The 239521-nt window shown below is 39.6% G+C and overlaps 8 protein-coding genes, 1 long non-coding RNA gene and 4 other non-coding genes across 31 annotated transcripts; 11 read left to right on the top strand and 2 right to left on the bottom strand.

The window, feature by feature from the left end:
• The first annotated feature begins 6377 nt into the window (after nucleotides 1–6377).
• Nucleotides 6378–21503, top strand: LOC134204717 (protein EFR3 homolog cmp44E-like). Of its 2 annotated transcripts, none has more exons than XM_062679492.1 (4): nucleotides 6378–7029; nucleotides 18779–20387; nucleotides 20456–20826; nucleotides 20890–21503. In XM_062679492.1, exons 1-4 carry the CDS (start codon nucleotides 6948–6950, stop codon nucleotides 21303–21305), a joined length of 2478 nt encoding a protein of 825 aa, XP_062535476.1. In that variant the 5' UTR covers nucleotides 6378–6947; the 3' UTR covers nucleotides 21306–21503. The 2 variants fall into 2 exon arrangements, with proteins under 2 accessions (XP_062535476.1, XP_062535477.1); XM_062679493.1 differs by lacking the exon at nucleotides 6378–7029 and adding an exon at nucleotides 18140–18340.
• A 6808-nt stretch (nucleotides 21504–28311) lies between these two features.
• Nucleotides 28312–30145, bottom strand: LOC134204718 (peptidyl-prolyl cis-trans isomerase Fkbp12-like). Its single transcript, XM_062679494.1, has 4 exons — nucleotides 30066–30145; nucleotides 29900–29968; nucleotides 29641–29801; nucleotides 28312–29393 (listed from the first exon to the last, which is right to left on the bottom strand). The coding sequence occupies exons 2-4, from the start codon at nucleotides 29934–29936 to the stop codon at nucleotides 29265–29267; spliced, it is 327 nt and encodes a 108-aa protein (XP_062535478.1). The 5' UTR covers nucleotides 29937–29968; nucleotides 30066–30145; the 3' UTR covers nucleotides 28312–29264.
• Nucleotides 30146–31037: 892 nt separating this feature from the next.
• LOC134204751 (uncharacterized) lies at nucleotides 31038–31754 on the top strand. Its single transcript, XR_009977956.1, has 3 exons — nucleotides 31038–31136; nucleotides 31293–31387; nucleotides 31461–31754. It is a non-coding gene; the product is annotated as an uncharacterized LOC134204751 (long non-coding RNA).
• An 11630-nt stretch (nucleotides 31755–43384) lies between these two features.
• Nucleotides 43385–44620, top strand: LOC134204723 (uncharacterized). Its single transcript, XM_062679498.1, has one exon. The coding sequence runs from the start codon at nucleotides 43385–43387 to the stop codon at nucleotides 44618–44620; it is 1236 nt and encodes a 411-aa protein (XP_062535482.1).
• A 996-nt stretch (nucleotides 44621–45616) lies between these two features.
• Nucleotides 45617–49686, top strand: LOC134204724 (uncharacterized). Its single transcript, XM_062679499.1, has 4 exons — nucleotides 45617–46678; nucleotides 46959–48839; nucleotides 48949–49135; nucleotides 49187–49686. Exons 1-4 carry the CDS (start codon nucleotides 45617–45619, stop codon nucleotides 49684–49686), a joined length of 3630 nt encoding a protein of 1209 aa, XP_062535483.1.
• A 3366-nt stretch (nucleotides 49687–53052) lies between these two features.
• On the top strand, nucleotides 53053–184178 carry LOC134204742 (protein 4.1 homolog). 18 transcript variants are annotated; one of them, XM_062679555.1, is made up of 17 exons: nucleotides 53060–53377; nucleotides 54465–54783; nucleotides 145170–145270; nucleotides 159951–160261; nucleotides 160325–160770; nucleotides 160843–160995; nucleotides 161179–161537; nucleotides 161601–161758; nucleotides 162281–162385; nucleotides 174333–174432; nucleotides 174492–174562; nucleotides 174961–177687; nucleotides 178452–178670; nucleotides 178885–178998; nucleotides 179179–179340; nucleotides 179401–179511; nucleotides 181545–184178. In XM_062679555.1, exons 4-17 carry the CDS (start codon nucleotides 160118–160120, stop codon nucleotides 181608–181610), a joined length of 4935 nt encoding a protein of 1644 aa, XP_062535539.1. In that variant the 5' UTR covers nucleotides 53060–53377; nucleotides 54465–54783; nucleotides 145170–145270; nucleotides 159951–160117; the 3' UTR covers nucleotides 181611–184178. The 18 variants fall into 18 exon arrangements, with proteins under 18 accessions (XP_062535535.1, XP_062535532.1, XP_062535537.1 ...); XM_062679557.1 differs by having other exon boundaries at nucleotides 145170–145235; XM_062679550.1 differs by having other exon boundaries at nucleotides 145170–145184.
• LOC134204753 (U6 spliceosomal RNA) lies at nucleotides 86689–86795 on the bottom strand. The gene has a single exon (XR_009977958.1). It is a non-coding gene; the product is annotated as a U6 spliceosomal RNA (small nuclear RNA).
• On the top strand, nucleotides 88011–88117 carry LOC134204754 (U6 spliceosomal RNA). The gene has a single exon (XR_009977959.1). It is a non-coding gene; the product is annotated as a U6 spliceosomal RNA (small nuclear RNA).
• On the top strand, nucleotides 89939–90045 carry LOC134204755 (U6 spliceosomal RNA). Its single transcript, XR_009977960.1, has one exon. It is a non-coding gene; the product is annotated as a U6 spliceosomal RNA (small nuclear RNA).
• On the top strand, nucleotides 107038–107144 carry LOC134204756 (U6 spliceosomal RNA). The gene has a single exon (XR_009977961.1). It is a non-coding gene; the product is annotated as a U6 spliceosomal RNA (small nuclear RNA).
• Nucleotides 184179–200480: 16302 nt separating the features above from the next.
• On the top strand, nucleotides 200481–201771 carry LOC134204740 (uncharacterized). The gene has a single exon (XM_062679541.1). The coding sequence runs from the start codon at nucleotides 201145–201147 to the stop codon at nucleotides 201313–201315; it is 171 nt and encodes a 56-aa protein (XP_062535525.1). The 5' UTR covers nucleotides 200481–201144; the 3' UTR covers nucleotides 201316–201771.
• Nucleotides 201758–231333, top strand: LOC134204739 (lipoyltransferase 1, mitochondrial). Its single transcript, XM_062679539.1, has 5 exons — nucleotides 201758–202358; nucleotides 214095–214202; nucleotides 229914–230017; nucleotides 230155–230419; nucleotides 230484–231333. The coding sequence occupies exons 1-5, from the start codon at nucleotides 201762–201764 to the stop codon at nucleotides 230643–230645; spliced, it is 1236 nt and encodes a 411-aa protein (XP_062535523.1). The 5' UTR covers nucleotides 201758–201761; the 3' UTR covers nucleotides 230646–231333.
• A 6833-nt stretch (nucleotides 231334–238166) lies between these two features.
• Nucleotides 238167–238985, top strand: LOC134204750 (cytochrome b-c1 complex subunit 7-like). The gene is made up of 3 exons (XM_062679568.1): nucleotides 238167–238322; nucleotides 238491–238538; nucleotides 238614–238985. Exons 1-3 carry the CDS (start codon nucleotides 238286–238288, stop codon nucleotides 238859–238861), a joined length of 333 nt encoding a protein of 110 aa, XP_062535552.1. The 5' UTR covers nucleotides 238167–238285; the 3' UTR covers nucleotides 238862–238985.
• The last annotated feature ends 536 nt before the right edge of the window (nucleotides 238986–239521 follow it).

Genomic DNA, 239521 nt, shown 5'->3' on the forward strand with positions numbered 1-239521 from the left:
ATATGAATCCTGCTATTTTCCATGCCATTATGATACGTTAAGGCCCCGGGCGGTGCGGCGGCGGAGATGGCGAGTTTGACAATATACTTTCTATCATGTTTTCTATTTCCGTCACCGTTCCGCTGAATTGCGTTTGGTGATTTATCCGTCCAAAAAATGTTTTGATTTTTAATTATTCCAGACATCAGAATAGGGATAGTTTATGTATGTTTCGGTTTATGTGCTCGATGGCCCCAGAGGGATCGTCTTAGTTCCTGAGCAGAAGGTTAAGCACAAGGTTCTAGAGTATACTTAACAACGATATAGACAACTCCACTATAGAAGCCCTCTCTATTTCTACTTCCCTCGGCTTCAAATGAACAATCGCCCACTTTGTAAGATTAATTGTTTATCATTACAATGGATAAACAATAGAATATGGTGTTTTTGTAGTTCGTTATAATCGAAATACTCTGTTCTGATTTTCGGTCAATAAGTCAGAATGCTAAAACACCCAGGTTTTTTGCGCGGTTAGCTCATTGTTCCTTTGCCGCTCTAAATCGGTCAAAATCGACTAAAAACAAACCTGGTGTAGGTTGTATTTTGAGATTTTTTTCTAAATAGTAGAGTAGAAGTCATAAGGGGCAGCAGGGACTATGTCCAAGGGCTTGATGACCCCTCTCCATGGCCGCTGCTAGTTAGGGGGCCTGCCCAGGATGTGGTGGGGTTTGACAGTGGGCTCTACAAAAAGCTGCATGTTTTTATAAGCAGGCCCTATCAAACCCAGTCAACACATGAACGTATATGGTGTCGTGCAGGATGCTGGAGTGCATGCGATAGAGCTTCTTCTCCATACAACATGTATGTATATCGTTTCCGATTTAGCAGCTTGTATTGCACCATGTGCGATTTGATGTTGACTGGGAAGCGACGGTGTGCCGCTCAAAGCGCACAAACCCAACACGAGTGCCAACCGGCACATCAGGATTAATGCCTGTAAGATCCTGATTACGGTATACTGGTCACGGTAAGCGATACACACACGCGCGCGCGAAAGTGATGCAAAACAAACGACATGTAAATTAAACGTAAATTTACATTCTCATTTAACCTCAAATACAGATAAAATAAGGGTTGCCGAATGTGTGACCAGTCGCTTTGCGATGTCCACTCTTCTATTAAGGAATCCCAACCCCAATTAATGTATATGATGAAAAGCCAATAAAATACCTTAGCTAGCTAGTAGGGACTGCTTATAAACTATGCATAAGTGTCTAAAATAATAAATAAATAAATAATAATTAAACTTAGCCATGCAATATAGCTAAAACATGCAATATACTCTTAAGCTAGATAGAAAGACGGTACAACGGTGACATTGAATTAAAGTACATAACACAAAACAGAATTTGTTAGCTCAGTGGTACAACACGACACATCCACAATACACCCCTCTACGCTGCCGAGATTGGTAACCGATGGATTTGAGCAACAGAACATTCCAGGAGCTCCGACGAAGAAAAGGGCTTTTCACCGGTTCCGACTTGGGTTGGAAAGCTCGACTCGGTCACTTGCTGATGATCCACGTTAGAGGCAAAAGCAAACTCCCGAAGAAAATCAAGTTTTGATAAGTGCTAGGAAGTGTCTAGATTCCTCAAAAGCTACAGTGGCAGCAATAGTCAACTAGATACTTTGAGTATCGTTAACCGAGTTGTTACGGTTATCTGGTTTGGAGCTGCTCAGCGCCACGGTGAATACAGTTCGACAGTATCAGTGCGGGCATCCTTATCGAAAAAACCACGGCGGTGATCACAGAAGTGAATTCCAGGCCAGGTGGCCGACTGTACGACGAAGTCCACCCATATCCAACAGAAAAGCTCTGAAAGTGATTTCCAGGCCAGGCGGCCGACTACGGTCCGACAAAGCCAATCCATACCCATGTGGCCGGAACGTCGGAACCAAGGTACCAGGCGACGTCATCAGGGCCCAACACTGACACCACACACAAACGTGAGTAATGTTAATGGTAGGACATAGATAGGGCGATAGGGACGTTAGGGAACATTCCGAATAAAAACCGTCGTTTAACAGTATTATTGGTTTTTCCTCTTTTGTTTTAACCTCGGTGGAAAGAGCCGACTCTGAGTTGGCTGGGAGTCCTTGTGACTGAGCGGGCGTAACAAACGTAAGTTACAAATGACATTAGCTTTCTAATTACTATCAATGTGGTTGAACATCCGCAGAGGCGCGGCCACGTTCTCAGACGTGGGTAGGACAAAAACTCGATTTTCAAATCTATAGAATAGAAGACTTTCTGGAGATCCTCTCGGATTTCAAGATTTTTTTTCGGACATACTCAAATAAGTTGTAAACTCCCTATGACTATTAAGTCAATCATTTCATTTCTAATTTTTATAGAACATTCAAACATTTTCACGAATTTCCAGAAGTGATTATAGATTCCTGTAAATTTTATAAAATATTGGATGGTTTCAAGCAATTTCACTAACTTCTAGGAATTGTAACCATTAGAAATCTTTAGAAACATCGCACGATCGACTAGTAAAGCTTATGATCGTCCAAGATTTTTTAAGGGAGTTTAGTACTGTATACGGGTTTCAGACACACTCAGATCCGCTCGGCATTTTTTGATTCTTTTGCCGAGATCCGCACAGCCGAGCGCTCGGTTCATGAATTTCTGCCGACATCTCAGCTGAAAAAGTAATTTGTTTACTGCGGTACTCAAAGGAGCCGCCGTAATTATATACCCATTCAGCCGATATATCAGCAAACGAACTTAAACCGAGATTTGCACAGCCGAGATCGGTAGAAAAATTTAAGTGTGGAAATCTCAAGAATTATGTTATGTGAATTTTAGATTTTTTTCTTTCTAACTGCTAAGATTCCATGCAAACGTAGGTATATTTGTGATTCCTACAGATTCCAACTCTTAAAAGCTTTCAGAATTCTTCTGCTCATATGCTTGCTACCAGACATCCGGATGTGCTACCATCATCATAAACTGCTTCATATTTCTGCGATTGTTCCTTGTTTAGTTTCTCAACTTTTGAATATGAAATCGGCAGTCTAGTGACTTATAAGCAGAAGCGGTGCCTTATAGACAGGAAGTCTGGCAAATACTACATTACATAATGTGACATCACTTTTCTAAGTGAATAATCGATCTATATTTCTATTCATCTACCTTACCGAGTTAACGAAATTTCCTTTCCGTGGTATTGTGGGGATGCAGAGGTTTTCTCGGTCTCTAGTGGCAACAATAACTACACACTAACATTCCTCTCCTTTCCCAACTGACTGGAGCTGTACTGCCGCTGACCGCAAGTCGAGCACATCTGTATATGGAGCCCCATATACAGATGCGCTCGACTTGCGGTTAGCGGCAGTGTAGGTAGTAAATAACAGCATTTATTCACTTGGATCGTAGGACTGTATCGAAAATAAGTAATCCACATTATTTTATTCCAATAAAATCGGATGAATTTTAAAAGTTTATTAAAATTTGTCTAGCAATATATGTTAATTCTGTTTGTTAAGTTTTATGAAAAAATATAATACTGAATAAATATTACACTCTTCCAACATTTTTTCAAGCATTTTTCGTCCTGGTCAAAAATCGGCATAAAATTGCCTCGTTTCTGGTCTTTCTGGCTTTCTGGTCTAAATTCCGGTAACATGAACTTGATTTTCTTCCTTTTCCGACAGGTTAGCGAACGTGTAGTATTCCCCAAGCTTGTTGACCATGAATGTTTACCTTTGAGGGTGGATAGCGAAATGGTTGGTCAAATTATCCATCTTGATGCCCTTCTTACGGAGCCATGTGTCCAAAACTCGAATTTCAATATCACTTTCAATTTGCGATACATCGGAAACAACAATTTTTCAACAAACAAACAAACTCTGATTTGAAACTTAATATATGAATACATTAAATGCAGGGTAAATCAAACCAATACCTTCATAAGCTTCTGAGTAGTAACACTTTGAAAGTGGATAACTTATTCTCGATACAGTCCTTAATTTACACCAGTTTTGACCAGAGAAGCAACCATTGACAAGTACAGTTAGTCTTAGCTTAGTTAAGCTAAGCTATATCCTTGTTTAGATATTCAACTTTTGATTAATTCACCTGCCAGTCTGTCGACTTTTATAAGATTTAAAAAATTCTCTGAGACTCCCTGAAGTAGCATAAAATTTATTATTTAATAATATATTTCCATAAAATTTTCAACAATTGCATGGAAGAGCCGAAACTATTAGAAATTTCAAGACTTCTTGGAAAATCTCAATACATCATTGAGCACTTCTTGGAATTGAAAGAATTCCGCATAGACTCTGAGAAGCTTTTCGGAATAGTTTTCTACTTTACAATCTCGGAACCTTCTACGATTGTCAGTTTAACCTCTGATAAGCTTTCAAACCTCTGATTCACTTTGAAACGTTGTAATGATATTTTTTTAGATCTAGAAATTGAAGCAGTATAGTATAGAAACAGTTATCCATATGGCATGTTCACACCATAATGATAGGTAGGACAATGCTTCGACTGTCCTACCCAGGTATTTTCATGCGTAGTACATGTCCTACTTGTCCCACCCACTCCCGGCGCCACTTACATCCGTGAATATTACTTTACTTTCAATTTTAATTCCGTTTCTTTTTTACTTTCCTTACGTTAAAGAAATGATGACGCGGGCGCCTAATCCGAAATTCAAATGCACAATCGCTCACTTTGAGCAATTGATTGTTTATTCTCGCGAAGAATGAACAATTGAACAAATTAAGGAAATGCTAAAACTGCTGTGTAGAAGTTTCATAGGTCACATCACTTTCCATGGTGAATCCCGATCTATGTTACTGATTACCCCACCCAACTAACACTACTTCCTTCCCGTGGTAATTGTGGAGATGCAGTGGTATTCTCGGTCTCTAGTAGCAACAGTTACCACACACTAACATTCCTTCCCTTTCCCAACTGACTGTAAGGACTTGGCCGGCGCCGTTATTGATCAACATTTGCGAGCTGTTGAAACGTGCACTTCGAGAATAGTTGGTAAATCCCAACCACTATTCACTTGGATCGTAGTGCAATTTACACCAGTTCTGATCAATCACGGAGTAGCAACCATTGATATGTACAGTCAGTCTAAGCTAAGCTAAGCTAAGCTACACTACAGCGCTTTTTTCAACATTTTTCAAGCGAGTTTGTACCTAGAAGGCAAATCTCGGCAAGTTCAACCAAACTACCAAACATTAGTAGGAATTGGTTCAAAAATGATGGAAATGGTAACACTTCCAAGTGCCCTGGGGTCATATTGACCCCAGAGCTCAGACAAAAGGTTAAACAACTTAACACATTGATAATCGATCGGTAGTTTCTTTGAAACGCTCAATGCTGCATGCTGGTCAATGCAATGGTACTGCATGAACTTAGTACCATATGCTATACAGTAACCAAGGAGCTTTCCTGCACGCGACTTACAAACCGACAGCCGATCAACCTTGAAGCGGTCTCAAAGACTCAATACGGACGCATATAACGCCATATGTGCGAAAAAAAACTGCAATTCGCCAACAGGACAAGTTGTTCTGTATGCAAAGGCAGCTAGTCATGGCAATTAAGTAGTGAGCTCGTTTATCACAAGAAAGCACTATCAATGATATTTATGAAGTGAATACCTACAATGGATCAGCAGCATAGATTGAAAATATTGAACTAATATTCACGTTGTACTTTAAAAATATAATTAGATGCCATTGCTCATTCACGTACAATATCTATAGATATACATATCTACTAACTCCAAGCTAAGACCAAATCCATTCCAAATTCACTTGTACCCACCACATGCTATATGTATGTAAGTAGCACGTAGTTGAGGGCAATCAAATCTAAAGACAGTATAACAGAAAACGAAAAACAAAAAATAGGAACCTTTGCCACCAAGGTAGATCAGCTGTAAGCAAAGGTTCCACGTACCAATCCAATCAGCGTGTATTCATTCATAAACTCAAACATCGAGAGCCTCTTCAAATCAAAAAGGAAGGCCATTCGCATTGTTTTGCAGCAGAGGATTCCTCTGGCGTTGCAGTTGGCTTACCGCTTTCAATGCCATGCTCCATTAGCGCCCGTTTCGGAGGTACTGTGCCGACCATCGTGTGTGGTGGTGTGGTGAATATGGTCTGCCGCTCACGATCTCTCGCGTATCAACGGGAGCGTATGTTTGTGGTGAATAAGCTGATAACACGCGACAAACAGCTCCACATTAATTTGGGGGTCGCTGTACGCACTCTTTACGCATTGTTTGTTTTGATTTTCTTCGCCATCATCAGTACGAAATCAAATTACTAGATGGTAAATCCCCAGAGATTGCAAGGTAGCACCTATCTATCTATACTTCTGTGATGTGAAATCGTGTCGTCTGTTGTGTTTGTTGTCTACGTTCAGTCAATGAATGATAACCGACCGGGCTGGAAACGAACCATGCCGAACTGCGCATGACGTGGAATCGGAAGTGGGTGGAAATTTGCCACTTCTAAGCAGAACTTTTCGGTGAAACAAGTGTGTCATGGAAGGAAAAGTTGAAATCTGAGTGTTTTCCCAAATAATGAAATTCAAGTTAAAATAGTGAAATATGTTCATAGTTTGTAAGATAATTTAATAGTGTTAGATGTGTTATTCTAAAATCGTTGGGCTTCTAACAAATTCAGAATCGAATTCTGTTTTCTAATATTGAAGTCTACCTAAAGTTTATAAATAGACCAATCCTAATTAAATTTGCATTCTTTTTTCCATCGATATGCTTAATACAAGTGATCTAATCAATAGTCTAAATATGTAAATTAAATAAATACAACGCTTTTAAAACAAAATTCATCCAGAATAAGTAATTCTCAATCAATCTAAAAGGCTCATAAAGTGCAACGATCTCAAAACAGAAATAAAAATGTCGATGATAAGATGCTGCTTCGAACCAGTGGAGATGCCAGAATTTCTGGATTCGTTTGTGAAAAAGTGCACCGAAGGATGTAAGTTAACTACTCTTTGCTTATCGTTGAACTTCTTTCCCATGAAGCTTATCGGTTCGTCCTTGAGCCCGAAATTACGTAACTTTCCAAAACAAATCAGTGCATACGCATAACAATCGAGAGTCATTGGAAGGAGAAGCGTACGAACGTTTGAGACGCTGTTATTCCACACAATTGTTGTGATCTTGTGGTAACCTTTTTATAATAGATTCGTTTTTACAGAAAAATAAATAAATGTAGGGTATATGGCTCCAGCATTAACGAATGGTTGACCAAATTCATGGATGTAAATCTTTATATACCGTCGTCGGGGGTGACAATGGGTCAAATGGGGGTGAGAATGGGTCACTGTTTCAACCACTCAAAATGCTTGTATGCATCTGAGGGCAAGAAGACTAAAATATAAGAGACCTTTCTGAACGAATTTGCTCTTACGACCTCCAGACTGCTGGTGGAAGCGATGACCCATTCTCACCCCCCAGACCCATTGTCACCCCGGATGGCGGTATTGAAACTCTTATCAAAATTGTACCACCAGACGGTTTGCTTGCTTTTGATTATTAAGCCAAGTAATCAAAAACAACAATAATTGTGCACAATCTTTTATTTAAGACCACTGGCGGTGTTAAGGTGGGGCACAATAAGGCACGAGACCCATTAAATCGATTATTTCTTTGGAAATTAATTATATACGCAATTTCATAGGACAATGAAAAACAACTGATTTTCTTAGAAGTTTGATTAATCCTGGAAAAATTTCCAAAGTATTTTTTAAGCTTTTTTTGAAAGAATTTTAGAAGAAATTCTAGGATTTTTTTTTTGCAATTTCCAATCGGGTTTTTCCGGAAATTCTATTGAAAATGCCATCGTTAATTCATGTTGGAATTTCTTCGCCAAATCTATCCGAAAATCTTTCAGGCTTTCCTTTGGAAATTTCTTCGAGGATTGGGTCCTAAAATGAAGAATTGATATTCGATTTTGTTTCTGGGAACGATGATGTTAATCATCCTGAACGCAAATCCTCAAAAATCGAAAGGAACATTATTTCAGAGTGTATCTAATTAAAAGTGGCGAGATGTGCCGCTATTGACAGGTCTCCTGCTCGATTGGAACACGATTTTGTATGGGAATGCCAGATGAATTTTGATCCAATTCTGACAGTGTCGCCGCTCTTAATTACACACACTCTACATTATTTATTATAAAATTAAAAAATGCTTCCTCGACATTTTTGATCTTGTTTGATGTACGGAATAATATGATTCAAACGCACTATAGCACCTTTGACATTTAATATATGCCCGGGCAGAAGCCATGAACAGAATAACAAAACATGATATGGACTTGATTGATATAAGAGATAAAAGAACAGGCAACAATATCAAACATTTGCTCCGAAATATCATTTAAATACCAAAATATGCTATGGATAAGAACAAACTAATGGCACTAGATATCGATCACTTATTACAAATAACATATCTTGATATCCTCATGATATTTTAGTGCAAAATATTGATATTGTCGTCTGATCTTTTATCTCTTATATCAATCATGTCCATATCTCATTTTGCTATTTTATCAACATTTGATATTATTGAGCTATTTTCGTCTACTCGGGTGGGCCTGACGTTTTGGGCTGATGGTGCATTCGTTCTGATATGATGCCTTTTCAAACGTTGCTTTGCTCAAAACATGTCTTAAACACTCAAACAATTAAAATTTATGGGTTCATGTATTCTTAACCGTTGCACTATCGTTTGCAACCATAAACGATGTAGGGCTTCAGAATCCAATTAATTCTGAATTTATTCCAGGAATTTGAAAATTTCTTCTAAATATCCTTCAGAATTGTTTTCTACTCCAGGAATATTGTTTCCATTGATTCCTTTTGAGTTTCCTCCAGGAAATCCTTCGGAAAATCCAATGGAAAGATCTTTGTTAATTTATCCAGAAATTTCTTCGGAACTTCCTTTTATTTTGTAAAAACATACAAAATTCATGCAGGGATTACTCCGGAAATTTTGTTGGTAGATTTTTTCCTGAAATTTATTAAAGAATGAAAACAATCCTGAAGGAATTTTCGGAAGGGTTTTTTCAGATGAATTTATCGAGGGACTTTTGAAGTAATTTCTAAATGGTTCGTAATAGATTTTATAAATGAATTTTTGAAGAGATTCCCGAGAGAATTTCTAAATAAATACGAAGGTGTTGAGGAGTTTCTAAATAAATTTTCGGAGGAATGTCCGAAGGTATTCCTAAAGAAAGTTGTGATGTTTATAATGGATCGATCGCCGCGAATTGGGTCCTAAAATGAATACATATTCGATTTTCTCTCAGGAAACTATAAAGCTAATCAAACTGAACGCGTCAGCTTTTCTTCCGACTCAAAGTTCGAAAGGAACATTATTTTATTTGAAAGTTCAAAATAGATGGAAAATGCTTCCCCGACATTTTCGGTCTTGTGTGACGTACGGAATAATATGATTCAAACGCACTAGCAAAACACCGCAGGGTACTTGACTCAACCTTCGACAGTTATAACAGTCGCACGTCGCGTACTCTGGTAGGCCGTTGCATTTACTCTGGTTTCACTCTAATGTACATATTTATTTTGCCAATATTGGTCAATAAAATGATTGCTTAAAAAACCATGCACATAACGTTTAATTAGAAATTAAATCCGTCCTCCTTTTTTATTGTAATGCATTTTAAATAAAAATTAACCGAATTTAATTTAAATAAATACACATGACAAAGCACATGACAGTCATTTATATCCAATTTGCATTCCATTACAATCACATACAATTATCAAGTCTGAAAACATTAGTTATATGACATGCCATCCACGTTACATTCTTTTACTAAACATCATCAAAGTGAAGAAAAGCTTGACCATGCATTAACGTGTAAAACTTGAGAATAATCAAGGAGTTACATATAGTGAAAAATCATGTGTGCAACATTTGAATTCATGGTTCAAAATTATTTCAGTGTAATATATGGGCCTGGCGTTTTGGGCTGATGGTTCATTCGTTCTGATATGTTGCCTTTTCAGCAGCAAACGTTGTCCCAAAACATGTCTTAAAATGTTTCAAACACAAAAATATCATTTTTACTGACTTAGAGCACCTCCACGGGAGTACTCATCGCTATTCTTATTATAGCGCTCCCTCACGAGCGCTATTTTAGGATAGCGCCCCATCTTCCCACCGGTGGTTTCTGTTTTAGGTATAGCGACTATTGAGTTCTCACCGCGCGTTGCTAAAAGTAGTCTTTTTTCTTCAATGGCTCTACATTCCAACTGGAACATGGCTAGCTGCTCAACTTAGTATTCTATTAGCATTTTCTCAGTTATTAATTGAAAACTTTTCTGTGCCCGCCATTTCATGAGTATGTATTTTGTGTCACAACTATGCCCAAGGAGCCAACTCGAAAACATCCTTGACCGAATCGGGAATAGAACTCGCCATCTCCGGAAGAAAATTCTAGATTTTTGCTCGCAGGGGTAGCTGGAGATCCGTCGTAGTAAATTTTTCCTTCCTCCTGGAAGTAAATTTTCCTTCCTCCTGGAAGTCGAAAAAAAAAACTCATGAAATTCCCACCAGTTTTCATACAGGAAACTCTTGACAAAATCTTGCAGGAATGCTTCCACAGTTTTTTTTTCTCCGAAGGATGTCGCAGAGAAAAAAAAATGTAACAACATCCGAAAGAATCTAAACAATTCTCTTGAAAAAGTTAGGTTTCCAATTGAAACCACCAAAGATATTATTGGGCAATTCCAATAAAAAAAATCTTGAAAAAATCTTGATTCTTGAATAAATCCTAAAACTATTCTGGGAGAACTGCTAAAGATTCTTAAAAGAACACAAAGATTTTTGTGAACTCCCGGAGAAATCTGCCAGAGATCCTACATGAATTTCTAAAACAAAAAATGTTTAAATAAACGACAGAAAAGAGAAACTTGTGGGAGATTTTCTGGAGGAACTAGTTGAAGAACATACTGAATAATTACTGAAGGAACATTCTGAGGGATTCCTGGATAACCTCCTTCTTGGAATAACCTGCAAAACAAAAACAGTATAGCTGATCAATTAGAACTACAATTACTGCTTCGCGAAGTTGAACTGGGACACTAGATAAAAACAAATTTTCCTTGCTATTTAATTTCATCGAAATTGTTCAGAAAAAGAAAAACAGATTTTCTGCAAAATCTTTTAGGAATCCTTCGAAAATTTCCCATCTGGGTCCCTATCGCTATTTCCGGGCCCTATATACACGGTGTGCCTGAGACGGTTATTAACGAAAAAAAAATGTCCATCCATTCTGAACTCGACTTTCGAAAGATATAATATCCAGGCGTCTGCTATGAAAATTTCAAAATATTTCATCTAGGGAATCGAAAGTTATAGCAGTTACAAATTTAATGATTTTTGCGTTCGATATTCACTAATATGCAACCATATATACCGTGAATTTCCTCCTGATTACATCCAAATAAATTATCATCAAATATGCAATTTGCAACCTCAACCAACTATAACCTAAAACCACAGACAAACAGACATAACACATTGAACATTCACTCATCAAATTCATCGTCGTTCAGGCACTAACGACATCTGTTGATTTCAGTTAGTTGGGCAAATCACAAACCAGATGGCGGTAGTGAGCAAACGTCAAACTCGAGCAAATCCGATGCGCGCGCCACGAGTGATCGGTTGGCCAACTAATGATTATTTGAATCGACCAGTAAATCAGTGAACGATGGAAATTTGATTAGTGTTATGTCTGTTTGTCTGTGCTAAAGCCTTCTTCTTCTTCTTCTTCTTATTGGCATTACATCCCCACACTGGGACAGAGCCGCCTCGCAGCTTAGTGTTCATTAAGCACTTCCACATTTCGGGACTGATTTGCGATTTGGGCGTAACTTATTTTGTAAACAAACATTGCTTCATGAATTCCGGAGAATGCAAGCGTTTTCATCCTGAACTAATTCCCTTATCTGGTAGAGGAAAGCTTAATCTATCGTATGCATACCGTGTTTTCCTCATGAAAAGCTTGTTTTAGCAGGAATTCGCCTTCCAATGTTTGTTTACAAAATAAGTTACGCCCAAATCGCAAAGTGGTCCCGAGTTATTAACTGCGAGGTTTCTAAGCCAAATTACCATTTTTGCATTCGTATATCATGAGGCTTTTATGCCCAGGGAAGTCGAAACAATTTCCAATCCGAAAATTGTCTAGACCGGCACCGGGAATCGAACCCAGCCACCCTCAGCATGGTCTTGCTTTGTAGCCGCGTGTCTTATCGGACGGCCAAGGAGGGCCCCAAACCTATTCTTCTCCGTTGGAGCAGTCACCCCCAACGTACCAGCAAATACTTGAGCCTCAGTCTGGGTAGACTTTGGTACCACCGTCTTCGCTGGCACGCCTTCGGTCGATTCGACCTTGCCCGAGTCCGCGAATCCTTGGGCCTCAGTCTGGGTAGACCTCGACTCCACGGATTTCACGGGTTTACACTTGGCCGTCCCGACTGCCCTCTCCAGATTGGCGTCCACCATCGACTTTCGAAGTTTCTGCAAGCTCCTCTTGAGGTCCTTACTGATATTATGCTGCGATGACGCAAAGTCGATGATGGCGTCCAGCTGTTCCGTCGCCACCTCGAAGGCCGAAAGCCCATCGCGTTTGCGGTTCATCGCCTCCACAAGCCATGGGCCGTCAATAACCCCTACCGGCGTTTTTTAGCCGAGATGAAGGTTAAGTGACCCACGCTGGCGCTGCGCACTGAGCTGCCGACTATTGCCTCTGGCCTCCTAGGCGGAAACCTGAACAACCCACCTCTTGCGAAGGGGTTGTCGGGGTACTACCACTAATTGAAGAATTGACTTGGTTTTCCATTTTGGTCCCACGAGTTGCTCGGGAAAAGAGGTCCACCACGCCAGAGCCCAGGATGACGCGGTAGGGACAATTACTGTGGAGGGTGCCCAGGTACAAGTAGGAGGTTCGCAAGTAGGAGGAGGAGGTCTTCCAGGAAGGACTCAGAAAGATCCTTTAACGATTTTCAGTATGTTCTCCCAAGAGTTCCTCTAGAAAATGTTCCGCAAGTTTATCTTTTCTTTCGTTTATTCATAAAGACTAGATTTTTTTGAAAATTCATCCATGAATCCCTAGAAAAGTTCCCCGGGAAATCCACCTGAAATTTTTGAGTTCTTTTAAAAACCTTTGCAGGGAGTTCTTCCAACAATTACCTCAGAATTGTTTAAAAATTTCTTCCAGAAAACATCCGGGAGATGTGGATGCGTTCCTGCAGGATTTTGTGAAGAGTAATTGCTGGTAGGTAAGGGGTCGTACACTAATTACGTAATGCTCTATTGGGGGAGGGGGTCTTCCATTTTCTTACGCTACATATAAATAAAAAAATATTTGTATGGAAAAAATCTTACATTAGAATCTTTGGGTTGAAAAACCCAAACAAAATGCTTACGAAATTAGTGAACGGCGCCCCTAAGCTGGTGGAAACTTCAGGAGAAATTTATTCGATAGTCGAGGGGAATACCTGGAAGGAAAAAAAATCCAGAAAGAATAACGGTTCAAAAAAGAGTTATGTTATATATTTAAGTACTACGTCGGGTCTCCTGTTAGCCTTGCGGGCAAAAGTGTAGATTGCCAATCCGTAGATGGCTAGTTCTTTTCTCGAACCAGTCAAGGATGCTTTTGTTTGGAAAACATTATTGACTTCCTGGGCATAGTATATCTATCGTGCTTGCCTAACACAATATATACTCATGCAATGGCTGGCATAGAAAAACTTGTAATCAATAACTGAGGAAATGTCTCAGTGATGAACTTAAATTTGATTTAAAAAATCACGTGGAAAAAGACATAAAAAATGCTAAAAGAATAGCAAGTCGAAAAGCAGGTCAAGTTCCAGTTAGAATGTAGCGTCATTGAAGGAAAAGAAGAATACTTTTAGCAACGCCCGGTAAGAACTCATTATGTTTTTGAGTCGCTATACTTTAAATAGAAACCACCGGTGGAAAGATGGGGCGCTATCCTATTATAGCACTCGACAGAGAGAGCTATAATAAGAATAGCAATGAGGACTCCCGTGGAGATGCTCTTAGAAAACCTTTTGAGAATTTCTTTGAAAAATCTTTAGAATTTTCTTACGAAATTCCTTCAGGAGATCGTTTTGAATTTCCTTCAAAAACTACGCCGGAAATTCCTTTAGGACTTCATATTTCAATCTTCAATAATGTTTCCGTTAGAATTCTTCCAACAAAATGTCCGGAATAATTCCTGCAGAAATTTTGAAAGGAATATTACATTGTTTTACTAAAGGAATCTCTTAAGAAATTTACAAAAGGGAGGAATACCTTGAGGAGCACCCAATTGAGCTCTTAGAGGAATTTTGTAAATTATTCCCGGAAGAGTTCTCGAAAGAATATCTGGACGGTTTTCTGGTAAAATTTTAGAATAAATTCTTGGAGGAATTTCAAAATGTATTTCATTACCCATACCTTTTGGAATTTTCATATAAATTCTTAAATCTCTACAGGAATTCATTCGGAAATTACTTCTGAAACTCCTGCATGAATTTCTTCAGGAATATCTGAAGGAATCCCTTCTGGAATTCTTCTTGGAATTTATTCGGGAATTCCTTTGAAAATCCAAACAGTAGTAAGATAAAACACTATTTTGAATCTGGAATTAAGACTTCATGCCGAAAAGAAAAACCCAAAAAAATATCGTAATTACAGTTGATCTATCATAATACTTTTCTGGTATACTCAAGAATTTAATTCAGGAGGTGCTTCGGAAATTTCATCTAGGAAAATATTTTTTTCGTAAGAAATACCTCCAGGATTAATTTCAGTTAGTCATCAAGTCATCTTTCAGGCATATTTTCAAAAGCTCCTCCAGGAATTCCATCGTTTTTCAGAAATTCAAAAAATCTTCCAGATGTTCCATTCCTTCGGCTCCCGTAATTCCACCGGAATTCCTTTATTTTTTTTCAAAACTCTTCGATTCAATCGCAATGTATGCCGCAAAACAGTTTATCAAATTATAAACCAACTTTTTGATATAAACAGAGCCGTGGCGTGGATTCCCAGCGCCCTTGGCGAAACCTTTATTGAGCGCTCCCTTTTCTAAGGGATTAAAATGCATAAATACATTTGGAGAACAATAAGACGAGCTCGGTGGTCTAGTGGCTACCGCTTCTGGCTTATAAGCAGGAGGTCGTGGGTTCAATTCCAGACTCGTCTCTTTCCTACTTTGTATTTCTATCTTAGTTCTTTCTGTGTTTCACGTTATACCAAAACGATTCCTGCTGTTATAACCTTCCACACAATCCCAAAACCTCCCGTGGCACCTATGAGAGGTCGTAGAGTTCTCTGCATCTTTCTTAAGTAGGTGTCCAACAAACCATCCTTCCCCTTCCTCAGCATTCGCAAGGACGTGGCCAGGACAGATCTCGACTATTGGAGAGTACATTGCTTCCATCTAAGAGTTAGTGATTAGTCCCCCAAATCAATATCTGTGGTAACGGATGAAAGTGATGCTACTCTCATACAATAGTCTTGGCTTGTACCACCTACGAATTTGTGCGAACTGCTAAATGCTAATGCTAATGCTAAATACATTTGGAGAACAATATGAATCTTTCCAAAAAGATGTAAATATGGGTTTGTTTAGTAATTTAAAGATGCTTCAAATATCATTCGAAGTCCATGTGGATTGCAGAAAAAATCTTTTTTTTTTGTCGATTTTTGATGCAATTATTGCAAGTAACCTTTTAGAGTCGCGTTGGAAGTTCAATACTTAAAGTTCTTTACAGCCATCTTATTATTTCAAAAAATCATTATTTTTTGCATGAAAAAGTCTGGATCCAAAATTTTTAGTGCAATACCCAAGTAACATTTTAAATTTTATAACGCTCTTGAAGACCATAATCTACTCTACAAGAGTGTTATAAAACCAATATAAAACAAAAATGTTACTAGGGTAAAGATACTCGTGCTAGAAAATTTAACAGAAGACATGAGTCAAAGAAACCGAATCTCCGAACCCATGCAGTGCGAGATCATCCAACTCTAAAATAAAATCTAAAATTCAACTCTAAAATTAATCGATCAATGCTCGGAACAACTATCGGACCTATTCAAATCAAGAGATATTTAACACTGAAGTGGGTCTGACGATGGTTTGGAGAAAAGATATTTTGGTTACTAGATAAAGACTGTCGCTGTCGTCGCTGTCCGGAACATCTTTTGCTGGCGATGATAGGGGAGCTAAATGTCAAAGAAGGAAAATCCATACGATTTGACAGGTATGTACCACACATGTTCCGGACAGCAGAACAAAGGGAACCGAAGCGACAATTTTTATCTAGTAACTAAAATATCTTTTGTTTGTAACTACTACTTGCTAAAATCGCTATCGGACCTCTTCGAATAATAAAAAAAAAACTATTTAAAATCCGGAATCGCCATCGGACCTATACGGATCAAGAAAATTCAACTCTGAAGTAAGTCTTTGAATGGGTTGAAGTTATCACTGAACCTAGCAAGGTGGATGAAATCGCCATCAGATCTATTCGGATCATGCTGGATTGAGCATGTTGGCGGTTTGGTACTTATGCATATACAAAGTTGAATCAATAAAAACAAACTCTGAAGTGGTTTGGTCGATGAACGGTAGTGCATATAATTTTGTAATATGTAGAACACTTCTAGATATTTAGAACATTCTTCTCCAATCAGTTATTGCCCTACTAATATTTTTTACAAAGCAATTTATGAGTTAACAAAATCCTTCAATGTAGAAGCCGATGTAACTGAATGTTATTCGAATTGGTTGAATTGAACGAGCAAATTTATCTCAATTCAATACAAATCCATACCAATACTTCCTGGTATCAATCACAAGCAAAAGGGCCCTTCGGAATTCGTTTAATCCTCGCAGAAAACCACGTAGAAAACCCAAGGGCGCAGTACGCCTGTCACTGGCGAACAAAGTTCGTGTACTCTGCGTCGGTATTAGAACCGGTATTAGGGTGCAATCGTTAATACGAACATATTTGTTTGTTTGTTTTTGCTGTATTGAAATCCAGTACTTGTAGTCGCTTCTTTTTTTGTTCTTTTCGCTTTCTCTTTCGATTTTTCGCTGTGCTGTATAGCACCTCTAGGTCCATCATGAAGCGTATCGGTTGCTGTTGCGACTTCTTTTGTTTCCTCCAGCACAACGCTACCGAGCTTCATCTCTGCCTTCTGTTCAATTATATTTTCATCCCGTCGCTTCTTTACCACCGGACACACTTTTTTCAAATGCGTAACCGATTTGCAGCTGAAACACTTTGTTTTCATACCGTCGTAACTGATTCTACCTTTTCGGTGTTGGAAGTAAACCACCTTAGGGATATCCTGCTCGACGTTAATGTACAGCTCACGCACACCAGTGAACATGTCCAGCTGGAACTCGGCTGGAAATCGCTCACGCACTATTCGTGTCACTTTCCCGAATTTCGACATAACTGAAGAAAGGTCGTGATCTGTTGCCTCCGGAGGCAAGTCGTACACCTGCATGTATCGAGTATTTCCTCCCGCCACGGACATGTGCACTAGAACCTTCCTCCCATTGGTGTAATGGAAAGGAAGCTGCTTGCAATTATTTTCCAAGGAAAACATCATTGCTTCTTCGGTTTTAAACCGGATAAATACGAATAAATGTCCAAAACAAAAGTGTGCATAAAAATTGCCTCGCCATAACAAAAAGGTGGTATGGCGATAGGCATCTAAGGCTCGATTTCTCAAAATTAAGCATCTTCATCGTAAAAATATTTGGTAAGCGTAGTAGCGGACACCGGTCCTTCATAACCGGTACCAAATACTTTCTCATGAAAAGTTTCAAATTTTGAGAAAACCAGAGGGTTGAAAACCAGCCGCTGCCAATAATTCATTTAAACCAACCTTCACCTTAAGCTTGACTTGAATCATCACCCACCCCTGCATTCGTCGCCTGTTTAGCTTTATTCCAGCCCTGCTGGTTCCAAACAGCTGATTTTATTATGTTCCACTTTCCTATTCGTTCCGTATACGAAGTCATTTTGGCATATTTTGTGACGGATAAAATGCAATATGAGTAATTTTTTGTAATTTTAAAGTTTGTCGTCAAAGTGCTGCAGGAAAAATGTTTTAAATTGTCCAAATCCCATCCAAATTATACGTTTAGTGTTTCTATTCCTGCATTTGTGATATTCTTCTTTTGAAAACAATCAAATTGTAGGATTGACACCGCAAAATGATGGGTTCGTATGAGATATGAAAAGTGTTGATTTTTTTTTCTTCAGACTGCCTCGGCCATGTTGGCATTAAGAACGATACGGAAATATTATTTTGAAAACAGTACTTATTCGATTGTGCATAATATTATGTTATTATATTACAATCGTTAAATTTAAAAAAATCCATGTAGGGTGGCAGATGGGTGTTGCAAGTTTAGTTTTTTTGACAAAGAACGGAAACCAAATTTTCATCCACTAGAAAATATATTGATCTTTGGTCTTAGACTTGAACTGCCGTGAATCGCATATCTGTCCCACCTTTGCTGGGTTTCCTATGCATATGGGACAAATATGCGATTCACGGCAGTGAAGGTCTATTTAACTTTCGAAAAATATACGCTGCTTAATCCGTCTTTTCCACTTCATTACTAATCTATTGTCCCTAATCTACTTTGCCTCCAGGTTGTTGCGGTTGCTGTTCGGCCTTGCGGCCTCGCTACAAACGACTGGTGGACAACATTTTTCCGGTCAACCCGGAGGACGGTCTGGTGAAGTCCAATATGGAAAAGTTGACGTTTTATTCGCTCCGATCGCCGGAGAAGCTGGACCGAATCGGGGAGTACCTGTATCAGCGGGCTTCGAAGGATATCAACCGAAAGCGGTACAAGTTTGTGGAGATCGCAATGGAAGCGATGGACCTACTGCTGATGGCTTGTCACGCACAGATTTTGAATCTTTTCGTGGAGAGTTTTCTCCGGATGGTGCAAAAGCTGATGGAGGACATGAACCCAACGTTGCAAATCATGGCGACGAATTCGTTTGTGCGGTTCGCAAATATCGAGGAGGATACGCCTTCCTACCATAGGCGGTACGATTTCTTTATTTCGAAGTTTAGTTCAATGTGCTACGGAAACAGCGATGACTTAGAGCTGAGGGACAGTATTCGGATGGCTGGAATTAAGGGGCTGCAGGGTGTGATCAGAAAAACGGTGTCGGACGATTTGGTTGAGAATATTTGGGAGAAGCAACATATGGAAAAAATCGTTCCGTCACTGCTGTTCAATATGCAATCAGTGAGTGGAAGTAAACTGGTGGATCAGGAGGCAACTCCTTCAACGCCTCCGGTTTTAGCAGAAGCAGTGCTAAGGGAGTTAGTTTCTAGGGCTTCTTTTGGACATATTAGAGCAGTACTGAAGCCGCTTTTGACGCATTTGGATAATCACAAGCTGTGGGTGCCGAATCGATTCGCGATCGATACCTTCCGGATTGTAATGATCTCGATTCAGCCACAGTATTCCTACACGGTCGTAGAGACTTTGATGTCCCATCTGGATCAGAATTTGGCATCATCTCCAAAGACACGAACATCATTGGCGGTTGTTCTCTCCAAGATCATCGCCATCGCGGCCGGTGAAAGTGTTGGACCATCCGCCTTGGATATCATCAACAATCTCTTGACGCATCTAAAAACATCGGTTAGCACACAACACGAATCTTCTCCCGAGGAGACCCAATACCAGGAAGCTCTCATCAATGCACTCGGAGAGTTTGCCAATCATCATCCCGATTATCAAAAGATCGAAATTATGCTCTTCATCATGAATACCGTTCCGGATCCGTCTAAGAAGAATAAAGGCGATCAACTCCTACAAAACATTCTCCTAAAATCTCTACTAAAAGTTGGAACTCAATACCGAACGGTATCGTTCGAAAAAGCTTTCCCCGTATCATTCCTTCAACCGCTACTCAAAATGGCTCGCGCTTCTTCCGTTGCTATTCGGGTTATTGTAATGCAAATATTTCAGCAGCTGCTTGATCGCCATCAGAATCAGCATCTGCTCAATGTGATCTCGGTCAACAATTATCCCACCTTGACTGTGGAACAAGCATCGCGCTCGGACATTCTCTTCACGCACAAATACGGATCGAACATACTGCAGGCAATTTTGGATGGAATGTCCCAGGAGAATAACGTGGAAGTGCTGAAGTCTTCGTATAACACAGCGGGCTTGATGGTAGTGGAGATGGCATGTAACGAAACGGTGCAGGAGTTCCTGCTGTTTGTACTGAGGTAAAATTGTTTTTATCTATGACCGACCACTGTCTGATTTATAAAAACCCTATCTTTATGTTTCCCAGTGTCCAGCAGGTGGCGCTTACTGAAGTAGAGCTTTCACCCAAACATCGCTGCAATCTGCACAGCATTGCCATTTCAGTACTGGCCCTGATTGGTCGTTGCACCGGTATCGGGCCACTCGTCGAGTATGCCGAGAAAGTTATCCAATCTCGAATGGAGGACGCCACCTATCTGTTGCCTCCCTTGATGGACAACGACAAACCGGCTCCGAGCACTCTCAACACGAACCAACCGCACTTGATGATAGATAAGCTCGCCGTGGCGGAATGCCTCCAGCAGGCTGGTTTAGAGCATAACCGTGTCCAGACGGGAACTCCCTATGCACTGAATCAAACCGATATGTCCGCGCATCGCCACTCGTGGGTCGACACCAGTAAGTACCTTGCGCTAACAGTGCCATTTTCCAACACTCTCAACAACTTCGTTCGCATTTCAGGTGCCGCGCGCAACAGCATCGTGGAAGCTAACTACAACGACGTGGAATCGGTTAGCAGCTCGCCCGGGGTGCAGAAGCGTAGCCTCCCGGTTGATTTCAATTTCGAATCTATGAAGCGGGTCCTAGCGGAACCGACAGAGGCCAACAAGAGGGAAGCCCGAGAAAAGCAGGCAGCCATCGTACGAACGTTCCGCGAAACGGCGTTCGAGGATTTGGTCCGCCGAACGGAACCACAGCACGACGTCCTACAGAACAAGCTAAACGAGATCTTCAACTCGTTGTCCGCCGAGCGGCAAATCAGCTGCAGCAGCCAGTTGATGGTGACTGGGTCGTCGGTGGTGGATGGTGCAAACAGCAAGATGAACCAGCAGCGACCGATCTACGAGAATAATTTCCCGGAATTGTTCTTCTATTAGAAGGTGGGAGTTGGTGGTTAGTTCTGTTGATCTTGTTTCGTGTATTTATTGATGTTAGCTAGTCGGGTAGGGCATAGGTTTGGAATCGACGGGAGGGTGAGATATTTTTGCAGATCAGTTTCATCTTTTGACGTTGGAAATGTCATTTAGGGAGTCCGGTTATATTTACTATAATAAAGTTTACTTATATCTAACTAACTATTTCTGTGCTAGATTTTATGGAAAGAACTGTTGAAACTTTACTTTAAGTCCCAAAATCGATCATTTTCGTTATACTCAACGCATCCCCGGGCCGAGGCGAATCTTCGTTGTATGACACTAGGCAATACGTTTACACTTCTGACTTAAATTTTCAACGTGACGATTACTATATCGGACTCATGAAATCAATGTAAACTAGACTCGTGGAAAACTTATCCCAGGTTATCCGAGGGTTGCAATAGACCCTTTATTACAACGGACCTTCCCATCCACTGACTGGTAGGCTCGAGCTTCAAACTCATAAGGGGTTGAAACAGTTCTGTTTCAGGGTGTAAAACTTGTGAAAGAATAGAAAACAGAGGGAGAGGGTGTGGAGCGGCTTGTTGTTCGTTTCCGGCTCTAGCGACTGCTTTGGAACCTATTCATTAGATGAGAGTTGTTTGTAGAGATAGAAACGGTTGTGTAACAACAAGTTGTTCGTAGAGATAGAAACGTTGTGTTTATATACATGATAGATGTTCAGACAGTTTGGGATCGCTACGATAGAATTCGTTATAGTTTAGAAACTTTTGATTATGTTTGAAGGGAAACGGTTGAAATCCGTTTTCTGGTGTTTCCCGAAGAAGCTATGTAGATTTATATGATAGAGGTACGTGCAGTTTGGGATTAGTATAATACTGTTTGTTTTAGTTTGAAAAAAAAAAATTGAAGGCAGGCTGGAGAGAAGGTAATGAGTCCGGATTGGGCTCCCATCCTCTTGTCTGTAGAGCCGATGTTGTTTCTATTCGATCGCCAAGCTCATTATTTCAGTAGTGCTGCATTCGCTTTTCTGATTGCGCCTCGATCGGTTGTCTGATGCTTGTCTTCGCGTCTCTTAACATTTTGTTGGATTTTTTCTCTAGTGCTCCTTCCTTTCAACCAGTTTCCGCATTCCATGAGTGTTTGAATGTGAAAATAGAAATATGTAATAAAGTTAAAGAAAAAGTAAATGACCCTAAGATGCTTGAAACAGTTCAGAGTATTAAATAGAATAGAAGATAGAGGAGGAGAGTGTGGGCGGCTTGTTGTTTGATTCCGGTTCCAGCGACTGTTATGGAACCTATTTATTAGATGATAGTTGTTTGTAGGGCTGCAAAACGGTGGGTTGACATCAAGGAAGGAGCGCCCAACATAGCTCTGGTCCCCACAAGTTCCTATCTTACGCTTCCACGGGTCGACCGATGACAAAAGACTGCCAGCTAAGGATTGTGTACTTAGGGGATAGTGCAGCCTGCGCACAGTTGTCTTTCAAGCATCATCTAGAGTTAGAAGGTACGCCTCGAGCGTCTGTTCACCAGGAGGTGTGGCTCAAAAAGCGTCTGTCTGATAACCAGCGGCTGATAAACGAAATGCTGTATCGCGTCAGCTATACCTAAGATGGCAGCCCCACCAGCCTTCACTCCGCTACCAATGATAACGGCCTACGGCTAGTAAATTTCGCTGCTGCCAGAGGGATGGCCATCAGAAGCACCTACTTTGCACGAAAGAATATCCGAAAGCACACCTGGATAGACCATGTTCTGGTGGATGGGCGTCATTTCTCGGATGTTACCGGTGTGCGGATATTCAGAGGTCCGAATATTGACTCTGATCATTACCTCAGAATGAATATTAGCGATGATGGACAAGCTGTGGAGTCGCCTACTTTGAATGAGTAGGCCAATGAATTTTTGGCAGTGGCTGATTTTCTACCCGCCGCTGTTACATCCAGGCGCTATTGTATATGCGCAAAATAGCCAGCATGAGTTAACCGCCAGAAATTTGTATAGCGAAAGGCATCTAACGGAGGTTTTCTCAACAGCAGGAACTTTTCACAAATATCTATTTGGTACCAGTTATGTAGGACAGTGTCCGCCACTACGCCTACCGAATATTTTTTTGATTAGGTTGCTTATTTTCGAGATACTAAACCTTAGATGCTTTTCGCAGGCGATTCATTACCGAGGAATAACCCTCCTTAATTCGGCGTACACAATTATGACCGCTTGAAGAGTCCTTCGTCGGCGAATACCAAGTAGGTTCTCGTGAGGGCCGATCAACGACGGATCAAATGTCAAATGAGACTGAGACTGAGACAAATCCTTGATCAATTCCGGGAGTACAACTTGCCGACACATCATTTGTTTATTGATTTCAAAGCGGCGTACGTTTCAGTGAAACGGAATGAATTATGGCAAATTATGCTAGAACATGGTTTTCCGGTAAAACTGATACGGCTGATTCGTATAACGTTGGACGGATTGAAATCAAGTGTAAGGATTGCGGATGAAATATCGACGTCATTTATTATCTTAGATCAACGGTTCTCAACATTTTTAATGAGAGGTACCCCTTCGATCTTTTGCATTAATTGAGATCAGTACTGGAATTTCTCATTTTCGTGTTTCGTGTGTCACGCAATGTTACATATCTGCCCCTTTCAATATCTATAGAAACGCGAAGGATGAATGGCATGCTGCAAAAATCTCAAAAAATATTTGTCCCGTGACAGGGCATGAAAGTGTGCAATATCTGTTTTATTTTTCTGTTTATTATCACTTTAAACTCGGTGAATTAAAGGAATATGATTAATTTATCGACTAGTCACTATTCTTTGCATATTTCTATTAAAATAACTTAGCAATTTAAATTTTAAAATAAGGCACAACATCCTTTCATGACTGCTTTTTATGCGAAAGTGATCAAAGAACACACGATTCTTTCATTTGGTCGCCTGAAATAGAAAAAGGCGCTTTGCTCTCTGTCTTATGACGATCACCACTTATTCCAGTACTGATTGAGATACCCTCTATGTTTTGCTGTAAATGAAAATAAGCGTAACTGAAAATGGACCTGAAAACTAACGGCATATACCATAGATAACTAACAGTGTATATCCCTAACGGCAATCCATAAAGTGGGCTGAAATGTTTATGATTCCGTGCAACTTTTCAATTCACATTAAGTTTAATCATCAAGCTTCCTACGGGATTATTGGAGGCTTCTGAGCCTCTTGAAAGCAGGCTTACGAGCTTTTTCAAATGAGCTTTCCGAGCCTCTTGGAAGAAGGCATTCGATCCCCTTGAAATGAGGCTTCCGATCCACTTGAAAGAAGGTTTCCGAGTTTCTGGAAAGGACACTTCCGAGCCTCTTGAAAGGCGGCTTCCGAGCCTTTTGAAAGGAGGCTTCCGAGCCTCTTGAAAGGAAGTTTGCGAGCCTCTTGAAAGGAGGCTTTCGAGCCTCTTGAAATTAGGCTTCCGAGCCTCTTGAAATGAGGCTTCCGAGCCACTTGAAAGGATGCTTCCGAGCCTCTTGAAAGGATGCTTCCGAGCCTCTTGAAAGGAGGCTCTGAGCCTCTTGAAAGGAGGCTTCTGAGCCTCTTGAAAGGAGGCTTCCAGGCCTCTTGAAAGGAGGCTGAGCCACTTGAAAGGAGGCTTCTGAGCCTCTTGAAAGGAGGCTTCTGAGCTCTTCTGAAAGGAGGCTTCCAGGCCTCTTGAAAGGAGGCTTCCAGGCCTCTTGAAGGAGGCTTGAGGCCTCTTGAAAGGAGGCTTCTGAGCCTCTTGAAGGAGGCTCTGAGCCTCTTGAAAGGAGGCTTCTGAGCCTCTTGAAAGGAGGCTTGAGGCCTCTTGAAAGGAGGCTTGAGCCTCTTGAAAGGAGGCTTCTGAGCCTCTTGAAAGGAGGCTTCTGAGCCTCTTGAAAGGAGGCTCTGAGCCTCTTGAAAGGAGGCTTCTGAGCCTCTTGACAGGAGGCTTCCAGGCCTCTTGACAGGAGGCTTCCTGAGCCTCTTGAAAGGAGGCTTCTGAGGCCTCTTGAAAGGGAGGCTTCTGAGCCTCTTGAAAGGAGGCTTCCGAGGCCTCTTGAAAGGAGGCTTCTGAGCCTCTTGAAAGGAGGCTTCTGAGCCTCTTGAAAGGAGGCTTCCAGGCCTCTTGAAAGGAGGCTTCTGAGCCTCTTGAAAGGAGGCTCTGAGCCTCTTGAAAGGAGGCTTCCAGGCCTCTTGAAAGGAGGCTTCTGAGCCTCTTGAAAGGAGGCCTGAGCCTCTTGAAAGGAGGCTTCTGAGCCTCTTGAAAGGAGGCTCTGAGCCTCTTGAAAGGAGGCTTCTGAGCCTCTTGAAAGGAGGCTCTGAGCCTTTGAAAGGAGGCTTCCTCTTGAAGGAGGCTTGGGCCTCTTGAAGGAGGCTTCCAGGCCTCTTGAAAGGAGGCTCCTGAGCCTCTTGAAAGAAGGCTTCTGAGCCTCTTGAAAGGAGGCTTCTGAGCCTCTTGACAGGAGGCTTCTGAGCCTCTTGACAGGAGGCTTCTGAGCCTCTTGACAGGAGGCTTCTGAGCCTCTTGAAAGGAGGCTTCTGAGCTTCTTGAAAGGAGGCTTCTGAGCCTCTTGAAAGGAGGCTTCTGAGCCATTTGAAAGGAGGCTTCTGAGCCTCTTGAAAGAAGGCTTTTGAGCCTCTTGCAAGGAGGCTGCTGAGCCTCTTGAAAGGAGGCTTCCGAGCCTCTTGAAAGGAGGCTTCCGAGCCTCTTGAAAGGAGGCTTCCGAGCCTCTTGAAAGGAGGCTTCCGAGCCTCTTGAAAGGAGGCTTCCGAGCCTCTTGAAAGGAGGCTTCCGAGCCTCTTGAAAGGAGGCTTCCGAGCCTCTTGAAAAGAGGTATCTAAGACTTTTGAAAGGAGGCTTCCGAGCCTCTTGAAAGGAGGCTTCCGAGTCTTTTAAATGGAACCTCCCGGGCCTCTTGTAAAGAGCCTTTTGAGCTTTTTGCAAGTAGGCTTTCGACCTGTTAAAAGGAGGCTCCCAAGCCTCTTGAAAGAAGGCGGCCAAGGCACTTAAAACGAGGCTACCGGACCATTTTAAGATCGTTTCCAAATCTTTTGAAAGGAGGGTCCCAAGTCTCTTGAAGGAAACCTTCCGAGCATCCTGAAAGGAGGCTTCTTCGGAGGCTCTTGAAAGGCGGCTTCCAAGCCTCTTGAAAGAAAGCTTCCATGCTTCTTGATAGGAGGCTTCCAAGCCTCTTGATAGGACTGCCATAATCTGGTACGGCGGCGAACTGTATTCGATCGAAGCGTTTTGCGGAGTCCAAAGTACGTACGATTTCCTGCCATGATGCGTCTCCGAATTTCTCTGCTGGTATCGTTATCGGCGGTCACCAGTGAGCCCAAGTACACGAATTCTTCAACCACCTCGATTTCGTCACCACCAATATAAACTCGTAGTGGGTGGCTTACATTGACCTTTCTTGAGCCTCTGCCTATCATGTACTTCGTCTTCGACGTGTTGATGACTAGTCTAATCCGTTTAGCTTCGCTTTTCAGTCTGATGTAGGCTTCCTCCATCCTCTCAAAGATACGTGCCATGATATCAATGTCGTCGGTGAAACCAAATAACTGGACGGACTTCGTGAAAATCGTACCACCAAATATGGGTAAAATCGGTTCATTTAGCGCTATTCTTTCACTCACCTCTACACACAATCGCAAATTAGGCAACTGTACACGAGCCCTTCCAATATTTTCAATTTCGATTGTCTGTCGTTTGGTTTCAGTTAGTAACGAATCATGCCAAAAACAAACAGACAACATTCATCACCGAATCTTCCCCACAGATAGCGAATGATGCATAGCCGAGTAGTTGTATACATTCGGTTCGCAAACGAATGAAATCGCAAATGGGTGGTGAATGAGGATTCGAATCTTGGAGTCTAAATTGAATCAATCTTCTGAGTCCAACTCAGTGTTTTCTGCTGCACTCACTACACATCGCTTCTTTCTCATTTCTCGATTTCTTTTCGCACTATCTATGGTTTCGCTTATTCTGCTGGGGGCACTCAGTAGGTATGAATAGTTTGTTAATTCGCTGTTGGGTTGAGTAACATTCATTTTGCAATCATGGGTTCGCTGATGGATTTGGATTTTTAATCGGTGTGGTTTGTGTGAGTGTGTGAGTTTTCCCATAGCTTCGTACCACTCGTGTCGATCCCTGCCCTTCGTATTACTCCCTCCAAAGGGATGTTGAAGAACCGACACGAAATACCATCACCTTGCCGTAACCCTCTGCACGTTTCGAAGGGTCTCGAGAACGCCCCTCGAACTACGCACATCACCCGATTCATCGTCGCCTTGATCAACCGTATCAGTTTATCCGGAAATCTGTTTTCGTGCATTAGCTGCCATAGCTGGTCCCGATCGATTGTATCATATGCGGCTTTGAAGTCGATAAATAGATTATGTGTGTGGGCACGTTGTATTCGTGGCATTTCTGCAATAACTGACGTACGGAGTTCCAGATTGCAGTTTCACATTCCGTGGCCGTACTGGTGGCAGCGTGAGCACTAGACAATGTAGGATTTCTTTTTCAAATAATACCTCCACCTGACAATGACGTTGAACTGGGCATTTATTTTTTGGTGATCCTGCAGTTTGGCTGCTCTAATTTGGTTTCCGTGAACCTGTGCATACTTTCGTACCATCAAATCAATTTATTGTTTATTTTAGGTTTCGGACACGAGAATGTCGATTTCGACAATTGTCGAATAGTTATAACGGAAAGTTTTTTTTCGCGACTGAGACAAATCCGTTGAAATTTATCTTTGCATCGACTTAGGCGAGGGCCAAAGGCACACAATAATCCCGATTGCCAACAACTCTTAAGTAATTTGCCAAATGCTAAACGCACGTGCAATATGCATTTCTTATAGGAGTTCAACATTAGACAAACATTTTAACCGATCAACATTTGACTTTATGTATACTCCTTTCAAAACCATCATCAAACTGACGTGATGTTTCGGATCATCTACAAGTGCAACATTTGTTCATCTCAATGTATTTATTTGTGGTATCAGATAGTATGAATGTTGACTCCATTATTTTTTGTTCAATCTGCTATCAATCATAAATGTCCTGAACCTTGGATTAGAATCCGGTGAGGAGAAACATGCCAAGGGATCACGTTTAAATGGCGTTGCTAAAATTTATTCGAATGCTATCGATATTTTTGGAATATATGTACTTTTTAGTGTTTTTAAATACGAGTTGATTAAATGCTGATGCATGATAGCACAGAGTTTAAATTTGTGATTCACCATTAAACTTTTAGATGTATAATATTTTAATAATTTTCCTTATGCGACATTATATCCGAATTGCTACCGGAGCAAAAACTGTATTTTATCATGTTCAATAACTACTAACTCCGTGAAGGTTTGTGTTGGTTTTAAAAGTGTTTTGGTTTTGCTAAAGTTAATATTTATCTCCCGAATCTATGTGATGAGCAAAAAAGATTATTCAGGACATCATCAATCCTGTTTTAGTGCAATGTTTAGCTACGATTGTAGATGGAATTTCCAGATAGGAATAACTGCTCCCAAGAGGCAGCCCGAATAAAATGGAAGTAGATCGCTACACATAAATGCATTGTTTGCTTATTTGTTTAGCTAGTTGAATGTCGTTTGAAAACCTGTTGTGAGAGAGCGTGTAACTCAATGAACGATTACCGCGTCAAAACGATTTGATTATCGATCGTTGAATACAGCGATTGTAGGTTGGTTGATGCTTGACGCATAAATAACATTTAAAGAACTGATGATTACCATGCTTCCTTATCAGACCTGGATTCTAGGATTGCTTCATTATTTCCTGTTTGTGTTGATGGTTTTTACTTTTCGCCTTTCGTGGTATGTTGGTTGCTGTTTCCTTCCGGTTTCTTGATTCATTGCTGTATTTGCTATTGTTTTAGATAAAATGATATCTCATCTGCACATTTACTCAACCCTCAACAGTTCAACGTCGAAGGTAAGGGTGGCATTTGGTGGAATGACTCCTGGATGGCCACGGCTGCCGTAGGCATAATCCGGAGAGCAAACCAATTTGGCACGTTGTCCAACGGACATCTGGAAAGAAATAATAAATTTAGTTATGGTGTTTGCATTTCTTACAAAAAAAAACTAGGCGGTAATATAAATTGTTAATCAAAATTGCAATTTGTTTTCCCATTCTACCCCACATTCTCCTATTCATTTATAATAACCCCTCGTTGAAAAAAAAATTGAAAGGTGAATGGACCGAAGAAGTCTCATTCAAGAACCATTCGAATTTAGATTCAATCGACATCACGACATCGACTAGGGGAACACTCACCTGGGCAACACCCTCATCCCATCCGCGGATGACCTCGCCGCGACCAACAGTAAACCGGAACGGTTTGCCGCGGGTACGGGAGGAATCAAACACTTTTCCATCGGCCAACGTTCCGGTGTAGTGTACTACGGCAACCTGTCCGGTCTTTGGGTACGTAGCCTCTGCGGGATAACACAAAAAAAACCACTATTGAATGAAATTTCTTACGGCAGGAACACGCCATTGAAGGTTTGCTAATGCTTGCGGAAAAAAAACTTACCATCTCCGGCAGCTAGCGTAACTACTTGCACACCCATTTCTGATTTTATTGCTTCGACTGTTGATGTAGCTGAAAAAATCACAGAATAAAGTACCGAAATAAGTCCTTTTTCTACGGAAAAACACAAAAAATTGTCACGCTTTAAAAGGCAAAACCGAATACTCACTTGCAGGAAGAAAAGTAAAATGCCGGATGATATCCCCTGCAAGAAGACAAGACACTCTTTTCACCAGAAGGAGCTGGAGATCAGGTCTGGCAATGGGGATTTTTTGTCTCTCTCGACCCTCTGTTGACCATACACAACAGTGCGATTGACGTCATATCAGAACCTCCCTTTGAAGCATCAGGAAGTAAAACAAGGCTAACAAGTTTTCGTCGTCAGACCTTCGCTCATGGTCATTGCATCTCACTCAGTTTCGATGAATGTTGAGAAAGTGCTGCCAGCAAAAGCTCTGAAAAGCCTTTTCGTCTATTCGAAGTTCTACACACTCAGTTGGAACTGCGCAATTCTAACCCGATTACACAAATGTTACACTGTTCGGAAAAAGAACCTAATTTCAGGTACAATTATTTCTTGCAAAATGGTGGGTTTCCCGGATAAAAATTTACAGTACCTCGTATGGCATAATCCATTGGAGTACAATAGATTGTATGGTAAACAAAATTATCTATTGTACGTTTATTGTAGTTTTTTCACCGTCATAGAAATCTTTTATTGTGCTTACTTTAAATGCACAATAAATTTAACTGTTACTAATACATTCTATCTTGTTTTTATTGTTCGCTTATGTTTTGTATTGCTCATCCCAAAACTAAATATATTATACAAGTATTCTAACTGGGCGATCAGAAAATTCGTCGTGAATAAAAAATTATATAATTTTTAAACATTTAATTTGTTTATTGTATTAATGAAATGACAATTGAATACAATATAGTAACAAAAGGTTTAATTATTAAATGAAAAAAAAAAGTTTTATCGATTTTTAAATAAATACTTTTTATTTCAGGTCTTTAAATATTCATATTTTGACCAGGTTGAATTAAAAATATAAAAAGGAACAAAAACTTTTGCATATTATTTTACTCGAAGATTGGCTGGATTTATTTGAGCGTGTACGTTTTGTTTATGATTAGTGGAATGAAAAAATGAAACTGATGTTGTGGTGCAGGAAGTGTCCCTTCATAACGGATTGTAGAAGTGGGCAAGCGGCGGATCATAGGCTGCTGTATCGTGGTGAGTATTTATAATGTTTACATCATAATACCGGATGATATTGATGCGAAAGAACTTTTTAAAGTATCTTTAGGAAGGGGTTCCAAGGGGTTCCAATTTCCACCGCTGAAGCAGTTCGGAACATATTTGTTAACATGTATCCTTGTTCCTTTTCAGGAGGAAGTTTATGGTAAGACTACGTAAGACAGACTATCGTTCGGCAGCTATTATTGGCCTATCTTACCAATTAGATACAATAATAGCTGATATAGGTAACTTTTCTTTTTTTCTCGAAGAACTTTTTGTAAGGAACTGACATGCTTTTATAATTTACATTTTTTACAGGTTCACACATAACCTGATGTGTTAGAGACAACGACTAACTTCGATTCACCCACTCAAGAAAAAACAAGTAGTATATAAGTCTTATAGGAGATATATCAAACTCCCTTTCCTATGGTGGCTGGTGCATCAGTGACTAAGCAACAGCAAAGCGCCAAACAGCAATACTAACATATTCAATTTTGGATTGAATGAAAACTAATTTGAAATCGATCAAAAACTGAATTAAAACAAAATTTAAATTGAATTCAAATGAAATTGAAATATAATTGAAATAAATTGGAATTAAATTCAAATTCAAATTATTGTTCAATCACATTGAATTGAAATTAAAGTAAAATTGAGATCAAACTGGTTGAACATTAAGCTTATATTAAAATAAAATTAAATTGAAATAATATCGATAAAATAAATTGTAGGACATAAAGTTGTATTGTATTTCTATTGTAATATTAGAGTAAAATGTATTCTAAATCCTATTATATTTATACTGTAAAACAATAAAAAGTAAGAGAAAACATTCAACATACATTATTTTCTATTGTTTTGTCCCTCTAAATCGTCCCATTGGAGAACCGTTGAATCAATTGTTTTGCTCTGAAAAATGTATGGAAAATTTTCGATTTTTTTATTGTAAAGATACATAACAACCCCCCTTTTTTATTGTAAAAGTCCCATTTACAATTCATTTTATCGTGGAAAACCATTATTTTCTATGTGATTTAATTGTTAAAATTCCATTATATTCAATGGTAAATCCTTTGTTTTAGATGGTGTTGTTACAGTACAATTTATGATATTTTAATTATATTTTTTATCCGGGTTGACATCGAGGAAGGAGCGCCCAATAGAGCTCTGGTCCCCACAAGTCCCTATCCCACGCTTCCACGGGTCGTCCGATGACAAAAGACCGCCAGCTAAGGGTTGTGTACTTAGCTGGTATAGAAGAGGTTAAAAAAGCTGTTAAAGAGCTGAAAAACAATGAGGCTGCGGGGAAGGACCAGCTCCCGGCTGAACTTCTCAAACATGGCAGTGAGCAGCTTTATGAAGTTCTGCACCATATTATGTCAAAAATATGGGAAGACGAGGAAATGCCTGCTGGCTGGTTGGACGGCCTCATTTGCCCTCTCTTTAAGAAAGGGCACAGACTGGAGTGTGCCAATTACCGAGGAATAACCCTCCTTAATTCGGCGTACAAAATTATGTCCCGTATTCTGTTCAACAGATTGAGACCGCTTGAAGAGTCCTTCGTCGGCGAATACCAAGCAGGTTTTCGTGAGGGCCGATCAACGACGGATCAAATGTTTACCCTGAGACAAATCCTTGATAAATTCTGGGTGTACAACTTGCAGACACATCATCTGCTTATTGATTTCAAGGCGGCGTACGATTCAGTGAAACGGAATGAATTATGGCAAATTATGCTTGAACATGGTTTTCCGGCGAAACTGATACGGCTGATTCATATAACGTTGGACGGATCGAAATCAAGTGTAAGGGTTGCGGATGAAATATCGACGTCATTTGCGACGTCATAGCGCTCGAGGGAGCGATTAGGAGAGCTGGTGTGCAAAGAAGCGGTACCATTATCACAAAATCGCATATGTTCATGGGATTTGCGGACGATATAGATATTATCGGAATTGATCGCCGTGCCGTGGAAGAGGCTTTTGTGCCTTTTAAGAGGGAGACAGCGAGGATTGGACTCGTCACGATCAATACCAGCAAAACGAAGTACATGGTCGCTGGCAATCGACGTGGGTTCATTAGTGGTGGTGGTAGCGAAATGGTACTGGATGGTGAAAAATTTGAAGTGGTAGAAGAATTTGTGTATCTTGGAACATTAGTGACGTGCGAAAATGATGTTACCCGCGAGGTTAAAAGGCGTATTTCAGCTGCAAATAGGGCTTATTACGGACTTCGTAACCAGCTTGAGTCCCGTAGGCTGCAAACGAAAACAAAACTCGCGCTGTATACTACTCTGATTCTTCCGGTGGCTTTATACGGCCATGAGACATGGACGTTAAAGGAGGCTGATCGGAGAGCTCTCGGAGTGTTTGAGCGTAAGGTGCTGCGGATAATACTCGGCGGTAAACAGGAGAACGGTATCTGGCGGCGTCGCATGAATCACGAATTGTACCAGGTGTATAAAGGGCTGGATATTATTAAGCTTATACAACACGGCAGACTACACTTAGAAAAAAGTGCATATTACAAATATGTGCAATGCACTTAAAATAGGACCAGTTGCTTTCACTTTTAAATAATATGTGCGGTGCTCATGAAATGGTGTTGATTCTATCATCATGAATTTTATGTGCGAATGTATTACGATTCACATAAGCGCTGCACATAAAACATATAATGATTCGATCGGCAAATATTTATTAGTATTGCACATACTTTTCAAAAGGTATAATAACTGGTATATAATCATGAACTACGCAAATGAAATTAGATGTTACTTTATTTGTTTTTAAATAATAAGTTTATATATAAATCATGCTTTTATTGAGCTTGTTGCGCTCCTGTAACTGTATCGCATCATTTCCATCCAGATCAAGTTCGACTGAAAGTTCATCATAATATGTACCGCCTTGTGTTTAGCCAGGGTTTGTTGTAATATTTCAACAGCATTTTTCAATAAATTATTGATTTTCTGGATGAACACTAGTCAAACCTCCGGCAAAGCATCGGAAATAGATAACCCATCGTGTGCTGCAGGTTGCAGTGTATCATTTTCGCCACCGATTAGCATTCTGAAAACATAATTGAAAATCATTCCTAATGCCACACAAAAAGTTTGAACACGCATATTTTCATAATGAATAATTTGGCTTTTTGCAGTTGAAGAGCCCCGCATAACTACGAACCATTAATGAACTGCATATCATAGTATTTTGAACCATCTTGTGTTGTGTCATAACCGTTTCACATAAGTTTCCATAACTGTAAGCCGACAGTATCATGAATAGTTTTGACCATGTGGAAAATGGTTATTGGTCATTTAACCTTATGGCGAAAGGGTTGTTAAGTTAGGTCACCATAAAAAAATGGCCGTTTTCTCGAACAAAATTTTCGGGGGATTCTACATCATATGGTCGATATACATTCGATATCTGCAATACAGAACATTATAATTTAAGGTTGAGTTGTAATTGGAAGGTACTAAATAAGTATGGAATCACTCCAATCTGTAATGTTGAGATATAATTGCATTTTACTGAATTCAAATACGATTTTTTTCGGAAGAAAACAACAAAAATTAAAATTGATTTTTTTTCAGGTTTATTCAAAAAAACATAAAACATGCATCCATAACCAGGAACTAAAAACCGGGACGTGAGTGTCCCGAAGAACCGATTAAAAATTCATGCAACCCAGAAGAGCTGACGAGACCAGCACCGCCAGAGGCGCTAGTGTATTTTACTCACATTTCGGTAATTTTATTTGAAAGTGTTTTGGTAAGTGTAGACTTATTTGCTGTGAGTTTTGACAGAACTCTAACCACAACCCGAAATGGGTTTTATTTACGTTTTCCTCTGTTTTCAGTCCATTAAAAATATTCCGATAAAGACTTCCATATTAATTTCTTTTGCCTTCAAATTGTGTGGCAGTTTGTTTAGTGGATTTTAAAAAGCAAAAATGTGCAGACGGTTGCTGCGTATTTCAGCACAAGAAAGCGTGTTGCGGCGGATGAGTTCAGTGCGATTACTCGGAACAAGAATGCCACCGTTGATGAATCGGGTTCCGCTGGAACTCCGGATAAGGAGATGACCTGAGTTTCGGTCTATCAAATGGATCGGCGTCGTCAAAGTTGATGTAAAGACCAACCAAAGTAAGTTTAATTTTTGAAGATGGGAAACAGCGAGCGAGGCGTGCGAAACCCGATCATGCAAGCCTACACACCAGCAAAGAAGCAAGGCAAGCATCGTCGTCAGCATTCAGCAAACTAATTTTAGACGAAACCGAAAGCAAGCTGAGCAGGAGCGCACTACTAGCCAAGTACAAGACGTCCTTAAGCTGCAGAATTGGTTCCACAAGTTGGACCACCTTGAGAAGGTTCGCTAAGAGGACAATTTTAGGCCACCGGTAACCCTGAGTCCGATCACCACTGGCCGTAATTTGAGAGTGTTGAAACGATTCAAAGTGGATGTTCCAGTGAGCCCTTGAAAGCTACTCGCCTCACCAACCAAAAACTTACATCGCACTCCGTTGCTGCCTACACTACCGTAATATGTAATAAATTACCGTAATAATTACAAATACATATTTTAAGATCACTTCAAAACGAACTTTTGTTGGGAGGCCCGAAGATCCATATTGTTACACATCAATCGACTCAGCTCGACAAATTAATCATTGGTTTATTGCCTAATTGGTTGCTAAGTTGCTTGATTGATTGATTGGTATGGTAGGTTGCTTGAATGGTTGAATGATTGGTTGACTGGTTGCTTGATTTGTTAGTTGGTTAGTTGGTTAGATTAGTTGCTTAATTGATTGATTGGTTATTTGATTAGTTGTTTTGTTGGTTGCTTGGTTGATTGGTTGTTTATTTGGTTGATTGGTTGTGGTTATTCAGTTGATTGGTTGGTCGGCTGGTTAATTGATAAGTTGTTTTGTTGATTGGTTAATTAGTTGGTTGGTTGCTAGATTGGTTGATTAGTTGCTTGATTGCTTGGTTGATTATTTGGTTGGTTGCTACTTGATTTGCTAGTTGGTAGTATGGTTGATTGGTTGGTTGCTTGACAGGTTGATTGATTGGTTAGTCGGCTGGTTAGTTGATTGGTTGTTTTGTTCGTTGCTTGGATAATAAATTGATTGATAGCTTGCTTGATTGATTAGTTGCTGGATTGGTTGGTTAGTTGATTGGTTGGTTATTTAGTTCATTGGTTGTTTGATTGGTTATTGGTTGGTTGCTTGATTGGTTGGTTACATTGGTTGATTAGTTGGTTGCTTGTTTGCTTGGTTGATTGGTAGCTTGCTTGAATGATTGGTTGCTTGATCGGTTGTTGATTATTTGGTTGATTGCTGATTTGTTAGTTGGTAGTATGGTTGATTGGTTGGTTGCTTGATTGTTGGTTAGTTACTTTTACTTCATTGTTGGTTGGTTGCTTGATTGGTTAGTCGGCTAGTTAGTTGATTAGTTCTTTTATTGGTTGCTTGGTTAATAAGTTTATTGGAAGCTTGCTTGAATGGTTGGTTGCTTTGATTGGTTAGTTGATTAATTGGTTGGTTGGTTGCTTGACTGGTTGAGTGATTGGTTGGTCGGCTGATTATTTGATAAACTGTTTTGTTGATTGCGTGATTAGTTGATTAGTTGAATAATTGCTTGGTTGATTGATAGATTGCTTAATTGGTTAGTTGATTGATTGGTTAATTATTTGGTTGACTGTTTGATTGGTTGCTACTTGATTTGTTAGTTGGTAGAATGGTTGATTGGTTGATTGCATCGCCAATCGAACCAACCATTCAGGTTGTTTGGCTAATTGTTTGCTTGACTGGTTGATTGATTGGTTGCTTGATTGGTTGGTCGGCTAGTTGGTTCATATGTTGTTTTGTTGGTTGCTTGATTGGTTGATTAGTTGGTTGCTTGATTATTTGTTGGCTGCTTGATTGGTTGGCCGCCTGGTTAGTTGATATTGTTTTGATTGGTTGCTTCAATGGTTGCTTGATTGCTTGGTTGATTGGTAACTTGCTTGAATGGCTGATTGCTGGATTAGTTGGTTGGTAGCTTAATTGGTTGATTATTGGTTGCCTTACTGGTTGATTGAATGGTTGGTCGGCTGATTAGTTGATTAGTTGTTTTGTTGGTTGCTTGAATGGTTGGTTGATTAGTTGATTGATTGGTTGGTTGCTGCTTGATTTGTTAGTTGGTAGAACTGTTGATTGATTGGTTGGTTGCTTGATTGGTTGATTAGTTGGTTGGTTGCTTAATTTTTAGTTGGTTGCTTGTTTGGTTGATTAGTTGGTTGGTCGATAGGTAGCTTGCTTGGTTTAGTTGATTGGTTGGTTGGTTGCTTGATTGGTTGGTCGACTGGTTAGTTGAGCAGTTGTTTTGTTGGTTGCTTTATTGGTTGATTAGTTTTTTGTTTGCATGATTATTGGTTGGTTGCTTGATTTGTTAGTTGATAGAATGGTTAGTTGGTTGGTTATTTGGTTGGTTGCTGCTTGATTTGTTAGTTGGCAGAACAGTTGATTGATTGGTTGATTAGTTGGTTGGTTGATAGGTAGCTTGCTTGATTGGTTGGTCAGTTGATTGGTTGGTTATTTAGTTGATTGGTTGGTTGGTTGCTTGATTGGTTGGTTAGTAGATTGGTTGGTTATTTAGTTGATTGGTTGGTTGGTTGCTTGATTGGTTAGTTATTTAGTTGATTGGTTGCTTGACTGGTTTATTTATGGGTTTCTTGATTGGTTGATTGGCTGGATAGTTGTTGTGTTGCTTTGTTGGTTGCTTGATTGACTGATTGGTAGCTTGGTTTGTTAGTTGGCAGAACTGTTGATTGATTGGTTGATTAGTTGGTTGGTTGATAGGTAGTTTGCTTGATTGGTTGGTTATTTAGTTGATTGGTTGGTTGGTTGCTTGATTGGTTGGTTATTTAGTTGATTGGTTGCTTGACTGGTTTATTGATGGGTTTCTTGATTGGTTGATCGGCTGGATAGTTGTTATGTTGCTTTGTTGGTTGCTTGATTGATTGGTAGCTTGCTTGATTAGTTACTTGGTTGCTTGATTATTGATTGGTAGGTTGCTTGACTGATTGATTAATTGGTTTGCTTGATTAGTTAGGTCGAATGGTTAGTTGAGCAGTTGTTTTGTTGGTTTCTTTATTGGTTGATTAGTTTTTTGTTTGCATGATTATTGGTTGGTTCCTCGATTTGTTAGTTGATAGAATGGTTAATTGGTTGGTTATTTGGTTGATTTGTTGGTTGGTTGCTGCTTGATTTGTTAGTTGGTAGAACTGTTGAAAACTGTTGCGTACCATCTATGGTGGAGTGCAGATGGCGGACCGTACGTGGAGGAGGCGAATGAACCACGAGTTGCATCAGCTGTTGGGAGAACCATCCATCGTTCACACAGCGAAAATCGGAAGACTGCGGTGGGCCGGGCACGTAGCCAGAATGTCGGACAGTAATCCATGTCGACGATTCGTATACACTCAGCCAAAAAAACTTAGGACCTTCATCAAAACCACTTATGATTTGGCACCACAATGAATATTTGTGAAAATCATAAGTTTAACTAATGACTCAGAAGGGGAAATATCATCTGTTTTGGCTACTTACTATTTTCATAATTCTACTTATGAAAATAATTAGGAAAAATTATTGATGTTATAAGGGATTATGAAAATTAATTATAAGTGAATTTTATGAGTTTCAAAATAAAAATAATATAAAGGTCGGAAGAATTTGTAATGAAAATAATAATATTAAAATATTAATAATAATAAAAATTGTAATTCAGAATGCATTCATATAGAGATAGTTTGGTTTGTACGGAAAAAAGATCATATGTTTTCAAATGATTTGAAATTAATTCTGAAATTCATATTTCCATGCCCAAACGAAATATCCAAACAAATGTAAATATGAATATTTTCAGAAAGGCATTTTTTGTTTGTAAAAATGTGCTTGTCATAAACTTTTGAACATTTTCAAGATCTCCAAGATACATTGGTGTTGAATTGATGTCCATTTCTTTCGATGAAACGCACAAGTCTGAAAAATAAATCAAAATAATCAAAATTATTAAATATGGAGATAAAAAGAATTTTGTAAAATGTTAGCATTCAAAAGGTCCGAGAAGAAATCAACCAATGCTCACTGCTCCATCATCTCCATCGTAAACTCAATATTTTTCCTCAATATCAAGTTTTATGTCAATCATAAGTTACGGTTATGTCTTTCACAAGCCATTTTAATAAACCGCATAAGTATCTAATGAAACCAAATAAATGCTTATTCATAAATTGTAACTTATGAGAATCCTAATTTATTTTTCCTACGTGTACTCTTCCTGTATATTACCCAGTGGAAAAAATAATGGAAATAATTAAATTCATTTTAGCTCAACCCTTATTGCAAGACACCTAAAAAAACGCACTCTTACCCCACCGGTGGGGTAAGAGTACGCACTTTTCAAGTCATATGTTTTATGTATATATTAACACAAATAAGATCTAATAAAAATGTGAAAAAACATAGAAATGTGAACTTTCATACGAAAAAACATTGTTTTTTAAATACCAAAAAAAACTAAGGAGGCAAAATATACCAGGTTTCGCGTATCGTAAACAAAGGAATTTTTCTTAAAGAAAGTCCACTAATTACGTAACGCAAAATTTAACCAGCTCATCTCCCTCCCCTTCCCTATCTTACAATTTTGGATCGTCATACATCTCGTGTATGTCTTCAAATGACGTGTGCACAATCAAATTACACCCAAATTTGTTAAAAATTTAGGAGGATTATTAAAATGGCAAATGCAATCGTTTAACCATCGGGGGGCAAAAAAGTCGAAATTTGAATCACTCTAGTCCAGCCATATAAAATGATTTGTTCAAGCAAAGGCGGGAACGACATCGCAATAAACGACACGGGATAACTATGCTCCATACGACAGTGCGCCGAGTCGGGGACCTCCTAATAAACTGTTCAATACAACGCAGAGTTTTTACCTTCTCTTGCATTATGCTATGCTGAAAATAAGCTCCTAATCATTTGATGGCAAAAAAATAAAAACAATCAAACAACATTAAAATATTCAAGCAAAATTTTACTATTTTGGTCGAGCATTGGTCAGCCGTCTGACACCCGCGTTGAAAAATGTGTTACATGCGTGCCCCCCACATAACGTGTGCTAATCACTAATGATGATAAATACTATATAAAGGATTTAAATGGAATTGGGTATTGTTCCCGCATATCATTTTAGCACCGCCATGGGAAACTTGGCCGGTACCCACTGCACTTTTCTTTCTCTTTCCACAAACAATTACCATCATTTGTGATATTTCAACGAAACCTTATTGGGATCTCTGAAACACAATCAGTATACATTTAGATTGCCAGAAAAATTAAAGAAGCATTCCCCCAATAATGAAATAAACACTTTCTAGTCTACACATACATAATGAAATAAACACTTTACTTAAATTCAATCAATAGAAAAAATTAAATTCATAATGGGTTAAAATAAATAATTACCATTTATTCTTAAGACAAAAGGTTTAACAGACAGCTTTAACTCCAGCCTAGGGCTAAAAGTCTCTCAAATGAAGACAAAAAAAAACTATGAACAAACTGTTCCTGCAGCCTTATCCTGGCTAATTCACCCTTCAGAACCGTTGCTACCACGGCACTAAATTCCACTTTTGACTTGGAAGCCGAGTCCATCGAAAGCGAACGCCCAGCTCGAGCAGTGGCCGCCGTCCTGGACTCTTATCGATCAGAACCCGTTCTAATCGGACGTTCATCAACCGGTTGAGCGTTTCTGCTGGCAGCATCATCCGCGGAAGTCCTAGTAACCGACTCGTGCATCCGCTGGTCCAATTTCTGATGGATGAAAAACGGTCGGCCGCAGCTTTCCACGTTGCAGACGTATTTCCGGACTCCTTCGTGACTTGATTTGACATGTGCCCAGGGCTCGATGGGGGCTGTAGTCGTAAAGTTTGGGACTCATACGGGCATTGGATCTGCTCTCTGTTGGCTTCGCCTTTTGTCACCTGGATGTGTGCTTTTAGGTTTCTTTTCGAGCAAAAGCGCACTGATACATGGTCATCTGCTGCAGCTTCCGGTGAGCGCCAAACCCGTCTAACGCGACGTACACGAAACACACTCGGCGGAACAGACGTTGCTTTAATTGGAGGCAAAATCGCTCGCCGCATTCGTTGCAAGTCCATCTCACTTTATAATTTTAACAGAACTTTTTATGATCAGAGACAGAAAAACAAAAACAAAACATCGATGCTGTCAGTTATGCGTGCACGGAAAAATAATCATGCGGAAAATGATGACTGACAGCATCTGGTTAGTGTCTTTTCAGTTGTATACCTACACTGAAAACCAAAAGTACCCAAAAGTGGGTTGTTTGCCCTCAAAACCGAGGTTTGGGCCAATAACCCAAATTTGAGTAAAATGACTTTTCTGGCACTAGGTAGTTTGCCTTTAATCCCATGTAAACAATTTACCCAAAGCTGAGTTTAATTTATCCAAAGCGGACCTTGATCAACCCAAAATAGAGAATATTGAATTTACTCAAATTTGGGTTATTGGGCTGAGCAACCTCGGTGAGGTGTTTGCATCTTGCTCTAGTTTTGATAGCAATCATGGGAAAGAAAGGGAAAACTACCCAATTTTGGGTAAATTTTTTCTGCGTTATTCTCAATAGTGCGTATATTGAACTCAAAGTTTGGGTTGATTTATCTGTCCGTGTAGGACTCCTACACACCGATTGAAACTTGAACGCAACACGGGAAAATCCCGAGTGTCTGGTCCCGGTTATTAGTTCCTGCCATAACTCCACTTATCCTGTCAATTAAGTTTTAACACGGAATACGAAACCAATGCTAATGCATGCCATTATGTAGCTTCTTCTACAATTCGTCTACTTGAGCCGTGTTGGAGCAAATAGCATTAGGTCAACATGCGCTAGGTCTATGCATAGAAGATTGGCGTCACTTGCATGCAATAATATAGAGAACGTACTCCATTAGAACAGTTCTACATACAGTAGAGATTTTCGCCCGTTTAAACTGGCAGTTTTGCTCGTGGCATAGCATCCAACTCAACCTATAACACTCGTCAACCAACAAAATCTAGTCAGTCGAAGTTCAACCTGCATGTGCAAAGCCCGTGGAAGTTTAAATAAAGATTTCATTGCATCCCAGTGTGTTAAGCTAAACTACATAGTTCTAGTTAATATTCTAAGAAGAAAAATAAACGTAGTGTAGTGCTGAACAATCATTTCTGTGCTTTGTTTGCCTAGTCCGTGCCTCGTTGCCGTCGTTGCCCCCGTTGTCGCTGTTGGTGTTGCTGCTGCTGGTGTAGTGAAGCTTACTATCCGTTGCTGGTACCTTTCACGGTGGAGCTGCGTGGGAGAAAACTTAAACATAATTAGAAAGAACGAAGACACAACGTAGGACGAATTATTGGTAAGCGCCAACATAAAATTGGTGCCGTGACCAGGATCATCGACGCCATTGAGGATTTTGAGCCACGTGAGACGATCTACTGGGCGCTGCCATCTTTCTTCCGCCATTCCTCCAGAGGTGCATTTAATACAAGGCTCAAACCAATTGGGCTTCAGGTAATTACCTGTCCAATTTACTTCCCGGGTATCGCAGGTGCCCTTAAGGTTCCATTTCATTTATTTTTGCATGTGTATAATACTTTGGACGGGATTCTCGAGTGCTGCCAAGCCTTTTGGAGCACATCTGCATGCTGACTCCCGCCATCGTGATTAGGCCCGCTTGGTTGGAGGGCTGAGCTGGACATCGCCATTGCATTTCGGCTGTTCAGCGCCATCTTCTAAAGGTCAGAAGCTACCTCACGTGCCAAACGTTCACTGCATCCGTACCCCGATCATCAACACCCAAAAGGCGGTGCCGCCTGGTGAATCACGAACATCCCTGAGACACTGCGGCAAGGCTTTCTACGGAGGTTTTTCTGCATTTTTGGCCATTCTCCAAGTGTGATCCATCCTGCCAATTTACTGGCCCTGTGCTACCGCCTACCGACTAGCACGGACGGTGCTTGGGTATTGTTCCTGTTGGCTGATTTATACAAATACAAGGCACATACTTGCCTTGGAATTGGTGAGTACCATTCCAAGTATTTTACTTGCTCGCTCCAGGCCTACCGTGGTCTTCTTGTCTCGACAGATTCGCCCTCTGTTCCTGAGTAGCCACCGTGTTCCGGCTTGCATGATGGAGCAGCAACAACTGCAAAAGGCGTATCTCACCTCCCGGAGGACCACGATGATTACTGCGCTGGGTCGGGCAGAGGCATTCGTGGCTAATTTCGACGAGCAACGCGACCAAGGGCAGGTCTCAATTCGGCTGGAGTACCTGAACAACATGTGGACAACGCTGGAGGAGGTGCAAGGGCAGTTGGAGGACATTGAGTGTGGTGAACAAGGTAGGCAAGTTAATGCTGACATTCGTGCAAATTTTGAACCTCGGCTGTTCCAAATAAAAGCCGCCTTACTTTCAAAACTACCTGTTCTTAATCAAGCTCGCATCCCTGAATCTTCGTCTTCGCCGTCTTCCGCTCTCGCTGGGTTGAAACTACCCACGATCTCGCTTCCTGAATTCAACGGAGATTACATGCAGTGGCTAGGGTTGCATGACACTTTTCTGGCGCTCATTCATTCAAATTCCGACGTTGCAGCCATCCAAAAGTTTCATTATTTGAGAGCAGCTCTGAAAGGTGAAGCGGCTCAGCTCATTGAGTCCATTGCGATTTGCTCAGCGAATTACAACCTGGCTTGGCAAACATTGGTGAACAGGTACGCCAATGAATACCTGTTGAAGAAACGGCATCTCCAAGCACTGTTCGAAATCAACTCGGCTAAAAGGGAAACTGCTGCATCTCTGCATGCACTGGTGGATGAATTCCAGCGTCACACCAAGATCCTGTGTCAACTAGGTGAACCAACGGAGTCCTGGAGCACCATCCTAGAACATCTATTGTGCACAAAACTCCCTGACGACACGCTGAAAGCCTGGGAAGAGTACGCATCAACCTCTAGCAACCCGAACTACGACTGCTTGATCGAGTTTCTTCAGCGTCGTATGCGCGTTTTGGAGTCCATTCTGGTGAACCATCATCAACCCGCATCCGTTCCAAACGTGTCATCTCATTCTTCCAAAAGGGCTCCCAATTTCCGTGTATCATGTGCTTCTACTTCCAATTCCGCCTGCAAATGTCCAGCTTGCAATCAAGATCATCCGCTTATGAAGTGTGCAAGGTTCAATCAGCAGTCTCATTCCGAACGGCTGCGTTTCGTATCGAGCAAGCACCTGTGTCACAATTGCCTTAAAAGTGATCACATTGCTCGTAATTGCTCATCAACTTACAGCTGCAAGCATTGCCGTAAACGCCATCATACGATGCTGCATTCCGGTGACGTCACTAGATCTGTAAACCCAAGTAACCATTAAGCAGTTAAAATTGACTTTATTTCGGTTCTATAGTCGTATTAAAAACCTGGTCAACAGTGCTAATAAGCCCTACATTATACTCAAGTGCTGCTCAAAAGCCGCTTTTGGCGAATTATTTGGCTGATATAATGCTTGCCCCTACCTATTTTTCCACGCCTATGCCAACAAAATGTCAAAATATTTAGACGAGTTGAACGAAACGAAAAAAATATGAAACGAAAAATGTTTATTTACATCTTGATGTGTTCTTTCTTTATCCTTCCCATTGAGGGACTCGATGATTTTTTTGCTATTTATTGTTATCTCCGGGCTTGAACGCTAGAACACTTGATGAAAGGATTTGGTTTGAGTACCGCTGAGTTTGCCATCTGATCCATCTTCAAATTGAGTGGATCTCTTGCTAGCAAGTGATAAAAACAGATGATTTCCACCTGCTTTCATTACAAGAGCGGGGAATGATAAAAAAGAAATGCAAAACCATACTGAATCCGTAATTATGAAACTTTTTGAGTTCATGGCATTCCTTTGGATTAATAAATAAAGCTACAGAATAAATCAACAGAAGTATGAAACATTTATCCGGTATTTTCCATGCAGTATGATTTAGTTTTCTATACAAATGTAAATCATTTACTGCAAAGCATACATGGTAGGCTTTGAAGGAATATCAGCTTCAAATGCGAGTAACAGAGACAGGTTGTAAAACTCTAGGCATTATTGTTATTGATTTCACCCAAACGTCATAAATGATAGCTCTAAATTGGTTTTGACAATTCCCTTATTCGGCTTGTATCCACAGGGCTGATCAGCTTTCCATCAAAGCGTTAAATACCGATATACGGCTTCTTTTACTGCCTGAAGTTTATACTGCCAACAAGCTTTTGAAAAACACATATACAGCTTATAAGCACTGAAAAGCTGCTTTACGGTTTAAATAAGGCTTATTACAGTGCTTAATGGTTAGCTGGGAACGATTCGCCTTCCACTCGCACGTCTATGTCGACGCAAGCTATCCAGTCTGCTGCTTCATCCGTTGCGGAATCAGTTCCCCGATCATCCGTCGTAGATGTTGAAGAGTGTCCCAGAGTCGTTGCCAGTGCCTCCGCTCCACAATCTCGAGAAGACGTTTTTCTGCTGACGGTATTGGTGAAGGTAGTCGATGCATACGGACAAGACCACATAGCACGTGTTCTGCTCGACAGTGCCTCTCAACCAAATCTCATCACGGATCGTCTGGCACGACGATTGCACTTGAAGCGGACTTCTGTGAACGTGACAATTCAGGGAGCTGGAAATACTTCAAAGAAAGTGAAGGAATCAATCTTTGCTCGAATCAAATCGCGGAACGACAGTTTTGAATGCGGTGTGGACCTACTATTAATGGATACCTTGACTGCAGATCTTCCAGCACAAGATATATGCATCGCAGACTGGCAGATTCCTCAAAATTTGTCATTGGCCGATCCCATGTTCAATAAGAGCCAACAGATTGACATGGTTCTGGGCGCAAAACACTACCACTCTTTCTTTCCAAGTACTGCTCGTCTTCAGTTGGCCGACAATCTTCCGACACTGGTAGACAGCGTTTTCGGTTGGGTAGTAACGGGATCAGCAAGCATTATTCACCCTATTCAACGGCAATCTATTACTCCCAGTGTCGTCGCTGTTTCTATGCCGACACTTGAGGAATGTATCGAACGTTTTTGGAAAACTGAAGAATTGACCGTTGACAACAATTATTCGGTAGAGGAGTGCCACTGTGAGGATTTCTTCCAATCCACAACGTCTCGTGACGAGACAGGCCGCTACATTGTCCGGCTACCACGGAAACCCGATTTCGACGCGATGCTAGGTGAATCCAAAATCGGTGCTCTTCGTCGCTTCGAGCAACTCGAGCGGCGACTAGAACGGGACCAAAAGCTGAAGGAAGAATATCACGATTTCATGAGGGAGTACCTCTTCCTCGGCCATATGCGATTGGTCGAGTTGGACGATGGAAACCGCACATACTATCTTCCTCACCACCCCGTAATTAAGGAGGCAAGCACGACCACCAAAGTAAGAGTCGTATTCCACGGCTCTGCTTGACGGCTTCTCCTTGAATGAAGCTCTCTGCGTGGAACCGGTGGTCTTAGATGATCTCTTGCCATTATTCTCCGGTTTGTGATTCATCCCGTAGCTCTAGTTGGTGACATAGCGAAGATGTACCGGCAGGTGTGCCTATACCCAGATGATTGTCCTTTGCACCGCATCTTCTTCCGGTTCACAAAAAAAATGTCCAGTTCAAACTTATGAAGTGCAAACCGTCACTACCGGTCCATCCCCTTCCTCTTTTCAGGTGACGCGAGCACTCCAGCATGTTGCATCGGATGAAGGTAATAACAAACCAGTAGCCGGCCAAGCACTTCGAAAAAACTTTAATGTAGACGATTTTATTGGAGGGGAAAAAATCACCGAGGAAGCTATCCAACTACGAGAAGAATTGGCGAACTTACTCTTGAAAGGTGGATTCATGCTGAGAAAGTGGACATCAAACCGCCTTGAAGTACTGCAGGGGCTCCAGGATGACCAAATCGGAACGCAATCAAGCCTACAGTTTACACCAAACGAATCGATAAAAGCGCTAGGAATTCGATGGGAACCAGAGTCCGATACACTTCGTTTCGATTCCCCAATACAGCAACGTAATGAGCCTCCAACAAAGCGATCAATCCTCTCCGACATCGCTAGGCTCTTCGATCCGCTCGGCTTAATTGCACCCATCGTAGTCAGAGCCAAAATCCTGATGCAGGAGCTATGGTCCCTCTCTTGCGACTGGGATGACCCAGTGCCTCACATCATTCGACTAAAATGGGAAAAATTTCGACTTGAGCTTCCAAGAATTGCAACCTATCGAATTGATCGCTACGCCTTTCTCCCAGATGCGCAAATCGAGCTGCATACATTTGCTGATGCGTCAACGTCTGCATACGGAGCATGCACATACGTCCGTTGCGAAAATGCTCTGGGTACCGTACGAATCAGGCTACTTGCCTCAAAAAGCAAGGTAGCTCCACTAAAGAGACTGACAATAGCTCGCTTGGAACTGTGTGCTTGTGTTCTGGCAGCTCATCTACATCATCGCATCAAACAAGCAATCCACATCAATGTATCTGCATCGTATTTCTGGTCCGACTCTGCCGTTTGTTTGTATTGGCTTCGAGCACCCCCTAGCGCATGGAAAACATTCGTTGCCAATAGGGTCTCCGAGGTGCAACACTTCACCCATGGAAGCAAATGGAACCATATATCCGGCTCCGAGAACCCCGCGGATCTAGTTTCACGCGGAATGTCAGTGGAAGATTTCCTGCAAAGTGAAGATTGGAAGCATGGCCCTTCATGGCTAGCACACCAACAGTCATCCTGGCCAATTTCAAACCTACCTGCCGTCTCGGAGGACATTCTGGAAACCAAAAGCGTTGTTGCATCCATTCAAACAATAACCAGCATCAACCCATGGTTTCTTCGGTGGTCGTCCTATACTCGACTACTCCACACTGTAGGATATTGCCTCCGTTTCGTAACAAGAACACGTTCAAAGGCTAGAACCCAGTCAATTGCATCCCTCACGGGAATCGAACTCGACGCGCAGTCACTCACCGTCCAGGAGCTTGTCAACGCTAATGCCCTTCTAATCAGGCTTGCCCAGCAAGATGTCTTCGGGGATGAGATCAAGGACCTGCAGCGAGGAAATACCGTAATGAAGAAATCGCCAATACGTCGAATGTGTCCATTCATCGATCCGGAAGGAATACTACGAGTAGGAGGCCGATTGAACCTGTCTCAGCTTCCATACCAGTCCAAACACCCTGCCCTCCTCCCAAAAGATCATCCATTCACCAGGCTAATCGGAGAACACTATCATCGAAAGCTGCTCCACGGCGGCGGGCGTCTTCTGTTGTCGTCGATTCGTGAGGAATACTGGCCACTGAACGGTCGTCGTTTAGTCCATAGCATCGTACGCAATTGTTTCCGGTGTATACGTCATCGTCCGCAGCCCGCTCACCAGCAGATAGGTCAGCTACCAGCAGCGAGGGTTATACCAAGTCGTCCCTTCTCCAACACAGGCGTGGATTATGCTGGTCCTCTATATATGAAACCCATCCATAAACGAGCAGCCCCCGGCAAAAGCTTACCTGTGCATATTTATATGCTTCGCAACAAAGGCTGTCCACCTAGAGTTAGTCGGGGACCTCTCTACCCAGGGGTTCATTGCAGCGTTACGCCGATTCATTGCAAGACGTGGAATCCCAGCCCATATTTATTCGGATAACGGAAAAAACTTTGAGGGAGCAAAACGAGAGCTAGGCGAGCTATTTGCCAGGTTTAGGAGCCAGAACGAGCAGAGCATTATTGCTTCTGCTTGCACAGATCAGGGAATTACTTGGCACTTGACTCCTCCCAAGGCCCCACATTTCGGTGGCCTATGGGAAGCGGCGGTCAAGACTGCCAAACGACATCTATTTCGACAATTGGGTAATACACGTCTGTCATTTGAAGCATGTTACACTATTCTGCACCAAATAGAATCTGCGATGAATTCCCGTCCTCTTTTGCCGATGTCCGATGATCCTAACGACCTCGCCGCCCTAACACCAGCACACTTCCTCATCGGTACCTCGATGTACGCCCTGCCCGACCCAGCCACTCAGCACACACCAGTGGGCGCCCTTGAACATCTTCAGAAGCTCCAGCATCACGTTCAAAAATTCTGGGTTCACTGGCGAACCGAGTATTTGCAGGAGATGATGAGAGATACGAAGCTTGCAGCACGAAACGACGAGATCCGGCCTGGAAGGATGGTCATCCTAGTTGACGAAATGGTGCCAACAACCCGTTGGCCACTTGCGCGTATCACTGAAGTACATCCTGGAAGAGATCGATTGAATCGAGTTGTTAGCCTTCGCACCGCCAAAGGAGTCATCATCCGACCAATTACCAGAATTTGCTTACTTCCGTGTTTCGAGCCAGTTCTAGATCAGGAGCAACGAGAAGAAGAAGTCGACGATCCAAATTCCCATTCATAAGAAATAGTTTTTGCCTGTAAATAGAAGAAAAATCGAATATTTGTTACACAAATTGTACTTACCTGGTAGAATTAGCTGAAAACTTTTGTTTTTGTTTACATTATTTATGTTGAACGTAACCATTCAAGGCGGCGGGTATGTTGGAGCAACTAGCATTAGGTCAACATGCGCTAGGTCTATGCATAGAAGATTGACGTCACTTGCATGCAATAATATAGAGAACGTACTCCATTAGAACCACCCTACTGTCATCGCCTATCTCTCCAATGGGAAAAAATGGTGGCTAACATCTCTGGGGTTAGCGCGCGGTGGGCCCCACTGACAATTCAAAATTAGTAAACAAAAACATCATTTCAGGACTAATTTTCTGTGATGGAGTAATTGTTGTTAAGTGATTTGAATGAATTTATTACTATTATCGTTATGTACCACGTATTCCGTGCCGTGAAAAATGTATTCGATTTTCAATTTAATTGTAATAAGACACTCGTTCAACACAACACGGTTAGTACGGTGCAAAACATATTTGAATATTTGGTAACAATATTGTATCAGAAAATAACGCCCACAGCAAAATAATAACGTGAATTTTATGCTGGAGCCAGAAGCATAGCTGTGTGTCATCCGGCTGATTAGAACAGCTCAACATACAGTAGAGATTTTCGCCCGTTTAAACTGGCAGTTTTGCTCGTAGCATAGAATCCAACTCAACCTATAACACTCGTCAACCAACAAAATCTAGTCAGTCGAAGTTGAACCTGCATGTGCTAAGCCCGTGGAAGTTTAAATAAAGATTTCATTGCATCCCAGTGTGTTAAGCTAAACTACATAGTTCTAGTTAATATTCTAAGAAGAAAAATAAACGTAGTGTAGTGCTGAACAATCATTTCTGTGCTTTGATTGCCTAGTCCGTGCCTCGTTGCCGTCGTTGCCCCCGTTGTCGCTGTTGGTGTTGCTGCTGCTGGTGTAGTGAAGCTTACTATCCGTTGCTGGTACCTTTCACGGTGGAGCTGCGTGGGAGAAAACTTAAACATAATTAGAAAGAACGAAGACACAACGTAGGACGAATTATTGGTAAGCGCCAACAAGCCGTTTATCGCCCCAAAAGTGCTGCTGCATCGTCTCCTTGTGAATGGCCTAAGAGAACGGGATGTTATATTTACAATTTTAATCACAATTATCAATAGCTTACCACTTTTTTTTTAACATTTTGCCCAATTAGTGAGCAGTTCAGTACACTCAGGAAAATCGACACATACTTTATGGCAAAAATCCATGTATTTTGAAATATGCATATCATGTGTCGGCACATACCAAATTGCATACAAATTCACACATGGATACGATGACCCACATAGATAGTATGTATGAACGCTCATGTAATTCATGCGGGCGCATGCAATATATGTGTCAAAAATATGGAATGCATATGGCAACCCCCATTGCAAAAATCCATGTGTAAACTCATGAATATAATGCGGAGTTTTTTGTGAGTGTAGAGTTCATTGGCCGGCCGGGAAACTCTCGAACCTAGAATGAACAGTTTTCATAATGCGCTAGAAAAAAATCATTCGGAACTTCAGGAAAAACACTCACCAGCTCACCACAGTATTCACCAAAAGCGCCCAAAGCTGAGGAGCACCATAAACTTTTTCGTACCACCGCAACTTGCGAAGCAGACAATTTTGTTATTACAATCTATATTAAGTTATAGCTGAAAGACCTTCCAGAAAAAACTCAACTAATGAAGTAAATAAACATGGCCTCTTCGAAATTAAATTAAATTGATCCGGAATAACATACACATATTCGGCATAACAATAACACTTAAAATCCATTTAGATTTAAAAAATAAGACTTATCAACGTGTTTGTGACATCTGCGGTTTATGTTGAACTTTGATTGAAACATATAATGTAATGTCACTACATGTGATTGAATCCATTTAAGTGTTTTTAAAGTCTGTACTCATTATGAAGGAAATGTGAAGTATAAGTCATTATTAAATGACATCATAACAAAGAGTCACATCAAGAGATGGTGTAGATTCACAATAACTTATAATTCGTTGATGGAAAATAATTAATGTGCAACTGTTCAATAACTTTATCACGAACGGTGAATATATTTCATAAATCATTTTTGAAGTTGTGACAATATTGTATGCTGTTATTGATTATGCGGGATGACCTGAGGGCGCTCAATGTTCAGGGCGACTGGAAGCGATTGGCCCAGGATCAAGTCCAGTGGAGAAGGATACTCCATTCGGCGTAGGTTCATCGAAGAGCTGTATCAAGTATCAAGTAAGTATTTCTTGCATTATTCATATACAAATTTTAAGAGACAATTTTTGCAATAACAATTTACAAAATATATTTTAGTTACAAGTTAATGATTGTCGCTTCGGTTCCCTTTGTTCTGCTGTCCGAAACATGTTGGGTACCGAACTGTCAAATCGTATGTATTTTTCCTTCATTGACATTTAGCATCCTCGCCAGCAAAATATGTTCTGGACAGCGACGACGGCGACAATCTTTATCTTATAACTAAAATATCTTTTCAATTTACGGTAATGTCGTTAATGAACTATGCAGTTTATAGATTCGATGGCAAGGGGTTAGAAACTCTGACACATCAAATTGAGTTTGACTGTGCTTTTGTGTGTTTCTGCACGTAAAGAAAAAACCTTGTAAGTTATGGCAAAAACCAAGGTACCATCTGACAAACACTAACTTCATCTTCAATAATTTCTGCACTTTATTGTTACCACGAACTTTCACCACATAACGGGCACCATATCCATCTCCGAACGCGAATCTTCATAATTCCCCACAGCATTTTTACCTCCTCCAACCAGAAATGGTGATCTCGCTGGACACAGGACAGGGAAACGAAAGTTCCAATCGGGGCATATTTTATGTTTACGTATGGATTTATTATCCATTGCTTAAGTAAAGAAAGCTATTCCGATGAATTTAACGTAGAAGAACACGCAGAAATCACGCAATGATGCAAATCACGAGTCGAATCATGGACGATTCTCTGGGCCATGAGTCGGGTGGGTTTTGTCTCGCGCTTGATTTGAATCGTGGATGAGATTTGAAAATTTGTATTTTCGCCAACACTGCTCATGCTCTTGCTCATGCTTATTTCTTTTAAGTACGTCTTGGTTATGTGCGCACATTAAAATCTTAAAACTAAATAAAATTATTTGTGGATTTCCGCCAATAATCGGCGGTTTAAAGTTAAATAAAATAAAATCAATATCTTGTACCACCCTGTATCAATGTCCGAAGCCGATCCGACTGCGCCATCAACGACCGGCACCGAACGCCAACGGAACAACGGTTTCCATTCTCAATCGCATCGCGAACGCTGAGCCGAGTGGACGTGTTTTCGTTGATTGAAAGCGAACGGTACCAATCGTGAGTGAAGTGCATTACCGCGCCCGCCTCCCCCACTGACCCGGGCCCGGTTTATTCGATTTTCGTTGCGTTTGTGTTCGTGCGTATTTTTGTATCCTTGTATCTATCTTGTTTCCCCGCTTGGGGTTTGGTCCGCGGTGAGCTCACCTGCCCTCTCGGTCGCACCGCTGTGTTGTCTTGTTTTGAGTTTTTGGGGTGTGGAGTCGACGGTGAAGAGAATCGCGTGAAAGTCGAACGGTTCAAAACAACGAGAGCCAAATTTTTCGGTGAATTTGATTCGGGAGAAAAAAAGTTCTGCGTGGAACGCACAAAGGAACATCGTTGCGTGAAAATTCATTCATTAGTGCACTGTTTTTATTGGGGCAAAAGGTAGACTGACGCCAATGTAGCACAGGCAACGAGTTCGAGCGTAGTGTTCCATCATCAATCGAGTTATTAATCATCGTCGCGAACTAAGAAAAAGAAGAACAGGAATTATTCGCGGTTCGCGACGCTCGGAACACAGTGGTGCAAAATGGGAAAAGTGTAGGAACTGGAATTGAATGAGTTTTCAATTAACTTTCTTCATTGTATTTGTTTTTATCAATGGAAATTCAACTTTTGAACAGAACAAGAAAGTTATGGCTACATAACTTTTTTCCGCAAAGGTCCCTCCTTAATTAAAAATATTTCAAAATTGTAATTGTAATTGTTTATTTCTTTTTAACGATAACCAGTTAGTATATACATACTTTTTATCGGGTCAAGGAACCAACTGTCTTAAAATATAATTACATTTAGATAGACTGATAGTTTAACAGTATTACAAAATCAAAAAAGTTACTGCAATCCATTTAAATGAATGCAAATAAATTGATAGTTATAATGGAATGTATCTGGAATGTGGATTATTAAGGGTTTTTCAACGTAATCCTGCTCGTTTGATATGAACAGTATTTTTTTTAAATCACATACATAAAGGCAACAAGTTTTGTTTAAAATTTTCATGTCCCTTTCCGTTGATACTCTTGTCCCATTGTGTGAAAACCTCAAAATTCGTTTCATACGTGGTGAAGACGCAGATCTGCCCACAAAAAAGAAACAAGTTAAACAGCCAAAAAAAGAAGATCGAAGCGTACGTTTTGGTTTCAATAATGCGGATGTCAAGGTGCTAAAACAAATGAAGAAAATGCAGTGATTACTTTTTGTTTGAATCAAGGTGCATTTATGTTCTAATGGAACGGAAAACAATTGAACAATGTAGCATTTTGTAATTGGCTTTCGCAATACAAGTGGAACAATCAACAATCAAAAGGTGTTGTTATTAAATTTTCTTCATTAGGCAATTTTTGTTTTTCCCTATAAACGTTCTAGATTCTAATAAGAAAACGACAAGTGAGGAGCAAATTTATTACAATTTAGTGCGGAAAAGTGCGCGTATGCTTTTCCTGAAACGTAGCAGCGCTCCATTCAAATAGTGAGTGTTGTTGGTGTTGGTGAGCGCTATAGTGCTGGAATAAAAGTGTGACACCGAAGAGAAAAAAAAGGGAAAAAAATAATCACCTTCGCCGTCGTCATTGAAGAAAAGGTGTGTGTGGCGCGAGTAGCAGCAGCAGATACCAATCGTGCTTTGTGGTTTGACGAAGAACGCAGCAGCAACCAGCAGTGGCTCCCCGCCGGAATAGCTAATAAGGTGCAGTAAACACAAACATTGGGATATGGATACGGGGATGGGTCCCTCCTGATACCACTACAACATAACCACTTTTGGGGAAACTTTTTTGAAATTTGTTGAGCTTATTGATATTAATTGATTCAAAGTAGTTTCATGGAGAACGTTATGCAAATTCTAAATGTTGATTGCTCGAATGGGTTGAGAATAATCAAAATCCTCTTAGTTACTCGTGAAATTCTTCTACGTTTGTTCTAATAATCATCATTGAGCTCGTAATTCAACCCTTTTCAACTGAAAATAGAAAAATAGTTTATTCCTTTAAATTTTATCAAAATAAATGCAAATTTAATCTGGAGCTGATTAAATTCGGTCAGAAATTTAGTAAAGCACTTAAAAGAAATATTTGAATTAAACCTAATTACGATTTATTTAAATGTCTATTTCATTTGTATTCTAATTGAATAATTCAAAAGGAATTTCTTGCACCTATGCCGCTCTCTAAAATTAATAAGCGCATTTCCTAAATAATTTTGAAAGGAATTTCCGAAGGCATCCTCGAAGAATTTGTCTGAAGAATTCCAGAAGAAATTTCTTGAAAAATAACCGGAAGAATTTCTAATGGAATTTATTTAGCAATTCTTGAAGGAACTTCCAAAGATTTCCTGAAAGATTTTCATTATTATTTTCAGATTATCATACGGGATCTTGCGAAATTTGAAAGTAATTCAGTCTTAATTTCTGGATATTTTTGGAAGTAATTTACGAAATGTTCTTGGGGGATTTTTTAAGGAATTATTGTTGGAATTTCCCCCAGTTAGCTCCAGTTAGCTAATATGGTCTTCAGTTAGTCTTGTTAGCAAAGGCATAGGATTGCCAATTCGGAGATGAGGAGCTCGATTGAAAGTTGAAAAACAGGCCAAGTTCCAGTTGGAATGTAGTGCTATCGAAGAAGAAGTGTTGGAATTTCCGAAAATCCGTTAAAACTTTTTCAGATGGGAATTTCTGGAAAAAGTCACGGAGAAATTTATTGAGAAACTCCATGGGAAATTTGTGGACTCCACAAAAAAACCCTGGAGGATCTTCCAAAGGAATCAACTTTCGAAAAAATTGCTGGAGAAACTTCCGGAGGAATTCCTGGAGCAGCTTCCTGGGAAATTCCTGAAGAAACTCCCGGATAAATTCATGGAGGAATTTTTGGAAGAACTTCCTGAGGAACTTCTGGAAGAAATCCTGGAGGAACTTCTTTAGAAGTTATTGGAGGAACTCCTGGAGGAATTCTTGGAAGAGCTTCTGGAGGAATTCCGGGAGTATCTTCCGGAGGAACTCCCGGTTAAATTTCTACAGGAATTCCTGGGGGAACTACTGGAAGAACTTCCTGAGGAATTCCTGGAGTAACTTCCTGAGGAAATTCTGGAGAAACTTCCGAAGGAATTCCTGGAGGAACTTCCAGAGGAATTCTTATAGAAACTTCCAGAGGAATTCCTGGAGGAGCTTCCGGAGGAATTCCTGAAGGAACTTCCAGAGGAACTTTCGGAAGAATTCCAGGAGGAACTTCCGGAGGAATTCCTGGACGAACTTCCGGATGAATTCCTGGACGAACTTCCGGAGGAATTCCTGGACGAACTTACGGAGGAATTCCTGGACGAACTTCCGAAGGAATTCCTGGAGGAGCTTCCGGAGGAATTCCTGGAGGAACTTCCGGAAGAGTTCCTGGAGGAACTTCCGGAAGAATTCCTGGAGGAACTTCCGGAGGAATTTCTGGAGGAACTTCCGGAGGAATTCCTGGAGGAACTTCCGGAAGAATTCCTGGAGGAACTTCTGGAGGAATTCCTGAAGGAACTTCCGGAGGAATTCCTGGAGGAACTTCCGGAGGAATTTCTGGAGGAACTTCCCGAGCAATTTCTGGAGGAACTTCAGGAGGAATTCCTAGAGGAACTTCTGGAGGAACTTCCGGAGGAATTCCTAGAGGAACTTCCAGAAGAATTTCGAGAGGAACTGGAGGAACTTCCGGAGGATTTCCTGGTGGATCTTTCGGAAGGATTCCTGGAGGATTTGTCGGAGGAATTCTTGGAGGAACTTCCGGAGGAATTCTTGGATGAACTTCCGGAGGAATTCCTGGAAGAACCTTTCGAAGGAATCCCTCGAGAAACTTCCGAATGAATTCCTGGAGGAAATTTCGAAAAAAATCCTGGAGGAACTTCCGAAGGAATTTCTGGATAAACTTCCGAAGGAATTGCTAGTGGAACTTCCGGAGGAATTCCTGGAGGAACTTCCGAAGGAATTCCTGTAGGAACTTCCGAAGGAATTCCTGTAGGAACTTCCGAAGGAATTCCTGTAGGAACTTCCGAAGGAATTCCTGTAGGAACTTCCGAAGGAATTCCTGGAGAAACTTCCGAAGAAATTTCTGGAGAAACTTCCGAAGGAATTCCTGGTGGAACTTCCGAGGGAATGCCTGGAGAAACGTGCTGCGGAATTTATGCAGGAACCTCCGAGGGAATTCCTGGAGAAACTTGCTGAGAAATTTATGCAGGAACTTCTGAAGAAATTCCTGGAAGTACTTCGGAAGGAATTCCCTGAGGTACTTCGAAAGGAATTCCTGGAGAAACTTACGAAGGAATTTCTGGAGAAAATTCCTAAGGATTTCCTGGAGGAACTTCCGAAGGAATTCCTGGAGAAACTTCCGAAGGAATTCCCTGAGGTATTTTGGAAGGAATTCCTGGAGAAACTTAAGAAGGAATTTCTGGAGGAACTTCCGAAGGAGTTCCTGAAGGAATTCCTGGAGGAACTTCCGGAGGAATTCCTGGAGGAACTTCCGGAGGAATTCCTGGAGGAACTTCCGGAGGAATTCCTGGAGGAACTTCCGGAGGAATTCCTGGAGGAACTTCCGGAGGAATTCCTGGAGGAACTTCCGGAGGAATTCCTGGAGGAACTTCCGGAGGAATTCCTGGAGGAACTTCCGTAGGAATTCCTGGAGGAACTTCCGTAGGAATTCCTGGAGGAACTTCCGGAGGAATTCCTGAAGGAACTTCCGGAGGAATTCCTAGAGGAACTTCCGGAGGAATTCCTGGAGGAACTTCCGGAGGAATTCCTGGAGGAACTTCCGGAGGAATTCCTGGAGGAACTTCCGGAGGAATTCCTGGAGGAACTTCCGAAGGAATTCCTGGAGGAACTTCCGAAGGAATTCCTGGAGGAACTTCCGGAGGAATTCCTGGAGGAACTTCCGGAGGAATTCCTGGAGGAACTTCCGGAGGAATTCCTGGAGGAACTTCCGGAGGAATTCCTGAAGGATCTTCCGGAGGAATTCCTGGAGGAACTTCCGGAGGAATTCCTGGAGGAACTTCCGGAGGAATTCCTGGAGGAACTTCCGGAGGAATTCCTGGAGGAACTTCCGGAGGAATTCCTGGAGGAACTTCCGGAGGAATATTCCTGAAGGAACTTCCGGAGGAATATTCCTGAAGGAACTTCCAAAGGAATTCCTGAAGGAACTTCCGGAGGAATTCCTGGAGGAACTTTCGGAGGAATTCCTGGAGGAGCTTCCGGAGGAATTCCTGGAGGAACTTCCGGAGGAATTCCTGGAGGAACTTCCGGAGGAATTCCTGGAGGAACTTCCGGAGGAATTCCTGGAGGAGCTGGGAGGAATTCCTGGAGGAACTTCCGGAGGAATTCCTGGAGGAGCTTCCGGAGGAATTCCTGGAGGAACTTCCGGAGGAATTCCTGGAGGAACTTCCGGAGGAATTCCTGGAGGAACTTCCGGAGGAATTCCTGGAGGAGCTTCCGGAGGAATTCCTGGAGGAACTTCCGGAGGAATTCCTGGAGGAACTTCCGGAGGAATTCCTGGAGGAACTTCCGGAGGAATTCCTGGAGGAACTTCCGGAGGAATTCCTGGAGGAACTTCCGGAGGAATTCCTGGAGGAACTTCCGGAGGAATTCCTGGAGGAACTTCCGGAGGAATTCCTGGAAGAACTTCGGATGAAATGCTGGAGGAATTTCGGAGGAATTCCTGGAGGAACTTCGGAGGAATTCCTGGAGGAACTTCCGGAGGAATTCCTGGAGGAACTTCGGAGGAATTCCTGGAGGAACTTCCGGAGGAATTCCTGGAGGAACTTCCGGAGGAATTCCTGGAGGAACTTCCGGAGGAATTCCTGGAGGAACTTCGGAGGAATTCCTGGAGGAACTTCCGGAGGAATTCCTGGAGGAACTTCGGAGGAATTCCTGGAGGAACTTCCGGAGGAATTCCTGGAGGAACTTCCGGAGGAATTCCTGGAGGAACTTCCGGAGGAATTCCTGGAGGAACTTCCGGAGGAATTCCTGGAGGAACTTCCGGAGGAATTCCTGGAGGAACTTCCGGAGGAATTCCTGGAGGAACTTCCGGAGGAATTCCTGGAGGAACTTCCGGGGGAATTCCTGGAGAAACTTCCGGAGGAATTCCCGGAGGAACTTCCGGAGGAATTCCCGGAGGAACTTCCGGAGGAATTCCTGGAGGAACTTCCGGAGGAATTCCTGGAGGAACTTCCGGAGGAACTTCCGGAGGAACTTCCGGAGGAACTTCCGGAGGAACTTCCGGAGGAATTCCTGGAGGAACTTCCGGAGGAACTTCCGGAGGAATTCCTGGAGGAACTTCCGGAGGAATTCCTGGAGGAACTTCCGGAGGAATTCCTGGAGGAACTTCCGGAGGAATTCCTGGAGGAACATCCGAAGGAATTCCTGGAGGAACTTCCGGAGGATTTCTTGGAGGAACTTCCGGAGGAATTCCTGGAGGAACTTCCGGAGGAATTCCTTGAGGAACTTGCGAAGGAATTCCTGGAGGAACTTCCGAAGGAATTTCTGAAGGAACTTCCAAAGGAATTTCTGAAGGAACTTCCGAAGGAATTCATGAAGGAACTTCCGAAGGAATTCATGAAGAAACTTGCGAAGGAATTCCTGGAGAATCTTCCGAAGGAATTCCTGGAGAAACTTCCAAAGGAATTCCTGGAGAAACTTCCGAAGGAATTCCTAGAGGAACTTTCGAGAGGATTCCTGAAGAAACTTCCAAAGGAATTCCTGAAGAAACTTCCGATGGAATTCCTGAAGAAACTTCCGAAGGAATTCCTGGAGAAACTTCCGGAGGAATTCCTGGAGGAACTTCCGGAGGAATTCCTGGAGGAACTTCCGGAGGAATCCCTGGAGGAACATCCGGAGGAATTCCTGGAGGAACTTCCGGAGGAATTCTTGGAGGAACTTCCGGAGGAATTCCTGGAGGAACTTCCGGAGGAATTCCTTGAGGAACTTGCGAAGGAATTCCTGGAGGAACCTCTGAAGGAATTTCTGGAGGAATTTCCAAAGGAATTTCTGAAGGAACTTCCGAAGGAATTCATGAAGAAACTTGCAAAGGAATTCCTGGAGAATCTTCCGAAGGAATTCCTGGAGAAACTTCCATAGGAATTCCTGGAGAAACTTCCGAAGGAATTCCTAGAGGAACTTCCGAAGGCATTCATGGAGGAACTTTCGAGAGAATTCCTGAAGAAACTTCCGAAGGAATTCCTGAAGAAACTTCCGATGGAACTCCTGGAGAAACTTCCGAAGGAATTCCTAGAGGAACTTCCGAAGGAATTCCTAGAGGAACTACCGAAGGAATTCCTGGAGAAACTTCCGAAGGTATTCCTGGAGAAACTTCCGAAGGAATTCCTGGAGAAAATTCCAAAGGAATTCCTGGAGAAACTTCCAAAAGAATTCCTGAAGAAAGTTCCAAAGGAATTCCTGGAGAAACTTTCCAACGAATTCTGGGAGGAACTTCCGGAGGAAATCCTGGAGGAACGTCCGGAAGAATATATGGAGGGACTTCCGAAGGAATATATGGAGGGACTTCCGAAGGAATATCTAGAGGAACTTTCGAAGGAATGTCTGGAGGAACTTCCGAAGGAATTGTGGCCAAAATACATTTTTTTACACGTAAAACCAGTGCAAAAAGCTCATTTTTCGGGCACTTACCTCTAACCGATTTGCTCGCGACACGTTTTATTCGACGGGGAAATCTGTCCCGTTGTTTCCTATTGAAAATCGGCCCGATCGCATAATTCACTTATTTTTTGGGCACTTAAGCTAACCGATTTGCTCGCGACAAATTGCATTCGACGGAGAATCCTGTCTTATTGTGTCCTATTGAAAATCGGCCCGATCGCACTATGGGCAGGATGAATTTAAAGGGAATTTAAAGGATTTCTAGAAGCTGTTTTAAAATAGTTCAAAAATCGTGTCAAATGATGCAACATTTTACACTAATTTCCTAAAGATCATCAAAACGTCAACGATTTGAAGAAGTCCGTAAGTAGTCTTGGAACTACTACTGCGACTCCAGGGAGTCCGTGAGAACTCTGGAAGGTGGAGGGGGACCTCAGCCAAATCTGAGCAGTTGTGAGTAATGCTGAGGTATGGTAACCTTTCAGGAGTTCTTCGTACATTCTTGAGTCTTTGTGAACGACTCCAATTACCTTCGATTCTCTACAAATCCTTAATGTACTGCTACTAAGAGTTATTAGGCTTTTTCAGTAGCTTAGGAACTCGTATGGACTTCAAGGATTCAAACTTGCAGGAATTTTCATATGCTTCTAGGAATTAAAAAAACATTTTTCATACCTGGTATTTTTTGAGAAATGGTCTGAAAAGTCAGGGAACGTCAGGGAATTTTATTCTCAAATTTGAGTCGACATTCTGTAATGGCCTAGTATCTTCGATTAAATTAGTTAGAAAGAAACTATTGGAAGGAATGTATCTAAGGCCAAGAAAACTAAAGAGACCATTTTGAACGATTATTTTATCCGACCCCTAAATTTCTTTTAGTATCTTTATTAAGGAGGCTTTCAGTCCTAGGCTAGCTCGTCTCCGGATCGACCTCTAAACTGTCGGCAAGAGCGATGATCTAATAGCACCCTTCAGAACGATTGTTACCCCAGTTACGGGAACCAATTTTAATGGATAATATCACAATAACGGGGCCTTCCTTAGCCGTGCGGTAAGACGCGCGGCTACAAAGCAAGGCCATGCTGAGGGTGGCTGGGTTCGATTCCCGGTGCAGGTCTAAGCAATTTTCGGATTGGAAATTGTCTCGACTTCCCTGGGCATAAAAGTATCATCGTGCTAGCCTCATGATATACGAATGCAAAAATGGTAACCTGGCTTAGAAACCTCGCAGTTAATAACTGCGGAAGTGCTCAATGAACACTAAGCTGCGAGGCGGCTCTGTCCCAGTGTGGGGATGTAATGCCAATAAGAAGAAGAAGAAGATCACAATAACATTTTAAATCCTTTCGATGAAAATATATCTTGGAATCAAATTCTTCAACACCGCTCAACTCTTAAGTGGTGCTTACCCATTTGTTTTCAAACCTGGTTCAATGTTTAATCGAAGATAAATAAATAGGTTCTTCGTTATCATCCTTTGAATAACAACAATAATTAAACAGAATCTGTCATAGCCATTATTACTGATACATCAGGATTAAAATAAAATCACAATGTTTTTCTCTAGACTAACAGTCTACATTAAACTTTTCTGTCCAAAAAATGTCGAAAAAAGAACGAAACACCCGTCCCAACCTTGAAAATTCTTCGTGAACCACAGTCGCACAGCTCGCAACACCGATCATCCCGATGTGACGATTCGCCGACAGCCAAGTCGATTTAAATAGCCATGACATAATCTTTATCACGACCGTCAACTCGTAAGGTCACAACGAAACACTTTATTTACAAATTTGCCACGAGAAAAATGCCGCAAATGAAACCAGTGGAAATCCAAGAATTTCTCACATCCATTTGTTGGTCCGCATTCGTAGAACGAGGGTGCTGTCATTGCGAGAGTGCACCACAACGAGACGGTCAACCCGCTCAGTCAGTCAGTCAGCGACGAGAAAACCTGTTAGCGAATGATCGAATCAACGCCGACCCTGCTGCTGCTGGCCCCTCGCGTTCGGTTTGGTTGGTATTTGTGAGCGCTAACGTGCTGCTGCTGCCCGGTTGATGGTGAGCCAGTCCGATAGTTTTTGAATACAAATGGAACCGAATGTGACTAGTATGGAAGGTAGCTGCTGTACCATCATCAAACCGCGAGTCTGAGAAAACTGGGCGTGTGGGGCTCTGTGTCACTCAAACCACGGACGATAATCGCGTTTCGCGAACACTCAAACAAGTGCCGCGACGAACGGGGACCGCGCTACGTATGAGGAGGAATGCGAGCAGCATGACACATTTGACGGGCGGTGGCCACCAACTTCATAGATGATGGGAAAGCCAACGGATGTCTGTTATCGGTAGTCCGAAGATTTATGCCTTCAAAACAAATTCGAGTCTTGATTCCTTCAAGTGGTACCTCTCAAAATAGAATTTCTTCTATTTCACACGTCATCCCCTGCCCAAACATGATTCATGGCTATTGGGAGGATTTCGATCTAACGGTTGCTGCGGCAGCACCGATACTGACACCATCGTATTATTCACGACATCGTCACACACTGCGCCGGGGAGACGTTTTCTCGAGAATTTGTTAGTCAGCGGCCTGAGTGGTCGCAGTGCGGAGCAAACGAAACGTCTTGGAACATTGTTTACGAAGTAAATTTGGTCTTGCAACATCCCCCATCCCATTCTCACGTCTCCAAAACTATCACAGAATTGAAGATGGTGGAAGTACGACGACAGCATGTTAGCAGCAGCACCCAAAGCATTCGTTTTTGAAACGTACAAGTTTTAGATTGAGTTCACACTGGATTGAGTTTAGCGCGTAGGACTTGGAATATTGTGTGTGTTTTTTGTCAGTCTCATCTTCCTTCATCAAGGACGTGCCAAAAACGGAATGGAAGCAATCTTTGTGTGAGCTTGATTGCGGTTAGATTGTGTCAGCCCAATCAAAATGTTAAAGTAAACTGGTCCTTCCGGCTGGGATCATTACCGTGCAATAAAATTAAAGAATCTGTAGCATATGTATATGTCCTCGAGGCAATATTGGTATTTGCTACTCCATATTTTTTTTATTTTATTGCATAAAATAGTACCTATGTAGATATTTTTCATTTGTCAAAGATATGAAATATTCTCATTAGGTTGAAACATTTAGTCAATAAGAAATGTAGACCGCACTAAATATTTAATTCGATTCTATTATTGAACAAACAACGAATGAAATAGTTTCGTAGGCTTGGTACCAAAAAATTCCTTCAATTCTACATTTTTTGCATTTACTTAGTTTGTGCAGTTCCATAATTTTTTAGAGCGATCCATTCAACCAGATCTTCCTATTTTTATTTTTAAATTGTTCATTTTTAAGAATAAAAAATTTAACCGGTTCAATATTCATCTAATTTGCCTAATTTGGTACGAAAATTATTTTAAGCTTTTTGTGGTAGTTGTCATAAGACGAGTTTGTACTATTCCATTTAAATACTCGACTCGAGTCAAGTACGAGCCACTGATGAAGGCCTTACTGTTTAGGTCGAAATACGTATCTGGTAAAGGTACAATAAAGTAGCCGAATTAAATGGAATAGTACAAACTCTCCTTATGACAAGTTGCCTAATTTGTTTGATCCAATTTATTATTTTCCGAATAAGCCAAATATTTCTTTATTTCGAGAAAGCGGTGTGCAGGATTAGAAGCCTTAGATTTGTACACCTTATATGTGTGCCTTAGACCTGTGGGCCGGCCTGACAGATCATTTTTAGACCAACATTTGAAAAGGACGTAACAGCCAAAATTTATTCCTTCTGATTCCTATATAGCTATATATGTAGACGAAGAATCAGAAGGAATAAATTTTGGCTGTTACGCCCTTTTTAAATGTTGGTCTAGATGTTTAGTCGTAGGTGGCGGCGTGACATCGTTTTATTATTGTATACATCAAACAATATTTTTGTCAATACCTATATGAACTACTGCTCCTCAAGAAAATTTCCATCAATAATTCTACGAAAAATGCGTTTGGGAATAACGACTACGATTCATCCAGAACATACAAGAAATACTTTAGGAATTCAAAATGATTTTTCAGCAATTTTAATGGATATCTTAAAAAAAAATCTTGCATATTTTTCCAGTGATTCTTCCGAAATTTGATAGGCATTTCAAGAATTCACCAGGATATTAGTCAGGTTTTCCAAATTATTTAAAGAAATTATTTCAAATTTGGAAATTCTTCTTACAAGAAGAATCGACTGAGTCGAGTTAAGTACGAGACACTGAAGATGGTCTTGATGTTGAGGTCGAAATACGTCAAAGTGTTAATCAAATAGTGATATAAAATAGTTGATATAAAAATCATCAAAATCGGTTGGCAGATAGCTGAGTTATTAGTTCATACTTCCTGACCACTTTTCGTGACGGTCTCAAATTTGATTCTGCTGAATGACCCCCTATATTTTCCCGTAAGACGTATTCTACGTAAAAAAAAAAACTTCAAAAATTTCTCCATTTACTACGGAGAGAGGGAGGTCCTTTAAGAATTCTTCCAGGACTTCCTCTTGGATTTCTTACGGAAGTTCATTTGGGAATTCATCCAGGAGTTCTTACAAAAATTCCTTCAGGAACTCCTCCAGGATTTCCTCCGGAAATTCTTCCTGTAGTCCTTCAAGAAATTCCTCCAGAAGTTCCACCGGCAGCTCCTCCGAGAATTCCTCTGATAATTCCTCCGGGAATTCTTTCAGATATTCCTCCAGAAATTACTCTGCTGTCGAAACTCCCGGAGGAATTTTCGTAGAAACTGCTGTTGGATCTCCCGGATGAATTCCCGAAGGAACTGCCGGAGGAGCTCCCATAAGAACTCCTGGGGGAATTTCAGGAGGAACTCCTAGAAGAATTCCTAGAGGACCTTCTGGAGGAACTCCCAGAGAAACTATCGGAAAAACTTCAAGAGAAATTTCCAGCTAAATTTCTAAAGAAAGCCCAAATGATTTCCTGGAAGAGTTACTGGTGGAACTCCCGAAGGAATTCCCGGAGAAACTGTCAGATGAATTGCCGGTGGAATTCCCGGAGGAACTCTAGGAGGAATTCTCGAAGAAGCTTCCGGAGAAATTTCTGAAGAAACTTCTGGGAGAATTTTCAAAGGAACCCTCGGAGGACCTGCCAGCGAAACTACCAGAAGAATTCTCGGAAAAAAATCTCGGAGAATTCATCTTATAGACAAAGCTCGTCTAGCAGAAACCTTTTTTTTATCATCATCAGAGGACCTCCCGGAGAATTCCCTGAGGAGCTTCCAGAGAAATTCTCGGATGAACGTCTGGTGGAATTTCTATATAAATTCCTGAAGAAGCCTACAACGGGCTTGGTAGTCATATGGCTACTGCTTCTGCCTCATACGCAAGAGGTCGTGGGTTCAATTCCAGGTCCGATCCATTCTACTACTTTGTTTCTTACTCTATATTTCTTATGTTCTAGCAATCGCTAGAACTGGAAATGGACTTACATACCGTTTCCATTTCTATCCCCTCTATACCTTCAGTTTGACTGTTCTAGCAGTAGCTGCTATAATTGGAGATTGACCTAAAAAGCTCGTTTCCTCCGGAATAATTCTCGGAGGAAATCCTGGAGGAATTCTTGGAGGAACTGCCGGTGGAACTCCTGAAAGAATTCCCGTAGGAACTCCCGGACGAAGTTTCGGAGAAGCTCCTGGAGGATCTCTCAGTGAAAATCTTGAAGTTCCACCGGAATTCTTTAAGGATTCCTTGGGAATTAATCTAGGAATTACTCCGAAAATTCCATTGTTTTTATTTTATTTTCGGTTTTATTTGTATAAATTTTCGGTGGAATTCCTGGAGAATTCTTTGAAATTTTCACAAGAGATTATTCGGAACTTTCACGGACATTTTATGGAATTTACACAAAAAATTCGAAGATTGTTCGCAAAATTCTTTGGAATGTTTACTGGCAATTCTACGGAATTTCCACGGAATATTCTTAGGAACTGCCTAAGTGCAATTTTTCAAAAATTTGTATGAGAAACAGAACGAAATTATTTTCCCGGCGAAATTAATGGTGGAATTCCTGAAGACATTGTCGAAATAGTTGCTGGAGACATTCCTAAAGAATCCCTGATAGAATTTCGAATAGAATGCCTGGAGCAATTGTTGAAGGAATTCCTGGAGAAAGCTTGCATATTGTTTTTTTTTGCCTATTTTATTATAAAGGCTCCCCCAGACATAAGCGATATCATCGCTGCGACGGCGACAATAGCTGCCACGATTCTATCGTTGGGTCGCTACAGGCATTGTTCTATTTACGCTTCCATACCAACGGCGACAGAACCGCTGTCGCCAAGTGATAGAATCGCGTCGCGACTGTCGCATCGCGTGTGTTTGGGGGAACCTTAAATATTATTTCAAAGAGGATTTGTTTAGAAATTCAGATGTATGGTTCTAGTTTTCTAAAACTCATGGAAGAATGTTATAATAATTGTTATAGCCGTTTTATATTCTTTTTGAATACTAATTTCTTTAATAATTTTCTCACTTTATTTAAAAATATCTGATGAGCAATAGACCATGCATTTTTAAATCCATTATTGTTTTAATCATTATTGTTGTTAAATAAACGCACAACGCAAACGTTATTGTGATCCAGTGTCTACTGTTGGTTGTGGGTTTGGTTTCAAAGTTTTTGGAACTTAGAAGGAAATAGTGCCAGGCATTAATATTCATGCACACTTAATTTTTTTACCGGGATCTCAGCAAAAAGTTGAACTTTTACCGAGATTCGCACAGCCGTGCCCCACCAAACATGTTTTTTGCCGAGATTTCTGAGCGATTCCAAGCAACAGCATCAAAATTTAAGAAAATTTTTAATTCATGATTTTCTATTGAGTTGAAACTTTGCACAGTTTTTCAATTTCATCTAAATCGTCATTTTTCGATATCAAATCTTCATATTGAGTCACGACTAACTTTTCAAAAGGGTGTATGTGAAAATGGTTCAAAAATATTTAAAAAGCTGCACAGCAAAAACGGAATGTTCGATTGTTATGATTTTTTCAGCAAAGTTAGACAACTAAATGGTGATTCTTAAGAAAATGTGCACAGTAAAAAAAAAATTTTTTTTGCCTTTAAAAATATCATTTGTCACAAAAACTCAAATATCTCAAAACCCTATCTTTTTCGAACGTAATTTTTTAGGAAAACGGTCCATTATATTAGCTATCTACCATAAAAATTTGGTGATGGTAAACTAATAAACAAAAAAGTTATGACATTTCAAACATTTCACAATTTTCACATATAGTAAACAAAAAAAAATTTCCGTGTATTTTTTTTTCAAGAATCGCAGTTTGATGCTGATTTTATTGTTAAAGGCCTTGCGTGAGTTAAACAAGTTGTTTGTATGATATTCCATATTTATGTATTCATCGATATTATGTATATTATATGTATAAATATTATATGTATAAATAAATAAAAATGAATTAATATTATCCTAAGTATTAAATTAAATGTGGCAGTTACACAATGTTGTTATAGAAACTCTAAGAGTTTTGGGTTTGAATTTTGGTATGGGTTATGATATCATGAAAACAGTTTATTAATACTTATTTTTATTTATTTTATTCAAATTTTTAAAATATCGAACACTTTTGAATTATTATCAGCACAGTTTGAGTATAGTTTTGCTTTAATTTTATTTTCCGACAATGGAATGAAACAGTGAAATTTTTGGGTTCCTTGGATCGTTTTCGCGTTATTAAATTGCTCGCTGAGCTCTGAAGCCTTTATTTCGTACTCTTCAGTAGTAGTAAAACAAAATGATAATTTGGTTAAATCTTTTCTTTTCTACGATTTGCCCAATCAAAAGTTCTTTCGCAGTTTTAATTGGATGCTCACGTTCTTTGGCTAAACTTGCTCTTGTGGCCATGCGCTTTATTGTTCCTCCAATAGCATCACAAGGACCTTTGCCATGTGATGTAGCAAAAAAATGCCATTCTGCATCAATTCCGTACATTGATTTAAATTGACATAGGCTCGAAAAATTCTTACGATTTTTGTACTGCGACGCTGCTCCATCAGACATGAAATATATCTTTTTGACTTCTTTATGCTTATCAACGCGTAAAAAGTTAATCATTTTTTCAATGAACAAGTTTACGGATACTGAATCGTGTCTTAAATCATCGGAAATTATAATAAAACTTAAGTGTTCAATTTGCGTACTTCCATTAAAATAAATAACGAATGGATGAATTGTAGCTTGTTGTACGTTGTACGTGATGGGACTGCACTTCATCTTGCAATACAAAGCTGTAATTTTCAGAAAAATCACAAATGACTAAAAATTCACCATTTTGTAATGTATTTTTCGTATTTTTTAAAAAGCTGGATTGTTCTGTTTTAATGAAATCGTGAGGGATTAAACTTTCAAATTTCAAGCAAAAATATGACACAAACTCATCTACAGGTTTTACAATAGTTTCTATGTCACACCTATCCGTGGTCACCCATTGCTCAAATGATAACTGATCAATATATTTTTCTTCAAACTCAGCGAATAAAGTATTTTCCAATGATGAAGAATCTGGACAATCCGAACAAGATCGTAGATAGCAATTTGATGTTGTATTTTCACACAAAAGACTACCAGTTAACATTTTAATATCCTTTGTTAAATTGATTCTTTTCAAACTATGTAAAATAAGATTAATATTCTCATGGGTTGTGCACACACACACATTATGTGTTCCTGAATTGGAAAGAAGCTTACATTGCCTTGGCGAAGCCTTGCAAATGAGGAAAACCTATTTTAATATTATCGTGAATTTCCTTGAAGCGTTGTACGCTTCTTTCAAAGTCGTCATCATTAATCGTTTTTGGATTGCTTGACGCTTTCCATCTTTTTTACTGATACATAATCTTTTGACCAGGCATAGCTCGACTTACTTCATCATCTTCAAAATATTGAACTACTATTTCTTTTGTCTCATCTGTTAATGCAGTACTAGACCTAGTATTTTGGTTGAAAGACAGTTATTCTTCAATTGTTTTGCCTCTTTTACTGTATTTCTATTGGTTTTGAACTCATCAATGGCATCCTGAATAGACCACGAACTTGGCAGCATCGACAAAATCAATAATTTTTCTTTCCTTGTCGTGGCTGCATTCGAGCACCTTTCCTTCATATTTATAATTACCTCATCGTGGTCTGTCTTTTCCACATCATCAGGACCTAATTTGAAGAGGTTTCTTCGTACAGCTTCTTTTATTTCCCGGTATTTTTTCTCCGGGTAATAAACGTAGTCCATCTTACTCCATTTAATCGGAGTCACTTTTATCCCAGCTATGCCCTCGTTAAAGCGTTCGATGTTGACCTTTTGGATACACTCATCTTCCGATTGATTTGTTGAAACAGGTTTCGCTGATGGTACGGTGGCAAGGCTCTCAGCACTTAATACTTCTGGTAATTCCTCAGTTGTTGTCGATACATCTGGCAATTCCTCAGTTGCTGTCGTTTTCGAACTTCCTGCGCTCTGCTCAACCGATGATATACAGATTGCTCTTTTGTCAACGTTTAGACGGCAGGACGTGCAAATGCGTAAATTTGTATTCAATGTGGACATTGGAGCATAACCAGTCGCTTTCAGTTTATCTATGGTGCTTTCGGTGAGATTTCGTAACTCTTTTGAACACTTTTTTCCATCAAACGGCCTACAACAGTTGAGAAAGCGGCTACTCATGTTGTTCGTAATATTTCAATAAACAAAATCACTTTTAAGTTTTTACTGACTAGTTTGGTGTCATTTGCTTGACTGAAGAAAAAAATTACTATAAGATCTTTAACAACCTTAGTAGTAGTAATTTTTTTGCTTTTTCGTGAGCATTGTCATGGTATGTACCTATCATGCATTTGTTGTTGTTGAAGGTAAACTGGTGTTGAAGGTAAACTGTTGAAGGTAAACTATAGACGTACACGTGTATATAAATCTTTGATTTTGCAGCTTTTGTCTTAAAAATAACATTTCTGATATGTTTCTATCAACGTTATTATCAACAGGTTTCAACACTATTAAAAGAATTTTTCGCCAGTCACGTGCAATGAAAATTATGACACTATCAATACTTTTGATCACAATACTGGATCGTGTCTAAGTTTCTTATAGATGCTATGAATAATTAAATCAAAATATCATGAAAACAACTTGTTTAAATCACGTCCCTTAACAATAAAATCTGCATCAAACTGCAATTCTCGAAATAACTTACACAGAAACAAATTTTTTTTACTAAATTTGAAAATTGTGAAATGTTTGAAATGTCATAACTTTTTTGTTTATTAGTTTACCATCACCAAATTTTTATGGTAGATAGCTAATATAATGGACCGTTTTCCCTAAAAAAATTACGTTCGAAAAAGATAGGGTTTTGAGATATTTGAGTTTTGTGACAAAAATGATATTTTTAAAGGCAAAAAAAATTTTTTTTTACTGTGCACATTTTCTTAAGAATCACCATTTAGTTGTCTAACTTTGCTAAAAAATCATAACAATCGAACATTCCGTTTTTGCTGTGCAGCTTTTTAAATATTTTTGAACCATTTTCACATACACCCTTTTGAAAAGTTAGTCGTGACTCAATATGAAGATTTGATATCGAAAAATGACGATTTAGATGAAATTGAAAAACTGTGCAGAGTTTCAAATATTTTCGAAATGGTCGCTCAGGATCGACTGACATGCCCCCGTGGAATGCCTCTTCTGTCAAAATAGCTGAAAATCAGCAAATATTTTGCCGAAAATCAGCTAACAAACGTCATTTTTGCTGAAATATTAGTTTTAATTTTTGCTGGCGCACAGCTGTGCGGATTTTTGCCGAGCTGCAGAAATAAAAACTGACGGTGTGTGTTTTTATAAAACTACGATTCAGAAGACCTAAAAAAGTTGTAAAAGAAATCCTCCGGAATTGTAAATTCTTCTGAAAGAGGAATTTTCCAGAGCAGTTCTTGAAAGAATTATAATATAGATAATACCTTGAGGAATTGCAGGTGCAACTTTCAAAGCAATTTCCCGAAGAAATTATGGAGAAATTTCTGGGTAAATTATATAATTGCTCGAGAGAAATTTTAGGTCTTGAAGAAGAAATCTGAAGAAATAACCAAATAAATTTTCAGAGAAATTACTTTAGGCATTTCCATGAGAATTTCTGTAGGAACTCCTAAGGAATTTATGATCGATATTCAGGGAGAGTTCTATGACGAAATATGGGAGAAACACCTGGAGGAATTAATGTATGGAAGAGGTTCTTGAGGAGTGCACGTGAGATTTCCTCGAGTTTATGTAACTTCGATTCTAGATGAATTGGTGAAATTTTAAGATGAATTCCTGGATGGACCTTTTAAGGAATCTCTAGAAGAACCTCTAGATAAATGTTTAATTTAACTTCTGGAAAAATACTGAGATGAACTTCTGGAGGAACTTCTTGAGGAGTTCTTGAAGACAATTCTAGAAGAATTCATGGAGGAACTTCCGGTTAAATTCTTGTACGAACTTTCGGATGAATTCCTGGAGGGACGTCGGGAGGAAATCCTGTAAAAACTTTCTAAGGAATTCGTGAAGAAACTTCCGAAGAATTCCTCGAGGATAAGGAGGAACTCTTGAAGGAACTTCCAGAGAAATTCCTGCAAGAACTTCCAGAAGAATGTATGACTAGTCGAAAAATTCCGGGGTGGAATTCCTGGAGGAAACTCCGGAGGAACTCCTGAAAGTACTTCCCGATGGAGGAACTTCCGGAAGAATCAATCTTACGCCTTTGCTCACAAGGAGACACATGGCAGTACTGTTCAGGAATTGAAATTAAATTCTTCTGAATATAGCAATAGTGAGACTAAAGTGCAAAAACAGTAAAAAATCTAAAGCAATTGACTGTGCAAGTTGGAGAAAATAGGGAAAAAATCAAAAAACTCCTCCTCGGATTCGTGAAAGCAAATCTTCAGATTTTTCCGTAAATTTTATTGTTGCTCCTTCAAATAATTTTTTTTTACAAATCTTCAGAATTTTCCGGAAATTTTATTGTTACTCCTTCAAATTTAAAAAAAAAAAAGAACCCCGTGGGAGGAGAGACATATATATTTTTTTAAATATTTGTATCGGCCTAAATAAATAAATGATTAGAAATGTTTGTCTAGCCAACGAACAGTTTAAATATCTTTATGGATAGTCCAATGCAAACCAAGTCGTTCTGTCATGTGACCTTCCAGCTACATTTTTACTACCAGATTTTTACATGTCTAATGGGTTGAAATAAGAAGCGTATTTCAACTAGAGTTTGAATTTGCAGCGAAAATAACTAGTAGGTTCCTCAAACTATGCAAACGGATCTGACGTTTCGTAAAGCAAACTGTTTCCAATTCATAATAAGAGCTAGAAGGTACTGTATTATGAACACTTCTCGAACCAGTACTCAGAACATTCCTACTACTGTTGACCAATCTCAATCCAAATTCATGTTATTAGACATTTCATTCGGAACACAAAGCATTTGTTGGACATCTTTTATATTGGGTAGGAACTCCCGAATCTCGAAACCACCATTCTGGTGGCTATCTCTCAAAAACTTCCACTTCCGTCATTACGAGTTCATTGAACAAACGCCTTTCACCTTTGCGGCTGCATCCCAAACAAGGCATATTTTAATTGATTTCTGGGGTTTTGCAACAACTGAAACAATGGACACGAATTGGAACATGGAATGTATTAACGTTAGCTCAGCAAGGTAAGCTGGCACAACTCGCCAGCGAGGCACGGCGCATGAAGCCTGGGACTGAGTGAAGTCCGTTGGCCAAACTTTGGGGAACACAAACTACCCTCGGGACAGGCATTGTTATATTCCGGTATTCGAGGGAACAAAGCTCCTTGGCATCGAGGAGTTAGTTTTCTGCTTTGCGCCCATACACAGGCGGCGCTTATCAAGTGGGAACTAAATAATAAGAGAATAATCATTGCCAGATTCAGCATACGGGTAAGGAACCTCACGATAATCCAATGTTATGCGCCGACCGATGGTACAGGACAAGAAGAATTCCTACAGTGAATTGAATGCCATCGTGGATAAAGCTTCTGAAGGTGACATCAAGATCTGCATGGGTGACTTCAATGCGAAGATCGGCTCCGACAACACGGACTATGAGCGTGTCATGGAACGCCATGATCTTGAAGAAATGAGTGAAAACGGTGAGCTGATGCCAGAATTCTGTGGTAATAACGACATGGTGATTGGAAGATCGCTCTTTCCACATCGACCAGTGTACAAAGTCACGTGGGTCTCTCGTGATGGACGAACTGAAAATCAAATCGACCAAATCTGCATCAGCCGGAAATGGAGACAGAGCCTTCTTGATGTCCGGAATGAACACCACGCTGACTCGCGTCTGACCGTCACCTTCTAATTGGCGAGATCCGATTACGCATCGCTCGGATTCAGCGGCGGGAGGAGAGACTCGGGCGGCGATTCAACACACGCCGGCTAGTAGCTCCAGCTGTGAAGAGATCGTTCATTGAAGAACTTGGAACTCGAGCAGCGGATGTTCCGGAAGCTGGTAGCGTTGAAGAGCAGTGGACGGCCATCAAGAATGCCTTTATCGAAACGAGCGATAACAGCCTGGATGAGCTGCGCACTCATCGGAAGGACCGGATTACGGATGCAACCTGGCGGAAAAACGAGGAGCGTGGGGAAGCAAAGACCGCTATAGAGCGGGCAAGAACCAGAGCAGCCAAGTACGAGTTCCGTCAACGGTATTCTGCTCTAGAGCAGGAAGTTAAACGCTGGTGTAGACGGGCCAAGCTAGCGTGGGTGCACTCCCTGGCTGACGTAGGGGAGAAAGCTGCAACAACTAGCGATATTCGCCACCTCTACGATATCTCACTACGCCTGAGTGGAGCAAGAATGAATTCGAGGATGCCGATGGAAGTCTTCCATGCGACAGGTCAGTTACTCACCGACCCATCTGATCCGACCCATCTGAAACGTTGGTTCGAGCACTTCGAACAACTTCTTCATATTTCGATGCCCGACAAACCATCAACATCTCGGCATGAGCCGCCAAGGGTGCGCCGCATTACCCGCGTCAACTCCGAAGCTCCATCATTGCAGAAGATTGAAGCACCCATCCAAAGCATTGTATAAAACAAATCGATCGCATTTGAGATGCTCAAAGCTGACCCCGTGCTTCCTACTCGGCAACCCTCGTTAGATAGACGAAAAAACATCGTTTTGAAACTAGTACCACAAATCACTGTTAACGTGCTCTCAGGATCATTCAAATAAACTATCACTTGTAACTTCAATTTGAAGTCAGTAATTGATACAGCCCATAAGCCGTTTATAAAATACATCGCTTCGATGCTGCACGGTAGTTTTAACCAGCCAGTTCATTCGAATAACTTGAAATCCAATTACCAGTGCGCTAAAACCTCAGTCGAGTGCTCTACATAAATCAAAAGTAGATTCAATAAAATCCAATCCTGGTGCGCTCTGTTGTCTGTTCGGCATTATAACAAAACCCTTTCACACGTGCCACTTCCCGCTCGAATGGGCTTCGATTGTTGTCCGCCAGCGCACAGAGGCACTTTGCGTTTGCAGTTGATTCACATTATTGCATTCATGTCATAGTCGTCGAGTCGCTTTTTTTTACCACGTCACTCTTGACTCTACTCTCCCCTTCCCCGCCAAGAGTGGTCAACATAATGGGTTTGCCTGATGGAGAGCATTTTGCAAATTTACCAAAAGAATGGAACCCGACCGGCACTCTATGTAGAATGGATTCGCAGTGGTTGCGATGGCTCACCGCATCGATACGCACCACCGGAGGTCGAACGTGGTGACATTCGATTTCATGCGAATAACCCACACTCGTTAACGGTTTAAGTGCAATGAGTGGGGAACCGAGGCTCAATTATGCTCTTGAACGTCATTTGATTGACTCGTAAAGTGCCCAATGAGCTTATCGTCACACACGTAGGTCACCTCTACGCTCCGCCCTCAATTCAAATCACGATAGCGATCGGTGAAATTCAATTAAACCTGACTCTCTACTGGAAATTGAAATTGATTGGTTTGATGTTGGACGAAAGAGGGAATGATGACACTTTGGCAGTGACACAATACGAGGTTTGCGATGGGCTTGCATATGGCGATGATCACATTTAATAGTCCTCCGTTCCGAAATGATACCTCCGGAGAATTCGGAACGACCGTCAGCAATTGAGCACCATAACGATCCAAGCAAGTGTAGTAGATGGCAGTAAAGCAGATAAACAGTAAAGTCAAAAAGGTCACAAATACGGCCGACGAATACGAAAATATCAACACATTCATAATTCTGGTCCAACCGATATTGGTCCCCGCAAGATGACGCCACCTTTCAGCTATTCAAAACACTAACAACTTTGACACAGTCTAACAGGGCGGTATTATTCATAAGAAAGTAGTGTGTCGGTTTCGGTGTGATTCGGGGCGCGGTAGTTCCATCTTTCAAATTGGAAGTCAAGGCGTTTTGAGAAGTAATTTAGGTAAATGGTCCGGCACCTACGCGCAAGCGGTTTGATTCAAAGCGAGTGCAAAGGGACTATTCATCGACCAATGGTGTCTTCGAAGTGTTATTATTGGGAAACGTTACACTCCGAAATGTGGTGTTTACGTTTCGCCCTGGATATAGTTTTGTTTATGTGAGATCATCACATTTGAGATTGAAAGGCGTAAACATTCGTCTGGTCCAATTGTGAGAATTAATAACAATGATCACACAGAGAAGTGCACAAATGAGTATTATGCTTACAATTAGTTCTCATTGCCTCATGCTCTGCCTTTCTATGCAACCATGCGCTTAGGTATTAAAAGTTCTAATCGTCAATAACTTTCCCGGTGATTGTTTCCGAAGTTTGGCTCCTACCAGCGAAAATATTCATTAGAACCAATTTTGTTATAACTGAATTTGTCATAAATATTTGGGGTGATGCTTTTCAAATTAGTCGAGTCATGTTGAAATGGTTGCAATACATATAATCAAAATTATCAATCTCTAGTTTGTAATTATTTTGACAATTGATCATTGAGTCGGATGCTATCTGGATTAAAGTGCTTTGGCAATAAAACTGGCGCTGTTGCGACAGTCATGAAAGATGACACACTGGCTTTGCAGTCAAAATCATATTTCCTACAAACTATAAGGAATTTTATATTCAGCTTAAGATGCTAATAGAGGGGTAAGAGTAATCAGATCTACATACAGCTCAGCAGTCTTTCCATGTATTCGCTTTCCAGTGTACTGTCAGTTTTTCTCAAGTTCTAATTAGATCATAAGTATGTTTTTCGTTCCCGTTTTCAAGGGCAAACCACTCAAAACGGAAGCAACGCACAACTATCTTTTTTATTATTTTATATTTAATTTTTTATTTTTTATATTTTATGGACCCATAGTATTATATACTGATCGACTCCGCTCGACGAACCGAGTGATGTCTGTATGTCTGAATTACAATTCCAATCAAAATTTATTGATATAGTTTTGATGATTGTGTTTTTTTTTAATTTCAAAATTTTGTTTTGTACATAATATGCATGGCGATTACTAAATCCAATAGAATCCTGCCCTCCACAACCAAGCAGCTCGAGGGTCTCCTTAGAAGAGGCTCGGAGGACTCCTTTCAAGTTATTCAGAAGCCTTTTTTTAAAAGGTTCATTTTCATTATGGATCCTGAACACCTCCGGTGGTGCAAAGGGCCGACTTGAAAGATCTCCATCCTGAGCGTTGCCCGGCTATCGCTTTAACCTGTTGCCAGGTTAGATTTCGGTCGACTTCTTTTATTTCTTTATTGAGGCTTCGCCGCCATGAGCCTCTGGGTCTGCCTCTGCTGCGTTGTCCCGCTGGGTTCCAGTCTAATGCTTGTTTACAGATTTCGTTTCCGTCCCTACGTAGAGTGTGGCCGACCCAGCCCCACTTCCGATCCCGAATTTCTGTTGCTATCGGCCTCTGATGACAACGACGATGGAGCTCGTTGAATGAGATCCAGTTGTGAAGCCACCAGGCCCGTATTATATACCGCAGGCATCTGTTCATGAACACCTGCAGCCGTTGAGTGTTCTCCACTGATACACACCATGTTTCGCTAGCGTATAACAGCACAGATTTCACGTTGGAGTTGAAAATTCGAATTTTGGTGCGTTCACTTATCTGCCTGTTTTTCCAGATATTTCTTAAAGGCAGCCCTTGCTTTCTTGATCCGTGCGCCTATGTCGATCTTGGTACCGCCGTCTGACGCCATTTGACTACCAAGATATTGGAAGCTTTCAACATTCTCCACTGGTTGCCCGGCTACTGTGAAACTGGAAGGAGTCACCGTGTTTACATCCAACGATTTGGTTTTGTTGACGTTGATGACTAAACCTGCCGAGGAAGAGCGCTCGGCAAGGTCGTTGAGCTTACTCTGCATATCAGAGAGCCGTGCAACATCATCATTAAAAGGAGGAGTGCAACGTCATTATTAAAAGGTTCGGAAGCTTGGAAACTTCTTTTCAAAAGGCCTGGAAGCCTCCTTTCAAGAGGCCTAGAAGCCTCCTTTCAAGAGGCCTGGAAGCCTCCTTTCAAGAGGCCTGGAAGCCTCCTTTCAAGAGGCCTGGAAGCCTCCTTTCAAGAGGCCTGGAAGCCTCCTTTCAAGAGGCCTGGAAGCCTCCTTTCAAGAGGCCTGGAAGCCTCCTTTCAAGAGGCCTGGAAGCCTCCTTTCAAGAGGCCTGGACGCCTCCTTTCAAGAGGCCCGGAAGCCTCCTTTCAAGAGGCCGTGAAGCCTCCTTTCAAGAGGCCCTGAAGCCTCCTTTCAAGAGGCCTGGAAGCCTCCTTTCAAGAGGCCTGGAAGCCTCCTTTCAAGAGGCCTGGAAGCCTCCTTTCAAGAGGCCTGGAAGCCTCCTTTCAAGAGGCCTGGAAGCCTCCTTTCAAGAGGCCTGGAAGCCTCCTTTCAAGAGGCCTGGAAGCCTCCTTTCAAGAGGCCTGGAAGCCTCCTTTCAAGAGGCCTGGAAGCCTCCTTTCAAGAGGCCTGGAAGCCTCCTTTCAAGAGGCCTGGAAGCCTCCTTTCAAGAGGCCTGGAAGCCTCCTTTCAAGAGGCCTGGAAGCCTCCTTTCAAGAGGCCTGGAAGCCTCCTTTCAAGAGGCCTAAAAGCCTCCTTTCAAGAGGCCTAAAAGCCTCCTTTCAAGAGGCCTGGAAGCCTCCTTTCAAGAGGCCTGGAAGCCTACTTTCAAGAGGCCTGGAAGCCTCCTTTCAAGAGGCCTGGAAGCCTCCTTTCAAGAGGCCTGGAAGCCTCCTTTCAAGAGGCCTGGAAGCCTCCTTTCAAGAGGCCTGGAAGCCTCCTTTCAAGAGGCCTGGAAGCCTCCTTTCAAGAGGCCTGGAAGCCTCCCTTTCAGGAGGCCTGGAAGCCTCCTTTCAAGAGGCCTGGAAGCCTCCTTTCAAGAGGCCTGGAAGCCTCCTTTCAAGAGGCCTGGAAGCCTCCTTTCAAGAGGCCTGGAAGCCTCCTTTCAAGAGGCCTGGAAGCCTCCTTTCAAGAGGCCTGGAAGCCTCCTTTCAAGAGGCCTGGAAGCCTCCTTTCAAGAGGCCTGGAAGCCTCCTTTCAAGAGGCCTGGAAGCCTCCTTTCAAGAGGCCTGGAAGCCTCCTTTCAAGAGGCCTGGAAGCCTCCTTTCAAGAGGCCTGGAAGCCTCCTTTCAAGAGGCCTGGAAGCCTCCTTTCAAGAGGCCTGGAAGCCTCCTTTCAAGAGGCCTGGAAGCCTCCTTTCAAGAGGCCTGGAAGCCTCCTTTCAAGAGGCCTGGAAGCCTCCTTTCAAGAGGCCTGGAAGCCTCCTTTCAAGAGCCCTGGAAGCCTCCTTTCAAGAGCCCTGGAAGCCTCCTTTCAAGAGCCCTGGAAGCCTCCTTTCAAGAGCCCTGGAAGCCTCCTTTCAAGAGCCCTGGAAGCCTCCTTTCAAGAGCCCTGGAAGCCTCCTTTCAAGAGGCCTGGAAGCCTCCTTTCAAGAGGCCTGGAAGCCTCCTTTCAAGAGGCCTGGAAGCCTCCTTTCAAGAGGCCTGGAAGCCTCCTTTCAAGAGGCCTGGAAGCCTCCTTTCAAGAGGCCTGGAAGCCTCCTTTCAAGAGGCCTGGAAGCCTCCTTTCAAGAGGCCTGGAAGCCTCCTTTCAAGAGGCCCTGGAAGCCTCCTTTCAAGAGGCCTGGAAGCCTCCTTTCAAGAGGCCTGGAAGCCTCCTTTCAAGAGGCCTGGAAGCCTCCTTTCAAGAGGCCTGGAAGCCTCCTTTCAAGAGGCCTGGAAGCCTCCTTTCAAGAGGCCTGGAAGCCTCCTTTCAAGAGGCCCTGGAAGCCTCCTTTCAAGAGGCCTGGAAGCCTCCTTTCAAGGGCCCGGGAACCCCCCTTTAAAGGGGCCGGGAACCCCCCTTCAAAGGGCCTGGAAGCCTCCTTTCAAGAGGCCCTGGAAGCCTCCTTTCAAGAGGCCTGGAAGCCTCCTTTCAAGAGGCCTGGAAGCCTCCTTTCAAGAGGCCTGGAAGCCTCCTTTCAAGAGGCCTGGAAGCCTCCTTTCAAGAGGCCTGGAAGCCTCCTTTCAAGAGGCCTGGAAGCCTCCTTTCAAGAGGCCTGGAAGCCTCCTTTCAAGAGGCCTGGAAGCCTCCTTTCAAGAGGCCTGGAAGCCTCCTTTCAAGAGGCCTGGAAGCCTCCTTTCAAGAGGCCTGGAAGCCTCCTTTCAAGAGGCCTGGAAGCCTCCTTTCAAGAGGCCTGGAAGCCTCCTTTCAAGAGGCCTGGAAGCCTCCTTTCAAGAGGCCTGGAAGCCTCCTTTCAAGAGGCCTGGAAGCCTCCTTTCAAGAGGCCTGGAAGCCTCCTTTCAAGAGGCCTGGAAGCCTCCTTTCAAGAGGCCTGGAAGCCTCCTTTCAAGAGGCCTGGAAGCCTCCTTTCAAGAGGCCTGGAAGCCTCCTTTCAAGAGGCCTGGAAGCCTCCTTTCAAGAGGCCTGGAAGCCTCCTTTCAAGAGGCCTGGAAGCCTCCTTTCAAGAGGCCTGGAAGCCTCCTTTCAAGAGGCCTGGAAGCCTCCTTTCAAGAGGCCTGGAAGCCTCCTTTCAAGAGGCCTGGAAGCCTCCTTTCAAGAGGCCTGGAAGCCTCCTTTCAAGAGGCCTGGAAGCCTCCTTCAAGAGGCCTGGAAGCCTCCTTTCAAGAGGCCTGGAAGCCTCCTTTCAAGAGGCCTGGAAGCCTCCTTTCAAGAGGCCTGGAAGCCTCCTTTCAAGAGGCCTGGAAGCCTCCTTTCAAGAGGCCTGGAAGCCTCCTTTCAAGAGGCCTGGAAGCCTCCTTTCAAGAGGCCTGGAAGCCTCCTTTCAAGAGGCCTGAAGCCTCCTTTCAAGAGGCCTGGAAGCCTCCTTTCAAGAGGGCTGGAAGCCTCCTTTCAAGAGGGCTGGAAGCCTCCTTTCAAGAGGGCCTGGAAGCCTCCTTCAAGAGGCCTGGAAGCCTCCTTTCAAGAGGCCTGGAAGCCTCCTTTCAAGAGGCCTGGAAGCCTCCTTTCAAGAGGCCCTGGAAGCCTCCTTTCAAGAGGCCTGGAAGCCTCCTTTCAAGAGGCCTGGAAGCCTCCTTTCAAGAGGCCTGGAAGCCTCCTTTCAAGAGGCCTGGAAGCCTCCTTTCAAGAGGCCTGGAAGCCTCCTTTCAAGAGGCCTGGAAGCCTCCTTTCAAGAGGCCTGGAAGCCTCCTTTCAAGAGGCCATGAAGCCTCCTTTCAAGAGGCCTGGAAGCCTCCTTTCAAGAGGCCTGGAAGCCTCCTTTCAAGAGGCCTGGAAGCCTCCTTTCAAGAGGCCTGGAAGCCTCCTTTCAAGAGGCCTGGAAGCCTTCTTTCAAGAGGCCTGGAAGCCTCCTTTCAAGAGGCCTGGAAGCCTCCTTTCAAGAGGCCTGGGAGCTTACTTTCAAGAGATTCAGAAGGTTCGTTCAAGCTCGGTAGTCTCCCTTCAAAGGGCTCGGAATTTATCTTTGCTTGGAAGCCTGCTTACAAGAGGGGGTACCTCAATCAATGCAAAAGTTCGAAAAGGTACCTCTCAAGAAATAGGTTGAGAACCGCTGCCCTAAAGTGCTTTTATGGCCTTTCTTATGTGATTTTTTCAAAACAATTTACGATGCATGAGAAACGTATCGTCGCTGTTAGGTGGATTCATCTGGGTTTTAAATTTATTTTTTATATTTTATATTTCATATTTTATATGTTTAGTCCCGAAAACCGCGGTTAAAAGCCTTAATGTCTAAATCTTGTGTAAACAGCGATCCCATTTCACTTTATTTTTAAGACAAAATATCGTGTACGTCGACTTTTTGTCACGCATTTATGTTTTGATAATGCATGCGTTTTACGACGTTCGGAAAAACTCAAAAACTCAAATATCATTCACGATTCAAAACCAAGCGCGAGTCAAATCTTACCAGACTCATGGTCGGAGATTCGTCCATGATTCAACTCATGGTTGGCATTTTTTTAATCTTTTATTTATTTGTTTTTAAATTCTAGATTAAGTTTAACACCGTCATGGTTGAATTACCTTTCTCTGCTTAAACCCATGCATATACATAAAATACGCTTTTTGGAGCTAAAATTATTTTTTGGCGAATAATCATTTAAATAAAACAAACCCTTTTTTCCGTCGAATGAGCAAAACGATGTGATTCTACGTAAAAAATTGAAGCGTTAAGAAAATTATTTTGAGCTTTTTAGTGGAATGTCTTCACTTGTTATAAGACGAGTTTGTACATTCCCATTTAATTCCACCACTTAATTGTATCTTGACAGATACGTATTTCGACCTCAACAATAAAATCGTCTTCAGTGTCTCGTAGTTGACTCGACGTCTTCTGAGCCCCTTGTAGAGAGGCTTCCGAGCCTCTTGAAGGCGGTTTTTGAGCCACTTAAAAGGAGGCATCCTATGCATCTTGAAAGGACGCTTCTGAGCCTCTTGAAAGTATGCATCCAAGCCTCTTGAGAGAAGAATTGAGTTTCTTGAAAGGAGGCTTCCGAGCCTCTTGAAAGGAGGCAACCTAACCACTTGAAAGGAGGCTTCCGAACCTCTAGAAAAGATAGCTTTAGAGCCTCTAGAAAAGAAGGCTTTTGAGCTTCTTGAAAGCAGGCTTCCGATCCTCTGGAAAGAAGGCTTCCGATCCTCTTGAAAGGAGGCTCCTGAGCCTCTTGAAAGGATGCTTTTAAGCCTCATGAATGGACTTTTGAGTCTCTTGAAAAGAGGCTTCCCAGCCTCTCGAAAGAAGGCTTCCGAGCCTCTTGAAAGGATTTTCAAAGGAGGCTTCCGAGCCTTGAAAGGAGGCTTTTGAGCCTCTAGAAAAGAAGACTTTTGATATACTTGAAAGCAAGCTTCCGAGCCTCTTGAAAGAAGGCTTCCAACCTTCTTGGAAAGAGGCTTCCGAGCCTCTTGGAAGGAGGCTTTTGATCCTCTTGAAAGGATGCTTTTAATCCTCTTGAATGGACTTTTGAGTCTCTTGAAGGAGGCTTACGAGCTTCCTGAAAGGAGGCAACCTAACCACTGGAAAGGAGGCATCCGAACCTCTAGAAAAGGAGGCTTTTGAGCCTCTAGAAAAGAAGACTTTTGAGATTCTTGAAAGCAAGCTTCCAAGCCTCTTGAAAGAAGGCTTCCAACCTTCTTGGAAGGAGGCTTCTGAGCCTCTTGAAAAGAGGCTTCCTAGCCTCTCGAAAGTAGGCTTCCGAGCCTCTTGAAAGGAGGCCTTTAAGCCTCTAGAAAAGGAGGCTTTTGAACCTCTAGAAAAGAAGGCTTTTGAGCTTCTTGAAATCAGGCTTCCGAGGCCTCTTGAAAAAAGGCTTACGAGCAGGGTTGTAAATATTCGGCAGCACTGGATGAAGGTGATGTTTTTTTATATCATTTTTTTATTTTCTTCCTGCTATGAAATCAACCTCACATTCCCGGAGAAGCAGAAAAGTAAACAACAGAACTCACATCACCCACTGCGTCGCGAAGATGAAATTTACCACAGCAAAATGTACACATTCACCCAGCAAATTGAAAAAAATCACCACGCGTTTAAATGGGCCACTCACAGTCATACGGTAAGGCGCGAACTGAGCAGCCGGTCAGAGCGACTTGTGAGTGGCTGAATGCGAAATTGGATAGTCGGTGTTGGAAATGATATTTCGGCTGCACCCAGTCGCACTCACCACGGCGGCGATGAAGGCGACTGCAGATTATACTGAGATCCATGTTTTTCACTGCATTGACTGTGAAATATTTCTACCCTGCTTACGAGCCTCTTGAAAGGAGGCAACTTAACCGCTGGAAAGGAGACTTCCGAGGATCTTGGAAGGAGGCTTTTGAGTTTCTTGAAAGGAGACTTTGAGCCTCTTGAAATGAGGCTTCCGAGGCTCTTGAAAGGATCTTCAAAAGAGGCTTCCAAGCCTCTTGAAAGGAGGCTACCAAGCCTTTTGAAAGGAGGATACCAAGTTTCTTGAAAAGAGGCTTCCGAGCCTCTTGAAAAGAGGCCTTTGAGCTGCTTGGAAGAAGGCTTCCGAGAAGCGTAGAAGGGTGCTTCTAATCCTCTTACAACGAAGCAACCTAGCTTTAGTGATAAAAAGACCTTTATGTCTCTCCAACGAAAGATTCCGAACCTTTAGATCTTAGATTGCATTAAAGATTTTTTAAATTTGTTCTTTCGACATTTTATTCGTTTGATCTTTTGTTTTCGCAGCCCTTCATACATTGTGCTGGTTGTGGAAGACATGATTCAATTGGGATTTAGGTATTGATCGCTTTATCTGTTATGTACAATATAAATTTTTGAAATAAAAAAATCACAAAAATCCCCGATATGTATCCGACAGAATGAGGTTTCCTCTATCAGGTAAGTAAATTAGTTTTGGAGAAATGGCAATGTTTGTTTCCAAAATAAGTTACGCCCAAATCACAAATTGGTCCCGAATCATCAAATCTTTATCAATGAGTTTTGATTGGAATCGTTATACGCCCGCCATTACGTATTTTTGTCCTGGTTACCCCCTAGGGCCAGCGAAAGTACCCACAGGGGTACATGTACCCCAAGTTGAGAACCGCTGATCTACACGATTGTTTGGCACTTTTTTGCGATACTTTTGAAATGCTTTATTCCAAATTAAGAAATTATTCTGACGCAAACTATTGGAAATATTATTTTTAATTCAACTGGACAAGAGACGGTAAGCAAAAATCGAATCCATTTATTTTGCCTGTTCAACAATTTGTGCCCAAAACTTTGTTACTGATGTAAACATTTCAAACATTTACTGCAGATGTGTGAGGAAGTTGTAACTTTCCCTTCCCGACGATACTGCAGTCACATTTTCCCAGCAGCACAAGTATCATGTACGAAGTACACAACATAAACTCGTACCATATACACAATCACCAATTCTGGTGTGTGTATTTATTTAACTAACAACAAATGGGCGTGCAGCTGGAAAGTGTCACGAGTTTAGTGTTTCCTTCTTTCGTGGCGTAGCAGCGCAACCGGCAGATCGTCTCCAGTGCTCTTCCGGAGGAGCTCTCCCACTTACTGACTGCAGCAATGTGCAATTCTGTTTTATGGCCAAGTTTCTCCTCTATCGTTCCGCACTCCCAAGTTCCTCACTGGCTGCGGAGCGGTTTGGGTCGCGACGACGATGACGCCATTGGGCTGTGAGTGACGACAGCGATATGTGTGGAAGGTATCGAGCCGAGCATATTAATACAATCGTTACTGATGATCGTCCCGGGCCGGGCTCCGGGTCGGAAGTAGGTCAACCAGTTCTCTTGCTCCCGTCCGGTTGTCCGCTACGGGCGCCTACAATGTAGGTCCTACATGCGATGCAAGAAAAATGCGGACTCAATATATGCGTCGTCGCCACGGTACGGGGTCGTTAATGTTGTTTACAGGTTGTAAGCACAGGAAAACTGCAAATGTGTAAATGCCTTATTTTTATGCGTTTAGTACCACCATTCAGATTCGAGCTATAAGTTGTTTAGGAATAGCCATCTTGACAAATGCAATTGTTAGTCTGTTTTTTAGTGTTTCAATCAAATATAAAACAATCTAAAAAAAACTATTCGCTACTCAGTATTTAAACCTGAACGGTACACCTGTCGGTACACAAACAAACTCCAGAGCGGAAAGATGAAGGTGTCATCCGACATGCACTGCACACACGCGTCAGTTGTTTACGCTCGGTCCCGACGACAAGCCAATGCCGCGCCGGTGCGATCCATACGTAGACGGTTCGGCCACCGCGCGGGAACTTTCTCTGCACTGCGATGGCGACGACGACAACGACGTTTGAATAAAATTGTGCAGCGGAAGTGTGCCCTTGATTGCGTTCGATGTTCTGCTCAGCGCGTATTAGTTGTAACGGCGAACCTAAATATTTACTATACATGAAACCGTTATCAGCGCGCGGCATGAGACCGTACGATGATGGAAAACGGAAGGTCTTTCGGATAAGAATGTGAGGGGTGATTTACCTTACGCTGTATTGTCCGAACCGGTTCGATGTGATCGATGCGATGAAGTGCGAATCTGAACACGGTATACGGTATCAAAGCTTGTTACACTTACATGTACATTATACATATGTATGTGATTTTGTTATGGAATTGTGTATTGTAGATTTTCATTGAAACTATTGAGTTTTTAAGAACAAAATCAAAATTAATTACAAACAAATAACCCAGATTAATCTCTCAGCGGCTATGATGTTTTTAAATGTAATCAAAAAAACAAATTCGAAATGTCGAAAGAGCACTTTGGGCAAATAGATCCCACTGCATATTTACTTTAATTTACATTTGTTTGCATCCATTTGTTTACATTTCGATACTCATAAAAAATCTGATATTTGTGGATTCATACATCCATCAATTTTTTTTATATTCATGAATTCTTTAAATTTAAGACTTAATGAATTTAAGACTAAATTTATAAGAACTTATAAAAAAATGTGGAACGCTTCACGATTTTGCGTGTCATCCTTGCGCAGGGGCCATGCTAATCTTCTCTGTATCGTTCCAATTTTAGTATATGTCTTGCCGAAGCAAAGACACTTCATTGCTGTCCTATTCACTCTTATATATCCCCCTGCAAGAAAAACAATTCTAGTGATGGACATAATGAAGGGTACAAATAGAATGTAGCTTACCTCAAGAAAATTACCTGCTTATTGATATGCTTAGCCATAACATACATCAGGTAACATCGAGTCATAAAATTTGTTCCTCAGAAGATTTGTTCACATCCTATAATGGCTACATAGTCCGTTGACTGGGGGCTAATGCCTTTTTGAGAAGTCAATTAGGATGATGTCAACGATTGCGCGACTACGCTGACAATAAAGAACAATCATTTCCCAATTTACTTCCATTAGCATTTGCGACGCGTTGAAGAACGATTATCGTTTTACATGTTGTGTGGGATTATGGTGATGTCAAAAAGAAAAAGTTAAAGGCTAGCTAAATCGAAAACAACGTTTATATGGTAATGACTCTAATTGAAACTTCCAGACAAATTTGATTTGTTCATAACCACAACGCATATTTAGTCGCGTCGTTTCTCTATTTTGGGGAAGATAGCTTCAAATGTAGCTTTTGAGCGTTTTGTCGTCTCAAAATAAAATCAAGTATGTAATGAACTATTTTGATTTTTATATACATTTTTTACTTTATTTGCTTTGGGTAGATACGAAAGGACACTTTTGAATAAGAAATAGATAGAGAATTTAACAAAATAGGGGAACGGTTCGCCACTTCATCTCATAGCTCCTATTTCCATCCCATCAAAAGCAAAGCAATGGTAAAGAATTTGGTTTGTTTATTATTTTTGTGATTTTTCAGCAGTGAGCACGCATGTTGAAGCGACGAATTTGGTGCCGTATTTCTTTGTTTAGCGATGAGATGGATATATGTACAGTGAGATGGAGATCGGAACATTTCCCCTACTAGTTGTTGAATGATTTTCCCGCACGGATGCATTTTAGACCATTCTTCTCTGCCGGCTCCGGTGCGGCGTACGTAAGTCGGAGGGATGTCTGGAAACATGAAAAACTTCAGTTGCAAACGAGAAACATCCAGCTTCCTGGCATAATTCCAATTTGAATATTTGCTAATTGGAAAACATGGAAATGTATCTAAATGGTTGATGGAATAATTGGCCGGCCGCTACCTGTTTGTAAAATTTGAGCAGTAAACTGAATTGATGTAAATCGCTTGAAACCAATCGACCGTACGTTGATATATAAATGATTTTGCTTCGCCAAAACTTGTCTTTGCTTCGGCAAGACATATACTAAAATTGGAACGATACAGAGAAGATTAGCATGGCCCCTGCGCAAGGATGACACGCAAAATCGTGAAGCGTTCCACATTTTTTTCTACAAAAAATACAACAGGATGGTGCAAATTATGCACAAAAACTATATTCTAATTAATAAATAAGCGAGTTATAGAAAAAATTGTTAAAAAATAATACATCTGAATATGTCTATTTTAATTAATGTTTTTTTTTCTCTTTATTTTCAGGTATTGCAAAGCATAATAAATCTTGAAGGAGTAAGGGTTTAAAAAATGATGCCAGAAAAAATTTTAATATTTTGGTAAGCATGGCAAAATCATTACAGATTTTTTTTAACCTTATTTAAATATTTCACAATACGTCGGATAAACTTACTGAACTTATCTTAAATTCAAATCAGAAGAAGATTACGTTGATTGTGACCTCTATCCTTTCATCTTTTTGCCTTTCTCGTATTTCTTTGTTTTTTTTTATTCCAATTAACATATGCAAAAAATGGTTATCATATTCACACGTGGAATGCTTCATAACATCATTTGTGCAATTTGATATGTTCAATTTATACTCAAGGATTTTGAAAAAAAAAAATTCGACGTATTTTGGATGTCTACCAAAAGGAAGTACGCGATAATACAGCACGATTGTCATTCTCCCAATAATCTATATGTACTGCATGTTCGCTCTACAAAATTATTAAAAATTTATTCTTCTCCATGCCCCGTCGGGTCATGCTTCCCTCATTTTCCCTTATTATTTTTACTTTGCTATTCCCCGACAATGTCATCATCATAGAGGTACTGCATTTCCTGTGCGGTAAAATCGCTGAAGCTGTCCATGACCACCACGAACGACACGACACGACCACAACGAACGAGGATAACAGGTGGGCTCGATTCAACCCCCCTTGATTGTGTACTAGGCGCTACGTTGTTTGGTGAAGGGCTCCAGACTGAATGTCTGGGTTCAAGTGTTCGTCGTACTTCAGGTGGTTGAAATTTAATCGGAAGTGATGAATTTTTAAACGGTTCAATTTGTATGGGCACCCTACGTCGGAAAATGTTTTATTAAGGAAAAGATGACTTCAAATGGGGGAAGGCATCATTAAGGGTTTTTAAATAACATCTAGCAGAGGAGCCGTTCACAAATCACGTAACGCAAAGTTTGCCACTTTTAGACTTCCTCTCTACCCATCGTATCATTTTTGTATGGAAGTTTAACCGTAAGTAACGCTTTGTCTGACCCCCTTCCTCTCCCTACAGCGTTACGTAACTTGCGAACGATCCCAGGAAGCCTTTCGTTCCATTCGTTTATTTAAATTATTGATAGATTTTATGTGTTATTGAACCTGGCCATTTTCGTAAAACATTTTTTTTTGACTTTCATAAATTTTGATTTGTTTTTCAGGGATTTGCTTGGAAATTTACAAAAAAATTGCTGATCGTAATTCGGCAAATTTCTGTAAAATTCCGCAGATTTCTCAACAGCAGGACTGTTCGATAAATTATTTTGAAGTTCACGGAAAATCTATGGAATAGTTACCCAAAAATTGTGCTGTTTAGAATTTAGTAAAATTCTCTAAAATCCGTTTTATGAGTTTAGTGTGAATGGACTCTATGCTTCGAAAATTGATCAGCTCGTAAATAGAAGGAATACACAAATCAAAAAATTGAAAGACAAATTAAATAAATCTATTTTTATTTCCTTCCTGTTTGTGTTACCCCGATCAGCTGAAACGTGCCGCTTCCCTGTAGGTAGGAAATAAACACCCTTTTTTCTAACCTTCTTTATTATTTCGTTCCAAGCAAATAAAGTCCTTCTTCCAGTATTCCCGTCGTCCATCACTAGAATTATTTCTTTTGCAGGAGGGTATATAACAGTGAGTACGGACCCAATATATTGTCTTTGCTTCGGCAAGACATATACTAAAATTGGAACGATACAGAGAAGATTAGCATGGCCCCTGCGCAAGGATGACACGCAAAATCGTGAAGCGTTCCACATTTTTTTGTGATTGTCCATATATAAAAGTTATTAAACATTATGTCCACATTCTTCATGAGAAAATAGGATATTTGTTCCTTTATTAATAACATACATACTTTCGCAAAGCGGACAATTTTGGTTTAATTTGTGTCGTTTTTGTTTTTTGGAGTTTTCTTATTTTGCACATTAGAATAACGGATAACAATCACACTATTTTAGCTTTCATATTAAATTCACAATTTTTATTATTATGACACGATTAACCAACACTTTTTTGGAAAATATTTGAACCACTCGTTGCCAAAATACAGTACCTATACGATTTTAAGATTTTAATTTCAAACAGCACATAAGCTTGATTGTGACTGAATCTGGTCACATATAAGTTGCAGTAGCCTATGTAGAATATGTGTGCTGCAAAGGGTTACTTCTGCGTGTAGTTAAAAAAAAAACTTTTTTTTTCGAAAATCTAATTAGGAATACTTTTATAAGTTACACAATCTATCGTTGTCAAATCAATTCTATCTAAGACTCCCTTTCGGGGTATGTTTTTCTATCCGATCAGGGAATCTCCTTGAAAAATTATTGTTAGGTAGCTCAATCAAGGGTTATCTCTCGAGAAAGATTATTTACTCTAACACAAATATTATCTCAGGAGAACGATTTGTTATTTTAAATTAAACACTATAAATTAATTTACAGCAGTTCTTGAAACAGAGGCTTCTCGTGTTATTTGCGTTGCTTTAATAATTGGCTTTGTAACAGTCACAATTCGCGAATGTACTTCTCCTTTTCACTTATCACAAATTTACTTTTGCCAAGTTATTAAACGACGGCTGAATGATTCAGTCATCTCCGGCTGCAGCTACGAAATACATCACAAAACTGAGGGCTAACTCTCATTTTTCCATCTGATACTCCCGGTCATCTGTCACAATACAAGCACTCATGATCGGAATGTTGCTTTGTTTTGAAATATCAATTTCTAAAGAGCTGTATAGATCTGTGCAAACAACGGTGATTGGTCAATAAAATGATTATATTGTTCCCGATTTTCGATTTAGATGTAATGATAATTACATTATTGAAGCAGAGACAGCTTGCTTAGAATAATTTGATGCGCTTTCATTGAATAAAAATCCATGAAAATTTAGCGAAATTCCTCTCATTGTTTATGTTTTCTATGAGAGCGAAAAAGGGTTAAATGTAGATATCACGTGACTTCTCTCCGTGAAAATAAAAAATCTCAGTACTGCTCAAAATAAATCTAATTTACTGTATAAATACGCATTGGAACTCACTTTTTCAATTAAATCCCTCCCTAATCTATGACACTTTAAAAAAGGTAAGAAAAAGGTAGAGATGTCTATTTGGTTTGATAAAAACATGATGATGATGACAAAACATCATGTATTACGTTTTTTTTTTTTCCAAGTTCGTTTATTTGGTAGGCTCAGGCGTGTATAACACTTTACGGAGCCATGGTTCTTTATGATATATACAATCAATATCATTTAATTTTTCAGTTAGTAAGAGATGGGTAGAAGCCAGCGTACTCGTGGTGACTCGAGGTTAGTTTACAATGTTTAAGGATGGACGGGGCTAAGGATTTGGGATCAGGGAATTTCAGCTTCTCATCCGGGTATTTGGCGTCAGGGACGATGTGGCGTGTCGTCGTGCTCGAGGAACGGTTCGACTGGGAGCATCTTCCGGATGGCAAGAGCTATGGTGCTCTACGGAACAGAAAGCAGAGACTCAACACAAAAAAACTTTGAAGAAAAAAAAAATAAACTATTAGATTTTGATATCAGAAGCACAAAGAAAACTATAAATGGCCTGCATATAGACCACATCACGATCTCCCAAAACATCTCGAACTTCCCTGAAGGGTTGTTTACCTCGGGCCACTAGGGTATCCAATAATTGCTCTCTGGAGGCATCGTTTTCCGAGCAGGACCAAACTACGTGATCGATGTCATCATAACCGGCTCCGCATCTACATAAGTTGCTATCGACAAGGTTTATTCTGTACAGATGTGCGTTTAGTGAATAGTGATTGGACATAAGTCTCGACATCACGCGAATGAAGCCTCGACTTAAGTCCTCACCTCTGAACCACGCTCGCCCAGAAACTTTTGGAACTATAGAAAATAGCCACCGTCCAAGTTCGTTGTGTGTCCAATTTCTTTGCCAACTTTGAAGAGTACTCTGACGGACTAATGGAAAAAACTCGTTGCTCGAGAATTGTCTATCATAAACCTCACCTTCCTGTGCGCCCACCTTTGCCAGCGAGTCTGCCTTCTCATTGCCGTAGATTGAGCAGTGAGAAGGGACCCAAACAAAGGTAATCTTGAATGATCTTTCGACCAAAACACGCATCTGCTCTCTTATGTTTGTAAGAAAGTAAGATGCGTGCTTAACAGGTTTCATCGACCGGAGTGTCTCGATAGAACTAAGACTATCCGAGAAGATGAAATAATGGTCTACGGGCTGATTTGAAATTATCCCCAGAGCGAAGTTAATTGCTGCCAGCTCAGCAACATAAACCGAACACGGTTCTTGAAGTTTTCGGAAGGTGGTTGAAGTTACATTGAAAACACCGAAGCCAGTGGATCCGTTAATGCGAGAACCATCAGTGAAATATCTGTTGATGCAATTGACATGTTCATATTTTTCTGAAAAAATGGAGGGAATAGATATTTGTCGAAGATGATCTGGTATTCCTTGAATAGCATGTTTCATGGACAGATCGTATACAATTGAGGAACTGTCTTTGGTGAAGTGAACTCGAGGGGGATTATAACACGGAAGACAAAGATCTGATGATATGTAGTTGAGATAGACTCGCAGGTATCTTGAAGGACAAGTTAGTTCAAGCATATTATCGAAGTTATCTAGAACAAGTGTGTTACTTGTTCCACATTTGATGAGTATTCTTAGTGAGAGCTCCCAGTAACGGTGCTTTAAAGGAGTGACTCCAGCAAGCACCTCCAGGCTCATGTTATGCGTTGAATGCATGCAGCCAAGGGCAATACGCAAACAACGATACTGAATTCGTTCCAATTTGATCAGGTGGCAATCAGCTGCTGAGAGGAAGCAGAAGGAGCCATACTCTAAAACAGAGAGAATAGTCGTTCTATAGAGTTTGATGAGGTCTTCCGGGTGAGCACCCCACCATGTTCCGGAGATAGAACGTAGAAAATGGATCCTTTTTCGGCATTTTTGTATCAAATACTCAATGTGGAGTTTCCAGGTACATTTGGAATCAAACACGACCCCAAGGTATTTAGAAGATAAAGATTGGTTGATGTCATCATTCAACAGCTTGAGTTTCAGTTGAGCAGGATACCGCTTCTTAGTAAACACAACCAACTGAGTTTTTTGCGGTGAAAACTCGATCCCTAAATATCTGGCCCAAACAGTCAGATTATTTAGGGTACTTTGCAATGGTCCTTGCAAGACAGCTGCACATGGACCTCTTAGAGAGACCACGGCATCATCTGCAAGTTGTCTGAGCGTGCATTGTCCTTCCAAACAATTGTCAATATCTTTAACATAGAAAATGTAAAGCAAGGGACTTAAACATGAACCTTGGGGAAGGCCCATGTAGCTATTTCTGGAAGTTGTCAGAGTGCCGAGTGTGAAGTTCATTTGTTTTTCTGACAACAAATTGTACAAGAAATTATTTAAAAATACGGGTAGTCCATTACTGTGCAGATTGTCTGACAGTACTTCAATGGAAACTGAATCAAAAGCGCCCTTAATATCCAAGAATACTGAAGCCAATTGCTCCTTGTGCGCAAAGGCCAGCTGTATATCTGAAGAGAGCAACGCTAGACAATCGTTTGTTCCTTTACCTTTTCGAAATCCAAACTGAGTATTTGAAAGTAATGCATTTTGTTCAACCCAATGGTCGACTCTTGAAAGGATCATTTTCTCCAATAATTTTCTCATGCATGATAGCATGGCAATCGGTCGGTATGAATTGTGATTAGACGCTGGTTTCCCAGGCTTTTGAATAGCTATTACTTTGACCTGTCGCCATTCAGGTGGCACAATGTTGTACTCCATGAAACAGTTGTACAGGTCTAGTAATCGTCTTTTTGCGATATCTGGGAGGTTTTTCAGAAGATTGAATTTGATGTTATCGCATCCCGGAGCAGAGTTATTCGATGAAAGAAGAGACATAGAAAGTTCCAGCATTGAGAATGGTCCACCCAAAGAACCGGGATCATTGACTGATTCTCGAAATAGCGGTTCTGCTGGTACGGAATCTGGACAGACCTTTTTGCGAAGTTGAATATCCATCTATTGGAGTATTCTTCACTCTCGTTGGTGGAAGTGCGGTTCCGCATGTTGCGGGCCGTTTTCCAAAGTGTTGTCATTGAGGTTTCTCGTGATAGTCCGTCGACAAAATGTCGCCAGTAGCTACGTTTTTGAGCCTTGAGAAGATTTTTGAGCTTTCTTTCAAGCCTCAAATACTCTTCGAAAAGCTCAGACCTTCCGTGTTTACGGAAAGCCTTGAAGGCATCAGATTTCTCAGAATACAACTTAGTACATTCATCATCCCATCCAGGAGTGGCTGGTCTTCTTATGACAGATGTACTTGGAACGCGTCGTTTCTGGGCTTCTAGTGCGCTTTTATGAATTAATTCGGTAAGGAATCGATATTCATCCAGCGGTGGAAGAACATCAGTTGATTCAATACCAATATTTACCGCCGATGCAAATTTTTGCCAGTCAATGTGCTTCGTGAGGTCGAAAGGAACATTAACTGGCTCAGATTGTTGATAGCTATTTTTAATTGTAGTAACTATCGGCATATGGTCACTACCGTGGGGATCTTGGATAACCTTCCACGTGCAATCTAACGATAGTGAATTTGAACATAAAGACAGGTCAATACGGCTTTGTTGACCATTTGGTCCTATTCGAGTTACTTCATCAGTGTTCAAAATATTTAAATTGAAATCGTCACACAAATCATAGAAAATAGGCGCTCTATAATCGTCATACGTTTCGCCCCATCCAATACCATGTGCGTTCATATCTCCCAATATCAACTCTGGGGATGATAAAAGGGAGACTGCGCTCCAAAGATGACGACGATTGAGAGAGGCATTTGGAGGGATGTACGCTGAAGCTATGCAAAGATCTTTATTCTTCACATTTACTTGGCATGCGACGATTTCTAAGCCATTAACAGTCGGAATGGGAATTCTGTAGCATTTTTTGATCCCCAAAAGAACGCCACCATAATGATCATCCCGATCTTGGCGAATAATATTAAAATCGTGGAAGTTGATTTCATCTTCAGAAGAAAGCCATGTTTCACAAAGTGCAAATATGTCGCAATCGGAATTGCGAATCAAAAACTTGAACACGTCTAATTTATTTTTAAGACTATGACAGTTCCACTGCAGCACAGTGATTGTATCTTGTGTAATAGTCGTATTATCCATCGAAAGATACAATTCCTGCAAGAAGGGGCCATGAAACAGTCAATTGCTTCAGATAACTTTCCACTGTTGGTATAAAGAGGTCAATGATTGGCCTCAATGAATTCGGAATATTGAATAAATTCAAAAAACGGTCCACAAGGTCCTTAAAGGAGATCAATCCTCGCTTGGACGGAGTACTTTTTTGGGAAGAACAAATTGCAGTTTTTCTTTCATTCATTCTCCTAGCCGGATGTTTCTTGGAAACATCGGTTTTGGGCAATGGCGGGAATGTCTTGCTGCAAGATGGATCCAAAGGAGCAGTGAAGACAGGTTGCTTCGGGATTTTAAATAATCCCCCATTGCCTTCAAATTTGGGCAAGCTTTTATGGATGACTTTTGATTTCTTACGGCGCGATCCCGGGGAAGACGGTTGCTTCCTCTTTTCGGGCACGTGTACCTCCGTAGAATCATCCATATCAGCTGCGTGAGAGTACAATTCGTAAATGTATTTGGAATCATAATAATCACTTACTTGAACGGTAGCTGAAATAGCAGCCTTTGCAGTGGTATCGGCGGATGTGTCTTGCGCTTTAACCATTTCCGCATAAGTCTGCTTGGAGCGCTGTACCAACGAGCGCTTCACTTTTTGGGTGCGCTTTCTGTACACCGGGCAATCTTGCAAACCATGGGCAGGAGCCATACCGCAATAAGCACATTTTGTGGCTTGTTGCTGGCAGGATTCCTCCCGATGTCTTTCGAAACATTTACTTGTCACAAAACTCGGCAGTGTGACCAAGTTGTTTCCAATTGGTACAATTAAATACCCTTGGTACAAAAAGACGCACCGGAAACAACATATTCTCTAAATCGACATATTTTGGGAGGATCGAACCGGTAAACGATACCCGAAGCGAGCCTGACTTAGAATATACTTTTTTGCCATCTACCATTGTTGCTGAATGCAATTCCTTGCAATCCAGAATATCCACGGTAGACTCCATTGCAAGTCAGGCTCGCTGCGTTGATCACACCTTCGATTTCGACCTCCCGCGAGGGGACATAAACTAAATATTCTACATTGTAGGCCTTGTCTTTAGCAATTTCGTTCGCCACCTGATATGTAGGTGCGGTAATTCGTAGCTTGTTCCTGTTGATCTGATTAAAATCAAGCTTCGTAAAACGACGCGTCAAATCTCGCTTAATGCCGAGAAAGTCTAGACTTTTCACTTTCTGCCGAAAGTAAACAACCCAAGGCCCAGGCGAAGCCGCATGGTACAATCGTGTGCGGACACCTTTGGAGGACTATCGCCCCCCCATAGTCTCTGCCTCCATTCTCACCTCGCAAGGTGGAAGGACAATTAATTCTTATGCTACCTTAGAACTAATAGCAAATTAGAAAAAAAAAGTAAAAAAAAACTAAATTAATTTATTATAATTAATCCCACTCTGTATCAGAGATATGGGAGAACAATAAAACAATGCCTTCCACTTATCTGCGCTGCTGCTGTAGGTAGCAGCAGAAACAATAGCCTGCTTCACTGGCGTCGCCAGAAGCAGCTACTTCGCTCGCCGACAGTGATCGCCTTGGATCCGTAGGTAGGCACCACACAATAAACTCGCACTACCGAACAAAACCCGCGATGAGACACAGCACATATGTATTACGGTTGTCAGAATGACAGCATCTAGTATCTGTCATAGGGGCCCTCCTTAGCCGTGCGGTAAAACGCGCGGCTACAAAGCAAGACCATGCTGAGGGTGGCTGGGTTCGATTCCCGGTGGCAGTCTAGGCAATTTTCGGATTGGAAATTGTCTCGACTTCCCTGGGCATAAAAGTATCATCGTGTTAACCTCATGATATACGAATGCAAAAATAGTAACCTGGGCTCAGAAACCTCGCAGTTAATAAGTGCTTAATAAACACTAAGCTGCGAGGCGGCTCTGTCCCAGTGTGGGGATGTAATGCCAATAAGGAGAGAAGTACCTGTCGAAAGATACGTAGTGGGCTCCATAACCGAACGGTGCCCACAACCGAACCTCTTCCCCTACCTTTTCCCAGGAAACTAATTCCTAGAATGAATCATTCCGCCGACAACTGTTCTCCAGAATGAACCAGACTTTGTTTCCTATATTTAAAAACAATCATTTCAACGAAAAAAGAAGATTGTGTTTCTATGTAAGATACAATAACAGCACAGACAAACAGTCTTAAGAGCTAGAACAATTTCCTTCAAAATCTATCGCTCAGTACCACCATAAGTTAGCATGTTGCACAAACTAAAGTTTCGTCGCCTTTGGATGTGAACTCGTAATTAGTTAAAGTTAAAACGACCGTTGACCGCTCATGGTCGATGGGAATTTCAACAGTGTTACGTCTGTTTTCTGTGGTCAATCAAGTTGTTTTCACTGGTAGGCGGTCTATTTCAAATTTTTACAATAGATCTAAACTCAATAGATTTGTTGAAAATTCATCTAGAAATGAATTATAAAAATCATCCAGCGATTCCTTCACAAAATCCTCTGAAAATTTCTTTGGAAGTTTCTTCTCTAGGTAGTCTTTTAGAATTTTCTTACGGAACTCTTTTGGATTTTACGAATTCCATCGAATATTCCTTCATGAATTCAGTGGAGAATTATTTCAGAAATATTTTTTGATTATCCTTTTGAGGTTCATGCAGGAAAATGTTTGCAAATTCATTCCAAAATTCCTCTAATAGCTCCTCGCAAGTTCATTTGAAAGAATTTCTAAAGGAACTCCTGAAGAATTATTAAAAATATTCGGAAGGAATTCCTAAAGGAATTTCCGAAACAATTCCTGAAGGAATTCGAATGGAATTCGAACACAAATATGAATCAGGGAAAGCAAAATACGTGAATGGAACCCATAATTTCTTGTCGAAAAGGTTTACAAAATTCTAGACAGATACTCAGAAATGATTCATAATAAACCACAGCCGATGAAAGTTATTTCATGAAAATTATTTACAAAAATAAAAAGAAATACCAAAACTTTCAAAAATTTTTGAGTTGACAAAATCGGATCGAAAACGTAATAAAATCGGGGAGTGATAAAATTGAGACGATACTGTATTTTAAATGCCAATAATTTTATTTTTTTTAATTATGCCAGTTTTGTTCGAAACTAGTGACCAGTTTTACGTAGCTTACGTTGGGTGGTCGTGTCTTGTACATAACCCTTCTGTTTGTTTGTCTTCATTGTAGAGGTTTGCAGCCTTGGGCTGATTCACCTCTATAAAAATGAAGTTGGTTAATCCGAAAAAAATCTCATGATTTAAGTTAAGTTATGTTTAGATTTAGGTTTCCTTGAGAAAATTTATAATGCCTCAGAGAACGATTATCAAAAAAAGTATTCCGAAGAGTGGTTTATGATTTTGAAAATTATATATTCTTGAAATGCAGGAAGAATATAATGACTGGTAAAAAAAATCTGGTAACAACAAAAACATCTACATACTATACTGAATATAGTAGGGGAAATGACGGCTTTGGCAGGTTTTGTTCTATTTTGTTCTATTTTTTCAGGAGACTTTCAGAAATAATAAGAAGCTCCATCCAGAAGAAAGTTATAAGAAGCTCCATCGGGAATTTATCCGGAAGTTGATCTAGATATTTATCCGGACGTTCCTTTAGAAAGTTCTCTGGATGATTTTCAAGTATTTCACAGTAAATTTTGAATCCCAACAGGGTATTCTTTAAAAAGAAATTTGGAAGCGTTCCACGTAAAAATTCAGTTTAAAAATCCGACTCAGTACAAATGAATTGGGGAAATTCGTTTTAATAAAATAAAGAATTTTAAAAAGTATTCTCTTGAATTCTAACAATTTGAATGTTAAAAAAATAAACATTATTCAACATCAGTAATACAAGGAGATTATTGAATTTACACACCTATTGGGGTCTCCAGTAGCCTTGCGAGCAAAGGCGTAGGATTGCCAATCCGGAGATGGTGAGTTCGATTCTCGGTCCGGTCTAGGATGTTTTCGAGTTGGAAACATTCTCGACACCCTGGGCACAGTGTATCTATTGCACTTGCCACACAAGATACATACTCATGCAATGGCGGGCATATAGAAAAGCTTTCAATTAATAACTGAGGAAATGCTAATTTAATACTAAGTTGAAAAGCAGGCCAAGTTCCAATTGGAATATTGAGCCCAAGATTTTTTTATGTACAGGTTATCCGACTTGTCAATATCCCCAACTCAGCCATCTTGGATTTTTGTATGGAATTTATGCTCGTTTGTTTACGTTTTGCACTGAAAATGTATGTTTTCCCCCCGTGCTGGTTATTCCCATCTACTGACGAGGTCGGATAACCTGTACATAAAAAAATCTTGATTGAGCCATTGATGAAGAAGAAGAAAACCTATTGGATTTTGAAATTTTTCGCTGATAATCATAATCTTAATATTGAAGGCATTTGAAGACATTTTTAAACGACTGTGAAGACATTGGAAAATATCATCTGGCATCCCTGACCATTACTGTCTAGTAGCTTGGCCACCCCATTCATACACCTCAGTTCAACAATTGATAATACGCAATATACGATATAATACGCAATACGCAATATACGATATATAATAATACGATAATAATAGGATTGGAACGCACTGCATAGAGAATGCATGATGCATGAGAGAACTGAAATTTTCAATAGTTTAGCGTGCAATAGTTTAGTACTGGCAAATTGGTGGAAAGTTTATGAATCGATTGATATATAAATCTTTAAAATCCATTGAAAGATAAAGGACCTATTAATGTTACAAATCTTACGTGATTTCGTGACGGTTCCTAATTTTGAAATTTTACACCCAGTATCCGAATCTTCCCCTTAGGGGCCGTACACATATTACGTAAGCAGTTTTGGGGGGAGGGGAGTCAGCTGTTTTCTTACGCGCCATATAAATAAAAAATCATTTGTATGGGAAAAATCTTACATGGGGGGAGGGGTATCAGGTATCAGAACGTCGGCTCAGAAGGCACGTTCCCCTCAATTTGGGAGATTTGTGCCATCGCCTTCACTGGCCTTTCTCATCATTTACCTGACGGAAAAGGAAGTGAAAAGGGGAAAGGAAGAGGAAGTAAAGTTGGAAAGGAGAATGGAACCATTTATAGGAAAGCCAATTATGTAGACTCACACGCATTCAGCTAGGGACTAAAGAGAGGTGTCACAAAAACATAGAGGACGTAACAATGGACGAACGTCAAAGACGAAACACAGAGTGCACTGTGAAAAACGCATAATGCGAACCCATATAGGTGGCAATTTCTTAAAAAATAAGTAAAACACATATTCATAACCCCATTCTTATTGAACCTCACGTTGAGATTGAACAAGAGTAGCCGAACCCGAACGTCAAGAACGGAACACAGAGTACACTGTGAAAAACGCATCATGCGAATCCATATAGGTGACAGACACAAAGTACATTGTAAAAAAAATGCATAATGCGAATAACCTCACGTTGAGATTGAACAAGAGTAACCGAAGCCGAACGTCAAGGACGAGACACATAGTACACTGTGAAAAACGCATAATGCGAATCCATATAGGTAACATACACAAAGAACATTGTAAAAAACAAATCCATATAGGTGGAAGTTTGTTGAAAAACTAAGTAAAACACATATTCATAGCCCCACACTCACGTTGAGATTGAACAAGAGTAGCCAAAGCCGAACGTCAAAGACGAGACACAGAGTTAACTGTGAAAAACGCATAATGCGAATCCATATAGGTGACAATTTGTTGAAAAATAAGTAAAACACATATTCATAACCCCACTCTTATTTACCTCACGTTGAGATTGAACAAGAGTAGCCGAAGCCAAACGTCAAGGACGAGACACAGAGACAGAAGACACTGTGAAAAAACGCATAATGCGAATCCATATAGGTAACATACACAAAGCACATTGTAAAAAACGCATAATGCGAATCCATATAGGTGACAATTTGTTGAAAACTAAGTAAAACACATATTCATAACCCTACTCTTATTTAACCTCACGATAAGGTTGAATAAGAGTAGCCGATTATCTCGGAGAAGTAAAAAGTCAACTACGCCATAGCTCCGGTTAGCGCAGCGAGGGCTAAAATACTGTGAAGGGGGCCCTGGTGCTTCACAGGCTCCGTTTGCGGTTAGGTTCTTATTAGACCCCCCTAACCATTCATTCGTAGGCACGGTAAGCATAAAGCCGTATCACACCGAACATTAGGGGTCACTTGTATGGTGGACTTTTACCACTGGAACAGGCAATCCGTAATGTTATTCTTGGCCAGATAACCAGCTGCCGACACCACACGGCTATCTAGGCTGTTCGTGGAGAGAAGTTGACATTGACTTTACGTCAACTCTCAATGTGGCCGAACAGCCGCAAGTGCAATAGTTTAGTACTGGCAAATTGGTGGAAAGTTTATGATTTAAGTTTATGAATCGATTGATATATAAATCTTTAAAATCCATTGAAAGATAAAGGACCTATTAATGTTACAAATCTTACATGATTGCGTGACGGTTCCCAATTTTGAAGTTTTCATTTTACACCCTGTACCCGAATCTTCCCCTTAGGGGCCGTACACATATTACGTAAGCAGTTTTGGGGGGAGGGGAGTCAGCTGTTTTCTTACGCGCCATCTTCTTCTTCTGATTGGCATTACGTCCCCACACTGGGACAGAGCCGCCTCGCAGCTTAGTGTTCATTAAGCACTTCCACAGTTATTAACTGCGAGGTTTCTAAGCCAGGTTACCATTTTTGCATTCGTATATCATGAGGCTAACACGATGATACTTTTATGCCCAGGGAAGTCGAGACAATTTCCAATCCGAAAATTGCCTAGACCGGCACCGGGAATCGAACCCAGCCACCCTCAGCATGGTCTTGCTTTGTAGCCGTGCGTCTTACCACACGGCTAAGGAGGTCCCCAAACGCGCCATATAAATAAAAAATCATTTGTATGGGAAAAATCTTACATGGGGGGAGGGGGGTCGAAAACCCAGAAAAAATGCTAACGTAATAAGTGTACGACCCCTTAGACGTAGTTTGCGTCAAAAATCCAGGTTTAGAAGTATGGGTAAAATGGGCATGTTAAGAAATTAAGCTTAAAACAATTGATTAATTTGACGAATTGTATGCACAGGCTGAGCATCTATAAAATGTGCCTTTTGAAATAAAAATTTTGGATTATAATTAATATATTGGTAACTTACAATGATGTTAATTAAAAATTATGTATATCGAATTTCCGAGTTTTGTTCAGACCGATGGCATTTTAAAGTAATTTTTATTACTTAAAAATGCCATCGGTCTGAACAAAACTCGGAAATTCCGGTTTGCTAATAAATGCTTGGCGTTTTCAGCGGTAAACAATACAAACTTTTCAAAATTAAATATCGGAGAAATTGTATGTACTATGGTCTATATTGCCACACCAGAACGTGTCCCCCAATCATGATTCAATTTCTTTCAAAAAACTTTAAAAATCTTTAAATAGACTAAGTTTGATACCAATTCAAAATGTTCGAAACGACTTATGTGCTTTCGTAAACAAAGATTCAAACGTTGATTTGACGAATCTGATAGCATTCCCACGCAAACCAACACCATCAATAGGTAGCAGAAACCTTCACCTACGTGTTAATGTGATGGTTTGCCTGGGAATGCTATCAGATTCGTCTAAGGGAAGATCCATGAAGTACGTCATGCAAAAATCAGTGATTTTCAAACCCCCTCTCCTTTTTGTATTAAACCTCTAGAATCGTAACGCTGCTTGGAACCCCCATCCCCCTTAGAGCGTGACGTAATTTGTGGATGGCCCCAAATCGTTGTTTGAATCTTTGTTCACGAAAGCAGATAAGTTGTTTTGAAAATTTGGTATTTATATATCCGAGGATCATGCGGATTAATTCTGTCGATTTATGTTTTAAATCAAAAATTATACCACCATGACATTTCAGCCATAGTTTACATTGAATCATTACAATGGCGTAGCAACGGGGGGTTTAAAATTAAATTATCAACTAAAAAAAAAAAAATCAGAAAACCACCCCAAATTTTCTGACTACGCAACTGAATCATTAATAAACAGATTAGTTTTTACTATTTGAAGAAAGTAAAATATGTCGTACTCATAATTGTGCAGGCTTGTAAAATGTCATCTGCATGTCATTTGACTAATTTGGTCATAACTTTCTTTAGAAGCAAAATTTCTTCCATAATTTTGAATGTACTCATAACGCTTGAGTAGGGTTATATTTTTGTCCAAGGGTACATTGCTCTAAGTATAACATCAAAGGCTGGAGAGTGAAAACTCTCCAAAATGTCACGTGTCATTTGACATAATGTCATTTGAATGACATTTTGCCTCCCACGCCCCAGATTACATATTTACAGCAAAGTCTCGTTAGACAAAGTTGTAGGCCCATTTAACCGCTATAAGTTCGTCATACAACATGAATTGATAGCTACCTTCTGAAACAAGTTCTGGGAAAATTATACAAACGAATGCAAATGACATTTTACAACACTGATTCTGGTGAGGGGGTTAGAAGCAGAGGAGTGTAGGTGACATTTTGGTCAAAATTGAGTTGACTACATCAAAAAATGTTTTGGCTCTGCACCTTTCCGACAATATGCTGATAGGTATAGTTTGTACGTTGTTTATGAAAAATGTGAAAATTCATAGAAAATAAGTGATTTTTCTAACTTCCATACAATTTGTATGAAACATGAAAATATTGAAAAACCCCTTTGCGTTTGACCCCCTGAATTTGAAACAAGCAATAAGATCCACTAGATAGAGTGCCGATTTAGCTCAAACGGGACTCCTGTTCATTTTACCAACCCTGTCCGTTGTACCCCCACCTCCTCTAGTAAATTCTATCTTGTTGAGTGTTTTGAAGGAACTTAACATTCAATTCCCCCACAATTCTTCAGAGCAAAGCGCACGTGTGTGGCGTTGATGTGTAATCATAACTGACATCATCGACGTGAGCCGATTTCCATCGAATATTATATCATTCTTTCAGTTACAACATAGTCACTGTGTGTCTAACTGTCATCACCAAGCTACACCATCGTGGTAACACCATGCGACAAAAGTGGGTGCGTTTGACAGCACTTTCATGTCGCCTTTCTCCGTTAATCAAAATGTTCTTTTCATCGCATGAATTACACATCCGAATCCGACTAGACACAGTATCACCATCGTAGCTGTAGTTTGACAACTGTTGTGCGGGAAATGCCTTTCATTATTTGGTAGGTCCTCCTATAGTCACAAACAAAACGATTATGATCGTCTATGGGTGTTTTCAAATCTCTGTCATCAGCTGACGGAAAAAGCCTCTCGTGAATAAATTATGTGCTTGTGACGAGTTGAAAAGTTCGTAGATTAAAACATTCCACACCCTTGGCGAGACGTCTCGCATATAGAATCCGTCATTTGCATTCCACTACTCCTGGGGCACGCATACAGGCCAACAACACAACGCACAGTGGTTCCATTCCCCTAGAAGGGCGGTCATAAATATAAATTACGGAAGTTATACGGTAAAATGGTGTACTTTTAGTATCTTTCGGGTTAAACAGCCTATTTTTTAATTATTTGGTAGGCTCAGTCATTATCATGCTTTACGAAGCCGATTTCAGTATTATATTCAAAAATCCAACAAACAACGTTCAATTTACATTCTTGAGGAAGATGCGTGGGTGTGAAGATGCTTGTTATTGTGAAAGTAGTAAACGAAAATAAACCTGATAAATCCACCTTAATCCATGCTAATGCCTTTCTAGTGCATATGGAAAAATTGTATTTCTGCCATAACTTTTAGACCCATTGTGCGATCTGGCCAATTCTTATTAGAAAACAAAAGGATATGATTCCACATGGAACGTGCTAAAAGATAACAAAATTGAGTAGAAATTTGTACTTTCGTCAAAGAAACATAGTAAAGCTATTTGTTTACCATTTGCTTGGTCGCAGATGGTCGCAGCTGAAATAGCCTTTAGATGACAGATTAGACTGTAAATATTTACTCACAGGATGTTTCTGAAGGAGATTTCATGGGGAAACATATTTTCGTAAAGGATGAAGATAACAAAATTTAGAAGAAAATTGTGTTTCCGTCGAAGAGTCATAGTAAAGTTATTTGTTTACCATTTGCTTGGTCGCAAACGGTCGCAGCTGCAATAGCCTTTAGATGACAGATTAGAGTGTAAATATTTACTCACAGGATGTTTCTGGAGGGGATTTGAAGGGGAACCATACTTTCTTGGAGGATGAAGATAACAAAATTTAGAAGAAAATTGTTTTTTCGTCGAAGAAACAAAGAAAAGTTATTTGTTTACCATTTGCTTGGTCGCAAACGGTCGCAGCTAAAATAGCCTTTAGATGACAGATTAGAGTGTAAATATTTACTTAGAGGATGTTTCTGGAGGGGATTTGAAGGGGAAACATACTTTCTTGGAGGATGAAGATAACAAAATCTAGAAGAAAATTGTTTTTTCGTCGAAGAAACATAGAAAAGTTATTTGTTTACCATTTGCTTGGTCGCAAACGGTCGCAACCGAAATAGCCTTTAGATGACAGATTAGAGTGTAAATATTCACTCACAGGATGTTTTTGGAGGGGATCTGAAGGGGAAACATATTTTATTGGTGGATGATAATAATGAAATTCAGAAGCAAATTGTGAATTTGTTCATAAAACACATTAGAGTTTTTCGTTGACCATTTGCTTGGTTGCGAGCGGTCCCAGCTGAAATAGCATGTAGATGACAGATTAGAGTGTAAATATTTACTCAGAGGATATTTCAAGAGGGAATTCAAAGGTAAAACATAAGTTTCATGAGGTATGCCAACATTTTCACGTATAGTTTATTTAGCTGGATTATCTTAAATTCGAAGCCTTATACAGGTCATATTAGCTCAAATTCTACAAAAATGATGATTGCATCTTATATGGTATACCATAAAGTAGCAGTTTAGGGATAACTTGTTGAATTTCGATAAAGTCGTGTTTTTGGATTTATGACCTATGGGGGAACCACTGTGCAACGATGGCAGAATGCCTGTCGTCTAACATGCATGAGTCCCATGAGAACGGCGGTACAGAATGTTGACATTCCTAACCAAAAGACTCTAATTATTCTTTTCTTTACCATGGAATTATAGAAGTAACGTAGGAATGTTTTCTTGGTCGGTTAGAAATAAGAATTTCGTCTACTATATGTTGGCGACTCTACTGAAACTAATTGAATTGAATATTGACCACCGTGTTTGTGTATAGTTGGATGAGTCATACGTGAAACACAGAGCACACCAACTGACTATTGAAGATTCTCGATAGATAGGAGAGAAGCAATATCGCATAAACATATCGCTTCACGTGGGTAGAAAATTAAACTCAACCCTCTTTATCTGCAGGTAGCGTATCATTATTCGTTACTATCCAGCGTGCAGATGAGTTTCGGTGTGTCTGTCTGTCGCTCATCGCTAGAACTGTTTCTTTTGCAGTGGAGTATATAAGAGTGAAGTTGATGGCAACCGAATGTCTTTGCTTCGGCAAGACATATACTAAAATTGGAACGATACAGAGAAGATTAGCATGGCCCCTGCGCAAGGATGACACGCAAAATCGTGAAGCGTTCCACATTTTTTTTCGACAACTTACTCGGAGTGATTTGTCGACCATATGGATGTTTTATTTTATTCCGCATAATGTGAGACAAACGCGTGTAAATTTTGAACTTCCACTGAAAATATCTCGGATTTCTCATGATATTTGAAGCGCTCCAAATACCTATATGTTATATTTTTTACACTTCAAATTTATTGCATGCATTTGTTATTGGAATTTAAAATTGACGTATTATGTATTTCAACTTCGTGTTTTGCTGTTATGACTAGCGATGTCGCATCGCGTTGCATAGCTTTTATAAACATCAACACCAGCACCCAAGGGCGACGACATTTATCACTGCTTTCTTTTGCTAGCGCACATTCCAACATGCCCTCGTCAACCCAAAATCACCGCACGACATCGAGCAAAAGCAAACGAAATTAACGTCCCGGTGATGGTTTGACTAATTTTACATCGCTTCCTTTCGGCGGAGGTCAGCCAGCCACCCGAATGTGTTCCAAGGTTGACCAAATTTGCTTGCCAGAGTGTGGATATTGGATACCACCGAACCGAGTACCGACCAACAGGGCATGTTCCGTGATGTGCGAAGCCGGAAACATAATTAACTCTCGGTTCTTTTTTCGATCCTTCTCCGCGTGACCGAAATTCCGAACGATGTTGTAGGTGGATGTAAAATTTGGTACGTTACCACCGATTCTCCGCAAAACAGTTCCTTTGTGAGGCCTTCAGTTTGCACAACCTGTTACGGGAAGCGCTTGTATAGTACAACGCTATATAGATAATGGCACAAATCATCATTTTCGAGTGAGTCGTGATAGCAACTTGGTCAAACAACAGGTGTTTGTATTACATTTGAAGGCTCTGGTTTGGAGGATTTAAGCACGTGTATCGATAAAACATGCCTCACTCGCAGGGGATAGATTGCGAGGTAGATACAAGACAAATCCATCCAATACGATGCAACCGATATTGATATCTGTACATCGTCCTATGTATTATGCTGATGTTCTAACTAAGGGATCATACACTAATTACGTAAGGATCTATGAAGCAAGAGTGTGGTTTCTATTCAATCATACATTAACTTTCAGTGAAAAAAATGCTGTAAAATCATTTACGTAGTTTGTATACGGCGTCTAATATAAGTCCCCGATCGTTCATTATACAAACAAATCAACGAATTCGATTGATAAAAATGTTATTCTTTTTCAACTTGTTTGATTGATGATTTTTTTCTCGACTAACATCGAATGATTTGTGCTGTGCCCTCTGATGGAAGACCAGATGTGTGCTGTGCTCAACGACTGACGAATCATTCATATGGCGGTTTGTTTTATTAATTTTATGACTGTTTGTCATCTGTTTCTATTGAAAATTCTTGCCAACGAATATTCGAATCAACTTCATGCGAGTAGAGTGACGTAAGTTTCGAGAATTGTTGTGCCAATTCTAATTTTCAAGTTTGGCTCATTCACTTGCCCTGGCGTAATTCAATATTAAAAACGTGAATCCCCACAACAAGCAATCTTTGTTTAATGTGAAACTATTTACAAAAATCAGATGCTTTCGTTGGATTGTGTTGCATTTCTGTAATCCCATGTGTGGGACCTATCTAAAAAATGATTTGGGTAAATTATGCAGCATTCTTTTTATCTTATACGACAGCGGTTCTCAACCTGGGGTACATGTACCCCTGGGGGTTTTGCTGATGTTAGGGGGTACCTGAGACGAAAATGCATAATGGCGGATGGTGTGTTATAATTGCTAAAAAAAATGCTGCTTTTAGTAGTATTTTCATTAAATAGGCGTAATAATACTCGCTTGTATTCGTTATTTTACCTACGCATAGTATAAATAGTGTAAGCTAACTACTCAAAATTTGAGTAAAGGATACTACTTCAATAAAATGATGATTTCGTGAAATTTAAGCATGGCCTTCCATTCTTTTTTTTTCTTTATGCGATAGATGAGAAACAAGCTTTTCTAGCTATCTGAGTATACTTTACAGCAAACAGATTTGTAGTCTGCACAATCATCAATTTATTGAAGTAGTAGGGGAACTGTTCCATTTTCCATCTCACTGAACATATATTCATCTCATCGCAAAACAAAGAAATACAGCACCAATTTAGTCGCTTCTTTTTGCTAACATGCATGCTCACTGCTGAAAAAAATCACAAAAATAAGAAACAAACCAAATTCCTTTTTATTGCTTTGTTTTTGATGGGATGGAAATAGGAGCTATGGGATGAAGTGCCGAACCGTTCCCCTATATTTTACTCAAATTATGAGAACATTTGTGGAGCTAAGCTGGGGCACGATGGAGCTAAATCGAAAATTTTCCCCAAAAATTAATTAGGGGAGCTGTTCCGTTTTCCATCTCACTGAACATATATTCATCTCGTCGAATTTATTAGGGTTATTTCCAACAGAATTTTTGGATAAATCTTGGATTTTCTTTGGAAATTTTTATAGGTTTTTCTTCGAAAATTCCTGCAAGAATTCCCTCGAACATAATTTTAGCAATTCCTTTAGAAACTTCTTTGCAAAATCTTTCCGAAATCTTTAAGGTTCTTCGATGAATTCATTGAAATTAATTAAAAAATGCTTTCCACTCTAGAAAACTACGCCATTAACTCTTTTTGTCATTCCTCCAGGGATTCCTTCGGAAAATCCTCTGAAGAGGCTTCATTACATTAATCCGGATATTTCTTCGGAACTTCCTCTTGAAATTGCTGCAGAAATTATTCCCGAAATTTTAATGAAAGATTTTTTCCGGAAAAGAATGAAATATGAAATCCTGAGAGAATTTTTCGGATGAGTTTCTGACGGAAATGTCAATAAAATTTCCAGATGATATCTCCGACTGAACTCTTGGATTAATTTCTGAATGATTCCTTAACGAATGTTTGAATGAATTTCTGATTTCCAAAAAAAAATCTGATGGAGTTGGAGATTCGAAAGTCGTAAGTCGTAATTAAATTTCCGGAGGAATTTTTATTTATTTTTCTCAAAAATTCCTGGGTGAAGTTATAAAAATATAAATAATAGAAACTTCGAGGGAATTCCAAGAATTTCTTCCTAGAGTTACGGAAGCGATTTCTTAAGGAATTGCTGAAAGAATTTAATTAAGAAAATCTTGGAATAATTGCTGATGAAAATCATTAAAAAAATTAAAGAAGTTCTTTATTCAATTTCGGCAGGAATTCCGAAAGCATTTTTTCAAGGAATTCATGAAGATATTCAAAAAAAAGGATTCTTCTAAAGAAATTTTGGAAGGTTTTCCTGAAACAAAGTTCTTAGGTATTTTTAAAGGAATTTCTAAAGAGGCTTCAATCAATATGGTCGAAACTCATGTGTGGTAAAATTCAAGTTATATTTGAGCTCTGGTCAAATTTTCAGCAAAATTGGTTCACACGCAATCGAGATCTAGATCTCCAAAGTTGACCATTTTGTATGAAAAACGACGAGTGGGCTTTTTATTATGCCGGTCACTGTATGCTGCCTCCTATCTGTGAGATTCACTTGTCATAAGACGAGTTTGTACAATCCCATTGAATTCCACCACTTAATTGTTAAATTAAAATATTTTGAATTAAACAATCTCACAGAAAATTATTTTGAGCTTTTTAGTGGAATGTCTTCACTTGTCATAAGAGGAGTTCGTACAATCCCATTGAATTCCACCACCTTAATTGTATCTTGACAGATACGTATTTTGACCTCAACAGTAATGCCGTCTTCAGTGTCTCGTACTTGACTCGACTCGTGTCAAGTACGAGACACTGAAGACGGCCTTACTGTTGAGGTCAAAAAACGTATCTGTCAAGATACAATTAAGTGGTGGAATTCAATGGGATATCTTCCCTTCCAAAACCTCGTATACACGGCGGCAGTACAGACACCTGTGGTGAAATCAAGTCAATTTTTATTAGGATTACCTTTAAAAATTCCTTTAAAGAATAAATTTTTAGAACTCTGCCAGTACTTTTCAAGAAATCCATTTCAAAACTCTTGGAAGAAATTCTTGAAATTCGTTCGAAATTTCCCTCAGGAATTTCTTCAGAACTTCCTTCAGGATTTCTTTCGAGAATTCTTTTAGGTATTCCTTCGGATTTATTTAGCAATTCCTACATAAATTCTTTTAAACCTTCGGAGATTCCTTTTGAATTCCTTCGTAATTTCCATTGCGCATTCTTTTTAGAATCTCTTCAGAAAATCCTTTAGAATTTTGTTTAAAAACCATCGTTAATTTAATTTGGAAATTATTTTGGGAATTTCTTAGAGAATTCTTTAGAAATTCCTTACGAAATTTCTCCAGGAAACCCCTCATTCTTTCATAATTTTCCGAATTATTTTTTTCAACATAATTTCCGGAATGATTCTTGTATACATTTTGGAAGGAATCTAACATTGGTTTTATAAATTATTCCTGGAGAAGTTCACCATAGAAGCTTTGGAGGATTTACTGGGGAAATTTAGAAGAAATTCATGCAGACATTTTCAAATGTATTTCAAGTAGAATTTTCAAAGAACAACCTGAATAGAATTAGGACAGGAATTATTAAAGGAATTCCTAAACAAATTCCTAATGGAATTTTCAAATAGGGATTTGGATTGTTGGGTTTTCAGCTGCTTATCAGGAACTTTGACGTCTTGTAGCGTAGCGTGCTCTAGTTATGGTACGGCAGGGAGCATTTTCCGGATGGCCAGATCTTCGTGGTGAACAATAGAACAATAGGATAGAGACAAAAAAATCAGGGAGAAACAAAAGTATTAGACTTTGATTTCGGATGAGCTAAGAAAGGTAGTATAAATCAAGCATAATTTTTCATAACGACGTATGTAACAATTATGAGGATTCGAGAAATCCTTTGCAGAAAGTTGGCAAAACTTTTTCTAAAACTGTTTTAAAACTAAATCTTTTTTCAATACTTTTTTCCGCTGGCATGCATCATTACATGACACGTAATAAGCGTGCTTCACAGCAAAGCCCAGTTCATTCCAATTCACTGTGAAACACGATAAAATTATACACACACCGGTATGCTACACGTACGTCGGTGTACATTGGTCGGTTTTCCATAGTTGCACGATTGACGCAACTGCAGTTTTGTTTTGTTTTGCTTTTTTTGTTACATAGGTCGCTCTCAGTTCCCATATGTTAAAGCGACATATGTAACAGAGATACTTCAAAAATAGAAATTTTTACATACGTCGATTCACAAAAAGATCGAATTAAAGAATTTTAAGATCTGAAATCAGTAAAATCAATGCGTGCGTATTATATAAAGCCGCGTGTGATTGTCACGTTGTATTAAAAACCCCGTTTTGTTTACTTTTGTTACATACGTCGTTATGAAAAATTTTGCTTGAAATAGCCTGCATATAGACAACATGACGATCTTCCAAAACACCGTGTACTTTCCTCAAGGGTTGTTTACTTCGGGCCACAAGGGTATCCAATAGTCGCTCTCTAGAAGGGGCCATTTTCTGAACAAAACCAAACTACGTGATCGATGTCATCGCAACCGACTCCGCACCTACATAAGTTGCTATCGACAAGATTTATTCTTTCTGTTCAGATGTTTGTTTAGTGAATAGCGATTGGACATAAGCCTCGACATCACTCGAATGAAACCTCGGCTTACGTCCTCACCTCTGAACCACGCTCGCCCAGAAACTTTGGGATTTATAGAAAATAGCCACCGTCCAAGTTCGTTGTATGTCCTATTTCTTTGCCAACTTTGAAGGGTATTTTGAAGGCCTAATAGAAAAAACTCGTTGTTCGAGAATCATAAACTTCACTTTCCTATGCGTCCACCTTTGCTTCTCATTGTCATAGATTGAGCAGTAAGATGGGACCCAAACAAAGCTAATCTTGAATGATTTTTCGACCAAAACACGCATCTGCTCTCTTATGTTTGTAAGAGCGTAATATGCGTGCTTAACAGGTTTCATCGATCGGCTAATCTTGAATGAATGATAAGACTATCCGAGAAGATAAAATAATGGTCTACGGGCTGATCGAGAATTATCCCGAAACTGAAGTTAATTGCTGCCAACATAAACTGAACACGGTTTTCAGAAAAAAGGAAGTTAATTTTTGGATTTCTACAAGTATTTGGAACATCTGAAGGAACACTTTCAAGAATTTCTCCGGGAAGTCGTTCGAAAATTCGAACAGCAGTAAAACAAAACCCTGTTTTGCATCTGGAATTAGGACTTGCCAAAAAACCAAAGATATCAGAATTTCAGTCAATTTATCATCATACTTCTTCGGATATTCTCGAGAATTCCTTAGGAATTTACTTCAGGAGTTGCTTTGGGTGATATTTCATGAATGAATTATTCATTCAGAAGTTCGTTCGGAAAATCCTTAATTCGATTAGTCACCCAGAAATTCTTCCAGGTATACCTTCGAAAATTCTCTCAGGAATTCCATCGTGAATTTCTTCTCTCTCCTGAAGGATTTTTTTTCAAAAATCCTCCGCAAATAAATCCAGAAATACCTTCAAAAAGTCCTTAAGGAATTCTTTCAAAAAATCCTTTAAAAATTTGTCTGAGAAGTATTTTAGAAACCCCTCCGGAATTTCCTTGAGTTTCTCTGTGAAATCCTCCAAGAATTTCTTCGGAATCCTTCTGGGTTTCTTTCCGCAAATTCTCAGGAAATAACTTTGAAGAGTTCTAGTTTTTTTTGGAAATAAATCACGATATTGTTTTGAAAATTCCTTTAGAAAAACCTTTAAAAATCCTTAAGAAATACTTGCGTCTTGAGAATTTCTTCAGAAATTCCTTCCGAGATTTCTTAAAAAATTCCTTCGCAAATTCCTTAACGAATTATTTTAAGAATTTCTTCGGAAATTCTTCAAGAAATTCCAACGGATATTGCTTTGAAAATTTGGTTGGAATTCTTACGAAAAATTCTTCGGAAATACCTACGGAAATTGCTTCAGGAAAATCATCCAAAATTCTTTTAGAAGAATTCCTTATGAAATTTCTTTATTTTTTTGGAAATGGGTTTAGGAATATCTGCGGAAATTGGTTTAGGAATTCCTTCAAACTTTTTTCAATTAGGTATTTCAGGAATTTCTTAAATAAATTCTACCAATATTCCTACTATTATTATTGGAGTTCCTTGAGACCTTCGGATATTAAAATTTTTTCGGTAGTCACTTATATAGAATACGATTTTTCCCGGTAGTCACTTCTGAAATTCATTTAGAAATTCTTTTAGGATCATTCAGGAACTACTTCAAGACAGTGGTGCTCAGCACTTTAGGCGTTGTTTTTTCTCAATTTGCTTCTCACATAATAAAAATGAACTTTGACCATACAAATTAGCACTTGGTCGAAAGCTTTCAAATATATCTATCTGCTGAGGGTAATAAAACGAATATTAGTTTTAAATTCACTCCGTACGAAACGATCAAAACAAAAGAAAGTTACTTTGATCAAGTCGTACGGAGTGATTTCAACACCAATATTCGTTTTAATACCCTCAGCTGATAGATATATTAGAAAGCTTTCGTCCAAGTACTAAGTTAGAAGAAAGCTCGTTTTCATTGTGTGACAAACAAATTAATGGGAAAAAAGCCCAAAATTCTGAACACCACTGCTTTAAGAGTTCTTTCGTAAATTTCATCTGGATTTCATTCTTTAATGAATTCTCGAAAAAAATCTTCTAATCAAATTTCAGGAATAGTTCCTGCAGGAATTTCGGAAACAATTTCAAATGATTTTATTAAAAGAATTTCCGAAGGATTTCCTGGAGAAAGTTTCAAAGGTATTTCCGAATAAATTTCCAAAGGAATTCCTGAAGGAATTTCCAAAGAAATTTCTAAAAGAATCTTTGAAGAAAATTTCTAAAAGAATTCGTAGGGGAATTTTTGATGAAATTTTCTTAGAATTGCTTCTTTGAATTTTCAAAAAAATGTCTTAAGGAATCTCCAAGGGAATTGCTGGATTTATCTCAGAAGTAATTTGAGAGGATTTTCTGGGAAAACCCTTAGACTATATTCCGAAAAAAAAATACTTGGAGGAATGTCCAAAGATATTCCTGGACAAATTTGGTATCGGGAATGCCTTGAGGCGTTCCGTTGTCACTTCCGTTAGCAATTCGCTCGTGAACTCCAAAGGAAATTCCTGAAATTTCGTCCTAGCTTTGTGGAAGGGATTTTTGCTGGAAATTCTGGAAGAATAACTGGAGAAATTTCCGAGGGAAAGAATTGACTCCAATTCCGAACACTCGCTTTTAAATGACCATTTCGGATTTATTCGTGTAATTCTCTCCATAGGATCTTGAATCCATTTGTAATCTTGATCATCACTGATCAGAACTAAAAACCGAAGGAATTTTTAGTTTTTGCCAAAACGCCAGTGTTCGGAATATGAGTCATGTTCGGTATTTGAGCCAAAACGGTAAACAAAGGAATACCTGAAATAATTTTTGAATTGAATGTTTTTGGAAAAGCATTCCAAAGAATTTCTAGAGACCTTTTCAATAAATTAGACGATTGCATTGTATTATTTAGACGATAAAATGCAATAAAATTTTCATAAAATTTTAAATTGCCTGACATTTTTTAATTGGTTTATAATAAATGAACGCGTGAATATGTCATCGGCCAAAGGGTATATTGTTAGGCGTTGCTCGAAAATTGATTCCCTTGTCTTTATCTGATTTCTGTTAAAATTCCAGTAAAATCTTCTTCTCTTTATTAATTACTAGCAGACCCGACGAACTTCGTTTCGACCTAAATTGATTTATTCTCTGATTAATTCTCGAGTTATGCAGAAATTTCTGTTTCATTTGTATGGGAGCCCCCTTTTCCAAAGTGGGGAGGAGTCTCGAACCATCTTAAGAACCATCCCCGGCCCCAAAAACCTCTACATACAAATTTTTATGCCGATCGGTTCTGTAGTTTCCGAGTCTATAAGGGTCAGACAGACAGAAAATCATTTTTATGTATATAGAAGAAGAAGAAGAAGAAGATAGAAGAAGAAGAAGAAGAAGAAGAAGATAGAAGAAGAAGAAGATAGAAGAAGAAGAAGAAGAAGATAGAAGAAGAAGAAGAAGATAATAATTTACCGGCTTTTGACGATATTTTTGGATAAACATCTTGGTTGTCAATGCTAAGGTATAAAAATTGCCACCTGCTGACATGTTTTCAGTCTTGCTTTTGAAATATACAAATACAAATCGCAAATTGAAAAGTTTACAACAAATACCTCACCATGTTTGTCGCAGATAAAATTGCAAGCAACATTGTCCTTATCCTATGCAGATAGGGACATTAGTCTCTTATTATGCATGTTTTTTTTTGCGTTTATCAGCGACAATTACACTCCTTGATCCCACATGACTCTTATGTACCTCGTTTACGATAAAAATGCTGAAGTAGAACAACAATGTAGGTATTATAAAACTAATTTCTTATAATTAATTCACCTGGCCTTCAAACATAATAATTACATCATTGCTTCTGTAAACAATGAATAATCAATCCACAACAACCTACCAGACCATTACACTGTGAACTGTTGCTTGGATCGTGATGTTTATTTTCCCATTGCCATCTAACTTTCACTAGAAACACATCAAATTGTAGCAGTTCTCATGCAGTCACGTTTCAATAAATTCAATAAAATTCTACTCGAACATATTTCTGTAGTTTAAGCTGATCTTTAAATAAAGTTGATCAATTATTTCTCTTTTCACCCACTTAACCTAGAATATAATCTGTGTAAGAATTCAGGTCAACAATCAAGATCATTCAAAGGTTCAATGTAGCCATTGAAAGGTCATCGATAAAAATGTTCTTCATCCACTAATGTAAGTCAAGTATCGGAGTCTAGTCCATTTCTAGGCGTATTTGAGCCACTTGACCTCGTGTCTGACTTATTTTATGCACGAGAGAGGTTTTTTCATATGTCTGCCTTTGCCTTCTGAATGTTGATCATGAATTCATGAGTAAGGAGTTGTAGAAAGGAATGTATCCATAGTGATTGTATGCAATCGCGCGAAGGAACGGAAAGAATCTGAAAGTGAACCTATGCAGAACACAACGAAGTCGTCGTCAATGACGGCATCTCCAGCGTCAAATCAGAACTCTGACATCACCATGTGATTGGCCGTCTAAATATATCAAACCGGAGAGTTTGCTTTTTTAACCCGCTTGCAATGAAGCGGCGGTTTGGCCACTGACGTCACCCTCGGTGATGGTGAAGTCACCATCTGTAAAACTTTACATGATGCTGCTGCTACTGCTGCTGCTGGTGAGAGTGACACAAAATAACTACAAGCGCCAGTATGATTTTTCGAAATCCAATTTGGGTCAGTTGACCTTGTTTCCAGCTGGGTGCAGACCCGAAACGTCATGTCCCATTAGTGTGACAGTTTACCTACATCCATCGGATATTATTGGCAGCCTTAAAAGCCGAAAATGGGTGCTGCCCATGGCCCAGCCGGACGGCAAATCCAATTATTCCGTTCAATTGTTTTCTAATATTGACATGGTTTTATACGATTATAGACACCGGTCGCCAGTGATGACGAAGAAGCTGAAGGGAAATGTGCAAACCTGAAAGGCATCGAATCTTCTGATCTATTTTTGGGGGTTCAATGTTGGGACGGTGTAATTGAGTTTGCAGATTTGGTTCGTGTGTTTTATTATAAGCTTCCCGGAATTGTAAAAGCATAGCCATGATTTTTGGAAGCGTCTCTAGAAATTAGGATGTTTCCATCTTTAAGAATTGATTTAAAACAGTGAAAGTGAAAAATATTTTCAGGTCTTAAATTACGAATGCCAGTTGTCTTTAAAAATCGTTCATACACAAAAAGTCCTACCCTTTGATGTTGTATCATTCAATCACAGTATCAGACTCAATGGAACCACAATGTATCAGCACATAAAGCCCAATTACGCCCGTCAAGTGAAGTTGACTAATTCAATCTCCCACTTTGGCTCGGTCGTCGTTGTCGCCAACAAATCCACACGCGTCATCATTTTAAATTCAAATTGCTCGGAAACATCGTGGCTCTTCATGGTCACACATTATGCACTCCGACCCCAGAGATTATTGTCCATATACAAACACGCGCAGCGAATGATATTCCCTAACAAACGCGAAATTCAAACGATTGCACTCAAACTTCTTCGGTTGGTTCGTTAGATGCTGACTGGCGTTGGAACGCTTTTTTACCCATCAAGTTCAGAAACGATCCGACCGAACTATCCAGCAACCATTTCAGCAGCGCAAACGTACGCGTCCAGTTCTCCTCCATACCTGCCTACTGTCGAGTTCATCGCTGATCGCTGTTTCCGTGCCATCATCATCACCAACGGAGCCAAGTCACGAACAAAGTTTTGGTTGCGATGATGTCATCCTGCTCAAGCTTGAGTTGTTTGAGAATCGATTTATGGAGCTGCCTACTTAACACATGCATATTCAGTTTAATCATGTTAGTACTCATCCTCGCAAAAATTCCTTCCCATTTTGGTTGTTCGTTTCAGCAATTGAATATCCTGGCCCACAGATACATAGCACGTGCCTTTTAATTACAGTTTTTAATCTCGACTGCGTCTGGTCCGGAAGGCCGGAAAAAAGGAATATGACTGTCCGGGATTAAGCATTATAAATCACCATGTCCGCAAAAAGTCAAGCTCGTCTGGGCTTGAACCGGGAGGTCAGTGGGTGGGGTGGTACGATGGAATTAATTATGCACGCGCGCGCCACACGAACAGAAGTTTTTAATTAAGCAGTGCTAGAGAGCATCATTCTTGCAATTGAATAGTTCATGCTGTGCGAAAGTGAAACTAAAAACCCACACCTCTCAACGACGATGACGACGTCTAGGCGTTGTCGTTAGTTAATATCGTAACGACGTGGAAGGTCGACGCCCTTACAAATCGTTCCAAGCATGTGTGACGAAATAGAGATTTTAAAATCCATTGTTTAAAAAAAATGTAGTTCACTGGATGAAGGTAATCATTGGAGGTCAACTGAAAGACAATACAAACTCGTAAATATTCACAACCAGTCCAAGTCCAACGAGAACCACCACCAATAATTGTCTACGGTGTGCCATTCAAACTCGTTCGAGTATTCAAAGCCAATGGGATCGATGTGTTTACATTCGGTGCACTGTGCCGAGATAAGATAAAACGCCATATTTTCAATGTTGATTCGCTTCTGTGCTGTACATATACATTGGTAGATAGGCATGCAGTGCCCGCTAGTTAGTCAGTCTGTCAGTCGGTCACTGGTCATTGCTGATTAATCGGAATGCAGTGAAAACTGCACGAAGAACGCGATCAATCAACCTGCTTGAGATTGGAAGTGATTGATCTACCGTTGAAATGACCTTGGCGCTAATTCTGGTTAGTGAGCACACTGTTACGCCGCCAGCTACGATACAAATTTAATCACCACATAGGGATGGGCACCGGTATGAAAATCACTCAGTCAGCGGCGTTTTCGGCGTCAGAATTTTGCCGAGAAAATCGGAAATAGGGTTTCTTATCCCATTCCTGGCCTAACATGCATACGACTGCATTATTTAATTGATATTTATAAATAGTTTATTTGTGGACGCAGTAGCTTCCGAAGCAAGTGTTTTTTTTTTTTTCATTATAAACGGTTCATCAGTTCATGCATTAAAAAAAAATCAAAATCTTCAACGTCTGTTGTCTGTGATTTTTTTAATCAAATGCTGTGTCTGGTTGTCCAAGGTTGTCACTGGTTTTGTTTTCTGCATCTGATAGTAAAAAAGAATTGAAGTGTCAAATATTTATTTTTTGTGATAATTTTCCCGCGTGCTGCGTCTGGTTGGCTAGTCACTGGACAGACAAACAGGGCTGTTATATATAGTATACAGGAAACAACTTTTCCTGAATTTTGTGGGCCGTGCAATACTGCAACGGGGTTTACTTCTGCTTAAAAAATAGCTATTCTTGCTGAACATCGTTTAAAAAAGCTTTTATTTGATTTAAATTAACGGGATGCAGCACTCATTTCAGTCAAAGCGATTGCATTTCCGGCACACTTCAAACCAGTTTCCGGTTTAAGCAAAATTTCACTCAATCTTTCTACATTTTACACTCATTCACTCTAGGGACGGTAGAAAATGCGAAGTAAAAAAAATATCCACGTTCTACGATAACATGATGCCAGATGGTATTATTTATAATAGTTTTTGTTTGGTTGAAAACATTCATTCACTCATCCAAATTTCTCTCAAACACTTAAAAACTATATTATTTTCACTTTTGGAAATCGAGAGAATTATAAATAACATGATAGCGTCAACGTATTACACAGTTTTCTTATTAACAATGAAGGATTATTATTTTTTACTAAAAGAGGCTCCTGGCCTTTTGGCAGCACGGTGCGTCTAGAAGTTCTTAGGCCGAGGTGAATTTTTGTTTGGTTTGAGGATACATTTCTTAACGTATTCTAATATGTTTGTATAAGTTCTGGTGAAACGAACAAATAGGAAGGATTGAAGTGCGTTAGTTAAGAATTATTTTGTGGTGATTAACAAACTCAAGCAATGATTGTATCGTGAACTGGGACGATTTTCAGGTAGGTGTTTATATGGCTGCAATAGGCCATAGTACAGAACAGTTCAATAGACAATCATCAAACATGTTCAACCTACAACCAACAACTAGATATTTGGAAGCTTGTTAAACGAAAACCCCGAATAGTATCTTTGTTGACCTGTGACGACACTCTACAGCATCGGCCTTATCTCCAAACATGATTCTGTAGGTAATGTTTTAAAAACATTTCGTGAACCTTCATTTGATGATGGGCTTATAAAGTCATTGATCGATTCTCACGTCCTTAGGTGGTCAAATTAATGGTCATGTAGAGAGAATGATAGTGGATAAAAGCATCACATGGTCTACCTCATGTACGTAGGTGGCGATGATCTCAATTAAACCACATTAAACGTGTTGTGATGTTGTTGTCAATGGTAATGTTTCAGTTTTACATTCGCTGCTTTCGATTTTGTCCAGAAATTACTTCAGAATTCTCACTGAAACATAAAAAATCTCAAAGGATTTTAAAAAGCTGTCTCGATAGTTTTTATCCTGGAGCTCCTTGATGGATGTTCAGTAGATTTTTTCAAAAGCTCCGCTCCAAAAACTTAGTATGGTATTTACTCAAATTTGAATAGAATATCTTCGTGAAGGGATTCATATAAAAAAAAAGGTACACAAATGAATCTTCTAACATATTTCCAGTTCTTCAAAACTCTATTAGATGTTCCTTATTAAGTTTCATTGCTTGTTGCAGTTGTCTGATATCTAGTAGAACTTTCTATAAATAAAACAAAGCTGGAACTCCAAGACCATTTAAAAAAAACTAGAGATCGATAAAATACATAGAGTAGGTGTAGCTCCCCCTTAGCGTTTGAGACTAGTTATGCCCCTTCTTAAAAAAAACATATAATTTTTGTGGATATTTTTCCATGGGACCATTGCTTTATTTAAACCGAAGGCCACAATCGACAAACATTAAACGACCTGACTGTGTTCAAACCAAATTATTTACAGTATTGCAGTTGTTAGAATGTTTTGCTGGGCTTACTATAAGTGCTGCATAGATTTATGTGAGCTTGCAGGGATTGCATTCATGATTATCTGGAATTATCTTAACTATTTTTAGAAGTCCATAAACTCCACAAAGAGTGAATAAGAATACTTACTTCGTAAGCCAATGGAGGTTTCTCAATGTTCACGAAAATAACTAATCCGTAAGATTTTTAACTGCATTAGAAGGATTTCTAAAAGCTTCCACGACGGTTTGGAAAGAGTTCAAAAGTCGTGTCAAAAGATACAAGATTTCACACAAATTTCCAGAAAGATAATGAAAACTTCAACGATTTGAAGAAGTCCGTCAGTAGTATTGGAGATCTATTGCGACTCCATGGAGTTCGTGAGAATTCCCATTGAAATTCCCAGGAACTTATAACATTAATTGGAGCCAATTTTGGAAAGATGTGAATTATGAAGAAGTTCTGCGCATTAACTTGAATCTTTGTGAACGACCAGAATTGCCTACAATATTCTCCAAATCCTTTATGTTCTGTTTCTAAAGGTCATTAGGCTTCCAGTAGCTCAGGAACTCATATGGGCTTCAAGGTTTTGTACATGCAGCGATTTTTATGCGCTTTCAGGACATGAAAAAAACATTTTTCATACCTGGAATATTTCGAGGAATGGTCTGGAAAGTCAAGGAAAGTCAGGGAATTTTATTCTCAAATTTGAGTCGACACCCTGAAGAACCTTACAGAAACTATATAAAATTTTAGTATGTATAATTCCGGAAGTTTTTAATACAATCATTGTATTAAAATCTTACAAAATAGTATTATTTTAATATAGTATCTGTATATTTTTGCCTTTCTCGTATACTAAGTATACGTGAAGGCTATATGATCACTCCAAAACCAAACTTTCGATAGAAGGCTCGAAGACCCATAGTGTTATATAACAATCGACTCTGCTCGACGAATTGAGGTGATGTCTGTTTGTGTGTATGTATGTATGTATGTGTGTGTGTATGTGTGTATGTGTACACAATTTTGTAGACACACTTTTTGGAACTTAGCATTGGCCGAATTACTCGCAACAAGTTCCATTCGACTGAGAATCCTGTCCCATTGTTTGCTATTGAAAATTGGCCAGATTGGACTATGGGATCAGAATTTATGATCAAAATACTATTTTATTTGTGCAAAACACGGTAAAAAGCACTTACTAATAATTTTTTGCACGTGGAAGGCACGAACACCGCTACGTGGATTAATAAGTTTTTTTTTTAATTATCAAAGATTAGCGTGAAAAATTCTTTGAAATTGAATTTTCTGGAAAATCTTTAAGAAATTCCATGAGGAATGAGGAATTCTTTATGGCAGCAAAATAAAGAATTAAAAATTGTTCGTAAAAAATTTAGGAAATTGTCAATGAAGAAATCAGGGTAGGAGTGATAGAATATTCAATTTCCCTAAATGAAGGAAATGTTTTACTTTGGATTTTTTAATCCAAGACAATTGTAATAAAAAAGAATAATCCATGCCAAATTTAAATGTTCCACTGAAAAAAAAATCATATTTAGCAATAAATAGTTGAATATATTTCCACAATATAAATTTTTTTCTCAAAACAAAAAAATAAAAAAAATATTAGAAAGCAATAAAATAAAGGAAATTTTCCTCTAATCTATGAACAATAAACGCTGCTGCCGAATACCGTTCGAACTAACGGGCCATGAGGGAGTAGCGAGAATTGCAAAGTATTAAAAATCAGAAGTGGGGAGTGAGATATTCTCCACTTCTCATAAGAAGAGTTAGCCTACACTTTTTGCAAAAAAATCAGATCTTTGATTTTTCATCATTTTGAAAATTATTTAAAAACCAGTAAGTGCTATTAATAGAAGGATGTTTAAATTTTCTAAATGTCATTTCGATTCGATTCATCAAAGTACCACACTCCGAAGTCACACAGGTGTTGCAACGAAAATCCACCGTAGGAACTTATCTTGAATCGATTTGCTTGCAACAAGTTGCACTCGACGTTGAATTGTTTCTCATTATGTATTTCCTAATAAAAATTAGTCATATCGGAGTATGGGAGAAGTTGTGGCCAAAACACGTTTTATTATATAACAAAACACGCTAAGGAAATCCCACCCTAACTGTTTAATCTATTGAATGCATGAGAAAGGCAAATCTCCGCTAGGTGAATGATTCAGGCTTTTCTTCTCCATTCTGTAATAATCCTTTATTGTCTACTAATGAAGCATTTATCAACAAATTGAAATAATATTCGTTCTCTCTCGGTACCCTGCCTGAGAGAAACGGCAACAAATAATCCATAAGTTCATTTTATTAACCTTCTGTCTGTGGTCCAAAAAACTTACCTTGTCTGTGCTCTGGGGTTATCTTCTTCTTCTTCTTCTTATTGGCATTACATCCCCACACTGGGCCAGAGCCGCCTCGCAGCTTAGTGTTCATTAAGCACTTCCACAGTTATTAACTGCGAGGTTTCTAAGCCAGGTTACCATTTTTGCATTAGTATATCATGAGGCTAACACGATGATACTTTTATGCCCAGGGAGGTCGAGACAATTTCCAATCCGAAAATTGCCTAGACCGGCACCGGGAATCGAACCCAGCCACCCTCAGCATGGTCTTGCTTTGTAGCCGCGCGTCTTACCGCACGGCTAAGGAGGGTTATAATGACCCCGAATTGAAACTTCTATAACTTTTTTATTGTTTGGCCAATTTTGGATTTTTCCGGCAGTTTCGAGAGATAATTTAATCATCTTTCAGTGTGTTACCTAAGGTTAATCATAGGTGGGCGGGTACCTCGCGGGGAGAGGTTTCCGTGAAAATTGTACCCTTTTTCACAGAAACCCCTCCCTGCGAGGTACCCGCCCGGTGATTTTTAATGCTTATTTTGCTTTTATCTGAAAATCCTACCCATTTTGAGCTGCAGCTTTTCAAAAGATTATGCAGGCAGGAGTGTACTGTGACATGAGGCATTGATTAGTTTAGAACTTGTCCGCTAGGTGGTGGCATATATGAAATCATAAATTTAGACTAACTCAAGATATTCCGATATATGGAATTTCCTCATTGTAAATATTCCTATCGCACAAATTTGAAATTTGTAAAAATTATGTCTTTGGCAAAGTTCATCTGGTGAGAATGGACTGTCTTGTGACGAAAAAAATAATTAGGAATTTTACAATCAGGCGGCGCTAGTGTGCTTGCAATGCTCTTGCATGTGTGATATATTGCTTTAGCTTAAGATCCTTCGTACATACACCTAAGTTGTATTCGGCAAAAATGTGCAGGATGTCCAGGACTGCAAAGTGGTGCTCAGTGTAATGCGCACTTCTTCCAAAAGGCGGCGCTAGTGAGAGACAGATCTCGGCGAGTTTTACCAAACTACTAAAAATTAGGAGAATCGATTGAAAACTAAAAAAATGGCAGCCTTTCAAAGTGGCCTGGGGTCATATTGACCCCAGAGCACAGACAAAAGGTTAAATATTGCATTTTGTCAACAGCAATCAATTTGCTGTAATTATAACTGACTTTTTGCTTAAGATTCCGATCCCATTTGGGTACCTTGAATCAATTTTTTGCCATTAGGCGATGACTTTTCAACATTTAAATGATTTTCCTCAACACTTTCCCACTTGGATTAAGACACAGCTCATTTACAAATCTAACTTTGAGTTGGTACAGTCTCATTCAAATATTTACAACTGCTCGAACAAAATAAAACAAACCGTAACCTTCTTCCTTCTCTCATCTCCCTTTTTCCTTTCTACCTTCACCTTTATTCTCTCTTTAATTTTTATTTTCTCCATTCCATTTCCTTCTTTTTTCCTCTTGCTTCATTCTGCTTTTTACTTCTTCCATATTTATTCTTCCTGTTTCCTCTTTACTTTCTCCATATTTATTCTTTCTTTTTCCTTTTTTCACGTTTTCCTTTCTTCTTCCTTATCCCTTAATTTCTTTTTTATCTTTCCTTGTTTTTTCCCTCTTCCTTTTTTCTCTCTATCACTTCTTCCAAATTGCTTCTTTATTTTTCCTCGATCTTTCTTTCTTCCTACACCTTCATTCATCCTTCTTCATTGTGTTCCACTTCGCAAGCCTTGTTTCTAACTCTCGGATTATCATCTCTCACTAACTTTTCACTACTTACTTTTTACTACTCATTTTTTACTTCTCACTTTTAACATCTCATTTTCACTTTCCATTTTTCAATACTCACTTCTCACTCGAACATTTTATTTCTAAATTTTTACTTAACATATTTAATATGGGAGAAATTTTCAACTATTCGGCCAAATAGAGTTCGGATAAATGACTTTTTCGGTTAAACGACATTTAGTCAAATTACCGTAAAACGGAGCTATCTATAAAAAAAACGCACAATTTTTTTGTCTTCATTTGAGAGGTTTTCAGTCCTTGGCTGGCTCACCTCTTTTTGAGAAAAAGTTTTATTCCTTTCATTCTATTCCTTTCAATACTACTGGAAAATTGGTGAAGAGTTTGCGAATCGATTGATGTAAAAATCTTTAAAATCCATCGAAAGATAAAGGACCTATCAATGTTGCAAATTTTACATGATTTCGTGGACGGTCCTTAATTTTGAAATTTTTCATTTTACACCCTGTATTCGAGTCTTCCCCTTAGACGTAGTTTACGTCAAAAACTTGAAAAACAAAATTCTAAAGAATCAAAGTGTGAAATTGAATTAAAACTTTAACCCTTAAATGCGCAATGTTGATTTAAAACAACAAACCGAAAATACGTTTAATGGTAATGATTTCAATGGTTATTTACGTTAAAAATATTTCCGACGATTTCTAAAAAAATCGCTATGCGCCTTTAAGGGTTAAGTGTTCAAACCGTGCTTAGATCGATTTTAGAATAGTGATATTGAGCGAAAACAAAAATTTGGGTTGTAAAGGGTTAACTGGAAGCTTTTCGGTGCCCGCCATTGTACAGTGGCGAAAATCGTTTTTTAGCACGTTTATTTCCAGATATTTCATCAGTAAGTTAATGCGCTTCTTAGGAGATATACAGCTTAATGATCGACCCCCTAAAAGTGAGATGAAAAAAATATTCATTTCACTTTACAACATACGAGGTTTGTGTCTTCACAAAAGTTGTAGCAAAACTTCTTCTGAAAAACTTTGTCGAAGACGCCAAGTTCGTAATTTCATTACTTTTGGAGATATATTACTATTTATGCCTACAAGTTTTGAACATGTTCATCATATAAGCATACAGGCATATGGAGACGCATGGTGCATTGTTTCATCAACTCCTTGGAACTAAACTTTTTGTGCAAAAATAATATTCTGCATACCAGTGAGAGCATATTTGCATGAAGTTATGATCAAAACAACCTGGCATGATGATAAGGCCCACTTGAAGTCCCACAAGAGTAATGACAAAATACCGATGATGCTTTAAACAGTTTGAAATGTTTTTTTTATTAAACATACTTTGCATTCGCTTACTACTCGATATTTCAGGTATTAAATCATAGTCAATTATCTGTACTTTGAAATGCGTATGGGATTGTTTGCCACAATTTGCCTCTAAGTCAAGTTGCAGTTATATCAAATATGCCTAAAAAAATCATAAAAACTAAAAATTATGTAAGCTTAATGGAATGTCTTCCTCTGCTTAAGACGAGTTTAGTACTTTCCATTTAATTCCACTACGTTTTGTTATCTTTACAGATACGTATTTCGACCTCAACTGTGAGGCCATCTTCAGTGTCTCGTACTTGACTCGACTTATTTTTTCCATAAAACTGTTATAACTTTATTATTTTCCAAAAGTCGCAACCGTCGCAACAGTTACCAAATGGCGTATTTAGATTTTATCTAGAACTTCGTAGAACATGCTAAAAATGCAGAAATGATAATAAAAAAAATAATGAAACAAACATTTTTAAGGGGTTGTCGGAATAAAACTTAACAAATCTCCTAAAATATTTTTTTTGTCTTTATTAACGAGGCTTCCAGCCCTAGGCTGGCTCATCTCTGAATTCCAAAAATAATGAAATTACGAACTTGTCGCCTTCGACAAAGTTTTTCAGAGGAAGTTTTGCTACAACTTTTGTGAAGACATGAACCTTGTAGGTTGAAAAAGTGGAAAACATATTTTTTTCATCTCACTAATAGGGAGATTGATCATTAAGCTGAATACCTCTAAAGAAACGCATCAACTTACTGATAAAATATCTAGAAGACATTATAACGCTAAATCGCATAATAAAGGTACTATTAATTAAACGCGCTAAAACACGATTTTAACAACTGTGTATTTCATAGAAAAGCATCCGATTAATAACAGCAATATGTATCTTGAGTGCCAAGTGCAATGGATACACTAGTCGTGAATGTTTCCCACCAGAAAACATCCGAACATAGAACTCGACATCTCCAAATTTTGCAATTCTACGCCTTTGTTCGCAAGGCTAACTAGAGACCCCATACATCAATCATAATGAATGTAATATAATCCACAGAAAGTTTTTTTGCTTTTTTGTATAATTTAAGAAAGAAATATTTGATAAAATTAACAGACCCTTTTCTCGGAACTTATATTTCATTAGACCAATCGTACAATATTTGTGTGAATAACTGTACTTTGTCAAACGGTGGGTTTTTACGACATGCCTTCACACCGTGAAACCGTACACCAGATAGCGTAGATTGTTATGGGTCTATGTTGCTAAAAATAAAACCAAAACAGAGAATGACGAAAACAAAATAAACTTGGGCAATGCCACTGTATTTGCTCTGGTAATGTTTGTTTTGCCTCAAAGTGAATGACGCCACAAGAAGAATTACCTTTGCAAATCGTTCAATGGCACACGGGTTTCATTATTTAACTCATGGGTGTGAACCTTAATTTGCTAGATTACTATTACACCTATACCAACAAGACATCTACTATTTGCTTTTGTATTAATTTCCAACCGCCAATAACCGTTAATGATAGTAAGACGGTGTGGTTGTGATTTAGATGGCGCCGGGTGTCGCCGTCGACGATGTCCGTCAATCAACGGTCATGCGGGTTGAGATGAGAATGATTCATATCTAGAAATGAGCGAAAGCTATGCCAACTCGTGGGGTTTAATTGTTATTGTCATCTGTTTGTTTGTTTGGAAAACAAACTTGAAAAATACACGTTTGAAGAACCATGCTTCTCCATTGAAATAAAAGTAAAAACAATAAGAGAAATCTTAAGCTTGTTCTATTATTGTATTTTCATAAGACCACTCTGAGATAACAAATGATGAAACTACAATTCTAGTAAATAGCTAATAGGGACACGGCAGGTATTTCCGTCCATCGACGTAGGGACTAAAACCAACGAAAGCAACGTACATTTGCTAGAACTCCACTATAGCAGAACGTTTCTCCTGAGGTTACGATTTGGTACGTATGAGTTTTACAAAAAAGCATATCTTTTATTGGTTTTCGAGACTATGACGAACAGACGAAAATACCTGCCGTGTCCCTACACCTTCTTATTTTGATACATCATTTTCGTCATACCTTTCGTGACAAATGCAATACATAGGGCAAGGGAGGTATTTTGGACCACCAGTTCAACTGCTCATATTTTGGACCACTGAGTGCAAATTCCTCTTGGTGGTCCAAAATAAGAGCCCCCTTAAGGGTGGTCCAAAATACATCCTTTACCCTAGTCATCAACCAAACGAACGTTCGATCAATTCGTAGAGCTGACAATATATAATAAAACAAAACCTGTCAAAATCGTCCTGTTTATTCAGTTAGAATTGTATAAACAATTTTTAATATTTTTTCGAAAAAGATCTTTGCTGTTTTATAAGTGTCTGAGTCGACAAGATTAATATTTACTCTACCAGAACATAAAACGGATTTGTTTGTCAATTTTGGAAAACCACGTGCATTCATCAATCGATCAAAAACGGACTGGATTAATACGAGTTTCCGCTTCTGCTAGAGCTAGAATGACGACGACGAGAGTAAACTATATTTATAGCGAATCCCGACGGATGACCTAATTCACTACATGAAGCAACAAACACGCGCAAATGCTCCGCTCCGCGCCACCGCCAGCAGTGACGTGCCGGTCAACCGCACGAAAGGTTCAACCTTACCCCCGTTTCCGTTCGCGCGACTATGAGGACGCCGTCCATCGGTGATAAAATCATTTGATGTGTCAGATTTTACCCTTTAGGTTCACTGTTTTGCTTCCACTCTCCTATGGCCAACGATAACATGAATGCCTGTAGGTCGGAACGTTCATCTAAATATTCGCACGCACCATAGCCATTGGCACGGAACTTTCCGAGGACTTCGCGGTACTTCTATGCTGAAAACACAAACAATGGCTAAGGAAAAACATACACACGGCTTTTCCATCGTTGTCGAATGTGAACTTCACATTGTGAAGTTCATTAGTTAGTGCCTTTGTATAATGATTGCAGAACGGCCATTTTCAAAAATAGAAACAATGTTCCGAAACTTGTATTTTATTTCACAAGTCAAACTGAATATTTTACGGTGCGTAGGAACGTAAATTTTATTCACTGTTTTTCCATATAGGGTAAGACACCCAGAAATCGCCCTCCCCCCAGTTTTCGCCCACCTATTTTAAAATCTTCATTTCTCGTAAACTAGTTGTTGAAAACAGTTACAGTTAAAATATTTCCATACAAGCATCAATCAATTATGAAAAAACCTGAACTTTAACTGTTTCCAACAACTAGTTTTCGAGAAATAAAGGTTTTAAACTAGGTGGGCGAAAACTGGGGGGAGGGCGATTTCTGGGTGTTTTACCCTATATGAGTTACACTAATCATTGAGTTAGCAACAATAAGCAACAATAAGTACGCATGGGTGTTAGAGATAAAGTGTTTTTGGCGTAATTGGTTCATTTATAATTTAGCGTCAGTAGTAAGAATCATAATTAGAGGCGTTAATCAGTCAAGCGATAAATTAATTTAAAAAATGTCATGCAGTTCAAATGTAATGAAATTCATATTATATTTGAAATTTTGAAAAGGTCAGAATATTTTTCCAAAAACATTCAATTCCTGTATGATAATGTATAGACTGTAATTCCAAACAAAATCCAAAATATTTCCAAATTTTCATAGAAGCTCTTTTGTTAAAAAAATTATTTTGAGCTTTTTAGTGGAATGTCTTCACTTGTCATAAGACATGACAAGTGATAGAAGCTCTTTCAAAAAATATTTTAGTCTTGTACAAATTTTTCCTTTTGGGATTTACCCAGAAAATCTCCTGGAAATTACTTCGCAGATAAATCCAGAAATTCTTTTGGGAATTCAAAGAAGGTAATCAAAGAAAATTTCGGAAATTTCTCGTTGATTCCTTTACGTGCCTTTAAGGAATTTCTTCATAAATTATTTTAGAAATTGCTATAGATTTTTTTTTTTTGAAATTCCAAAAATTTCCAAATTTCATAAAAAATTTCTTCGGAAATACTCATGGAAAATCTTTCGGATATTCCTTCAGGAATTTTCGGAATACCGTCGAACATTACTTTAGGAGAAATTCTTTAGAGAACTCCTCTAACAAATCACGTCAGGAAACCCTTTTGACTTTTTTTTCGGAAAATTCTCTGGATAGACCTTTGTATATTGCTTTTTTCCTTTGTATATTTCTTTGAACCTTCTTCCATAATATCCTGGAATTTTTCAAGAAATTTAGTTGGAATATTTTTTTCAAAAATTTATTAAAGAATGAAATTGAAAATAATTTTCAGAAGAGTTTCTAACAGGAATTTCAAAAGAATTAATTTCCAGATGAAATTTCGGTAAAAAAAAAAAAACTCTTAAAGTAATTGCCGAATGATTCCCAATAGATCTTCTGAAGAAATTTCCAAAAATATCTTGAAGAAATATCTGAAGTTGTCTAGGAAGATCAAATTAAATTTACGAAGGAATGTACGATCCCTTCGTGGACGAAGTTTTGAAGAAATTCTGAAGGATTTCCAAGAATTTCTTCCTAGAGAGTTCTCTTAAGGCAGCGGTTCTCAACCTGGGGTACATGCAACTTTGCCGGGCCCAAGGGGTACCTCGGACAAAAATGCATAATGGCGGATTTTTATCAATTTCAATCAAAACTTATTGATAAATTTTTGATATATGTATATTTTTTTACTCAAAATTTTGAACATAATAGCATGGCGATCAGTAACTTAAATACTCTCCACAACCACCACAGTAGTGTGAAACAAAAGATCAAAAGGACAGAACGACGAATAGACTGATTTAAAAAATCTTCTATGCAATCTACCTGATTGAAACAAAATGTTGTATGACATGTTAAGAATATGCTTCTCATTCTTTGCCGATCGCTTGAAGCAGCCGGTTGTGAAGGACCGTGTCTCATCGCAGGCAATTGCTCTATTCCAAGTGAGTTTTTTTCTCAAATAAGTGAGTTGTTTTTATATCCCGCGCTATCCCACTGTGGAAATATTGTTGTTGCCGTAGGCGATTCGCGATCGCGAAGAAGCTGTGCGTGCGATAAAGGTCGTGCGTACATAAAAATCAGTGATAAACCAACGAGTTATCACCACCTGAAATCCGTTCAATATCATCATTTCCCATCAAGAAGAGGATCAACAACATCGACGGCTACCTACTGAACGGGACCGTATAAGTATACCAGAATCAAATCACTTTGTTTCTCTATCCTCTTTGTGCTCGCCACACAGCAGTGACTGAGCTGTTGTTCGCCTGCCGCCAGTTACCGTCGGCTGGCTTAGAGTGTGACCAAAATAGGGTGACCGTTTTTTCTCTATATTTTTTTTTCACCAAGATTTATTTTTTTTCAAACTCAATTTTTTTTTCTTTCGTTGTTACATTTTCTAAAGAATTGAATTAGTTTAGTATTAAGTTTCGATTTTTATATTTTTTTATTCATTCAATCTAAGTTTAATGGACGAAGAAAACGGGGGCGAAACGCCCCCAAAAGATAATGTTGTCCGCACGCGTTTCTATCAAGCAACTTCTCCTGGGCCTTGGGTTGTTTACTTTCGGCAGAAAGTAAAAAGCATAGATTTCCTAGGAATTAAGCGGGATTTGACGCGTCGTTTTCCGAAAACTGATTTCCATCAGATTAATCGGAACAAACTACGTGTAACCGCACCTACGTATCAGGTCGCAAATGATATCGCAAAAGACCAGAACTATAATGTGGAATATTTGGTTTATGTGCCCTCGCGGGAGGTCGAGATCGAAGGCGTAATTACCGCAGCGAGCCTGACTTGCAAGGATGTACTTGCAGGAAAAGGTCGTTTGAAGAATGCCCTGCAGTCTACTGTGGATATTCTGGATTGCAAGGAATTGCATTCAGCAACTATAGTAGATGGTAAAAAAGTGTATTCCAAATCAGGTTCTCTACGGGTGACATTCGCCGGCTCGATTCTTCCAAAGTATGTAGATATAGAGAATTTGTTATTTCCGGTGCGTCTTTTTGTGCCAAGGGTATTCAATTGTACCAACTGCAAACAGTTGGGGCACACTGCCGAGTTTTGCGATAACAAGCCCCGTTGTGGCAAGTGTTTTGAGAAGCATAGGGAGGAGTCCTGCCAACAACAAGCTACAAAATGTGCTTATTGTGGATTGGATCCTTCCCATGGTTTGCAAGATTGCCCGGTGTACAAAAAGCGCACCCTAAAAGTGAAGCGCTCGTTGATACAGCGCTCCAAGCAGTCGTATGCAGAAATGCTAAAGTCGCAAGACATCCCCGCAACTTCCAACGCAACGGCTGCTATTTCTGCTACCGTTCCAGTTAGTGACTACTATGGTTCCATTTCCATTGATGAATCGGACTCTGATGTAGCCGATTTGGATGATTCTGCGGAGGTACACGTGCCCGAAAAGAGGAAGAAACCGTCTTCCCCGGGATTGCGCCGTAAGAAAACAAAAATCATTCACAAAGGCTTGTCAAAATCTGTTGGTAATGGGGGATTATTCAAAACCCCGAAGCAGCCTGTCTATACTGCTCCGTTTGATCCATGTTGCAGTAAGACGTTCCCGCCATTACCTAAAACTGATGTTCCCAAAAAACATCAGTCTAAGAATATCACTAAGCAGGAAACTGCAACTCGCACTTCAAATGAAAGAATCTCGTCCAAGCGAGGATTGATAACCTTCAAGGACCTTGTGGACCGTATTTTGAAACTTTTCAATATACCAAATTCTATGAGGGCAATTATTGACCTCTTTATGCCAACAGTAGAAACTTATCTGAAGCAATTGACTGTCTCATGGCCCCTTCTTGCAGAAATCGTATCTTTCGATGGATAATACGGCCATGCAAGATACGATCACTGTGCTGCAGTGGAACTGTCATAGTTTAAGAAATAAATTAGACGTGTTCAAATTTTTGATTCGCAACTGCGATTGCGATATATTTGCACTCTGTGAAACATGGCTTTCTTCTGAAGATGAAATCAACTTCCACGAGTTTAACATTATTCGCCAAGATCGGGGTGATAACTATGGTGGCGTTCTTTTGGGAATCAAGAAATGTTACCCCTTCTACAGAATCCCCATTCCGATTGTTAATGGCTTAGAAATCGTCGCTTGCCAAGTAACTGTAAAGAATAAAGACCTTTGCATAGCTTCAGTCTATATTCCACCAAACGCATCTCTTAATCGTCGACAACTTTGGAGCGCAGTCTCTCTTTTATCATCTCCAGTTTTAATACTGGGTGATATGAATGCACATGGTACTGCATGGGGCGAAACCATAGACGACAACAGAGCGCATGTTTTCTATGATTTGTGCGACGATTTCAATTTGAATATTTTGAACACTGGTGAAGTAACTCGAATAGGACCAAATGGTCAACAAAGCCGTATTGATCTGTCTTTATGTTCAAATTCACTATCATTAGATTGCACGTGGAAGGTAATTCAAGATCCCCATGGTAGTGACCATATGCCGATAGTCACTACAATCAAAAGTGGCTATCAAAGATCAGCTCCAGTTAATGTCCCTTTCGACCTCACGAGAAACATTGACTGGCAAAAATTTACATCGGCGGTAAAAATTGGTATTGAATCAACTGATATTCTTCCACCACTGGATGAGTATCGATTTCTTACCGAATTAATTCATAAAAGCGCACTAGAAGCTCAGCAACGACGGGTTCCAAGTACGTCTATCATAAGAAGACCAGCCACTCCAGGATGGGATGATGAATGTACTAAGTTGTATTATGAGAAATCTGATGCCTTCAAGGCCTTCCGTAAACACGGAAGGTCTGAGCTGTTTGAGGAGTACTTGAGACTGGAAAGAAAGCTCAAAAATCTTCTTAAGGCTAAAAAACGTAGCTACTGGCGACTTTTTGTCGAGGGACTATCACGAGAAACCTCAATGTCAACGCTTTGGAAAACGGCTCGCAACATGCGGAACCGCGTTCCCACCAACGAGAGTGACGAATACTCCAATCGATGGATATTCAACTTCGCGAAAAAGGTCTGTCCAGATTCCGTACCAGCTGAGCCATTATTTCGAGAATCAATCCTTGATCCCGATTCTCCGGGTGGACCATTCTCAATGCTGGAACTTTCTATATGTCTCTTCCTTCATCGAACAACTCTGCTCCGGGACGCGATAACATCAAATTCAATCTTCTTAAAATCTTCCAGATATCGCAAAGACGATTACTTGACCTGTACAACTGCTTCATGGAGTACAACATCGTACCTCCAGAATGGCAACAGGTCAAAGTAATAGCTATTGAAAAAGCCTGGAAAACCAGCGTCTAATCACAATTCATACCGAGCGATTGCCATGCTAGCATGCATGAGAAAGTTATTGGAGAAAATGATTCTTTCAAGAATCGACCATTGGGTCGAGCAAAATGCATTACTATCAAATACTCAGTTTGGCTTTAGAAAAGGTAAAGGAACAAACGATTGTCTAGCGCTGCTCTCTTCAGATATACATCTGGCCTTTGCACACAAGGAGCAACTGGCTTCAGTTTTCTTGGACATTAAGGGCGCATTTGATTCAGTTTCCTTAGAAGTACTGTCAGAAAACTTGCACAGTAATGGATTACCCGTCATTCTAAATAATTTCTTGTACAATTTGTTGTCAGTGAAACATATGAACTTTACTCTCGGCACACTTACAACTTCCAGAAATAGCTACATGGGCCCTTCCCAAGGATCATGTTTAAGTCCCTTGCTTTATAATTTCTATGTAAAAGATATTGACAATTGTTTGGAAGGACAATGCACGCTTAGACAACTTGCAGATGATGCCGTGGTCTCTCTAAGAGGTTCATGTGCAGATGTCTTGCAAGGACCATTGCAAAGTACCCTGGATAATCTGACTGTTTGGGCCAGACATTTAGGGATCGAGTTTTCACCGCAAAAAACTCAGTTGGTTGTGTTTACTAAGAAGCGGTATCCTGCTCAACTGAAACTCAAGCTGTTGAATGATGACATCAACCAATCGTTATCTTCTAAATACCTTGGGGTCGTGTTTGATTCCAAATGTACTTGGAAACTCCATATTGAGTATTTGATAGAGAAATGCCGAAAAAGGATCCATTTTCTACGTTCTATCTCTGGAACATGGTGGGGCGCTCACCCGGAAGATCTCATCAAACTCTATAGAACGACTATTCTCTCTGTTTTAGAGTACGGCTCTTTCTGCTTCCTCTCAGCAGCTGATTGCCACCTTATTAAATTGGAACGAATTCAATATCGTTGTTTGCGTATTGCCCTTGGCTGTATGCATTCAACGCATAACATGAGCCTGGAGGTGCTTGCTGGAGTTACTCCTTTAAAGCACCGTTACTGGGAGCTCTCACTAAGAATACTGATCAAATGTGGAACAAGTAACACACTTGTCTTGGAAAACTTCGATAATATGCTTGAATTGGTTCGCCGGTCAAGTTTTCTGAGAGTCTATCTCAACTATATATCGTCAGATCTTTGTCTTCCATGTTATAACCCACCTCGAGTTCACTACAACAATGACAGTTCCTCAATTGAATACGATCTGCCCATGAAACATGCTATTCAAGGAATACCAGATCATCTTCGACATATATCAATTCCTTTCTGAAAAATATGAACATGTCAATTGCATCAACAGATATTTCACTGATGGTTCTCGCATCAACGGATCCACTGGCTTCGGTGTTTTCAATGAAAATTCTACCACCTTCCGAAAACTTCAAGAACCGTGTTCGGTGTATGTTGCTGAGCTGGCAGCAATTAATTTCGCTTTGGGGATAATTTCCGATCAGCCCGTAGACCATTATTTCATCTTCTCGGATAGTCTTAGTTCTATCGAGGCACTCCGGTCGATGAAACCTGTTAAGCACGCATCTTACTTTCTTGCAAACATAAGAGAGCAGATGCGTGATTTGGTCGAAAGATCATTCAAGATTACCTTTGTATGGGTCCCATCCCATTGCCTAATCTATGGCAATGAGAAGGCGGACTCGCTAGCAAAGGTGGGCGCACAGGAAGGTGATGTTTATGATAGACAAATCTCGAATAACGAGTTTTTCCCATTAGTCCGTCAGAGTACTCTTCAAAACTGGCAAATGAATTGGTCACACAATGAACTTGGACGGTGGCTATTTTCCATAGTTCCAATAGTTTCTGGGCGAGCGTGGTTCAGAGGTGAGGACTTAAGTCGAGGCTTCATTCGTGCGATGTCGAGGCTTATGTCTAATCACTATTCACTAAACGCACATCTCCACAGGATTAAACTGGTTGATAGCAATCTATGTAGGTGCGGAACCGGTTACGATGACATCGATCACGTAGTTTGGTATTGCACGGAAAATGACGCGTCAAGAATGCAACTATTGGATACCCTTGTGGCCCGAGGTAAACAACCCTTCAGGGAAGTTCGAGGTGTTTTGGGAGATCGCGATGTGGTTTATATGCAGGCCATCTATGCCTTTCTTTGCTCGTCTGACATCAAAGTCTAATACCTCATTTTTTTCTTTCTCAGTTTTTTTCTTGTCTCTGTCTTATTGTTCCGTGTACTATGAAGCTCTGGCCATCCGGAAGATGCTCCCTGAAGAACCATACCTCGAGCACGACGCTACGCTACACCAGTCATGTCAAATACCCGGATGAGCAGCTGAAACACCTCAAACCTAAATCCCACCCCGTCCATCCTTAAATTACGTAATCTAACCTTGAGTCGCCACGAGTATCTTGGTCTATATCCCTTCCTCGTACTAACTGCAAATAATAATGATATCAATTGTAAATATCAAAAAGAATCTCGGCTCCGTTAAGTGTTATACACGCCTGAGCCTGTCAAATAAATACAATAGATAAAAAAAAAAGAATATGCTTCTGAACTAAAATTTAGTGCCTATACGTTCGGAAGACTCAAATTTGAGAGACACGAAGGATTTTTTTCCGAAAAGCTCAGTTGCTTCGTTGCAAGGATCCTTCGACGCTTCTCGAAAGCCTTCTAAGCAAATAGGGGGACTCCTTTCAAGAGGATCGGAGGACTCCTTTCAAAAGGTTCGGAAGCCTACTTTCAAGAGGTTCAGAGTCTTCGTTTGAAGAGGCTCGGCAGCCTCTTTTAAGAAGTTCGGAAACCTTCTTTCAAGCGGCTTAGAAGCCTACTAATAATAAGCTCGGAACCTCTTTTCAAGTGGTTCGGAAGCCTCCTTTCAAGAGGTCTGGAAGCCTCCTTACAAGAGACCCGAAAGCCTCCTTACAAGAGACCCGAAAGCCTCCTTACAAGAGACCCGAAAGCCTCCTTACAAGAGGCCCAAAAGCCTCCCTTCAAGAGGCCCGGAAGCCTCTTTTTAAGAGGCCCGGAAGCCTCCTTCCAAGAGGCCCGGAAGCCTTCTTTCAAGAGGCCCGGAAGCCTCCTTTCCAGAGGTTCGGAAGCCTCCTTTCAAGAGCCCCGGAAGCCTCCTTTCAAGAGGCCCGGAAGCTTCTTTTCAAGAGGCCCGGAAGCCTCCTATCAAAAGGCCCGGAAGCCTCCTTTCAAGAGGCCCGGAAGCCTCCTTACAAGAGGCCCGGAAGCCTCCTTTCAAGAGGCCCGGAAGCCTCCTTTCAAGAGGCCAGAATCCTTCTTTTAAGAGGCCCGGAAGCCTACTTTCAAGAGGCCCAAGCCTTCTTTCAAGAGACCCAGGGCCTCCGTTCAAGAGGCTCGGAAGCTTTTCCTTCAAGAGGCCCGGAAGCCTCCTTTCAAGAGGCCTGAAAGCCTCCTTTCAAAAGGTTCGGAAGCCTTTTTCAAGAGGCTCGGAAGCCTCCTTTCAAGAGGCTCGGAAGCCTCCTTTCAAGAGGCTCGGAAGCCTCCTTTCAAGAGGCTCGGAAGCCTCCTTTCGAGAGACCCGGTAGCCTACTTTTAAGAAGCCTAGAAACCTCCTTTCAAGAGGCCCGGAAGCCTTCTGTCAAGAGACCCGGAAGCCTCCATTCAAGAGGCTCGGAAGCTAACTATCAAGAGGCTCGGAAGCCTAATTTCAAGAGGCTCGGAAGCCTCCTTTCAAAAGGCTCGGAAGCCTCCTTTCAAGAGGCTCAGAAGCCTCCTTCCAAGCCTTCTTTCAAGAGTCCTCGAAGCCTTTCAAGAGGCTCAGAAGCTTCCTTTCAAGAGGCCCGGAAGCCTCCTTTCAAGAGGCCAGAAGCCTCCTTTCAAGAGGCCCGGAAGCCTCCTTTCAAGAGGCCAGAAGCCTCCTTTCAAGAGGCCAGAGCCTCCTTTCAAGAGGCCAGAAGCCTCCTTTCAAGAGGCCAGGAAGCCTCCTTTCAAGAGGCCAGGAAAGCCTCCTTTCAAGAGGCCCGGAAGCCTCCTTTCAAGGGCCCGGAAGCCTCCTTTCAAGAGGCCAGGAAGCCTCCTTTCAAGAGGCCAGAAGCCTCCTTTCAAGAGGCCAGAAGCCTCCTTTCAAGAGGCCTGGAAGCCTCCTTTCAAGAGGCCCGGAAGCCTCCTTTCAAGAGGCCAGGCCTCCTTTCAAGAGGCCAGAAGCCTCCTTTCAAGAGGCCGGAAGTCTCTCCTTTCAAGAGGCCCGGAAGCCTCCTTTCAAGAGGCCCGGAAGCCTCCTTTCAAGAGGCCCGGAAGCCTCCTTTCAAGAGGCCCGGAAGCCTCCTTTCAAGAGGCTCGGAAGCCTCCTTGCAAGAGGCTCGGAAGCCTCCTTGCAAGAGGCTCGGAAGCCTCATTTCAAGAGGCTCGGAAGCCTTCTTTCAAGAGGCCCGGAAGCCTCCTTTCAAGAGGCCCGGAAGCAAGGACCGAGCCTCCTTTCAAGAGGCCCGGAAGCCTCCTTTCAAATGGCCCGGAAGCCTCCTTTCAAGAGGCCCAGAAATCTTCTTTAGGGATGCTCGGAACTCGGAAGCCTTTTTTAGATATGCTCGGAAGCCTACTTTCAAAAGGTTCGGAAGCCTCCCTTCAAGGGGCTCGGTACCATTTTTCATATATTTTATGAGTTACACTTATTTCCATTTACAGCATAAAATAGGAGGTACCTCAATTGATGCAAAAATGCGAAGGGGTACCTCTTTAGAAAAAGGTTGACAACCGCTATCTTAACCCTTTCAGGCCCACGGGGTCACGGACCCCAACAGAAAAATGGATGTATAAAAACGCACGATGGATAAAAGTGAACACTATCTTCAACAAAATTGCTTGAAATTAACTCCCATATCAGGGAAAAATATCAGGCATGGGCGATCATGGCCTTACGGCAACCTAGAACGTCATGAACACGGTGAAGTTATGAACAAGAAAATAATTAGTATAATCGCAGCCTATTGTACTGTTTCAAAATAAGTTACCGTGATATACAATAAACCATGTTTAATTTTGCTTGGACGTCGTAGGCCATCCATACTATCCTTGAGTTCAGGACATAAAATCTACAGCTGCAAAACAGCTTTTTTTTGTAACTCAAAGTTTTTTTTTTGAGTATTCAACCATGTTCGTTACATCTTATAGAAGATGGGAAAAACAACGCAAGGTAATTCTGGGATATTCTGGGTCATCCAAAATATTCTTGAGTTTGGGACTTGAGATCTACAGCTACGTTGATGCTTTTTTCGGTACTCAAAGCTTCAATATTCATTCAATTATATCTATTACACCTCCTGGGAAGTCAATAAATATCGTAAAACAGTTTTGAGATATTCTGGGTCATCCAAACTGTCCTTGAGTTGAGTACTTGAGATCTACTGCTGCAAGAAAATCTTGTTCAGTACTCAAAACTTAAATATGCATTCAATTATATCCATTGCACCATTCATGACCATGTCTCTTGATCTCCAGGAATATTTTATGGATATGGTTGAATACATATCCAAGCTTGGAGCGACGAAAAAAGCTAATGTCGTAGCTGTAGATCGCAAGTTCTGAATTCAATGATGGTTTGGATGACCCAGGATATCCCATTACCATCTGACCATGTATCTTGATCGTGAGGAATATGTTATGGGCATAGTTGAACACATTTCTAATCTTGGAGCGTCGAAAAAAGCTAGTGTCGTAGCTGTAGATCGCAAGTTCTGAACTCAAGGACGGTTTGGATGAGGCAGGATATCCCAAAACCATCTGACCATGTCTCTTGATCTTCAGGAATATATTATGGACATGGTTGAATATATATCCAAGCTTAGAGTGACGAAAAAAGCTAGCATGGTAACTGTAGATCGCAAGTTCTGAACTCAAGGATATTTTGGATGATTTAGCACATCCCAAAAAAAAATTTAAACTTGTTTCGTCAAATTCTAGTTCCTTTGGAAATTCTTCTAGGAATTTATTTGGTAATTCCGGAGGTATTGCGGGAGCCGATGGAATGGAATACCTGAAAGAATTTCTAAGCGTATTGCTAAAGGAATCCCTTAAGGAAATTCTGCAAGATTATCTAAAAGAATTCTTTGACAAATTTTGAAAGACATTTTCGAAAGAATTCCTTAAGGAATTTCTTCTGAAGGTGTTTCTAGTTTTATTTGCTCAGGATTTTTAAAGAAATTCTTTAAGGAATTTAGTGATGAACCACTGGAGGAATTTTCGATGGATTACTTAGAGAAATTTACGATGGAAATCCTGGAGGAATTTTTGAAGATATGCATGAAAGATCTTCTGGATGACTAATCGAATTAATTCCCACCCGAAAACATCCTCGACTGGACCGGATCTAACTCACAATCTCGGCATTGGCAATCCTACGCCTATGCTGGCAAGGCTAACTGGAGACCCTTTGGACATCTTATGTTAATAGAAATTAGGACCATATGCTATTTGAACTGGATTTGGTACATACTAACGATGGGGACATTGCAAAAGTCATAATTGATCTAGTAGATACTTTGAACTGAACTCGAAAACGTTTTGGATTACCATGAACACCTCGTACTTCAGAAAATTGGGTCTACATTATTCCTATTGAATATATTGCGTATATGCCAAAGATAAGAACATTGGAAAAACCTTGATTGACCTGGTAGATCCCTTGAGCTGAAGGTAAAGTCAAACTTGACCTCCAATATTTTATTGAACATGTTTGCTGAAGAAACTGGGGACTCATCTGTGATTTTTTGACAACCAACCTAAAACGCTCGGCATATATGACCCATCCGTCCCAAAAGGGATAAGGAGGTCAAACATTTCCAAAGTTATTGTTATGTTACCAACGAATGCCACCTTATCTTAGGGAACGCCCATAAATTACGTCACGGTTTTAGTGGGAAGGAGAGGGTTTCTAAAATTGGACTACTCATATTTTTTTTTTGAAATTTCTTGCAAAAAGTGGGATAATGAAGGGAGGAGGGAAAATGCTTAATTTCTGTGTGACATAATTCATGGACGTTCCCTTGATGCACTCCTTACTTGCCAGGAACCTCAGTCAGTCACCCATAATGATCAAAATACATTTCTTATGTATAATAACTTTGATCTCTGTTCACTAACCCTTGCCTCCCACTAGCATGTTCACGTGGTTTTAAAATTTAAAAATGTTAGAACCTAAAAATCTAACATTTTCCCAGCAATATAATGTTTTTACTAAAACTTTAGCCGATTTTATTAGCTGAAACTCACGGCCGTGTTGATAAAAACGGATCATATCTGTAACAATTTTTTTTTTAATTGAAATTAAATTTATTTATTTGTGTTTTTTCCTGATGCGGTTTCATGTCGGATGTCTAATAGGGAGAATGTTATTTCGCGCCGCAGAGAGCACTTCATTCAGCTAATTGGTCAACTTTTAAGCTATTCGCTTACTTTAACGTATATTGTGAAATTTCTGCAAAAATTAGGCATATTTTTAATAATTACACAATGTACCACAATGTACTTAATTTGACCTCTTAATTGTTCATTATCTACTCCAAGTGAACCTTCATTCGACTGGGAGAAGCGATTTCCCACATCGAATCAACCTAATTTATCCCAAAGTAGCGATTACATGCCAGTTTCGCACCCCGCTTCAATTACCTATACCCAAAGAGAACCAACGTTCATCCCATCTCATCGCTTGGGTGGTTACGCTTGACGCAATGGTAATCGTAATACACAGCACAGCGTCAATCAATCAATTAGGCTTGTGTTTACAAACATTTACACCTCTGCCCTGCCGGCAGTTTTGCTGTCATCCTCGTTCGTATGGTCAAACGTGATGAACGCAACCAATATGTTGCCAATACATGTAATGATATGCTGGGACATCCTCACCCCAGGGATGAATAATCTGTTGCAGAGATTCTCAAACGTATCCCTTTCTGTAGCTTGGCTGAGCGATGTGAAAATATTAATGTAAATAAAGTATAGCAAACTGTCAATGTTACCGGGCACAAATATCTGCTGAATGCTACTAACGTTCCTGAAAAATACTTGATATGAATTGTTGGATTGAATGCGATTATCGATTATCAATTAGAATGGAAAACATATTGTAATAAACTATTTCTCTGTGGACCTTCACTTCTTCTAAACCATCTGTATCAAATCTAAGTGTAATTTACTTAGTGAATATTTTCCACATCAGATCCCAACCGAAACTGTCGGATGCGGCTCAGGATATTACTTTCCTGTTTCCAGCGATTTACTTCCATCAAGCGGTTGCAGCGGAGGTTGGCTAATTGTAATTTATGGCATCTATGGGATTTGAAATTTCTCCTCGCTTGACGCTGCACTTTCTCGGCTCACAAAACTACTAAAATCAATAATCGTCGTACGAAGCCCATCAGCACACATGTAAACGCCTCAATTATAAACCTATCAAGATTTGACCCGTGCTTTCTTCACCCGGGGCATGAATGCCCAGATAGGCATACCGGCGGGCGGGGAAAACCTGTTTCAAATTATTTGAACCGAACCAACGAGAGATGGGTCAACGTTTGATTTGAACCTTTCCAGTTTCGAACTTGTCTTCCCCGTAATCGTCGCATCGCGTCGTCGGCCTACCCATATGCTCACCTGGGCACCGAGCAATGCAAACCACAACAAAGACTTTCGGAACAACCCGGTCCACGTGAGTGAAAGATAAAACGAAACAGTTATTAGAGGGGGCATGTCCACCACATTTTGCCAGGGAGTCACGCACCTACCCATATGCTCGTATGTATATGCGATGTTCTGGCATTGATGAGCGAATGGATGACGATTTTGTGTGCGGTGCTTTTAAGCTGACGAGACTGGGTGTGGTTCGGTTCAGTAAAATCTGTGCGTTTTGCCGGTTGTTTTATGTTTTTGTTCAAATATATCACGTAACAGTTGGAATATTAGTTTTATGTTATATATCGATTCCGTAAGGAGGAGTTCTACTAGCTGGACAGTGTTGGGAAAGTGTTGCATACGATATCTAAAAGTCGTATTTCCGACTAAAAGGAAACACGTATCAATTGCTAAAACGTGTCACTTTTCACGATGCTCGGGGTATTTGAAGCCACTGTGCGCACTGTCAAATATGTTTCATGGTAGGAAACTGCCGAGCACATCATCGATCCGGTGTTAAATTGCTGGAATAATCACACTTAACGCCGCTTTTATAGCCCACTGACAATCATAAACTCGGTATGTTGCACTTAATGTCCCGATGTGGCCGAATGATACTAAAAATATAAGATTAATACACCTAGCGATAGTTATGGTTTTACCTTTCGCGTTTATTATAAAATAAGAAATATAAAAAAGTAGAAAGCTTTCACTACTCATTACTATTTTTTGCATTTACCATTAACACTTTTTTGTTGTTACTTAGAGAAACAAATATAGATCGGTTTGGCCAATTTCATAAATGTAAAATTGGGTAAATTTCATTCAAATTTGTAGACTTCTATATAAACTTTAATTTTTTTTTTCAAAATTGTACATTTAAAAATTGTTCTCACACTGATTTATTTATTGCCATTTTTTGAATTTCAAAATGAATTTCTATGGAGTGTATAAATTTTAGTTTTATTCACCCTCACATGGTTCTCCAGTAGACCCCTATAAACCAATACAATAAAACTGTTTTCTTTTTCTCTATTTTCAGGTGAAACAACGTAAGGTGATCAACATCGAAAATACTAATGGCAGTTTGAATAAGTCGAAGAAAGAGGTATTGCTTATCTACATGTTCATTCGGATTCGAAGGTACATAAAACTCAAATAACGGCTATTGGGCATTGATTGGCTGGTCTGCTCTAAAAAAAACCAAAGCTGTATTATTATAGACTTCAAAACGTGTCACATCCCGAGATAGAGATAGAAGGTTGCTATTTTTAGTAAAATGATCGTTATAAAATTCCCCATCTTCATCAAAAGCATTATTATGGATTCCTATATATTTTGGACGCTTCGATAGAAAAATTCATCATTTCAGGGCATTTAAAGTATCAGAGAAAAATATATAGACCTAAACATGCCGTATCAAAGTTTGACCATAAAGTTAAAACCCAAGTTAAATGTAAAAAATATGAAATGGATGGGTTCTATCCCGATATACCGCTTTTTTGATGATACCTATAAAAAATGAACTTTTTTCAATCAATGGGTCGGGGCTAAACGTCGTTTCCCAGAGTTGTCATAGAATAATTTATCTTTTGTTATCCTAAACTTCCATTTGAAGGTTGAGCCCCCAACATTCCAGACTTTGTCCAATTTTGGGACACCCTAATGGAGAAACACCTATATGACCTCCACTTTAGCATCTTATGTGTCATAATATACGATGGCACCGGGTCGTTAATCATTACTCTAGATTGCCTTTAAATTTATCGATTAAATAAAGTTTGTCCACAGTTACATTGCATCACTTAGAGCTACTCGAAAAAATAGGTCTCTCAACCGGTTGTCAAATTGTCAGGGACTGACTTCTTCTTCTTCAATGACTCTACTGGAACTTGGCGTGCTTTTCAACTATGTATTCTATTAGCATTTCTTCAGTTATTGATTGAAAGCTTTTCTATGCCTGCCATTGCATGAGTAATGAGCATGTCTCTTGTGCGGCAAGTACAATGGATACATTATGCCCAGGGAGTCGACAATGTTTCCCACCCGAAAACATCCTAGATCTGACTGAGAATCGAATTCGTCATCTTCGGATTGGCAATCTTACGCCTTTGCTCGCAAGGCTATTGGGACTGAGACTACACCAAGTTTTTTTTTACACGGGTGGTTTTTAGTCGATTAAGACCCTTTTGCGTTAATGAAACTATGAGTTAACCCCATGAAAAAATTCACAGAAAATCAAAGAAAATTCTGGTGGTATTTGAAAAGTTGTAAATAATCAGGTTAACCGGGAAATTAAAGAATACCAACCGTGTACAAAACATTGGGTGTACTTCACTTTAATTCTTCATGATTTGAGCTTAATTAAGGTCAACTTTCACAAAGAACCCATCACCCAAACAAACAAAAATACTAACGATAAGTTATTAGCCAATAAAAATGGGACGGGAAAGTTCAATTCACCATCTTATGTTCCGGAGTGACGATTTTTGGATGTTTGCGAAACTCGTGTTTTCATTCTAGTCTAGCCCATTATCTTTCGATCAGCCACAACTCTGTTGTTTTCTTATGTAATTGGCACGAAATTGGATTACTAGCATCTTTTTATAAAAAAGGTGAGTGTGTATAATTATCTCGCGCATGTGCTGTTTTTTTCTACTGTATTATTGAAACCACTTGAAATCTCACCTCCACCTCACCCCTGATATCGGTAGTATAACAATGCCAACTGTTTCAAATTGTACTAGATCTGCCTTGTGATGATCGTAAAAAATGAGGCCAATCATTTAATCAGTTTACTTCTAGACTCGTTTTCAATGCTTCATGGAAAATGGGTCTGTGATATTTGTCCATAAACTGATGCATTTCTGGATAAATAAACACATTTTTTATCAACTTTACGGCTGATGTTCAACTGTGAAGTACATTCTGCGACAATACCTCCAAAGCATGTTTAGTACATGTAATGCAATGATCTTCTTTGAAATCGTAGATTTTTCGGCTGTGCAGTCACTGTAGCAATGAAAATGAAAGTTTGTTCTTTGCCCTACGGTACTGAGCTTACAATGTGGCAAATGAATAACTAAGCTGACGATGTTCAGCAGACCTGCCCAACCTTTTCAAGCCACGGGCCAATTTTCAGAATTAACGTTTACCGGCGGGCTAAAAAAATCGTAAATTTTTTATTGTATATTTTCAAAATTTTCAAACATTATTTCTCCAGAATGGCAAAACAATTTTGAGAAAAACTAAATACGATTGAATTGCGTTAACAAATTCTTTTTTAAAATACAGGTCTTATGGTTGAAAATTTAATGAGAAACATGAAATTGTTGCCTATTCTCGAATAATCAGCGCATATTGTTTTCGCGAATATCGGTGACAAAAATTCGCAAACAGGATTCAAAGTTTATTACTGCTTTTATTCTTGAAATGTGCTGAAATGAAAGATGTTTTCTTTATGAAATTTAGATTTGAGCTGGTCGTTGTATTGGAGGTTGATTATATCCAATTGAAACATTTCGGATACATTTTATAATTCACATCATAAAACGGTGTTGAGAAAATTCAGCTATAAAATCAACAAGATGAGGGAAATGTACCAGTTTTCAGCAAAAAACAATGCTAAAAATATTCTGCGTCAATTTCGTTTTAAAAGCTTTAATGTTGGATAGTAAAAGTATAACGTGTTAATCCATGCCTTGCAGCTTTATGTTCAAGTCATTGAGATGTTTGCTAATATCTACCAGAAAAGCTACACTCAAAATAATTGTCACTTTAATTCCACTATAAAAAGTCATGTAGACTTTAAAAATCGAAGCTTTCATCGGCCTTACTGGAATCAAATAAAACTTACTCACATCACAAGTGCATCTTGATAAGAAATGTAGTGGAATTCATTAGAAAACATAGAAAATAATATCTATATACTCTTCTAGTGAATATTACTCAAAATGAATGTATGAAAAAATTATATGAGTGGGGTTCTCAGAGCGAAATATATGTTTATTAACAATCGCTAAATAAACATTTTGCAGAAGCATGAGAACGATTTGCAAATAATATGCTTGAGTGTGAATTAATTTTCGAATCCTTTTTTTGTCCTCGTTCGTTTCTAGTGGACGGGATATCAACTACAGCGATACTATAGAAAAAAATTAACGAAGTTTCACTTAAAATTTAAGTACATGGCCAAACAAAAATTCACCTAAATTTTATTTTATTTTCTAGTGAATTAAGAATAATGAGTGCCATCACTAATGAATCATTCAACTTTTACACCCGAAATTGCATAGAAAATATGTGCATATATTTTCAAGCAGCTTTTAAGTGAAAATTATTTTGAGTGTAAGTCACTCGTCCATTCAGGACCATTCAGTTCGAGCATTAGGATTTTTTCTACCTTTTAATAATGTGCGATTTCGTTTCGAAGAGAATAAAATCTCTCAAGCCTGGTTCTACGGTTTATTCAACGAACTACTCAATAATACAGCAAATCTCCGTATTCTGCTTCCATTTCCGTCAACATAATTTAGAATTGGTGTTGTTGAATTGGTTTAACTTAATGACGAGCGTCAGTACTTCAGGAATATTAATTGTTTTCACACATGAATTCTCTTGGTGAATAATGAAATGTGCGGGGAAGTTTAACCATACCACTGTGATTGTTTTTCCTTTCTTAGAAGTGTCATAATGCCAGTGTTCCTTCCCTCCATCGCCAGTGCCGGCTCCATCAGTTGTAATGTCACTCAAGTTTTTAGAGGAGTGTCCAAGCCCCTTCATACAGGTCTTAACAGCTCCTCCCAGGAGTCCCAGGTCTTTTCCGGTAGTTGTTCCACTCGTTGGGATCAAAGTTGCCGATTCCTCTGTGATTTAAAGATGATCATCAACTCCCCTTACGAAGACATCTGTTGTTTTCAACATCATTCATTCATTTATTTAGTTTACATCTAAACAGATAACACTGAATCAACAATTTGACGCCACAAAACACGGTTCGAGGCCGCATCTCTCCATCCTCGGATACGCCCCACGCTCGCCATGTCGTTTTGCACCTGGTCTGCCCATCTCGCTCGCTGCGCTCCACGCCTTCTCGTACCTGCCGGATCGGAAGCGAACACCATCTTTGCAGGGTTGCTGTTCGGCATTCTTGCAACATGTCCTGCCCATCGTACCCTTCCGGCTTTAGCTACCTTCTGGATACTGGGTTCGCCGTAGAGTTGGGCGAGCTCATGATTCATTCTTCGCCGCCACACACCGTCTTCATGCACACCGCCAAAGATGGTCCTAAGCACCCGTCTCTCGAATACTCCGAGTGCTTGCAAGTCCTTCTCGAGCATTCTCCATGTTTCATGTCCGTAGGGGACATCCGGTCTTATAAGCGTCTTGTACATGACACCCGACTTCCACAGATGATGCGCCTTCGTATTTCACGACTAACGTTGTTGTCAGCCGTTAGCAAGGATCCGAGGTAGACGAATTCCTCGACCACTTCGAAGGTATCCCCGTCTATCGTAACACTGCTTCCCAGGCGGGCCCTGTCGCGCTCGGTTCCGCCCACAAGCATGTACTTTGTCTTTGACGCATTCACCACCAGTCCAACTTTTGTTGCTTCACGTTTCAGGCGGGTGTACAGTTCTGCCACCTGTTTTCAACATCAGTATTGTCATTGATTACGAGAGAGCAAAATTTGAAACAGGTGGCTTTTCCACGTAACGTAGTTTTCAAATCTTCTGCAAGAACTTTTAAACACCGTATTCTAAGGCAAACTAATGCTACTGAAGGAGATTTTTTTCCTTAGGGCAAACGATGCCGACAATAGCATTCTTTAACAAGTTCTTCGCCCTAGAACAGTTTCATTCATTTTTCCAAAATCTCACTAACAGCAAAACTGGCCCGTACTGCATTTTCCGGCATCATGTTTGCCACAGTGTTGCTTCGATAATCCACTGTTCCACTAAAAAAATTAATCAATAATAAAATTAATTAAATGAGCACCTTATTTTTTAAACTTCCTAAACATTTGTTATCTTCCTAGTCCAGTGTAAATACCGTATTTCGTAGAACGTTTGTTTTCGTAATGTCGTTTCAGATCATATTCCTTGGAGTCGTACACTTATTACGTAAGCAATTTTTCTGGGATTTTCGACCCCCACTCCCCCCATGTAAGATTTTTTTTCATACAAATGGTTTTTTATTTATATGGTGCGTAAGAAAACACCAGACCCCCTCCCCCCATAAGTGCTTACGTAATATGTGTACGCCCCCTTCAACACAGCATTACTTTCTGAACAAATTTACCAAACCGTCTTTCCTTTGTTCAACATAACAAAGCGGTGTTTCACATTAACCTTCCGTTTCATTGGGTCACTTGGTACACTCAATCCAGCCATTTTTAAATTATGTAAAATATTATATTTTGTTTCAAATACGAATGTAAGAAATTATTGGAACACATAAAATAAGGGGCTCGATTATCAGATTTTTTTTAAACCAGTGATATCCTACAGTATTTATAAATAAATTATAAAAAAGAAGCTTCTCGAGCTACATAGTATACTTGTGGGCCGATTATGAAGTATTTTCTACCTCGGTGCGCGGGCCACAAAAAATATAGCCGAGGGCCGTACGTTGCACTATGGGGCGGCTCCATACAAGTAGGTGGCCGAAAATATTTTCATTTCATTTCTGCAATATTTCACACTTATATCGTAGATTATTGTCTAAAAGATGTGAAATACTTGTTTTGCAGGTCGTTATTACTTCTAAGGTCTCCAAACTCCCTGAATACAGACCTTTGATCTCTATGGAATATATCCCTTTTATCTACGAAAGTCTCATGTACACAGCAGTCTATAGATGTGTATTTTATTGCAGCGCAGACCTGTAGAGTTCAAACTAGAAAATTGTATACTGTTTTTATGTGAATTGAGTTGTACAGATCTTCTAAGTTGCACAAGGACTCCGTTAAATACAGGCCATTGCATCTACATACGTAACAGGTTGTCTTTGTAGGATTTTTCAGATTGGTTCAGGCTCCGTAAAACAAGTAAAGGGAATACAATATAAAGCTCTATTAAAGCTAAACGTACTCCATGCAATAAAAGCTTCAAGATATATAAGTATACTGCAACAACATTTATTTATTCATTATGTACATGAACATCCTCAACAAAATCATCATTTATTTCTTCAAGATCGATTTTTCTGTACTCGAATCTGTTGTATTGCAAGAAGTTTCAGTCACTAAAAAACTTTGAACATCTTCTGGATATTCCAGATTAGATTTATTTTGAAGTCGCTTACCTAAGTTGAGGGAGCTTATCAAAGGATCCGACGAGTTCATAGCACGAATGAAAACGTCATGTAAATTTTCTTCTCTTGAGGCTTTCCTGGCATGATGAGTCCGACTTTTTTTAAGTGCTTGTGTTGACACTCAGCTGCTTCTTCAGCCAACATTCCAAGTGGTGCTGGTGAATGAATAATTATATCCCCAGCATGGGCAAGGACTTTATGCACCGTAGCAGGAATTTTATACCAATCATACAGCTGCAAATATAACCGGTAGGTTGCTTTACAATAACTGTCTAGCTTTTCAGGATTGATTGGCTCTTGGCAGTTTATAGCCTTTTCTGTATAATTGGGAAAGTTTTTTTGATCACCGTACATGACTCAATCATTATTGATTTATTGGCATTTATCGGTGAGAACAACATCTAAAGCTCAAAGTAAGAGGGAGCGCAACAATGAAGAACAGTATGGATAGGTGTCACAAGCGAGCGACGAGTATGAAGCGAACAGAAATTGAAATTTTAGTAGAGGGCCAGTTGTGAGAAAAGCATTGTTGAAATCGCTGTTATTCTGCCTAACGTCCACCCAGGAACGGCTTGGGTAGTAGACACCTATCCATACTGTTCTTCATTGTTGCGCTCCCTCTTACTTTGAGCTTTAGATGTTGTACTCACCGATAAATGCCAATAAATCAATAATGACTTTTCTGTATAAGTTGTTTTCTCTTCAAGTACGCTTCCTTTAATATCTTTGATACCTGCCACTTTTCATATTTATTTGCTTGATACTTGATAGATAATGAGTTGCCTCCTCTTGGTGAGCCTACGCCAAATGGAGTATCATATAGCTGCAAAAGCTATCGTGTACACGGCCTACCACGAAGCCTACGACACTTTTCGTGTTATCTACTATCTCTATTTTAACTGTTCTTGATGCTCTTTTGTCATACGCATGGGATTTGTATCCAGCCCATCACAGTCTGCCGTGTATTATGAGAATAATTACATTTAATGTTTCAAAATTAATGACTTTTTTTCGAAAAAGTGATCGGAATCGCAGATTTGCAGCCATAAGCAGCTGGAATTTGTTTTAATGCCTTCTGGGAGGTCCAAAGAAAGTCGTAGTGGTAGTCGCTAAGCGAAACTTTGAGAAACTTTTTTTGTATGGAACTTTTTGTATGAAAAAAATTTTTTTTTTCTTCAGGTCATTTTCGGATGTTTCACTACCTAACCCGTTCTTCGCAAGTCCATGAAACAAGCTTTCAGAAACTTTTTAAAGAGTTGGAAAAGAGCTACTGTAGCCGAAGATATTGACAGTTGAATAATGCATTGATTTTTCAAGAACTAAAAAGTGTCTGGCTCTAATGCCTATATCTTGATAACCATATGGCTTAGAGTGCTGATATGCTGGGGTTTAATGCTCCAAAGCATTAGCATTTAGTAGGTCAACTTGAATTACGAATCAGAGAATTCGATTTTTTTATTTTCGGCCACCTGATTCCCCATAGTGCGTTGGGCAGCCCTGATGTACAGTGTACACCCTTTTGTTTTGATCCATAACTATATGGTCCATTATTAGAGGCGATTCAAATACGACGTCCACTGCTTTTTGAGATTTCTAGACTTCCCCTCCCCCCTATGTCACACTTTTTTGTATACCTAGTATATGTATTGTTGCAAATTCTTAGACCCCCCTCCCCAAAACCTGTGACATCATTGGAAGCTGTGATGAATTGAGGATGATGATGAAAGAACGGTCCAAAATAGAAGTTTAGATCAATGGGTCTCATTTTTAATTTATATACTTCACAGCCATTTTTGAAATATCTTATTTATTTAATTCTTTATTCTTCAAAAGGGGACCATGGAGAGGTAAACTATGATTTTTCAATAATTTCAGTGGACAATATCTGATCGGTCGAATTTTCAATAGCAAAATAAACCGAATCCTCTTTAAATGCAACTTGTTGCGTGTAAATCGTTTAATACTTCACTACAAAAAGTATTTTGCACTGGCTAGACGTGCCCAGAAACCAAAAAAAATATATAACGAACGGCTTGTCAATAAAAAATAAGGGTGCCAATGACCAGTGAAGGTGACCACAAATGAATTTTGCAACGTTTCTGGAATGTGATGAAAACAATTATTCCTGCTAATATTTTGATAGCAATATTGATTGATCAAAATAGATTACGACGCAGAATCCTGTCACATTGTTTCCTATTTCAGAAGTTATGGCCAAAATCTCAAAAGTTTTGGCCAAAATTCTATTTTGATAACACACGATAAAGGCTCCATCACCGCTAGGTAGATTAATCTGGGTTTTTTAATTAAATAATTTCTTTTTATTAAACTTTAAAAAGGGTAAATAAAAAACTGATTTTTGAAAATAATTTGATAACCGTAATGTAAAATGTGACCAGGGTTTGCAGAAATCGCTCTCAATAGATATTACGAACAACGATAAAAGAGAGACAAAAACTGTTCCGAATCATAACAAGCCATGATAACAAATTTATCAAACTTGTATACAAGTGCGAAAAAACAAAATCGGATAGGCAGCCCCCACAGAAAAATGGTGATTTTCGCATTGTTTTCGCTCCTTTCGTGTTGATTACTGCACAGCTGTGTAGAAAAAGTTGAAATGCATCATCAGAGCCAGTGCTCCCCGCATTTGGAGCTTTCTAAAAGAAATTTATCATGAGGTATAACATCCCGAATCAGTTCTCTATCATGACAGCTTGCGAAAAAAGTTTCTCGCGGTATGCTACATATCGTATATGTATACAGAGATGATAAGTGAGAGACTTGCTCTTTCTCTTTAGGATTCAATCCCTGAATGTGACTCAATGTTTTACATAGCAATAATGATTCTGACCATATAATACGCTGTTTTTCATTATGCGGGAAAACATCGTGTTGCTGTAGCAAATAAAAGTCTTTAGAATGACAGCATCTGCTTTCTGTCAAAAGATACGTGAGGGTGTCCATAACCGATCGATACTTATAACCGAACTACTGCCTCCGCTGTTTAAGCTCTTTCAACCTACGAGGGTTCGCTCTATTGTGAGGCATTAAGCAAATAAACTGAAAGAAAAGTAATCTCACATTTTAATCTACTTTTCCAGTTAACAAAACTGTTTAGCATTAAAGCAGTTTGGCAAAATGGTCCTTATACTAACTTTGCAATCACCGATTTCGGATCTAAGAAAAATTATGTTCGTAGGAACATTAGTAGTCTTCATAAAATGTTTATGCTTTGTGCCTTTTCCGCTTATGCCTTTGAGTCATAAACAAGATCAACGGAAACGCGAGTGGTTGAGAGCAAACACTTTTTTTCAATATATGAAGAAGGCAATAAAATTCAATGAAGAAGGCAATAAAATTTAATTATGTTGAAGATATAAGCAGCCTTTAGAAAGCAAACTTTGTCCTGCATAAGTTAAGAAAGTATCCGCTTCCTTCTTCAAAGGATCCATTCTCCCGACATATGGCAAAGGTGGATATGATTCCTTAAACTTAAAATTAATGCATTTGCTCGGTTTATAAAAAGGGAAAATATGATTCCTTTCAAAGAATGCATTTGTCTGGCGGAACATAAGAAAGGATATATAGGGGAAGAGGTTCGGTTGTGAGCCCCGTTCGATTGTGAGCACCCCTACGTATTTTTTGACAGGAAACAGATGCTGTCTTTCTAACAACTGCCATTTGTTGCTTTATGGCCCGTTTACATATGAGCTAGTTCTAGCGGACAATGCACTATCCGACAATACTAGCACGAAATTAGCATAATGTAAACGCTTATTAGCGAGGACAATTCCTGTTTACATTGTGCTAATAACGCGCTAGTATTGTCCGATAGTGCATTGTCCGCTAGAGCTAGCTCATATGTAAACGGGCCATTAGTAACACGATGTTTTATGATCAATACCAGACCAGATAGACATCTCTATTTAATACTATGAAAAAATCTATTTTTTTCTTCGTGAAAATCAACACGAAAGTTTTTTTCGACCCCTTTCAAAGTATCATAAAGCGAAGTGATTTAATTGAAAAAAAAAATCTAATTTATTTTGAGGATTACCATCAACATTTCAGCACGAAACTTGTTTTTCATCACATTCCAAAAACTCTGCCAAAATCAGTTGTGGGCACCTTTATTGGTTCGGTTATAGGTATTTAGACATATGTACACCCGATTATTTTTTTTACACGTTTAGGTTTTAGTCTTTTAGCGTCAATGAAACTATAAGTTCAACCCACGAAAAAAAAAAATCACAAAAAATCAAAGAAAATTTATGTGGTAGTTCAAAAGCTGTAAAAGTTTAGATGAACCGAGAAATTAAGAAATATTGAGTGTAATTGATTGTAATGATGAGATAACTCAATTTTTTTTTCTTTTAGGCACGTTTAGCCATTGTAGGGGAACTGTTCCATTTTCCATCTCACTGACTATATATTCATCTCATCGCAAAACAAAGAAATACAGCAGCAAACAAGCGTGCTCACTGGTGAAAATATCACAAAACTAAGAAACAACCCAAATTTCTTTTCATTGCTTTGTTTTTGATGGGATGAAAATAGGAGCTATGGGATGAAGAGCCGAACCGTTCCCCTATATGCACTATCCGCAAATTAAGCGTTGACCGATCTACTCGCAATAAGTTTCGGATTTCGGTCCTTTGTTTTCTATTGAAAATTGAGACGATTAGGCATTGCTTGAAGTAATATTGAGAAATCGTCGTTTTTTTTTCATAGAGACCTGCCTAAAAAAAACAAGAAATTGAAAGAAAAATACTCAGATATTCAGATATATATCACATCTGAAGTTATAGAAATATCATCGTTTCTTCCTCTATAATGAACTATTTTAAAAAAAGTTTTTTTTTAATTGGCTGTGATTTAACTGAACCACAAACTCGAAATGTCCAACAATATCAAATTTGCAAGATTGTCAGTAAAATTTCAAAATCAACGAAATCAACCTAATTTCGCTAATACTAAGGCAGTTCGTCTAGCTTTCCATTGGTATGCAAATGTCTACTCTACATAACATCAACTAGGGTCAAAGTTATGGACAAAATACAAAAGGGTGCCCACAACCAAACCTATTTTACGCGGAAAATACGATCATTGGTGTTTTATTCGAACAATTTGAGCATTTGAACACGTTCTTGCCTTTCTCGTATACAAAGTTTACGTAAAGGCTATAGGATCACTCCAAAACCGAACTTTTGATAGACGGCTCGGAGACCCATAGTGTTATATACCAATCGACTCAGCTCGACGAATTGAGGTGATGTCTGTATGTGTGCACACATGTGTGTGTGTACAAAAATGTGAGACATTCTTTTTGGTACGTAGCATTATCCGATTTGCTCGCAACAAGTTGCAATCGACACGGATTGCGGTCTAGTTGTTTCATATTGAAATTTGACCCGATCGGCCATTGCGTTCCAAAGTTATTTATAAAACATTGTTTTTTGCCAAGGGTCCCCCCTTGGGAAAAAAATTTCAAATACCGGAAAAAAATTTTTTTTTCAAAGATTACAGCAATGCATTCAAATAACCGCAAATGAATATAAATTGATGAAAAAAAAAAGACAGAATCACCGTCTTCGACCAGAGGTCGCACAGACTGACACCTTAACATCTAGCATGAGACAACGGACAGCACATTTACACAAGTTGTGTGACACAACACCCAGTGGACCAGTGGAGAACTTTTCGATTTACGAAGAGTTTTCTCCTTACCGGGCGGGAATCGAACCCACACTCCGCAGCACATGCGTCTAGACGATTGACGTCGCTAACCGCACAGCCACGAAGCCCACAAAAGTAAAACATATCCCCCTAAAGTGCTATTTCGACCTCTCTTATGAGTTTTTCTTATTTTTTTTATGCGTGAGAAAGGCACCACCAACGTTAGGTGGATTGATCTGGGTTTTTTATAATGAATTCTGGTAGAAAATTTCAAGGTTCAGAATAGTGTCCCCTAGTATCGGACACTACTGCATCATGCTCAAATATGGCCAAATTCCTATTACATGAGTGAAAGTATCATTTAGAATAGAATAGTGTTATTTTTCTATTGCTTTAATTTGTAGATTTTGAAATGTGTTAGTAGAGCTTATTTGATTCTCTAGCTAAATTCTTGAATCCTATTCCAAATTACTACCTTTTCCAATGTCATCTTTTTTTCTTTTTTCTGCTTATTCTAGTGGCTTTCTGATACCATTACAAGAAGAAACAATTGAATTGAAGTTGGTTGAATAATACAGAATATAAACTTGGCTATTTGCTCACATGAAAAATCTAACTGTTAGGATCTGGGGAAAATATGACTATGTATTTGCCATCTCCACGTATTCAGAATGCGTTCAATCAATTTTAATATTGTTGATCTAAACCTTCTATAGGAGCGGGTTATATTCCTATTTTTTCTTTCCAATAGTTCAAAAAGTCATCTAAAGGTCCACTCAAATTATAATCCAAAACTTCCATTCGATGTAACCCTTTTTCCCCATCATTCACCATTTATCGCATGTCGTGATGATCCGTTCCTTATATTCTCAACAACATCACAAGGCAAGACGCACATTTCTCCAAGAATCAATAGCTACCCCTCCTACGCGAATTACTCAAATTTTACGACCGACAAACAAGACATCAATTTAGACATGGAATAATCGAGGCTTGAACCATCCCCTAGAAACGAGTATAAGTGCAGTCAATAACAATGTTTATTTGGGTATGGTATCGCATCCTGTACGACCACACCCGGTCATTTCGCTGTTATCGACGCTAACCGGCTGCCAATCATGTTTTACCTGTGTGCGTAGCAATCCAGTTGATTAATTTTCAATTGGGTTGGTATATTGCAGTGGTGTAGAAAATCCTCCATTTGGCTTAAAACACTATATTCGAACCCACAGAAGCTGATATTTTTGTGAAAAGCTGAATTGTAAAAAAGATGATTTTGTCAATACATTGGAACGAATTATCCTATCGAACAAACTTCAAATACCATAAAGCAGACCAAATTGTACTTCAACTTTAACTAAATTTATAAAATTTCAACGTTTTTTTTTTCATTTCTCACGATTTTTGTTTGTTCTGACGAACATTTGTTCTGAATTTCCATGAAAAGAAATAGAAATTTTCACAAAAAATATTTTGAATTTTCATGGGAATTTCTCTTCAATTTCCTAGAGATTTTTTTTTTCTAATTTCTTAGGAAATGGTCTGGACTTTCCAACGTAATACATATGATCACAATCAATGGAAAGTATTTTTTTAATTTCCCAAGAAAAATTCTTCGAAATTGTATAATTTGGAAAATTGATCAGAATTTTCAAGTGAAATTTTTCAAATTTTCTGTTTGACATTTATCAGAATTTCCACATGGAATGAGAAGTTCTCAGAAATGTCCATAGCATACTCATAAAATTTGCCAATGGCCATCTACAATATGACAAAAAGTACGTCACTGCAGAAACCTATTTTGTAAGTTATGATAAAACTTAAATACGTCCTACACGTGCCTGGGAACGGGAACGCTGACAACAATACTACGCTCTTTACAAATGTTTGCACCACTGTGCCGAAACGTTATGACTCAAAGAAAATTCTACGTACGTAAACGGAAGAAAACCCACAAGGCACATGTATCTACATTTACGATAAGATAACTGATTTTGATTGTGCTTATGTTCATTTTGTTTACAATTTGATGCATTGAACACTTCCTTGCAATTTTTTTTGTCAATCTTCTTGAACATTTAAAAAAATATCCAATGGTGTAATAGTTTAGACCAGCCAGGTGAATTGACCAACCAAAACAAAAATTTTAATGTCAACTAATTCAACTATTCAACTAGATATCTTGTCTTCTGATTGAACTGAGCTGGTTTTCTCAATTTATTCATACAATTAATTCCAGTTTTCGTGAGATGATTAGAAAGTTTTAAAAATAATTTTATTTAGAAAAACTTTTACGATGCTTACATAACACTATGTTCAATCAATTATTCAAACAGCGTTCCTCATAATCGGGCGATCAAGTTATTTTCCATACTCTTTCATACTCCGATTTGCATTTTATTTTCTCATTGCATCCAACCAAGCAGCAACAAATGTCCGCTTCTTCAATTTTTTCCTGTGTCATTCCATTTCAAACCGTTCGGTGAATGAAAGCAGCGACAGTCGGCAAAGCGTCCAGCCAGTCGGTCGCCCAATTATGGCACCCTTCTGCACTTCCTTTTCGTTCTTACCTTCCTCCGTTAGGCTTACAACTCAATTACTTGCCCTGTCTCTACTGAATGGACGACCTGCTAGGTTACTCCTATCATCTATCAGGCCGCTTCCTGGAATATGGTGGTCGGTGGATACCCATTTCATTAATAGCCGGTCATCGACGACGACGACGATGTCGTTGTTGTCGGCAATGACGACGTCCCGGCGCGAGTTTTCCAGCATAACTCAGAGCCAAATTAAATTGTGCCTTCCTTGGTTTTCTTTTTTCCTTTTCCAGCTGGCCGAGTAGAACTCATCGGGTGTGTGCCGTCTACCTACCCCCTACTACCGCGGGTAGAGTGGCGGTTGACTGGACATAAAAATTGAACCTGAGCCAACTGCACTCATCCTCTTCCGCTTGGCGGCACACGTCAAGGATCGTCTAGCAACAGCAAACGCATCGCTATGCCAGCCGAATCCAAAGTAGCGGATGCGGCGCCAGCCACCAATCCGAGCACACCGAAAAAGAAACCAGCAGCTTCCTCCGGCAAGGCGGCGCTCGCCAAAGTCACAGTCCTCGATGGCTCGATATTAGAAGTCACGATCGACGTAAGCGTCATTTGTTTTCAAATTCGAATTCACTTAATCATAATATTTGTTTTTGCATTTCAGCGTAAAGCACGTGGCCGCGATTTATTGAATTCAGTCTGCGCTGGGTTAAACATCATCGAAAAAGATTACTTCGGTCTAACATACGTCACGGCGGCAGATCCCCGAGTATGGCTGGATCTCGAGCGACCAGTAGCAAAATTCTTCCGCTCCGACCCATGGGACATGAATTTCGAAGTCAAATTCTACCCTCCGGAGCCGGCACAGCTCCAGGAGGACATCACCCGCTACCACTTGTGCCTGCAAGTTCGAAATGACATTCTCGAGGGCCGACTACCGTGCTCGTTTGTGACGCATGCCCTACTGGGATCTTATCTGGTGCAATCGGAACTGGGCGACTACGATGCTGACGAGATGAAGGATCGTTCATATCTGAAGGAGTTCAAAATAGCGCCGAACCAGACGCCCGAACTGCTGGACAAAGTTATGGATTTGCACAAAACGCATAAGTACGACGATTGTTGGCGGCGCTGTGAGTGGAGCGAATGAAAATTAATGTATGACGCTTTTATCGATTTTAGGAGTCAAACGCCTGCGGAAGCCGAATTACACTACCTGGAGAATGCGAAAAAGCTGGCAATGTACGGAGTTGACCTACATCCTGCCAAAGACTCCGAAGGAGTTGATATCATGCTGGGGGTATGTGCGTCCGGATTGCTGGTATATAGGGACAAGTAAGTTCGATCATCATATTATAGTACATAAGTTGTAATACTCATCGATCACTGAGTAGTGATACAACGCAAACAATCTCTGATCAATTGTTAAATGAATAGAACTTCCACTTTCAACTTAGGTTAAAATCAGAAAAAAAACCCTAGGTTAAATCTTATCCGATCATAACTATTATATTGTAGGCTCCGAATTAATCGCTTCGCATGGCCCAAAATTCTTAAAATCTCCTACAAACGCAACAATTTCTACATCAAAATTCGACCGGGAGAATTCGAACAGTACGAATCGACCATCGGTTTCAAGCTGGAGAACCACCGGGCCGCCAAGAAACTGTGGAAGGCCTGCGTTGAGCATCACACCTTCTTCCGGTTGATGACGCCGGAACCTTCCTCTAAGTCGGGCCTGTTTCCTCGGTTGGGCTCTAAGTTCCGCTACTCGGGTCGAACGCACTACGAAACCCGCAAGACGCCAGTCGATCGACCAGCTCCGGACTTCAAGCGTAGTCTCACCGGAAAGCGGTTGTCCAGTAGAAGCATGGATGGTAAGATATCTTGGAAAAGTAAGTGTTTTTTGAAGTTATCCTGATTTGATCGTCATTTTGTAGCCCTCGGACAGCAAGAAAAGGAGCGAACCGCCTTCAAGGATCCGAACAAGGACGGTAACAAACGCCACACCATGTCACATCCACCGGATCACATTCCAGATCTGGAATCGCCAACACGTGGCTCTCGAAGTCCCATCAAAAAGGAGAAGAAGGAACGCGTGAGTACCCTCAAAAAACCGAAACATGCTTTTTACTGAAACTGATCACAAACCTCCGTTGAGAATATCCCCATGTTACTCTCGTTTCACACTAGAAATCCTTGTATTTTAACCGAAAATAATCACTAAAAGGCTTGAAACCAAAAGTTGACTTCTATCTTCCTATCTATTTCTATCTTCTCTATTGGTTACCGGTATATCATATTCGATTTTATCATCAGTATCTCATCTCAGCTCTTCAATTCAGTTCATGTTTCATTATGGTTGCGGGACTCATATATGTACACAGGGTACCTCATTCTGGGTAGTCCTTCGTATATATTAATCAACTAATCCGTATATATTTATAACCTGTTTATGTACTCTTTACCACGGTCAAATTCGTTTGGATCATCGACGTAACGCCAATTTTACATTAACAACATTCATCGACATATTCTAACACTCAACTACAATCTACAAACAACAACAACAACACCATCCTCATCATCAACACGTACACAATTGCCCCTGCAACCGCAGTTGAAGCGCGAGTCTAGTACCGGAACAGCTTCGGCGTCGTCTCAGAGCTCGCTCGAGGGTGACTACGATATCGCTGCGTCGTCATCCAACGTTGTTCCGAGCCAGGTTATGATAACACCCACGTTTACTAATCGAAAATCATCAGCTTTCCCTCTTTTTCAACTTCTATTAGTTTTCCAGAGAATAAAAAAAAACTAGCTATTAGCGTTGATATCAGTTGTTTATCAGTCTAGACTTCTTTGAAACTTATTATTTTGAGTTAAGTTTATTCTTTCTTGTGGCAGTTGCGTGTATTTAATCCAAGAGAACTAGCGTATGCAACTAAAAGTATAATATAACTATATTATATGTCAGAACTAAACTTTTGTTTTCACAAAAGTTTGAATCAAGCCTATCGCTTCCCGAAGCTCTACCGCTGCTTGGCTGTCTTTTTTCAAAAGAATTACAACAAAAACAATCTTTTAAGTGTGGTGTAAAAAGTGAAAATATGAGCTATTTATTATGGCCAATTTCTGTACCAATTCTAACAATCAATAGTATCCTAACTTTTATATTCTATATGCCATTGTTTTGCCTTGGTTCATATTTTATTTTATTTTTTTTTGCATGATACTCATACCCGTAGATTTCTTATAGAAATTTTCATCAAGTAGAACGTAGTTTACTGGTCCCATCAATGATTCCCAAATGATGTTGATAAATGTGTATTCATACATATATCGTGGATATATTTGCTGGAAATGTTTTAATAATTTTCCCAAAAAACTGTCGAATGTTAATGTATACCACATAGGTATGTAGTTTTCATTTTAAATGTTTTGAATTTCTTTATATTTGTTTATTTCTTTTGTCAATATTATCTATGTTGTGCTCCCTACTTTTTAGTTTGAGACTATTTCAATTGTTAAACATTGTCTATCAAAATTGCAAATTATTAGATATTTATAACAACCGTTAACTAACCGTTATATTAGGCTTTTATTGTATACATAGGTAGAACAGGAAAAATATTGTTTCCCGCTTCCGTTGTTTTGGGCATCTTAAAATATGTAATATAAAATTTGCATTTAAACAAAAAAAGTATTGATGTCGTCGATTTCACGATCAACATTGAACAACTTTTAAACTGTTAATTTAAGATGTTTGATGTCTTTTGATGTAATGCGTTTCATGATAAATCCTTCCATAAGTGGATGAATATTTTCTTTCCATCAGAAAAATAAATAGAAAATTGGTTTCTGTACCAAAGTTGTAGAGTTAGGCAACATGTCAAACTTTGTGGAACATCCCGTAATCTATTAAAGGTAACGGAATATGAGCGTTATCAGAAGATAATCCCCTTAATCATGGAATCGTGGAAAACTTTTTTTCAAAGATTTCAATAGAAAGCAATTAACTTTGAGAAGAATGCTAGAACAAAAGTTATTTGGCATGGAATTTTTACAAAAAAACAAAAACAAAAAAAAGTTTTTGATTATTAATCAATAGTCGCTTGATTGTTTTCAATAGTATCTCATTGTTTACACAAAGTGTGCCAAAAATGCTTCTTGTTGTTAAAATAATTCGATGAAAGTTGGAAGGTGCAACATTTCATAGAACTCTATACAGCTAACATGGCATAATAGGACAACCCCATATAAAGGAGCGGTTAAACCTACCAAAAGGGTAATTTTCTATTTGGAAGCGTAAAACGTAATGAATATACAGTTTATAACCTAAATTTTTATAATAAGGACGGTTTTGTTTTTTTAGATTTTTTAGGGAGGGGTGGGGTGCGTTTAAACCGGCCCCTCCTAGAAATGACATTTTTACGTTCTTGGACAAACAAGCAGTTTTGCCATATTTTCGCCTTAAAAGTAATATATTTATACAGGGTGTTTGTTTCCTGAGTGTGCATATTTTGGGGGCAGTTAGGGCACCCCAAGACATTAAAAAATGCCCATGGAACATGGGTTCGGAACTCACTGCTAAGTGAGTTATTCATAATTCTATATTTTTATTTAAGCTAAAAAGTTTCTTAATGTAACTCATTAATCTTTAGTTATAGTTAGTCTGGTTTAGTACACAGAACGAAAGCCTGAAGTCTCAGCTTTTGAGCTTCTTTGACCTTTATGTTGATTAAAGTACAATTAAGTACAACAATTTTGCAAACTATCAAAAAGTGTCAGAAAAAACTTGCTTTTTTCATGTTATTTGGTGTTTTTCTTATCTTTCCATTCAATGTTATGAGAAACTTTTTTCTACAAAACATTACTACACACTAAGTTTTTATTTCTGCAGCTTGTCAAAAATACATACAGCCATGCGCCAGCAAAATAAAAACTGATATTCCGGCAAAATGATGTTTGTTAGCTGATTTTCGGCCAATTATTCGCTGATTTTCAGCAACTTTGACAGAAGCCTCGGCAAAAAAAATGTGTGTTGCTGGGAGTGGGGCTCGGCTGTGCGAATCTCGGTAAAAGTTGCCCATTTTGCTGAGATCCCGTTAAAAAATTAAATTAAGTGTGTATGTTTCATCTTTACCAAAGTGTCCTTTGGTGCAACTCTGTCCGATTTGTAGTTTTGTCATAATCATCAATTTAAAATTGTTCAAAAAATCATCGAACGCCAAATTTCATCGCTGTTTTCTGTGAAACGTTGATTGGCAACCCTATCCATTCGGGCGTTCGTTCTAAGCACGTGGTACGATCGTGTGCACACAAATGATGGATGCTATTCATGCCGTACAGAAAGGAGGATAAAAAACAATGATCAGCTGGAAAAAATAACGGGAGAGAGTAACAATTGGTATTCTTCTGCATGAGTCGCATCGCACGTCCCAAAGGAATCCCGGAGGATTCTTGTGGAATTCCGGAGGATTCTTAGGGAATCCCGGAGGATTCTTAGGGAATCCCGGAGGATTCTTAGGCAAGTATGTTCGTTTTGCAGAGAGGAGTGAACAAATGAACAGCGAACCGAGATGGTCCAAATGAACAGTGTCAAATAGAACTGGCACGTTCTCTCGATGTATCGCTTCAAATAGTTTTTCATTCTGCGAAAACAGAATTTTCTGCGAATGCCTTCATGACCTAATTGGCCCTGACGAAAGCCGGAAAACAAAATGTGGGCCGGGTGATGCTTTTTTATTTCACCCGGCAAGGAATATAGGACGTCACTTTTAAAATGCTTATTAAAGCGTTAAGGCATATTTTAGCCGTAAATTGTACAACTTTTTGGATTAGACATTTAATTTATTTTTATATAGGAAAGTTGAATTATTTTGATTTAAAAATCATGTGTAGATGAGGAGCCTAACATGTAGTTTTTCAAAATTCTAACCCAATGTATTTAAAAGTTTTCAACATATCACTGTTAATAATATTTTAAAAGCATTTTAAAATGTACTTCCTATACTTCACCATGTTGAAAAAAAGTGATTTCACGTACACGTCCGTCGCCACTAGATGGCAACAGCGCGGCTGCGTCAAAGCGAATTCGTCGTGGTAGCTACGTGCGATTCTCCGTCGCGCACGTGAAGGGACCACCCACTTTATCCCACCACTACATCGTCGCATTAAACCTCCACTTAGCAGAGCATACTCTTTGTGTATTTGTCTTCCGTGATTAGCAACCGTGGACACCGACAAAACCGTCATCGGATCATATAAATGTTGATCCTCACGTTGTAATCACTTTAACCACTCATTGTCTCCGATACTAATCTGCATCACACGATGGCTGGTTCGGGTTCTTCTCGCAGGAACTCTTCAACTGGGTTCCGGCCCAAACAGTCAGCATGCTTCATTGTCTCCCTCTTCCGATGAACCAGCTCATAGTCATATTCCAACAGCTTTAGCATCCACCTTCCGACCACCGGTAATATTTGCTTCCTCACCATACTCTTCTTGACAGCCTCACAATCAGTCACAATTATTACGTGGCGGCCCAACACGTACTTTCGAAGGCGTTCTACTGACTCTACTACGGCTAACGCTTCCAACTCGTAGCTATACTTCTGTTGCTCCGTTGGTGACGTTTTACGACTAAAGTAACTAATTGTAATTGGTGAAAGCAATCGTCCATTATCTGTATCAGTATACCCGACAAACCGTGAGAATAAGCATCTGTGTGCAGTTCGATTGCTGTCTCCGGGTCATACATCACTATCACTGATCGGCTCATCAATACGACTTTGAGTTTATCAAAAGCTAATTGCTGGCCAACGTCGCACTGGAACTCAGCGTCCTTTTCAGTTAGTCATGTAAGTGGTTCGGCTATGATACTGAACTCTCTCACCAAGGGTCTGAAGTAGTTCACTAAACCCAGAAACTTACGAACATTCAACAAACTAGATGGAATTGGAAAGTCTTTGACCGCAATACATTTTCTCGAGGTCTGGTTTTATTTCAACTTCATATCGTGGCCCAAAAAGTTCACTTGGCTATTGAGAAATTGCGTTTTCTCAAGATTCACTGTCAGCCCATTCTCCATCACTTCATCGATATTCGCTGCTCCAAATGTAACACCGTCTAGGTATGCCTAATTCCGCGCATCGCCTAATATCGTGGTTTCATAAAAAAATCAGAACCTGGTTATCATGGGCATCCACATTATTTGGTGAAATGTTCAAACATAATATGTTTGAACATTTCACCAAATAATACGATGTCCATGATAGCCAGGTTCTGATTTTTGATGAAAACCACGGTATTAAGCGATGCGCGAATTAGCAGGTCACGGTATGCTACAAATCTTTTCGTCGAAGTGGTGCAATCGTGCAATAATTATTACAGCAACAGTTCGCTAACTGGGCGCGTTTTAACTGGACTGTTTTTTAACTGGGCGTTCGCTAACTGGGCCATAGCCCAGTTAAAAAGCAGTTATCCGTCAAAAAACAACAACAAAGACTCGGTGACGAGGGGACTCTGAATGGTATATTTTTTAAGCTTCATGTAAAACACGATTACAACAATGCATCGCGAATTCCCTCGTCAGCCCAGTTAAAAAGCGGCGTTCGTTAACTGGGCTGGTGTTTTAGCCCAGTTAGCGAACGGTTGCTGTACTACATTAATCATACGCTGGAAACCTGCGCTGGCGTTGGACACAGTGTTGGGAAATGTACATTAAAAAAAAATCTGATTATGCGAATATTTACATTTTATCCAGTCAAATTTCATGCACCAAACAAGCCGAAACAGTTTGCAAAAAAAAAATGTACGCGACATCGTGACATTATTTTTTTCGATGAAGCAAACTGTTTGTTTGCTGCTACGTTATAGTCGTGCCGGCGTGCGGTAAGCATTTGCATGAAATTTTTTGTTTCGGCTCGTGCGCAGCGCAAACAGCACAGAATCGAGTTTAATTACATGTGGCGCAAAGCCTAGAAGGAGTGCTATCCGTAGGTACTGATTTATTTGTTCTTATCTCTAAAATGAGCGAGGAGTAATGAAATGAATATTTCCACCAAAAACGGTTATACGGTGTGAAATTATTGTACGAAAACATTAATTGTGGGAGAGAAAATAAAAACCATGAGCTGACCGTCGTCTGCTTGGCGTGGCTGATGCTGCGGCTGCCGTGGTTTTGTTTTTATTTTTTGCATGGAAGAATGAATGGTAAAAAGAAATGTCAACCATTCCCGTCCCTGGTTGGACAAACGATTTGTGTCAAAATTTTAGCGCAATCCGCCCGTACCGAACCGGAATATTGAATTTATTCGCGTTATGGAATTTTTTTCCATTGTGCGAGGGCTCACATTGCCTGTACGGGATCTCTCTTCAATTTTCTCAATTCTAACACTTCCCTATTCTTTGATAGAACGTATATCGTCCCGATCAAGAATGTCCTGACCGATAATCACTGAATTTGCCTGCACTTTGTTTTTACTACAAGCACTTCCAAATACGCGAGGAGAAGTGGATGAACGCTGTCATCAGACGAAAAGTAGAATCACTGAAATTTAACACGGCAAGGCATAGCCAATGGAATTGAAAATAATTTTAAAAATTACAAACAGAAATTTTTTTGAAAATGATTTAGGGGAACAGACGGCTTTGGCAGGTTTTGCAGGGTTGTTACAACTACGCGGATTTCGCGATTTTCGCGGATTTGGCGCGGATTTTCATAGTGATTTTAGGGTTTCGCGCGGATTTAGTTTTAGGCGAAAATTTAATAAATAAAATACTAGATCTAAGAACGATATTTTAAAAAAAAGTCTATCTGGGCTTTATTTTTATTAGCAAATGTTGTTGAGAACAAAACTTACGTTTGAAGGCTGTTAACCTTTCCTCCACCTTTATCCAAGCCCTTCTTAAATGCATTACACTCTTAGGCATTCTTTAAACAAAGCGGGGCACCATTTGTTGTCATTTTTAATCCATTCTATAACATGACGCACACAAAATATGTCTGTTGAAGGACATGAACATCTATTTTCTGATTATTTCTTTTACGATGAACCACTTTTTAATTTTTTCGTCAGGAATTCTTATATTGTGTTGGAACATTTTATATTGCTTTCATTGGTTGCCGAAAAATGTGCTCAATCAAAGAGATTTATAATGTTATGTAACCGAAAAGTAACCGAAAAGCTCTTGGAGCTTAGCAAGAGAGCTCTTTGCACCTTCACTGGTCTAATAACCGGACACTGCCCGAATGATATCTGTCGTTTCTGTAACATGGAACTTGAAACCTCGGAGCATCTGCTTTGCAGTTGTGATGCATTGTACAAGGGTAGATCTAAATTATATAAAATCGATAAAATCGATTCCCGGAAGGTTAAGTGATTCAGCAGAAAGTTTGAGAAAGATGATTCTCAAAAGTTATTTCTGGAGGATTTTTTGCGATATTTTCGGATAACTCCGATAGTATTTTTATAGGTTTACCAACAGACCTTATGAGGATCCTTGCATTAATTCCTTGTAAATAAATTTCCAAATTTGAGCATTTGAAATTCGAAAAATTATAATGATTTTATTAAAGAAAGTTCGTGGAATTTCTTGGAGCGGTGACAGCAGGAATGACTTAAAAAATACCCAAGAATGGTGCCTTGAATATACAAAAAAAATCAGGAAGGTTATAAAGATGATCACAGGAATTTCTGTAAAAAGTCCTCAAAAATAACACCGGGAGTTTTGGGAAGTCAACAATCAATTTCTACAACAATTTCTGAAGCGATTCTCGCAGGAATTCATAAAGGGATTTCTGTAAGTAGGCGCTGAAGATTTTCCCCAAATGAATTTCCGCATAATTTCCCAGGGGAACTTTAGTAAGAATTCTAGGAAGAATTTCCGCAGACAATTTTGGAGCAGTTCCAAGAGCAGTTGGATTTTTGTCAACATTTGTTGGAAAATTTCCACTAGGATTCCCGGAGGATAAATCACAGGAATTTTTAGGTTGAACCTGCGCACTAGGGTGGCTCAAAAAACCCTTTTTCAATTTTGTTATGGACCACCCTCTTATTCGGTTCTATTTGATGCCCTGATGCTCTGGACAAAATTTCAGCCAAATCGGTTAACGTTTGGGCGGTGCTAAACTCGTTGGAAGTTTATATGGAAAAATGTATGCAGAAACATCCAAAAATAGTGATTTGCAGTTGGATGGCACAATTTACGATCAAGAACAATGATCCTCATTCAGTTCTTGTGGAATTAAATACAGAATGTTATGCCGAAAACCGCGAGAAGATTAGAGTTCATTAGGCAAAGATATTAGCATTTTACTGGAGTGTTGTAGGGGTGAATTTATTTCTTTTCAAAGGTAAAAGAAACGAAATTTGCTCAAACCCCACTTCAGAGAAATGCTAATAACTTAGCCGGGCAAACTCTAATCTTCTCGTGGTTTTCTGCATAACATTCTGTATTAAATTCTTTAAGATCTGCATGAGTATCATAGGTCTTCTTCGTAAGTTGTACCGTTCAACTGCTATTCACTGTTTTTGAATGTTTCTGGATACATTTTTCCATATAAACTTCCAACGAGTTTAGCACAGCCCAAACGTTGACCGATTTGGCTGAAATTTTGTCCAGAGCATCATGGCATCAAATAGAACCGAATAAGAGGGCCATCAAAAAATTGAAAACTTTTTCCTATACTAATTTGAGCCACCCTACTGCGCACATATGTTGAATTTCTGCAGCAAATATTCTTGGAGATATTAGCGGAAATTCCATGAAAAATAATTTTAAAAAATTGCGAATAATTTTTTCACTAAAGTGTTGTTGGAATTTCTGCATGAACTACTAGAGAAACTTGTAACAAAAATTGAATGAGAAATAACGCACTAATTTTTGATGGGGTTTACGAAAATTTTTATGGTAAATTCTGAAAGTTTCTGCTGAAATTTATGAAAATATTCCTCTGGATTTTCCGGAAAAAAATTGCAACGGAGCTTGAGCAACTATGTTAGATTTTGTATTATTTGTTTCTTGATACGAATTCAAATAATTGTTTTACGCAAGTTTTTCTTGTGATCAATAATTACAACAAAGTTGCATTATTTATTACTTCAGAAGAAGTTACGGTTTTTGGAGATTTTTTATTATTTGCCTAGTTTATCTATAATCAATTATGACGGCCTAATCATTATTTGTATATCAGTGCATCTTGTGCCGAATGGTATCAAGCTCGATCAACAAAAAATCCACTGACAATAACAGAACGAAACATGCTAAAATCATCATCTCATCTAAAAAGCAATGCTCATTGAAATAGTTTTGGCTTCAGTACTTCTAGTGATGAATAGGGCCCTCAAGAAGGGTATTATGAACCGATTTTCTTTGCCTTATTTTTAATTTGGAATAAACATATGTAAAGTTGCAGTTTAAAATTATATTTGAAATCAGTAATATTATAGAAAAGAACTTTGATAGAAGATGATCAGTAAATTGTGATAAGAAAATTGATATTTCACGTGTGTTTGCTCAGAATTTAATCGTGGATCGCGCGGATTTGGCGCGGAATGGATTTCATGTCGCGCGGAAATGGCGCGGATTTGGTTTTAGTCGGCGCGGATTAGGCGCGGAAAATATTTCAGGATCTCCGTAACAACCCTGGTATTGTTCTATTATTGTCAGGGGGGTTTTTATTGACCAAATTTTATTAAATTCGTCCACAGTATTGTTTGATATGCAAAGAATGTTTAGGCCAAATTTGATCATAATTGGTTATAGAAAACCCCCCTGACAATAATAAAACAAAACCTGCCAAAGCCGTCATTAGAAATTCAATACAGATTAAAAGTAGTACCATCTCCGGAATCAGCTTTTTTTTTGGTAATTTAGGGTCCTGGGGAAACTTCAGGCAATTTGGAGGTGATTCAGGGGTGGCGCAAAGGCAATTTATGTTGTATGGGAATTTATAAGAAAAAAACTTCAGATTTGTTCAAAGTCTCCTACAAATGTCAAATCGTTATGTATCTCTGTCAATAAAGCAATTAAATCTACTCAAAACTAATGAGCTAATCGCCGGTTTCGTTCATATTAGTGCTGTCCAATGAGCAGCTCGAAGTAGCTCGAAGTTGTTCCCGTCCTGCTCGTTCTTTTTTGTCAACAAATGGGGATGAGCAGGACAGGGAGAAACTTCGAGCTACTTCAAGCTCTCATTGGACAGCACTTTTGATTCCAAGGGTAAACTTTGGGTTCAGTGTATGATGCTTCTCCTCTTCATAGATTTATATTCCCAGTTTTGGTTTTTATCGGCACGCAGCTTAGTATTTGTAAAGCACACTTACACTTGTTAACAGTGATCTGTCTAAGAAAAATTATACCATTTTTTTCGCATTTGTAGCACAGTGATATTCTATGCCTAGGGAAGTCGAGAAAAATATTCCCATCCCGAAAACATTCCGGACAGACCGGGCTTCGAACTCAGTCAGCATGGTCTTGCTTTGTAGCTGCACACCTTACTGCTGGGCTTAGGAAGGCCTATTTCCAAGCGGTAATTATTATGTTTCAACAAACCACTTTGAAGGGTACCGTGTAGTCGGGATGACAATGTGTTAAATACAGACGAGATATACCCACTGTTTCAACAACTTCATATATCTTGGCGTCTAATTATATCCGTTGTAGTCTAGTCTACCTAGTGATCTTTTCGAAGGTTGGTCTCCCATTTGATGACCAAATCTCGAGCCCTAAACACATTGTCTTCGCTGATAACGGATAAAGAAATGTAATCACATATCTTTTCTTGCACATGAAAACTCTATTTTTGCACTTTTGCGACATTTGATTACATATAAGATGTATTTAGAAGAATATGCAGCAAAGGGGCAGTTCTGTTGTAAAAAATATACATTTTACTATTTTTCAGCTATTTTTATATGAGAGGGTTAGAAGCAGAAGAATTTAAGTGACATTTTGGTCAAAATTGAGTTGACCACAGCAAAAAATGCTTCGGTTTTAAAGCTTTGCGGCAATACGTTGATATAGTTTGTACATTGTTTAGAAAAAATGTGAAAATTCACAGAAAATGAGTAATTTTTTGATCTTCCATACAATTTGTATGGAGTCAATAAATATTGGAAAACTTTCCACCCGTTTTTCTAGAAACTAACTTTTTGTCACTTACACCCTTTTGCATTTGACCTCCTCATATGTTTGTAGTCTACTGAGTGCGCCAGCGAGCTCAATGCGTAAAAGTGTTTTAAGACATTTAAGCTTTAAGCTCTTTAGGCTCGATTAGCTGTTAGGTTGAGCCTTATATATAGAACTTCTCTGCCTCAGGTAACAATGTAGGTACTGGTCAATGTTGTGAAAGTAAAAAACGGGGTCAAAAGACTAAATGAGACTAACGCTACTTTGTCATTGTTGCATATCAAACACATATTATACTAAATTTTCAGAAACAAATTAATTCCCTTAACTAGTAATAATTTTACAATTTAGTCAAATGTCGTGTAAGATCTCTCATTGAAAATAAGAATTAACGAAGTGTCATTGTTGGTATTCATGTGAGCCCTAGTTAATAAATATTTCAGTTACATCGGTTTTGTAACCGTCAAATTTAATTTTGACAAATTTCCTCTCTTATGGAATTTTAGAAGAAAATTCCAAGCAAATTCTAGAATATTTTTTTTTAACAATTTTTTCACTTTGCAATCGCCTCAACACAATTATCAACCTTCTATAAGACCTGTGATAAAACGAGTTCAGTACTGTTCTATTTAATTCCACCACGTTGTTATTTTTATGGATACGTATTTTGACCTCAACTGTAAGATTGTCTTCAGTGTCTCGTACTTGACCCTCAAATGCGAATACATACTTCATTCAAACTGACTTAATAAAATAAACCATTTATAACTAGGAACATTCTTATAATTTGTCCATCAACTAAAATATGTCTTACACTCATTAGCAATAGGTTATTTTTCATCATGTGTGGAATAAAGATTCCCCAAAATTTAACAAAAGTTTTTCTCATTCGTACATATTTGTATTACCTCAACATCCATATCCATGTCAGCACATAAATAAAAATAGCTCTATAAATGTTGCAAAATCTTTGCAAAACTCTATTGTTATGCCATTTCGGTCTTCATCAAATTTCATATTCATGTGTTTATTTAAAGTGTGTTTGAATAGCATCCCCTTTTTTCGTGCAGGCCTTCTAATCATGCAGTGAGAACCAAGTTATTCGCATAGAAAGCAATCGAGTAATAATCGGGACGGGAGTAGGATTGCTACTCAAATAGATCTTTTCAGTATAGGACCAATTGCACTAAACACGTTTTTGATGAAATAAATTTGAAAGTCTAAAAGTGCGCATGAAAATTTACATCCTTACGAATAAAGCATTCATCAGTCTTAACAATGTTGATTTAACCAACAGCTATGCTTATTGCTTGCTCCGAAAGGGCGAATGAAGCATCATATTATTTGGGAATCATTGTGGGCATGCATCTGTTCTATCAACTATCGCCTCCAATCGTAGATTAGATGCTTTGGCTGCACTGTTTTTGTTCTATTTAATCCTTCTTAATTTTGTTTCTTCTCTTATGTACGAATTGTTTTTCCTTGTTAACCTCTTCTAATTCGACCGTTGAACTTGATTTGTTGTACCGTCGTTACAGAAACCAGTCGGCGGTATCGCTGTCCTGCCTGGAGCCGGAAAGAAAGAGAAGGAACAAACCAAGGAACAAGCATCACCCCTCAAAGAGGAAGGTCTAAATGGTAGCCCCCGGTTTCTTTCAGTCTGAATTCCATTTCGTTAAGAATTGATATTTTTGCAGGCAACAATGGCAACCAGGAAGCGTTGAATTCCTCCACGGAGGAGCAAACTTCTCCAGGTGGAAAGCGAAAGGTAGGTGCCTCATCTTAATTGGACTCAAACAAATGGCACTAGATTTAAGATCTGAGAATGCAGTCGTAGTCCGTAAAGTGTTTTCTTACTGGCCCGCCCATTTTTCCCAGTCTTATAATAGTAGTATTTGCTAGTGACTCTTCTCATATTGAATACTTCTCTCTATACCAAGTTTGAGATTTTGGACCCTCATATACTCTTAGATGTTTTGTATACTCAAAGGTCTTGTGTAGGTGTGACAGTACCCACTCGTTCCCCTTATTGCAGTTTATTAGTTTTAAGTAGTTGATCCTAGAATTTTTACCAACGTTTTTCTCTTTTGTTCTCATTATTTCGTTTACTCTACTTTTGGTAATGTATTTTGTGAAATATTGTCATGCGTGCTACGAACGGCTTAGGGCTTCCTGTTTTCTTCGGGTCGCAAATCACCCAAGGATAAGAAGAGTCCCGGTGCTGCGGCAACTCGCGTTGCTGATACCAACGGTGATGGTGGCAAGAAGGATCTACACGAAACACAGGCACAAACTCAGCAAGCACAAAAGGACTCGGGTAAGCCCGGATTCACTAAACCGTACGAGTACTCGGAGAACAATCAGGACACTAGCCCGAACAAGAAGAATGTCAAAACTCGCGGCTTCCGGTACGATGAAGATCCTTCGGTAAATGCCCGGGGCAAGGAAGAAGCACAGCTCAGTCCCAATTCGCAGAGCCGACGAGCTACGGGCTTAGCCTTCAACTATGCGCCGGGAGAAGATGATAAAGTGCGTGAATCGGTGGAGAAGCGTAAGGTTCCAGGTTCACCTAATTCAGGTGATGCAAAGGATAAGCTCTCACCTAAGACCGGTGGTAGAGGACTGACGGGTGAAACTGATGCAGAAAAGGGAGTGAGAACTAGTGCACGATCGTACTCCCCTAACAAAGGCAAAGTTGTTGATCCTCTCGCTAGTGGAGCTGGATCTTTCCGTCCTTTAGACGACAGCCAGGCAGATCCTAATGCGGCATTTATTCAGGGAGAACAAGCTGCCGGTATTGTTCCGGTAATTGCAGGACCCTTAGAACCGGTCAAAAAGAAGGTGAAGATAATGGTGATCATTTCGAGATTTGATCCCAAAACCAAGAAGGTCGATACTGCCAACGGAGTGGTTGAACATTCGACGGGTGTACTGGATACGAAATCAGGTCTGATTGAAAGCAAATATGGTGTTATTGATCCAAAAGCCGGAACAGTTGTCAACTTCAATCCGAGAACCGGACAAAATGAAACCTTCCAGGGACAGACTGATCCGAAGACCGGACAAATCCATGTTGTCAGCGGAGTCGTTGATCCCAACACTGGGAGGGTGGATGATAACCTCGGTCAAGCAATTATTGTGGCTCCCGACGATGATTCCATTGTGGAGATTACAACCATTACGGGCAAGTTTGATCCTAATACCGGAAAGGTCGACACTACAAATGGGGACATCGAAAGAACTCGTGGCATTTTGAACAGCAAGACCGGAGTTGTTGCTACTAAGTATGGTGAAATCAATCCTCGGACAGGAGAACTTCGTACCGTTGATCCAAAGTCAGGAAAATCTAGCAGTCGAACTGTGGCGGTTGATAAAGACAACGGACAGGTCACGATCGTAGGAGTTATCGATCCCAAAACACATAAAGCGGACAACAGTCAAGCTCACTTGGTCGCAATTGGCAATCAGGTCGATCCAGTTGTAGAAGTCACTTCAGTTCTTGGTAAACTTGACAAGAAAGGCATTGTTGACCCGAAATCGGTTACATTCGACAAAAGCACAGGCCAACTGGATACTAAGGATGGTAAGATCAACACCAAGTTCGGTCAGTTTGATTTAGTGAAACAGACTTTAACGTTCGTTGATCCGAAAACGGGTAAAACGGAGACCAAAGAGGTCAAGATAGATCCTGTGACGGGACAGGTGCTGCTGAAGAATCAAGTCAATCCGAAAACCGGGAAACCCGACAAGGATTTCGGAAGAATCGTTTCAATTCGCATTGTTCATCACCGTATTGATCCTGCTACAGGAAAGCATATCTCTACTGTGGAAGATAAGGATATTCGTGTCGACCCTAAGACAAATCAAGTTTGGATTCCGGAAGGTAAGGATCAAAGAACCGGGGAAACGATCTACACCTCCAGTCAAGTTGATCCGAAGACTGGCTACGTGATTACCATCTATGGTTATCTGAACCCGAAAACTAACGAAATTGAGAAACAGACAAAACTGGATCCTAATCTGACCAAGGTTGATCCTACTACCGGGCAGATCTACGCTGCCACCGGCGAAGTAGATACAGCCACGGGTGAACCGCTGTTCGCCGCTACGCAAATCAACGAAGAAAACGGTGAAATATACACCAAGGTAGGCAAAGTAGATCCCAAGACCGGCCGGCTGGTGATAATTAAGATCCTCATTTTGACAAAGAAGGACGAAAGAGGTAAACCTGAAGAAGTAGACATCAACGGAGTGGACCTGGATCCAGTGACTGGTAGAATAAATAACATTGCCACCAAGACCGTGTACGTTTACAAAATGCGCGATCCCATCACCGGTGAAACCTACCAGGTGGATCCCAACGATCCAAGCATTGCCGGAGCCCGGACAACCGTTACCCAAACCATGACCTTGAGCGGTGAAATCGATCCTGTCACCGGTCGCATCAAATCCGAATGGGGCCACATCGACCCGAACACCGGAGACATCGATCCCGCAACGGCCATCCGCGATCCGGTCACCGGCAAATTGATTCTCAACTACGCCGATATCGAACCGAGCCACTTCGGCAAAAATGTCACGGTTACCAAGGAGACGGTTCCCATCACGCGGGAACAGTTCTACGAAGGCATCAAGCACCTCGGCAAGAAGGCCATCCGACGGGACTCGGAGAGCTCCGACGACGAAATGGCACAGTATGACAGCGAACAGGTGAAGGAAATCAACTCGGGAACGCCACGGGCGGCCGGCGGAAAGTACGGAACGCCTACGGTGGTGAAAACGACAACGAAGCAGGTTATCACGAAGAACGAGGATGGCGTAACGCACAACGTCGAAGAGGAGGTACAGAATCTGGGAACCGGACAGATCGTCTACTCGACACAGGAGCATAAGGTAGGTTGAGGAATTGGTGATGACACGGTAGGAAAAGAAACAGTGTGAGTGCCGTTGATTATTGTTTGAGACGCAAGTAAAATATTGCTTTGTGCATGGAAATACTAATTGTGCGAAATCGGAAACGTTGTATGACGTTACCTAAAAAGCGTTATCAGATTTAACCTTCGATCGGAAAGGGGTTGCCGGATGATAATTTGCAAGCAGAATATATCAAAACTCTATCACGTCTTATGTTTTATAGACTTACAATACTTTTTGAAGGTCTGTAAAACTTGCCGAACTTGAAAAATGAATACTTTTTGTAGAAACATTTGTAAAAAAAAAAAAGATTGACTAAATTCTATAAAAACCTGTGGAGTGCTTTTCTAAAGTATGATTTAAAAAAAACTCCTGAAATATCTAAAAATAATCAAATCAATTCACAATTTATACAGAATGAGATCATTTTCTTCATCAATTTTAAATCATGATTCTATTCGGAATTCAATCAAAATACATCTATTGGGATGTCGATGATTCCAATCATTATGAATTACAACACATTGACTTTGATATATCTAAGATTCTTCACTGCTTCCATAATATGATTCAAAATTCTTCCTGAGGTCATTCAGCGTATTCAATTATTCTAAACAAGTCTGAAATAGTTCTGATTGAACTGATCTGCTTCAAAAAATCCCATCTGGCAATCCCACCGAAAACTCATCCATATTGACCTAAACTCATGAAACCGGAATCAACTACAATCGAAAAAACCGTAGGCGGACGCTCCCAGCGATATTCAGGGCAAATTCCTCACGGCAACGGCCGTCACGACGCGTACGGCAACCACTCACGAAAATCTCGAAAGTAACGTCAAGACCCAACAGCTGGAGGAAAAGACTGTCGCTACCACCACGACGCAACGAGGTGAACAACAGGAACAGCGAGTAGTCACCCAGGAGGTTAAGACCACCGCCACGGTAACCAGTGGCGATCAGGTAGGTCGTGCGCTTGCCTTTGCATAACCTTAAAATTACGATTCGATTTTCATTTTTCTTACGTTTATCCCTCTTTTCACCACCCCAAAACTACCTAATTTGGCGCGCATGTAACCGCAATACATCTAATATATCTGTGCTGCCTGATTGGCCTTGACCGCTTTAACTTTCGTATGGTTCCGTTCCGTTGTGCGAAATTATGTACATACTTTAGTTTGCCCGCCGCGATAGCATTTCATCGACGAGTTCCGGCGATTCTGGAACCCCAATCGATGGTCCCTACGGCGGAGATGACGACTCAGCGGTGATCTACAACAAGAGCTACACGGTTGGTATTCCCTCAATGGATTGTTAGTTACCTGTTTGCTTGTAGAGTATGCAAATCGCAGTTATGATAGAATAATAGTTCCATTCCTGTATTATGCATTTCGATGCGTCGAATTCTAAGGGATAAGTTTAATTCCAAGTTTTGGAACAAGAGGGTAACATCTGTTCGCCAATTTCACAGGGTGTTGACGACGTTGCGGGAGCTTCGAAGATTCCATCTGGTCCGAATGTTGAACATCATCGGGTGCTGCTGGACGATTCGCAGGAAGGTGTCACAGCCGAGGGTGAGATTGTGTCCTCCCAGACAGTAAGCAGCAAAACGCGAACGGTTGAAACAATTACCGTAAGTATTTTTTTTTTTCATAAAATGCAATTTTTTTCAAGTCCTTATTTCAAATTTTAGTACAAAACAGAACGTGATGGTGTTGTGGAAACCCGCGTGGAACAAAAGATTACCATTCAGTCGGATGGTGATCCGATCGATCACGACAAGGCGCTGGCAGAAGCCATTCAGGTCAGTGTTTATCATACAAAGAGCAACGAATTTTGCAATGCTTTGAGTTCTAAAATTTTAAAACACTGCATCAATCATTCAAAATTATAAATAGAATAATAATAGGTTAACAATAATCTGGCGCATCCTCTGTATCACCGATCTCATAGTTCGACACGGTTTCGTTTCATTTTAGTTAGCCCATCGTTAGGGTATCTTATCTATTATTAATCCTTATTTGTGCAGGCTTCTCGGCATTTCCGAACGAATCCAGAGGAACGCATCGCTCATTTAAAGAAATACATGTACGAGAAGTATAATTTTCCTGAGAACTGAATATTCTCGGGATAATTCGGGGCATATGAAGTTGCCGGTTGTTGGTATGATGTGACGCAAAGGGAGTTGGTAGGAGGCTTGTTCAGTTTAGTAACAGTTGTTTTTATGTTGAGTTTGAGTTCAATTTATTTGAAAATATCAATGACATTATGTTTTAGTTTGAATCTAAAAATAATCATGACATCATACATTTTTTCCCTAAACATCTTTAGATATTTGGGCTTGTGCGTAATACATCACCAAAAACTATTTAGGCGAGTTATTGATGTTTATTTTGATATTTCTATTGTTTGTTAGATTCGACAGATACACGTATATCTTCTTCCGCCTTAAAACTCTTTCAAGTAACATCGAACAAAGAATAAAGGGAATGCATGAACAATGCAATGAAATGATAGATGCTTAGAAACATTGCATTGAGCAACTATTTCCAGTCTAAATTGCCATTGTTACTTCATAAATTTAAATGACTGACTACGTTATCCCGATGATGTAGTCCATCGGAATGCTATAAGAGTATAAAGAATATTTTATTATTGAGCAGTTCCTTCATTTCCGTTATGTATTTGACCTTTCAAATTATCTACACTTTGGTTTCAATAGGTTTTAATTAGTTCTGCGTTGTTATTAGTTGTTAGTTATGCGTTGCTTTATCACATTCCGTATTTTTCGCCAAAATAATATTCAAAATATTTCACGTGCAAGAACATTGAACGTTTCTGAGTAATCTGTGCAAAGTAACTTGTTCAATTGCAATACGTTTTCATACAAAAAAATAATTATTTTCTCAAGCACAAGCGCCCTGAAATAAATGAACTAATCAAGAATCTTTAACACATTTGCACAAGCAAACCCATGGCAAGACGAATTCGGCAATATTTTCAATAATTACCTTTGAACGTCAGGTCGATTGAAATAGTAATTGTTTTGTTATTCGCTGTCGGTAGGATCAAGAGTTATTTGTTGGCTTATGTATTTTATTGCTCGCTTTTAGCAAATTTAAGAAATTCCCTGACTATAAGCTGAGGAGAATGTGAATCCATGTGACACACCAACACAACACCTCATAAACAAACACATGGGACAAACACAAACAAAAACAAACTCATGGCAGGACAAATTTGACAATGTTTTCAATAATTATACGTTTAAAGGTTGATTGAAATAGTTAATTGCAACAGCTAGTAATCATTTTGGGCTGAAAGTCTCCCTAATAAAGACACAAAAAAAGCTAGTAATCGGTAACCATCGTATTTGTTACATATAAAACTGATGCGATATAATTGTTTTTTTTATCCTCTTTCGTTATTTATTATTATTATAGTTATTTGTTGGCATATTTCGTTACTCGCTTTTGTCAAATCTTACAAATTCCCTGACTATAAGCTGAGAAGAATGTGAATCCTTGTGACAACATCACTCATTACCTCCTTACAAATCTCACTGTCAAGCACAACACTAAGAAACCTCATAAGGTTGCGACGTCATCATGAACCCAATCATTTGATTTTGTACTTTGCACACTCAACGTTATAAATGCCACTTTAATACCCAGATCGCGCCCAGCATTTCACTCAGATTGGATAATTTAGAATGTATTTTTTTTCTCAGTTGTAACTAATAAGTCCGCTTAGAATCGGTTAAAGTAAAATGTTCACGTTCTCTTTCAACTCCCCTAAAACCAATTACTATTTTTTCCTATGACGTTCCAATTGCAGGAAGCAACCGCCATGAACCCAGACATGACCGTGGAGAAAATCGAAATCCAACAGCAGACGCAGTAAGAACGACAAGCTAAGGTAAGGCATCCCTGCGCGCAAAAATTAAAAAGAAAAACTTGCGTACCCATAAGACTTGGCTGGTCCAAAAGACGGTTCGAGATACTTTTGGGACGGACGTCGGTTTCTACACACAAAGTCGTCACTACATTACATTTGTCATCACAAAAATTGCTAATATTTTACAATTGAGACCACGGCAAAACTGTGGCGCGCGAACGCTAGTTTTTTTTTAAGTAAGCATGAAAGTATAAGGTATTATGCTTAGTTAAACGTGAAAGAAGCCACAAGTTGGTGAAATCAAACGAATCACGAAAGGACAGTTGTTCTAGTTTAAGCATTTTCTAATTTTAATACGAGAAAACGACAAAAAAGAATAAATACTAAAAAAAATTAAAAAAAATCGCTTTATATCCGATTTTGTTGTTCTGCTTCAGGATGAGTAAAATGTCTACGCGAAGGAGCAAAGTTGTTGAAATAGTATTTAACAATATTTACAAACAAACACAAAAATCACAAGAAGCTTATATTGATTGGTGGGAACTATACATATTTAGAAAGATTACGTCTCAACGTCGACTTATTCGAGAATACTATATTCGTGCGAAATTGCTTTTGATGTTTCATGTTTGCTAAACAAGGAGAAGATAATAAAAGAGAATACAAACTTTGAAAGGGGAAAGAGAGAGATGGGCGTACTATGCATTTGTTGTGGTCCTGGTCGTAAGTAGTTGAGACTACATAATCTGAAACACCTTTAATGAATAATATTCGCATACTTTTCCTCCCTTTTGATTAATACCTTCTTACCAATACAAGTAATAGTTCTCTTGCAAATTTGCCTCAAATAATATATATACGATGATATAGTGGAATTTTATATTTAGCAAACAACATCTACAACAACCATCGTCGTGTTCACTGAATGGAGATTTACCGAAGTAGGCATTAGATGGAATCAATCAATCAATCGAGAGACCAAATCGAAGACTTATCGTATTGAATAGAGTGGCAACATTGTCAACATTAATATATACGATCACATAGATGGCGCTTCCAAGTCCATACTATAGTTGCCCAGTAGCCGATGTGCCAGTCTCCATCATAGTCATTGCAATACAAAAAAACAGTAAATAAATAGAGAATGGGAAAAGTTTGTGATCCAGAAAAGTAGCGGACCGGATAACGCCACATTGAAAAACAAAATAAAAACCGTTGCCTTATTTGTAGTCAAATTTCTCTCTTTCTTCGGCTATCTATTTCACCCGATCCCTTAAGACGCTATCTATATCCTTGGATCCTTAGCGCTATATTGTACTATCATTAGTCTTAAAACCAACAACTGCATTGTGTTTTTCTGTGTTTTCTATTTATTTCCTAACTGTAATTAACATTCCGAGAACTAATAAGTTTCGCAGCATACATACGTGCTGCAAAACAAATAAAACGTACTAAATTATAAATTTATCTAAAGCAAACAAAACACTTTTTAATTTATTCTACAAAATCTGTATTTCCGTTGGATTTTTTTTCTATGTAGCTTTTTTTTTTGCAAATTTGCCGTAATAGTGGGATAAGTTTGCGCTATGCGTAAAATATTAACGGTGGTCGAGTTTTACGACAGGTAACGTCTAGAACCAACGGTCTTGTAACGGAAATTAAACCCCGTTTGGAATTACCTGTCGTAAATGTACCAAAATCGCCAACTTTCCCAATTGTTACGTATGTTTGCCTGTGGTAGTTCTTCTACAACTTGATTCGTCAATAGATGGCACCACCGTATTTTGTGTACCGTTGAGATAGGAAACGTTCGGGACGAAAGTTTGAGACAAATCACAAAATTACGTATATATTTTTGTAACAACAAGCTTTTTGCGCGTAAAACTAAAAAAAAAAGTTGACGAAACGGAAAACTTTTGCTTACGATTACCAACATAACATGTAGTACAGTAGTAGTCTAATGGTACTGTTTCGTTTTGTCGTGTTGTCATTCAAAATGACATCTATATTATAACGATAAACTGATTGTATTGCAATTGTGCTTTTGTGTAAAATTGATAATTCATATATTGTCATCTTTAGTCATCACATGCCTTCGATTGTTTTTTTATTTGCAATCCGATCCTTCCGTTTTTTTTATTGACAAGTTTTAAATAGTTTCTTCTAAATCCCTAGTTACGATAATAGATTTTTTTTTCTACAAATAAGTAGTATAGTTTTTAGATAACATCCCCTCCAATTTGTGTTGTACGCGTCTTTTTATTATTATTTTATGTTTGTAAGAGAGATTTATTTATCACAGAGAAAGAAAAAGGAAACTATTTGAAACAATATATTGATCACGAAACACAAAATCTTCATATTAGGCTTAAATGAGTCGATTTGACTATGACATAATACCCAGCAGAAGAACGCATAACAGATCGCTAAGTAAATTTGAGAAAATATGAGAATAAAAACAAAACGCGTCTCTACAGTGGAGCAAGCTAATCTTTAGATGTATCAACCGCATGCTAAATGAAAGATGAAATCAGAACGAGTAAAGCGACTAAGTCTAGTTTATGTGAAAAGTAATCACTCGAAATGCTTCTTTATGCCGAAATGTCCGTAATAGCCGTTTATGATAGCAAGTTTATGACACACTATGCCCAGGGTGTCGATCATGTTTCCCACCCACCCACATCCTAGACTGAACCGAGTATCAAACTCGCCATCTCCGGATTGACAATCCTACGCCTTTGCTCGCATATCAGGTTACAAATTCTTTCGCAAAAGACCAGGTCCATAAAGTTTGCCCCGAACACAAGCTTCTCGATAATGAGAGCGTAAATGGAACATTGCTTGCAGCGATCCAAAGATATATAAACGTCGCGGCGATGAAATCGCTTAGGTCTGGGGAATATACTACCGTGAACATTCTGGATTGCGAGGAGTTGCATTTAAGAGCCATGATAGATGGTTAACAAAGTGTATTCGAAGTCAGGTTCACTGCGATTGACGTTCGCCGAGAATATACTCACTTGTTATAGGGCGAGTTTGTGCTATCCTATTTAATTCAACCACTTTATTAAATCTTTGGCAGATACGTATTTCGACGGATTTTTGACGAAATTGTGTTTCACCAAAAAATGTAACGTGCCTTAATTTGACTGGTTTTACGTAAAACCTAATTTTTTAAAATCTTTTATTTATTTTTGTTATTGCCTGTTTTCCCGGGCAGTGGGAGCTATATTGCCACCAATTTTTCAATGTTTCTGAACTGCTTAATGTATAACAAACATACATTTGAGTTTAATACCATGTCAACATTGTGTCGTATTGTTGTTTTTGTTAATTTATTATTTAGATTCGTGTGCCTTATAAAGGGTTAATTGGAATAAGTTTGAGAAACCACCTGGGGTCCTGCCTAGGATGTGGTATGGTTTTTCAGTGGGCTCTGTTGAATTTCTATAAAAAGCTGCATGTATCCGCAAAAGCAGCCCCTAACTAAGCGACCGTGTGCTGTTCTAAGCGCTTTAGCCTAGTCCTGGAGGTGGGTCTCTAATCAAACCTGCATGAACGTCAGTTCCCCATGTTAAGGGCGGCCCAAAACAGCGTCTGACCCGTAGAGGGCGGCTGAAAAAGAAATGCGATGTCACGTCTCCTATTCCCAAGATGGCGGCCCCATCACGTGGCTAGGAGTCGCAGCCCTGGTAATGCGGGCATACCGAGAAACCAACAATCAACTCCGAAAATGTAATCAAAATACAGGATTGAACAATCGCCAAAGGACTCGAGAGCTGAAAAAGGTAAAGGTGGAGGTTACAGCACTTCAGGAGGTCTGATGGCGAGGAACAGGAGAACGGAAAATCCGCGCAGTTGACCCGATTGCCTGTACCTCATTCAAGTATCACATCGATTACATTGACGGCAAGAAAGCGGAGCATGGAGTTGGTTTCGTAGTGCTTCGTAAGCAGCAGCGTCGAATCATTAGATAGAGGCCGGTAAGTGCATAGTCAACACAAGCTCGTATATGACATATAAGATGCTAAAGTGGAGGATGTAGGTACTTCTCCAATCACCATACAATATGTATGTACATATATCGCCTCTACTCTAGCATCTTATGTTGCATCCTATACGATTTTGTGTTGACTGGGTTATCGCATATGCGTGTTGAGAATTAAGACCAATATCATCAACTACAGTTTGATCAATGCATACGCACCAATGATGTGAAGGACGAGTTTTATGACAAGACCTACGGGGAATACTCAAAACACGGCGTGGAAGTCATCGTCGGTGACGCAAACGCACTGGTCGGAAGGGAAGAGTTCTTTTACCCAGTCATTGGAAAGGAATTTTATTCAATTTTGTAGCAGTCAGATGTCATAGATATGTGGATCTTTCGAGGCCCAAATTGTTGGCCGTAGAAGGGAACCCCCTCACGAAGAACAAAACAATTAGAGTTCCCTCTCTACACCACGGCAGGCTACTGACTGATACTTCTGCCGGCAACTGCAGTTGTCTTTATTCATATATACAATATATACATATATACAATAATCCATAACAAACTTCCTTAATCTATACCAAAGAGCAACTACAACTAACCGGCGCCCGCTTCTTATCCATCTTCGATCTACAGCGAAGCGTCGCACACTACCTGATATTCCAACACTCCTCCTTAGTGTGCACGCCTCGCAACTCTCCTGGCTCCTCCTAACACCGAGCCTCCCGTCCAGAGCTCCTCATCGCTGGAACAATTCCTCCTGGTCCAAATTCGTTACCCGTACAAATGGCCTCCACTCCGATGTTTGTAGGACAACCTCTCCAACACATGCGCCTGCACAAGTGGCCCGACTCCGAAGCTTGTACAGCGCCTCTTGATGCTCTGCCGACCAGCTCCTGAATGTTCCGATTCAAAACTCCCCCTGCTGACCAGCCAGCATCCTACCGAACGTTCCAACCTCCGGCGCTACCCAAGACTTACGTGACTGATCCATGATCTCACTGCGCCACGCGACTTATGCGGCCGATCCATGATCCCACTGCGATAACGTCGACGGCCATAACATCCCACTAAGATGAAGAACGGGAATCGTTCCTGGGCCCATAACCTGTTGGCCGTAGAAGGGAACCCCCTCACGAAGAACAAAACAATTAGAGTTCCCTCTCTACACCACGGCAGGCTACTGACTGATACTTCTGCCGGCAACTGCAGTTCTCTTTATTCAGCAATAGGTATATACAATAATCCATAACAAACTTCCTTAATCTATACCAAAGAGCAACTACAACTAACCGGCGCCCGCTTCTTATCCATCTTCGATCTACAGCGAAGCGTCGCACACTACCTGATATTCCAACACAAATATCGACTCTGACAACAGTCTGGTGGTATGTAAGATCCGCGCAAGGCTGTTCAGTAAAGTGGCTCAAAAAAACACCCTTGCCAGAAACGACGCACGTAAGTTCTACAAAACAATCAAAATGCGTAAGAAAAACGCACCGGCGCCAGAAAAACGCCACCGGCGCCAGAAAAACGCCACCGGCGCCATGATCAATGACAGATCCGGAAATCTGTTGACCGACCAAGCAGGGGTGGCTGCTTGGTGAAAGGAGCACTTTATGTTATTGTTGAATGGACAGAGAGGGCACAAACAGAATCAGGATTGAGAATGATGGACAAGCAGTGGAGTCACCAACGCTAGATGAAGTGAGAAAAGCTGTTCGAGAGCTAAAGAACGGTAAGGCAAGGACGGAACCCTGGCCGAGCTTCTTAAAAGTTGGGAGTTACCAGCTGAACGAAAAAATTCACCAAGTGTTCGAAATGATTTGGGAGAGAGAAGGAATGCTTTCGAGCTGGTACAGAAAAACAAACGTCAAACTTCAAACAATATGCAATCAGAATCATCGTCACGAAAATAGTATCGCCCAATGCTAAATGCCCTGTGTGTGGTCAAGCGGCAACCAGATGACGGTAGTGTGCAAACGTTAAACATAAGCAAAATCTATGGAAACGTCATCGGTGGCTGATCGACCACCTACAAAAAAAATGAATACACCGTTGAAAATGTGAACGTTAGAACATGTGTTGAGTGAGGCGTCTGTTTCTCTGTTGAGCTTGATTGCCTCATATGTCCTATCTACAAGAAGGAGCACAGACTCGCTTGTTCTAATTATCGAGGTATAATACTCCTCAATACCGCCTACAAGATAATCGCTCGAGTACTGTTTAGTCGGCATTTGTCGGCGAATATCGAAGCGATTTTCGAGAAAGACAATCAATAACGGACCAGATGTTTACTCTGCGACAAATCCTTGATAAATTCCGGAAAAACAATTTGCGGACTTATCATTGTAATAGCTTACTGCTATCGAAAAGAGTCTTCTTTAGTTTTAAAATAAAACGTCTGAGTTCGTGGTCAATCTAGTAACAACTGTTTATTCAAACATATCTGTATGCTCAGAGAACCTCAAGGTGGGTTCTGCTATTTTACCGAATAGCGTAATCTACGCTTGCCACTACAACTCTTTTCCCCTTGAGTTAATAGTCTAGTAGAGGATAGCAATGCTTAAAACTATAATTCAGAATTTTTTTTTAATTGAAAAAACTTAAGTGTAACAATTCAGAAAGCAAACTTTTCATTCTGTGTTTGCATATTCGAGTCTTCATTTTAAACTACCGTAATTTCAAAACTAAAACAGAATTCGATCATATCACTTATTTCAATAATATACATAGTCTCTTTTTCTTCTTTTTTCTGTCTGTCTTTTACTACGTCGAGGCCGTTCTTCTTCGCGGAATATTCGAACATTCTCTTCCGGAATATTTTCCATTTCGTCAGTCCGACTTGATGCTCGCCTCTCATCGATACTGCGGCAATCGACTTCGACCACATTTGAGGCAGGAACGGAAGTCATTACCGGCGAGCTCTTCCTCATCGAACAAAAGAGATTCGGCCGCGAAGCCATAAAAGTCCGAATCGGAGTCTTCGCTCTCATCTTCACTTCTTTTACGTTTCCTACTTTGACCGGCACTTCCGGAAAATTCATCAAAATTGCTGGTGTTGCTGCTGGGTTGTGCTAAAATGGCTGGATTAAACACAAAACGACGGAAAGATCGTCGGCGAGAGTCTTCCACAAATTTAATTTGACGCTTGTGCGCCGAAATTATCCGACCGTTTAAGGATATCTGTGTATTTAACTCTGCAGCGGCGGTGCAAAACCAAAAGCACACTTCCAAAACACCAAAGCAGTCAGCCGATAGCACCAAACGTTCACTTGCTATTGATCTTCTTAGCAAAAGCACTCCCAGCAGCAATCCTTAATAAATTGGTTTCTCAGTTCGGATAAGTAACACCAGAAGCTGATTCCCAGCTAAAATGTCAACAATATGACAAAGGCAGAAGAGCTCCGTATTTAGCGATGCACCAGCAGCAAAACACCAACAGCAACCAACAGCAAAAAAAACAACAACAGCAGCAGCACCCCGGATGAAATCAGTTTATCCAATTTATTCTCGTCACTCCTTACTGCACCGATAACGAACGCTTCGCTCGCAGAATGCACTTTCCGGCTATGTTCACTTGCTGACAGTTGGCACTTCTCGTACGTGAGTATCGATCGCTTCTCAAAATGGGATCGCCTGTTTAACCGGTTTCACCTTGAGGCTACCACAGTTGATCACAATTGATGAATAGACGCCGGGCTGGTATCGGGCCTCTTTATTGTGCTGTCGATGACAAAGAAAATAAAATATGAGAACAATACCAAACTCAAAAGAAACTAAATGGTTTGGAATAAAAGCCAACAAAAGGCTTTACAATTGTTTGTTCTTAAGAAATAATGCACTACAAGAAAAAAAAGTACACCAATCATCCAAATAATGTTCAGCACCATACAGGCAAAAGCGATTCTTTATCACGCAACTCTGAACGACAAAATGGAAGAAAATACACAATTCAACACCACTTTCAGACTACGAGACGACTCCACGCGTTTTTTCACAATGACGATAAAATTATCAATATCGCCACACTTTTATAAAAACCAACTCACGCCGAAAAATCACGCCAAAAATGCTCACAAATCTCACCGGCGGCTGTGAAAAACGGTAAAATGGTAAAATTATCTCCTCGTCGCCACTGTAATAGCTTACTGCTATCGAAAAGAGTCTTCTTTTTAAAATAAAACGTCTGAGTTCGTGGTCAATCTAGTAACAACTGTTTATTCAAACATATCTGTATGCTCAGAGAACCTCAAGGTGGGTTCTGCTATTTTACCGATTAGCGAAATCTACGCTTGCCACTACAATCATCTGTTTGTAGATTTCAAGGCAGCGTACGACTAAATGAAGCGGAATGAACTGTGGCATATAATGCCAGAACATGGCTTTCCGGTAAAGCTTATTAGGCTGATTCGTGCGACACTAGATGGATCCAAATCAAAATATTTCGGTATACTCGGGAACCTGTCAAATTCACATCATTATGATGTTGAAGAATCATTTATATCGGTAATAATTTTATCATTATGATTCACGAAATTCATAACTTCATACATAGATGTGTGCAATCTGCGCTGGCTGTGTGCAATCGAGGAAGACGCGTGTGTGGCCGGCGTGCAGGTAGACTGGCGACTGTCGGCCCAAGAACGAGCGATCTGGTATATTACATTCGGTTTTATTCAGGACAACACTGTACGACCATCATAGGCATAGGTAGGTATGTTTGAGAAAAGGTATTTGAAAAGTGGACAAAATACAGGAAAAGTATAAATTAAACTGCTACATTCAACGCCACTATTTGGAACACCGCAAAGTGGTCCTCAAGTTCTTACTTACTTACTTATGGATCCTGTACACCTCCGGTGGTGCAAAGGGCCGACTTGAAAGATCTCCATCCTGAGCGATGCCCGGCTATCGCTTTAACCTGTTGCCAGGTTAGATTTCGGTCGACTTCTTTTATTTTTTTATTGAGGCTTCTCCGCCATGAGCCTCTGGGTCTGCCTCTGCTACGATGTCCCGCTGGGTTCCAGTCTAATGCTTGCTTACAGATTTCGTTTCCGCCCCTACGTAGAGTGTGGCCGATCCAGCCCCACTTCCGATCCCGAATTTCTGTTGCTATCGGCCTCTGGTGACAACGACGATGGAGCTCGTTGTTTGAGATCCAGTTGTGAGGCCACCAGGCCCGAATTATATACAGCACAGATTTCACGTTAGAGTTGAAAATTCGTATTTTGGTACGTAGTAGTACATGAGTAGTGTCCAATCTACGAAGTACACCGTAACTATGCTATGAAAAGTCTTTCTGTTCGTGTGAATGTGTGGGCACAAAAGCTAATAAAAACATTACCCAACTTTTTATAAAGTAATTATTGATCAATTTTCTCGCAAAAAGATGCAATCGACGGGGAGGAGGAGGAGGAAATCCTCGATGATCACTATTGAATTTGACAGTGATCAACTTTTATCAAACTTGTATACTGCCCCTATTCGCATGAGCGTCCCATGTCAATTTTCCTCAACGCTAGTAATATGTCGTTGAATTTTTCAAACTCGTTTAACATGGAGAAATACAAAAATCTCTAATAAATTAATGAGCACACGTGCTTAGTAGTTGCCAAGCTACCACACGGAAGTGTACTGAAGTGTCGGACTCGACCAGTGAAGGCTTGGGCTCCGCCCATCATTTCCCCCAGAAACGGGGCCCAGGAATTTCCCCCAGCATTACTCCTGGGGGATAGGCAGTACTTACTTACTCTGCAGTCTTTTCCAGATTATATTCGCGGATGTAATATTATCATTGGATATAAGGGATCGCCTCACAGCTGCGTACACATGGAGAAACGGATAGCGACTAGACTATGAACTAGAAGGTCGATGGATCGAAACTGGAAGCTATTGTGACATAAATATATGCATTAACTGATGAGCAACTAACAGTATTTCACTTGATGACTTGATGATTCACTTGATTTAGATTCGAGCTCAGAAATATTTTTGTAGCAAGTACAATGACGATAAGCTTTTTTAAAAATATAATTGATGTGTTATCATGCATGTATATTTGAAACTATTTTTGACTATTCTAGATTTAAATGTTGTACAAGGCCAGATATGCAACTTTATAACTGAACAAATGCGTATATCACGTTATACCTAACTCTGATTTGTACGTATATGGCCTCCACTTTTGTTCACATAGAGGAAATCTATGCATTTTATACAATCAAATTACATCATATAAGAGTTCATTAAACAGAATTGAAAGTTGATTATGTGAAGCAATTTGTTGGCTGGGAATGCTCGTTTGGAGACACGTTTGACAGTTCGTTTGGAGACAGAGGATTTATCTTCGCTCATCTATATATTCCACTATCTATAATAGGTAACAATAGTTCTACGTTACGACCCTACTACCTCGGCATGTGCAGTCTATACTCACACCTATGCACTCACTCTTCTGCCATGCCCCGAGTGCGGTTGCCACCCGCTGCGACACTCTTACCTCGGCATGTGCAAACCTCTCGTTCACTTCCCCGCGCTCAGCCTGTTTTCGCTCTAACTAACCAATCACAAGTTAGTCATGCTTGTCGACTGCTGCTCGGCGCGCCAGATTCTCTGCAAGCTGCAGGAAATCTGAGTGGTTGCAGACGAAACTGCGTTCCACTTCTCCACCGCTTGGCACATCCTCTGGATAAGGGTATCCGGGGTTGTGTCCCGACCGCAAACGTCTAGCATAGCTCTTCTTTCGACGTCGAAACGAGGACATACGAACAGTATGTGCTCTGCAGTTTCATCAACACCTGGGCAGTCAGAGCAAATGGGGATTTCCGCGTGCCCAAACCTGTGGAGATACTGCCGGAAGCAGCTATGGCCTGACAGGAATTGTGTCAGATGGAAGTGAATTTCCCCATGAGGTCTCCCCACCCAGCTTGATATGTTAGGAATTAGCCGGTGGGTCCACCTACCTTTATAGGAGTTATCCCAAGTCGTCCTGATGCGTTCGCGGGCTCCTCTGGTGCCACGTAGCTCGAAACACTCCTCGTCTTCCCGGATGACCAGCCCGACTGGCATCATGGTCGCAATCACGCAAGCTGCATCGTGTGATATCGTGCGGTACGTACTCTCCAGCTTCCGCAAATAACTGGTTACCCTCAGAGTTCTCGCCCAGGACGGGCCGCCGTACCTAAGAATAAACACGGCAACGCCTGCCAGTAGCCTACGTCTACTGGCACACACCTTAGAACTGTTGGACATCATCCTCGATAATGCCGGTGTAACGAGAGAGCGATGGTATCCTAGCTTGCACTGTTGAATGCATTATTCACTTCAAGTGTGACTAACGCGTAGTTTCGAATACCTTGCCTTTTCTGTTGGATCGCTATCTTGGCGGTTTTAATAGCATCCAACGTGGACTTACCCTTGTGAAAACCGAACTGATTGCTTGACAGGCCTATCGTACCTTCTGAGTACGTGGTCAGCCTGTTGAGGATGATCTTCTCTAGCAACTTGCCCGTCGTGTCTATAAGACAGATTGGTCTATACCCCAATGTGTCGCCCGGCGGCTTCGGGGAATCTACACTCATCAAGGCATCTCTGCATGGCTATCCTGAACATGTTCGGGTTCGCTATGATTGCTGTCTTGACCTTGAGGGTGCTGTTCGATAACTTTGTTCGTTATCAGGGATTTGGCCACCGACCGCGAGTAACTCTTCGTTTGTCACCGGAACCACCATTTCGGCTGTACCAATATTGCCTTGCGGTGCAGGAGGCCAGGAACTTGTGGCTCAGGACGGGAGGTGTACCTCGATAACCCTCGCCAACCTATCCGGGGACCGTTTGGGAGGTGAAGCGCTCCCTTTGGTCTTGGCCATCACTATCGTGTAGACATCACCCACGGATTCGCGTTGGCTTCTTCGCATAGGTTGTCGAAACGCTCTCTTACTGCTCTTTATGGCCTTGTTACCGACCAGTTTCGCAGCACTTCACAGCGGTCCGCTCTTTAATTCTCGTTGCGGGCACGTTGCATCCTTCGTCTAGCCTTGAGGCAGGTTGATCGAAGGGCCGCAATCTCAGCACTCCACCAGTATACCGGGCGCCTGTCATTTCTCGGTAAGGCTTTCCTCGGCATGGTGTCGTCGCACACGCGTGATAGGACAGCTACCAAAGCATCCCCGTTACACGCCATAGTTGATCCTTAAGCGAATTCCTAGATGATCACTATGGGTGTAACCCTCGTCCACCCTCCAGTTCGCCATCCTAGACCCGTCCGCCACCCAATTATCGTTATCGACAGGGACGTTGTAGGGGTCGGACAGGAGGGCGACATCGGTCCTCGACTCCGAGACCAACTGTCACAGCAGCTGCTGGGCAGTTGCACAGTGGTTGAGATTCAGATTTAGTTACTTGCACGACTTCTTCTTGTCTGTCCCTCCGATGGGACACGAAGATTCACCCATAACGTGGTTACAGGCTTGCTTTTTGCTGACGCAGATGAGACACTTTAGTGCCTTATCGCATTCCTGCGCCTTGTGCCCTTCCTCACCACAACGATGACACAAGTTGCTACGGTCTGGACCCTAACAGTTGTAGGACTTGTGCCCCAACTCTGAGCACCGATAGCACCTGTCCACTGAAAGTGGCTGGAGTTTGCTCACTGGGCATACTGACCAACCGATCTTCAACTTCCCTCGCTCTATTACCTTTTTGGCTTCCGCAACCGGTACCATGCCAAAGCGACCGCCTCATAGACGTACAGATGAGGTCTTCTCGACCTCTGTACCGCACTGGTCTCTGACGGCAGAGACAACGTCGTTCGCGTTCGTGACCTCATCCAGTTGCTTGCACTTGAGGGTTCCCAAGTAGCACACGTAACATCTTCCTAAAAGCACCTTGTTTCTATTCAGTTTCATTAAAGGCATTGGAAAAACATCAAAGCACGAAAAAGTAGCATCAAGATGTCAAAAACATTCGAATTGTGGTCAATGTTTCATTAAAATTACAATGCAGTACGTGTTTAACATTTGGTGTTTGTTTCCAAAGAATAGAGTAGAGTGGGGCAAGAGTACGCACTTAGTTTTCAATCGATCATGTGGCCCTTATGAAGCAAGCTTCTGCATATCAAATCAGTGTCGATGATTCATGTACTCTTCCTTTATGTTACCCAGTGGAAAAAATATTGAAATTATTGAGATTCGTTTTAGTAGAACCCTTATTGCAAGACAAGTGAAAAACGCACTCTTACCCCACCGGTGGGGTAAAAGTGCGCATCGGGTGGGGTAAGAGTACGCATTTTTCCAATCATGTGCTTAAAGTATATATTAACACAAATAAGAGTTAATAACATTTAATTGATGTTTAATGGACATATATTAGGGAATGTTTAAAGATTACGTAACTCTTAAAGGGGGAGGGGGTCCTAAAAATGTGCACTGTCATACGAAAAACCATTGTTTTTCATATATACAAAAAACTACAGAGGTAAAAATATATATATCAGGTTACGCGTGGCGTATACAAAGGCATTTTCCTTAAAGAAAGTCCACCAATCACGTAACGTAAAATTTGGCTATTTCATCACCCCCCTATCTTACACTATTTGTATGAATCCTCTAAAAATTATATGGATCCTCACACATCTCGCAACCCCTCCCAGTTAAACGTTGCGTAATTTATGAATGCTACTTTTGATTAAATGAAATTATCATTTAGATGAAATTGTGTTTTCGTACTATGTTTAGGTGTACAACAAGTCCTAATACAATTTCATTATTTCGCTTCAGTGCTTTGTTCGCCAAGTCCTTTCTAACACCGAATTACTTCAACTTATCCTAAAAACTTGTGATAATTTCAATTTCTGTCCCTTTTTTCTTAGTTGTGGATCTTTACGCTTTGGAAGAAGTCTTATTTCGGCCAGAGATACGGGTTTGACATCATAACTTGAAGATTCATATGCGTACTCTTGCCCCACCGGCTCCTGCGTACTTTTACCCCACAGTCCCAAAAGTTTTTCAAGTAATGGTTTTGACTTCTTGGAAAACCAACCGGATTGGTGTTCTGTAGCATAAAGTACTCTACACAATAGGTTATTGAAATGGTATAATGTTCACCTGATTGAACGTATTTATGGTAATGAAATACTAGTTGCGGAAATCCAATTATTTTTAGAAAAATGATCAAAAAGTTATCTAACTCCATATCTCCCTTGTTGTTTATTCAAATCGTTTACAATTACACATGATAATAGTTGGCCAGAAAACCTATCAAACTGATGCAGTGCTGCTAGTTTATCTTTTTTCATTACTTCAAAAAATCGAAAACGTACTCTTACCCCACGCGCACTCTTGCCCCACTCTACTCTACTGCACTTCATGTTGCAAACACGAAACAAAATCATTAAGTTGCATATTTTTTACCATGTAACTTCAATGCGTCTTTCTAAATTTAATTGTTTGTTTAAATTTACTTGCAGATAAGTTGAATGTGTCTTCATGTTTAATTTAGCATCGTTCAACGTTTTGACAACTCACATTTTTTCCTGTGTAGTGCAATCAGTAAATAACAGGAAACCCGAGTACAAAACTTCATAATCGTATGGTTTTTATTGTGAGACAACATGCAGTCCCTTCGAAGTGTTGAATGGTGCTGTGGTAGAGTGAAGGACTATCAATCACAAGATCCTTAATTCGAATCCAGTTTTATATTTTTATTTTATTTTTTCCCGCTGTAGTATTTTGCAACATAAGTGCAATTTTACTGCAATCGAAGGATGTTTCCGTAGGCTCCACCTCTTGCGCTTTTTAGATTGCAAGAGAGTTATATTTGATGGCACATACGCAAAGATTGTTTCTTTCAGAATAGTTGCAACACAGTGAAATGATCAGTAGTGAAACAATTTGTGCTGCTTGGGTTACTTCCGCTCCCAACGACCTTACCTCGGCGTCGTCACTCAAGACCTCTTGGGCCAGCTTCCTGTAGTCAGTCCCACTAGTATGCACTCCGCGTTTCAGAACCAAGATCAATTCACCGGTCTTGGTGCGTCTGATGCTTCGCACGTCCTGACCCAGCGCCGACCCAAGCAACCAAAAGTTCGGATAACAGTACATTTCTGGCTTAATCTGCTCCAAGAGGGATCCCGAATAGAATTCTATTCAGCTCACTTTTTAAGTAGTTAACCGAACTATCAAGTTTAGTTATTTTCAGGCTCCTAAAGTGGACATCAAAGTTCACAAAAAGTTCGGTGAGAGTCCTGTATAACATGCTATTCAGCTAGACAATGAACTTAAATTGTACTTTACAAATAAAATAAAAACCACGAGGCGAAGTACTGTAAGAACTATTTTCAATATTTTTTCAATGATTGTTCATTAGAACGTAGATGCTGTTCTTATTTAGGATGCGAGACTCCACGTGACGATGCGCCTACCACAAGTATTGAACTCCAGTCCTCCTCTTATAATCCGGGATGCGTACCACTGCTCCATACGACCGACATGTAAAGTGGCAAAATTTTACTCCATGAGTTGATTTCATATATGGAACTTGTGTCAAAGTTCACCATAAGTTCAATTAGGATAAAATGTGAACTAGAAAGTTCGTATAATATCAAGGTGGCACTAAATATGAACTTTATGTCACAGAAAGTTCATACCGAACTGATTCTAAATTTGAAAGTTCACCAAAATTTCGTATGGAGCTTAATTCTGAACTTTAAAGTTTATTAAAAGTTCATGTGGACCTGATTGATGGCTTTGAACAGTTTGACTTTGTTTTGTTTTTGTAGCAGTGTGCCTATGCTTAAGTTCGTACAAGGTATTATTCAGAACTTTTTTTGTACTTGCGAAGTGAAAAAAATATGTTGTGAACTTTTGTGCCAGCAACAAGCTCGGTTTGTGCTATCATGGCGCTTGATATTAGTAGTTCGGAACAAGTTCCAAAGTAGCGTGGTGTGAACTTTATAGTTCGGAATATTATTGATTTTTCAAGCTGTTTAGAAGTTCGGTTAATACCTGAATCGAACTTCTTGTTAGAAGTTCGGAGCAATAATTTAAGTAGCATGACGTGAGAGACGTGAACTTTATAGTTCAGATGAAGAGGAATAAGCAATTTTTTCCGAACTTTCAAGTTCTTCAATAGTATCAATTGGGAGTTAAGAGTTATGAACGGTTTATTCGAACTAAATGTGAACTTCTTAGTTCAATCCTCAAGTCTAATCTAAACTTTTGGTTTGGAAAGCTTTTCGGTCACCCGCCAGGACACCCGCCTTAAGGACTTCAGCGTACTTTGCCTTTTCTGTTTTTACCAACAAAGCCTCGCCTCTGTGCTTAGCGTTCTTTGCGGGTCGAGATGCGTTAGACTTCCGCTTTGCCCTACTGCCCAGCTGCCAGGGATTGTTGGTCCCTTGTGCCGATGGCACAGGCCGAGACGAGCTCGGTGGTCTAGTGGCTACCGCTTCTGCCTTATAATCAGGAGTGCGTGGGATCAATTCCAGGCTCGTCCTTTTCCTACTTTGTATTTCTATCTTAGTTCTTTCTGTGTCTCACGTCCTACCAAAATTATTCCTACTGTTATAACCTTCCATACAATCCCAAAACCTTCCGTGGTACCTATAAGAAGTCGTAGAGTTCTCTGCATCTTTCTTAAGTAGGTGTCCAACTAACCATCCTTCCCCTTCCTCAGCATTCGCAAGGATGTGGCCAGGTCAGATCTCGACTATTGGAGAGTGCATTGCTTCCATTTAAAAGATAGTGATTAGTTCCAAATCATTATCTGTGGTAACGGATAAAAGTGATGCTACTCTCATACAATAGTGTTGGCTTGAACCACTTACGAATTTGTGCGAATTGCTCAATCTAATGCTAATACTTGTGCCGATGGCACAGCTCCAGCGACTTGCGCCTGGTTGGTGCCTTTCGCCTTTTTGGGCCGAGAAGTCACTTTCTCGGGTCGACGCCCTTCGGGCTCCTCTGGACGCCGATCTGCCAATCTGCGACGCCGTCCACGTTTGGCTTTTATGGTCGCACGCCGTTTGGCTTTTCTTTAAGCGTTTCCGCCGGATTGCTGCCTGAACCCTTTCGGGTTATGCGCAGTCTTTTCTTCATTGGCTGTCAGGGCGACATCAATCGCCTCCTCTCTTCCCACCACCCGCCTGATAAACGCATCCTGTTCTTGTCTTGCGACACGAACAGCCTGGCGGAGCATCCGAAGGTTCTGTTTCATTTCCTTACTGATGGTCTGCCTTGCGTACGCGAACTTGATGATATCATCTAGTTGCTTGGCGACCACTCGCATCCCGCCGCGCGTTCTGATAGAGCTATACCCCGTCACTGCTGGGGAGACTCCGGTGCTGCTAGTTGCAGCCTCCGTCACTCCGCTCTACGCCTCCCTGGGAGGAGACCTCACCAAACCCCCCTTGGCCAAGGGGTATACCATCTCCACGCATAACGCATCGTCAAAAGAATTATTTTTAGCTTCACTCATTTTAATTGGGTCCCCTCTGTGGCTGCCGTCGAACCCTACTCGAATAGTCGCCTTTAATGATCCCATGGTTATCTTTGCATGCCTTACGGCATGGCGGGAGGCCATGACCCTTACGTGCTCAGAGCCAGATCAGCGCAAGTCAGGAAAGGGCATCTGAGCCTACTCCCACCCAGCAGGCAAAGCTTGGTGGCAGGATTAGACAGCGTGCTATAAGGCCCGCCACGGTTTTAGGGGACGGAAGACAGCCTAGCCATTAGCCCACTCGACGTTTATAGTCAGTGTCGCATGGCTCTACTGAGAGAGTAGAATGTCAGACTGCCAACCCTAGCTTTAAGATTATTACGATATCCAAGACTAGGTCCGTTAACGCGCGTTGTGAACTTTGAGCGGCACACGGTCGCTTTGATAGGGCCTGCTTGCGGACACATGCAGTTTTGTGTAGAGGTTTAACAGAGCCCGCTGCCAAGCCCCATCACGTCCTAGGCAGGCCCCCTAACTCAGAGACGGTAGGAAGGGGTCGTTAATCCCTTGGACGTAGTCCCTGCTGAATAGGTGATTACGCTGGGCTGCAACGGGTTATGTTGCCACCTTTGTATTACTACATATCTCTATTTTAGCCACTTAATGACGAAGAACGATTGAAACTGAAAAACTTCCAGGGACGAGACGGTAAAGGCCAAAATCTCAAAAAGAAAAATAATTTCAATTGTGACTCTTCCTATTTAAATCTTTCTAAAACAGACTAATGTAATTTAGTACACAATCAGATAATCTCCAGCCGTGTTCTTAACACATCATTTCACGCACATAGTTTGCGCTCAACTTTTATAAAATCTAAATGTTACGCGAAGTATTTTAACATGAAAATGTTTTTGTAAAAATTGTATGTGCTTTTTATAAAATCCAAAAAAAAATCCATGAATACAGCACACACTTCGATGCTCCATTACTCTATTGCCTACTTTACTTATCAAATGCTACAAATTTGGCATATGCAGAATAAAAATATCAGGTGCATTTAAAAATAACTCGTAACATCAATCATACCTCATCACAAAAACCTTCCTTGTTCATTATCTGTCAATCAACAGGCATCAACAAAGATGAGAAAAGTTCCCGATCCTGAGAGCTCTTGACCTTCCACAAGGGAAGAACAGCGACAAACAATGTATCGCTCTATACGTATTAGGTTCTATACCACCATTAAAAAATAGATTGTGCTGCCGCTTTTCGTACTGCACTCATCCAGAAAAACATCCCATTCTCGGCCGTCATCGCTGTCGTCAGAATAAAAGTGCAATGAATTTACGTGCGTATTATTTCCCGTAGGATGGCATGTCACAGCGATCCATCGCTGGGCAGCGAGTGCATATAAAAGCAGCTGGTGATGCGCCAGATCATGTTGCTAGGCCGAAAAGGAAGCATCGAGAGCAGCGAGTTGGTTGACTTGAGCCACCCAGTGTCCCCGCCGTCAATCTCATGGTGCCGTCGCGTGCCCACGATGCGACGTCCGGTTTCAGAGGGATCATCAGCTGATATCGTGACTGCGAGCAACTCGCGTGTGTGGTGAACCGCTCGCCACCCATACGCGTAGTTGGTCGTGAAGTGCGTTCTCGATGCATTCGGTGTATTGCGGCTCTATGGTCGGTGGTGTGCAGCGTGGCGTTCGCGTATCAACGCTTGTACTTGCTCGACCCGAATAGGTGGAAATACAGACAAGCGCGAAATAAATATATAAATGAAGGAGCCGAATCTGCTTCGCATTCAGTTGCATTTCGTTCGTCGTGCCGAGTGGGTTTCGTCTAGCTGTTTTATACGCCTCATGCTTGAGAGCTCAGTGAGTGATTGACCTCGAACCATCCTAATCAACAGTGAATGTCCTCTAGTTACAGTTTTCATATGAAACATGTGGGAAATCGTTCTACTACTGTAAATACGAAGATTGGGTGATTATAAAAACTGACAGTGGAAGCCAACGTGGAGAGTTCTACATCGCAGCAGCATCATACGGGACCGTTGTTTCTAAATAGGCAACGGAATTTAACATTTACTACTGTTTGCTAATTGAAAGGAATGCCCTTTAACTGTAGTCGCGATTGTGTTGGTATTAGATACCGCATAAATTCCCTGCACCAGACCTGGAAGTGGCTGCACCAAACTATCGCCCTGCATGAGTACCTCATCTCTATGACCACTTCCGACACGGACGCTATTGGCCAGAAAGGCATCAACTGTGCGTTCTAAGAAGGGAACTCAGTGCCAGTACCAGTAATCCAAAGTAACCAGTTAATAGGAAGTGTTAATAAGGCGCAATAAATCATTTCAATAGTGTTAAAGTGAAAAGTGCGAAGATTGTCAACTTTTTTCATCCAACCTCAAAAGAGAAAACGAACATTTGCTTCTTCTACGTTCTACTAGTCAAAAAAGTGCAAAAATCATCTACGAACTGTCTGAAACTAGAACTGTCTTGAACACTGCCAACATAAGTGAAAATAATTTATGATATAAATATAGAACTCGTTGATTCTGCATAGTGCTACCCAAAAAAATCTGGATAATCTCGTCGTTACGCAACACGCAGAACATCATAAACATCAACCCTCGATAACTCATCAACTGCGGATCGGAACCAAGAGTGAAAATATATATAGGACAAAGAGATCAAAATAAAATAGCGAGAAAACCCCAAGATGGCTGCCCTTATTGTACAACGCTGTAATACAGCCGCACGTGCCGTATGCAAGTTGTATGTGGCCACAACATCCACCCATACAGCATTTCTAGCGCGAACCATCACAACCACCAACCGGCTACATATTCAAAACAACACAACCAACCATGGCAAGAGCAAACAGCTGTCTTCGTCCGATATCAAGAAGATACCGGATAGTGAGGTTCGAAAATCGGTTTTTATCTCGCAGTCCAACGATATCTACTCCAATCTTGCTCTTGAGGATTGGATCTATCGGAACTTTGACTTTGCCCATCACCACATCCTCATGCTATGGATCAACTCGCCCACGGTGGTGATTGGTCGGCACCAGAATCCTTTTGCCGAGGCCAATGTATCCGCTTTGATGCGCAATGGGGTGGAGCTGGCACGGCGGAACAGCGGCGGCGGGGCAGTGTACCACGATTTGGGCAATTTGAACTGCACCTTCTTCACACCACGTGCTCGCTACGATCGGAAGTACAATTTGAATCTTATCACGAGGGCTCTGTACCGGGAGTACGGCATCAGTGCGGACATTTCCGACCGGGACGACATCACATTGATGGGCAAAAAGGTGAGTGAGCTGTTATTAATAAACCGGTTTTGTTTGTGTGTTTATGGTTGATTGTCCCATAGTGTAACATTCTGACAGTGGACCTCCTACTGAAAAGTACATTAAACATAAATAGATATGTATAAAAATTCTGTTACATTCCTCTTGTAAGACGTTGTGACATGGTTATTTTTTACAATGCGATACTCCTTTCAAAAGCCTCAGAAATCTTTTGTAGAATAAATTGAAAGAGATTTCCGTATTAGATTCTATAATAAAAGTTGGTGTTTTCAGTTATGTTTAGTACATATTCGTGAGAAGTGTAGTAGAGCTTTTATAAAATGTAATGCATAAATAATTCATCAAGCATTTCTTTCACATACAATGGGGTCACAAATTGGTCAATTTACCTTATGTATTGTTATCTGTGTTGTGTAGTTGAACTAGCTATGGCTAAAGCATCGAGCGGAAAATTCCATTATATGCTACAATGTTGCAGCTAGTAGAGTTGGGTTATCATTTCAAATTGTTCCCAGTGCTTTGGTACTTTATGTATATATTAGATTTAAACAAAGGCCGGAGTGGCCTGTGTAGTAAATAATTGTACTTTTTGTAGGAACTATCAATAAACCATTTATGAGGTGAACCGGTCAAGGGCCGAAAACCTCATTAATAAAGACAATAAAAAAAAATAAAAAAATAAATAAACCATTTGATAATTATTTAATATATATTAAGATCGATACAAATTTTATAATCTGTCCTTATTCTATAAAGCATGCATTTGACAGAATAATTATTTTTTTAATGTTATATAACAAAATGCCTGAAACAACTTTGAATTTGGCCTTTGACGTTCAAACCTGAGACGTTCAAAACAGTCAGTAGCGTAGTTGATTTTCTTCTTCTTCTACTGGAACTGGCCTACTTTTCAACTTAGTATTCTATTAGCATTTCTTCAATTATTAATTGAAAGCTTTTCTATGCCCGCCATTGCATAAGTATGCATCTTATGTGGCAAGGATACACTGCCCAGGGTGTCGAGAATGTTTCCAACCCGAAAACATCCTAGACCGGACCGAGAATCGAACTCGCCATCTCCTGATTGGCAATCCTACGCCTTTGCTCGCAAGGCTACTGGAGACCCACTACGTAGTTGATTTTGTTATCTTGAAAATATTCGGCTGCGCTAAATGAAACGTAGGGAGAAGAACCATTTGGGCAGCACTCCGTATTACCGTCCACAACGTGATAAACGCGGCCGAGTTCCAACCAAATGGCTTGATTTTTTGTTCGTCATTAGATATCTACTAGGGTGGAATGTATGTAAAAAGTTGATTATCGAATTTCAACAACGGGTAGTGCTCAAAAGTTTCATCTCCTCAAAAAAAAAGTCCCCATGTAAAATTTCAGTTTAATCGGACTTCGTTAAGGGTTTAACCAAAGCGGTCAAAGTTTGACTTTTTTTGAAACACGAAAATTTCCCAAAGGCCCACAGGAAAATTTCGAAATCGATTTTTTTTTTATGTCAAGTGCCTTAGAAATGCATGAAACGTCGAGATCTGATGCTATCTCAAGAAGATTTTTTGAAAAAAATTGACCTTTTGGGGCTCAGCCAATTTTTCGTAATTGAAAATTTTGTTAATCTCGGAAAGAGTTTTTTTTTTTTTTGAAAAATTGACTTTTTTGGATTTAGAAAGGTTTTGCGAAATCGATTTTTTTAGGTGCCAAATGTCTTAGAAATGCATGAAACAGCGAGATCTGGTTTAATCCCGAAAAAAATGAATAATTGTCTTTTTATAGGACTTTCGAGATTTTGGGACATTTTTTTTCAAAATCGTATTTTTTTTAGTGCTAAATATTTTTCAAAAAAAATTGTTCAAAAGACAACACCATATCTCGACGTTTCATGCATTTCTAAGACATTTAACATAAAAAAAATATTTTTAAATTTTCCCGTACCCCTCCCTTGGGAAATTTTTAGTGTTTCAAACTTCTACTGCTTTTGTCAAACTTTTACTGCTTTTGTCAAACGCCGTAGTACGATTAAGCTGAAATTTTGAATAGGGATTTTTTTCGAGGAGATGATACTTTTGAGCACTACTCGTTTTTGAAAATCGTAAAGTCGATTTTCATTGGCACTCTAATATCTGCGGACAAACATCATCAACAAAATACCAAATCATTAGGTTGTGATGCACATTGTGCGTAATGCGATAATGGGGACGGGTATGCCGAAATAGGTATCAACCCTATTCGGCCCAATAGTAAATGCAATCGAATTTTCTTAAGCTCCAGCGATCCGATTAACTTTTAGTTAAAATTTTTCAGTTCGATTGTTATTGCTCAGTGGTTAAAAAAAACCTGCTCCGGAGCATGGTTAGATTTGACTTTGTTCCCGAGAAAATTGGCGCCAAATCCATTTTGCTTCAAATAACTATCAATTTGTCAAAACTCAAATGGGTCAACTTTGGAGTATAGTTTTAACTACGATGGGAAAATAATCATCGAACTGTAAAATTTTAACTAAAAGTTAAATAAATCGGTTAATTGGTTCTCAGCTTTAATATACATTAAAAATTAAAACCCATGAAGGGCTCTCGATTAGCTTCCAATGTTAGTTGGGAATTTTCAAAAGCGAAAAACTAGGCCGCGTTCCGCGTCGAAAGCAAATATGACGTCCACTACTTTTTGAGATTTCTAGACCCTTTCCCTCTGTCACCTGGCATATGTACTGTCACGTAATCTTAGACCCCTACCACCTAGGTACCAAAAAAGTGTCACATAACTAATGTTTCGCCAACATTTATCAATATATGTACAACACTTTAGGACAATAACATCAACAATGAATCGCCTACTTTAAGCGTGCTTACAGTGACCCACTAACCGAGCAAAGTCTGAAAACTTATCGAGAGCATATAGAAAACACATTTTGAATTCGACATCAAATTGAAATCATAATTTTTCAAATATGAACCATCATGATTGATTACATATTTTGATCACATTTTGCTGTAGATTTCTAAATTGTATGATCTGACATCAAACTGTGTACTTATTTTGTTATCGGAACCAATATCAAATTCAGTTTTCGATTTGCTCTCATCGATAGCAGGAATAGTTTTCGATTTGATGTCACAGTAAGATTTTTCTACTATACATTTTGTTATTTTATTAACGGTTAAAACACGTTCTACACACTTAAGATTTTGTACCGGGATCGCAGCATAATGGTAAACTTTTACCGAGATTCGCACAGCCGTGCCCCAGCAAACATGTTTTTTGCCGAGATTTCTGTCAAAATTGCTGAAAATCAGCAAATATTTTGCCGAAAATCAGCTAACAAACGTCATTTCTGCTGAAATATCAGTTTTTTATTTTGCTGGCGCACGGCAGTGAGCTACTTCAGTCGAATTTTGGAATTAGTCTTAACTTAACATAGTTATTATGTACAATTGCCCATAACAACAAGATTTACAACGTAAATTACTATAAAATTGCCATTATCACCATTCGGGTGTATTGTTGATAGTTGGATGGCAGCTTTCTGTATTGAATTTGGTATTTTTTACGTTTAGTATTTTTTAGAAAATCAAGATTCCAAAGTAGCCCCCGGAGTCAAAAGAAGTCCCGCACGACGGTATCTTAACTAATTCATAATTTTTACTTCGTAATTGACAAGAACTAGTTCTCCTCAGAAAAGTTTGAGACAAACAAATTTTGGCATACTTTTAAAGAGGAGTTCAACACAAGTTCTCTTAAAAATTGGAGTTCTAGAGTTCATAGAAACCATGCGCTAATTACGTAAGGATTTGTCATTTTCTTACACTTCATACTAAAAAAGTAGAGCGCAGATGAGGTTGCAAAAAAGCGAAAAATTGTTTGTACTACACAATAGATGCCCGAGTTAAAAAGTCTATGATTGTGATCCATTTCTATCCAAAAGAAGGCATAATCTAACGTTTTTCGTCTCTTAAATTACCAACAGCGGAGACTGAGATTGAGCCCAGGCACACTTGTATGAGAAGCAGGCATACTTACCACTCAACCACCAGAACGCCGACATTTTCAAACCATTTGAAACTATTATTTCATAGCTTCAGTATCAGATTTCTGCTACATCGGTTTGTGAATGAAAAATAATATGAACAATCGAAATACCTACATACTTGACTTCTCTAGGCATGAAAAATGACTAGCCCAATCCGGGTCTCCTCTTGAATCCAGTCACATTCAGCATGATCTGCTTTGTAGCAATTCATATTTCCGCTGAGTTATGGAAGGTTCAAGATGCACGACGCAGTATTATAATCTTAGTTTCTCAATTAAAAATCCGAGTAACTCAATTTTTAAAAGATCCATAAAAAATCAACACTTCTATCATGGTGCAAAAAAAAAGTGTTGTGAAGAGTACGAAAAATGTCAGAAAAAATGTGTCAAAAATGGACACCTAGTAATATCCTTTTAATTCCTGGAATTTCGTACAGAATTCCAAAGTTTCACTCAGAGTTCCATATTCTCAAAATATTGTCTGATACTAATAAAAATCATAATTTCGAAAATTTCCAAGAATTTTGAAGATTTTTCTGACTAAAAATCCAAACTGTTGAAAATCCTCTGGTTGTGATCGACCAAATTTTGTGTTTGCGTTTTATGTTGGTGGTATTTGGCTTGACCTCGGAATTCGCTTTGACGCAGCCGCGCTGTTGCCATCTAGCGGCGACGTGTGCGTCAAATCACTGTTTTTCAACATGATGAAGTATAGGAAGTATATTTTAAAATGCTTTTAAAATGTTATTAACAGTGATATGTTGAAAACTTTTAAACACATAGGATTAGAATTTTGAAAAACTACATGTCAGACTCCTTATCTACACATGTTTTTTAATCAAAATAATTCAACTTTCGTGTTACCTATATAAAAGTAAATTAAAATTTTAACCCAAAAAAAATGAACAATTTTCGGCTAAAATGTGTTTTAACGCTTTAATAAGCATTTTAAAAGTGATGTCCTATATCCCTTGCTGGGTGAAATAAAAAAACATCAGCCGACCCCCATTTTGTTTTTTCGCTTTCGTCAGGGCCAATTGACCAATTAATCAGGGGGAGAAGGCGGAGCATTGAATCCCTACCCCAACATGTGCGACATCTTGATTTGGTTCTAAACTGTAAACAACAGTGTTAATTCTCTACCGCCTTTTTGTTATGGCGAGGCAATTTTTATGCACTCTTTTGTTTTCGATATTTTATCAAAATTAAACACTCAATCATTCAGCAATATAACGATGTGATATGCTTGAGATACATGCTTGATTATAGGGACTCGAAAAAGAATTTATTTGCAGTAACTAACCGAATATAAAAATGTTCACATTAACGATTGCGCCCTAACATCGGTTCTAAGCTTCGATGCAGAGTACATGAGCTTTGTTCGCCAGTGACAGGCGACATCCTCATAGGCCCTTGCTAATAATTAAACGTTATTAAAAGTGTTGCCAATAGCGATAATACGACTATGGAATGAAAAATGGACTAAATTTTGAATTGGCAATGAACTTGGAAAACATGTGTTTAATGAGTATTTTTTTAAACTCACACACTGCAACTTCATAGGAAAGTGGCGTGTTAATATTTGTTATATTAAATTGGATAAAAACTAAGCTGCTGTTTGAAAGAGCCACAAAATTTATAGTAAAATGATTGGTTGGTTGAATCACTCTTTCTCATTAACTGCGCATCGCAGCGATATGATCTCCAGGACAAAACACAGCAAATATTTTTTTTATACGCATGCCACTTTTTACTGTTGAAATCAGAAGAGATTTTATTGTACAACAATAGCTAGCTATTTACTTCCATTTCCAGCCAGCTTCAGCATGGTGTTGGTGGTGCACATCTTATCGCATGGCTAAGGAAGGCGCTTACATTACATTACAAGAATCCTTGGAGGAAATTCCGCGGGAATTCTGGATGAATTTTTGAAGGAAATCCTGAAGCAAATTCTGGAGGTTTTTCCTGGAAGAAAAACCCGTGGAATTCCCGAAGAAACTTCCGGAGGAATGCTTTGAGGAATTTTCGCAGGAATACTTGGAGGAGATTCCGCAGGAACTTTGTAGGAACTTCCGGAAGAATTCCTGAATAACTTGCGCAGGAAATCCAGGAGGAACTATCCGCGAAATTCTTAAAAGAACTGCCGCAGAAATTCGCAGATGAGCATCGGAAGGCATTCCTGCAGGATTTTCCTCAGGAATGCCTTGCGGAAATACCGCAGGAAATCCTGGAGAAACGTCTGAAGGAATTCCTGGAGGAACTTCCGAAGGAAATCCTGGAAAAACTTCCGAAAGAATTCCTAGAGGAACTTCCTGAGGAATTAATGGAAGAACTAGCGGATGAAATCAAGGAGCAACTAGCGGAGGAATTCTTGGAGGAGCTTGCGGAGGAATTCTTGGAGGAACAACGGGAAAAACTTCCGGAGAATACCTACAAGAACTTCCGGGGAATTTTGGAGGAGCTTCGGAGGATTTCTGGAGGAACTTCCGAGGAACTTTGGAGGAATTCCTGGAGGAACTTCTAGAGGAATCCCGTGATGAACTTCCGAAGCAAATTCTGGAGGAACTTCTAGAGAAATACTTGCGAAGGAATTCCTGGAGGAACTTCCGCGTGAATCCCTGGAGAGCCTTTCGAAAGAATTGCAGAGCAAGCTTCCAGAAAAATCACTGGAGGATCTTCCGAGGGAATTGCTGGAATAATTTGTGAAGGAATTGCTGGAGAGTCCTCCAATTAAAAATTAAAAATTTAAAAATTTAAATTTAAAATTGAAACTTAAAGTGAAATATTTAAAATTTGAAAATTTGAAATTAAAAATGGCAAATTTGAGGTATATGTATTTGTTGATACAATAAAATGCGTTTTGAATAAACAGAATTTGAAGTTATTGCATCTAAAAATGTATTTTCGAGCACAAAAAAATCCGAATACCCCTAACCCCGCTGCCGAAAGCGGGATTCATTCTGACCGGGTTTTACGTCGCTTTTCCCAGTTCCGTCAACAATATTACGTCGAAAAAGAATTACATTGCTTTGATTTGAAGACGAAAAATCAAGTACGTCAACTTTTTGTTACGTCGCTCAGATGTAGTAAAACATTATATTTACGACGGCGATGATGTGCATCAAATCTGATGTGATATTACTTTTTATTTTTTACTGTGTATGGTAAATTATTGCCATGATCAGCCGTTTTGAATAATTTTGCGACACTAGTTAGATTTATTCATTCACATAACAAGTTTCAGATTTGGTATGTGTTAAAAAATAATTGGGTGTGTATGTCATAAGATGACGACGCAGAGCATAATCTCCATCCAAGCCTTCCTTAGCTGTTTGCAGGGGATAACATCAATTTATTGAATTCGGCTTCGTTATGCTTTTTAACACTTTAGCTCCAGTAAACAAGTTATTTTGAATGATATGGAAATGCTTATTATCATCTTCCAAACTTAGACGTACATGTTCATGATAGATTTAGAGGCGAAAGTATAGAATTGATAGTTCCGTTAGGATACTGCAGGCATGAAGAATGTTTTATAGAAGTTGATTTGAAAGCGAGCGGAGGGCAATATTTGTGATGGCATATATCGCACGACCTTCCTTCTGTCAAACTCCCGTATGAAAGGGGAGGGAGGATATCAGTGTGGAAGCTATTTAGGTGATAATCGATTTCCCCTTAGTTTTATATGATGAATAGAAGAAAAATAGGAATCTAATTTTATTGGGGACTTGGTAAATAATCGATGGTTCTCCAGCTAAAAAGTTCTCATAAGACGAGTTTATACAATCCCATTGAATTCCACCACTTAATTGAAAGTCGAGTAAAGTACAAGACACTGAAGACGGCCTTACTGTTGAGGTCGAAATACGTATCTGTCAAGATACAATTAAGTGGTGGAATTCAATGGGATTGTATAAACTCGTCTTAAGACAAGTGAAGACATTCCACTAAAAGCTCAAAATAATTTTCTTATTAAAAGTTCTGTTTCAGAGAGAAAAAAAGTTATTCGGAAAAATAGTCACGAATGAAAGCTAAAGAGCTATAGTTAAAGTTAAACTTAGTTAAAGTTCTAACGATGCTTATTATTTTGTCATGAAGGTCCCCAATACACACGCAGTGAACACATCTGAGACTACATATCATAGAAGCTTATGCAATGGAGGATTCTGTCAGTTTATGCTGATGGGCTGGGGTTAATACATTTTTCACGTTTATAGGTTTCAATTCGTATCTGTATTTTCGCGTAAAGCTTGCAGCTATTAAATCAGTATACAGAACAACTTTTTCAGAGAACGTATTACATGTTGTAAAATGGCTATTACGTCACTTTCCCAGATTACGGCAGGTAAGAAAATGTGACTTACAAGGCCTCGACACATGAAAATATTTTTTTTTGAAATTACTAGTCAGCTGATCATTATACCTGGTTTACAGTTCGTCTTTGAGTGATAAAACGGTCTACTTTTCCATACCAATGAATGGTGCTTTAATGGCCATTATGCAACTCAGATGAGTTGCATAATAGTAGTTTGTGCAACTAGTTGCAAAAAGATGATTTTTCAGCACGAGTTGTACGGATAAATACTACGAGTGCTGAAAAAATCGAGTTTTGCAACGAGTTGTGCACACGCTATTTTTTGCAATTACGAAAACTGGGCTTTAACATGATAAATCTATACCAAAATCGTACAATCGAATTTAGTCCTCATGATTACTCATGCCAATAAATTATGTTGCGGCAGAGAACAATCAGATTCCATGTTATCGGGTCATATTGCACGGCTCGACAAGTCATGAAGCGATAGATGGACTTGCTTTTGGAAAATTTTGATGTCATGTTCATCAAACTATTTCATTTATTACGAGACGCAGAGAATGCACTATTTGAACACTCACCCAAGCTAATTCAGGAAAATGTAGTCATGTAACTACTGTTCTGATGTTGGTTTTTCATTATAGCACCCAAATGAGTGCTGTAATTTTATGCAACCCATTTGATTTGCATAATGGTCACTCATTTGGGTGCTATAATGAAAAACCAATATCAGAACAGTAGTTACATGACTACATTTTGCTGCATTAGCTTCGGTAAGTGCTCAAATAGTGTATTCTCTGCGTCGTGTAATAAATTAAACAGTTTGATGGACAAGACATCAGAAATTTCCAAATGCAACTTCATCTATCGCTTCAAAGCCTTTCGAGCTATGTAATTTGGCACGATAACATGGAATATGATTGTTCTCTGCAGCAACATGATTTATTGGTAAGTCTGTACCATTTTAATACATACAATATATCATATTAAAGCCCATTTTTCGTCATTGCAAAAAATAGCGTGTGCAACTCGTTGCAAAACTCGATTTTTTTGCAACTAGTTGCACAAACTTACTATTATCTCCTCTCTATAACTGCGTTGTACAAACAATATTGACGAATTTTCGCTTCCGCTGGGAGTGCATTATTCTGTCAAGTTACTGCTGATTGTAATTACTGCGCGCTATCTAATGAGGAGGTCGTTTACGCCGTATACAATTTTACCGGCTATCACGTGCTGGAAGCGTGACTCGCCAAGCCGCAACTCCATTCACAAACGAACCGGTTTTCCGATGTTTATTTTTGGCATGGATTGGTTGTCGGTTGGTTCGTGAGCTTGCAACAGAGTTTGTAGTGTTTACACCTTTCTCGTAATTCTCATAGATTACCAATTTTCTTATGAAGCTGCGCGCACGACTTTATCTGTGTTGAAGCCGCATAGTTCGTGTGCTTATGTTGGTGGAAATGGGCGTGTATCGCTGATTGTGTTAGTGATACTCACATGGGTTTTTTTTTTCAGATTTATATAAAAGATTTGATACATAGGTATTTCAGAAATTCCATTTTTCTCTATTTCCTGAAGGATTCGATTTTTTAGAGCTATTTTAATGAAGTGGATAATGGAAAATGTCTAGAAAATTTAAAGTTCAAACTTGGTATAAGTGCTTGTCCAATACAATAAACAAATTATTAAATTCCATCTAACTAAAAATAGTGTTTTCCTGCTTAAATTAGGGTAGGATAATGCAAATAATACAATAGAATCCTTCCCACAAACATATTTCACAAAGGCTTACTCATTCTACGAATAGACTGACGTAAAAATCCTAAATATTTTTCATACAATTCTAACTCAAATCGACCATGCAATTCAAATGGAAGCATTCCAAAATTCTTTCTGTCCTTCAAGTACCGTGACCTGCACTAATTCCGCGCATCGCCTAATACCGTGGTTTTCATCAAAAATCAGAACCTGGCTTTCATCTTCTTCTTCTTCTTCTTCTTCTTATTGGCATTACATCCCCACACTGGGACAGAGCCGCCTCGCAGCTTAGTGTTCGCTAAGCACTTCCACAGTTATTAACTGCGAGGTTTCTAAGCCAGGTTACCATTTTTGCATTCGTATATCATGAGGCTAGCACGATGATACTTTTATGCCCAGGGAAGTCGAGACAATTTCCAATCCGGCACCGGGAATCGAACCCAGCCACCCTCAGCATGGTCTTGCTTAGTAGCCGCGCGTCTTACCGCACGGCTAAGGAGAGCCCCTATTATGTTTGAACCAAGGATGTTAATGATCATTCAGTAATTTGCGTTCGATCATTTAGTAGTTTGTCAATAACACATTCCAGAAGCTGAATTTCAAAATATGTTGTATGGTGGACTTCTAGTGCGAAGGTTTTTCTACAATTTTGCCTAATGTTTCGTTATTATAATTCAACTAATAACGGAGTTAGAGCGCTAGTTGCAGTAACTTAAACTAAATGATTGGAATTTTGTTATCATTTAGTCTAAGTTACTGAATCTATAGCTATAACTCCGTTACTAATGGAATTCAAACAACGAACCATTAGGCAGAGTTGTAGAAAAACCTTCGCACTAGAAGTCCACCATACAACATAATTTGAAATTCATCTTCTGGAATGTGTTATTGACAAACTACTAAATGATCGAACGCAAATTACTGAATGATCGTTAACATCCTTGGTTTGAACAATTCACCAAATGTGATGTCCATGATAGCCATGTTCTAATTTCTTATGAAAACCATGGTATTAGGCGATGCGCGGAATGAGGGCAGGTTACGGTAGTGTCACAAAATGTTGATCCGATACCTTCGAAAGATCCAAGTCATTTGCAGTCGCTTTCAAAGCGCAAAATTCTGTATAGTAATCTGTGTCACAGCACCAAATTTTGTTAAATTTGCAGTTATCCTTTTCTATAGAAATATAATTTGAAGAACGATTATTCTTTTATAGTCTCAAACTTCCAAAGTACGCATCATGCTTATTTTAGTTCACCCTGAAGACTAGTGCGTATGCCATTCGTGGTTGACGTTCGCGAATTCTGAACAAGCAACAAAAAGAGATCGAGTGAATGAGAGTACATACCTAATCGTCGATCAAGTGAACACGCAATTTCTTTTCACCGGTCCATAGTCCGCAGTCTCTCTGTTCTGTTCACGTTCGGCAAGCGTGTCAGCATTTTTCCTACAACAACAAATCTATGGCTCAATTGCATGAGTAATTTGTGAAGAGTAAAATATAAGTTTTGTTCAATGTGGAATCATGTCCAGCTCTACTTGTTATTATATTTTTAATTTTATCCATTTTTAGATTTAAGTCAACAAATATATAATTTTTTAAAATAATCATTTTTAAAATTTTCCAGATTTCCGGTACCGCTGCCAAACTGGGTCAGCCTAATGCTTATCACCACTGCACCCTGCTGGTCAACTCGAATAAACTGCATCTGGGTGAATCGCTAGTCAAAGACAACGTAAGTACATTCGTCAATTATAAATATAATTATGATTCCATTTCATCAGTTCGAGCTCATACTAAGGGTCTGTCTCAATTGGATAATTAAACTGAAATTAAACTTAGAAGTGACATTTCCATAATTATCGAATAACCCTGCTCGCAGAGCAAGATTACTTTTGACAGATATCGAATCATTTTCCTTCGATGTCCTATTGGAATTGCTGGGTAGCACCACCCATTCTTATAACGGGGTGATTTTTTAAATTTCGAACTGTCACTTTTAAGTTTAATTCTCCAAATGAGACAGACCCTAAGAAAGTTTTTTATTCGAACACTCACAACGGTGCACAAACAAGTTGTTTTGGCGATCACAAGCCACACGCGATGACGGTGGCGATCGTTGCGTGCGATAAGCGCCATCTGCCTGGAAGCGACGCGATAGGGAAGACTTTGTACTATCGCGGAGTGAGGATCATTGTCAAGTAATGATAGATTTGAATCATAAAAGCTATGTACAATAATAAGCACGATTAATTTCAGTATAAAATAAGAGGTTACCTATTCTTTATCCTCGTCAATTCTTAAGACTTATTGGAGATATGATTTCTTTCATTCGATTTGATTTTTTTTGCAATTTGTTCTCGCCGGATTTTTTTTTACATAAGTGGGTAGACTTCTACAATTCTAGAGAATCATCTTTGTATCAACTTACTTTAAAACTTTTTAATTTACACAGAGTTAAACAGTAAGGTTAGATGGATCAAAGTATAATTGAAAGCTGCATTCATGTATGTAATTTATGTCAGATATGTATGATACATTATATCGCACTTTACGCCTACATGATCGTCCAAGCGCTCTTACAGTGCTTTGATCCCATTAAACTGAACTTTGTTGTCGTTGTTCAAAGGCAGTCAGTCCATTTCACAAACAAAAAAAATGCCGGTCAAAGTTATCATTTTATCACAGCACAGTTCAGTTTATTGTTCTCGCAATCTCGGTCGATAAGGGAATGAACTCAAACAGAGTGTGTTCACCACCTTCGTACGAGTCGGGCTGTTTATTTTTGCGACCAAAAATAAATTGAAAACGAGTGGAAAATTTTCGCCGGACGCCGGTGTCCCAGTTTCGAATATCTTCAGTCTCACATTTGTCACTCGAAGTCAGTTATCTGTGTATATCGCTCGATTTGTTCTACCCAGTTCGCTGTGTTCCAGTTTGAACTGGTATGAATTTATGCGTGGAGAAGCTGTGTAGATATGCACCCTCGAGATGAAATTTCGAAAAAAAATCACTTAATTGGGCTCCCTAAACAGTAAGATCTTAAAATTGTGTTAAAATACAATAAACTAAAATTCGGTTAAAAAGCAACGACTTTCCTCCAATATTTTATTCAATTATGCTTTCCACAGTCTATTATAAAGTAACTTTTATGTTTGAAATTAGTCAAGTCAAATGCGTAATAAGTTTTGTAAAATCGCCTGAAAATTTATAAAAAAAAGTTTCATCTGCTCGTTGTTGTACATGTACACTTAAACTCTGCCCCACGGTTTTATTTCATATCATCATCTCCTACTTGGTGGAGATAAAGGCACAGCAGCTGAGGGAAGGTTACCGACTTGAAGTTGATGACGCAAAATAAATTGAGAATGATACTCAAAAATGTCGAAAAACGTTAGTAGATATCAGAGAGAAATAATAGTATCTTGATATGTTTACGATTAGTTCTACGTTTATTCAACGAGGCTTCACAAGTTTGGACAGCTCTATATATGACGATTCACAATTGTTAGGCGTTGTCATTTTGCGAAAAGGTTCAACATCAAATCACCCATTTTGGACTTGCGATTCAATCAGTATTAATGCTTGATGGTGAGTACACGCGGACCCGGTTTCAAAATAACGCCAACTGATGGATGCGGTTTGTGGGCTATCTGCGCCAACATGGGGTTCAAAGTCCACGCGATTATTATGTGTTGTGCGCCGAGTCAGAACTTCTGAACAAAGTATAATTCTATTTGAGTACATTTTTGGATTGGTTTGTTTATCCGCTGTATCAAACAACTCTACATGAAATCTGAGAGAGCAGATAGTAGAACGCTTGTAAATAATAAACAATATTTGTTAATTAGTTGAGCGATGCTCGGGTAAAAATTCAGAACTATAGAAAGTAGACAAATTCAGAATACTTTCAAAATATCGCTCATGTCCAAAATACAGAAGTTATTTGAGACTCAAAATCTAAAGATGTTTGTAGCAGTGAGCAAAAAGTTTAACTTGTGCTTCATCAAAGTTTTACGTTTAATAATATTATTCTGATGTAGAGGAAAAATATTGTTTAGGGTAGGACGGGGCAAGATGAGCACCCTAAAGATGATCCTCAATATCGTCTCAGCTTGCATGCTCTTTCTATATTACAATACGACGGTTAATTTTTATTGCATCTTATCTAAAATTCATACTTGAACGTTAACTTCAAAGAGAACGATAATCCCGATAAAAGTGAGTCTGACTTAACTGAAACTCTGTTTTTGACTGGTTCACACATACTACTGGGCAAGATGATTCCCCCTGCGGGGAAAAAAGGGTATCAGGGGAATAACAGAAAGCAGAACTTAGAATTCAATTCGTTATATCTAAATGAATTTTCATAGTAGGATGTTGAAACTCTGTCACATCCACAATAATGACAGCAAAAATCGATTGTACAGGTTAAGTAACATTTTGATTAAAAAGGGGGGAGAGGGGTTCCGACATTTTCTACCCTTTAAATGACTGGCAGGGTACCCCGGTACCCACGCAACTAAAATGCTTATATCTTAGGCAACTTTTAACCGTTTACAACCATTTTGGGCTCACTCGATTCAGAATTTTGTCCTTTAGGATTGGACTAGTCCGGTCCCTCGGATTACCGGGAAATCCGGATTTCTAGGGACATGTCCTGCATAGATTATACTGATCGGGGATTTCGATAGGTAATCAGCAATATGGGTATCAGGTTGGCCAAAAACATTCCTTTGAAACCCCAACAATATGGGTTCAAAAATTCTTGAAACTTCCACAGCAGGCTGTTATTCATTATCTTGGGTCCAACAGATTTGTGAAAATTTGAGTGGCCGTTTCGGAAAAGGTTCCTAGTGGGGCCAAGAATGGTCATAAACATTTTACAATGGAACCCCAACAATATAGGCATCAAACTTCTTAAAATTGTTTCAGCAGTTTGTTTCTGATTGTTTTAGGGCCACCAGACGTGCTGACTTTATAGTTTTCATTCCAGGACAGGTTCCCCGTACTCCGTAGGGTGTTAAGAACTTCGTTGGAGGTGATTTATCCTCTGATTAGTTCTCGAGTTATGAAGATATTTCATTCGTATTCGTATTCCCCCTTTCCAAAGAGGGGAGGGGTCTCAAACCATTTTAAGAACCTTACCTGGCCCCAAAAACCTTTGGATACACATTTTCACGCCGATCGGTTCAGTAGTTTCTGAGTCTATAAGGGTCAGACAGACAGAAATTTATTTTTATGTATATAGAAGAGAAGAACAAGAAGAAGAAGAAGAAGATAAAACACCTTGTTGGACCAAGAGAGCTGTAGATAGTTTTTTTTTATAAATTTACATTATTAGTGTGATCAGATGGTTCACAGTTTAACACTCTGGTTTTGTGGAAAACAGACTGGTTTGTCAAATTAAATTGATTTCATGGATGCTAGAAAGTGGAAGCAAATGGCTACTAGGGTAGGAAAACAATGACTATTAGCAAGGTATTTATAACATATTTATTGTTGAAGTATTGTGCGACAGCATTAATGCTTTTTTATTTAAATCGTTACACAAACGCTGAAATGATGATGATCGATTCATTATTTACACTCATGATATTGTTTAAAATTTATGTTCAACTAGATTCATTATATTAATGACAATTATAATGTATTTTTTTATTTTTGGGTAATAATGAAATGACAGTTAATCCCGGCATAGATTAACAATATTATTTTCTAGAACCAGGTTAAGTAAATATTTGTTGTAGGGGTCAAACGGTTGAAATGCAAATCAATTAAGCTATTGGCACAACACCCAAACGATGATGTTAACATTAAGACTTGATATTCTGAATCGGCTCCCCGATTGAATTGTATATTCAACACCAATTCTCCAACATCAGATTCATTGAACCTTTCAAGAAAAACGAAATAAATTAATAACTTTCGAGTCTAATAAGCTCTGGGGCTCTGTAATTGCAGCTCCCTCTCTGAAGAATTTCAACAGCTTCGTGTGCAAGATACAAGCATGTGAAAGTAGTGATCATCGACTATCAAGATCATGACAGGAACACCGAGTCTGTTAAGTACAATTTTCAATAATTTCAAATGACAAAATTCTAGACCCTACTGATTTGTCACTGCTTTCACTGTCACTGCTTTCTGCACATCACGTTGTGGTTCAGTTCTTATTGAAGTTGTATTTATATATTGATTGCATTATGCGTGATCGCTTTACGATTTGCTTTTACAATTAGTACGTTAGATTGAATTAATAATCATGCCATTGTTGAAATTATTTGTTTTATACTAATCTACGCTTTCGATCTTCGGCTGCATAAAGTTGAACCGATCGGTAATAATCGTAATGTTCGTATACATACCAAAGGCTCATCGCGTGTGTCATGTGCAAGATATATTTTTCGCAACAAGTTTGTCGAATATTTGTAGCCAGAATGTGTTGAACGTAATCTCAACAGTTAATGGTTTATATTTAATCATTGAAATGTAGGACGCAACGAATGGATTTTTGTTCGGATTGCGAATGGAATTCAGTTTCATATCTTTGATTTTAATTCTGTTCGAACTCCGAATCAAATTATTTTCGATTGTTAAATGAAATTCTGTTTGAATTCAGAATGTTGGTTGGTTTTCCAAATGGTGTTCTGTTCCGAACGGAATTCTGTCGATTGCCGAATGGAGTTCTCTTTAATATTTGTGAATGGTATTCTGCATGACTTTAAAAAAAAATCGTTTCGATTGTCAAATTGTTCCGTGTGGAGTTCTGTTTGAATTCCGAATGGGATTCTATTCGATTTTCGTATGGAATTCTGTCCGAATTTCGAAATTCGAATAGAATTTTCTTGAAATCGGAATGGAATCCTGTTCAGATTCCGGATGGAATTCCTTACGCATTGCGAGTGAAATTCTTTTTGAATTCCGACTTTACTTCTGTTTGAATGAATTATTGGCAGTGGCTGATTTGCTACTCGCTGCTTCCACTTCCAGGCGCTATCGTATATGCGCAAAGAGCCAGCGTAAGTTAACCGCAAGAAATTTGTATGGCGAAAGACATCTAACGCGGGTTTTCTCAAAACTAGGAACTTTTCATGAAAAACTATTTGGTACCGGTTATGTAGGAAGGTGTCTGCTACTACGCCTACCAAATATTTTTTCGATGAAGGTGCTTAATTTTGAGAAATCGAACCTTAGATGCCTTTCGCCATACTGATTTCAGAAAGTTAACTCCTAGTGTGCCGCTGTAATTACGCTCAAAGCAGGCGATTCATTCTAAATGTTTTTTTTTTCAAATTTCTAATGGATTTCTGTTCAATTTTCGAATGCAATACTGTTCGAATTCCGATTGGAGTTGTGTCTGAGTTTCGAACGGAGCTCTTATGAAATTTTGAATGGATTTTTCTATTCGAACTTCGAATTAAGTTCTGTCCGAATGGATTTCTGTTTGAATACCAATACCAATACCAACACAATATATATTTATTCTGGCCTTTGCTTGCCTTCTATTTGACTTCTTCAAATCTTCCTTTTCATAGCCTATTTCAAATATATCTCTTTTGTCAACTATCTTCCTCACTTTCCATTTTGTTAGTAGAAAATGCATTTTAGACATAGCTAATTCTTTGAAGAGTGGTAGAAATGCTAGTACCTATTAGGTTGGTAAGAAAATAGATCAGGGTGCGTTTTAATATGATATGCATTGGCGTAAATAAGGGGGGGCCGGGGGGGCCTGGCCCCCTCCAGACCTACTTGTGCCCCCCCCCAGAAAATTTTGAAAAGTAATTCCAACTTAGTCAGTTTTTATTTCATTTACATATTTCCTACATATTTCTTAATTTTGATTATGAATTCTATAAACATATTTTTTTTTGCGTTATCACATTTATGATCATTTGTTCAGCAAAGCATCGAAATATTTAAGTTGGACCCCCGGGAACATTTTCTCGATTTTTAAGCTAAAATCAATGCCGCTTCTAATTCAGTTGCTAGCTTAAAATAATAAATTTGTTCTGAATTTGTTTGACTAGTATCCTGGTTGCAGAAACATAAAAACATAATTGTATTAAGATATAAATATTTCTGTTCTATTAAACTACCATCCGCTTCAAAACAGACTGAAGCAACTACATCAAAATGAGCACATGTACACAAATCCGGTCAATGAAACTTCGAACGACCATTCTTTCGAAAATCTTCGAGTTAATCGCAAGGTATGCCGCAAAACAGTTGATCAAAAGTTATTTTAGTTACTAGATAAAGATTGTCGCTGTCGTCGCTGTCCGGAACATCTTTTGCTGGCGAGGATAGGGGAGTTAAATGTCAAAGTAGGAAAATCCATACGATTTGACAGGTATGTACCACACATGTTTCGGACAGCAGAACAAAGGGAACCGAAGCGACAATCTTTATCTAGTAACTAAAATATCTTTTAGTTGATCAAATTCCTAAGGAGCTTTTTGCTCTCGCTATATAATTCTGGCACAGAAAGATATAAAATTATAAAACTTAAGAATCTTTGTTACAATGACAGAAAAATCAACAACGCATTCCATTGAAAGTATTAGGACAAAAGTTAGGCAACCTTCGCACTCACAACAGAGATTGCATTAAAGAAATATTTTTATAATCCTCAAAAGATCTTGTTCCATTTTATGTTTTGGCGATTTCATAAGGATCATCGGAAAACTCTTTTGTGCCTGCTTTAGTTAGAATTTGTTTTTTAGGATAAAAAACCCAGATTAATCCACCTAGCGGTGATAGTGCCTTTCTCGTTTCTTGTGAGTGAGTAATTTCTTCTCACTTTTGGTATGAAAAAAAGTATTTTGGCCATAACTTCTGAGCCCATAGTCCGATCCGGCCATGTTTTAATAGGAAACAATGGGACATGATTCTGCGTCGAATGTTGCGAGTAAATCGGCCGAGAGTAAGTGCCTAAATAGAGAAAAAGAATTTTTCTTGTAAAAACTGGCCATAACTCCGAAGCCCATAGTCCGACTGGGCCGGTTTTCGATACGAAACAATGGGACAAGATTCCGCGTCGAATGCAACTTGTTGCGAGCAAATCGGTTGAGGATAAATGCCTAAGAAATGAAATGGTTAAGAATAAGTGCCTGAAAAACCAGTGAGATTATTTTGCGCACACACATACACACATAGACATCACACATAGACTTTAATTCGTCGAGCTGAGTCGATCGGTATATAACACTAAGGCTCTACGGGCTTCCTATAAAAAGTTCGTTTTTGGAGCGAACATATAGCCTTTAAGTAGGAAAAGGTGGGTAGACTTGATCCCCGGGGAGACTTTATCACCCCCTGTTTTATCGAGAACTAAAGTAGTTTTGTTCTAGCGTATTTTTAGTATAGATCCTCTAGACAAATGACCTTTATGTGGTGAGTTATTTTTTGGGTTGACAAACTTATTTATTCTGCAGGGCGGTTTGTATGTTTTGACCTTCCTAAAGATTTTTTTATTGGCCACGCGAAATTTGAATAACTTTTCATAACAATGACCAAATGCTTTCGTTTTTTTCACAGCACAAGGCCATAAATGTGCTTAATGATTTGTACTGGTGGAAATGTCAACATTCCATCAAAGTTTTAGAATATCTGGATTTAAAGTTATTGCCTCATTATGGGGACATTTGATCCCCCATTAGTCACCCATACAAAAATTTGGCGAAAAAATTAAAAAAAATATAAATCTGTTCTCAGGCTTCTGATTTTTTTTGTAGATTTGGCAAGAAACATTATTTATTGGGTAGATATCATAGAAAGAGGATCAAGTCTCCCCAAATTTAAAAATAACATGTGCTGTCGAATTCAATAACAAAAATCGTTCATGTATACGCACAGCAATTCGAAAATTGCGCGTGTTTTGAAGGAAAAATATTTAAAAAATCTGAGGGCACCTTTCTAATTTTAACAAAGCAAGCTCTTGAAGAGGGATCAATTTCCCCCGAATATTTTGAAAGTAGACTTCTGACAGCACTCTAAAAAATCGATTATGAATCAATAACAACAATATTCTAAGGACTGTCATACATCAGTAAGGTTAAATACTATAATTCTTAGAGAGTCAGTGTGGAAATTTCGTATGTTTATTTATTTTTGGCTGTGATACATCGGAAATCAGAAAAGGGGATCAAGTCTACCCAGTCTCCTCTATACTTTGTATACAAGAAAGGCTAAAAGAATTTTGGTCATAACTTCTAAGCCCATAGTACGATCGGGTCAATTTTCAATAGGAAACAATGGGACAGGATTCTGCGTCGAATGCAACTGCGAGCAAATCGGTTGAGAATAAGTGCCGAAAAAGTGACCTAGACTTTTTAATGTGCTTTTATATGGAATTTTTTTTTGGCCTTAACTTCTAAGCCCATAGTCCGATCGGGTCAATTTTCAATAGGAAACAATGAGACAGGATTCTGCGTCGAATGCAACTTGTTGCGAGCAAATCGGTTGAGAATAAATTCCCAAAAAAAGAGCTAGACTTTTTAATGTGCTTTTTTATGAAAAAAAGTATTTTGGCCATAATTTCTAAGCCCATAGTCCGATCGGGTAAATTTTCAATAAGAAACAATGGGAAAGGATTCTGCGTCGAATGCAACTGCGAGCAAATCGGTTGAGAATAAGTGCCGAAAAAGTGACCTAGACTTTTTAATGTGCTTTTATATGGAATTTTTTTTTGGCCTTAACTTCTAAGCCCATAGTCCGATCGGGTCAATTTTCAATAGGAAACAATGAGACAGGATTCTGCGTCGAATGCAACTTGTTGCGAGCAAATCGGTTGAGAATAAATTCCCAAAAAAGAGCTAGACTTTTAATGTGCTTTTTATAAAAAAACTATTTTGGCCATAATTTCTAAGCCCATAGTCCGATCGGGTAAATTTTCAATAAGAAACAATGGGAAAGGATTCTGGGTCGAATGCAACTGCGACCAAATTGTTTGAGAATAAGTACCCAAAAAGTGAGCTAGACTTTTTAATGTGCTTTTTTATGGAAAAAAAATCTTTTGGCCATAACTTCCGATCGGGTCAGTTTTCAATAGGAAACAATGAGACAGGATTCTGCGTCGAATGCAACTTGTTGCGAGCAAATCGGTTGAGAATAAATTCCCAAAAAGTGAGCTAGACTTTTTCATGTGCTTTTTTATGAAAAAAAGTATTTTGGCCATAACTTCTAAGCCCATAGTCCGATCGGGTCAGTTTTCAATAGGAAACAATGAGACAGGATTCTGCGTCGAATGCAACTTGTTGCGAGCAAATCGGTTGAGAATAAGTACCCAAAAAGTGAGCTAGACTTTTTAATGTGCTTTTTTATGAAAAAAAGTATTTTGGCCATAACTTCTAAGCCCATAGTCCGATCGGGTCAGTTTTCAATAGGAAACAATGAGACAGGATTCTGCGTCGAATGCAACTTGTTGCGAGCAAATCGGTTGAGAATAAGTGCCCAAAAAGTGAACTAGACTTTTTAATGTGCTTTTTTATGAAAAAAAGTATTTTGGCCATAACTTCTAAGCCCATAGTCCGATCGGGTCAATTTTCAATAGGAAACAATGGGACAGGATTCTGCGTCGAATGCAACTTGTTGCGAGCAAATCGATTGAGGATAAGTGCCCAAAAAGTGAGCTAGACTTTTTGCGCACACACACACATACACACACACATACACACACATACACACACACACATACACACACACAGACATCACTCCAGTTCGTCGAGCTGAGCCGATCGGTATATAACACTATGGGTCTCCGGGCCTCCTATAAAAAGTTCGTTTTTGGAGCGAACATATAGCCTTTACGTATACTTTGTATACGAGAAAGGCAAAAATAGATTTTGAAACCAGTTCGTATCAGAAAACATTTCTTTTGCAGCACAATTCAGATCGATTTGGTTGCTTCTCAAGTCTCTTTGATTTTTGCAGAGAAATCTCTCACCTATTCAGAAAACCATAATAAAGCCTCTTCCTAACGTCAGTAACTACAAAAACCCTATGTTATTCTGGAATTTGATTTATGACTCATAATTTTATGACCCATGGAATTTATGACTCATAAAAAACACTTTAGGATTCCAAATTTGTGTTCATCGGTACTTAACTATTTCAGCACATAGCATACATTTTGGAATTGCATGAATACTTATAGGTATTGATTATGACAAAATTTCGTGGAATTTATTCCACATCTAGAATTTCAAAAATTTCATGTTTCAAAAAAATCGAGATCTTTATGCATTAAGTAATCATGGAAATGCTTGAAAACTTTCAGAAATATACTCATATCGAATTTAATTTATAGATAATTCGAAGAAGATTCTTGAATTTTAGATTACACACTTATCCACATTTAGTAACATGGAGAAGACAAGTTGACACAGACACAGCGTTTTGAAGCAATCACAGCATCATTGGAAATCAATTGTATTATTCGCGATTTTTTTTATGTTAGTTCAATAAACAATTTCTATTGCAATCCATGCGCACAGTGCTTTAAATCGCCTTTGAAAATTATAACCCACCAGCTGGGGCCATGGCCCCCCCTAGACCGAGACTCTAGTTACGCCTATGATGATATGCAGATTGTTCACGAGAATCAGAAGCTTTTGATCTGCTTGAGCGGTCGATATGTGACTAGATTTTATTAATCGAAATGCTGTACTTGGAAACATGCCTCAGAGACTTTTATTTAGGAGTATCAAATTTTCTGTCGGAATTGAGTGAAATGACTCGAGTGCAGATGACTAGTCGGCTTCAACCAAAGCGAGTATCATGTCAACATTTTCCTACCCATTCCTTAATTGATATGCATTCGGACACGGCCGGCGCTGGTATCGCTTATTTTTGGGTCACCAGTTCATACACATTGAAGATGATGTTAGTCCCAAACTTTATCTATTGGTTCTCTGTGTAATTACAGCTGACCTGGCAATAACGGAGTAGCAACCGTGGGCGGTCAATCATGCTCTTGCTCATGCTCCATTCCAGGACAGGTTCCCCGTAGGGTGTTAAGTGGCGATAAATACTTTTCAATAGAACAATAGCATAAGATACCCATCGTTATAAAATATAAATAAAAACAAAATTAGAAAGCTGCAGGTTTTTGTAACCCGTGTGTTGAGAAGGCAAAATCATTGCAAGGACCACCCTTTGACCCCAGAAGGCAACTAAGTGGTCCACCGAAAGCTCCGAAACATCCGGAGAAGTTGCCGATTCTGAAAGTTTATCCTAGAAAGCTGAGACTTTTTAGAATTTTAGTGTTGTAGCAATGAGCGAGCAAAATCAGCCATCAAGTGGATTTTCAAAAGTTCTGGAACATCAGGAGAAATGACCAGGGTTAGAAGATTATATTTTGAAGTTGCGATTTTTTTTAAATAATTCTATTGTTGGCGTAATACCGATAAACATAATACAGATGAACGATAAAACGATTTATGCATCAAAATGAGAGCAATATCATTGGAATAACCAAACGTTGACCCCGGGAGGCCACTAAGTGGTGCTCCAGAAGCTCCGGAATAGCCGAAAAGGTTATCAATTCTAGAAACTCGCCCTAGAAAGCTCGGGCTTTTTTTTGTAGCTTTGTGTGATTAAAATCAATTCGAGGATCATTCATTGACACCGTGTGGCCGTAAGGTGAACATCCGGAAGCTTCGGAACTTTCGAAGATGTGCCATTTTTTTAAGTCGTCCTAGAAAGTTGTGAGTTTTTAGAAATCGCTTGTTGAGAAATGTGAAAGCATAATTGATGCAATCTAAACGGATAGCCACAAGGTGGTCCCTCTGAGGTTCTAGAAAATCCAAAGGAGTGGCCAATCGTTTAAATACATCCAATAATGCTGCGACTTTCAATAAATCGTTCGTTCACTTCAAGTGGTGGAATAAAATGGGATAGTACGAAATCGTCTTATGACAAGTGAAGACACTCCACTATAAGCTCTATATAACCTATGACTGACTGAGTGATGTTCCTCAAGTTTTCCTAAACGTTTAGGGTTTCCAAGTCCGATTCTACCGCGTGCAGCATCCAGCGTGTTCGTGGTCTTCCACGAAGTCGCTGGCCTCTAGCCGGATCTCTGGTGAATATTGTTTTTGCTATTCTTTCGCTATTCCGACATTCGCACTACGTGACCGGAGTTTGTCGTATTTTATACGATTCACAATATTTTCTTCTTTATACACTTGCTACAGCCCGTCATTCATGCGTCTGCGCCACACATCTTTTCCTAGTTTCCCATCGAGAATTGTACGTAGCACTTTTCGCTCGAAAACCCCAAAAGCTTTTCGGTCCGCCTCTTTTTACATCCTTACGAATCAGAGCAAATTCCGTTTCCAATATTCGAGGAAGCCCCTATTCGCAGCAGCAATACGTCTTTTCACTTCACATGAAATGTCGTTGTCACATGTCGTAAGTGCTCAAAGATAAACAAATTCTTCAACAATTTCACGCTTTTCCGGATGTTCCGGAACTTCCGAAAGTTCCGTTGATTTGTTGATTTTGCGCTCACAATATTAAAATAAAAAGATTGATGAAGATAATATTATAAGACGAATATTCGGAATATATCTCTTCTCAATCTTTTTTACTTTTGTAACAAAAGATGGCTCACGATTACGCAACTGTTGAAAACAAAATGTAAGAAATGACGATTGCTTCGGAAATTCCGGTATTTCAGAAGGACTTCTTGGTGGCCACTCGGGATCAAAGAATGATATTCGCAATCTCGCGCTTAGACTCATAGGGGCGTAACTGTATTGATCAATTTATCTTCGACGATGTTTTCTTTTTATCAATGTAGTGAATTGTGGTAGTTTGCCGAAGGTTCATGGTTGTAATGAAGGATGATTTCATCTGCCACCTGAAGCAAATATAAAATCTATGAAGAGAAATCGATCAATACAGTTACGCCCCTATGATTCTAAGCGCGAGCAAAGGCTGCTTCTGTATTGCTATCACAGACAAACAGACATAACACTCGTGAAATTATCATCGTTCACCGATTTACTGCTCAATTTAAATAATCATTAGTTGGCCAATCACTCACTCGTGGTGCGCGCATCGGATTTGCTCGAGCTTGATGTTTGCTCACTACCGCCATCTGGTTCGTGATTTACTCAACTTAGTGAAAACGCCAGGTGTCGTTAGTGTTTAAACGACGATAAGTTTGATGAGTGAATGTGTTATGGTGTTATGTATGTTTGTCTGTGCTGCTATTACAAACGATTTTTGAAAGTTTCTAGACGAACTGCAATAATATACCACTGCTCTGGATGTCCCTGCACTTCTGGATCTCCATTTGGGGACCACCCTTGCATTAATTTTGCTATCACAACAAATGACGAATTTCAAGAATTTACCACTGCCCCGGATGATCCAGAGATTCCCAAGGATAACTTAGTGTCCACCTGGAGTCAATTAGTGGCCCTGGACATTACTTTAAAACGGATTGTTTGTAAAAAAAAAAGGGGCAAATTTCTTGAACAAACTTTCTTAATATCAGATAGAGGCCACCTAGGATCGAAGAGTAGTGCATGTATTGGTTTTGATGTGACAATGTTAAAACAAACGATTTATGAAAAGTCACATCTGTCTAGAAAAATTTCTGGAATCGATCATATCTCCGAGTGTCCGGAATCTTATGGTGGGTCTCCTGCTGGTCACCCGGCGTCAATGAGTGATCCTTGCAACGATTTTGCACTCACATTGCTAGAGAAATTGATTTAAAACAAAATGCGGCTTTGAAAATGTTACACTCTTGACTCCTCAAGAAACCTATTCCGGAATAGGCAATCCGGGGTGAACTTGTTTAATGAACCCAAATAGATCAGGAATAAACACTTGAGACAATTTCAAGAAGTTCGACACCCATATTGTTGGGGTTCCAATGAGAAATGTTTTTGGCCAAACCCCGGCTCCCGGAGAACCTGTTCCAGAATGGCCACTCCGGAGTCAACTTGTTTGGTCTAGGATCCTGAAGGACATGCGCAAGACTTAATTTCATGAAATTTTATACCCATATCTCGCACTAAGTTTCATAGGGGCGTAACTGTATTGATCGATTTCTCTTTATTGATTTTATATTTTGTTAATAACTCAATTGTTTCAAAAGCTATAATCGTTATTATTGATTCTGGTGCAAAATACAATCATTCTTTATCACACCAATCCATTAAATCATCGACAAACTAGCGACAAACAATTCGGTACAATAATAAAAAGAAAACATCGACGAAGAGAAATCGATCTAAACAGTTACGCCCCTATGAAACTAAGCGTGAGATATTGTTGATGTTCCATCGAACAATGTTCATGGCCACCTATGACCCCTCGAGGAGCCTGTTCAATCGACAGTCTGCACTTCTGGATGAACCCCATTACTTGCATTACTTACACTTACATATTTGTGCATAGATTAATTTTAGCATGTTGTGTATTATTTGATTGTTTCAAAATGGGGTGCTCGTCTTGCCCTATTCGAGATAAATTATTCAAATGTTATTAGGCATGGTCAAACATTTCACTGTCAATATTTTAAATGCCCCTAAAATATTCTTTGAATAGTTTTAATATGTGTACTTGGTCAACATTTTCATTTAAAAATAATAATGTTTTTGAAAACTTTATTTTCTAATGCACATTTTTTATAAGAAAATCCAAATGTTTACCAACTTTTGCTGATTAATCTGTATTTCAGATTCATTGTATTTTTATAATATTCGTTTAATGTCAAGCATTTTCTTGGACTATACTTAACAGTGTGCGGGGTTATTTAGAGTGAAAAAGGCATAACAGCGGTAAAATTAGAGGGTGCTCATCTTGCTCCGGGTCTTCTTCTTCTTCTTCTTGGCATTACATCCCCACACTGGGACAGAGCCGCCCCGCAGCTTAGTGTTCATTAAGCACTTGATACTTTTATGCCCAGGGAAGTCGAGACAATTTCCAATCCGAAAATTGCCTAGACCGGCACCGGGAATCGAACCCAGCCACCCTCAGCATGGTCTTGCTTTGTAGCCGCGCGTCTTACCGCACGGCTAAGGAGGGCCCCCCGGCCCCGGGTACGATTAATAAATAACAAATAACAAAATATCAAATATTATATGATAACACGACAATTTTTTTTCTTCCTTGACGCAGTTTCAGAAGCATACAAACTTCCTTTTGTTACTTCTCATAACAATTGCCAGCGCGATTTTCAGTTATAAAAATGCATATCAGAGAAATTTTCAGATCGATCTCTATATAAAAACGTGTGTTAGGATTATGAGTCTGTTAAGAATTTAAGTCCTTCTAGTATTCTAAACTCCTCAATACCAAACCTCAGATTCCTGAAACTATTAGTTTTGTGTAATGATTATTAAGCATTATTTGAACATTATTGTAATTTATTATCTCGCTACAACTCGCCTAATGTAGTCAACGTGTTTTTTCGTTCCATTTCTAGGCCGAAGTAATCAGCAAGGCCACCGCTTCCGTGCCGTCGCCTATCAAAAACCTAGCCGACGCGAACCGCACCGTGAACATCCAGCAACTCTTATCGGCCATTGGGTAAGTATACCTCTATGGGAGAAGCAGTTGTTAACGATTGCCGTTACCGTTATCAGAAGGTTGCTGGCCTTGATTATTTACCGACATCAATTTGACCGCACTAAATTTTCTTTCGTATCTGCTTCTTTATTAAACAGATACGAATTTCTGCGCACGCCGGCCACTCAACTTACGGATGGCGGACGTGACCTGTTAATGAAGCAGCTCGGTTTCCAGCTCATTAACCCCACCGAAAAGTGGTTCCCCGGTATCGGTGAACTGCGCGCGAACTTTGCCTCGTGGGATTGGCGCATCGGCAAGACACCCAAGTTCTCCGTCCAGAAGAGCATTCAGCTCAAATCGGAAGGAGACGAGCAGTCCCAACCGCAACAGGAGATGAAGGTCAAGGTAGATGTGGAGAAGGTAGGAACTCGATCAACACTAATTCGTGGACTTGAGTTTTTTTAATAGGACAATATCGTTTTAGGGTCTTATCCAAGATATCAGCCTCCTCGTACCGGGACAGGAACCAATTCCAGTTGTATCGAATCTGGTGGGTCAGCCGTACATGGAGGACAGCTTCAATGGAATCCTGGACGCCATGAAAGGTGCAAACACTGATAACCTGAAACACGCAATGGGTTTGTGAAATATGGGCAAACCTCGTCCCACCGACGAATGAAAGCTACGTTTGCCTATTATTGTGCAGCCCAGTCGAGTTTGCGTTTTGAACCCCAAGTGTGCGTTAGCAAGTGCAATGATTCATCGAATTCCGTATTTCTTCAAACGAAGCAACAAACAACTCAGGATAAAGGAGCCGGCTGGCCTGGTTGGTCATTCAGAACGTGCTTACAATTGTTTATCGAAAATGGCCTTCGAGGGGTTAAAGAGTGCGGCCATTTGAAATGTAGATTAGGCTGGTTGCACCGCAAACATCGAGGGGCGCGGACGTTTAATTTTCATTCGTGTTACCAGGCACACGACCGTTCTTCACATCGGAACCGATTTCTTGTGTTTAGTTCCATTTTTAAAACTCGACTTCCTCAGTTTTCGTTCGATCGTCCGTGACCGGCAATAATCAACGTGCTAATCATTTTCATGTTTCTTAAAACTGGAACCAAATTTATGCAAAGTTTATGAGTTCTCTTTTAGGTGCGAAAATTAAAAGCAATCGATATAAAAGACTGATGACAAAATTATTTTAAATTTGTTTGACCTGAACGCTCGCGCAAGTAGAGGAAGCAACATGTTAAGAAAGAGCTAATTTGAATAATCAAAAACATGTTTAGATGCTCTGTACATCACAAACTATTAAATTATGGGCTAACAAAAAAAAACAAATTTGATTGTGATAGTTCTACTACAGAATTGTAAAAACTGAAAAATAGGAAGAGCATAAAATCTATATTCATTTATTTCGCATTACGAAACGATCAAAATCGAACCATTGTATAATATTCGTAAAGCAATAATATCTAAGGAATTACTTCTGCTAAATTGATTGAAACAAGTTGGGAATCATCACCTTTTCAACTCTACTTAGTTTTTAATTTTATTTGCTTTATTTTTTTTTAATTTCTAGTGACAGTGGGATGTGTATTTCGTTCGTTTTATATTTAGACTGGATAACTAACCACTACTACTTAGCCGCCAGTGCTGTTGTCGAACACGTGTTACTGCTAAGTTTCAGTTTTCCGTTTCTTTCAAAACGGCAAAGAGGAAATGTTTATCAAGAATACAAACCATATCATTTTATTTTCTAAGGTTGGGTTTCAACGATGAACGCTTGAGTTTGGAATTTTGTTTAGTTAGTGCTAACCGTCAAATTAGAACTATAATTTAGTTGTTTCTTATTGATTGAGCTTCTGATTTCTGTACTAATTTTTAAGATGTTGAATGCTGAATCTGACTAAGTTATTCTTAATTCAGTCAAATGAACCCGAAATAGTCGCTTACCGGAGTTGATTTTAGCTTCCGATTTGCATGTAATCATCATGCAAAAAATCTATTTCGATAATCTACAGATTAGGTTTTCAAGTGAATTAAGAACACAACGTAATCAAAAATGCGTAAAGGAACATCATTCATTATGTTCCAATGAAATTTATCTAAAGAGAATTTATTTTTATTTTACAATGAATAGACACTAATACCTACTAACTATAATACAATTGAATTGTAGCAATCGACAATATTGTACCTTGTGCAATTAGAGTTAATAAGAATGAATTAAAAAATAAAATAAAATTGATAAAAAAAAAACATATTATAATAATGAGACGTCCTGCTTCATGGGTACAGATTGATGTAGAGAAATCCAATTAAAACACCTTTTAGTTAAGTTCAACACTCTACGACCATCATTGATAACATTACTAACGTGGAATATCGTGATTTAAAAGGTGAGCCAGCGCAGGGCTGCAAACCTCTCTAATAAAGACATACATAATAAAAATATTATAAGAAAATCATTGGAACTAACAGTTCAAACAATTGGTTCTCGGACATTTATTGGCCGATTCTCACAACAGATTTACAATTAAGTAAGATATGGGTTAGAGAAATCTCATTTTTGTTTCTTTTGGGCGTATGGTTAACGCAACCAGACACTCAGATAATGTTGGATGGGAAGTCCAGGGCTGTTACAACAGTCGCGGATTTTGCGATTTTCGCGTTTTTCGCGAATTTCGCGGATTTGTCGCGGATTTACCCTTCCAGTCGCGAAAATCGCGGTTCCTTCAAACATTGTCGCGAAAATCGCAGATTTATAACTACACTCTCTCGAAAATCGCGATTTTCCCAATTTAATTTTAGGATAAATTCAACATGTCAATTATTTGGGCGTTTGCAGAATAAGCAATCCGTCAAAGATCCAAACACATGGTATTCGAATAATCTTTCAATAGTCGTATAGATGTTGGTTTAAGTGGACTAATAGAAAGTCTGTCGAATTGCATTTATAGATTACTGAAATGCCGAGAATTATTTATTTTATTGCCTAGAACTTTTGTGCCACTAATTTCGGAAATACAATTATGATTACTTGCGCTGCATAGAGGGTCGATGATAAAGTTGGATCAAACGCATTAATAGTCACACATGCAACTGACGGGACGGAACTGATAGCTGATCGAAGCTGTCTTTATATATGTATTTTTGATTTATAATATTCGGTTCAACACCAATGAGGAAAGAAATCAGAAGGATCCCTTTCGCGAGCCAACCTTGGGTCCCGTCAATAGCAAGGTACATATAATAGCAATTTAAATTAAGAGGAAGGCCGGACCAGAGGGGCCGCCTTGTGAGCCAACCAGTTATTTTGAATTAAAATTGTCACATTAAAATTATTGTAAGGATAAAATTTGGTAGAGTAAAAAACACAACAACACTAATAAAATAGACGAAAAAATGACATGATAGGGCTCCCGCTGTTGCGGCTTCTCCTGAGGACTAGAATCCTGGGGTTCCTGCAGCTTTGCATGACTCCTTATACTATAGGGTGGTGGGAACCTGGTTCATCTGCATCCTCGAGTGTCTCTTGCTGCTGAAGGATTGAGGTCTAGGTTGGGAATGCCACGCTTTGGTCATCCTCGGCAATATCAGCTGTCAAACAGAAAGTCCTTGTGGATTGTTCGACCTCTCTTTTTGTTGAGAAAGGATCAGATCGCATGTCAATGGTTGGAGCGATATATACGCTTACGTACTCAGTTAATCCTGGGCCCACTGCTAAAAAGCGCACTGAAGTTTAGTACCCTCAGGTCTACTTCAATTGCAAAACACCATCCTGTACGCGACCTACTATGAAGCCTACCTACGGTCTCTTTTGGTACCTCTAGTGCATGTTATCTTTGCTTGATGCTCTTCCGGTAAATGAACAACGTGTCGAGTCTGCCGTGTTATATAAAATTAGCAATCCCCATCCATTATTTCATACGTAATAAGGGAGTAATACGAAGGGCAGGGATTGACACGAGTGAGAAAATGAAGGAAGATGGAGGAAGCCTACATCAGACTGAAAAGCAAAGCTAAACGGATTGGACTAGTTTAATCAACACGTCGAAGACGAAGTACATGATAGGAAGAGACTGAAAAGAGGACAACGTAAGCCACCTACCACGAGTTTGTATTGGTGGTGACGAAATCGAGGTTATGTTGAAGAATTCGTGTACTTGGGCTCACTGGTGACCTCTGATAACGATACTGTCGCGACCGAGCGAATGCCTGCGAGATCCGTTGAATATCAGAATTATAATGGGCTGTGCACTCACAAGTATGTTCAGCAGGAACATGTGGCTCTAGTGATACAAAATCAAAGTACCAAAGATTTGTATCCGAATCGTTTCCTTTGTCAGTTTCGTTCTGTTAAAATTAAAATAAAGAGTGGCACCTATGCTCTCAGTAGTCAATTACTTTGATCAAATTTCAAAACATTCAAATAATTCATACTTTAATTCATACTTTTATTTAACTTCAATTTTCATTTCAATACAAACTGCTACCACCACAGATACCAGCAGAGAAATTCGGAGAAGCATCATAGCAGGAAATCGTACGTACTTTGGATTCCGCAAAAACGCTCCGATCGAATACAGTTCGCCGCCGTAGCAAACTATCTACAAAAGGCTCATTGGACCGGTAGTTCTCTACGGACGCAAAACCTGGATGATGATCGTGGAGGACCAACTGTGAGTTTTCGAAGGGAAAGGGCTGCGTACCATCTATGGTACGGTGCAGATGGCGGACGGTAAGTGGAGGACGCGAATGGACCACGAGTTGCATCAGCTGTTGGGAGAACCATCCACTGTTCACACCGTGAAAATCGGAAGACTGCTGTGAGCCGGGCACGTAGCCAGAAAGAAAACCGGTGGAAATGGTTCTCGACAACGATTCGACAGAAACAGGAAGGAGAGGTGCACAGCGAGCAAGGTGGATCGATCAAGTGGAGGGCAATTTGCTGACCCTCCACAGACTGCGTGATGGCAACGTGCAGCCATGAACCAAGTTGAATGAGGAAGACTTTTATGCACTGCACAGGCCACTCCGGCCTTCGTCAGATAACACGTAAATAAGTCCTCTCTGTGGTAGCAAAATGATAGATACTATAGATAGTATAATCTATATGTGAGCGAAAGCATGACTGAGTCGATTTTTTTGCCCGTGCATACGCGCATATGACGTCACAGCCCTTAACGTTTTCATTGAAATCGTGACGTCATGCTCGTTTGGACACATGTTTGACAGTTCGTTTGGAGACATAGGATTTATCTTCGCTCATCTATATATTCCACTATCTATAATAGATATTGCTTTTTGCATTGAAACTTTTCGTTTCGTCACTAAAATCATTGACACTTGTCTTCAGCGACTGCTTCCGCGATAGAGCATTTGCAGATTTTATTCACCCATACATCTATATTACTGTCAAAATGTGCATTTGACAATTAAAATTTCAGCTAAAAGCTCTATTTTTTGACAACGGTGCACTCACACAACCAATCGACATCAGTTGTCAAAAAATCAGGAGTACCAACTTGACGACTATCTCCTTGTCGCCGAGTCTGGCGCTGAGTGCTCGGCGCGGAAACCCAAAGGTGGGAATAAAATTTTGGGGCTTATGCGCAATACCACTTTCGAACTCTAGAGAGCAAACGATAACCTCTCTTTCGAAGTTAATAAGTGAGAGATAAAGATGAAGTGTACAACCATAATAGGTAAAACCGAATATCTGAATCTGAATAAGTTGTCTGACACCAGACGTTAGTCCAGACGTTTATTTATTATTCTTCAACCGAAAGAATCTATCTGATAGCCCTTTCCGTAGTAGAGACTTTTAAAGTCCGCTTAGGTGAACAGAACACTCATCACGGGGATCACCCATCCCCTCGTAACGCTTTTTGTGCGGAAGGGTTTGAAAATGTGTTTAGGTTGTAACGCTCAGACAGATACCGACCTACCCCCCATATTACGCCATTTATGATAATAAATAAGTTAAATATCATGATAAAGAGTAATTGGATGCCAATCCCCGTACATTCAATTTTCTTTCTATGAAGGTCTTAAACGACTAAAACCAAACCGTGTAAAAAAAAACCTGGGTGTACTCTCTGATATACTCGATTATGCATATGCAATAGAGGTAATAAACTATAGAGGACGATTGTCGCTGCGGTTCCCTTTGTTATCGTCCCCAAACATGTTGGGTACCTATCTGTCAAAACGTTCTGATTTTTCCTTCGTTGACATTTAGTGCCATATCCTCGCCAGCAAAAGATGGTTCGCCAGTGACGACAGCGACAATCTCCCTCTATAGTTTATTACCTCTATTGCATATGCACAACATGTGATTAGATTTAATTTGGAAAAGGTATTGGAGGGTAACCGCTCCCTTCGGTGGGGTTTGATCTCACGAATCCGAAAAGTACGCTAGACAGGTGCTTTCCCTAGTGAGCTACGAAGGACCTTCTTTCTAATACCGTGGGCCCCCGATAATTTGAACGGTACCTCATTCAACTTAACGGGGTTCCTTTTTAACACAGACAAACAGACATAACACATTGAACATTTACTCACCAAATTCATCGTCGTTCAAACACTAACGACATCTGTTGATTTCAGTAAGTTGGGTAAATCACGAACCAGATGGCGGTAGTGAGAAAACGTCAAACTCGAGCAAAAACGATGCACGCGCCACGAGTGATCGATTGGCCAACTAATGATTATTTGAATTGACCAGTAAATCAGTAAACGATGGGAATTTGAGGAGTGTTATGTCTGTTTGTCTGTGTTTTTAATTTGAATTTCTGGTTACTCTATTTGAATTAGAAAAAACTGGTTTCTGGTTGCTCTCTTTGCTGGTTTGTTTTGATTCTGCGTTCCGTTTCACGATGTTCCATTTTTCTTTTCTCGATTCCACGTGCTAAGGGTCTGTCTCATTTGGAGAATTAAACTTAAAAGTGACAGTTCGAAAATTAAAAAATCACCCCGTTTTAAGAATGGCTGGTGCTACCCAGCAATTCCAATAGGACATCGATGGAAAATGATTCGATATCTGTCAAAAGTAATCTTGCTCTGCGAGCAGGGTTATTTGATAATTATTGAAATGTCACTTTTAAGTTTAATTTCAGTTTAACTATCCAATTGAGACAGACCCTAAATGACGTTTGACGATGTTCAAACGAACGTGGTTCAAATCAAAAAGTGTGCAGATTAAAAACGGTCATATTACCGGGGTTCCACCAAGGGCCTCATACGCCTGTCACTGGCGAACAAAGCTCGTGTACTCTGCATCGAAGCTTAGAACCGGTGTTAGGGCGCAATCGTTAATGTGAACATTTTTATATTCGGTTAGATACTGCAAATAAATTCTTTTTCGAGTCCCTATAATCAAGCAGGTATCTCAAGCATACCACATCGTTATATTGCTACATGATTGAGTGTTTAATTTTGATAAAATATCGAAAACAAAAGTGTGCATAAAAATTGCCTCGCCATAACAAAAAGGTGGTAGAGAATTAACACTGTTGTTTACAGTTTAGAACCAAATCCAGATGTCGTACATGTTGGGGTAGGGATTCAGTGCTCCGCCTTCTCCCCCTGGGTTCCACGGTACATATTTATAATATTTCTATAAATATAATAATAAATATAATTATCTGGCGTAATATGAATAGTCGAATCCAAGTGAAAAATAAGAAGAAGACACACGACGTTGTTAAATTTGACAGATCCTACAGCACAGCATAGGAAGGAACTCATTTTAAAAAGCTCATAATGAATCCTAGACTAAATGTAAATATTGTCGGCGTAGAAACAACTTAGAATTAAGAAGTCGGGACTTCCAAACCGAACTTTCTTTATCTGTTTATCTGTTTTATCTGTCAAACTAATTGATGCGTTGCTTAGCGCATATTTAGGCAAATCCAGCGCACTACTTCCGAAGTTATGAACGTTGCCTGTATCTGGAGAAAAATCCAACTTCGTTATAAAAAGCGTTCTAACTTTGTTCCGGATAGACAATATTTATGATTTAATGATATTTATGGAAAAAGGGTTGTAATTTGAAGAGATTGTCTAATTTTGACGTTGTAATTTTCAAATACACCCACTGTCCGATTTTCGTTTGACAGTTCTGCTGACTACCGGTCTACCAAAGATTTCATGTTTCTTTGAACGTCAGATGAGATCTTTCAAAAGTACGAATTATTTCGCTCGTAGAACTTTCCTTCACCAAAGTGTGCAGAAGTTGTATCGTTTGCTTCCGAAGGAATATCCGGATTTTCCGCATTCAAAATGTCCTACGTTGCCAGGAAAGGACCGCGAGTCGCTTGTAAGATACTTTTCAGTGGTTTAGCTTGGATAATTTACTAAATTTTGCTTGAAAAATCCGTTTTTAAATGTCATTTTTTGCCGAAGAATTACATAATGTTATTGTGCTAGTATGTCGCAAATTTCTCTGTATATAAAAACTAATTGCTCTGATTTTGTTTCATTGTAGCTGCACTCGGGCGATGGGCCTACAATCTGTCCGGATTCAACCAGTATGGTAAGCTTCCTTATTGCAGACAAACGTAAACACACCGAACTGGACACACGACACTAACCTCACAAACTTCCGTAGGACTGCACCGTGACGATTGCTTGTACGAGGATAGTGACGTGAAGGAAGCGATCCGCCGTCTGCCGGAGAAAGTGAAGGATGAGCGCAACTATCGCATTATGCGAGCGTTGAACCTCTCAATGACCAAGACCATCCTGCCCAAAGAACAGTGGACCAAGTATGAGGAGGACTTGAAGTATCTGGAACCATACCTGGAGGAAGTCAAGCGCGAGCGGGACGAGATTGCCAAATGGGAAGCTAACAAGTAGATTGTTCCGCTTGGTAGAGTATTCTTACCTTTGCTTGTATCTTTAGAAATGGGTTTTTTGAGAGGGATGCCCAATGAAAACGTTGTAACACTTAGCGGAATAATAAACTGAAACTGGAACGGAATTTGATTTGCTGTGTATTACCTTAGATTTTTAGATGATATTCAATTGTTACAGAATATTATTAGCGTAACTTGCTCACGAAACAAGGATCAGCGCAACTTTTGAACGAATATATTTGAAATATAAACAGAAGTGGGTTGTTCGAAACCGCATTCGAAGGTGCACAATTATTCTGTTGAATGACGGAATCATCCATGTAATTGAAACTTGAGCATACGGCTATAATATTCACCTCTCTAGAACAATATTACCCCACCTTACTATGGAATATTCCCCAATAACTGTAATAGTGAGTAGCTAAACATTTCAGCAATTTGCTATTTTTTTACGGACAACCAATGCCTTCGAACAAAAAAGGTTGTCCCGTTTTGCTGACTTAAACGAGAATGCGCATCAACTTTTTTTCATTGTGATTTGAAAGATGTAGTCATTATTTTACAATTAGTAATTGTTAGTGCTTAGTGATACTGCATAGGCTAGATGTACCAGTTGTGGCTATAGCACCAGTTGTCGCACTAGTGCTTTATATGCCAAATG

The sequence above is a fragment of the Armigeres subalbatus genome, unplaced genomic scaffold (genome assembly GCF_024139115.2).
Source record: "Armigeres subalbatus isolate Guangzhou_Male unplaced genomic scaffold, GZ_Asu_2 Contig857, whole genome shotgun sequence".
NCBI classification, from domain to species: domain Eukaryota; kingdom Metazoa; phylum Arthropoda; class Insecta; order Diptera; family Culicidae; genus Armigeres; species Armigeres subalbatus.

Excerpts from the sequence above, each read along its gene's own strand:
- LOC134204742 (XM_062679551.1), top strand. The coding sequence starts at position 160,118 with ATGCCAGCCGAATCCAAAGTAGCGGATGCGGCGCCAGCCACCAATCCG. Across the intron at positions 160,262-160,324 it reads TATTAGAAGTCACGATCGAC|CGTAAAGCACGTGGCCGCGA; the intron begins GTAAGCGTCATT and ends TTTGCATTTCAG. Across the intron at positions 177,688-178,451 it reads ACTCGACACAGGAGCATAAG|GCGGACGCTCCCAGCGATAT; the intron begins GTAGGTTGAGGA and ends AAAAAACCGTAG.
- LOC134204717 (XM_062679492.1), top strand. The coding sequence starts at position 6,948 with ATGTCGATGATAAGATGCTGCTTCGAACCAGTGGAGATGCCAGAATTT. Across the intron at positions 20,388-20,455 it reads TTCCTGCTGTTTGTACTGAG|TGTCCAGCAGGTGGCGCTTA; the intron begins GTAAAATTGTTT and ends TATGTTTCCCAG. Across the intron at positions 20,827-20,889 it reads CCACTCGTGGGTCGACACCA|GTGCCGCGCGCAACAGCATC; the intron begins GTAAGTACCTTG and ends TTCGCATTTCAG.
- LOC134204739 (XM_062679539.1), top strand. The coding sequence starts at position 201,762 with ATGGCTGCCCTTATTGTACAACGCTGTAATACAGCCGCACGTGCCGTA. Across the intron at positions 202,359-214,094 it reads TCACATTGATGGGCAAAAAG|ATTTCCGGTACCGCTGCCAA; the intron begins GTGAGTGAGCTG and ends AAAATTTTCCAG. Across the intron at positions 230,420-230,483 it reads TCAAGGTAGATGTGGAGAAG|GGTCTTATCCAAGATATCAG; the intron begins GTAGGAACTCGA and ends ATATCGTTTTAG.
- LOC134204724 (XM_062679499.1), top strand. The coding sequence starts at position 45,617 with ATGTCGACGCAAGCTATCCAGTCTGCTGCTTCATCCGTTGCGGAATCA. Across the intron at positions 46,679-46,958 it reads AGGCAAGCACGACCACCAAA|GTGACGCGAGCACTCCAGCA; the intron begins GTAAGAGTCGTA and ends TCCTCTTTTCAG. Across the intron at positions 49,136-49,186 it reads ACATCTATTTCGACAATTGG|AATCTGCGATGAATTCCCGT; the intron begins GTAATACACGTC and ends TGCACCAAATAG.
- LOC134204740 (XM_062679541.1), top strand. The coding sequence starts at position 201,145 with ATGCCCTTTAACTGTAGTCGCGATTGTGTTGGTATTAGATACCGCATA.
- LOC134204718 (XM_062679494.1), bottom strand. The coding sequence starts at position 29,936 with ATGGGTGTGCAAGTAGTTACGCTAGCTGCCGGAGATG. Across the intron at positions 29,802-29,899 it reads TACGCTAGCTGCCGGAGATG|AGGCTACGTACCCAAAGACC; the intron begins GTAAGTTTTTTT and ends GTTATCCCGCAG. Across the intron at positions 29,394-29,640 it reads GGGATGAGGGTGTTGCCCAG|ATGTCCGTTGGACAACGTGC; the intron begins GTGAGTGTTCCC and ends ATTTCTTTCCAG.
- LOC134204750 (XM_062679568.1), top strand. The coding sequence starts at position 238,286 with ATGTCCTACGTTGCCAGGAAAGGACCGCGAGTCGCTT. Across the intron at positions 238,323-238,490 it reads GAAAGGACCGCGAGTCGCTT|CTGCACTCGGGCGATGGGCC; the intron begins GTAAGATACTTT and ends GTTTCATTGTAG. Across the intron at positions 238,539-238,613 it reads GTCCGGATTCAACCAGTATG|GACTGCACCGTGACGATTGC; the intron begins GTAAGCTTCCTT and ends AAACTTCCGTAG.
- LOC134204723 (XM_062679498.1), top strand. The coding sequence starts at position 43,385 with ATGGAGCAGCAACAACTGCAAAAGGCGTATCTCACCTCCCGGAGGACC.